At 46.3% G+C, this 288,358-nt stretch overlaps 1 protein-coding gene and 1 long non-coding RNA gene across 3 annotated transcripts; both read right to left on the bottom strand.

Moving 5' to 3' along the window:
* Window positions 1-52,272: 52,272 nt before the first annotated feature.
* LOC146869084 (uncharacterized) lies at window positions 52,273-127,584 on the bottom strand. The gene is made up of 2 exons (XR_014959418.1): window positions 125,519-127,584; window positions 52,273-57,229 (listed from the first exon to the last, which is right to left on the bottom strand). It is a non-coding gene; the product is annotated as an uncharacterized LOC146869084 (long non-coding RNA).
* Window positions 127,585-160,048: 32,464 nt separating this feature from the next.
* LOC146869083 (uncharacterized) lies at window positions 160,049-271,012 on the bottom strand. 2 transcript variants are annotated; one of them, XM_085599652.1, is made up of 4 exons: window positions 270,750-270,973; window positions 259,669-259,753; window positions 216,065-216,178; window positions 160,049-162,817 (listed from the first exon to the last, which is right to left on the bottom strand). In XM_085599652.1, the coding sequence occupies exons 3-4, from the start codon at window positions 216,175-216,177 to the stop codon at window positions 162,289-162,291; spliced, it is 642 nt and encodes a 213-aa protein (XP_085455778.1). In that variant the 5' UTR covers window position 216,178; window positions 259,669-259,753; window positions 270,750-270,973; the 3' UTR covers window positions 160,049-162,288. The 2 variants fall into 2 exon arrangements, with proteins under 2 accessions (XP_085455778.1, XP_085510751.1); XM_085654625.1 differs by lacking the exon at window positions 259,669-259,753 and having other exon boundaries at window positions 270,750-271,012.
* Between the last annotated feature and the right edge of the window lie 17,346 nt (window positions 271,013-288,358).

Genomic DNA, 288,358 nt, shown 5'->3' with positions numbered 1-288,358 from the left:
AAAATGTCCCATATCTTTATCACCTATAATTTCAAACCCGCTGTACTGCCTGAACACCTGCAGCAACCGCTCATAGTAGGCATGTACAGATTCATTTGGTTCTTGAGTTGTTCTATCTATCTTCACCCAGTCTGTCTCTTTTGGAGGAATCTTTACTTTCAGGAAAGTAATCACTTGATATGTCTTCATCACATCATATGAAGGAGTTCCTGTCTTAGCATCTCTAGGATACTCCTCACTTGGCCAATCAACTGTGATCTTGCACTCTGTCCACAAATCTGCAGGCACCACAATGTCAAACAAACCATCCAGGTCTTTCAACAGAACCTTCGAAACCTTCACAAACCTCTCAACTTGTTTATACCAGTCCACTGGTTTTTCTCTCAATTTGGGAAAATCATTTGTAAATGACAAAATCTCCTGTCTGCTTCACAGGACATGGACATATCCACCACCTGGCACTTCTCTCATGGGACATAACCGCTCTGCTTTTTCTGATTCTTTTAGTAAATACTCAGAAGGCATTCGGCTCACGTGGGCCTCTTCTTTTTTCCTTGTCCACCTAGTTCTCCACCTGTCTAGGTCTCCACATTTTTGTAAAATAGTTAGTAATTCTTTTATCTGTAATTTTCTTCCAGACACATTCATATTCTCCAGGTCTTTATCAGTAAATTCTGCTCCATAGGGTTTCCGTAATGCTTTCCATCTCCCTATCTCCACTCCAATCTCTGCAGCCATCTCAGTCAATTTCTCATGATATACCTTTACATTTTGCGTAATACTTCTGCATATGAACAATAATTCTTCTTCATTGTAATCATTCAATGTCCCTATTCCCACATTTCCAGCAATCATTTCTTCTAATTCCACCTTAAATTTGTAAATGTTTAAAATCTTTGGGACTGAACTTCGTCTCTCTACTCCTTGTGCCCACCTTTCCAAATCTTCTGGAGTGACTGCATTGGCACTTCTAGTTTTTCTTTCAAGATTTCAGGTGTGACTCTTCTTGGGGTTTCGATCACAGGCTCCCTTATGGTGAGGTCCATTAATGAAATGAAAGAGCTGCACTTACTGGCTTGATCCTCCGTTATGACCACTTCTTTTCTGGGATTACTCACAGGAACGGGTAAAATGTGAGACTTTTGGACATTCATTTTATTTCCCATTAATGGAATAATAGGACCTATAGTCACTGGTACTGTTAGTGCCTCTGGATTTAGATTTAACTGATTTATTTTCTGTATTAATTCTTCTCTGTTTCTATTTAAGGCCTCTTTTTCTTGCTCATAAAGTACCCTGTTAACTGATATATTGTGTAAGACCTGAGGAACTAAAGGTGTTCCCATTACTGGTGAACTTGGGGTGACGACTCTACGAGTTCCTTCTTGATACGGTGGAGGATTTTAAGTTAACATATCCTCTAACAGTTCATCTTCTGATTCAACATATCCAGTCATATTCAGATGTTTTGTTTTCTCCTTACATTTACTTCCTGATGGTTCCTCAGCCTCTAACACTGGATATAGCCCTTCTGATACCATAGCTCTCCTCCATTGTTACATCTGATCTCCACGTGATCCATTCATATATCTGGGGAACAATCCTTTAATTCTCCCTCTTCTGCACTTCTCTCTCTCATATGACTCAGTCTCCCATTCTTCTAAAGCCTCATACTGAGTTAGTCTAGGTCTTGGTTCCAAATCATTCATTCTCATCCTTAAATTTTGAACAATTCTTCCATTAAAAGTACCGTATTCTGGAAAAGCTAGCACACCATCACCTTTTGTATACTCTGTCCAGTTCTCCAACCACACACAGTTATGATAGCCTCTCTCCATCATCATAAATGAAGCAGGAGTTTCCGGTGGCGGAATAGGAATTCCCTCTCTAAGTTAACACTAGCTTGTCTTTCTTAAAAATTCTTATAAACAAAATTTTTCGCTTTTCAACATACATTCTAGATACTCAATGTAGGAAACAATAATCTGCAAGTCCTCGAGATTTTCTGTTAGGGCGACTAATTTCAAAAGGTAACTGAGAATCCAACATACAGATGTTATTAACCAATCCTAAAACAGTTTTCACTCAGTTACCCAATCAGATTCCAGCTCACGCTCGTGGTTTGTCCAATACCAGCGCGGCTTTTTGATGACGTCAGTTCTACTCCTTACTACTGACCCCTCCTTTACACGGCTGCTTCTATCTCTTGCCCGCAGTTTAAACCAATACCAGCGTGGCACTTTGTGACGTCAGTATACTTCTTTTTTCTGACCCCTCCTTTACAAAATTCCTTTTAATCACACACCCGCTGTTTCCTCCAGTCCTAGCGCGGCACACTGTGACGTCTGTAAAACTCCGGCAACTGACCCTCCCTTCACAAGGTAATGCAAAACTTATTTCTCAATACTTTTCATTAAATTCTTCGTTAGTAACATAGAAACATTCGCTACTCTGCCTGTTCCACTAAACAGAGGATAGATTTCTTTTCACTGCGAGTAAAACATTCTGCTCACTCTTCATTGAGTAAAGTCTTCCGTTTACTCTTCATACACTGCGAGTAAATCTTTCCGTTCACCCTTCACTCAAGCTCGGAAGAACCTGCTACTCCTTCGGTGTTACCCTTTCTAGGTGATATAAGACCAAAGTTTCACCAGCAAACTCTCTGCTATCAATCGCTCTCACTTTTATATGAAGTAGTCCCTACCTGCCAGCCCTGCGTAGCTTCTCAGTGCTATTACAACAGACGAGTAACCTCAATGCAGTATGGCTCCCATTTACCACCTGCTATTTTTTATTTTTTATTTTATTTTGCTATTCCTTCCCGGGAGTTCCAGGTAGCACTGTACCTGTGATTCCAGACAACATAAAACACAACAAACTATTTCTTGTTAAAACAAAAATCAATAATCAATATTCATCACCAAACTAGTCAATAATAACCATAGCTCTGCTACCAGAAAACTGATCTAGCGGTGCACCAACAACAGATACTCCAACACAATATATTCACCTGGGCCCATCAAAACCTAATACACTCAATACCTGGTATACGTTGGGGTTTGATAAGTTTTATGAGTTGATCAATACCTAAAATCTTATTAATTTCACTGATCAATAAGTTCTTTCCATTTGGTCGGTGGACCAAATTAGTTGGAACTAGTTGATGGTGATGATGCACATATCCTTACTTAATTTAAATGACTTTTATAGGCATAAAAAAACACAGACTCAAAATGTTTTGAGTGAACCATTCAAATGCACACTATAGACACCATCAATCATGGGAGGGAAGAATTCAAATTAAAATCAGATTTAATTCATAAATATACGATGCATTGACGTTGCTCAGAAAAGATAGGATAGAGACAGCAGTACATATGGAAATATACAAATTTTATAGTTACCAAGAGATGGTGTGAAGACCAACCCCCTGGCCAAAGGGCTGGTAAGGGTCCCCTGGGAGAGAACAGGCGACAAAGGTTTCAGAACAGGAATCGGGACAGGATAGTGGACCTCTCTAGGCCCGAAGAACACGTCGCACCCCTCTCTGACACTCTCTTCCTCCTCGAGATTCTTCTGCGATCTTCTAATCAATTACTTAAGATAGGTAATTTTCTATTTGAATCTTCTTCAACATCTCAGCGTCACCAGTTATTCCGACAGCATCTTCCCTCTCAGCATTCTCTCAGGATCTCACGCCCCCAATTAACTAAACTACCTCAAATATACCTTTTGGGATTCATGTACCACCCCCTAAAGTTGCAATATCGTAAACATACGAATTCTAATTGGACAGGCAAGGGGCGTTAGGTCATAACACCATGATGGCATAGCACTTTCTTTGTTCATAAACACATCCCCTTATTATTTATTCATCTTTATTAGTTCCCATACGGATCTCATTCAGTTGGCAAAAATATTTCAATCATGTCCACATGACTTCCTTCATTGCCCTCTTGGCTTCTGGGTTCACAGGGTTTAGCAATTGGTGGCATTGGATGCAGTCCAATCATGGGATCATCCTTTCAGGGCAAGTAGTGTTCAGTCATGCGCAGTAGGCTTTCGCTCAATCAAACAAGTCATGGTAAGGAGGCCCAAATACAAACTAATAAAAAGGTCAAAGAGAGAAAATATTAATTTAAAAAATAAATGGTTTCACTGTATACCAACCACCTCTACTCTATTACCCTTTATTTATTAGTACTTTCCCCGCATTAGCTTTTAGTAAATAAAGCTTTTTCTAGGCAGGTGCCATACATGTGGGTCTTAAAGACGCCATTTTAGTGCGTTCTGCTCATGCGCGAGAAATTCCCTCCAAGCTGTTAACCCCTTGCGTGCTCATGACGGAACCACGCCGTCATGAGCCACGGGCGGCGTGTGCTCATGACGGCGTGGTTCCGTCATGCTGCGGCCGCTCCTCCCACGCGTCGCTGATTCCCCGCCTGTGCGGGCGAAATAAAGAGTGGGCGGAGTCGTGACGGAACCACGCCGTCATGAGCACAGCTCGCCCGTGACTCATGACGGCGTGGTTCCGTCACGAGCATGGCAGCGCCGCGCTCACCCCGCACCCCCCCAGCGCCGCGGCGGAATTTGCGCCGCGGCGAAGGGGTTAAACGTCACATTGCGTAGATGCAATTGATGCATGCACAGTAAAGTTTTCCCTGTTATAGCCTCGCTTTTAGTCCGCTACTCGTATTAACAGTTAGTATACACATAGGCAAGCTTCTTTTATTCCCAATGTTGGTGAAAGGTGCGAGAATTATTCACAAGACATAGTTAGTGATCATATTAATAAATTAAACGAGTGGATTGAGTTCAAGCAAGTCTCTTAGAAACTAGTCCATGCTCCATCACCTCTCTATCTTACTGTTCTTGCGCCTGTTGTCTGCACTCGGTTTAATTTATCAATAACGAGTGGAAATTCTCCTCGGATTGGAAAATGGCGCAGGTGATTCCTATCCAAAAGAAACAAAATTTGGTGCCAAATGACTTACCTAACTACTGTCCTATATCGCTTCTCCCCATAATGGGTAAGCTTTTGGAAGGCCTGATAAACGGGTAGCTCATGGATTATTTGGAAGCAAACCAACTTTTTGATTCCTCACAATCAGGGTTTCGGCCATTCCATTGTTCTGAGACAACTTTAGTGGCCGTGTCTGACCATATAAGATGTTCCTTAAATGCTAATTGCCCCATTATGTTAGTATTACTAGATTTGTTTGCAGTATTCAACATGGTATCACAATCTTGGTTGCTCCACAGACTAAGGGAATGTGGTATTTGTGGCTTAGCCCTACAATGGTTTGAGGACTTCCTCACTAACAGAATGCAGGCTCCTTCAGCTCTTGTACGGTACTACTTGACAAAGGGGTGCCCCAGGGCTCTTATCTTAGCCCTACTTTATTTAATATCCATGTGCACCCCGGGTGAAGATAGTAAAATCGCACAGGTTAGAACTGTACTTCTGTGTGAATGACACAGTGAGCGCGTGCAGTTATTTAAACGCGCTACAGGAGGGTTTGTTTCGTGCGTGCGTCCATAACTCTTCGTGCTGCAGACACGAGGAGTTATGACACACGCATCGTTCCGCAGAGATTGGGCACCGTGAAACTTTCCTTTGTGAAATCACAAATGTATTTTGTCGCATTTATGTTTCTTGTTCACTTTTTAAAATGTAATTGTTATACTTTGTAAATTGTGAAGTATTGTATTGTATTGTATTGTATCGCGTATTTATATAGCGCAAAAACTGTCACCCAAAGGGTATCCTGGCGCTTCGACTTTTTACCAACAACACGCGATGTTACAATATCCAGACAAATTAACCTGACCTAGGAAAAAGATGAGTTTTTAATCCTTTCCTAAAGGAGGAAAGATCCCCCATACTTCTCAGCGACAGGGGTAGGGAGTTCCAACATTTGGCTGCCACAAATCTAAAGGACCGTCCGCCCATCCGGGCCCTCAAAACCTTCGGAACCACCAGTAGATAGGCTGACAATGATCGGAGAGAACGTGCGGGTACATACCACGCGAACATTTCCTGCAGCGGGACAGGGCCTTGCCCATGAAGCGCCTTAAACACCAAACATAGTGCTTTAAAAACAATCCGCTGCGAGGTAGGCAACCAATGAAGGTCTGCCAGCACCGTGGTGGAAGAATCAAAACGCCGCCGAGAAAGGGCCAACTTAGCAGCCATATTCTGCACTCGTTGCAGTTTACCCACCAAATTGGCGGGTGCTCCTAACAGCAATGCGTTGCAATAGTCCAACCTGCTCAATATAATGCCACGCACCACCTCTGGCCGAGCATGGACCGGTAGCAACGGAAGGATTTTCCATAGCATGCGGAGCAGCGCCATGCAAGTGGCCACAGTCTTGTTTACAAATACGTCTAGCTGAAGATTGGGCCCGAACATCACACCCAGGTTCCGGACGGAACCTGCTGCCAAAGGAGCATCCTGGGCGGAGGTGGGCCAGAAATCAGATGGCAGCGGACGGGGGGACACGATCCATCGAGCAATGCAGTACCTCTGTTTTGGAGCTATTAAATTGCAGGGAGTTTTGCCTCAGCCAATCTGCGGTTGCTGCCATGCAGCGATGGAAGGTCTCCAGAGACACCGCGTCCTTACCCTCGATAGAAAAAATAAGCTGCATGTCATCAGCGTAGTTAATAACCGCAATGCCAAATGATTTAATCAAGCTCACCAAAGGCCGAAGATAAAGATTAAACAGAATGGGGCTGATGGCAGACCCTTGAGGAACACCCTGCCCAACCACCTTGATGTCAGACTGAAACGGTGGCAAGGCTACCACCTGACGTCTGCCCCCCAGGTAAGAAACCAGCCACTCACGGGCCAAACCCGTCACTCAGATTTCCTCTAGTCTATTGACCAGGATGGCGTGGTTGACCGTATCGAACGCGGCCGACATGTCGAGCAGCACTAAAAAGGCTGCCCGTCCAATGTCGACTCGCGAACGAAGATCGTCCAGGACGGTCACCAAGGCGGACTCAGTACCGTGAGCTGGTCTGAAGCCAAACTGGGTCACGTCCAGACAGATGTTAGTCTCCATAAAACCGGACAGATGTTTAGTGACCAGTTTCTCCAGAATCTTAATGGGAAAAGGGAGCAGCGATATGGGTCTATAATTCGCTGGACAGGTGGGATCCAGTGTTTCTTTCTTCAGCAATGGGGAAACCACCGCGAGTTTCCAACTATCCGGAACTCGAGCCGTAGTAAGGGACTGACAGCAGATAGCATACAGTGGAGGAAAAAGCTCCGCTTGGAACAATTTCCAATATTTATGTGGCAATGGGTCCCAGGGGGAGCCAGAGGATACACTATTGGCCAAAGAACAGAAATCCTCAAAGGACGGGGGTGGAAAGCTGTCCAACCGTACCTGTCTGCCATCTACCTCTGCGGTCTCTGAATCAGTCACCGGCACGGAAACAGGTACAGGATGAATGGCAGGCGTGGTGTTGCCCATCTCCGCCAGGAGTACTTCTAAAACATGTAAAAAAAGATTTTCAATAAGGAATAATTAAATGATGTAGACCATCTTATTCGTGATTTTGGTCTGAGTCTTTTAAATAGTTGACAACAAAATTAAAAGGTCAGCTAGATATTTCACTTTTTCGTACTTTTAGGAGGTTGACTTTTTATTATCCTAACCATTTGGTGCCGGCACAGTAACCAGGCCCAATCTGTACCAAAGAAGAAGGGTCTATTTGACAAACAGACAGTGTGGTTCATCCCCCAGTTTTCCCGAGATTGAAGATGGCGCCACTCAGAGCCTCTTTTAACCCTGCTGCTAGACTCCTCACCGGCTCAAAAAGATACCACCACATTACACCAGAGCTTAAATCCCTAAATTGGCTCCCTTATGAAGCAAGGATACAACTAAAAATTGCTTGCATGACTCATACAGCCTTACACTACAACACCCCACTATACCTTGCACAAAAACTTGTACTATCTGGTGGCTCCAGGTCCTCCAGAAGTATCATCACTCTTCTGCTGAAGCAGCAGAAATTCCGTAAATCGAAAACGTATGATCAAGCCTTCTCAGGTTTTGCCCCCAAAAAAATGGAAGTCCCTGCCTACGGAAATCAGGACGATCCCTTCTAATATTAGTTTCAAAAAGGAAGTTAAAGCACTTCTGATGAACACATTTTTGCCCTAGAATCCCCTAGCCTTATGCGCACTCAAAGACTCGTCTCCTTTCTGTTTTACCTGTCTTTTATAGTGTGCGATGAGTTGCACTTTTTTACTCATTTTATTCTCAGTTTTCCCCCAGCTACTCCTTTATGACCTTATAACATGCTTAGTTTATTCTTGTTCCTTTATGCTCCATGCCTTAGACTATTTATGATTATGTATGCCATGCCGACATAGAGTGTCCCTGGCACTTTTGACCACCCTGTTGTTTGATTTTTTAGCTCTCCTTTCTCTTTCGCTCACCTGTAAAGCTCTCTGAATCCCTCAGGAGTCTTGTCCGCGCTATATAAAACTTTTTAAATAAATAAAATAAATATAGAGTGCCTCAAATGTAGTCACTCCAAGGAAGTCCCCTAGAGGACACAGCCCCCCACTGGTGGGCAGACACCGTGGTTGGCAAGTGTAGTACTTGGGGTGGAGGTGGTCCCAGTTATCTTAGGAAAGAGAGCAGAGGTTACCCCATTGCCCTTGGGGGATAGAGAGAGATGGTGCCAAATGCCCACACATCTTACAAAAGTATAGACAGTGGGTCACCATCAATGGACAAAGGTTGAAGCTCCAAGGGACACAGGAGGCAGTCTAAATACTGTGAGCTGTCATCTGGAGTCCTCCGAGCAGGTCATAGTCACAGTCAACTGTGAGAGCTACTACCCAGTGGCTGTGGTTTCCTTTTAGTGGTGGTGGGGTCTTAGGTCTTCTAAAGGTAGTTGTCGTCCCTGCAATGCCTGTAAATTGCCTGTTGGGCAAAGACCTAGAGGACATTGTCTGAAATGAAGTGGAGCTCAGGTCACACCTGAATATTTTAGGATTGCCTGAGTGGTTCTGTATGACCACAGAATCCATGGCTGCCCAAGAGTGGAGTCAAGGAGACCTAGAGCTGGAAGAATGGCGCGGGTGGTTGCCAAGAAGGGGAAGGGCAAGCGGGGTGGGAAACCAGCTCCTGCTACTCCCAGGGTACAGGTTGATGGAATGCCTGAGGAAACAGCCCTGGAGCCAACTGGGGAGGAAATTGCTGCCCTGGGAGAACTAACTCAGCTTGCTGAATGGTCAGACCTAAACCTTCCTTTTTAATATGTCGCCCCTTGAGTAGGCCCTAAGCAGCCCATAGGACAGGGTGCATTGTATTTGAAAAGCTGAACATGTACTTTTGAGTTGTACATGTCCTGGTAGTGAAAAACTCCTAAATGTGTTTTTCTCTACTGCAAGGCCCATCCCTCCCATAGGATAACATTGGAGGTGCCTCATTACATTTTTTTTTTTTTTTTTTTGAACCAACTTTTATTGATTTTAACGGTCGTGCAAAAGTCCATACACAGCTTGTTCGCCTACAACCACATTGGCCGGCAGCAGGTGACTAGTCATTGGCAGGAATAAAGGCATATGCATTAGCACCAGTAACATTATCTATAGCCCAGAAACCGGCCCCCACAGGGACATTTACTCTCAGAGGTTTTTTGCCTTAGTGGCGTTAAGCCCTCAGTAAACCTCCCGCCCAGCAACCCTGCAGAGACAGTTCTTAAAGGCCAGAAACCATGGCTAACGAAATGTCACACTCATCCCGGGCCAGCCGGGCAGGTAGCGTTAGGGTAAGACAGTAGGGGTGCCCCAGTTGTGCAATGTTAGAGTCACAGCATATGCTAGCAAATATCACCTAGAGGAGGCGCTGTACAAGTCAAGTAACTTTCATCAATGATGCACAGGGCAGTAAATATCGCCCCACTCCCCACATCAAAGATTGCCAATGTGACGACCAAACAACCAGGGGGATAGAACAAGGGAAGAGGGAGGGGGTGTGGACCATCGCAAAGGGCGACAGTCATGGCGAGGGGGAAAAGATGTGCGCTCAGTTATCACCAGCAGATGGGGGCCTTCCAGGGTGTAGTCCGCTAACAGCAGGGTCTCCTCCCCTCCTTCCGGGTCGGTTTTCACTAGTGGGTTATGTTATATACCCCCTGCGGGGTTCCAGAACCCCCCCGGGTCCGTGGGATCTAGCACGTCATCGAAGAGCTTCAGGGCTCGAAGTCGTGGCGGCTGCAAGCGAGCATGCTCTAGCCGCCCCAGGTAGTCCACCAAGGGCTTCCAGAGTTTCTTATATTTGGCGTCTCGAAGCTGTAGACGCGCCGTGAGAGACTCCATCGCCACCACTTGCCACAGACGGGTAAACCACACGTTTACGGAGGGCGACTCCGGCTTCTTCCAGTAAAGGGCTACTGTTTGTTTTGCAGCGCCCAGCATATGGAGGCTAAGGTGCCGATCACGACCCGTCATGGCTCTCAGGGTTGTTGGTCTAATTCCCAGAAGGACCACCAGCGGATCCTCCGGAAGGGGGAACCCGAGTACCCTTTTTACATGGCTGAGGACCTCTTTCCAGAAGACTCTCAGAAGTGGGCATGTCCACCAAATATGTATGAAGTCTCCCTGCGCCTGAGTACATCGCCAGCACAGGGGAGAGGAATTGGGGAACATTTTGTGGAGTCTGGCGGGGGTGTAGTACCATTGGGTCATTACCTTGTACGCCGATTCTTGTTGAGGGATGCTACGTAGTATTTTAGGGATGTCGCCCCAAAGCCGGGCCCATTGGGCAGGGGTGACGCCCGAGCTATTAGAGGAATGCCATCTCGTCTGATATGGGTGGGGGTCTAGCCGGTGCGAGCGCTGCAGCACCTTGTAGATGCGGGATATGAGCCCCTTATAGTTGCCGAAATCCCGCGCTAGCTGTTCGAACTGCGTGTAGGGTCGCGTGGCCGCCGGCGTCAGGGACGAGCCCTGTATCCAGTGCCGCAGTTGTAGATATTGGTATTTGTCACCGTCCAGGAGCCCAAATTCCTGCTTGCACTGTGCAAAAGTTTTGAGAGTGTCACCGCAAAACAGGTCTCGTATCGTCCTGCAGCCCGACTCTGTCCAGTTCGCGAAGTAAGGTGTCCGACATGCCGGCGGGAACTGCGGATTTCGCGCAATCAGGGTGTGCGGGGATGGAAAGGTGGTCAAGCCCCTACTCACCGCCACTTTATCCCAGATCTCCAGGACCGTTTTGGTAGGGACGGCCATGTAGGCGCTGCGATGTCGGGCCGCCCGGGGAAGCCAGGCATGGTCCCATAGCGGGCGGCAGGTGACTGCCCTGTCCATGTGGAACCACACCTTTTCACTCTCCCACGCCCCCCACTCCAGGATACAGCGAAGGTGCGACGCCCAGTAATATTCGAGGAGGTTAGGGCAGGCCAGGCCACCCCTGTCCCGGGGGAGACTCAAGATTTTATTCGAGAACCGTGGCTTTTTCCCCCCCCACACAAACGCGTTGAGCTCGCGTTGGAGCCCCTGTATTTGATGTTCCGGAATCGGAGTTGGCAGTGTTTGAAATAGATAGAGGACCTTTGGCAGTATCGACATCTTCACTGTGTTAAGGCGGCCCAACCAGGAGAGCGGCAAGGCCTTCCACGCCCGCAGGTCAGCCAGGACAGAGGTTTTGTAGTCTTGCCAGTTGGCCTGCGTCCAAGTGGCCAGGTCTGGAGTCAAGTTAAGACCCAAGTATCGCACTGACGCGTCCGCCCACTGATACGGGGCCGAAACTTGAATCGCTGGGAGCTCCTCGGCCGGGATCGAGATATTAAGGGCCCAGGACTTGGCATGGTTAATTTTGAGCCCAGAGGCGCGTTCGTAGGTGCGGAGTAGCGAGTGTACCGCCGGCAGTGAGCGCAGGGGCTCGGAGAGGGTGAGAAGGAGGTCGTCCGCGAAGAGAGCAATCTTGTGCTGCACTCCGCAAAGGGTTATACCACAGATATCAGGGGACCGCCGAATCATAATGGCCAGAGGCTCCACCACCAGGGCGAACAACAGGGGCGATAGGGGACAGCCCTGCCGAGTGCCTCTGCAGATGGGAAAAGGTTGCGTGAGCTGTCCGTTAACCCGCACCCTGGCAACCGGCGAGATATACGGGGCCATAATGCGCGCCACCATCTTAGGACCCAGGCCTATTTTCCGCAGCACTGCTCGGAGAAAGGTCCAGTCCACCCTGTCGAACGCTTTTTCCGCGTCGAGCGACAACAGGCAGGCCGGGATCCTCCAGTGCTTGGCCTTCCCGACGATATGCGCAATACGCCGTACATTATCCGCGCCCTGGCGTTGATGGATAAACCCCACCTGGTCGGGCTCAATGAGATTAGGGAGGTGAGGGCTAAGCCGCTTGGCTAGAATTTTAGTGTAGAGTTTTAAATCGGTGTTCAGCAGGGCAATGGGCCGGTAGGAGGAGCACAGCGTATGGTCCTTCCCGGGTTTCGGGATGAGCGTTATGTCGGCCATTGCCATATCTGCTGAAGGCCCTACCGACTCCTCAAAGGAATTAAAGAGGCGCAAGAGGTACGGCTGCAATTGCGGTAAGAAGGCGCGGAAGAACGACACCGGGAGCCCGTCCGGGCCGGGCGCCTTGCCAAGCGGGAGGTCGCGTAGAGCGCCGACCAGCTCTGCCGGGGTGATAGAGTCCTCCAGAAGCCCGGAGTGATGCCCACTCAACGGGTCCCAGTGACAAGCGTCTAAGGCCTCCGCAACCATCTCCGCCGCAGGGGGGTCGCCAGTATAAAGGGCTGAATAGTAGTCGTGAAACGTTTGGAGCTTCGCCGATTCCGCAACGGCCCAGGACCCGTCCGCCTTCTGTAGTTTCGCGACATGCGCCGTAGCTGCCCGCGTCCGCAAACGTCGCGCCAGAACAGCGCCCACCTTGTCGCCCCCCGCATAGTAGCGCTGCTTGAGTGCCAGCAGAGCGCGCTCAGCCTTGTTGAACCTATGTGCGCGGAGCTGCCCCCGTAGGACGGCCAAACGGCGCTTGTGCGTCGCCAGCGGGCGCTCTTTGTCCATCTGCTCGAGCACCTGCAACTCCCTCGTAATTTTTGTCTCATAGAGCTGGGCCTCACGCGCTCGAGCAGCCGCCAAGGCTGTGAGAGTGCCCCGTATAGTGGCCTTGAAGGCGTCCCAAAGGAGAGGGAGAGGGGTCCCCGGCAGGTCGTTATCCTCGAAATATGCCAGGATAGCTGTTTGGAGCTCCTCTCTATCCACTGGGTCCCGGAGGACGTGGTCCGGGAAACGCCAGCGGCGCGGTCGCAGCGGGTGGGGAGGACCCTCCCGTAGAAGCAGCTCGACATGGGCGTGGTCCGAGACCGAGATGGTGGAGTGGGACACCGAGATGGAGTCCTTGAGTAGTGAGTACGATACGAGGAGGAGGTCAATGCGGGAGTAAGTGCGGTGAACATGGGAGTAAAAGGTGTAGTCGCGCAACCCCGGGGAGTGGTACCTCCAAACATCCACTAAGGTTAAGGCGGTTAAGGAGCGTTTCACCGCCGCAGACATGGCCTCCACCCCATGAAAAGCGCCCCCACAACGGTCAAGCTCCGCGTCCCACACCCAGTTGAAGTCCCCCCCGACTATGAGGTCTGTGGTTACCGGCTCTAGGTGTTCCCTGATTATCCTACGCAAGAAGAGATCCTGACCCTGGTTGGGGACATATAAATTACACAGTGTCAGAGCGCGGGAGCCCCGCCTGATCTCCACCCGCAGAAACCGCCCCTCCGCATCTCTATGTACCTTGGTATCACCCCGGGATATCCCCGCCCTGCACAAGATCGCCACCCCCGCCGTCTTCGAAGGAGCCGAGGACCAGAACTGAAGGGGGAAGCGCGGATGCGCCATCCGGCCCACGTCGGACTTGAGGAGGTGAGTCTCTTGAAGAAGAATGATGTCGGGGTTCTGCAGGAGCAGGTAGCGCCAGATGAGGCGTCGTTTGTTGGGAGAGTTGAGCCCTTTCACATTGAGAGAGAGAATCTTCCAGGGAGAGGTGGTAGTCATTGTCGTAGAATCCCCAGTAGGGCACTACCCGCTTGAGCATCCCACCCATACACATGTCCCCCCCGCCAAGGGGAATGAAGGAAAGAGGTTACGGAGGGGAGCAAATAAGAACAAATACAACCATGTAAACCTGTAGTCGGCCAACAGGGCCGGAAGAGCCTATTCCAGTCAAGAGAGTAGCCAGGCACCATGGCACAGGCTGTCTCGGAGATGTCACTCTCCCAGAAATAGGATGGGGGGTTCGCCATCGTTGAACCGCAAAGTTATGGTGTCGAGGGTCTAGCCCGGGCCGCCGCCCAAGCCTGGGAGACAGTGCCCCGTAGAGGAGACGACGGTGCGCCTCCGAGTGAGGCGTCCAGGGCGCTAGCAATGGGGGAGAGATGCAGTCCACAGCCGGCCACGCCTCCAGTCGTCTCAGCCATCTCAGTAATGTGAATGCAGTCAGGTGAGAAGATCCGCAGTGGGCGTCGGTCATTTAATGGCAGAGGCCTGGGAGCCCAGCGGCGAGGAGGAGCCCTCCAAGGATTTGATATGTTCGATAATGTCCTGCTTGTCCCGGGAGGCCCTGCTGCCCTCCGGCGACGGTGGGTGTCTAGGGTGTCGCACCGTGGACCATTGCGGCTTCACCGGGACTCTGAGTTTGGATGGGCGCCGCGCGGGGCTGGCCGGCGGTGAATCAGGAATCTGTAGGAGTTGGGCCGCTTCCCGGTATGAGCGCAGCACCCGCCGCTTGGACTCCCACTGAAACATGAGGGCGAAGGGATGGGCCCATTGGTAGCGGATGTTGAGCTCCCTCAATTTGTCAGTGATGGGCTTGAAGTCCCGACGTCGCCGGAGAGTGGTGGAGGCCAAGTCCTGAAACAGTTGAATGGGCTTCCCTCCGCAGAGGATTTCGGATTTGCCTCTGGCCGCCTTTAGAATGGCTTCCTTTTCAACAAAGAAATGAACCCGTGTCAAGATGTCAGGGACAAGGCCCGGCCTCCCCATCGGCCCTGAAACCCTATGAGCGCGGTCCAGGGTGGGCGGTGAAGTGTCGTCATCCCCTCGGATGTCATGGAGTAAGTCCGCCACGAAGGACATAATATCTGCCCCTTCTGCCCCAGGCGGCACCCCCCGGATGCGTATGTTGTTCCGGCGCCCCCTATTTTCCAAATCCTCCTGTTTGATCTGGAGCTCAACATGTTGTTCTTCCAAGGTCGCCAGCCTTTGCCATAGGTGTTCTTGGTCCTCCGTGCGTGCATCCAGGGTCTTTTCTAAGTCATCCACTCGGCCACCCAGCTCTCCCACGTCCCTCCGAAGGTCCTTCACGCATGCCTGGACTTCAGAGCGAAGGGACCCAATCTCCGATTTAAGTTCTTGCATGAATGCCGCCATGAAGGATTGCGTGACGGGGGCTGCCGAGGCCCCGGCCCCCGATGGCTCCACGCTCTGTGATGATGTGGCAGGCTTAGTCCACAAGTCCTTGACAGAGGCGTCTTTGGGGGTTGCCGGCGGCTCCTTCCCCTGTTTCGTACGGGTCATGGTGTGGCCGCGTTCAGGATCGGCCTCACAGTGAATGGGGGTAGCAGCCCCCAGCAGCTCAGGGGCCCGCAGTCGTGTGGCGAATGGTCAGCCCCACCTTTCCCGGCTCAGAACCACAGGGGCGCAGGGGTGAGCGCAGACGACAATGCCGTGGCGTAGAGCGCCGCAACGCAGGAGGTCCTCGAGGCCCAACTCCACGTAGCGATGCGGCCGCTAAACTGTCCCAGGGTTGAGCTCCCACGCCGTCCAAGAGAGGCCCTCCAGCGCTAGGAATGGCCGTCACGCCTGTAGCGAGCGCCACCAGCTCCCAGGTCAAGGCGCGTTAGCGGACCTCACCCAGCCCAACGTTAGTCTATCGTCCGGTTTGCGGGCGCAGGCAGTAGGCCACAGACATCAGGGCGCCGGTCGTCCTCTGGGCGCGTTTCCTTCTAGAGCACCCCCCCGATCCAGGCCCAGGCCCCAGTCCAGTCGCCGTGTGGGCTAGGCCTCTCCCGCGAGGCGAGTCAAGGTGGCAGCCAGCTTCTCACAGCCCCCGGGGCCCGCTAGGCCACAGCCACACGCACACCCTGCGTCGTTCGCCTTCACCTTCGGGCCCCCGCCTCCGCTCTGACCCCCAGCAATCACCCAGGTCGTCCGGGAGGTCCCGGCCTACCAGCTCTGGTCGTTGTAGGTGTCGTCCGCCGTTCCGCTCGGTGGCTCTTCGCTGCTTCGCTCCACTGATGGCCGGCGCCTCCAGGCTCAATGTCGTCACAGGCCGGCAGGACGACGCTGCGGTCAGGGCCCGGCCGGGCCAGTCCAGGGGCCCCAGTCACCAGCAGCAGGGCCCGCAGCGCCGCCACGCGGCAGCAGCTCCGCACGTGCAGTGAGGCGTAGGCTATGGCCAGATGCCCCCCGGGCAGCCCCAGCAAACCGCTCCGCGTACCAATTTCAAGGCCGAGGCCTCAGCACAGTCCGCCTCCTCTTTGGCGCCACGAGGCGGGCAGCCGCAGCTACGGGCCATGGCCAGCCGCAGAACACAAGATGGCGGCCGCGCCCGTCCCCGAGCCCGATCTTCCTCGAATCGCCTCGCCGTCGGCCCCAGCCGCCTCAATGTCGCCGTCGCTCTGCCACACGGCCGCGCGGCTCCTCCAGCGGCACTCCTCCCGGTCAGCCAGGCACAGTCACCCCGCCTCGCGGCGAGTCCGGGCAGCCAAGATGGCGGTCGCAGTCTCTCTCGCCGGCTCCTCGCCTCGTATGTCGCCCCTGCTCGCCACAGCCTGTGCCAGGAGTCTCCAAGGCGCCTGGCAGCTGCCCGCTTTCAATATCCAGCCGGTCCCCCCCAGCTGACTCGTCTCCGCATCCACTGCCCAGCTTTAAAGGCTGTTTTCCACGGCGGCGGCCCGGAGCCTCAGCGATGTGCGACTCACATCGTCCGCGGCGAGACCACGCCCCCCTCATTACATTTTATACGTGGACCAAACCAACGTCAATGGGAGCCATTGTGTTGGGACTTCCATTGACTTCGGTTTGATCTGTTCCTGTCTCGGACATTAGGCCCAACCACACAAGTGGAACAACATTTTTATTGGTACAAATGTGGTAATGCTGGATGGGACGAATTTTGGGGATTCCTGCGGATTACAGAGATTTCCATCAGAGAAATGTAAGTAAAATGTGTGATTTATGGCAAACTTTAAGGTTTGCAGGGCATTCTAGCTATAAAACCCTTGTGGGGTTCACATAAGGCATACCACTCTGGAATCCCCTGGTTGTCAACTTTTCAAAAATGTCTGTGGTTGGTAGGTTTCCATGGATGGATGGATTCTTATTTTGTGGATTCCTGTGGATTCCGGAAGTTTCCATCTCAGAAATGTATGGAAAATGTGTGATTTAAGGCAAAGTTTGAGGTTTGCAGGACATTATAGGAATGGGGTTTATATAAGGCACACCATTCTGGAATCCCCTGGTTGTCTACTTTTGAAAAATGCCTGTGGTTGGTAGGTTTCCATGGATGGCGGCCCCAAATCCTGCAGCTACCCCTACTGCTGATCTCTCCACATAGCACTTAAGGGCATTTTGTGTCAAGGTCTCTTAGCCCACCCACACAAGTGAGGTACCATTTTTATCGGGAGACTTGGGAGAATGCTGTGTGGTAGGAAATCTGTTGCTCCCCACAGATTCAATATGTTTTCCGCACAGAAATCTGAGGAAAATGTATGTTTTTAGTCCACATTTGAGGTTTGCAGGGTATTATGGGTATGAAAATGTTGTGGGATGTATGCGAAGCATACCACACTGGACATCCCCGGGTGTCTAGTTTTCAGAACTGTTTGGGTCTGGTAGGTTAAATATCCTATCCACCCTCCAGGAGGGGCAGCAAGTCTATTGAGCCCAGGTGAGTAGGAGCATGGGCCTATGCCAAAGGAGGGTCTCTTCCCCCATAAAAATATTACATGAATCTAGTTCCTAGTGTCACATTGGCGTTCTTCACTTGGGGAGCAGATGGGGCATTTGCCCCCATCTGCCCTTAAGAGAGCAGAAAGTCTACCTGCTTTGTGTTTGGGGTGGGCACATGGCCATGCCCATGGTGGGCAGCCCCACCACTAGTGGGCTTTCTGCCCCTTGGTGGGGCAGATCAGAGGTAATTCCCCATTTTATTCCCTGTGGGGGCAGAAAGACTACTGGGGGCCCTGGGGTGGGAAAAGCATATGCCCATGCCCGAAGGTACCCCTCCCCTAAAGCAATACTGCATAAATGGTGTCCATCATGTTTAGTGGGCTTTCTGTCCCAATGAGAAGCAAAATGGAGGTAATTGGTCAAATACATCTCCTATGGAGGGGCATAAAGACTGTGGAGCTCTTTTTGTGGGTGCCGGAAATTGCAAGCCTATGGTGGGTATCCCCCACCCGTATCTTTTTTCCATGGTGCCTAATGGGCTATCTGCCCCCCCCCCCTGTGAAATAGATTGAGGATAATCATCTCATTCCACCATCCAGTGGGGCATAAAGACTATCTGTGTCTTTTCTGGGGTGGGGAATGGTCATGCCTTTGTGGGCTACCACCACCCTTATGTTTATTTAAAAAAATATAAACCCTGGTGTCCAGGGGCCTTTCTGCACCCCAGAGTGGTGGATTTGGGGTAATCACCCCATCTACCTCCCTGGAGGGCAGAAAGACTGCTCCATGTGTATTAATGTGGGGGTATGGCCATACCCTTGTGGGCAGCCCCAGCCCAATTGTTTTAAATGTATATATAAGAATTCCATGGTGTCCAGTGGGCGTTCTGCTCCCCGAGGGGAAGAAAGATTACACCTGTTATTTTGGGGTGGGGGCATGACTATGCCCTGGGGGGCAGCCACACCTCTATATTTGTAAATGTATATACAAGAAATCCCTGGCGTCTACTGGGCAATAGCCCCTATCTGTCCCCAGGGTGGGACAGAAAGACTGTGCTATGCAAATTTACTGGGGGGGGAGCCCAAACCCTTGCAAAGGGGCTGTTCCTCCACCCCTGGTGGTTGGATCCATGTGTGGGAATTGTTCCCCTGTGGCGATCCCCACACAGGAATCCACTGACCAGAGATACCTTTTTAAAGGGGAGATTCTCCCCTTTACAACAATACTGCTCCCATATGAATCAGTGCTCGGGGGCTGACATCACCCCCCATAGATCACTGGTTCAGTGAAAGGGAAGCTAGCCCTTTTTCTTGTTTTACTTTCACTCTAGTTTATGATGTTGGTGCACCTTACGCGCTGATCGTCCTTACAAAAAAAAGAACTCAGGCTGCTCGGGAAACTCTGCCGAGCAGCCTGAGCCTCAGGAGAATAAAAGGGCCTTTTTTAACCATCGCAGTGTCGACCAATTGTTGACAGATGCATCTGCCGCACTTATGAGATTAACATACACTTGATTCACCTCCCAAGCACTTAAAATTTGGGAGCAGACTTGATAAATAAGCGGAAAGAGAGGTGCAGAAAGGGGTAATAGAGGTTCAGAAAAAGGGAAGAAGGGTGCAGAAAGAGGCAAGAGGGGTGCAGAAAGAAGCAATAGAGGTGCAGAAAGAAGCCACAGAGGTGCACAAGAGGCAAGAAGGGTGCAGAAAGAGGCAAGAAAGGTGCAGAAAGAGGAGAGACGAGTACAGAAAGAGGCAACAAGGGTGCAGAAAGAAGCAACAGAGGTGTGGAAAGAAGCAACAGAGGTGCAGGAAGAAAGAGACAAGAGAAGTGCAGAAAGAGGCAAGAGAGCTGCAGAAAGGCAAGAGAGCTGCAGATTGAGGGAAGAGGGGTGCAGAGAGAGGCAAGAGGGGTGCAGAAAGAAGCGAGAGAGATACAGAAAGAAGCAAGAGAAATGCAGAAGGAAGCAACACAGGTGCAGAAAGAGGCTAGAGGGGTACAGGAAGAGGCAAGAGAAGTGCAGAAAGAAGCAACAGAGGTGCAGACAGAGGCAAGAGAACTGCAGAAAGAGGCAAGAACGTTGCAGAAACAGGCAAAGGAGGTGCAGCAAGACGGAACAGGAGTGCAGACAGAGGCAAGAGAGGTGCAGAAAGAGGCAAGAGGGGTGCAGAAATTTGCAAGAAAGGTGCAGAAAGAAGCAAGAGCAGTGCAGAAAGAACCAACAGAGGTACAGAAATAGGCAAGATGGGTGCAGAAAGGCACGAGAGGTGCAGAAAGAAGCAAAAGAGGTGCAGAAAGATGCAAGAGAACTGTAGGAAGAGGCATGAGAGGTACAAAAAGAGGCAAGAGAGGTGCAGAGAGAGAAATGCAAGGGAGGTGCTCAAAGAAGGAAGAAGGGTGCAGAAAGAGGCAAGAGGGATGCAAAATGAAGCAAAATAAGTGCAGAGAGAACCAACAGAGGTGCAGAAAGAGGGGCAAGAGAAGTGCAGACATAGGCAAGAGAGGTGCAGAAAGAGGGAACAGGGGTGCAAAAAGAGGCAAGAGAGGTGCAGAAAGAGGCAAGGGAGGTGCACAAAGAAGGAAGAAGTGTGCAGAAAGAGGCAAGAGGGGTGCAGAAAGAAGCAAAAGAAGTACAGAGAGATCCAACAGAGGTGCAGAAAGAGGCAAGAGAAGTGCAGAAAGAGATAAGAGAGGTGCAGAAAGAGGGAACAGGGGTACAGAAAGAAGCAAGTGAGGTGCAGAAAGAGGTAAGTGAGATGCAGAAAGATGCAAGAGGGGTGCTGAAAGAAGCAATAGAGGTGGACAAAGAAGCAAGAGAAGTGCAGAAAGAAGCAACACATGTAGAGAGGCAAGAGAAGTGCAGAAAGAAGGAAGATAAGTGCACAAAGAGTCAAGAGAGGTACAGAAAGAGGCAACAGAGGTGCAGAAAGAGGGAAGAGGGGTACAGGAAAAGGGAAGAAGGGTGCAGAAAGAAGCAAGAGAGATGCAGAAAGAAGCAGCAGAGGTGCAGAAAGAGGCAAAAGGGGTACAGAAAGAGGCAAGTGTGGTACAGAAAGAGGCAAGAGAGCTGCAGAAAGAGGGAAGAGGGTGCAGAAGAAAGAAGCAAGAGAGGTGCAGAAAGAAGCAAGATGGGTGCAGAAAGAAGGGAGGTGCAGAAAGCGGAAGACGTGTGCAGAAAGAGGCAAGTGGGGTGCAGAAATTTGCAAGAGTGGTACAGAAAGAAGCAAGAGCAGTGCAGAAAGAACCAAGGGCCCGATGTAGGTAAATATGAAATAGCGATTCCTAAATACCGAATTTTACCGATTCGGTATTTAGGAATCTGTATTTCATATGTAGCAAAAAATTCGGTAAAAAATACCGAATCGGTAATATTCGTTATTACCGAATCGGTAATACTGATTCGGTAATAAGGAATCACCTTCCCATTCATTCCTATGGGCCTGAAGGCCCATAGGAATGAATGGGAAGCCATTCACTATTACCGATTCGGTAAATACCGAATCGGTAATAGGGGGAGCATATTCAAGGGTAGCAGGGCGTCACATTGACACCCTGTTGCACCCCTTAATTGTACATGTGTGCACATGTGGCACACATAAATGCCCTAAGGGCATGTATGTCTGCCACATGGCACCTTGAAAAAAGCAAATTATTGCTTTTTTAAAGGTATTCGGTATTTACTGCCAACTAGTAGTTGGTGGTAAATAACGAATCCTGAATGCAAAAATGCACTCACTTGAGTGCCTCCTACATAGCTTTTAAGGATTCGGTATTTTACCAATTCCTTAAAATAAGGATTCGGTATTTTACCGATTCCTTAAAATAAGGAATCGGTAAATTACCGAATCCTTAAAACCTGCCTCCTACTTTAGAAAGGGCTAAATACTGGTCGGTAACGGGAAAATTACCGATTTTCGGCCGTTACCGACCGGTATTTAGCTACCTACATATAGCCCCAAAAGAGGTGCAGAAAGAGGCAAGAGGGGTACAGAAAGAAGAAAGTGAGCTGCAGAAAGAGGCAAGAGGGGTGCTGAAAGAAGCAATAGAGGTGCAGAAATAAGCAATAGAGGTGCAGAAAGAAGCAAGAGATGTACAGAAAGAAGCAACAGAGGTGCATAAAGAGGCAAGAGGAGTGCAAACAGAGGCAAGAGAAGTACAGAAAGAAGCAACAGAAATGCAGAGAGGCAAGAGAAGTGCAGAAAGAAGGACGATAAGTGCAAAAAGAGGCAAGAGAGGTACATAAACAGGCATCAGAGGTGCAGAAAGAGGGAAGAGGGGTACAGAAAGAGGGAAGAAGGGTGTAGAAAAAACAAGAGAGATGCAGAAAGAAGCAAAAGAAGTGCAGAAAGAAGCAGCAGAGGTGCAGAAAGAGGCAAAAGGGGAATAGAAAGAAGCAAGGGAAGTACAGAAAGAGGCAAGTGAGGTACAGAAAGAGGCAAGAGAGATGCAGAAAGAGTCAAGAGAGCTGCAGAAAGAGGGAAGAGGGTGCAGAAAGACGCAAGAGAGATGCAGAAAGAAGCAAGAGATGTGCAGAACGAAGCAGTAGAGGTGCAGAAAGAGGCAAAAGTGAGCTGCACAAAGAAGCAAGAGGTGGAGAAAGAAGGGAGGTGCAGAAAGCGGAAGAGATGTACAGAAAGGCAAGAGTAGTGCAGAAAGAAGCAAGAGATGTACAGAAAGAAGCAACATAGGTGCATAAAGCAGCAAGAGTAGTGCAAATAGAGGCAAGAGAAGTACAGAAAGAAGCAACACAAATGCAAAGAGGCAAGAGAAGTGCAGAAAGAAGGAAGATAAGTGCAAAAAGAGGCAAGAGAGGTACAGAAACAGGCATCAGAGGTGCAGAAAGCAGGAAAGGGTACAGAAAGAGGGAAGAAGGGTGTAGAAAGAAGCAAGAGAGATGTAGAAAGAAGCAAGAGAAGTGCAGAAAGAAGCAGCAAAGGTGCAGAAAGAGGCAAAAGGGGAGTAGAAAGAAGCAAGGGAAGTACAGAAAGAGGCAAGTGAGGTACAGAAAGAGGCAAGAGAGGTGCAGAAAGAGTCAAAAGAGCTGCAGAAAGAGGGAGGAGGGTGCAGAAAGAAGCAAGAGAGCTGCAGAAAGAAGCAAGAGGTGGAGAAAGAAGGGAGGTGCAGAAAGCGGAAGAGATGTACAGAAAGGCAAGAGAAGTGCAGAAAGAGGCAAGAGAGTTGCAGAAAGAAGCAAGAGTGTATTGCGCATCATTAGTACCAGTTTAACACCCACATTTAGTAATAAGTAACAGGTGACCATTCCAGGTTTGCAAAGGGCCTTCCACCACGCTGTAACACTTGTTGCTGCATTTTTGGCAATGTTTGAGCCATTTGAGCTAGAAACAAGCCAATCTGTAGATTATGCAGCAGATGATGGAGTATGTGGCAACAGCAGGAAATGTATAATTATGCGAAAATCGGTGCAACCGGACAGTCACATCATTCCAGTGGCCCTGACCATACCTCTGACTAGGCCCAGAAGTGCTCCTCAGTGGTTCCTTCTTTTTTTTGTCTCATTGAGTTTATAGTTTAGCTTCTTTGGAAACGTGGAAGACTAAACCAGAGGTTACCACTCCACAGCACAGACTAACATACCACATAATTACTCTCCATAACACATACTTCCACTCTACATAATTCCTACACACTAAATACCACATACTTTCTATCCACACAACGTACATCCGCTCCACTCCAAAAAACATTAGAAAAAATCTTTTACATTTACAGCGCCAATAGCCCTAACTTTCACAAATGTGAAACCTATTACACTGCAAATGCTTCTTTAACTAGTAGTCGTGTTTGTAGAGTGGTGGAGAAAGGGGGCTGGGCCTCCGACCAGTACTTAGGAATTCCGCTGGAAAGGTCTTACAGGAGGTACCAGGAGGACTTCTTGGCCCCCAAAGACCCTCAGGAGTAAAGTGGACCTCATCCCCCAACCAGTAGTGTGCCAGGAGGTGCGTGGTGGAAAAAGGGGGGGCGTGGCCTCCGAAGACCTCATAGCAAACCCACTGTGTGGGACTTACTGGAGTTCGCAGGAGGGGTAGTTGTCCCCCAAGGACATCCTTGGGGGGCAACTACCCCTCCTATTACCTACAGTATGTCCCACACAGCAGGATTGCCAAGTTCTCATAGCAGGCCACGCCACCTTTGCCCATTACTCTGGAACCACACTCCCTGACGCGCCCTTGGATGGGGATTGAAGTCCCCTTCACTGCTGGGGGTCCTTAGAGGCCAACTAGCCTACCTGTTACCTCAAGTAAGCCCCACACAGTGGAATTGCTGAGAGGTGGACATAGGCCACGCCCCTTTCTCCACCACTCTGCAAACGCACCTCCCAGCCTGCTTTTGGTTGGGGGATGAAGTCCACTTGCCTCCTGAGGATCCCTGGGGACCAACTAGCCCTCCTGTTACCTCTAGTAAGCCCCACACAGCTGGATTTTTGAGAGTGGTCAGAGACCACGCCCCCTTTTTACACCACTCAGTAAACGCGCCTCCTGGCACACTGCTGCTGGGGGCATGAAGTCCACTTTAGTCCTGAGGTCCTCAGGACACAAAGGGACCTCATCGCCCCACCAGCAGTGTACCGAGAGGCGTGTTTGCAGAGTGGTGTAAAAAGGGGCATGGCCTACTACCACCTCTCAGCAATCCCACTGTGTGGGGCTTACTGGAGGTATCTGATGTGCTAGTTGGCCCCTAAGGACCCTCATAAGTGAAGGGGATTTCATCCCCCAACACAGAGCACGCAAGGAGGCATTGCTTGCAGAGTGGTGTAGGGAGGGGGCAGGGCCTCTGGTGAGTTGCCGGTTTCTTTTTTTATTTTTTATTTTAGGAAGGGGGCTGTGTGGCTTCCTTCCCTTGACCCTTTTGGGCCCCTCAGACTACTCCATGGGCCTGAGCAATTAAAAAATATATAAATATATATAATTACGGCCCCAGGGACTCCACCCCACGGGGCTATGCCTTTGTTTATGTATTTTATGGAAAGGGGAGGGGGGCCGCGTGGCCCCCCCATAACCAGGCCGATTTTGGCTCTGGGGATCCCCATCCACCGGGGCCTGGCAAATCCTCTCTTTATGAAAGGGGTGCTGCATGGCCCCCTTTCCCTGAGCCACTTTTGGCTCCCGGGGACCCCATCCCCCGGGGCATGCCTTGCCTTTTTTAAAAATATTTTTGACAGGGGCCCCCTCCTGAGACAAATTTTTACCCCCGGGGACCCCATCCCCCGTGGCCTGCCTTGCCTTCTTTCTTTTTATATTTTGGAGGGGCCCCCCCTCCTGAGGCCAATTTTTTTTAAATTAAAAATGGAAGGGGGCCGAGCAGGCCCCTCCCGGGATGTTTTTGGCCCCGGGGACCCCATCCCCCGGGGCCTGCCTTGCCTTTGTTTATATTTTGTAAGGGGGCCCCCTCCTGATGACAATTTTGGCCCCGGGGACCCCATCCCCCGGGGCCTGGCTTTGTTTTCTTAACAAAAAAAGGGAGGGGCCGAGTGGCTCCCCTCATGGGCCGTTTTTGGCCCCGGGGACCCAATCCCCTGGGGCTTGGCTTCATGTTGGGTACCGCGGTGGGAGCCCCAATGCCCCCGCGGTCCCTGCCGGCTCCCCGCCTCCTGCGGGAGCCAGCATTGCTTTTGGGCAAAGGAAGCTACAGACATGCAGCTCCCTTTGCCCAAAAGCTATACTGCTTCGCTTCATTTAAGCGAGAGCAGTTTTCTTGCTCTCGCTTCCATATACGAAGCGGATGTTTGCCATGGGAAACTGCAATGTCCCGGGGGTGGGCACCACGGGACATTGCTGGAGCCGGCCCGCTGCGGACCCACTTATTTTAATGAATGAATGAATGAAGCCCCGGGGATGTGGTGGTCCCAGTGGCAGTGTGGAGAGTCAGGAGCCCCCCTACACTTCATTTAAAAAATGTAATCCCCGGGGAGTGTGCGGTCCCCGGGACTTTGGGGGTCCGCAAATCCTCCCCATCCATAATTGAAAAATGCACCAGGAAGGTGATGGTCCCCAGGGGTTGCAGGGGCTATGTGCCTCCCGCATATCATTAAATTTGCCCTGGGAAAGGTGGTGGTCCCCAAAAATCAGGGGACCCACTGGGCCCCTGCATCACATTATAGCAATGCCCCCGGGGACCTGGCCAACCCGGCTTCATTTAAAAAATAAAATTCGGCAGGATTCGCAGACCCAACACGAATCCCGCGGAATTGTTTTAAAAAAAAAAAAGCTTTTTGGGGCCCTCGGGGTCCCTGTGAGACCCCCTGAGTAGGCCTAGGGGGTCAAGGTATTTCTACCCTGACCCCTTTTCTTGTTTTTTTACCGTTTTTCTTGTGAATCGGTTCAACCGAGTCACAAGATGGCTGCCAACACTTCCTGGTTTAAAGTGTTAGCAGCCAATCAGAGTTAAGCTCAAGATCAGGAGGGTTTGCGGATCCACCGCGATCACTAGATACTAATATTTTTAAATATATGAATTTCTCAGGAACTCCTGAATGGATATACACCATTTAAAAAAAAAAGGTTGCTTTCTGAACCAAGAGCTACCTTTTTGACAAATTTTGTGTAATTCCGTTCAGCAATTTGGGCTGTAGCCTTGTCTAAAATTTCCTATTGAAATGAACATGGAGAAAAAGCGTTTGGGACCCCCCTTTTTTCTCGGCCCCTGCTTGACGAATCACCCCGAAACTTTCAAGACAGGAGGTGACCGAAGTGCCACATTAGTTTTGAAAATTTCGCAAAGATTTGTCAAACTGCACCACAGATATTGGCAAAAGAAAAAATGCTTTTTGGATAGAAACAAGTTCGTAACTATAACTACCTACTTGCGACCCCCAGTAGGTAATATATGTAGATATATATAATTAATGCAGATAAATAGAAAGAACAACTGCCGAAGCATGATGGAAAGTGTCCTCGAAGTAAATGGGGGATATATTTGCCACCCAGCCCTACCTGGAATTTACTCCATTTGAGGCATGAACTTATTTTGCAAAGACACTTATATATAATTGTAAATGTATTAAATAAATCAAAATTATTAGTTTATTAATTGTTTTAAATAAATATATATATAAATTTATTATATATGTGTGCTTAACTTTTTTTAATTAAGTGTATTTGTTATATTTGTTAAAATCTATATTAAATCTAATTATCTTTTTTAAATTACCCTTCAGGGCAGCCTCTTCACAATGGGCACGGAGCAGCCCATCAATCTCCAACACGAAAAACACACACAAGAGGCCCATTGCTGGCAAAACATCGGCGTTTATTCATCGTCTGGCACAGCAGATTCCTTCCTGCTCCTAACGTTTCGGCCTCATCCGGCCTTGCTCACAGGTAGAAGGACAAAATTCAAATGCTAATTGCAGTCTGCTGTGCGCTTGTTAAATTCAAGTTACCCACGTGACTAAATAAAGAATACAAGTCCCATAGTGCACCGCCAGTAAATAGATGTAACACTGGAAATCCACAATGCTGTTCACAATAATGAAGTCAGTACCTGCATGGCGGTGTCACTCATAAATGGAAATAATTTTCAAAGTCAGGTGAGTTGATGTTCTCATTGCGCATTGCTGTACATTGTTCGTAGGACGTAAAAAAACATGAAATCCAGCCAGCACGATCAATGATGAAAATAATTCACCTCGAATCCCTTCCAGCACGCGTGCCCTATTTACCAAATTGGCATCTCCTCAATAGGCAGGGGCGCGTGAGTGGGTCATGCTCCTCATTTTAAATCCAAAAACCAAGTCTCTCGTTACTGGAGCCCCCAACCGTTCAGGGCGGCCATTTCACAATGGGCGCGGAGCAGCCCATCAATCTCCAACACGAAAAACACACACAAGAGGCCCATTGCTGGCAAAACATCGGCGTTTATTCATCGTCTGGCCCAGCAGATTCCTTCCTGCTCCTAACGTTTCGGCCTCATCCGGCCTTGCTCACAGTTAGAAGGACAAAATTCAAATGCTAATTGCAGTCTGCTGTGCGCTTGTTAAATTCAAGTTACCCACGTGACTAAATAAAGAATACAAGTCCCATAGTGCACCGCCAGTAAATAGATGTAACACTGGAAATCCACAATGCTGTTCACAATAATGAAGTCAGTACCTGCATGGCGGTGTCACTCATAAATGGAAATAATTTTCAAAGTCAGGTGAGTTGATGTTCTCATTGCGCATTGCTGTACATTGTTCGTAGGACGTAAAAAAACATGAAATCCAGCCAGCACGATCAATGATGAAAATAATTCACCTCGAATCCCTTCCAGCACGCGTGCCCTATTTACCAAATTGGTATCTCCTCAATAGGCAGGGGCGCGTGAGTGGGTCATGCTCCTCATTTTAAATCCAAAAACCAAGTCTCTCGTTACTGGAGCCCCCAACCCTTCAGGGCGGCCTCTTCACAATGGGCACAGAGCAGCCCATCAATCTCCAACACGAAAAACACACACAAGAGGCCCATTGCTGGCAAAACATCGGCGTTTATTCATCGTCTGGCACAGCAGATTCCTTCCTGCTCCTAACGTTTCGGCCTCATCCGGCCTTGCTCACAGGTAGAAGGACATATATATATATATATATATATATATATAAAATCGACAAAATCCTCAACGTATGTGCGCTCGGACTCCGAGACCATAGAATGTCCACAAGATGTTTATTCCACCACAATGCGTTTCGGCTTACTGCAAAGCCTTGATCACGTGAAAAGTGCACAGGTTGTCAGGCAAAGCATACGATGTTTGGGGCAATTAATGTTATCATCCAAACGACGACGGATGTACATTATTATATACATTGAAATTGCCTCACCGCTGTCTACAGATTGTACATATTTTAGGGATTAAGAACCCCTTTGCTCGGGTCCCTAAGGGAAGAGATTGAAGATTTGCTCATTTCTAAGATGGCGCTCCGTTTTACTCGATATATCACGTGACTGTGTAGAAACCAGCGTAGGTCACGCAGTAACCGGCGTGTATATCAGATGGCCGCGCAGGGATCCCGATGCGGCTGAGACGAAGCTCGGGACGCGATCATTTTGCGGTGAGATGTATGGGTGGGGAGCGATGCAGGAATGAGTGCTTTTTTATTTACGGCGATTGTGTACCGAGGTGTAAGCTATGGCCAGTGATCCTGTGCAGAATATTGCTTTGGGTTACATTGTCTGATAAGATGTTCTTGGACGTTGCCAGATAGCGGAATCAGTATGATTACATTCCTAGATAGACAAGGGATATAAAGTCGAGATGGACTTAAATATCTCTAAGCTTCTATAACTGATGAACACAGACGATGTGTTAGACTCTCTTTGAAACTCGTTTGTTGAAAGATTGGTTTCTGATTTAAGTTAATTTTTCCACAGAATGCCCACAGTATAAGAGGGCTTGCGAAATACAGGATTACTGCAAAATTCACAGTGCCTGTTTGACACGCTGTCGAGCTGGTATGAAAAACCTTGGCTGACAACGGGTAAAGATAACCCATGTGGTTAATTTTTAATACATGTATTTTTGAAAGAGTTTGGATCATGAGAGATTCTGTTTTGGCGCTCAGTATATAACGGTAAGAACCCTTTTCTTCTGTGTCTTGCAGTCACAAATAGTTCATTGCAAGTGTGCTGATAAGGTGAATGAAGTCCTGTTGCCCTGAAGAAATTGCCGTAAGAGTAAGGCAATGAAATATGTCGGCTTACTGGCTTCCTGTCTGTTAAAATACAGCACTTTTTATCTTTGAATTGACCCATGAGCTAAGAATAAAATTATGGTGGCCATGGTTCTTTATCAATTTTAATTCAGGTCTATGGTGTGTGATGTTCACATATTTTCAGCCTGGTTGAGTTACCCAGTTTTCTTTTGAGCAAGGTAGCAACCTATGATGAGAAACGTGGCAGTACTGGTGATGATCTAACCAGTGTCAGCCCGCTATGGTGTTGCGCACGTGAGGTGCTACTTTGCTCTGCACTTTTTTCTCACTGATATTCACGGTGTGGGTTGTACATCCCTGTGATTAAACTGTTTTTTTCACATATTGATTTTTTCTGAACATAGTGACTGCTGCATTGGTCTAGGGTTCTTGCAAAAATGTTTATAAATCAGTACAGACTCTGGTAAATTGGGAATCCACCTTACAAGTCTAGATAATTGGGGGTGGTTCTGAAGAGGTTAATTTGATACCTCTCTATTCCTTCTTTACATAGTGTTCAAAGTAGTCCTGTACGAAATAGATTGGGTCTTTTTTGTTGGAAAAAAGCATACGATGTGTCATGAACATAAACAAGGGACTTAGACAGGTAAACACACATGGCGGCCATCTTGTAATGGGTAAAATACGCAACACAAAATACATAATACATAATGCATGTAGATGTCAGTTCCTATATCCCAAATTCATGGGTATCTCTCTTTGTGATAAATCTCTGACTTAATAACCGCAGGACCCATCTCACCATTGGCAAATACCAGGTTAAAATACTTTTTGTGCACATACAGGATAATCCAATGCAAAAACTTTATCAATTCAAAACATTGGCAGCTTGCGCTTGAAGTATGTAAGAAAATCTTTCTGCTTGCTGGTGCAAACAACATGCATATTGAAATAACGCTAAATAATAGGTCATTCAATGTACATCAAAGACTCGTGTCTCTGCAATGTCATATTGCAAAAATAGCCAAACGCGACTGTCACAATATAATCCCAACTGCGAGAAGGGTAATTTGCTGCACAATATTACAAATATAATGATAAAATCCAAAATGATATAGTAATTCATCCTGTAAAAGTGCACATGTGTAAATCAACAGTTCACCATACAAGGAAGGAAAAACATAATATGTAGTAAAGCACAAGTGTGCCTGACAGCTCACTAGATTGAAAATCTAAATCTAAAATATGACAAAATAACCAATGAATGGGCCAGTGCCCAGTAATCCCTTTCTTGACTCAAAATCATGTACAATGTCACCAACCTGAGAGGTTTACACACACAAATACCTATATAATGTGCCCTGTTGAAAAATACCAGTATGTCCTTAAGAGTAGCCTGTTCCAGATTCGTGACTGTGAGATTTACAGGGGAAAAGGGTAGGAGGCCCGTGAAAGTGCATACCAGTGAGTGGGCCCCTTCCTTTCCTCCTGCAATAAAAAGAGAAAAGAGACAAAAAGCATAATATTAGTAACCTATCTACAAGTAGAATAACATGAAAATGCAGTAATACACAGAAAGAAAAGGAAAGAAAAGAAAAGAAAAGAAAATTAGGGCGACCTAATAAGACAAGCATATATAATGCATTAGTTTGTTGAAAAAGTTTATTGAAAAGGTTATATTCACAGCCATTATACTACAGGAAAAAAAGGGTGGGGGGAGGAGGAGGAGCAGCTTAACGGTATTACTCCTCTTTCAAATGAACTGCCAGTTCTTCATCAGAATTCAAACCTCCTGGATACTTTGTTTGGAACTCCACACTCTGTCTGAGTTTCAGATTCCTGTTCCCTCCCCTGGGATTCCTGACCACTTGTTCTAAGATCAAAAAACTTAATAGGGCAGCATTATAGAAGTGTTCGTTATAAAAATGTCGTGCAACAGGATATTTTTCATCATTGTTAGTGATCGCTCTACTGTGCTCCTGAGAGCGCACATACGTTGAGGATTTTTTTGATTGAATTACCGGCGCGCTCCGCCGGTGCGTGCGCCACTACCTCACGGGTCCCTGGCAGTCAGAAGGAGCATAAAGTTGTATGGATTATGAATCGAGATTGCTAACTGGACCGGCCACACGTTACCAGCGGTAGTGGAACGGGCAAGTCTGTGTGAAGTGACGAACTGAACTTATCGGAGGTAAGCCTGCATGCACGCTGTTCGCCCTTTGGGTTGTGGGAGGTGAGCTGCCCGGCGTTCTCTCGGTGTTCATTCCTGTATTCTCAGGGAAGCGACGACGCGTACCCGCTGGCCCCTCTGTAAGACGCTATATGCTCTGCGCACCCCTTTATGTGGATGGGGTAATTTGCACAGTAAAGTCACTCACATAGACGGTTGCAACTACATAAAAGCTCAAGAGCATTGCTTTTGAGCGTTCGTGTATGGCAAGGAGAACCTGACATTTTCAGGAGTAACTCGGACTCCGACATAATTGATAATAACCACGTAGGTGGTGTGCACATGGCGGAAGAGGAGGAAAGAAGGGTGGTGGCAAGCGCTATGTTTGCAAGAAAACCGAAATCAGTGAGAACGGCGGAAACTAAAATTTCTCAAACGCAACCATTGGAAGAAAAGCTTTGCAAACTTGAAAAGTTGAGAAGAAATGAAACCTCCAAGTGGTGGGAAGGCATCTTACTTCAACATTATGTGGATCAAGGAATGGCACCTAGGGGCCTATGGATTTTTACTACCCCGACATATGAGACCCCTAACCCTCAGATGCTGGAAGAGTGGTCCCAGAACTCATCGCAAAGTTCTAGAAGAATGCTAGAAATACTCGTAAAATGCATCTCTGTCAATCCACGTGCTTTATTGAAACAAATCCAGGATATCATGGAAGATCTCACAAAGAGTATGGAAGTCCTGGATAAGGCACTTACATCAATGAAGGAACATCTAAAAAAGTATGAGGAGGATATTAAAGCTCGCAAGCAAAGAAAACTTAATAGAGACTATGGAGACTATGATAACGGCAGAATTGTAACGTTTAGTCGCAAGTATGACCATGTATAATCACAACAAAGTGAACCCGAGACAGTCACTGAAGATAATGAGGAGAACTATACATCAGCGGTCTCTACAACTAGCAAGACTGAATCTGATGTTTCGGTTGAAAATGCTCCCAGCGAAGAACGTAATTCACGTCCCATTACTTTTTTAGACGAGTACCGACACATGCGTCGGGGACGAGTAACGACGAGGGACACGCCAGTACCGAAGACACGAGGACAGAGAGGTCGAGGAAACGTCGTAACAGACGTAAACGAATCAACCAATGTTGGCAAAAGAGGACGAGGCGGGATGGGAAGCAACAAAACCCGCACCAGGAAGCCATTCTAATGGATAAAGAAATGATCAATAAAACGGTGATTAAACTTTCAAAAAGACTAATGAATGACACTGAGAAATCTACACTTTGTTTAGGACTCTCTTTCTGCCCTTCATATCGTTTTAACTATGCGGATACTAGGATTGATTTATTTAAGTTTGTGAGAAAGCTCAAATTTAAAAAATGGTATAGATTGAAAAGGCTAGTGGACAATAGGAAATCCAAAACAGTGACCTCGTTATACCAGGACAATATCAATATAAGTGATATTGATACACTGATTACCATGGTCCAACTGGAACAGGACAACGAAGGGACTAGCACTGAACTGAGTAATACAAAAACTCTTGAGGTTCTTGATCTTATTTCTGATGCTGCTGCAGGTACTATGTTTAGAACCAAATCGACCTTTCTACCTAATCTACCGCATGACAACATAGATACTTTTCATGATACTGTTGGCAAGGCTCTTTGTTCTTATAGATATAAGAACAATAAGAACAATAGGTCTAGTAACAATCTTAATTACCAACAAAAATGTACATTGGAATCTCTCACCAAAGATGCCAACATTGTCATCCGTCCAGCGGACAAAGGTGGCAATGTTGTCCTCCTGGATAGAGATCACTATATTTCTGAGGCCATGAGACAACTTGAAGATACTAAATACTATCTTCCTATTGATATGGAAACTTATAACAACAGTATCACTGAGATATGGGACAAGCGTACCATATGGAGAGACAAAGGTATTTTGTAGTGGGAGGAGTACTGCTATCTTTAAAAGGATCATCCGGTGCTCCCAGTGCTTTATCTGTTACCCAAATTACACAAAGAGCCCATTAATCCACTAGGGCGCCCCATAGTGTCATCTAAAGGAAGTGTAGCGGAGCATATTTCGAAATACGTGGATCATTTTTTGAGAGAATATGTGACCATGTTACCCAGTTACATCAGGGACCCCAAAGACTTCCTGAATAAACTTCAGGATGTTCATTTGGTGGATGATTCACTCCTCATCATGCTCGATGTACATTCCCTGTATACGATTATTGATCATACACAGGGACTGAATGCTTGCAGCTACTATCTCAAGAGCAGACAGGTTAGATACCAGGAACATAGTCAGATGATACTTGACATGATAACATTCTGTCTGACCAACAACATCTTTCTGTTCAATGGGGCTGTGTACAGACAGGTTACGGGTACAGCGATGGGTTCGTGCTTCGCTCCCAGCTTTGCGAATCTCTTTATGGGATGCTGGGAGCAGGAGCTATTTGCAAATCCCAATTATACCAGATATCTTGAACATGTCATGACCTGGATGACATACATAGATGATCTGTTTATCATCTGGAGGGGCACCGAGCAGGAGGCCAGAGAATGTATTGATCTTCTCAATACAAATGAATATAACATCATTCTCTCTGCAAGTATCAGTAGTATGAGAGCGGAGTACCTCAATGTAGGTCTCAGCATTAGCAACAAAGTGATTACAACCACTCTCTTCAGAAAGTCTACTGCTGGTAACAGCATTCTGCATGCCCTCAGCAGTCACCCAGAGGCTCTCAAGTGGAGCATTCCCTATGGGGAACTCTTGAGGGCTAAGAGAATCTGTAACTCTGAAGAATCATTCCAGGTAGAAAGTAAGATCATGATGGAACGCTTCTAGATCAGTGGTTATCCCAATTGGGTATTACGCAGGGCCAAAGAAAGAGCTGATGGTGTCACAAGAATTCAAACCATCTCTGACACCATCACTGAATCGGACGTTAATGCTGAGAATGAGACCAGAATAATCATGACGTATAATTCATACTCTGCTAATATCAAACATATTCTGACCAAAAAATGGGATATTTTCAAAAATGATAAATCATAGGCTCCATTCTTCCAGACAGGCCAAGGATCACTTACAGACGGGGTAGAAATATCAGAGATCTATTGGTCCGTAGTGACATTACTGTACAGCCTGATAGATACGAACATTGGCTGAGTGTTTTTTTCCCCTGTGGCCATTGCAAGGCCTGCAGAAACAGTAAGTTCTGCAAAAAAGGTGACATACAATAGAGTCAGTAGAGAGATTGTTCAGTTTCTCACATGTAGCTCTACATTTGTGATTTATGCCATTGTATGTCCCTGTGGGCTTTGGTATATTGGCAGTACCACATGCATGGCTAAAAAACGTATCCTGGATCACAGTAGAGCGATCACTAACAATGATGAAAAATATCCTGTGGCACGACATTTTTATAACGAACACTTCTCTAATGCTGCCCTATTAAGTTTTTTGATCGTAGAACAAGTGGTCAGGAATCCCAGGGGAGGGAACAGGAATCTGAAACCGGCCCATCTCCCTGCTTCCGTTCCCAGCAAAGGTCATCGAGAAGATAGTTAACATCCAGCTCTCCCGTCACCTCGAAGACAACAGCATCCTGGACCCCTCCCAATCAGGATTCCGCAGCAACCACAGCACCGAGACCGCCCTCATCGCCGCCACAGACGACATCAGGATCCTGCTAGACAAAGGCAAGTCGGCAGCCCTCATCCTCCTGGATCTCTCCGCCGCCTAGACACCGTCTGCCACCGCACACTACGCACGTGCCTCCACGACGCAGGAGTCCGAGACAAGGCCCCGGCTCGGACCACCTCCTTCCTCTCCGGCAGAACTCAGAGAGTCCGCCTCCCCCCGTTCCGGTCCGAAGCCTCCGAGATCATCTGCGGCGTCCCGCAGGGATCCTCCCTCAGCCCGACGCTGTTCAACATCTACATGGCACCACTAGCACGCATCGCCCGATGGCACGACCTCAACATAAACTCCTACGCCGACGACATGCAGCTGATCCTCTCCCTCACCAAGGACCCCCTCACCGCCAAATCCAACCTCCACCAGGGAATGAAGGCCGTCGCCGACTGGATGAAAGAAAGCCGACTTCAGCTGAACTCAGACAAGATGGAGATCCTCATCCTCAGGCCCAACCCCTCAGCATGGGACGACTCCTGGTGGCCCACATCACTGGGGACACCCCCGGCTCCTACCAACCACGCACGCAACCTGGGAGTCATCCTCAACTCGGAACTCACCATGACCAAACAAGTCAACGCAGTCTCCTCCACCTGCTTCAACACCCTCCGCAAGATCTACAGATGGATCCCGACAAACACGAGGAAAACAGTCACCCAGGCCCTAGTCAGCAGCAGACTCGACTACAGAAATGCCCTCTACGCTGGAGCCTCGTCCAAGCTCATCAACAGACTGCAAAGAATCCAGAACGCCTCTGCACGCATGATCCTCGACATCCCGCGCCCCGACCACATCACCTCCCACCTGAAGAACATGCACAGGCTCCCCGTCGACAGAAGAATCTCCTTCAAGCTCTTGGTCCACGCACACAAGGCACTCTACGAAACCGGCCCATCCTATCTCAACAGCCGACTCTCCTTCTACGTACACAACAGGAAACTCCGCTCGGCTGACCACACCCTGGCCACGGTCCCGCGCATCCGTAGAACCACATCCGGAGGCAGGTTCTTCTCCCACCGCCCCGCCAAGACCTGGAACACCCTCCCCCTCAACCTTCGACAAACCGAAGACCTGCTGACCTTCAGGATACGACTCAAGACCTGGCTCTTCGACCAGTAGCAGCAGCACCACCCTCCGCCCCCACCTCAGCGCCTTGAAACCCTCACGGGTAAGTAGTGCGCTTTACTAATGAACTGATTGATTGATTGATTGATTGAAACTCAGACATAGAGAGTCTAAACTAATTGTGGAGTTCCAAACAAAGTATCCAGGAGGTTTGAATTCTGATGAAGAACTGGCAGTTCATTTGAAAGAGGAGTAATACCATTAAGCTGCTCCTCCTCCCCCCCCTTTTTTCTCCTGTAGTATAATGGCTGTGAATGAAACCTTTTAAAGAAACTAATGCATTATATATGCTTGTCTTATTAGGTCGCCCTAATTTTCTTTTCTTTTCTTTCCTTTTCTTTCTGTGTATTACTGCATTTTCATGTTATTCTACTTGTAGATAGGTTACTAATATTATGCTTTTTGTCTCTTTTCTCTTTTTATTGCAGCAGGAAAGGAAGGGGCCCACTCACTGGTATGCATTTTCACGGGCCTCCTACCCTTTTCCCCTGTAAATCTCACATTCACAAATCTGGAACAGGCTACTCTTAAGGACATACTGGTATTTTTCAACAGGGCACATTATATAGGTATTTATGTGTGTAAACCTCTCAGGTTCGTGACATTGTACATGATTTTGAGTCAAGAAAGGTGTTGGACTTGGCCCTTTTTCCCGAAATTTTTCGCTTTTCGGGGAAACTAAATGATATATGAATGCTGTATGAATGTGTGCAGACTGAGTTTCCCCATTTTAAAAATATAACTTAAAATGGATGCCAAAGCTGTGTGGTTGCGCCGTTTGACTGAGCTAGGTTGACAGTCTAGGCGTTATTTCCCAGCAGCCCCAGCTTTTGGAGGGAAGCCTGGCACCCAGGGTGCTCTACCCCTCCCCCTAGGCCAGTTAGAGCCAGTTTCCCCAGACGCTTCTAGAAGCTTCTGGCACTGTCTGGAAGGTAGGGTGAGGGGCGTCTAAAGGGCGGAGCTGGGTTGCCATGCAGTCAGTCAGAGGGTGGACCAGGTAGAGAGGGGACCTGCTGCCAGGGGTTACCGCCACATAGGCCTGTGTGCTGGGCCCTGAGCCTACCTACCCCCCCCTACTGTCCACAGGGCGAGGGAAAGATCTAGTTGTGGCAACGCAGACCTGGAGAAGCCCTCGCAGGAGTTTTAGGCGGTAGGATTAGTCAGGGACCTATGCCTCTGAAAGTGACAGGGCTTAGGTGCTGCCTTTCAAGTGAGTGAGGGATCCTGAACTACCCACTGATCTGGCCCGGCGAGAGGAGGATCCAGGGACGACAGGCAGAGACTAATTAGTCCGCCTTCAGCCACCAACGCAATTTCCCCCCTCAAGAAACCCTCAAACAAGGGACAGGAACCAGAGAGCGCTATTTCCAAGCTGCCCCTGGAAGGAGAGCGCTATTTACAAAGGAGAGCGCTATTTACAAGCTGCCCCTGGAAGGAGAGCGCTAGATTTGGTGAGCGCTACATCTGAAGTGACTGTATTCTGCTGGGGGCCGCTGTCAGTCCACTCCCCTGTGCTGTCGCCATATGGATGGTACATCGACGCCAGCGGGAGCCCACCCCGCGTGATACCGGCCGTCGGCGCGAGTGCCAGCTGCCTCGGCGCTTATTCACAACATCGGGAGCCTACCCCGTGTGTGTGCCGCCACGCGGTGTGTGTAGTTAGACCACGGGAGCCTACCCCGTATTGGCGCTGAATTAAGAAACGGGAGCCTACCCCGTATTGCCCCAGCAAGAAGAAACTGACCGGATCACCGCCGCCGGTGTCCACCAAGGAGGGGAAGCGCTGTGCCCCGGTATGCCGCCGCGGCCCCTGAGGCCAAGGGAGGGCCGCAGCGGCTTCAGCGAAGGCCGTGCTGGGCCTGTGACGCGCGAGCCAGCGTTGCCCGGCAACCGGGCGCCGGCCGTGTCAGTGGCCGCGCCCCCTGGAAGCCGCGACGGGATTGGCCGTCGGGATTAGGCCCGAGAAGAAGGACGAGGGGCCGGCGAGAAGAGGAGCTGTGGCCCGGGGGTCTCTCCGTGCACTGAGGAGAGCCCCCGGTGCGGCCGAGGTCGTCTGGAGCCTTGCGGGCTCCGTGTTGCCGCCCCGGTTCCCAGGAGGGGGCCTGGGGGAAGAGGGAAGAAGCGCTGATGTGGTCGGAGCTCTCCCACGCTGAAGAGAGCCCCGCGTTTGTAGCGAAGAGGCGGACGGTTAGGGGCCCGAGGCGCATTGTCCGCGCCTGCCCCACCGCCGGGTGAAGACAGCAGGAGCCCTTCAGGGAGCTGGTGAGTGGGGCTCAGCGTGTGGAAGGTTGGGGGGGTGTAGCGGGGCACATTTTCGGTGCCCGCCCCCTGCGTCGTGTGGAACTGGTAGTGGAGGAGGGGGGCAACGGGGTACATTGCCGGTGCCCGCCCCTGGTGCCAGGAGCCTGCACAGCTACCCCACCTGACAGCGGGCAGCTGCAACGAGCCAGCCACATGGTGGTGAAGCCCTTCCCCAGAGTGAGGGCTCCCACAGCGATATTTTGGGGCCTGTTTCTCCCTTCCCTAGCCCCGGAGTGGGGCTCGCACCGGCCCCAGGTTTAATTACTCACCACCGACACCACGTGTGGGGATCCTTGTGAATGTAGAGGCCCCTGGTGACTGGGCAGTGGCGCCAGCAGCGTACCGGCAGCGTCAGAGGCAAAGACTGTGGGCACTACCATGCGTGCACTGTGACAGTGAGAGTAGGCCTAATGACTTCCTGCCAATGTACCTGCGAACATGTCAAGTGCCCTGTATTAGCGCGCTGATGCCTTGCTACGGGCAGCGCTAGGTGTATCTGCCAGGTTCTGAGGGCTATTGAGTTGCTATGTACAGCGCTATGCTGAGATGCCGTATTTTACAGCGCTATGTCAATGGCTATGACCTTCAGGTTGTTAAGGGATATGGTCAGGTCATGATGTGTTTTATTACAGGTGGTCCGGTCTAACGCCTAAGGTTATGCCCTGAGTTCATTTTATTGCAGGTTGCAGCGAATGGACTTACTTTTACTATCTCCTAAATCGCAATGATTCCGGCAGGGGCCCGATTGGCCCTGCCCTGTACATAATTCCTCCCCCCTGTAAATGTTAACCGAGCGCCAGTTGGCGCAGTACAGAGATTGCCTATTGACACCTTGTGGTTTTGGACAATACAAAAGTTATTTTTACCTCAACTGGTGTAGTGTCTCTTTTTGTAGTGTGCCTTGTGTGTCGCCTGTGTGTACTGCGTGGATGCTTTGCACATTTCCTCCGGAGTTTGGCCTGCCCGCTCTGCACCACGCTACCCGTTTCCAACATTGGTGGCAGCGGTGGGATAGGACTTGTGTTTGCGCAGTACCACAGCGACCGCGGGTTGCACTGCAAACTGAGCGTGTAATGTGATCTCAGCTTTTGGGGAATTATTGTTTTTTTCCTTAATTGTGATTTCCTCCTGGAAGTGTGTTTTTAAATTGTGTCCCCCTGTTGCACTGTGGGTGGTGTGTCCCGGGTGTACCTTGCCAGGATGGGGTTGACCTACGAGGAGGTTTGCCTGATGGAGTACACGGAGCAGGAAGTAGTGGATTTCTGCAGGGAGAGAGGGATACCCCCAGTAGGCAACACAAGCAGGAAGCTCTTTCTCTATGAGGCCCTCAAGGGGGGGGAACCCTTAGAGATCGGTGGGGACCTGTCAGATTACCCCTCCGCATATTTAAAGGGTGGATTTATTCGAGACCCGGAGGAGGATCACCAGTGTAGGGAGGACTCCGAGAGTGAGGGGGCCCAGTCCATAACCCAGGAGGGGGGTGACACTGATGAGGAGGAGGAAGATGACCGGGGGGAGACGCCAGTAGCGAGTGAGGACACCAGAGTTAGGGAGTCCCGCGCTGGGTCCAGTCCCGGGGGCACTGCCCCGTCCCTTTCCCTGTCCCCAGAAGAGTGGGTAGATAGGAGGGAAGAGAGGGAGCATCAGCTGGCGCTGGAAAGACTCAAGGTGGAGCTAGCATGGCTGAGGGTGGAGGAGAAGAGGCTAGAGACGGAGAAGGTCCTAGCGCAGGAGAGGATGGCGGAGGCAGAGAGGGCCTTTGCCAGGGAGAGACCAGCTCGGGAGGGTAGGTTGTCCCCTGAGAGTGGTTTTTGTGGTCTGGATTCACCAGTAAGGGTGGGATCCAGTGGTGGCAGTGAGAGTGAATCCAATGTAGGGTGTTCCACTCCCAGAGCCCAGGAGACGGTGCCTGATTCCCAGGAAGAGGGGGACAGGTTAGAGTTCAGGGGCAGGGGAAAACTGTCCCACCAGTCCTGGGGGGAGTTTGCGGAGGTGTGTGGGACTGCATTGGAGGATTGGGTGGTGAGGAGTGCAGTGAATGAGTGGGAAGGGCTGTGCCAGGTAGCACATGCTCAGGAATTGTTCCCCAAGGTTGCGTCACCACCTATTACAGTGTGGGTTCTCTGACCCCAGGGAGCTTGCACAAGAGGCAGACCTCTGGGTGAGGGCCAGGGTGTCTGAGGAGGCATTGGGGAGTGACCCTGAAGGGGGTGGTGCAGGGATCTTCCAACCCAGCGAGGTGGGAGAGGTGGCGAATAGCCCAGCTAGGTCCCCGGGAAGAGAGAGGGTTGTAGGGCCTCACGACCTATCCATAGGAAGGAGTGAGACGGGGAGGTGTCCCGAGGTGCCCCAACCGCAGTCTCAGGGCCTGGAGAGTTCCGTAAGGGAGACCCAGGTTGGGAGCCTAGGCTGTCCTGATGTGCTGCCCGGTGAGGGGGAGCCCCTAGTGTCAGGAGGACCCGGGGCATCTGTAATCAGAGCTCCTGAGGTGCTGGGGTTGGCCCAGTTGCAGGGTTTAGATCCTGGGCTGGGATGCCATGTTCAGGGCTTGCCTGACCTGGCGGGTGGGACATCTGTTAACAGTATCCCCCCGGAATTGACTTCCAGGGGTACTTCTCCAGGTGGGAGGGTGCGGAACTCTGGAAGGGGGTGCAGAGGGAGGAAGGTCTCACCTCGGGCACCGGCTCAGCCACAGGGCTTAGATCCTGGGTTGGGAGGCCAGGGATGGGTACTGCCTGACCTGGCGGGTGGGACAACTGTTAGCAGTGTCCCCCCAGAATTGTCTTCCAGGGGTGCTACTCCCGTTGGGAGGGTGCAGAACTCTGGGAGGGGGTGCAGGGGGAGGGAGGACTCGCCCCTGGCACCGGTGCAGCCTAAGGGTTTAGACCCTAGGCTGGGGAACCAGTTGAATGGTCAAGGCCCTGGACTGGGGAGAGAGTGGTGGTCTGAGGGTGCCTCGCATGGGAGTAGGGTGAGGAACCCCAGAAGGAGAGGTAGGGGGAGGAGAGCCTCGCCCCTGAGGGCTGGTCAGCCTGAGGGTGCGGACCCCAGGTGGGAGGACCAGTGGCAGTTCGGAACTGCAAGGAGGAGGAGGAGAGTGGTCAACGGGTACTACGGGCCTGGGGTTACTGCCCCCCACTCTGTGAGACCGCAAGGGCCAGAGACATCTGGGTGGCCTAGGGGCCAGTCCTGGCCACAACCAGCTAGGGGAAACCCAGGTGGTGGCTCAGTCGGTCGAGGAAGGTTTGAGAGAGGGAACCTTCGGGTTCCAGAGTGGAGGAGAACCTGCGGGTGCTCCTGCAGTTGCGGGCCTGCGTCCACCTTTTCTCGCCCTAAGCAGGGAAGCCCATCAAGGCATTGATCGGTCTACCCTGGCTTTTGGCTGGAAGGGGGTTGTGTTGGACTTGGCCCTTTTTCCCGATATTTTTCGCTTTTCGGGGAAACTAAATGATATATGAATGCTGTATGAATGTGTGCAGACTGAGTTTCCCCATTTTAAAAATATAACTTAAAATGGATGCCAAAGCTGCGTGGTTGCGCCGTTTGACTGAGCTAGGTTGACAGTCTAGGCGTTATTTCCCAGCAGCCCCAGCTTTTGGAGGGAAGCCTGGCACCCAGGGTGCTCTACCCCTCCCCCTAGGCCAGTTAGAGCCAGTTTCCCCAGACGCTTCTAGAAGCTTCTGGCACTGTCTGGAAGGTGGGGTGAGGGGCGTCTAAAGCGCGGAGCTGGGTTGCCATGCAGTCAGTCAGAGGGTGGACCAGGGAGAGAGGGGACCTGCTGCCAGGGGTTACCGCCACATAGGCCTGTGTGCTGGGCCCTGAGCCTACCTACCCCCCCCCCCCCCTACTGTCCACAGGGCGAGGGAAAGATATAGTTGTGGCAACGCAGACCTGGAGAAGCCCTCGCAGGAGTTTTAGGCGGTAGGATTAGTCAGGGACCTATGCCTCTGAAAGTGACAGGGCTTAGGTGCTGCCTTTCAAGTGAGTGAGGGATCCTGAACTACCCACTGATCTGGCCCGGCGAGAGGAGGATCCAGGGACGACAGGCAGAGACTAATTAGTCCGCCTTCAGCCACCAACGCAATTTCCCCCCTCAAGAAACCCTCAAACAAGGGACAGGAACCAGAGAGCGCTATTTCCAAGCTGCCCCTGGAAGGAGAGCGCTATTTACAAAGGAGAGCGCTATTTACAAGCTGCCCCTGGAAGGAGAGCGCTAGATTTGGTGAGCGCTACATCTGAAGTGACTGTATTCTGCTGGGGGCCGCTGTCAGTCCACTCCCCTGTGCTGTCGCCATATGGATGGTACATCGACGCCAGCGGGAGCCCACCCCGCGTGATACCGGCCGTCGGCGCGAGTGCCAGCTGCCTCGGCGCTTATTCACAACATCGGGAGCCTACCCCGTGTGTGTGCCGCCACGCGGTGTGTGTAGTTAGACCACGGGAGCCTACCCCGTATTGGCGCTGAATTAAGAAACGGGAGCCTACCCCGTATTGCCCCAGCAAGAAGAAACTGACCGGATCACCGCCGCCGGTGTCCACCAAGGAGGGGAAGCGCTGTGCCCCGGTACGCCGCCGCGGCCCCTGAGGCCAAGGGAGGGCCGCAGCGGCTTCAGCGAAGGCCGTGCTGGGCCTGTGACGCGCGAGCCAGCGTTGCCCGGCAACCGGGCGCCGGCCGTGTCAGTGGCCGCGCCCCCTGGAAGCCGCGACGGGATTGGCCGTCGGGATTAGGCCCGAGAAGAAGGACGAGGGGCCGGCGAGAAGAGGAGCTGTGGCCCGGGGGTCTCTCCGTGCACTGAGGAGAGCCCCCGGTGCGGCCGAGGTCGTCTGGAGCCTTGCGGGCTCCGTGTTGCCGCCCCGGTTCCCAGGAGGGGGCCTGGGGGAAGAGGGAAGAAGCGCTGATGTGGTCGGAGCTCTCCTACGCTGAAGAGAGCCCCGCGTTTGTAGCGAAGAGGCGGACGGTTAGGGGCCCGAGGCGCATTGTCCGCGCCTGCCCCACCGCCGGGTGAAGACAGCAGGAGCCCTTCAGGGAGCTGGTGAGTGGGGCTCAGCGTGTGGAAGGTTGGGGGGGGTGTAGCGGGGCACATTTTCGGTGCCCGCCCCCTGCGTCGTGTGGAACTGGTAGTGGAGGAGGGGGGCAACGGGGTACATTGCCGGTGCCCGCCCCTGGTGCCAGGAGCCTGCACAGCTACCCCACCTGACAGCGGGCAGCTGCAACGAGCCAGCCACATGGTGGTGAAGCCCTTCCCCAGAGTGAGGGCTCCCACAGCGATATTTTGGGGCCTGTTTCTCCCTTCCCTAGCCCCGGAGTGGGGCTCGCACCGGCCCCAGGTTTAATTACTCACCACCGACACCACGTGTGGGGATCCTTGTGAATGTAGAGGCCCCTGGTGACTGGGCAGTGGCGCCAGCAGCGTACCGGCAGCGTCAGAGGCAAAGACTGTGGGCACTACCATGCGTGCACTGTGACAGTGAGAGTAGGCCTAATGACTTCCTGCCAATGTACCTGCGAACATGTCAAGTGCCCTGTATTAGCGCGCTGATGCCTTGCTACGGGCAGCGCTAGGTGTATCTGCCAGGTTCTGAGGGCTATTGAGTTGCTATGTACAGCGCTATGCTGAGATGCCGTATTTTACAGCGCTATGTCAATGGCTATGACCTTCAGGTTGTTAAGGGATATGGTCAGGTCATGATGTGTTTTATTACAGGTGGTCCGGTCTAACGCCTAAGGTTATGCCCTGAGTTCATTTTATTGCAGGTTGCAGCGAATGGACTTACTTTTACTATCTCCTAAATCGCAATGATTCCGGCAGGGGCCCGATTGGCCCTGCCCTGTACATAATTCCTCCCCCCTGTAAATGTTAACCGAGCGCCAGTTGGCGCAGTACAGAGATTGCCTATTGACACCTTGTGGTTTTGGACAATACAAAAGTTATTTTTACCTCAACTGGTGTAGTGTCTCTTTTTGTAGTGTGCCTTGTGTGTCGCCTGTGTGTACTGCGTGGATGCTTTGCACATTTCCTCCGGAGTTTGGCCTGCCCGCTCTGCACCACGCTACCCGTTTCCAACATTGGTGGCAGCGGTGGGATAGGACTTGTGTTTGCGCAGTACCACAGCGACCGCGGGTTGCACTGCAAACTGAGCGTGTAATGTGATCTCAGCTTTTGGGGAATTATTGTTTTTTTCCTTAATTGTGATTTCCTCCTGGAAGTGTGTTTTTAAATTGTGTCCCCCTGTTGCACTGTGGGTGGTGTGTCCCGGGTGTACCTTGCCAGGATGGGGTTGACCTACGAGGAGGTTTGCCTGATGGAGTACACGGAGCAGGAAGTAGTGGATTTCTGCAGGGAGAGAGGGATACCCCCAGTAGGCAACACACGCAGGAAGCTCTTTCTCTATGAGGCCCTCAAGGGGGGGGAACCCTTAGAGATCGGTGGGGACCTGTCAGATTACCCCTCCGCATATTTAAAGGGTGGATTTATTCGAGACCCGGAGGAGGATCACCAGTGTAGGGAGGACTCCGAGAGTGAGGGGGCCCAGTCCATAACCCAGGAGGGGGGTGACACTGATGAGGAGGAGGAAGATGACCGGGGGGAGACGCCAGTAGCGAGTGAGGACACCAGAGTTAGGGAGTCCCGCGCTGGGTCCAGTCCCGGGGGCACTGCCCCGTCCCTTTCCCTGTCCCCAGAAGAGTGGGTAGATAGGAGGGAAGAGAGGGAGCATCAGCTGGCGCTGGAAAGACTCAAGGTGGAGCTAGCATGGCTGAGGGTGGAGGAGAAGAGGCTAGAGACGGAGAAGGTCCTAGCGCAGGAGAGGATGGCGGAGGCAGAGAGGGCCTTTGCCAGGGAGAGACCAGCTCGGGAGGGTAGGTTGTCCCCTGAGAGTGGTTTTTGTGGTCTGGATTCACCAGTAAGGGTGGGATCCAGTGGTGGCAGTGAGAGTGAATCCAATGTAGGGTGTTCCACTCCCAGAGCCCAGGAGACGGTGCCTGATTCCCAGGAAGAGGGGGACAGGTTAGAGTTCAGGGGCAGGGGAAAACTGTCCCACCAGTCCTGGGGGGAGTTTGCGGAGGTGTGTGGGACTGCATTGGAGGATTGGGTGGTGAGGAGTGCAGTGAATGAGTGGGAAGGGCTGTGCCAGGTAGCACATGCTCAGGAATTGTTCCCCAAGGTTGCGTCACCACCTATTACAGTGTGGGTTCTCTGACCCCAGGGAGCTTGCACAAGAGGCAGACCTCTGGGTGAGGGCCAGGGTGTCTGAGGAGGCATTGGGGAGTGACCCTGAAGGGGGTGGTGCAGGGATCTTCCAACCCAGCGAGGTGGGAGAGGTGGCGAATAGCCCAGCTAGGTCCCCGGGAAGAGAGAGGGTTGTAGGGCCTCACGACCTATCCATAGGAAGGAGTGAGACGGGGAGGTGTCCCGAGGTGCCCCAACCGCAGTCTCAGGGCCTGGAGAGTTCCGTAAGGGAGACCCAGGTTGGGAGCCTAGGCTGTCCTGATGTGCTGCCCGGTGAGGGGGAGCCCCTAGTGTCAGGAGGACCCGGGGCATCTGTAATCAGAGCTCCTGAGGTGCTGGGGTTGGCCCAGTTGCAGGGTTTAGATCCTGGGCTGGGATGCCATGTTCAGGGCTTGCCTGACCTGGCGGGTGGGACATCTGTTAACAGTATCCCCCCGGAATTGACTTCCAGGGGTACTTCTCCAGGTGGGAGGGTGCGGAACTCTGGAAGGGGGTGCAGAGGGAGGAAGGTCTCACCTCGGGCACCGGCTCAGCCACAGGGCTTAGATCCTGGGTTGGGAGGCCAGGGATGGGTACTGCCTGACCTGGCGGGTGGGACAACTGTTAGCAGTGTCCCCCCAGAATTGTCTTCCAGGGGTGCTACTCCCGTTGGGAGGGTGCAGAACTCTGGGAGGGGGTGCAGGGGGAGGGAGGACTCGCCCCTGGCACCGGTGCAGCCTAAGGGTTTAGACCCTAGGCTGGGGAACCAGTTGAATGGTCAAGGCCCTGGACTGGGGAGAGAGTGGTGGTCTGAGGGTGCCTCGCATGGGAGTAGGGTGAGGAACCCCAGAAGGAGAGGTAGGGGGAGGAGAGCCTCGCCCCTGAGGGCTGGTCAGCCTGAGGGTGCGGACCCCAGGTGGGAGGACCAGTGGCAGTTCGGAACTGCAAGGAGGAGGAGGAGAGTGGTCAACGGGTACTACGGGCCTGGGGTTACTGCCCCCCACTCTGTGAGACCGCAAGGGCCAGAGACATCTGGGTGGCCTAGGGGCCAGTCCTGGCCACAACCAGCTAGGGGAAACCCAGGTGGTGGCTCAGTCGGTCGAGGAAGGTTTGAGAGAGGGAACCTTCGGGTTCCAGAGTGGAGGAGAACCTGCGGGTGCTCCTGCAGTTGCGGGCCTGCGTCCACCTTTTCTCGCCCTAAGCAGGGAAGCCCATCAAGGCATTGATCGGTCTACCCTGGCTTTTGGCTGGAAGGGGGTTGTGTTGGACTTGGCCCTTTTTCCCGATATTTTTCGCTTTTCGGGGAAACTAAATGATATATGAATGCTGTATGAATGTGTGCAGACTGAGTTTCCCCATTTTAAAAATATAACTTAAAATGGATGCCAAAGCTGCGTGATTGCGCCGTTTGACTGAGCTAGGTTGACAGTCTAGGCGTTATTTCCCAGCAGCCCCAGCTTTTGGAGGGAAGCCTGGCACCCAGGGTGCTCTACCCCTCCCCCTAGGCCAGTTAGAGCCAGTTTCCCCAGACGCTTCTAGAAGCTTCTGGCACTGTCTGGAAGGTGGGGTGAGGGGCGTCTAAAGCGCGGAGCTGGGTTGCCATGCAGTCAGTCAGAGGGTGGACCAGGGAGAGAGGGGACCTGCTGCCAGGGGTTACCGCCACATAGGCCTGTGTGCTGGGCCCTGAGCCTACCTACCCCCCCCCCCCCTACTGTCCACAGGGCGAGGGAAAGATATAGTTGTGGCAACGCAGACCTGGAGAAGCCCTCGCAGGAGTTTTAGGCGGTAGGATTAGTCAGGGACCTATGCCTCTGAAAGTGACAGGGCTTAGGTGCTGCCTTTCAAGTGAGTGAGGGATCCTGAACTACCCACTGATCTGGCCCGGCGAGAGGAGGATCCAGGGACGACAGGCAGAGACTAATTAGTCCGCCTTCAGCCACCAACGCAATTTCCCCCCTCAAGAAACCCTCAAACAAGGGGCAGGAACCAGAGAGCGCTATTTCCAAGCTGCCCCTGGAAGGAGAGCGCTATTTACAAAGGAGAGCGCTATTTACAAGCTGCCCCTGGAAGGAGAGCGCTAGATTTGGTGAGCGCTACATCTGAAGTGACTGTATTCTGCTGGGGGCCGCTGTCTGTCCACTCCCCTGTGCTGTCGCCATATGGATGGTAAATCGACGCCAGCGGGAGCCCACCCCGCGTGATACCGGCCGTCGGCGCGAGTGCCAGCTGCCTCGGCGCTTATTCACAACATCGGGAGCCTACCCCGTGTGTGTGCCGCCACGCGGTGTGTGTAGTTAGACCACGGGAGCCTACCCCGTATTGGCGCGGAATTAAGAAACGGGAGCCTACCCCGTATTGCCCCAGCAAGAAGAAACTGACCGGATCACCGCCGCCGGTGTCCACCAAGGAGGGGAAGCGCTGTGCCCCGGTACGCCGCCGCGGCCCCCGAGGCCAAGGGAGGGCCGCAGCGGCTTCAGCGAAGGTCGTGCTGGCCCTGTGCCGCGCGAGCCAGCGTTGCCTGGCAACCGGGCGCCGGCTGTGTCAGTGGCTGCGCCCCCTGGAAGCCGCGACGGGATTGGCCATCGGGATTAGGCCCGAGAAGAAGGACGAGGGGCCGGCGAGAAGAGGAGCTGTGGCCCGGGGGTCTCTCCATGCACTGAGGAGAGCCCCCGGTGCGGCCGAGGTCGTCTGGAGCCTTGCGGGCTCCGTGTTGCCGCCCCGGGTCCCAGGAGGGGGCCTGGGGGAAGAGGGAAGAAGCGCTGATGTGGTCGGGGCTCTCATACGCTGAAGAGAGCCCCGCGTTTGTAGCGAAGAGGCGGACGGTTAGGGGCCCGAGGCACATTGTCGGCGCCTGCCCCACCGCCGGGTGAAGACAGCAGGAGCCCTTCAGGGAGCTGGTGAGTGGGGCTCAGCGTGTGGAAGGTTGGGGGGGGTGTAGCGGGGCACATTGTCGGTGCCCGCCCCCTGCGTCGTGTGGAACTGGTAGTGGAGGAGGGGGGGGCAACGGGGTATATTGCCAGTGCCCGCCCCTGGTGCCAGGAGCCTGCACAGCTGCCCCACCTGACAGCGGGCAGCTGCAACGAGCCAGCCACATGGTGGTGAAGCCCCCCCCCCGGAGTGAGGGCTCCCACAGCGATATTTTGGGGCCTGTTTCTCCCTTCCCTAGCCCCGGAGTGGGGCTCGCACCGGCCCCAGGTTTAATTACTCACCACCGACACCACGTGTGGGGATCCTTGTGAATGTAGAGGCCCCTGGTGACTGGGCAGTGGCGCCAGCAGCGTACCGGCAGCATCAGAGGCAAAGACTGTGGGCACTACCATGCGTGCACTGTGACAGTGAGAGTAGGCCTAATGACTTCCTGCCAATGTACCTGCGAACATGTCAAGTGCCCTGTATTAGCGCGCTGATGCCTTGCTACGGGCAGCGCTAGGTGTATCTGCCAGGTTCTGAGGGCTATTGAGTTGCTATGTACAGCGCTATGCTGATATGCCGTATTTTACAGCGCTATGTCAATGGCTATGACCTTCAGGTTGTTAAGGGATATGGTCAGGTCATGATGTGTTTTATTACAGGTGGTCCGGTCTAACGCCTAAGGTTATGCCCTGAGTTGATTTTATTGCAGGTTGCAGCGAATGGACTTACTTTTACTATCTTCTAAATCGCAATGATTCCGGCAGGGGCCCAATTGGCCCTGCCCTGTACATAATTCCCCCCCTCTGTAAATGTTAACCGAGCGCCAGTTGGCGCAGTACAGAGATTGCCTATTGACACCTTGTGGTTTTGGACAATACAAAAGTTATTTTTACCTCAACTGGTGTAGTGTCTCTTTTTGTAGTGTGCCTTGTGTGTCGCCTGTGTGTACTGCGTGGATGCTTTGCACATTTCCTCCGGAGTTTGGCCCGCCCGCTCTGCACCACGCTACCCGTTTCCAACAAAAGGGATTACTGGGCACTGGCCCATTCATTGGTTATTTTGTCATATTTTAGATTTAGATTTTCAATCTAGTGAGCTGTCAGGCACACTTGTGCTTTACTACATATTATGTTTTTCCTTCCTTGGATGGTGAACTGTTGATTAACACATTTGCACTTTTACAGGATGAATTACTATATTATTTTGGATTTTATCATTATATTTGTAATATTGTGCAGCAATTACCCTTCTCGCAGTTGGGATTATATTGTGACAGTCGCGTTTGGCTATTTTTGCAATAAGACATTGCAGAGACACGAATCTTTGATGTACGATTGAATGACCTATTATTTAGCGTTATTTCAATATGCATGTTGTTTGCACCAGCAAGCACAAAGATTTTCTTACATACTTCAAGCGCAATCTGCCAATGTTTTGAATTGATAACGTTTTTGCATTGGATTATCCTGTATGTGCACAAAAAGTATTTTAACCTGGTATTTGCCAATGGTGAGATGGGTCCTGCGGTTATTAAGTCAGTGATTTATCACAAAGAGAGATACCCATGAATTTGGGATATAGGAACTGACATCTACATGCATTATGTATTATGTATTTTGTATTGTGTATTTTACCCATTACAAGATGGCCGCCATGTGTGTTTACCTGTCTAAGTCCCTTGTTTATGTTCTTGAAACATCGTATGCTTTATGTTTTGCCTGACAACCTGTGCACTTTTCACGTGATCAAGGCTTTGCAGTAAGCCGAAACGCGTTGTGGTGGAATCAACATCTTATGGAAATTCTATGGTCTTGGAGTCCGATGTTACTGAGAGTGCACATACGTTGAGGATTTTGTTGTTTGAATTACCAGCGCGCTCCACCGGTGCGTGCGCCACTACCTCATGGGTCCCTGGCAGTCAGAAGGAGCATAAAGTTGTATGGATATATAAAAATCGATATTTTGTACAACTATATTTTTCACATCGATATTTTTTTCTCTATATTTTTGTACTTACCTGTTTAGGGCGTTTATATTTTTGTATTCTATATTTTTACATCGATAATTTTTAGGTTGATATTGTCGCAGTGAACCTTTCTAAACATTACGGGTTACTGCAGCTTTTTTTTTTATAAACTGACTTGTATTCATCCAATACCCATTTTGAGTCAAGCTCCAATATTCCTATGACGATAGCCGAAAGAGATGGCACAAAGTAACTGTGGTTCTTTTCTCCATACAGAACAAAGCTACATACACATCAAAAGGAGTGGGTACATAACAGAGAGGGGATTTAAAAAGGTAAGAAGCATGGCATGGGAAGGGTGTGGCGGGTCAGAGGAGACAAAACGAGGCATAAATGTCAGGAATGTAGGTGGCTAAGAAGGAACAACTTCTTGAGGTAGAGAGGTTTCTCCAAGCGAGTAGAGAAAAGATTAAGTGGATTTGAGGAGGCAATGGAGGAGAGGTGGAGAGATCCAACTGTAGAAAGGTGTGAAAGTGATACATTTTACATCATAGTAGATGGAAATTGAGAGGTTGCCTCTGTAAAAGTGGGAAGGAAAAGTCACCAGTTTATGACCACAGGTAGTGTGGAACTAAAGAACACATTCAGAAGATTGGATACAACGTGCGCCCAAACAGTACTGTTGCAAGAAAGAAGGTGAGGTCAGTTTTCAAATGACCAATATGTGCACATTACTATTGATCTGATATTAAAGATTAATGGAGCTCCTGCAGTAATATGTGCTTCAAAGATTTGGCTGCATTTTTGGAGAGGTTCAGTGAATATAATTAAACTGAGACCAGTTTTAAAAAGGCGATGAGGCACTGAGGGACCTTTAGAGAGGCTTGATGCAGGGGAGGAGGGAGGAGGCAGCTGATGTGTAGAAAACAAATCACCAACAGGGCCCACAGATAAAAATATAGAGTCAGATCCAATTTTGTGTCTGGATTTATGGGAAGACCACGGGACAGCGATCTAGTCAGCAGTTGTTTAGTAGGGAGGGTTTACAACAGATGCACCATACATGTAAAGCTATTGTAGAGAGAAGTCAAGCAAGAGGTGGAGTTTGGTCTTAAAAAGATGTAGTATAGTACTGGAACTCAAAAAACTTTCACAATTCTGAAAGTGTGATTAGAATTGTTTTGGTGGGAAAGCAAATGAATTCAGGACACAAGAACATTATTAAGAAGAACGACCATACTGCAAAAGAACTATGCAGGTGCTAATATGAGCTTGCAAATAAGCGTATAGTTTATAAATGAAAGACATTTGAACATAATGCAGAATTTTAAGAAAACAAGAACATGTTGGGGAGAACTGTATTAACAATCATCCTGACCGTAAGGCAAATTCCATGAAATCATACATCGTGAGGAGCAGTGAAATCATGATACATATAAAAGTTGCAATGACTCTTATGGAGCCGCAGATTTCCATCCTGGCTGTCATGCAGAAACTTCATGCAGGATTTGAACAGAGGTTAAAATTAGCAAAGTTAAATCTGAGACCCCGAACATCTTCATAACATCAGATCAAGCAGAGTTTTTCAGAGACGCCACCACAGTAAAGGAGTCAATTAACCACTTGACCATCAGGATCATCGCGGCAGTATCGAGGTAGTATGCAGCAAATTAGTCTGTGCTAAGATCCCAATTGCTGCCGTTAATACCAAGTGGAAAACATATTATAGTTCCTAGTAAGTATGGCTCTGCCCCTCACCTGCTATATCTATCACATTGTATATGTCCATGTTTTGGTATCTGTAGGGTGCAAAGCTAGCTCAAGAGTAACCGAGCACTGTACAGGAGGCATGGCCCTCTGGAAGATACAGTTATTGGGAGAATCTCAAGGATGTCTTATTGGGGCAAGGTCAAGGGTAGACTACCGTTACTGTAATTGGAATTTAACTCTTTTTCTGTTCCATCCATATGGAGCATGGTTGGTATGTGCCATGGCTCCAGAGGCATCTCTGTCCTTGTAACCTATGGTTCAGAAGCTTCCAGAACTGCCTTCGAGGTATGGCATCACTATGTTCCCCCCTCCATACACACCTATCCATCTAAAGCCCCCCTTCATCCCAACGTTGGAGGCAACTGCTTTTAAACCTCTGAGGAGCGAGATTGTTGTGCCTTGCAGTACTTGTTTGTTGTGTGTCGCATTGACATTTTGTTATGTGCAAAAGGAATTATAGGATGCTTGAGCACAACAGATTGGCTTCTTCATCCATCAAAGAAATATTCTGTGATTCAGCTGTTTACTTCGCTTGAACTGTTTATCAGACCATTCAGATTCAGATGTTTCGATTATATTGAATTCTGGGTAAGGGAAAAACCAGCAGTACTAGACTTATGAGAGATGGGCATAAGTCCAAGCCAAAGCAATAGTTATGAAGAAAGGCTAGACATCTGGTTAGATTGTCCCAAGTGTAATAACATCATCATATGTAGGTAACCGTCATTGAAGCTAGTGTTCCTCTGATAACCCATGACAGCAGATATACCCAGATGCCACTAAGGGGTGTTGGAATTGTCAGGGAGGTGGGAATAATGTAGCACAAATGCTGTGGCTGTGTTATAGGGAATATATTTTATATTTAGTCTTCATTTTAGTTTTTCACTAATACGATAAAATGCCACACACACACACATTTATTTTTGGTAGACATTGTTGTTCTGTGGTCTGCAATATTAGTTTCAGGGACACATACCAGGACGCCATGTTCTTGCTTTATTTTGTGCTCGTAGGAGACAACTCTTTCGCCCAGACTAAGTAAAGATGTTTTTCTGCGTCTCTTGCAGAATAAGATAAGGCTGGTGTTTTATTATTTAAACAGCGTCCATTTTGAATTCAGTGAGAAGCTCTTTACACTGGAGTTATCATTGAAGCTGCTAAGAGCTGTGCCTGGCATTCATCCTGAGAAGGAAAATAGCTGTGTCGCAGGTAGATGTGTACACATTTGCACAATGAGGTGCAGAGTATTTGTTAATGCTCTGATACCGACTTCCTGAGACATTACACTTTGTGGGAGGAGAGAGAGACTAAAGAAAAGACTACAATTAAAGTATTTAAAGGACTATGGTAGCGATTAGGGAATGGAAGAGATTTTTAGATGGGTGAAGAGAAGAAAAAGGTAGAAAACAGACAACAAAGGATGAAGGGTTTAGGGGAAGAAACAGAGTGAAATGAATCATCTCAGTTCTCGTGGTCTAAATTCAAATGGCGGAAAAAAAAGGAACAAAGAGACCAAGAGAGGCCACCCACTAGCGTTCAAGTGTACAACTACCGCCAAATAGTTCAAAGTCCTCCTGGGCCAGTCCGTAGGAAGGCAATGACTTGGGGTTGGCCACTGCATGTGTTTACTGAGCAACTGAGCAGATTCAAGCTCAACTGAGAGATGCCACAGCAAGACGTGTCCCTGGTTTCTATACATGTTTCGTCTCAGTAAATACAGTCGAAGACTGGCTCTTCCTATAAGCACCTTGGACAACAAACAATTACACGTCTGCCCAAGCGCCTTGATACCCTTGCAGGTGACCAGTGCGCTATAGAAATCAATATAACATAGCATGATATATATTTATATAAAGCTCTATTTAGGTATCATGTCCGGGCCTTTTCAGAATCTTAAACCATAAACCGATGGCATGTATTTTTATCTCGGAAAGGTAGCAGCCCTATCAGCAGGTAAACAAATAGTGGTGACCAGGGCAGACAAACAAGGAAAAGAAATCACAAACCAAAACCACATTTGTCTGGAAGAGAGCCAGAGATAGTCTACCCACCCTTGGAAAGCAGAGAACGCCCTGCACCTGCACCCGGGCTCCTCCTAGCCCTGACGATAACAAATATCTGTAATGTGTGACCAGGAAACAAGAACCGTAAATCAGGCCAAACCGAAAGAGGACAAACAAACAGAGCCAGAAAGAAAACTGCCAAGAGGAAGAAAGGTCTGAATTTAAGAGGATCCAGCTGTGTGATTATACTTGAATAACACCACCACCCAGTGCTGTGGTGGCACCTCAACAGTGAGCCGACCTGTGTATCTCTTGCATCTTCAAGACATACCACATAACAAATATCCTGAATTATAGCCATAAGATGCAGGGTTGTCACTGGTGAGGCTGAAACTACAAGAGTGGAATGTCTTCCTCACAGATGCCTATTGTATCTCCTTGTGTTGTGCTGCCCTCCTCACAATGCTGTGTTTGTGGTAGCATTTTTGTTGGTGTTCTGTTGTCCTTATAGCATTTCTGACCCTGCTCTTGTGTTGCGGGTGTTCCTGGCGGTTCACACATCTGGCTGGGAAGCGGTGCATTGTCCCACATGTGGGGCTCGGGAGTTGGTGCCTCTGCAGTGGTTCTTCCCCATCTCAGTCTTTTGACCCTTACTTCTTTTTTTGTAGGGTGAAGCCTGGCAGTGCATTCTGCTATTGCTCAATTCTCCTCCACTGCGGGGGTTCCCGTGGCTCTTCTGGTACTTTTTATAGGGCTCGGTGGTCCCAACTTTGTCAGTCTTTCAGAGTACAGAAGGGAGTGCCCTAGAAGTGCTTTCTTTGGTTGATGATTTTTCTTTTCGTGTCTGGAGTGTATTCTGCTCTGGTCCAAGTGTGCTTTGCCTACTGTTGTGAGTCTAGTTGGGGCATTTTGCTCCTTCACCCCATCCTTCTTTGGTGTGGGGTCTGGTATTGCGTTCTTCCCTATGCTTACTGTTGGACACAGACAAGGGCTGAACCTGCTCCATGCTGGGCTATTTGGTGGCTTGTCTGTGATGTTTGTGTATGCAGAGTTGACCTGCTTTACAGCTTCCTGTGCTTGACTGCCCTCACCCGTGCTTCTGGGCGGCTATCCATGCCTTGACTGGGTGTGTGTTTCCGCTGGCATCTTTGCTTGGGTGTTTCTTTGGCATGCCTTCTTCTGGCCTTGGGTAGGTGGAGACTCTTTCAAGATTGCATCCCCCTGACCAATGTCCAGCGGCCACACCCCCTCTGTGAGTCAATCACAATTGATAAAGTGTGCCTAGTCACCTGTGAGGGTCTCAAGGTGCTGTGGGTGCACTGTCAGTGGAGCCTTCCATGGGTTAGGGAGCCCTCCCAGTGTCAGGATGTTTTTCAATGCAGGGCTGCCACCGCGGGAGCCCATATGGAGTATGTCTAACTCACTCAGTCACTAGCCACCACCACAGGCCAACTTTTGGCCATATTTTTATAAACCTGTGCTCTAACTAGATCAGCAAGTCAATCTTTCCCTAAATATCCATCCATATTTCCATAAAAGCAGTTTCTCGTGTGGTTACTCCTAGATGAACGAGGAAGATGATAGTGTTGTGAATAATTTCAAAACGTTCAATATCTGCAGTAACCTTTAGCCAATCTTAATGAATCACCTTCAAATATATACTTTTCAACATCTTAGCCTTTGATAGAGCGTATTTGATTCTTTGATACCTTCCTCCTGTGCGTCATCTCTTGCGTGCCTCGCCACGTCTCCTATACGTCATCTCTTGCACGCCATGTCTCCTGTGTGTCATCTCTTCTGCACCTCGCCATATCTCCTGTGTGTCAACTCTTGGGCACATCGCCATGTCTCCTGTGTATCATTTCCTCTGCGCCTCGCCATGTCTCCCGTGTGTCATCTCTTGTGTGCCTCGCCACGCCTCCTGTGCGTCATCTCTGGCGCGCCTTGCCATGTCTCCTGTGCATCATCTGTTGTGTGCCTCGCCATGTCTCCTGTGTATCATCTCTTGGGCACATCGCCATGTCTCCTGTGTGTCATTTCTTCTGCGCCTCGCCATGTCTCCCGTGTGTCAACCCTTGCGCGCCTCGCCATGCCTCCTGTGCGTCATCTCTGGCACGCCTCGCCATGTCTCCTGTGCGTCATCTCTGGCGCTCCTTGCCATGTCTCCTGTGCATCATATGTTGTGTGCCTCGCCATGTCTCCTGTGTGTCATCTCTTTCGTGTCTCGCCATGTCTCCTGTGTGCCATCTCTTGTGCGCCTCGTCATGTCTCCTGTGTGTCATCTTTTGCAGACCTCGCATGTCTCCGGAGTGCCAACCCTTGCGCGCCTCGCCATGTCTCCTGTGCGTCATCTCTTCTGCGCCTCGCCATGTCTCCTGTGCGTCATCTCTTCCGTGCCTCGCCATGTCTCCTCTGCATCATCTCTTGTGTGCCACGCCATGAGGATGGATGCTAGAGAATAAAGTAAACAAACGTGTTAGAGACTGAAAAACATTTAACAATAACTCTTACAAAAACACAATCATGTATGTGACAAGAATCCCCAAGTACACAGAAAAAAACCAGCATGTTAGTCATGACATTTTATTTTTATATATCTATTTGTAAACAAGTATAAAAATTAATTTTTGCATCTACTTTAGGGAAACGTCTACTGTCTTTGAGAAGGGGAGGAAGAACAAAAACAGTGTCTGAGTACAGGGAGATAAAGTCAACTTGGAGGAGGTGGGCAACTGAAAGAACATCATTAACATTAAGGGGGGCAGTCTATAGACAATGTCAAATGGTCATCATGTAAAAAAAGAATTCGAATAATTCCAAAAATATATACACCGAAGCAAAGTTCAAAAGTCCTAAATTAATTTTCCAATCCAAAGTAAAAGTCTAAGGTCCAAAACAAATTTGAAATCTGTCCCTCAAGCTAGGTGGGATGTCTGATGTGCTACTCTGGATAGAGGGGCCAAAACTCCTGGCCATCATCCACATTGGTGGATAAGCATGGATGCTTGACTTGCGGGTTAAGGCGTGGGCTTTCGGGGCAAGCAAGGCAGAGCAAGTAAATAAACATATCACATGCACTTGGTAGGTCCCAGGCAACGTCCCTTTTTGTTTTTTTAGGTCGAACCTATAGCGGCAGCGTGCATGCGCTGCTCGCTTTGCGAGGCATGCAGTAATGGAGTATGGAGTTGAAGCTCCGTGGAAGCTCCGCCCACTCTCCGGCCATGTTTTTAATTGGTTCATGGCATTGTCTTTCGTAAATGCTGCAGTCTGATTATGAGTCTTGTTAGTCCCTCCTTGTTAGAAATGGGATTTTTGGTAGGGCATGTGCCAAAGTCAGGCAGAAACCACCACTCTACACCCCTGCTCACCCGCTTGGTAGCTTGGCACGAGCAGTCAGGCTTATCTTAGAGGCAGTGTGTAACGCATTTGCACAAAACCAACAGTAATACAGTGTAAGCACTACAAAAGGACACCACACCAGTTTAGAAAAATATCCAATATTTTTATATTCTAAAGACAAGACCAAAAACAATAAAAATCCACAATACAGTACTCAAACATCTTCAGTTATCAAATTATGCTTGAAAAACAGTTCCTTGATGTCGATAGGTCCGCCCGGGGCTATGATGGCATCGTGAGCAAACAAATCCAAACAGTTCTGGCTGACAGCGGCATCACGGGCCAGCTACGGTGTCGGGAAGACCCGCAAAAAGTAGCTTTCAGAAATGCAGGGCGCCGGCGACCTCTCGTTGAGTATCCGAAAGCACAGCGTCCGCAGGTGTAGGTTCCGGAGGTCAGTGCAGAAGTTGTCGGGCCCTCAAATTCACATGCGTTGCAGATCAAACTCCTCTCTGTTGAAGTCAGGAGTGCAGGCTTCGGGTGCTCCTGTGCGAAGTGCAGCGTTGCGGCGAGCGGTGCCCCAGGTTGCGGTGCGAGCAGCGGCTCGGTGGAAACATCAGATGACGTTGTCGGTGAGACCAGGGTCGTGGTGCAAAGTGAATACAGTGCTCGTCGCGGTGCTGGCAGGTCGAGGTGCAAGCAGCATCGTCGTCGTTGTTGAAACGCTGTCATCAGCTGACGAACTGGAGTTGATGGTGCCGGCGTCAGTAGGCCAAGACTGCGGTGCGGGATGAAGGTGGTTTGTCATGTAACTTTATGAGCGGTGCCCTCGAACCACGGTGGAAGCAGCGGCTTAGATTTTGGCATGGAGCGTTGTCGTCGTGGGTACCAAGGCGTCATCGTGAAGTGATGCAGAGTGCGGTGACAACAGGTCGCTGTTCCAGCACATCCCAGCAGAAGCACACGGGATGACTGAGCAAGAAAATGCCTACTTTCTAAAAGTGGTATTTTCAAACACAGAATGTAAAAATCACCTTTACTAAAAGATGCATCTTTAGATTCTGAGTTCAAGCATACTAAAATTTATTTTCCTACCTAATTCCCCAGGCCAGTTATGTTTATAAAATGTTATAAGAAAACTCCCCATTCTGTCCTATCGGGAAGAGGTAGCCTTGCTATAACGAAAACGAAACTGGCCGTAATTCGCTATCAGAACATGCCACACACACCAGGGCATGTCCTACCTTTCACATACACTGTACCCGGCCCACAGGGGTACCTTGGGCCTACCTTAGGGGTGGCTGACATGTACGAAAAGGGAAGGTGAGGGACTGGCAAGTGTGTGTACTGGCCAAGTCGACATGGCAGTTACAAACTGCGCGCAGACTCTGCAATGGCGGGTCTGAGTTACCTTTTCAGGGCTACTCACGTGGGTGGCACAGTCAGTGCTGCAGACACACTAGTAGCATTTGATTCTCAGGCCCTGGCAGACTCAGTGCACTTTACTAGGGACTAACAAGTAAATGAAATATCCAATCACGGAAACACCAATCCATAACACAATTCTCCACAGGAGCACTTGCACTTTACCACTGATCAGCAGTGAGATCAGCAGTGAGAAAAGTGCGCAGAAACCCTACGCCAGCAAAAACAGAGTCATAACCGGGAAGTCAGAAAGCAAAAACTCTGGGGAAACACGCCAAAAGATGCCAAGTCTAACACACCTTATTATAGCAATGTCATCATTTGTACCCTCCCATGGCTACAAGGCCCCTTTACTTGAGTGTTACACAGTACGGTACGTGTTATTTGACGGTGAGCACTACTTTGTCTGTGCCTTCTCACCCCCTTCTCCCCACTCCCCCCGCACTCCCGTTGTCCGTGCTTCCCCCCTCCCGTGTTGTCCGTGATGCAATGCAATAGGTCTGACGGAAATGTGAGTCCTACTGCATTGCAAATGCTTGTTTATTATCCCATTTGTTTTCAAATGTTGGTGAGTATGGGAGCTATTATTTTGAATTATGGTGACAAATGGGGTTATGGTGTGAAAAATACAGAACAACCATAACAAAACAACCTCCCTACCCCCTTCCAGGTAGACAATACTGTAATACTGAGGTGACTACAATGTAGAAGTATTGCCAAGACTTGGACGGTTCTGTATTTTATTTATTATGACATATAATCTCTGATTCATGTACTAAAATAAAGAAAGGAACTGGTCCCCTGTTGTGTGGTTTACAGCTTTCGCAAGAGATTGGCACTCCATGGAGTGTTGGGATTATTAAATTCAAATGCTTAGCCTTAATCTTATAACTGAGTGAACATTACGTTATGACCTGCCTCTTCGGCTAAACAGATCTGCGGACCCCTCCCCCTCAGCGCCTTGAGACCCTCACGGGTGAGTAGCGTGCCTACAATTCCCTGATTGATTGATTGATTGATGCATCAACCCTGCTGCCTGTCTCTCAAATGGCCGCCACATATTTGCCCAATGCGGAGTAGGAATGCCTGACCTGTCATGAGGAAACGGTAGCGACATTATTGAATATGACGCTCCCTTGCCGCAGTTCATCTTCTGTCGCTCGTGTATGCATCATAGCACAGAAAGATGGCGGCGGCGGTATTGCAGCTGATGCTTCTGCGACTGCCAACGGTGGCGGTGAGATGGAGGTGGACGCCGCAGGTACTCGACCGGGGGACTGGATGGTAGTTAAATGTTAGATTGTCGTAGTCGTATCTTTGAGTAATAAGTGAGATCCACGGAGAGTTTGCTTTAGCTCGGTGTTACAGAGCGAAGGCAGTATTACTATCTTAAAAAAATCACCTAAACAAGCCACGCCCGCACAAGGAGATTGCTTGTACGAAGGCATGACTGAATGCTGAATTCAAAATTTGCGAACATACGTGACAAGAATTTTCAATTCTATTAAGGACACAGAGGCGAGGATTATGCTTCTCATTTCTTTACTAAGAAATTGCTCAGCCGCCAATCATATTACAATAAAAGAAAAATAAGACTACAATACCCATGAACCCACTGGGTATGACGTAATAACCATAGAGTGTCTTCTATAAAAGGTCCCTAAGAGAATACCACATCCTCTTTCTTTGGTAATTAGAACAGGCAGTTGAAGAAGAAAAGACAGTCCAATATCTGGAAAGAACGTGGAAGAAACAACGTAGATCGATCACTGCAACAAGAGAGCAACAGGTTGGAACAGTAGACTTGATGCTTGAATCGAAATCCAAAACCGGAACCAGTAGGTATCCAAAAGATAGTCCATGAAGGTAGAGCAGCGCGACTTACTTCGGATCAGAACCTGAAAAGAGATATAGAGTCGTAATATACCATCCCTATATGGTAGAAAAAGGTATATATACTGAGAGGGAGGGAAGAAAAAACAAGGAATTCATCCAAATTACATCATAAAATACACAATAAATATAGAATGGAAAACAACCATATGAAAAATACATGAAAGAAAATAATGGATGGGATAATCCTCGCCTCCGTGTCCTTAATAGAATTGAAAATTCTTGTCATGTATGTTCGCAAATTTTGAATTTTATGTCAGGACCGGAGGCTCCGATTATGCTTGTTCAAAGCTGCGCCACCACAACAGAAGCAATATCCAAAATAGGTTTATAATAAAAAGTTTTAAACATAGAGTCAGTTGACCAATCAGCTGCTTTCATAATGTCTATTAAACTCACTCCCATAGAAAAAGCCTTGGAGGCCATTGCTCCACGAGTTGAATGCGCACCAAAGCTGTAATATCAATACCTGCTTCACCCATGAGCCATCTGACCCATCTTGCTAAAGGAGCCGGGGTCACAAGACGAAAAGATTTTTGCAACGCAATCAACCATTGACCATGCATATTCTGTCGAAATTGAGCAGTACTTACCTCATAATCCTTAATACATTGCACTACACAAAGTTTTGGATTATTGGGAAAACTCGGGTAAGTAACCGAGGTAGAAATACACTTAGTACGTTTGGAAATAGAAAAGGTAACTCCTTCAGGTGAAAAAGTACGACCTGCAAGATCCAGAGCGCGAACATCAGAAATGCGTTTGCAAGAAACCAGACACAACAACATAGTCAATTTTGAAGATAGCTGTTTGTGGGATAAAGAATTGTTGGAGGGCCAAGCTTACAAGAAACGTAAGACAATAGAAACATCCCATAGAGCAACATATTTTGGACAAGGTGGTTTAACCAATCTGATACCCCTGAGTAATTTAGAAACCAAAGGATGTTCACCAGCAGGTCTACCATTGATAGGAATATGTCCTGCAGAGATGGCAGAGCGGAAATTGTTGACAGTCCTATATGCAAGCCCGGAGGCGGCAATAGAAGCCAAAACATTTACAATCAAAGACACATCAGCTGAAGAGGGATCCACTTCCCGTTGAGCGCACCAATCACACCATCGTTTCCATGCTGCGCCATAACGTTTGTGTGTGTTGGGAGACCAAGCTTCGTTGATAAATCTGGAAGCGTCTCGTGAAAGGCCTGGGATTTGCCAGCGATCCCCGAAACCCGCCATGCCACCAGAAGGAGTTGACCCGACTCTATTAGTGGATGAGGATTGTTGAGAGGGTCCAATAACAGATTCCACAGCTGGGGAAGAAGGAGTGGCACTGCACAGCTCATCTGCAGGAGAACTGGGAACCAAGCCTGAGCCCTCCAGAGAGGAGTGATCAGAATCAATTCCGATTGATAAAACTTCATGCGTGTCAGAACCCTGGAGATCATGACAAACGGGGGAAAGGCATAACACAGATGAGACGGCCATGTCGGTAGAAATGCATCCGTGGCCAGAGCCTCCGGATCCGGATGCCAACTGAAAAACAGAGGAAGTTGAGTGTTGAGCCGAGAGGCAAAGAGATCGATCTGGCAGGGACACCATATTCGAGACAGGCATCTGAACACCTGAGGGTGAAGCCTCCAATCGCTGAAGTCCCGAAGATGACGAGAATTCCAGTCTGCCACCAGATTGCTGTGACCCGGACGGTACTCTGCAATCACAGTGATGTTTCTCTGAAGACAGAAGTGCCAAAAATCCTTGGCGATCTCTGCCAGAATCTTGAAACGGGTCCCCCCTAACTTGTTGACATATCGAACTGCTGACACATTGTCCATGCGGAGGAGAATGCAACAGTTCGTCATGCGTGGAGACAGACAACGAATCGCAAAAGATCCCGCCAGAAGCTCCAGACAATTTATATGGAGAGATAATTCCTCCGAAGACCACCGGCCTCCCGTGGACATTGGACCGCAACGGGCTCCCCATCCCCACTGACTGGCGTCGGATTCTATCACCACCTCCGGGGACACTCCGAACAGGGCTCGCCCATTCCAGGACTCCATGTGTTCTAACTACCACATCATCTCCCACCTCGCTTCCTCTGAAAGAGGAATCTGATCCAAATACCGGAGGCCTTTCTGGAGATGACGGATTTTGAGTCGCTGGAGCGCCCGATAATGGAGAGGACCCGGGAAGATGGCCTGAATTGATGAAGCTAACAGACCGACAATCCGAGCTATAGATCTCAACGACACAAGCTGTTTGTGTAAAATCAATCTCAACTCCCGTTTGTTCGTTCTGATCTTCTGAAGGGGCAAGAGGAGTTGGCAAGAGAGGGAATTGATCAGAAAACCCAGAAATTCCATCGACTGCAAGGGACGGAAAATAGACTTCTGAGGATCCACTAGAAATCCGAGTGACTGTAACAGATCTATTGACCACTCCAAGTGGATCATTAACAGACGGGGACAGTGGGCCATGATGAGAATGTCTTCCAGGTAGATTACCAGACGAACACCCCGAGCTCGCAGTTACTCCACCACAGGCCTCAGAAGCTTCGTGAAGCACCAAGGTGCTGACGAGAGGCCGAACGGGAGAACCTTGAACTCGAAACAGACTCCTTGCCATTGGAATTGTAGAAACCGGCGATGAGGTCCGTAAATGGGAATCGACAAATACGCATCCTTCAGATCGAGACGGACCATCCAGTCCCCTTCCTGAAGAAGATCCCTCAAAAGATGGATGCCCTCCATCTTGAAGTGGCGATAGACAACCCAGCCGTTGAAATCCCTTAAGTTGAGAACTAGCCTGGAACCGCCTCCTTTTTTCTAAACTAGAAAGACGTTGCTGGAAAAACCCTGAAGATGACGAGACGTCCGGACGATAGCCCCTTTTCTCAGAAGAGAATCTATTTCCGCGGAAATAATCGCCTGATCGTGAAGGGAAAAAACTAGGGGAGAAGGAGGATGGGGTTGACTTGGGCAACTGAAAAACTCTATTCTGAAACCCTTGACAGTCTCTAACACCCAGGCATCGCTGGAGATCAAACGCCAATTGGGAAGAAAAAATTGAATCCTGCCCCCCAACACGACTTTTGCAGCCGAGATCAAGCTCACCTGAAGCGGAGGAATCGTGAAGTCCTCCTTGATTACCGCCATAGCGTCCCTTCCGGAATTGGTGTCGACCTTTATGGGATGGGTAGAAGGAAGACTTGTTGGCGGTGTAGCTGGAATCTTGACCTCCTCCTCGGTGGGACTAATAACCACGCTGGGTGGTCTGGTTAAAACCCCGGCCGAACGATCGTCCCCTATATCGTCCGGCCCGTACAAAAAACGGGCGAAAAGCCCGTCTAATAGAAGCTTGAGCCTTGTCAAGTCCACTGAAAGTGGCCACAAATTTTGTTAATTCCTTAAGGAAAGGATGCCCGAACAATAAACCCTGAGCCAAAGGACCAGACTCAGAAGTGGAGAGTTCTGCCAATTTTGGGTCCAATTTCAACAGTATAGAGCGTCTACGCTTACAGGACATGGCACAATTGGTGTTTCCTAATTGGCAAATAGCCCTCTGAGCCCAACCAATCAGGTCATCTGGGTCAATGGCGGAGGAAGACTCCTTGGCCCGAAAGCCTAAGTCCAATATTTTTGTGAGAGGTCCCAGTAAATCCAACAATTTGTCTTGACAAGAGCACCATGCTCTATCAATACCTCTTTTAGGATTCTTGGCATATTTTTTAAGATAAGTCACCATAGTGGGATCCACCTCCGGAGTGTCCGCCAATTTGTCTGCTAAATCAGGCCGAGGACATTCCGATCGGAGACGGGTACGCACATCCCTGTCAAAAGGTTGACGAATATGTGTTTGGACGTACTCCGCCACTTCCTGAGACGGGAGCCAAGAAGTAGAATTAGGATGCATAATGTCAGAAGGTTCAAAGGTAAGGAGTTGGGGATGCGACGGTGCATCAACAAAATGCTCCTTCCGAGCCCTCTTAGAAGGAGGAGGGGAAGCAACTTCATGATCAGAGGAGGAAGAAGGAGAGGTGCCACCATCGTCCGTCTGCGGAGCCGGAGAGGACAAAGTTTCCCTAGAATGCTCAGAAGAGAGGGCCTTGACAAGCTTCGCAAAGTCAGACTTATGCGGATTCGCAATTTTTGAAGATTTTGAAGACTTGGAGGACTGTGAAGACTTTGAAGACTTAGGCAGCCAGCCCTGCTGTACCGCATAATTGGACAAATGACGTTTTAAGGGTGTAATAGCGCGAACCAGCGCTTTATTCACTGACTGTTGAACACCCACGCCAAGAGCCTCCACAAAATCCTGTTCCGTAGAGCCAGAGGCTCCATCATCATAATTGTAATATTCATCTTCCTCATAATATTCAGCCATGGTAGTACCAAGCGTTAATAAGCCCACGAGAGGAAGGAATAATCACAGGAAAATCAATATGCCAAAGCACAATAAGGGGGGAGTGGCAGAACCCCGCAGGCAAGACCAAACAACAGGTAATATATGACCTGAAATATTAAAGTGTGGAGGGAGGGCTTGCCAATAAAGTATACGCCACTCTAGGCAACGCCTATGCTGTATTATCCAGCCCCACTGTGTAAGAAAATCAGCAGGCTGTGGGCAAAGAGCAAAAGAAGCGCTGCTCTTGCGCTGATTTTTGAGGAAACTCCGTGTATGTAAACATACAAAATGCCCGCCGCGCATGCGCGGTAACGGCTGCCTGAATTCAACAAAAGAAAGGACTACGCGACTACTCGCGTAGCCTTTCAGCCCCCTTTCTCCCACTCCACTATCCAAATTTGAAGGCGCGGGCGCTCAACGCCCGAACCGGGGAGGCTGACACACACTCCCTGCAACACCGGAGAACAAAGCGGGAATGAAGGTCCGCACACGCGAACACAATGCGCAAAGTGGAACGCGCACACAGCGAGCAGATTAAAGTAAGCGCTAGGCTTGACAACACTAACGCCGCGCTAAAGCAATACAATACAAAGTTAAAAGTATTAGCAGAAGAAATATAGAAAATGTACTTAACTGACTGCGGAGCAGCAAAGAAAGAGGATGTGGTATTCTCTTAGGGACCTTTTATAGAAGACACTCTATGGTTATTACGTCATACCCAGTGGATTCATGGGTATTGTAGTCTTATTTTTATTTTATTGTAATATGATTGGCTGCTGAGCAATTTCTTAGTAAAGAAATGAGAAGCATAATCGGAGCCTCCGGTCCTGACATAGAGTTTACTCATCTTGTTTAATTAAACATTCGTTCACTTTCCACTGTCATACTGGGTTTTGAATGGGGTCAGAAATGTGAAGGGAGGGTCTCCGAAAAGGGCACGGGTTAGGAAGCATAACTAGAAATCCTTTTCAAGGCGTAAAGCCTATATAATTAAGGGTGTGGCTTAAAAGATGTAAACTAAATTCTTGCATTGGCTTATCTATTACCATACGGTATTTTGCTGTGAGCTTGCATCAAAGTAACTGATATGCACATAAAACAAGCCAAACCTATTGTGTTTCCCAATGCTGGTTACCAGTATCGGATAAATCTGTAACAGTAACAGCAAAGGTTTGGTCGGAGTAATTAGAATTGAAATGTTTTTCAATTTAAAAAATGTGACTTGAGCATTTTTTGGTCTGTGGAAGTGGTCGTAGTCTTCAGAGTGTCTCAAACACTCCTGTCATTTCGTTTACACTACTTTCCTCTGTAGTCACTCCAAGAGACATTTACCGTTTTCTCCCCAAACCCGACTGGGACCCTTCATCTGCATATCTCCCTCCTCATCTCTTTCCTCTTCGACACCCTCTTTTAACTCTTCACTGCATGTACTTCATTGCATCTCCTTCACTTCCTCCGCCCCTACACACACAGTACACCCACTCATTTGTAAGCATTGCTTTTACTTTTACACTGTCCATGTTTCCTTCATATTCTTTCACATAGAATCGCAATTGACACAATGACCATTACTCTGTGCGATCTGTAGAGAGACCACCTGTATGACCCTTTGACCTTCACTGCCTTCTGCCTCACCTGTGCCCAATGGGTTCCACCCATTTAACACCCTGAACTCACTCAGACACCGAGAGGATACTCGGTTCACATTGAGCACTATCCAAGATTTTAAAAAGCCGAAATGCAGCATCCAGGAAATAACAAACCTCGTTAGGGAATGAAAGATGAAGAGACAGATGTAAGGGCCCGGATCAAGAGCCTGAATGGGGCCCGTTTCAAGACAAGTTTTTAATTACTGCCTGGTCTGAGACACGGAGGGCACGTGACCCGCCTAAAGCCTTCATGATATATATGCTGCTGGTGGCAAAACCCCATGTTTCCACACAGCGCTACCCATAAAAGGACTGAATATTCTGGCTGTTGGTGTTCACTTTTCGAAGGACTCTGTCTGTTTACTGACAGCGCCTCCTTGTGTAATTGCGCTTCCCGAAATGTAATAGCAGTTGAAAAGTTAACATTATTTTGTGACGTGCACTTCTCATTAATTTGGTTTTTTATCATTTTCCTACTGGATGAAAGCAACTCCTGGCTGGCTGTGAGTATCTTCACACTATATTGTGAGGCTGGTGAAATTAATATTCTAATTCCAGACCAGGAATACTTACGGGAAAATTCTTGCCTCATTGTCTGCATATCTGGCAAGTTTTCAGTTTGCTTGTGTGTGAAATTGTCATGTTTTCAGTGTGTCTGCGGGTGACGCTGTATCTATCCCTCGTAGAACCACAGGTCAGGATTTGATTAAATAGCTTCTTACCCAAGGGGTGCGAAATGTACGTGTCCATTAACTAAAACATCCACTTGCCCCTTTTGGTGCTATGCAATGAGGGGACATATACTCACAGCTTCTCTTAATATGCTTTGATTCCAGCCAGACCTCGATTTTCCCAGGTTTCTGTAAATCTATGGAAAAGGTCTGGAGGTAATAGGTGGGAAGCCGTATTTCCCGGGTTGGAACGCACTGCAAATGTGTGTACACCCATTAACTTGCATGTGCCAAGGGGCTAGCAAAAGCTCAGGGGAATGAGAAGCCGGCGGTGAAATGGAGGATTGACTGCCATACGGAGAGGAGCTGATCTTTTAACACTAGGATGCGTGGAATAACAGAGGGCGCCTTGTATTATAACTATCGTGTACATATAGGCTTGTTTTACTATTCGGTGCCTTTGACTGATTAGGCTTCAAAGCATCGAAATGTCACCCACAGATACACTGCTAAGAGGCTGTCAGACGCTCAGAAACGGACTATAAATGTGCTGCCTTCCTTGCGCCTCACCTGCTCTTGCTATCTCCATCCTGGTTAGGTAGGGAAACCCTGAAAACGTAGCTTCAGCCCACATCTCTTGGTCCGCATCATGCTAAACTCAGGACAGTGGCAGTGACATTTCGTGCTACACCATCATCGAGTAACAGTGTACGTGTATCCGGGGCACTACTTCCGTGCAAGTCCTGTAGTGGCAGACGGGCGGTGTTTTCCCGGAGAGCAGGCCAAATTCCCCAGATGCATTATTCCCAATATTACGACTGTTAAAGCTTCAGTTTGCTTTTGTTTCCCACTTCTACAGGCTCAGCCTGCGGATGTGTGGCTTTTTCGTGTATTTTAAGGTGCTTATTTCATGACAAATTAAAAGCGCATTAATAAAGACATATTGCTAAATTTAAAAAAAAATCGCCTTATAGCAACTTGCGTTTCTAAAATGGATGGACCCAGAAATACTGCTAAACTTAAGAGTAATGTTATCCCTCACCATATAGGAAGGTGGAGAGGGTGTGGCGTTACCGACAGGACTGCCAACTTTGAAACTGGGGAATGAGGTTGGAGTCCCGTCAGTGTACCTAACTTGTGATCCTGGGCTATTCACTTAATCGTTCATTGCTTCAATGGGGGGAATAGCAAATGTGTCTCTGTGTAATGTCAACCACATCATTTAAAGAGCTCCAATACCGGAACTCAGGCATAATCCTTATTCCAAAGCGCACTTCAGGGTTTACAGATTTTTTGTTTTTTTGTTTTTCACTTCCCTTATTTTGCATGCTGTCAGTCTGTTTTTCATTTATTTTTTCACACTTCCAACGGGCGCTCAAGTCGATTCGATTCAATAAGCTTTATTCGGTTCATATAAAACAACCATAAAAGCACATTTAAAAATCATTATTAAAAACAGGTACAGTTCGTTAAATTGATGGATTGTGACTGTTAATACAACTTTAAAACAACATACTTTTCCTTGCATAAATTGATCTCAGAAGGTAGGTCGCAACATAAAAACAAATATCAGGTTCTCGCATTGTAAACAGTAGACTCATAGCAGCATGTGTAGTTAAAGTGCAATATTTTTTAAACAAAGGTTTGAGGAAGGCAATACGGAGGTTCAAAAACAAATCACATATAAGGAGATAGTGCAGAGTACTTTGTTTTGTGCGTCCATCACATGGGCAGGGGGAATCGGAATACTTTTTTACACAGGGAAATGCTACCAAGTGATGAACGATGCCTAATCTCATTCTTGTGAGGACAAAACGATGTGATGATCTAGTTACCTGGCTCAAATATACTTGGAAACCCTCAGTTTCTAAGAGTGAGTAATAGAACTGGCAAGTTGTTAATTGCCCACTAACTTTTTGTCGTACAAACTTTCTCTCCCTCAAAAATATATATTTCAGTTCAGTTTTAGGCATTTCTATTACTTCATTGGGGTTTTCTAGAATGTTTATTTTAAATACATCCTTAAAAGTTTGTACAATATAATTGAACCAAGGGATCTTTAAACAGTTATCTAGTTGAAGACAGTCTTTGATAATTTTCCTTTTGAACGCGGTCTCTTCTTTCAGCCATATAGATCTCCAGATCAATAATGGTCTTAACCCAATAAGGTCCGTCAGATAGTTAATCCCCACTTCGCTATGTGTTAGATCAGAGGACGCTGAAGTGGGTAAACAGAGCAACTTTTTTAAGAAACATATTTTCCTCTGTTTGCAAATCGCCATGGTAGTGATGACACCAAACCCCGCACCATAGAGTGCGGTTGAGGTACATCTTGATTGATAAACATGCATCGGTCCCCTATTTTGGCGGAAAACCTGAAAATCCCATGTACACCTTTTGCCATTTTAGACCTAACATTCATCATTTCCTGTGACCATTTACCGTTACTAGAAAAGGTTATCCCTAGATAACAGAACTTATCTACTGTTTGTATTCTCTGTCCATCTACAAAAAAGGATTTGGTTCTCACGGGCCGTGGACCACAGACCATAGCATATGTTTTAGTCTTGTTAATCTGCAACTTTCTACCTCTGTAGGCCTATAGGTGTTCTCGCTAAAAGTACGGCATCATCTGCATAAAGCAGGACCGGCACATCTTGTCCTTCCGCCTGGGGTGCATCAGACTTTACAAGTTTAAGTGTTGCATCCACTTCATTAATAAAAAGTGTAAAAAGCAGTGGAGCAAGGACGCAGCCCTGCCGGATGTCTAATTTAACCTTGAATTTGGGAGTACACTCGCCCCTTCGACCATACCGCACTGATGTTACTAATTTTTCGTAAAGCCTAGCCAAAAAGAAAATAATAGGTTCTGGGGCACCAAGATCTAATAAAATCGGCCATAACAAGATGTGGTAATGTAGTCCAGACTGGTTGAGGTATTTCATGTAGATTTATTGTAAGATGTTAAGTAGCCTGGAATAAGCCCCACCAGGAGCAGCCAGCAGGCAGCTCAGCCCCATCACAACTGTGGTTTATCTTCAACCAGCACCCAACATTCCGTAGTACATCATAGTGCAGAAGCATTCCACTAGAAGGGCATTGAGTGGGTAAATGCAAACATAGAAATATGCAATAGATAGAACACAACATACCTCCTTTCCTTCCACAACAGAAAACTAAACATAGAAACATAGAAACACCTGAAGGAGAAAGCGTACCAATCATTAGCCTCTATCACACCCACTGGCCAGACAGATGTGACAGAAGCCAATGCACAGCATGCAGAAAATACAGAAAAGAAATGATAGAATAAAATCAGACACATTCCTTCTCTGAGAACACAATGCAATACAGAATGCAGAAAATAGAACAATAAAACTTGAGAAGTAAAACCGAAAAAGTACAAACACAAAAATAAGGCACTATTAGTCCATCATCAAACCAACACATAAAAGGAACAAAAAGAATAGTTAGACTGGGAGGATAGGTACTCTTCTTCCCTTCTCCAACGAATACACAAAAGAAACAGGAAGATAGAAAGACTTAGAGAAAACCACCTAACGGTACAAACACAAATAAGTACTCTTATTCCCTTCTTCATTCAACGAGAAAGAGAATAGAAAGATATAAAACAGAGAGGCAGAAGAATAAACAAAAGATCCTTCACACCGCCCTGTGAAACAGCATTAAAAAATTAGATTGAATATTATTGAACATTTGAAAGAGATATAACCCATACAGAGACAACCTAATAAAATGGCCACACATTGAAAAAACGCGGCTCGATAGAAATTCCATTGAAACCTTGAGAGGGATAAACCCCAAATCGACAACCTCGAAAACATTGAAAAACATTGAATAGTTGCAAAGAAATAACCCAAATTGACAACCTCAAAAGGTCACAAATTGAAAAACATTGAAATATTGACCCTTTACAACTAGAATACTTGCAAATTGATAAATCGATAGAGACACACATTTCTTACCAAGAAATACTGGACGCATGCATATACCTTGATAATTGAGGACATACATTGATATGTGCAATTCCAACAGAGAATACTGCACGCATGTAAAAGTTTACTATGCAAACTGTACATTGATAATAGAGTACACAAATCGATATGTGCAATCCCTACAGAGAATGCTGCACGCATGTTAACGTTTACTATGCAAACTCTGTACAAGGAACTTTCCATGCACAAAATTGAAAACTAGAGAAAAATTGAGAAATTGAAATTTTGATAACCTGCAAACCTGCAAACTGTAAATGGAATGTAAAACAGTGCGTTTAAATATCACAGTGAACCTGCAAGTAGATTGATATATTTGAAAAATATTGAAAAATCGATTTTTTGAGAGCATATCACTAGGGTCATAAAAAAAAAATAAGCACCCCATTAACTAAAATAGAAATCTGAATAGAAATAATGCTCAGCTAGACCTGTGATCAATAGCTTAAAAAAATGCACCCAAAAGACATTGAAATACAACAACACGCTCCTTAGTTGACATAGAGCTGGAACTGTCTTATTGGAAGCAACCAAATTGGAGCCACTAAATCAAATGCACTGCTTAGGTCAGCGAAACATAGGAAAAGGGACCCTTGCTTAGCTCGTGTATATTTTCCAATTACTAGGTCCAGGTTAATACACTGTTCAAGGGTCCCCCGGCCTTTCCTGAAACCATATTGGGATTGAGATAAAATCCCATTTTCCTCCACCCACTCCTCTAACCTGACGAGTAGAACCCTACTCATAATTTTGATAGACGAGTCTAGGAGAGAGATTGGCCGATAATTTTTTGCTTCGGATCTGTCCCCTTTCTTGAATATGGGGATAATTATAGATTCGCCCCATGTGGAAGGAGCTCCTTCCATAACAGCAGCATTAAAAACTCTATTTAATATGGGGCCCCAGAGAGCAGGTATGGCTTTATAAACATCTATTGGGACACCATCTGGGACCGGGGCTTTCCCACCCTTGCTGCTGTTAATTCCTTGTTCCACCTCTACTAGTGTAATATTAAGAGGTAGAATCGGCCGGGGACTTAAATAACCTGAATCCATTATGGTTACATTTCCTGGGTTGAAGATACTAGAGAAATACACAACCCATGCCTCACTGCTAACATGAGATGTCATTTCGGGGACCACCTCATTTTTTAAAAAGGGTCAGTTAACTGTTTCCCAGAATAGCTGGCTGTTTGAGGTATCCGCAGCCATTGTTAGTTTATCCCAGGCCTCCTCTTGGAGCTCTCTCTTTCTATGTTTTAGATGTAATTTATAAGCCAGTCTTAAATTCTTAACAAGCACCAAATCCCTACTCCTACTAGACAGTGCTTGTTTGAGCAGATTCAGAGAGTGAGTACAGGCATGGTTAAACCATCCTCTATTCTGTTTAGATTTCTTATTAGATGTTATGGTCATAATACTATTAATAGTTCCGTTAATTTTACAGAAATTCGTTAAAATCAGGAATGGTTCAACATTATCATCCAAATTCGCAAGGATCTCAGTGTAACACTCAGTGACAATATTTTTTATTACCTTGTCCGGGTTAACCCCTTTCCATTTTATTCTAGTACCATTTGGTCTACACAGGGTTATATTGCCAATCATAGTTTGTATTACCGGGCATCTATTGCCCCATACGGCTAATGTCATACTAATACAATTATGATCACTTAATAATAGATCTTCTATGCACGGAGTGGTACAGAATGAGACAATATTTACAGAGACCAATACGTGATCTATAGTGGTATTTGCGTTTCTACCTGTAAAAGTTGGAATCAGATTTCCATAGCCATCTCTTGCACACTGCATAATGTCCAGATCAAATTTGGCCAAAAGTGTGTTTAAAATTTCTCCATAAGGGTTATGTGGGAAGTGCCCACAATCGTCTCCTATGTCATTCCTAATCCCACAGACCTTAGTCGCAGATAGAGGGCATATTTGCGTATTAAAATCACCCACCCAAATTATATCAAAATTAACACCTATTTCATTACCCAATTTATCAATTGCATTCTCCAATTCTATAACTACCTTGTGTCGTGTACAATCAAACAAATTATTATAAAAATTGATTAACAGGACTTCCCGTCCATTTTTTTGGTGTAACCAGAGTACCTGTGAGTGACATTCAACATTTAAAAACTTTTTAGCTTCTATGGGCAGGTTATTAGACATAAGTATTAACAGCCCCCCCTTTGCTCTACCAGCTGTAGAGCTTAGAGCGGGTAAATTAAAAGAAACAAACCCATCAAAATTAAGGTAATCTGGACACCAGAGAAAATCCATCCATCCTAGCATCTCTCTTTTCTTAGTCAATCCGGCTATATTCCATGTGGCGATACTCAATCCACAAACTATAGGGCTCTCTATAGTTTCAGCTACCTGGGTCATTGGGTACTGGGCAGTCCTGAACACATTAGTCGTAGAGATCACAACCTGGGGAGAAATATCTTCTTCCATGGTTTCGCTCATATTACCATCCGAAGGCACTCCCTGCTCTTTACTCAGATTCCTACCGTTCAAAATACTTTTATTCCCTTGTATGTTTGGCTCCTGTCTAAATGGTACTTGTCCTACTAATCCCTCATCCCCTTGTTTGTTAGTGCTCCTAAGACCTGCCATTCCTTTAACGTGGCGGGCAGGGCTATGTCAATCATTCTCCTCGAGATTACTGAGTAATTGAAATCTGTTATGGGTTGGAAGGGCAAAAGATAGTGAAGGGGGCAATGCCCAGTTAGCTCTACGGTGTGCCAGATCCGTAGCCATAGGTGTATCTTGTTTTAAATGGCTGTAAAAAAAAAACAAGTGAAAGAGGTTAAATGCTACCTTCGTTATCAGTCAGAGCAGAACCTCTTTCCAGGGTAATCCTAGCATAATACGGGTTTATAAAATTAACAATAACAGAGTCACCCTTTTTTGATTTCCTTAAAGGACCAATCCAATTTACTCTTCTTGTCATAAGGATCTGATCCGCATGATTAACAGGATAGCCACAGTTACGGTTTAACCAATCCACCACTTTGTTTTTAAGGGATGCATGTGTTTCTGTTGTGCTCGGACTGAGAGGGGGAATATTCACCAATACTGCCACATACGGGCAGCAATCCGGGGGTAAATTAATAGATCTAACCCTTTTTTCCTACTCTGAGTCTTTCTCTATCTGGTTTGTAGATACCTGTGTAGTTCCCGTATTCCTAATACCTTGGTTACCTGCCTCACAGGGATAGCTATTCCCCAATAATTCCTTCCTTTGTCCTGAAGGGGCTGTGTTAGCTATTGTATTTAATTCTCTAGAATTAGGATTTATCAGTTCTCCGACTCTCCACTCCTAGGGATATCTGATGCAACCCCTGAAACAGGTATTGCTCCTGTTCCTTGTGGTCCTTCCTGCTGCCCAATTATATTCTTTTTAGCCATATTTTCGAATTTATTAAGTGCCCCATTAAGTCTAGCTACCTCGCCATTGAGTTGATCTATTTTATCATGCAGTGGTTTGAGGTGTAATTCTAATGTGTGGGATAGGGCAGCTATGATCTTATTAACCTGTAAATCGCACATAGTTCCCAGGCTAGATGTATGCTCCACTATAGGGTTAGGAGCTAAAGCCTTTATGCCTTTATTGCTCCTTTTCCTTTTAGGGAGAGGTGATCCATTGGCTAACGGTAGACTATGGACTTCTCTAAGGTCCGGGGAATCTGGGGCAGAGTCTGAGCATAAAGGGTTCAGATGGGAAACAATGTGTAGATCTTTAGTTGTGTTAGACTCTACATTAGACTCCACTTGTGAATCGATCACGCTAGTAGAACCGGGTCCATTACCTAGTCCTAGCGAGAGGTGCCGTTCCGCCTTGTCTATCTCAACACTAATGGCGCTAACCGCCTTAACAAGATAGCAATCAATAGTGGAGCCTGGGGTCTCGACTATATTATTCGTTCCCTTTTGTAGTTTGCGTTTCGACATGTTATTAGTTTCGTGTTTACAGAAATTACCCCTATATATAAAAAGAGTGAGATACAGACAACAAAATAAAATCAATGCCTAATTAAATATCCTAAGCTCTTAGGCAACTTTAAGAAAGAATAAAAATAAAAAGCTTATTGATCATCTTAATTACAGAATTAACAATTACTAATATTGAAGTACTGAAGTACCACTTGACATATCCAAAGGAACCGATTATAAAAAATAACTTTAGCAAATCAAAGCATACCACTTGTTCAGGGATTCCTTATCAGTCTATAATTATAGAACCAAGAGGGTTAGCCCAGCCCAGCCTCGCACAGTCTCGGACGGTCTCAGACGGGCCCGCCCTTCGCCTGGGCTTCGCCCGGCACGCGCCCGCGCGCGTCCCGCGAGGAGTGAAGTAGCGCTTGTGGGCGGGCGGGTAGGCAAGCACAGGTGTGATCAGTTATGGGGCTCCTGGTCCTTGGAGTCCCTCCACAGCAGCAGCCAACACAAATCCCAGCAGCGAGCGGCACCCGCGAAGCGGTGGCCGCGATGAGTGAAGTAGCGCTTGTGGGCGGGCGGGCGGGTAGGCAGGCACAGGTGTGACCAGTTATGGGGCTCCTGGTCCTTGGAGTCCCTCCACAGCAGCACCCAACACAAATCCCAGCAGCAAGCGGCTCCCGCGAAGCGGGGGCCGCGAGGAGTGAAGTAGCGCTTGTGGGCGGGTAGGCAGGCACAGGTGTGACCAGTTATGGGGCTCCTGGTCCTTGGAGTCCCTCCACAGCAGCAGCCAACACAAATCCCAGAAGCGAGCGGCTTTTTCTTTTCCTTATTGCAAAGGTAGAAACAAGAAGTGAGTTTATGCCACCACAACACTTTCTCTACTCTATCGAGTGCTGCTGATGCTCTCTGGCTTATGTTGCGTTCGAAAATACATACATTAAAATTAAATATACAAGTAACAAAGCTTGCAGTGATAACAGCAAAAAAACTGAGACTTCCTCAAATTCTCATCTTTCAGTTTTTTTCCCCAAAGAAACACTCAAGTCATTCTCCGTCAACATATATCACCTGCATTTCTTTTTCAAAGGCACATTATGTTCCTTCAGCGTACAATGTTAAAGTCGCAATTCCTGCATTTCATCTGTAAATCTGGTTCGCTTTGCCACACTTCTGTTACCCGGTTAATACACTGGCACATAATACTTTTCTTGTTTTTCAGATAAATACATCCACAACACACAATGCCATTTCACATAAATGCACTCTATAATACACAATCCCACTCCACATAATTCCAGTATTCTCAATACCACATAATTACTTTCCACATATTTCTACTGCACACCTTGCCACATAATTTCACTACACAAATCCACTCCACACCCCACACAATTCAAAAACTAACAATTGCAATTTAACACACATAATTCCACTACACATCACATACATCCACTCCAATCCAAGACACATGGGTAAAAGACATTGTCATTTACAATGCCAATACCTCAAACTCTCACAAATGCGAGACCAATTTGCATTGCAAATGCTTGTAGATTTCTGCTGCTGCATTAGTTTGTCACTCGGTCTTGCGTTCCCTACATCTCTTATCGGTTTCCCTTCACGTTTCCTTTTCTTTAGGACTTCTGTATGATCCTCAGTCCTGTGCCTGCTATTGATTTCTTGGCGGCCTCTTCTCTTTACCTGCTGATTGGCGTCGGGCTTACAGCCTCCCAGTGTGCTTGCAGCGCCTCTTTCACATCTGCAGTATTTTATCCTTCTTCTGAGCATCCTCAGGCTTGGACTTGGGCTTCTTACCGCTTTCCTGTGCTGAGTGAGGAGTAAGCCACCAGATCACATATGATGTGTCTTCAATGCCTCACATGTTTATCTAAGAAACATTTGCAAATGATATTGCATATTATTATTATTTTTTGCAAGAATATGAAGAAGTGGTTCTTTGACGGTCTGTGTAGCATGTTCCTCAGTCCGGGAGCATGTAAATTAGCATGCCACACACAGAGGTCTTTAACAAACATCTTTATTCGTCAACATACGATCACACTCTGCACACACTGCGTCACAACCTTGAAATGAAATTAACATTTTATTTGTAAAGAGCGCTAATGCATGGAGGCGTCTTGGTGCTACCACTACAGAAGGAAAATACAGAGACAGACTCTACAAGGACGACAAGGGAATATTAGAGGAAAAGTCTATTGATTAAAAGCCAGGTTTGGAGAGCTTTCCTAAAAGGAAGAAGGCCTGTCATTGTGTTCTGGTTTAGAGGGAGAGTGTTCCAAAGTTTAGCCGTGCATACAGAAAAGCTTCTGGCATACCAATGGGACCTTCTGAACTTGGGAACTACCACTGTGTTTGGCATGAAAGAACACAATGACCTAGATGCATCTAAGGTGTTCATGGCCAGAGTCACGTAGTGCCTTAAAAGCGATGCAAAGTGCTTTGAAGTCAATAAGCTTCCTTATAGCCAGCCAGTGAAGTTGAGGTAGGGCCTATGAGACTGGCTGATGCCTGAGGATCCCTAGTAGCAGATGGGTTGCAGCATTCTGCGGGATCTGCAGTTTGTTTAGTAGATTGTTCTGCAGATTAGTAAAAAGGGTGTTGCCGGAGTCCAATTTGGATAATACAAGAGCAGTGATAACAATCTTTTGCAACTCCTGAGCAATGAAGGGGAGCACTCTCCTGAGTATTTTCAAGGTGAAGGAAGAGGATGAGGTAACAGCATTGATTTGATTTTCAAAAGCCAGTTTGTTGTCGAAAAGAATCCCTAAGTTCCTTACTTTTGTGACGGGTGTAGGCAAAGTGCCTAATTCCTGTGGCCACAATCTGTGGGACTAAAAGGAGGTGTTATTGCCGAACAGAAGGACTTCGGTATAAGGCAGTTGTTGTTCATCCACTTTCTTGTATGTCATAGAGTTATGGAATCTAGATGAAGTATCATCTAGGTTTGCCAGACACTGATTTGGGTATCGGCAGCAGACGATACTATAGCCAAACCAAATGTTTTTATGAGCCTGGCCAAAGGGGTGACATAGAGGTTAAAAAGGGTGGGACTTAGGGAGGATCCCTGTGGCACACCACACAGTAGTGAGAAATGGTTAGAAGGGAATTTGTTCAGTGCAACAAATTGTTTTCACGACAACAGTAAGGTTTTCAGGAGAGCAAGTGCTGCTCCCCTGATTCCAATGGTGTGGAGGCATCCAATCAACAATTTGTGATTAACCATGTCGAATGCTGCAGAGAGGTCCAGAAGAATCAGGGCTGCTTCTCCACCTTTATCCAAAGTAGATCTTATGTCTTCAGATGCAACAATCGGGGCAGATTCCATGCTGTGCTCACTTCTAAACCCAAATTGAGTTGGGTGGGGGAGAAGGTTGGTATTGATTAAGGAAAACAGCTCTTGATTTATGGCTTTCTCCTTGGCCGGAAAAAAAAGGTGTGAAATGGGTCGGTAATTACTGGGACCCAAAGAATTAAGGTCGTATTTTTGAAAATAATGGCAAGATTTAAGCTTTTTCCATTCCTAAGCAAAACAGCCAATGCTAAACATAAGGTTAAAGATTTTGGTCCAATGCGTGTATGTAATCTCGGGGGCCAATTGAATTATTTTTGAGGGACATGCATCCATAGGGAACCTGACTTAATAGAGTTAAGTAGGTCCAGGACCTGATAGGCCGTGAGTTGAGAGAAAGGAGACAATATTACTGGACTAGTGGGAGAGGAGAGAACGTCCTGAGAACAAGAGGATGTAACCAGTGTTTCTGACCTTGTAGGGGAGGCGATGTAATCGTAGGGGTGAGAAGTCTGCTGACTATTAGCATTGAAGATGGTACAAACATCTTCTACTTTGATCTGAAAGTAAGAGGCTAAGTTTAAAAAAAAAGATTGATTGGAGGTATTATAATTTTATCTGGACTATTGGGTAGTTTTTCAACTGTCAAAAATGGTACTTAGGTGGAGTTTTTCGAGGTCTCAATTTGAAATACAAGGCTTTTTCTTTTTGTATCAAAGATTTAAATTCTCTAATAGTGTATTTGTGGATATCTTTTTCACAGATGTCATAATTCGTTCTCCATCTACGCTCTTGTCTGCGACAAAGTTGCTTTTGGAGTCAATGTTTGTTTGAAAACTATGGTTCAGAGGGGGTGGCTCTGCGGTGAGTATGCACTTTTTATGGGGCTAACTGATCTACTGCTGCGCCTATCCAATGATGGTAGTCAGCAGTGGCTGCATCTAGGTTTTTAGAGACCTTGGGCAAAGATCGAGCTAGAGTTGAGTCCAACAGGATGGGATCTTTCTTATGCCAGGGATGACTTTTCCTGGCCGGATAAGGTGTATTAGCCATTAAAGATTTGACCTTTATTCTTAGTACAAATATGAACGCTTTGTTGTTGGGACATATAAGTGGCAATGGTGCCATAGAATGAAGGAACAGTAAACTGTAACAGGAGAATACCCATAAACTCAGTTGAGACCTAGGTGTTTAGTATGTAACACACAACAATGTCTCAACAGGTGTTACCGAAGAACAATTTTTTCATACATTTGAATTGCAACAGGAGGAAAGCAGGGAGATGTCAACAACTCTAATTGATTTCTAAATGCACAAATTTATTTCAGAAGAAGGGAGAGGGAACAAGAGACAACATCAACACTATATACATTTAATGACAAGTGAAAGGAACACAGCGGGAATACAGTGCAAAGGAAAAAATTATCAATTGTTTAAACAGTTGTGAATATACAGAACAAGGTGAGCTGTTCCTAGCAGAAGGAAATAGGGTCAAAATGGGAGAGGCGGGGGAGGAGTAGCTCCAAGGAGCAAGGGCCCTCACACAGCCCAGAGGGTGTCATGCTTCATTATAGGGAAGCTCCTCATTGGGCCGGAACTGCAATGCCCAACCCGCCCCAAGTGGGGACTCTTTTCCAGAGGATTTTTAACCTGCTGGTTCTGCCTTTTTCATGAAGTGGGTGTGTGTGGGATGTCTGGTGTATGTGCAAAAGGTAAGCAGAGTGTGCAGTGAATAAAGATAAAAATAACTAATCAAACTCGCCAAGAAATCTTTACTTTGTGGGTTCCCTTTTATGGTTAAAGAGCCTGTGATGCTTGTTGTGGGAGATCTCTCAATGGTCTCTTCAAGCGTTGTGAATCAGTGTAGAGGTCAATATGTTTCATCCCTGTATTATTGCGTCAATCGTGGCATTTCATCAGGACCTAAACACCAAGTAATCTACTCAGTGAGGGGTGGAGAAAGTAAATGTGTGAACATCAATCCATACCCTCACCAAAATACACCATCTGCAATCTGGTTCCCCGTAAGTAGGGACGAAGATGGCAATGGAGGTTAACGGGGCCGTCTCTCTGGAGTCTGGAGATGTGCACTGGCGTCACTAGCGACTCATCGACAGAGGTAGTGTGGCTCCGTGGACCTACCTTCCGAGATTCTGGAATCTCTGAGGATAGGTCCACGGAGCCACGCGACCTCCATCGATGAGTCACTAGTGACGCCAGTGCGAGCTATACCACAAACTGCCATTTGTACTAATATATATATATATTTTCCTCCCTTTCCCTAAATGCCTCCATGATGTTCCAGATGTCCTACTGGACTTGTTCCTTGGTGGTTGTATGTATATAGATATGTATATATAAAAAAGAATTGGCTATAACCTTTCCCATAATGCACATTGTTTTGTTCAATTATGCTTGGGCCATGTTAAAAAATACCACAATGACAAATATGATCGTTTATCTGCAGTATTTCTCTGCCCTCCCGGGGTAACTAAAAAAGAAAAGGTTTTCACTTTCTCTTACTCTCGCTGATTTATATCTGAATGGCCCTTCCTCTATTTCCATAACCGTCTACGCACTCTTTTAACTGGAGAGCCAAACCCCTCCTCCCCCGATTTGGACTCACGCCGATGGCCGTATCTCAGCAGGTCTTGCGATTTTGAACACATGAACCCTGCGTCTGAAAGCTTCGTGAAGCAGTTTGACATTGTCAGGTGAATGGCTGCTTGTCGGACCGCCCTTCCTCCTTTCTTTTCCCTACTGATCTCTTTTGGCCTAAAGCTCCCGTTGCATGTTCTCAATTGCATCCAGCTCACGACCAGACATTTCCAAACGGACGTCAGCCTGACACCCTCTACGCCCTGGCTGGACCTCGTGTATTACAACCTGCTCGAATGAGAACGTTTATCTGACGTACACTTTGGGTGAGTCGACTTCCCTTAACATCCTCCTTGCTTTAATTTCTGTCCCTAGCCCTTACTGATTACTCCCCTTTCCTCACGCTACCAGATGCCATTCGGACAGTTCACGCCAGATGCCAGTCCACAAAGCCTCCCCACCCACCCGACTGAACAAGGCCGCGGCAGACTGGAGACCTTTGGTTATTCATTGTGCCACTCAGCCCTTTGGTAAGTCTGTTTTTCCACCACCCCAAATTGTTATTTTTTATTGAGACAGCAAGACCTATGTCCTTCAGGTCCCTACCGGTTTGACATACGGTCATCCGCATCCTGTCACAAACACTTTTGCTTCCCTGCAGCAATCTTGTAATTGCTTCGTTTTTCGCCCCATCTACATTTATACTACGTTGTCCTAAAATGACTCGCTATATCCTCACCTTCCTATACATGCCATAATTCACCTCTCTGGCACAATTGCATTCATTTTTCTTTTAGTATGCAACTATTTAGACCTCACCAGCCTCCAGTGCCATTGGTGCTACCGCCCCCAATCTCAATTACCTTCTGACATGCTGTCCCCTCAGCATGATCATCCTGTACCTACTTCCCTACGTCAATTGAAGTTTTATCCACCCTTGTTGGCCCACCCTCACATAAGGTTCATCCATTACTGCCACTATGTTTGCTGGATTGCATCAGCCTTTCTCCGTTCTTATTCTACCCCCTTTTCCTTTTTTTCTTAGCTTCCATACGGCACTAATCATTACTGTTGCAACCCGGTCCTGAAGATGGCCTGAATTTATTACAGGTCGAAACGTCGTCGACCCCCCCCAGTGCAACTTTTGGGGCAACTCTAATATTTAAAATTGTTGTTGAATACAAATGTTCCTTATAATTACATTGGATCTTTTCTGTATATTCACAACTGTTTAAATAATTGTTAATTTTTTTCCTTTGCGCCGTTTCCTCGCTCTGTTCTTTCCGCTTGTCACTTGCACCGTTCTCACAACTAGACGAGCACTGTTGTGCACAAGTCCCTGTGGGTAACACCCTCATTCAATGTCTATAGTGTTGATATTGTCTCTTGTTTTTTCTCCCCCTTTGCTTCTGAAATAAATTTATGCTTTAAAAAAAAATATTAAAGGAATAGACATCTCCCTGCTTTCCCCCCATTTTAATTCACATGCATGAAAAATTGGTCTTAAGTATCACCTGTTTTTTTTATTATTTTAAAAAAAAATATTTTTATTGATTTTCTTACATGAATATGTAATCATATATATGCAAGGCACGACACATTTGAAATAAAGTAAAATACAAAACAATAACCAAATAGATATCCTTTCTATACAAAGTAATGCAATATAACTTATAAGGTATTCTTATTACTGCAAAGTTTCAATAGGGAGTCAATTAGCTTCCTCTTTCCAATGCTTAATTGGATCCCAGATTTTTTTCCCTAATTTTCTCCCTCTTTTCCCCTTTCTAGCATATATTGCCTTTTCTAAATTATATATTACCAATAGTCGAGCAAGCCACTGGTGATACGATGGCGGTGTCGGATCTAACCAGGCGGAAGTTATGCATAATCTTAATACTGCCATTGCGACAAATATAAGATATCCCCCCTTCATAATAATATCGCTTTGATTAACACCGAGAAGAATTATCGATGGAGACAGGGTTATTTCAGCAGCCAAAACTCTGGAAAGAAATTCCTCAATATTCTTTTGTGTTGATTGCAGATGGGTACATGTTGCAATCATGTGTGTCAGATCCGCCTCTAAACTTCCACACCTAGGACATCTGATCCCCGAGGTCCCTCCCCACTGTGCAATTCTCGCAGGAGTATAGTAGAGATGGTAGATAGTTTTGTAGTGCTGTGCCTGTAGGGATGCAGAGCATAGAATACTATTCTGCTATTTGTAACTTTGTTGCCCATTGCTGCGCCATTCTATCCTTGTCATCCTGTTTAGCTTTTATCAGTTCCAAATAGAACCTCCTGATCGTGCAATCCGTTCCTGCTTGTACTAGATCCATAATTGGAATCCTGCCAAACCCAGTCGGGCCCCCCGCTTTGTTTCAATATAACTTCTTATTTGTAAAAACTTAAAGAAATGTCTATTCTCTATACCGTAATTTGCCTGTAGGTCCGAGAATTGCATTACCCCTTGTGTAGTCACAATGTCTCCCAACATCCTTATCCCCTTTCTTCCCCATTCTCCAAAAACCCAACCTGAGAAGATATCTACTGGTAAGGTAGGGTTCGCACTCATTCTGGTATATGCATTATATTTCCCCAAACCAAAACTTTTTGAAAATGCTTTCCATACGTTATAAGCCGCTAATACCGTCTTAAACCGTGTCCTTTTAAAATAACAGAAATCTGTCAGGCGCTGATCAAAAGCGCCTACCAAATGTACAGCCGGTTGAGGACTACGACACCCAGAATCCTCGGCTGTACGGAGGAGGGGCCAAACACCGAGTAAATACGCGGCTCGAGAGCCAATCGAGGCGCGTAATACTGGAGAGTGATTCAAGCTGGTGCCGACGCCCAGCGCAAGGCACGACAGACGCGTGCTCTAGCGTCTGCGACTTACGGAAGATTGGGAGTTCGATTTCCAGGAGGATTGGGATCTTCGTAGGGAGAGGAAGACGCCGAGAACTATTTAGCGGATTGTGTGGTTCCCTCGTACAGGAACTCCAACGTGGGACGCTGACGTAAGAGTCGCCACGTTTTTCAAGACCAACGGATTACCGGGGGGTGCCGGGAGAGGACGGAGAGTAGCAGAGGACTTCGAGACTGTTTCCGAACTCACTAAGGCATCCGATCAGAGGATAGAGAGTTCAGCAGTCCGTGAGTAAGAGCGTGCGCTCAAAGGCTTGCAAGACTTTGTTGTGATTCCTCGTTAGGGCAGCGCTCAGGAAGAGCGTGGGGCTTCGTTTGGAAATACGAGACAATTGGTTGCCAGCGCTCTCGTTGTACTCAGGAGGAAAGAGCGTTGTGCTTTATCTTGATTTACTAGACATTGGGTTACCAGCACTTGCTGTACTCAGGGGAGGTGGAGTTCACTTCCCACAACGCTCAGTAATATTATTTGCAATGAAGGGGCAAGATGAACAGGGGGAGTGTTAGCTCTTGTTGTGTATAAGCTGATGATGCAGCGGTATGCCTGAATGGACACACATAGTGAGATCTAAATGAGAGTAGATTGTTTTGCTACCTCTTGTCATTCCAGATATACCTGTCCCTGCTTACCCTTCCCTATCCTTAGTCCCTCGCCTGATTACTCTGGTACTCTGTGTTTCTATAACCAGAGCCGGGGGCATCGGGAGGTGGACCCATTGTGCTTCGCTCGAATCTACAGGAACGACGACGGACGTGACAGAATTACGCGCCCACGAAATATTCCCTGGGGATTCGAGTGACACACAAATATGGCCTCATTAGACGAGGTGTTGCAGGCTCTCCTGGTGGTGCAACAGGAATTGGAGGCCTCAAGGGCAGAAACAGCCGCCCTGAAAGACAGGTTTGATCGACAGGGTAGAAATCCGTTTGACGCCACCTTATCTTCGTCACCCATACAGGTGAATGTGTCTCCACCCATTCCCCTGGCTAGCCCGGAGAGATTCTCAGGGGATCCTCTAAAGATCCAAACCTTTTTGACACAAATTGCCTTGCACTTTTCATGTAAACCCGCTTCCTTTCTGTCCAACCATTCACGAGTGGCTTTTGCAATTTCGTATATGACGGGGGACGCGGCCAATTGGGCGGTGCCCTTGGTCAAATACGACGATCCCCTACTTTCAGATTGGAACGCCTTTCGTACAGAGTTCGAGAGAGTGTTCGATAGAAGGGCTACCACCTTCTCGGCAGATAGAGAATTATTGAAGCTTCGACAGGGGAAGCAGGACCTAGTGACGTATCTGACCCAATTTAATCGGCTTGTAGCGGAAACCGCCTGGCCCGAGGACAAAAGAATGTCCCTTTATTACCAGGGTTTAAGTGATGACATGAATGACGTGCTCAAGGAGTATATCGATAAGACAGCGGTGGTATACATAGATGATATACTAATTTACTCCACGAACCCTAGCGCACACCACACACATTCGAGCAGGTTGTGGCACAAATTCTGCAGAAATTAAGAGAGAACAAATTGTTTTGTAAGTTGAGCAAGTGCGAGTTTGATGTAGAGAGGGTGGAATTCCTGGGGGTGGTACTGAGTCCAGCAGGGTTGAGCATGGCGGAGAGGAAAGTGACAGCCGTACAGGAATGGCCAATCCCAAAGACAGTGAGAGACGTCCAGTGTTTTTTGGGTTTCTCAAATTATTACCGGAGATTCATTTCTCATTTCTCGCAGTTGGTCTCTCCTCTCACTCGGTTGCTGAGAAAAGGACACCCGTTTTCTTGGACTTCGGAAGCAATGCAGGCCTTCAACAAATTAAAACAGGCGTTCACTACCGCCCTGATCTTGCAACACCCACGATCCGAAGCGCCTTTCATAGTGGAAGCCGATGCCTCCGACATAGCAGTAGGGGCGGTACTCTCACAGCGAGAGGCGCACTCAGGACAACTGCATCCCATAGCCTTTCTCTCTAGGAAACTAACACCCGCGGAAGCAAACTACACCATCGCGGAGAAAGAGTTGCTCGCCGTCCGAAAGGCCTTTCAGGAATGGAGGCATTACCTGTGGGGAGCCAAACATCCGGTAACGGTGTATACGGATCACCGGAATCTGCAATTCCTAAAGACGGCCAGACACCTTACGCAAAGACAGATGCGCTGGATGCTGTTTTTTGCAGGATACGATTTCGTCATCACCTTCCGACCGGGGTCAGAAAACAAGAAGGCTGATTCGGTATCTCGACAAGGTGGAGAACGCCTGTTTCCCAGGGAAGTTCCCGAGGCAATCATATCCCCGGCCAAAGTGATATGTGTTATCAGGGCGGATACGTATTTGCAGGCAGTCCGGACACATTACACCATAGAGCAGTGGCTTCAATGGGAAGAACAGGGGGTAGATCGGCGGATTGAGGGAGGTTTGCCATTTTTCCGCAACCGTTTGTTTGTGCCGTCAGGAGAACTGCAGCGGCAAGCATTCAGGTGGTGTCATGAGTCTCTGATGGTAGGCCATCCGGGGTGCGTAAAAACTCTTCAGCTTCTACAACGACACTTCTGGTGGGACCACATGAAGGAGGATGTCCGAAGATGGATCCAACAGTGCGACGTGTGCGCCCGAGCCAAGGGAGACCGCTCGAAACAGAAGGGCATGTTGGTACCGCTACCTACTCCCGCTGGGCCCTGGCAAACCATCAGCGTAGACTTCGTGGTGGGTCTGCCGATGGACCAAGGATACGACGCGATCATGGTCGTGGTGGACAGTCTCACGAAGATGGGCCATTTTATACCGTGCAAGAATCTTCCCTCAGCCAGCCAGACCGCCCAGCTAATGTTATCTCACGTGGTACGACTGCATGGCTTTCCGAAAGTAATCGTGTCGGACAGAGGCCCGCAGTTTATTGCTCGTTTCTGGAAATCCTGGTGTTCGGCTCTACAAGTGGAGGTGGCCACGTCTACCAGTTTCCACCCTCAGACGGACGGGCAGACGGAGCGTCTTAATCAAACACTAAAGACGTATCTACGCTGTTACTCCAAGGAAGCAAGCGCCTCGTGGGTGTCGCTGCTTTGGTTGGCGGAGATCTCCTACAACAATGCGTGGCATTGTTCCATCAAAGAGGCGCCCTTTAGGGCTAACTACGGCTACCATGCCAAGGTTCTTCCATTGTCCTTCTCGGCGGAGGTCCAGAATCAGCCGGCGTTGGCAGCCCAGTTGCAGGTACTGGGGAACTTACATAAACACCTAAGGACGAATCTGGAGCATGCTAAAACCGTATACAAATCCTGGGCAGATCGTCACCGGCAGGACGGTCCTTCCTACCAACCGGGCGATCGTGTATGGTTGTCTACGAGATATCTCCGTTTCAAGTTACGCAGTATTTTCCATCCTCGATTCATTGGTCCGTACCTCGTGGTTCGCCGAGTGGGCGCTGTGGCGTATAGGTTGGCGTTACCCGCCTCGTTACGGATCCATCCGGTGTTCCATTGCAGTCTGTTGAAACCGGCTGCAGGGGCTCGGAGGATGGCGGCTCCGCCGATCTTCCGCGACGGCCATTTGGAATACGAGGTGGGGAAGGTATTGGATTCCGGGTTTCGGAGGGGGAAACTGTGGTACCTGCTGGCCTGGAAGGGCTATTCGGCGGAGGAGGATTCCTGGGTGCCTGCCTCGGATGTCCACGCACCGGAGGCTGTGCGTTCCTTTCACGTCCGCTTCCCGGCCAAGCCTGGTCCTAGGAGGCGCTCGGACGGGGGGCATCCTGTCAGGCGCTGATCAAAAGCGCCTACCAAATGTACAGCCGGTTGAGGACTACGACACCCAGAATCCTCGGCTGTACGGAGGAGGGGCCAAACACCGAGTAAATACGCGGCTCGATAGCCAATCGAGGCGCGTAATACTGGAGAGTGATTCAAGCTGGTGCCGACGCCCAGCGCAAGGCACGACAGACGCGTGCTCTAGCGTCTGCGACTTACGGAAGATTGGGAGTTCGATTTCCAGGAGGATTGGGATCTTCGTAGGGAGAGGAAGACGCCGAGAACTATTTAGCGGATTGTGTGGTTCCCTCGTACAGGAACTCCAACGTGGGACGCTGACGTAAGCGTCGCCACGTTTTTCAAGACCAACGGATTACCGGGGGGTGCCGGGAGAGGACGGAGAGTAGCAGAGGACTTCGAGACTGTTTCCGAACTCACTAAGGCATCCGATCCGAGGATAGAGAGTTCAGCAGCCCGTGAGTAAGAGCGTGCGCTCAAAGGCTTGCAAGACTTTGTTGTGATTCCTCGTTAGGGCAGCGCTCAGGAAGAGCGTGGGGCTTCGTTTGGAAATACGAGACAATTGGTTGCCAGCGCTCTCGTTGTACTCAGGAGGAAAGAGCGTTGTGCTTTATCTTGATTTACTAGACATTGGGTTACCAGCACTTGCTGTACTCAGGGGAGGTGGAGTTCACTTCCCACAACGCTCAGTAATATTATTTGCAATGAAGGGGCAAGATGAACAGGGGGAGTGTTAGCTCTTGTTGTGTATAAGCTGATGATGCAGCGGTATGCCTGAATGGACACACATAGTGAGATCTAAATGAGAGTAGATTGTTTTGCTACCTCTTGTCATTCCAGATATACCTGTCCCTGCTTACCCTTCCCTATCCTTAGTCCCTCGCCTGATTACTCTGGTACTCTGTGTTTCTATAACCAGAGCCGGGGGCATCGGGAGGTGGACCCATTGTGCTTCGCTCGAATCTACAGGAACGACGACGGACGTGACAAAATCAGTATGTTTCAAAAATAAGTTTTCGGCTTCTGCCCCATGACTAAACCATTAATTGCCAACGTGCCAAGCTCATCCTGTCCTTCAGTCTCTGCCCCTCCTATCAGACCCACCATATTCTGTAGGGCCGCTGCCCAGTAATATAATTTTAAATCCGGGAGCGACCATCCACCCCTGTCTCGAGGCAATGCCATATACCTAAGAGCTCTCCTTGTCTTTCCCTTTGCCCAGATGAATCTATTAATCATATTTTCACATTCCTTAAACCATCTTGATTCAAATAATAATGGTATTGCTCTGAAGAGATATAAGAACCTAGGCAGGATCAACATCTTTATGATGTTAGTACGCCCCACAATTGAGAGATGGAGATTCTCAAACCTGTCTAAATCCCTTCTCACTTTAGCAAAGACAGGTGTCGTATTTTTCTCTACCAAAGTATCTAGATTGGAGGAGATAATTACTCCCAAGTACACCCCATCCTGCACCAATCGATAATCAGAGCATTATATAGAGCTCCAAGTGCTGTAATCCGGATTAATTCAGCTTTAACTAATCCTTTTCAAATTAAGAGAGGTACCAGACAGGGTTGCCCTTGCTCTCCGCTTTTATTCGCGATGTATATTGACCCCTTGATCCGAAGAATAGAGAGCTGCGATAGGATAACCCCGGTGTATACGCCTATAGGATATTCTAAGGTGCTCGCATACGCGGACGATGTGGCAGTGATTACGTCTAATCCCACAGAAGCTATAGGGCAGGTTGAAATTGAGGCCATTAGATTCGGACTGGTATCAGGTTATAAATTAAACTCTAATAAGACACAGATAATTAATTATCTGTGTCTTATTAGAGTTTAATTTATAACCTGATACCAGTCCGAATCTAATGGCCTCAATTTCAACCTGCCCTATAGCTTCTGTGGGATTAGACGTAATCACTGCCACATCGTCCGCGTATGCGAGCACCTTAGAATATCCTATAGGCGTATACACCGGGGTTATCCTATCGCAGCTCTCTATTCTTCGGATCAAGGGGTCAATATACATCGCGAATAAAAGCGGAGAGCAAGGGCAACCCTGTCTGGTACCTCTCTTAATTTGAAAAGGATTAGTTAAAGCTGAATTAATCCGGATTACAGCACTTGGAGCTCTATATAATGCTTGGATTGCCTTAATATATCCATTTTTTATGCCTACCCTTTTCAAAATATGCCACAAATAGTTCCAGGAGACCCGATCGAATGCTTTTTCTGCGTCTAATAACATAACAGCCATCGGGTCTCCTGTGACCTCCATGGCATCAAATAATGTGATAACTTTACGGGTATGATGGGTCGTTCCCCTACCCGGAATAAACCCATGCTGATTACTGCTAACGAGGGGACCAATTATTTGAACAAATCTTGTTGCTAGTATTTTAGAAAAGATTTTGGCATCAGAGTTCATGAGCGTGATTGGCCTATATGATGCCGGGTTGGTGGCAACCTTTCCTTTTTTCAGAATTACCACTATTTCGGCGCCACCCCATGACCCTGGTATGGAGACCCCAGATTGTGCTTTCTGTATCGTTGCCGCCAAGTCTTGAGAGAGAATATCCCAGAATATTTTATAAGATTCAATTGGTATTTGGTCAGGGCCTGACGCTTTACCCGGAGGGAGATTCACTATAGCATTTTTAATCTCTTGTAAATCCAATGGTTCTTCCAACCCCTCTGATTCTTCCTCTGATAATCGCTCCACTGGTATATCCTCCAAGTACATCCCTATCTCATCCAGATCCTGATCATTTTGCTCATCATATAACGAGGTATAAAATTTCCTAAATACCTCTCTTATCTCATCTGGATTTGTGCGCAAGTTACCTTCCGGGTCTATGATTTCTCTTACCTCGCCTGAAGCAATCCTTTGCCTTGTACGTATAGCTAATGTTCTCCCAGCTGCTTCACTAAATTCATAACACCTTTCTCTGTTGGTCAAGTATATCTTGGCTGCCTCTTCTGCAATAATCTCTTCAGCATCCATTTTTACCTTTGTTAATTTTAGGAGTGCCTGATCTAGGGGAACCCCTGTCATTACACAGTGTTGTAGCTCTTCCTCTGCGTCCAAGATGGCCCCAGTTAGTTCTCTAACTCTAGATTGCTCCCGTTTACGTTTAAAAGTATTAAAACTTAAAGTTTCCCCTCGTACCCCTGACTTGAAGGCATCCCAGACTATTCCTGTCTCTGCGCTGCCTCTATTATTCTCAAAGGACTCCTTAATCCATCGAGTCATATACTGAATATATTGTTGGTTCTGCAGTAGTCCACGCTCAAATGTCCACATTCTGGCCTTCCTGCCTCGTAAGGGCATATTCAAGTTCATAATCAAAGGATTATGATCACTGAGTATACGGGGAAGCCTTTCTATCTTTACACAGGAGATCATCGAGTTAGAAATAAAAAAATAGTCTAATCTTACGCAGACCTGATGAGGGGCAGAGTAATATGTAAATCCACTAGCTCCGTTTTTTAACTTCCCCCAAACATCTGATAACATATTGTTCCTCACAAGCTCTCTTAGTGCTCGATGCATTCTTTTCTTCCTTCCCTGATACCTACCAAATGATCCTGTCTCCACACCTAGCCCATCTGCCCCATTTATATTAAAGTCCCCTCCTAATATAATCTGAGGTGCCCAGGAGGATAATTCTGCATCTAAAAATTCAAAGCTCTCTGGATCATCCTCCGTTGAACCATAGATTGCCCCAAGGGTACACCACTCTCCCTCAATAAGACATTCAACTAATGCCCACCTACCCCATTGGTCTTCTAGCTTTTTCCTGGTAGTCACATTTCTGTTCTTTGATAATATTGCCACCCCTCTATGTTTAGAGCCTTGTTTTGAATGTGCTAGAACTTGAAAACCTAATTGATCCAAAAGATATGCCTGTGAGGCCATAATATGAGTTTCTTGCAGGAATATAAAATCAACATTCATTTGCTTTAATAACACGGCAACCTTTTGTCTTTTCTGGCGATCATTCAGACCACAAACGTTCCACGTTGCTACTCTAATAGCCATTGTAGGTCAAATAGAATTGATATTCCCAGGAAAAGACAGAAATTAAAATTAAAGTTAAAGTTAAAGAGATTTCGGCTCAAAGGCGTCAATATATTACATCTAATACATCTGATACTACCTCCTGATTTCTGTTCAGATAATTTCCCCTTCATTCTTGAAAATACAAGCAATACTAATCCTTCCCATATTTGCATTTCTTTACTTGTGCAATTCTTAGTTTGTCGTGCCCTGCCCCCCTTCGTTACACCCCCACCCTCCCCGTTCTCCCCCCCCCTGCAAACCCTCCCCCCTTTACTGGCAAATAGGTCAATCCTGACCTATGTATGGCGACCTAAAACCTGAGGATGTCTACCTCCCCCCCTCTCACCTACCACCCTTTTCCTACCTTAATTCCATGTGCTACCACTATGACCATCATTTTTCCTTATGCTAGTCACCCAATTTGTGCTCAAACTTGTAGATTTAATTGACTTATAACATCTTATTATTGAACAATTCATCAGGTTGCATCTAAAGTAGTTATTTGACTCTTTTGACCCCTTCTCTCCTTTAATGCTAGCAGAAATTCCTGAGCGAGTACCTCAGAGGAAAACACCCTGACTTGCCCATTAGCTACTACTTTAAGCCGAGAAGGGAACATCAAATAAGCTTCACATCCTGCATTTTGGAAAGGAGTTATTAACTGTCTCATCCGCCACCTTCTTTCGACGGTGGTATGACAAAAGTCTGGCCGAGCGAAAAAATGTATATCTTTATAAGATCTCTTGGCCGCTGGTTTTGCCTTATTCATAATCTCCTCTCTTGCCAGAAAGTTACCGACATACACAAGAATCGCTCTTGGGTTGCCATCTGTGGCTCCTCTTTTCTGTATTTGAGGAAAACGGTGGGCCCGCTGGATCTCATTTTCCCAGTTCCATTTAGTGATCTCAGGAAACGCACCTTTAAATAAATCAACCACAAAGGCCCGAGCGTCCTGGCCTTCCTTGCCTTCCTCCACACCAAGAAGTCTTATGTTGTTCCGTCTTTGCCTGTTTTCAAACTCCTCCAATTTCCACAGGACATCTGTTGCTGTTTTCTCCTGTGCTTGCTTATCTTCCTGGAGCTTGGTTACTGCATCCTCTAACTTCCCAGTCCTTTCCTCTACTTCTGTAACTCTGCCAGCCATATCTGCGTATAGTTTATTAACCTTCCGCAGAGATCCCTCTATTTTTTTATTAGCCTGCCTAGCTCTTCGACTTTCTGCTCTTGCTTCGGTCTGCATTTGTTTTAATGTCCCAAGTAACAAGTCAAAATTGGAATTAGAATTCTGAATCATTGGTTGCTCCACATGACAATGTTGAGGAGGTTGCTGAGTTTGAGAGTGTGTAGCACCCTCTTGGTAAACCTGCAATGTAGCTGAGTAGTCCCAGTCCAGCTTTTTAACCACTTCCCGCTGCGAAGGACTCGACAAGTTCTGTACTGGGTCTTGTGCTTTTGCATGCGACCTCCTTCTGACACTCTTCGACATCCGACATCTGTGATTTCTACCACCTGTTGCCCTTTCTACTTCTAGCTCTAATTCTGATGTTTCGCTATTAATCTCGGAGTTTCTAGAGTGAAGTCTTGGTGAGGATGCGGAAGCGGATGAGGACGAACCTGTCTCTGAATATGAGTCAGATCTATCCGATCTATCCGATTTCTCGCTTGCTCCCGAGGCTGAATCTATATTTAAGTCTGTATAGGGAGCACCCTTGCCCCTCCCCCTATTTTTGCCTACATGATCCTCATCATCGTCATCAACTGAATAAAAGCATTCATCCGTTGGCGAGCCTGGGTTAGTTTCTCCCAACACTTTGAGGTCATTAATACCCCGAATGTCTTCAAAAGCTTGACACTTTGTAGTCTTATCTTGATGTTGTACTGCCTGCTTACCATCCATAGTAGTCTGAGCAGACTCGATTAAAGATTCAATTAAATGTTGGCTATCCCCTGACTCCCCCAACCCAGCAACTCTTTCCCCCAATTTAGTCACAACCTCAGTCTCAGTCTCAGTCTCGATAGGTTTGCAAGGTAAATCAATCTCTGGATGTTCCAAGTGTGAATTCACATCTTTACTGCCCCCCTGTACCTGATTCTGATTCTGGTTCTGGGTGCTCGTAAAGACGCTAGCTGGAAGCATGTCGATTTCTTTCTCATGCTGCCTCTCCGGAGCCTTTCCTGTTGCGTTCTCGACACCCCCATCGCCGGTAGGCTTCTGCTTTGCACTCTCGCTCTCTCTCTGGCCTCCAGACGCGTGAACCAAGGGCTGCGCTACCGGCTCGGTCGATAGCTCGCCGTTCATCCTCTCCCCCTGTAAGCGTGGATCTGTGCTGTCACCGGCGTCTTCTTCCGCAGCATCGATGGGGAGCGGCGGCGATGGAAATGCCTTCTCTTGATCCAGAAGCAACCCCCGAGTAGCCGCTGCCGCTGCCGAGACGGAGAGAATTTCCCGCAAGGTAGGCTGGCGTAGCACAGCATCTTTGATGCCTTCGAAGCCAGACAATCCTGCCCCAAGGTCAGCTAGTCGTTCTTTAGTAGCTCTCTTGGTTGGTAGCGGCTTCGATCTTTTCAATTTTTTTTCCTTTTTCTTTTCTTTTCTCAGGGCACTCTCGATTCTATCCGCACGGGTATTTTTTCCCCCGCAAACCTTCCGTGGCTGATTTTTCAAACGAGTCTTTGCTCTCAGATTGTCTGCGGGGGCATGGGTCGCTATATACCAGACTATCATTCTGAGAGTCTTTCTCTTTTACTCTGTGCCCCCTTAACCCCCTTGCCACCTGCTCACTTTTGGAGGTCATTTCCCTGCTTTTAATACGCCGAAAGGAAGTAATCCGAGTAATAGTCACAGTTGACCGATATCTCCAGCAAGTTTTAACAGAGTGTGCCCTTGTATTCAGAGCAGCCAGCTGTATCTGTATCTGTATCTGTAAGCGCCGTATCATAGCTTTCGATTGTCCATATTGTTCAAAACAAAGCAATCATGAGTCAAGTTCACTATGGGATGATGATGAAAACCTTACGGCACAGGCTGTCCAGGTAGCTCAGCATTTTAGGAAGAGAGAGAGGAGTAAGGGAATAGGCGACTATCCTCTACGGTCTCTCGGCAGCCATCTTGCCCCTCAACCTCGGTCCAGTCTGGCCGTTTCTCAGCAGGTCTTGCAATTTTGAACACATCAACCCTGCGTCTGAAACCTTCCTGAAGCAGTTTGACATTGTCAGGTGAATGGCTGCTTGTCGGACCGCCCTTCCTCCTTTCTTTTCCCTACTGATCTCTTTTGGCCTAAAGCTCCCGTTGCATGTTCTCAATTGCATCCAGCTCACGACCGGATATTTCCAAACGGACGTCAGCCTGACACCCTCTACGCCCTGGCTGGACCTCGTGTATTACAACCTGCTCGAATGAGAACGTTTATCTGACGTACACTTTGGGTGAGTCGACTTCCCTTAACATCCTCCTTGCTTTAATTTCTGTCCCTAGCCCTTACTGATTACTCCCCTTTCCTCACGCTACCAGATGCCATTCGGACAGTTCACGCCAGATGCCAGTCCACACAGCCTCCCCACCCACCCGACTGAACAAGGCCGCGGCAGACTGGAGACCGCGGATAACTTTGGTTATTCATTGTGCCACTCAGCCCTTTGGTAAGTCTGTTTTTCCACCACCCCAAATTTTTATTTTTTATTGAGACAGCAAGACCTATGTCCTTCAGGTCCCTACCGGTTTGACATACGGTCATCCCCATCCTGTCACAAACACTTTTGCTTCCCTGCAGCAATCTTGTAATTGCTTCGTTTTTCGCCCCATCTACATTTATACTACGTTGTCCTAAAATGACTTGCTATATCCTCACCTTCCTATACATGCCATAATCCACCTCTCTGGCACAATTGCATTCATTTTTCTTTTAGTATGCAACTATTTAGACCTCACCAGCCTCCAGTGCCATCGGTGCTACCGCCCCCAATCTCAATTACCTTCTGACATGCTGTCCCCTCGGCATGATCATCCTGTACCTACTTCCCTACGTCAATTGAAGTTTTATCCACCCTTGTTGGCCCACCCTCACATAAGGTTCATCCATTACTGCCACTATGTTTGCTGGATTGCATCAGCCTTTCTCCGTTCTTATTCTACCCCCTTTTCCTTTTTTTCTTAGCTTCCATACGGCACTAATCATTACTGTTGCAACCCGGTCCTGAAGATGGCCTGAATTTATTACAGGTCGAAACGTCGTCGACCCCCCCAGTGCAACTTTTGGGGCAACTCTAATATTTAAAATTGTTGTTGAATACAAATGTTCCTTATAATTACATTGGATCTTTTCTGTATATTCACAACTGTTTAAATAATTGTTAATTTTTTTCCTTTGCGCCGTTTCCTCGCTCTGTTCTTGTCACTTGCACCGTTCTCACAACTAGACGAGCACTGTTGTGCACAAGTCCCTGTGGGTAACACCCTCATTCAATGTCTATAGTGTTGATATTGTCTCTTGTTTTTTCTCCCCCTCTTGCTTCTGAAATAAATTTATGCTTTAAAAAAAAATATTAAAGGAATAGACATCTCCCTGCTTTCCTCCCATTTTAATTCATATGCATGAAAAATTGGTCTTAAGTATCACCTGTTTTTTTTATTATTTTTAAAAAAAATATTTTTATTGATTTTCTTACATGAATATGTAATCATATATATGCAAGGCACGACACATTTGAAATAAAGTAAAATACAAAACAATAACCAAATAGATATCCTTTCTATACAAAGTAATGCAATATAACTTATAAGGTATTCTTATTACTGCAAAGTTTCAATAGGGAGTCAATTAGCTTCCTCTTTCCAATGCTTAATTAGATCCCAGATTTTTTTCCCTAATTTTCTCCCTCTTTTCCCCTTTCTAGCATATATTGCTTTTCTAAATTATATATTACCAATAGTCGAGCAAGCCACTGGTGATACGATGGCGGTGTCGGATCTAACCAGGCGGAAGTTATGCATAATCTTAATACTGCCATTGCGACAAATATAAGATATCCCCCCTTCATATTAATATCGCTTTGATTAACACCGAGAAGAATTATCGATGGAGACAGGGTTATTTCAGCAGCCAAAACTCTGGAAAGAAATTCCTCAATATTCTTTTGTGTTGATTGCAGATGGGTACATGTTGCAATCATGTGTGTCAGATCTGCCTCTAAACTTCCACACCTAGGACATCTGATCCCCGAGGTCCCTCCCCACTGTGCAATTCTCGCAGGAGTATAGTAGAGATGGTAGATAGTTTTGTAGTGCTGTGCCTGTAGGGATGCAGAGCATAGAATACTATTCTGCTATTTGTAACTTTGTGGCCCATTGCTGCGCCATTCTATCCTTGTCATCCTGTTTAGCTTTTATCAGTTCCAAATAGAACCTCCTGATCGTGCAATCCGTTCCTGCTTGTACTAGATCCATAATTGGAATCCTGCCAAACCCAGTCGGGCCCCCCGCTTTGTTTCAATATAACTTCTTATTTGTAAAAACTTAAAGAAATGTCTATTCTCTATACCGTAATTTGCCTGTAGGTCCGAGAATTGCATTACCCCTTGTGTAGTCACAATGTCTCCCAACATCCTTATCCCCTTTCTTCCCCATTCTCCAAAAACCCAACCTGAGAAGATATCTACTGGTAAGGTAGGGTTCGCACTCATTCTGGTATATGCATTATATTTCCCCAAACCAAAACTTTTTGAAAATGCTTTCCATACGTTATAAGCCGCTAATACCGTCTTAAACCGTGTCCTTTTAAAATAACAGAAATCAGTATGTTTCAAAAATAAGTTTTCGGCTTCTGCCCCATGACTAAACCATTAATTGCCAACGTGCCAAGCTCATCCTGTCCTTCAGTCTCTGCCCCTCCTATCAGACCCACCATATTCTGTAGGGCCGCTGCCCAGTAATATAATTTTAAATCCGGGAGCGACCATCCACCCCTGTCTCGAGGCAATGCCATATACCTAAGAGCTCTCCTTGTCTTTCCCTTTGCCCAGATGAATCTATTAATCATATTTTCACATTCCTTAAACCATCTTGATTCAAATAATAATGGTATTGCTCTGAAGAGATATAGGAACCTAGGCAGGATCAACATCTTTATGATGTTAGTACGCCCCACAATTGAGAGATGGAGATTCTCAAACCTGTCTAAGTCCCTTCTCACTTTAGCAAAGACAGGTGTCGTATTTTTCTCTACCAAAGTATCTAGATTGGAGGAGATAATTACTCCCAAGTATACCCCATCCTGCACCAATCGATAATCAGAGCAATCTACATATTTATTCTTAATTATCTGTGTCTTATTAGAGTTTAATTTATAACCTGATACCAGTCCGAATCTAATGGCCTCAATTTCAACCTGCCCTATAGCTTCTGTGGGATTAGACGTAATCACTGCCACATCGTCCGCGTATGCGAGCACCTTAGAATATCCTATAGGCATATACACCGGGGTTATCCTATCGCAGCTCTCTATTCTTCGGATCAAGGGGTCAATATACATCGCGAATAAAAGCGGAGAGCAAGGGCAACCCTGTCTGGTACCTCTCTTAATTTGAAAAGGATTAGTTAAAGCTGAATTAATCCGGATTACAGCACTTGGAGCTCTATATAATGCTTGGATTGCCTTAATATATCCATCTTTTATGCCTACCCTTTTCAAAATATGCCACAAATAGTTCCAGGAGACCCGATCGAATGCTTTTTCTGCGTCTAATAACATAACAGCCATCGGGTCTCCTGTGACCTCCATGGCATCAAATAATGTGATAACTTTACGGGTATGATGGGTCGTTCCCCTACCCGGAATAAACCCATGCTGATTACTGCTAACGAGGGGACCAATTATTTGAGCAAATCTTGTTGCTAGTATTTTAGAAAAGATTTTGGCATCAGAGTTCATGAGCGTGATTGGCCTATATGATGCCGGGTTGGTGGCAACCTTTCCTTTTTTCAGAATTACCACTATTTCGGCGCCACCCCATGACCCTGGTATGGAGACCCCAGATTGTGCTTTCTGTATCGTTGCCGCCAAGTCTTGAGAGAGAATATCCCAGAATATTTTATAAGATTCAATTGGTATTTGGTCAGGGCCTGACGCTTTACCCGGAGGGAGATTCACTATAGCATTTTTAATCTCTTGTAAATCCAATGGTTCTTCCAACCCCTCTGATTCTTCCTCTGATAATCGCTCCACTGGTATATCCTCCAAGTACATCCTTATCTCATCCAGATCCTGATCATTTTGCTCATCATATAACGAGGTATAAAATTTCCTAAATACCTCTCTTATCTCATCTGGATTTGTGCGCAAGTTACCTTCCGGGTCTATGATTTCTCCTACCTCGCCTGAAGCAATCCTTTGCCTTGTACGTATAGCTAATGTTCTCCCAGCTGCTTCACTAAATTCATAACACCTTTCTCTGTTGGTCAAGTATATCTTGGCTGCCTCTTCTGCAATAATCTCTTCAGCATCCATTTTTACCTTTGTTAATTTTAGGAGTGCCTGATCTAGGGGAACCCCTGTCATTACACAGTGTTGTAGCTCTTCCTCTGCGTCCAAGACGGCCCCAGTTAGTTCTCTAACTCTAGATTGCTCCTGTTTACGTTTAAAAGTATTAAAACGTAAAGTTTCCCCTCGTACCCCTGCCTTGAAGGCATCCCAGACTATTCCTGTCTCTGCGCTGCCTCTATTATTCTCAAAGAACTCCTTAATCCATCGAGTCATATACTGAATATATTGTTGGTTCTGCAGTAGTCCACGCTCAAATGTCCACATTCTGGCCTTCCTGCCTCGTAAGGGCATATTCAAGTTCATAATCAAAGGATTATGATCACTGAGTATACGGGGAAGCCTTTCTATCTTTACACAGGAGATCATCGAGTTAGAAATAAAAAAATAGTCTAATCTTACGCAGACCTGATGAGGGGCAGAGTAATATGTAAATCCACTAGCTCCGTTTTTTAACTTCCCCCAAACATCTGATAACATATTGTTCCTCACAAGCTCTCTTAGTGCTCGATGCGTTCTTTTCTTCCTTCCCTGATACCTACCAAATGATCCTGTCGCCACACCTAGCCCATCTGCCCCATTTATATTAAAGTCCCCTCCTAATATAATCTGAGGTGCCCAGGAGGATAATTCTGCATCTAAAAATTCAAAGCTCTCTGGATCATCCTCCGTTGAACCATAGATTGCCCCAAGGGTACACCATTCTCCCTCAATAAGACATTCAACTAATGCCCACCTACCCCATTGGTCTTCTAGCTTTTTCCTGGTAGTCACATTTCTGTTCTTTGATAATATTGCCACCCCTCTATGTTTAGAGCCTTGTTTTGAATGTGCTAGAACTTGAAAACCTAATTGATCCAAAAGATATGCCTGTGAGGCCATAATATGAGTTTCTTGCAGGAATATAAAATCAACATTCATTTGCTTTAATAACACGGCAACCTTTTGTCTTTTCTGGCGATCATTCAGACCACAAACGTTCCACGTTGCTACTCTAATAGCCATTGTAGGTCAAATAGAATTGATATTCCCAGGAAAAGACAGAAATTAAAATTAAAGTTAAAGTTAAAGAGATTTCGGCTCAAAGGCGTCAATATATTACATCTAATACATCTGATACTACTTCCTGATTTCTGTTCAGATAATTTCCCCTTCATTCTTGAAAATACAAGCAATACTAATCCTTCCCATATTTGCATTTCTTTACTTGTGCAATTCTTAGTTTGTCGTGCCCTGCCCCCCTTCGTTACACCCCCACCCTCCCCGTTCTCCCCCCCCCGCAAACCCTCCCCCCTTTACTGGCAAATAGGTCAATCCTGACCTATGTATGGCGACCTAAAACCTGAGGATGTCTACCTCCCCCCTCTCACCTACCACCCTTTTCCTACCTTAATTCCATGTGCTACCACTATGACCATCATTTTTCCTTATGCTAGTCACCCAATTTGTGCTCAAACTTGTAGATTTAATTGACTTATAAACATCTTATTATTGAACAATTCATCAGGTTGCATCTAAAGTAGTTATTTGACTCTTTTGACCCCTTCTCTCCTTTAATGCTAGCAGAAATTCCTGAGCGAGTACCTCAGAGGAAAACACCCTGACTTGCCCATTAGCTACTACTTTAAGCCGAGAAGGGAACATCAAATAAGCTTCACATCCTGCATTTTGGAAAGGAGTTATTAACTGTCTCATCCGCCACCTTCTTTCGACGGTGGTATGACAAAAGTCTGGCCGAGCGAAAAAATGTATATCTTTATAAGATCTCTTGGCCGCTGGTTTTGCCTTATTCATAATCTCCTCTCTTGCCAGAAAGTTACCGACATACACAAGAATCGCTCTTGGGTTGCCATCTGTGGCTCCTCTTTTCTGTATTTGAGGAAAACGGTGGGCCCGCTGGATCTCATTTTCCCAGTTCCATTTAGTGATCTCAGGAAACGCGCCTTTAAATAAATCAACCACAAAGGCCCGAGCGTCCTGGCCTTCCTTGCCTTCCTCCACACCAAGAAGTCTTATGTTGTTCCGTCTTTGCCTGTTTTCAAACTCCTCCAATTTCCACAGGACATCTGTTGCTGTTTTCTCCTGTGCTTGCTTATCTTCCTGGAGCTTGGTTACTGCATCCTCTAACTTCCCAGTCCTTTCCTCTACTTCTGTAACTCTGCCAGCCATATCTGCGTATAGTTTATTAACCTTCCGCAGAGATCCCTCTATTTTTTTATTAGCCTGCCTAGCTCTTCGACTTTCTGCTCTTGCTTCGGTCTGCATTTGTTTTAATGTCCCAAGTAACAAGTCAAAATTAGAATTAGAATTCTGAATCATTGGTTGCTCCACATGACAATGTTGAGGAGGTTGCTGAGTTTGAGAGTGTGTAGCACCCTCTTGGTAAACCTGCAATGTAGCCGAGTAGTCCCAGTCCAGCTTTTTAACCACTTCCCGCTGCGAAGGACTCGACAAGTTCTGTACTGGGTCTTGTGCTTTTGCATGCGACCTCCTTCTGACACTCTTCGACATCCGACATCTGTGATTTCTACCACCTGTTGCCCTTTCTACTTCTAGCTCTAATTCTGATGTTTCGCTATTAATCTCGGAGTTTCTAGAGTGAAGTCTTGGTGAGGATGCGGAAGCGAATGAGGACGAACCTGTCTCTGAATATGAGTCAGATCTATCCGATCTATCTGATTTCTCGCTTGCTCCCGAGGCTGAATCTATATTTAAGTCTGTATAGGGAGCACCCTTGCCCCTCCCCCTATTTTTGCCTACATGATCCTCATCATCGTCATCAACTGAATAAAAGCATTCATCCGTTGGCGAGCCTGGGTTAGTTTCTCCCAACACTTTGAGGTCATTAATACCCCGAATGTCTTCAATAGCTTGACACTTTGTAGTCTTATCTTGATGTTGTACTGCCTGCTTACCATCCATAGTAGTCTGAGCAGACTCGATTAAAGATTCAATTAAATGTTGGCTATCCCCTGATTCCCCCAACCCAGCAACTCTTTCCCCCAATTTAGTCACAACCTCAGTCTCAGTCTCAGTCTCGATAGGTATGCAAGGTAAATCAATCTCTGGATGTTCCAAGTGTGAATTCACATCTTTACTGCCCCCCTGTACCTGATTCTGATTCTGGTTCTGGGTGCTCGTAAAGACGCTAGCTGGAAGCATGTCGATTTCTTTCTCATGCTGTCTCTCCGGAGCCTTTCCTGTTGCGTTCTCGACACCCCCATCGCCGGTAGGCTTCTGCTTTGCACTCTCGCTCTCTCTCTGGCCTCCAGACGCGTGAACCAAGGGCTGCGCTACCGGCTCGGTCGATAGCTCGCCGTTCATCCTCTCCCCCTGTAAGCGTGGATCTGTGCTGTCACCGGCGTCTTCTTCCGCAGCATCGATGGGGAGCGGCGGCGATGGAAATGCCTTCTCTTGATCCAGAAGCAACCCCCGAGTAGCCGCTGCTGCTGCCGAGACGGAGAGAATTTCCCGCAAGGTAGGGTGGCGTAGCACAGCATCTTTGATGCCTTCGAAGCCAGACAATCCTGCCCCAAGGTCAGCTAGTCGTTCTTTAGTAGCTCTCTTGGTTGGTAGCGGCTTCGATCTTTTCAATTTTTTTTCCTTTTCCTTTTCTTTTCTCAGGGCACTCTCGATTCTATCCGCACGGGTATTTTTTCCCCCGCAAACCTTCCGTGGCTGATTTTTCAAACGAGTCTTTGCTCTGATTGTCTGCGGGGGCATGGGTCGCTATATACCAGACTATCATTCTGAGAGTCTTTCTCTTTTACTCTGTGCCCCCTTAACCCCCTTGCCACCTGCTCACTTTTGGAGGTCATTTCCCTGCTTTTAATATGCCGAAAGGAAGTAATCCGAGTAATAGTCACAGTTGACCGATATCTCCAGCAAGTTTTAACAGAGTGTGCCCTTGTATTCAGAGCAGCCAGCTGTATCTGTATCTGTAAGCGCCGTATCATAGCTTTCGATTGTCCATATTGTTCAAAACAAAGCAATCATGAGTCAAGTTCACTATGGGATGATGATGAAAACCTTACGGCACAGGCTGTCCAGGTAGCTCAGCATTTTAGGAAGAGAGAGAGGAGTAAGGGAATAGGCGACTATCCTCTACGGTCTCTCGGCAGCCATCTTGCCCCTCAACCTCGGTCCAGTCTGGCCGTTTCTCAGCAGGTCTTGCAATTTTGAACACATCAACCCTGTGTCTGAAACCTTCCTGAAGCAGTTTGACATTGTCAGGTGAATGGCTGCTTGTCGGACCGCCCTTCCTCCTTTCTTTTCCCTACTGATCTCTTTTGGCCTAAAGCTCCCGTTGCATGTTCTCAATTGCATCCAGCTCACGACCGGATATTTCCAAACGGACGTCAGCCTGACACCCTCTACGCCCTGGCTGGACCTCGTGTATTACAACCTGCTCGAATGAGAACGTTTATCTGACGTACACTTTGGGTGAGTCGACTTCCCTTAACATCCTCCTTGCTTTAATTTCTGTCCCTAGCCCTTACTGATTACTCCCCTTTCCTCACGCTACCAGATGCCATTCGGACAGTTCACGCCAGATGCCAGTCCACACAGCCTCCCCACCCACCCGACTGAACAAGGCCGCGGCAGACTGGAGACCGCGGATAACTTTGATTATTCATTGTGCCACTCAGCCCTTTGGTAAGTCTGTTTTTCCACCACCCCAAATTGTTATTTTTTATTGAGACAGCAAGACCTATGTCCTTCAGGTCCCTACCGGTTTGACATACGGTCATCCGCATCCTGTCACAAACACTTTTGCTTCCCAGCAGCAATCTTGTAATTGCTTCGTTTTTCGCCCCATCTACATTTATACTACGTTGTCCTAAAATGACTTGCTATATCCTCACCTTCCTATACATGCCATAATCCACCTCTCTGGCACAATTGCATTCATTTTTCTTTTAGTATGCAACTATTTAGACCTCACCAGCCTCCAGTGCCATCGGTGCTACCGCCCCCAATCTCAATTACCTTCTGACATGCTGTCCCCTCGGCATGATCATCCTGTACCTACTTCCCTACGTCAATTGAAGTTTTATCCACCCTTGTTGGCCCACCCTCACATAAGGTTCATCCATTACTGCCACTATGTTTGCTGGATTGCATCAGCCTTTCTCCGTTCTTATTCTACCCCCTTTTCCTTTTTTTCTTAGCTTCCATACGGCACTAATCATTACTGTTGCAACCCGGTCCTGAAGATGGCCTGAATTTATTACAGGTCGAAACGTCGTCGACCCCCCCAGTGCAACTTTTGGGGCAACTCTAATATTTAAAATTGTTGTTGAATACAAATGTTCCTTATAATTACATGGGATCTTTTCTGTATATTCACAACTGTTTAAATAATTGTTAATTTTTTCCTTTGCGCCGTTTCCTCGCTCTGTTCTTTCCGCTTGTCACTTGCACCGTTCTCACAACTAGACGAGCACTGTTGTGCACAAGTCCCTGTGGGTAACACCCTCATTCAATGTCTATAGTGTTGATATTGTCTCTTGTTTTTTCTCCCCCTCTTGCTTCTGAAATAAATGTATGCTTTAAAAAAAAATATTAAAGGAATAGACATCTCCCTGCTTTCCTCCCATTTTAATTCATATGCATGAAAAATTGGTCTTAAGTATCACCTGTTTTTTTTAAATAAAATATTGTTTTTTTATTTTGCAATACTTGTGAACATAGACTTAACTGTAACACTGTAACACCAACATTGCACTTAGACCTCAATCAACCACCCATTCCTTTCCACATCCAGTGAGCATCTGAGGGACACAAATCATAATATAAACACAAATTACATAGAGTTCCTTAGTACACATCCAAGTAGGGCCATTTCTCACAGCCTGACTCCCCACCCTCCTACTGGGACCAGCAAAAAACATAATAAGGCCGACACCTAAATTGCGGTAGATTTAGTATCTTCTTCCCTCAAGCACAGACCGTAGTATCTCATCCAGCACCCCCATATTTTCTTAAACTTTTTGTGACAACCTCTGCTTTTGTATATGACACTTTCAGCGGCGATGTACAAATCCATACCCCCTTTCCATTCTTGTATTGTATGGGTCTCTTGCGCACCTCAGTGTCAGGCAATATCCCGCTTAGCCACAAACTGGCCCAGTGCGCTAAGCAGGTGTTGGGGTCTGGGGACATCCACCTCACTTGGGATCCCTAACAGGATGAATCTAGGGTCCAATGGCAGGGAAATTCCCTGTATTGCGCTAAGTTCAGTGATTATTGTCTGCCAATAAATCGCTGTTTGTGGACATTCCTACAACGTGTAGAGAAAATTGCTAGTTTCAGTGCGACAACGCAGGCATACAGACGACTCTGCTTGACCCATTTTCTGTAGTTTGTCTCTGTCGTAATAGGTCCAGTGAAGGATTTTGAGTTGAATGAGGCGAAACCTGGCTTTTATTGCTACCTCGCGAGGGTGCATCAGGGCCGCCTCCCAGTCAATGTCTTCCATTTCCCCTAGTTCTCCCTCCCATACCCTCCTTAGTTTAGCCAGAGTGTCGGGCATATTATTGTTTATAGTTTTATAGGTGGTAGAGACTGCCTTTGTTTGTAGTTCTTCCTGAAGTAGTCTGCCCTCCAGTGGTGCAAACTCAGGGAACTTAGATGCCTCTATTCCCTCTGCAATCCAAGCATGTCGCAGTTGTGCATACTTTAAAAAATTTGGGAGGCATGAAGTTGAAAATCTGTCTGGACGACTGGGAAGGGGTTGAGGTTGCCCTTGACTACAATATCTCCCTTGGTTGAGATCCCAAGCAGATCCCAGGCCCAACTTACTCCATTCTTTAAGCCAATTTCCTTTCCAAAGTGGGGTGGATGTAGATATCTTATGTGCCCAGCCTAGCGTATTATTAGTTTTGTTGCAGGCCTCTAAAGTGGCCCTGATTGCGGGTAGTAGTCTGTGTGTCCCTTTTCCACTGTATAAATAGTGTATAAATGTTTCTTGTGTAAACGTTTCTCTTTCTAACCTTTAGGTGGGGTGGCCTCCGGGGAGCTGTATCCAATCATTTATGGGGATAAGATGGGCTGCCCAATAGTAATCCTCTATATCTGGGAGTGCAAGAGCCTCATTGTACGGGTTGCGCTGTAGCGTCTTTAATGTAATTCTGGGGTGGCCCTTTAACCAGAGAAGTGCTCGGAGTCGACTTTCCTGGATAGTGACCGAGGGAGGGGGGTGATATGTGTTCTGAGGCACATATAGAAATTGGGGTAATGAAATAATTTTCTATATTGCTGCGCGGCCCATGATTGTGAGTGGCAGTGCTCTCCACCTGTCTGCATATTGCTTAAAGCTAGCGAGGACCTGGTGTATGTTACGTGTACGACATATTATAGGGTTGGGGTGAGGAAAATCCCCAAGTATTTGAAGCCCTCTTTGGCTATACATAGGTTCCCGGGTAGTGAGGGCCACTCCATATCTTGTGTTAGATTATATAATATAGACTTGTGGTAATTAATTTTATAACCCGAAAACTGCTATATTCCTCCAAGATCGAGAACACAGTGGAGATTGTAGTAGTTATGTTTGTAATGAACAGAAGAATATCCGACGCATACAGCAATATTCTTTCTTCCTCCCGATCGTCCGGCATGATCCGAAATCCAGTGACTTTTGGGTGCTGTCTAATTAGGCAAGCTAGAGGTTCTATCACTAGAGCGAATATTAGTTGGGACAGAGGACAGTCTTGTCTGGTCTCGCGGGAGATCGGGAACTCAGAGGAGAGCCGACCGTTAACTCTAACCTTTGCCCTTGGTTCCGTGTAGAGTAGTGCCACCAATCGCCTAAAGTTTGGACCGAAGCCGAACCTGAGGAGGACGGCATCGAGGAAGGGCCAATGTATGGCATCGAAGGCGTTCTCGGCGTCCTGACCGTCATGATCCAATTATGGGCTCTTCAGAGGCTCCACCTGGTCGACGTGCTCATCATAAAGCCGGATTGGATGTAACAACTTTTAATAAATGCATGGCCAATATTGTTGCAAGGATTTTGACCTCCATGTTTAGGAGAGAGATTGGGTGATATGAGTCGCACTTGTCCCTGGGTTTTCCATGTTTGTGAATGACCCCTATAGTAGCAGTGCGGAGATCGGCTAGGAGAATCTCCCCCTCGTATGCATCCCTATATAAGGCCAGGAGGTGAGAGTCAATGAGGTCTCTACTCTTTTAAAAAAACTTGGCAGGAAGTCCATCAGTCTGGGGGTTTTACCTGATCTTAAACTATTTATTGCTTCCCCCACCTCTGCTAGAGTTATATCTTCCTTTAGGGGCTTGACATCCTTATCACCTAGCGCTGGGGTGGTTATATGTGATGCCCAGGGATACAGGACGCAGAGACAAAAGTGAGGGGTGGTGAATGTTTTATTTGTCTTGTTGGCTAGGGACAGTCTATAGGTTGTGTGTGGTCTACAAAAAGGGAAGGGAAGAGAGGTTTATAAGGAGCAATGGAAAGGGGCTCCTCAAATCCTAGTCCCGTCTGTGTGTCTCAAGGAGGGTTGCTTTGATGGTCTTCTGGACAGGGACGAGGTTGTGGTGGTTACTGGTTGGCTCCTCCTTGTTGCCAGGACGTCTGGGGGTATTATATGTGGCCAGCACCCTCAAGGGAAACAAAAGGACAACAGGGTCAGCAACCCGAGGCTTGGGCTAGTTAACACACCGCCACCCACAACCAGGAGTGTGTGTAAGGTCTGAAAAGGGGAATTAGTGTAATGGGTGAGGATGAGAAAAAGGGGGGGAAAGTAGAAGTGGAAGGCTGTTCACAGTCCTGCCCTCCACCAGCCCACAGTGAGATAACTAAAAAATGATACTTGCCTACGGCCACAGCCCTCCGGGGTCGTAGCTGTCAGAGTCTTGACACCCTCCTCCTCTTCCCCGGGTCAGCTGGACTCCTGCACGTTGCCACTGGGCAGTTCTGCTGTGGATGAACTCTCGTTCGTCCCGGCATTCCTTCTGGCTCGGGGTTCTGTCTTGTTCTCCCGGTTCGCAGTCTTCCGAAGCAGCGTAGAACGACGCTCTGTTCTTCGTCCCCGCTATTTGTCCTGCTGCTTGCCGGGCTCGCGCTTTATCTTCAGGAAAGACTAGACTGCCTATTCCTTGTGCCGGCGGTCTAGTCGCGGGCGCCATCTTGGAAGTCCCACTCGCGAAGAGCGCGGGACTACATTGCTTTCCTTCTAGGCATGGATGTTCGGGCCATGTTTCTGACGAGCATCGTGAAAGAAAATCCACATTCCCTTGAGCCCGGCCAGGGGCATGGATGGTCTGAAAAGAAAACGGTTGTAAGGATAGGAACTATCGGAGTATCTTGGGGTTTGTGTCCTTGTGGGTGGCAAGCCAGGTGAGAGGGGCATGATCAGTAACCAAAAAGAAAGGGGGACCCAACAAATAATATTGCAGAGCCCCCATAGCCCACTTGATAGCCAGACATTCTTTTTCCATTGTTGAGTAGTGGGTCTCTCGTTGGAACAACTTACGCCTGAGATATAATATTGGCTGCAATTCGCTTTTCTGGCCAGGTTGAGATAGGATCAGGACACATCAGTACCAGGGCCTGGCACAATAGGGTTTTTAGGGTCTGAAAGCTATTTTCTTGGGGTCCCATCCATTGTAGCCTGTTGTTGAAATACCGCTGTGCTAACAAGTCAGTTAGGGGACAGGCTATGGAGGAGAAGTCTGGAATAAAGCGCCGGTAATAACCTACCAGCCCTAGGAAGGCCCGTATGTCCTTTTTAGTGGTTGGTCGGGGTATGTTCTGTATCGCTTCTAATTTGGTGCGTTGTGGTTGCAGTGTTCCATCTTGGATGGAGTACCCCAGATATTCTATATGGTTAGTTCCCAGGGCGGTCTTTTTTGGGATTGAGCGTCAGACCCGATTGGTGGAGAGAGGAGAAGAGACGCCGAAGGTGCTCTAAATGTGTCTCCCACTCAGGGCTATATACCACAATATCATCCAGGTAAGCTACTGCGTATTGTTGGTGAGCCCGTAGAATGACGTCCATTAACCTCTGGAAAGTCGCGGGGGCTCCGTGTGGTCCAAAGGGCATGACCTTAAAGTGGTACAGGGCAGAGGGAGTGGAGAACGTCGCCTTCTATCTAGCAGCAGGATGGAGAGGGATCTGCCAATAGCCCTTTGTTAGATCGATGGTGGACATCACACGGGCCCCTCCTAGTCTCTCCACGAGATCATCAACCCTTGGCATAGGGTAACTGTCACATTTGGATTGTGCATTTAGTTGGCGGAAGTCAATGCAGAACCGGAGGCTACCGTCCGGTTTGGGCACCAATACCACCGGAGAACACCAATTACTCTGTGAGGGTTCTATGATGTCTGCCCGCAACATGGAGTCTATTTCTTGTTCCACAGCCTGTTGTCTGGCAGCAGGTATGCGGTAGGGTTTTAACTTTATGACTGTCCCTGCTTCTGTGTTTATATCATGATATACTAAAGTGGTTCTCCCTGGAGTGCTGGAGCAAACGCCTGGAAAACTGTCCAACAAACTAGTCCAACAAACTATATAATTGGGCTCTTTCTTTATTGCTGAGCGTTTCCACTACATTGCAGGTGGTGAACTCGAGGGTCGGTCTGGTATTTCTAGGGTCTTTGTACAGGTGATGTGGTTTACGGACGCCACGGGGTTCCTGACTTAAGGGTGGGTCTTCCCATTTCTTTAGTAAGTTGATGTGGTAGACCTGTTCCCGGACTCCAGTTCTAGGTATAGCTACTCTATAGGTGACAGGGGTTACCTGACTGATGACAGGCTAGGGGCCTTGGCAGGTTGCTAAAAGTTTATTTTCGGAGGTGGGCCTTAATATGAGTACCTTATCACCGACGGTCAGTTGACGGATCTGAGCACCCCTGTCATAGTGTTTCTTTTGTTTTTTTCGGGCTTTCTCAAGATTTTGGTGTACCTCTTCCCAGAGAGTCGTGAGATTTTGTTTTAGGGCAGCGGAGTATGTTAACAGGGGTCTCCCCTCCTCTTCCTCCTCAGTCCATTGTTCCACTGTCATGTCTAGAAGTGTGCGGGGCTTACGGCCGAAGATCAGCTCGAAGGGACTGATCCCGGTTGATGATTGTTTGTGAGTGCGTATAGCAAATAGTACCAGTGGGAGTTTTCGGTCCCAGTCCTGTGGAAGTGTGGATTTTCCTGATCAGTTATGTCCCCTATCTTGGACCCCAACGGTTCTATGTGCATGTCACAAGTACATGTATGTTCCCTCCAGTTCCAGTTTCCAAAACGCAAACATATGTGCGTCCACCGTCAACATGTTCTCTGTCAGATCCGCCATCAATGGGCTGGATATTCGATTCCGAAGTATGAAAGGCCACCGACTTTATATGGCTAAGTTACTCCATTTTTACAGTTCAGGCAAGTAGGCCCGATCCTGTCCTTAAAGCCTTCCCTGCTCTCTGTCTCTGACAGCTTCAGCTTGAGCTCGCATCTGTATCCATGAACTTTGTCCTACTCCCTGTGCAGCTAACGGTGCCTGCCTCGGCCAGTTTTGCCTGCCTGCCAAGAAGCTGTATTTCACCTTCGAATTATCTACTTTGCTCTTCAGCCGATGCATTCCTGTTCGGTGATTTAGGTAAACATTTCCTCTAAGCTCACAAGCAAAGGACTCGGCCTTTCCGTCCTCCTGCAAGTAATTCATAGCCCTGTTGCCATGGAAAGTTTTCTGCCCCTCGCATCTCATATAGACACTTAGACGCTTGTACACGCACACACAGTCAGTATAGAATAGATTCTGTCCGAGAGTCTTTTCTTGTGGATAACATAGTTCTCTAAACATAGGATGTTAGATATGATTTGGGATTAGGTTGACTTGACCCCCCAGACTTCTCGTCTCCACATGTAGAGCTAAATGTCAAGTCCCCTTCACCCCCTAGTTGCACGTCAATCACACGTCATGCTGCTGCGCGCGCATCTATGTTAAGTATTATCTTATAGATCCACCTATGCATGATAATCAGAGCCAATCATGTTTCTTTCTGCTCCTTATTACGCCTAGTTTCGATTACGTACCACTATGTCATTTCTCTTATCAATTGTTACGCCTTTTGCATTCATTTCATTGTAATGTATGAGCTATAAAAGTTACTTCTTGTCAATAAAGTGTTGTACTTCACTTCCTGAACCCTCGGGGTGACGGAACCTGAAGGCCGCCACTCGAGTCGGCCATTTTGGAATAAAGCCCATTCAGAAAATCTCTTATACCACGGATTCTGCCTCTTGTTATTCTGAGCTATTTTACTTTATTTTAGATTCCGTATGAAATTCAGTCAAGGTAAAAAGGATATTTACCACATAATGGCGCCCGAATAGGGACACTTTCTCATCTCACGCGCCGGCGGTGCGTTGCAGGCCCGGTCTCCTGCCACAGCTGGACGGACCATAAACGCGTACCAGCAGGATTTCCTGTAAGCTCCCTCCGGTCAAGCGGGGGCGACTGAGGCTGCGATCAACCCAGACGAGGCGGTGAGAAGTGCGAAGTATCCCGACCAGAGCCTAGCTGAGAGAGCAAGATCCGAGGTATACAGAGGCCCACCAGGTTTTCGAAATCCCGATGTCCAGAGGGTCCGCTGTCCGCAGTCATCGAGTCCCGTTCATTCTCTGAGGCCTTCCGTTTCAAGGAGCTACTCGGTGAGTACCATCGCCGGGGAGGCGTGTTGACGCGCACATAGGTTGTGCCGGTCAAGACGGATTTGGGTACACAAATCCGGTCTGCACTGTTTAGCAGTGTATATGTACTGTTTAGCAGTATATCAAGTATTCCGAAGTATTCAGTTATTGTCAAGAATTCAGCTTGGTGATTAGTCATGCAGACTGTCATCATCGTCGGTCATTTTTAGAATGTTTAATGTTTAAATGTTTAAAGTGTTCAAATGTCTTGCATATTGTGGTATGAATGATTGTTCATTGTTCACCGTTCATTATTGTGTTTTCCGTATTAAGTGAATTCAAGAGTAAGTATCAGATCAGTTGTCGAGATGCCGCTCTTCTCGAAGTTAAGACAGATTACTACCAGAAAAGGGGTGCTCGAAGAAGCAGTTCCTATTCCTCCTAGGGACACCCCAGGGCATTTTATGTATCACAAGCATGGCTTAGATGCCATATTGTTTCTTGATCTATGGGTAGATTATACCAAGGGATTGCCGGAAAGTCAAAGGTGGCCCGCAGCGGGAACCTGGGATGCAGAGTGCATCATGAAAGTGGAAGAAGAGTTATGGAAAAGAAAAGTCAGACAGTCACAGAAAGACGCTGTTGAGTTATGGCGTAAAGAATCTCATAGACGTACAGAAAAAGCACGTAGACAGGAAGAGAGGAGTAAAGAGAGTTCAAAGGAAGTTCAAGAAAATATATTAATTGAGGAAGGTATCCGAGTAAAATCAGAACAAGTAGATAGACAAAGAAACGCTCTTATGAGTGGTATGTATCCCCTCCTAGCCGAAGGACTACCTAAGGCCGTTCCAGAGATGCCAAAAGACTTGCCACCCCCATTATTTCCAATTAAGGTACATCCAAAAGGGCATCCCAGAACCGCAGAAGATGTTTTTCTTTCCTCATATCTAGATGACGCAGCTCCCGAGTATGCTAACCCCACACCACATAGACCGTCTGGCGGAGGGGTTCAACGTCAGGATCAGGTATCTGTCCCCGTGCAACAGCAAGTCCCGACGCGAGCTCCGGCAAGCACGTCTGTTTCCGCATCTGTCCCCGCAGTCGATTCTACAGTGGTATCGACACCTATAGTTGCTGTGTCACGTTCGACGAATCCATTCACACCCGACGCCCCTGAAGGGGCCACGGGAGGTGCAAGCAATACTTTTACGCCACCTAGAATAAATAAACTTATTTTTCAAGAATCAGCGCATTCACGTACACCCAAATTCGTAAGTGAACGTACGCTTAAGGAACTCCTTATAGATTGTAGATATGACCCGGTGGTCGGTAAAGAGGACGAAATGGTCCTGGCATCATTACGTATCAGACGAGCTGCAGAGTATTTAGCGAGGTTACCAGGAATGACTACGCATCTAGATAACATATATCATTTTGTCCAAACAGGGCGAGACCCAGAATGTATTAACAGAGCTATGGAATTCCAGAAAGTAGAGATACAGGGGGAACTGTTACGTTTCCTCATAAACTGCGTGATCAGAAATCAAGACCGTCCGGGGGTAGACCCGAATACAATGCTTATTCTTACAAGATGGAGCCAGAATATATCAGAAGGGAGACACGATAAGAAAAACTGTATAATAGCCATGTGCCGAAAAATCCGTAGAGAAATAGAACGCATTCACGAAGAAAGATTGGAAACAGACGAGTTCGAGCAAGATGAAGTCTCCGAATCAGGGAATTCCGCAAGACAGTCAGAAACCATAGCATACGTAGGCAGAGGAAGATCCTGTGATAATACTAGATGCTTTTCTGATCCCATACACTCTGTATGTCCAAATAATAGCAGAACGTATCCGACGCCTGTAATAAATTTAAAGTCTCCTGAACATCTGATCCAAGCCGCAGATAAACTACTACGAGAACGAAGGGGTTACCACCTCCTCGATTCCATGGATGAGCAAGAATTGGCCAGATCAGCCGTTCACTGGATTGACAGTCCTGAAAAATACGGTGATGAGACCGTAGCACACACGTTTTTTAACCTTAGTGCAGATGAACAACGTTTAGCTGGAATCTATATGATTCAGCAACTCCTTATATTATATAAGAGCCAACATGCTGACCCTGGTCCTTTACCTGATATATTAACGGAACTACTCACGAACAGATGGAGAGGTTCTAGTAACAAGTTGATTAAAGAAATATTAGTGTCACGTAAACAGTATGTCCTTTTTGTAAATCCGGATTCTTTCCCGCTGCCCCGCAGAGAAAGAACGCCGTATTATATGGATAGACAAAATCCCTTACGAGAAGTGCACCCAATAAAAGGCGAAGACAATGAGTTTCACCGTGTATTTGTATACACACCCATATCAAAAATTGAATTATTAGAAATGAAGAAAGTAGTACCAAGTCATGACAAAGACCCAGCGGGTTTCCACCGAGAAATTAAGGACATGTTGCTGATGGGAGAGTATACCTATCCTGATATTATGACGATATTAAAGGTGCTCTTACCTGCTGGTATTTATGAAAAACTGAAAGAAAAAGAGTGGGAAGTGGGAGACCAAAAGATAGATTGGACAGCATTAGAAACGGAAGAAAAGGCCCGAGCTGCAGGTTCAGGGCTCGGGGATAAAGTCAAAGCATTACCAGGTTTACTAGTACAAGTACTGCCACGTTTGTTAACTACGAAAAAGGAAGATTGGGGTGCAATCACGGCCTGTAAACAAAAGCATGATGAAGACACAAGTGACTATTATGCCCGATTTGAAAAATGTTTTGGAATAAATAGTGGTATAAAAACAAGTAGTGAGTCGTATCCACATTTATTTGTGACAAAATTAGTAGAAAATGCATTACCTCCAGTAAAGAATAGAATATTGAAATTCGAGAGTACCTGGCAAAGTAACACTCCGTCACAAATGCTACAAATGTTACAGTATCATCACAATAGAATTAGAGATGAACAAGAACACGAACAAAGACGTATGAAAGATACAAAAATGAAAATGCTAGTGTCTCAGACAGTACCGGCTGAAGGACATAAAAAGGGTATGACACAGTCCGATTCAGCAGGACCGGTAAAAGGGACATGCAATTATTGCAAAAAGCCAGGTCATTACGTACACGATTGTCCAGTTTTAAAACACAATATCGCCATAGGTAAAACACAAGAAAGATCACGGCCACTCAGACAAGATCAGAATGAACAAGGAGCTATGCCACATTCCCAGGCCATGCCAGCCGCACAACAGCCAATACAGTTTGTGCCAGCTGCACCACCGTTGCCTGTTACTGCCACACAAACCACCACACGACAAATGTATCAGACTGCACAGTATGAATATCCTGAGTATCAGCGTTACGCATGAACCAGCCTAGAGAGGGAAGTTGACTTACCGCTTATCGAGATTCCTGTAGATCAAGAAGGACCTTATGTACATAGTGAATTATTAGGTCAAGATAGAAAATTCTTACTCGATACAGGGGCAAGTCGTACAACTATAAAACGTAGTGAAGTTCCAGGGGCACCCCTCTCAGGCTCTCAAAATGTTTCCCTTGGTTTTTCAGGAAAACCTATTGTTAACGAAGTATCACAGCCTCTTCCACTTACGATAGGACCTTTGACACGAACTACAGATTTATTGCTTACTAAATCATGCCCAGAAAATTTGTTAGGAATTAAAACTCTGAAAGCCCTAGGAGCCATAATATGTTGTTCTCCGGGAGGAATAAGGTTGTTTTTACGTGATTTTAAAGGTCACTATGTGTCTAGAGACATGGATCCCCGACTACAGACTTTACCAGCACATCTATGGGCACAAGGCCCTACTGATGTTGGTTGCATGAACATTACACCATACCGAGTTACACTCAAGGCAGGAGTGGTATTACCACGAATGCGACAATACAAGTTACCGCAAGATGCTGTAGTGGCTTTGCTGAAAATCATTGATGAGTTAATTGCCCAAGGAGTAGTTGTAGAAACAGACTCCAATGTATGTAATTCACCGATAATTCCGATTCTTAAACGAACTGACCCTACTGCTCCGCCAGTATACCGATTGGTTATTGATTTGCGGGAACTAAACAAGTGCATTGTGCCACAATTTCCTGTGGTCCCCGATATATCATCATTATTGACAGCAATTGATTCCGAAGCAACATTCTTTACTGTAATTGATCTCAAGAATGCCTTTTTTAGCGTCCCAATAGATCCGGAAAGCCAATATTTGTTCGGATTCAGTTTAAATGGGCGCAGCTTTAAATTCTCACGCGCTCCCCAAGGATTCACAGAAAGCCCCAGCATCTACAGCCAAGCACTGAAACGAGAACTTGACAGTATCCACATGCCAGTCAATACTGCACTGCTTCAATATGTCGATGATCTGCTGATCACCGCGAGAAGCGAACCTGAATGTGAAAAGGCTTCTCTGACAGTTTTACATTTTCTAGCCGACAAGGGGCACAAAGTGTCTCCCTCTAAGCTGCAATTCTGTGCCCAGCGAGTTATTTATCTTGGTCACTCGCTGTCCAAGGAGGGAAGGCAGCTTACACCAGATCGCATCCAGTTAATTGCTAACATGTCAATACCCCAGACACAAAAGGAGGTGCGGGCTTTCATAGGCCTCACTTCATATTGTAGGCAGTGGATCCCTCAGTACGCATTTCTAGCAAAACCACTCATTCAGTAACCACACAGGAGGCAGCCACATCGACTGTTCTCCCTTGGACTCAGGAACATACACAAGCTTTTGAAAGCTTAAAGGAAGCTTTATGTCAAGCACCTGTTTTAGCAACACCATGTTATAGCAAACATTTTACACTCTTTGTCACAGAACGCGAAGGTACTGCTTTGTCAGTACTCACACAGGAACAAGCAGGATCACGCAAGCCATGTGCTTATTTTTCCAGTACATTAGATCCCGTAGCTCAGGCTTTGCCCGCATGCCTGAAATCAGTGGCAGCAACAGCTTTAGCAATCAGACAAAGCGATGCCATAGTGTTAGGACATCCATTGACAGTACAAGTACCACATGCAGTAGAAGTTCTTGTGAACCGAACACAAACACAACACTTGACCATAGCAAGACTTACCGGTTATGAACTGACATTGTTTCAGCCACACATAGAGATCCGACGGTGTAATACATTGAATCCTGCTACACTATTACCTGTAATTGGAACAGACCCACTAGCTCATGATTGTGTTGAAATTATTGAAATAAAGACGAAACCTAGACAAGACTTGACAGACGTTCCATTGTTAGATCCAGACCTGACGTTGTATGTAGATGGATCGTGCATGAGAGCAAGTACAGGAGACTTAGTGGCCGCGTATGCAGTCACAACAGACACTGAAGTTATTGAGACAAATTGTATAGATACTTTGTCAGCCCAAGCAGCAGAACTTATTGCTCTAACACAAGCCTGTATTCAAGCCACAAATAAGAAAGTTAATGTATACACTGACTCACGTTATGCATTCGGAGTTGTACACGACTTCGGCGTGCTGTGGCGAGAGAGAGGTTATTTAACCTCCCATGGTGCCCACATTCAGCACGGAACCCTCATTCATGCCTTGTTAGACGCAATACATCTACCAACTGCCATATCGATTATGAAATGTAAAGCACACACGAAGGTTACTGATATCATTTCTCAAGGCAATGATTTAGCTGACAGAACAGCTAAACAGACTGCTCAGAATCGCACATTAGACATGACAAAGCCAATAGTTCAGACACCAACACAGTGTATGACAATTAAGGATCCCGCACTTGACGTAATTGACATACAGACACATGCTACTGCAGAGGAATTAAAGAAATGGACTGAACTAGGAGGGATCCAGACAGATCAGGGATGGATGACGAAGGAGAAATCTGTATGGTTTCTTCCTGACTCTATGGTCCAGGCCATTATAGCTACAATTCACAGCCCAGCGCATTTAGGAGAGAAAGCTATGCTAGATAGCATTCAACACATTTGGTTCAACAAACATTTACGAGCAGCAGCTAAACAAAAAGTCCGTACCTGTATGATATGTTGTCAGTTCAACCCAGGAAAAAGTGTTCCCGTAGAACAGGGTGGATTCCAGACTCCTGATCATCCTTTTGAAGTGCTCCAAATGGATTATATCCAGATGGAACGATGTCGAGGATTCAAATATGTTCTGGTAGTTGTCTGCGCTCTCTCCCGATGGACTGAGGCGTACCCAGTATCAGATTACACGGCCCCGACTACTGCCAAACAGTTAGTTCGAGAATTCTTCCCGCGGTACGGTTTACCACGTGTTGTATATTCAGATAACGGCCAGCCTTTCTCATCCGAATTAATGAAACATGTCTCACTTTTGTTGGGATATCAGTGGAAATTCCACTGTGTCCGACACCCCGAGGCAGCAGGTCTCGTGGAACGACATAATCAAATTTTGAAAATCAGATTGTCTAAAATATGTAAGGAGAAAGGTGTTGACTGGATAGTAGCATTACCAGTTGCACTATTTTACATAAGAATGGTAGCACACTCTCGAACAGGGCTATCCCCGTATGAGGTGATCTTCGGAAGACCACCAAATATGTGGGGGACGCCTATACCACGTAAAATAACTGATGTTAATTGTAATATGCTGACAGATTACTTGGCTTCCTTGATGTCTGCACTACAATCTTGTCGTTCACAGGTAACTGCAGCTTTTCCTGACAACACTGAGGTGAAACCCCATGACGTTGCTCCGGGGGATCTGGTGTTTGTGAGAAATTTTGATCGGAAGACCCAGTTGGAGCCCAGGTGGAAAGCACCGAAGCTAGTCCTGCTGACCACAAGAACAGCCGTGAAAGTTGAGGGCCGCAAGGGCTGGATACATTCCAGCCACATTAAGAAATTTCATGGACTATCCTCGGATATAGACACTGTGCCCTGCACTCCCTCACAGACTGATTCAAAACTTCCTTTTGTTGAACAGAATGACTCTCAGTGCTATAAATTAAAGCTTAGGCCCAAACAGTCGAGCAATTTGATTGTTTAAGTCCTCTCCAAGGTGAAGCGGTTGAATTGTCTCCGACATGTATCCCTTGGACCTGAGTAGAGAAAATACCCGAGAAATGTTGAAACGACAGGCGTATTGTAAATCACTGCGTAGCTACTGTATGAGGACATTATTAATTTTGTTTTTATTGAGTGTTTTAGTAATTATTACGAGTGTGATTTTGCACATATATCATCCTATTCCTAGACATGTTTATAATGTTGCTGCTGAACATTCTTTTAGTGACCTACCGCCACATGAATTATCTTATAGACTTGCGCTGCGCAATAACACTTTCATTAGTATGTTACATCATTCCCATCAGACTAGTAATGCCACCAATTGTTGGGTGTGTGGCCGACTCCCTCCCTATCAGAATAACAAAGGAGTTCTGCCTTTCTTTCCACATCCGTTCACACACAATGGCTCCTGTGGAGCATGGTTTAGTTTACTAAATTCCATAGACCCAGACACAGCAGTTTATCAACAACATTGGATATGGGGAAATCTGAATCTAGTTTTATTCAAAGTCTGTCATCCTAATAAGGAGGGTCGCCCCAGTAGAACAGGAACTGATCTAGAAAATGAAGTGTATAAATTAGGTAATTTTACACCTAATCTTATGATTCTGAATGTCAAATCCGAAGTTGAACTAATTCTGCCCACTATGTCAGTATTTTCAGTTAAGGGTGAATTATGTGTAAGAAAAGTTGGTTCCATACATATGGGCCATAGCCAATGCGTTACTACAGTAGAATATAGTGATCAAGGTAAATCTTCATTTAGAGCTTCTCGCCATTCTTACTTTATATGTGGTCAGACGGCATATATGCGTCTGCCTCTAGATTGGGATGGTACCTGTTACATAGCATTCCTTCTGCCACCTGTTTTCCTAGCTCCACCTGATTATTATCGGAATGTTCATTTAGTACACAATAGAGAGCGAAGAGATCTCCCAGTTGTCGATTATACTGAGACGGCATGGGACAAGTATGTAGATTTCAATAAAGGTATCTTTCCCTATATAGGTACAATATCAAATAGTAAGCTGATACGTAAACTAACCAAGACTCTCGAAGCTGTAGTAAACGAGACTATAGCCGCCCTAGGCAATCTGACAGAGGAACAATCAGTAATGAGAATTGTTGTTCTCCAGAATCGTCTTGTCCTTGACGTCATCCTGGCCGATAGGGGCGGGGCTTGCAGGGTCATCGGATCCAGCTGCTGCATATTCATACCAGAAAATTCGCCATCTGTATATAAAGCTATAACACGCCTTCATAAGATTGTGAGCCAGATACACGAAAATCCAGGCACTTGGACGTGGTCCGGGTGGTTTTGGAGTGTGATATCAGCCTGGGGATGGAGAGTTCTATCCTTCCTAGGTATTGGCCTTCTTATGCTCTTCAGTTGTTGTTTATGCCTGCAATGTGGACCAGCGATTTGTGGTCTGTGTGCCACATCATGCATTCCATATCAAGGTTCTCGTTCAAAATGCCGGAAGAAGAAGGAAGAAGAAATGATGCTCCATGAGCAAATCGATGGAATGATGAAGATTGATATCTCTTGAAGGGCGAGTAGGGGACAAGGAGGGAATGTGGAAGTGTGGATTTTCCTGATCAGTTATGTCCCCTATCTTGGACCCCAACGGTTCTATGTGCATGTCACAAGTACATGTATGTTCCCTCCAGTTCCAGTTTCCAAAACGCAAACATATGTGCGTCCACCGTCAACATGTTCTCTGTCAGATCCGCCATCAATGGGCTGGATATTCGATTCCGAAGTATGAAAGGCCACCGACTTTATATGGCTAAGTTACTCCATTTTTACAGTTCAGGCAAGTAGGCCCGATCCTGTCCTTAAAGCCTTCCCTGCTCTCTGTCTCTGACAGCTTCAGCTTGAGCTCGCATCTGTATCCATGAACTTTGTCCTACTCCCTGTGCAGCTAACGGTGCCTGCCTCGGCCAGTTTTGCCTGCCTGCCAAGAAGCTGTATTTCACCTTCGAATTATCTACTTTGCTCTTCAGCCGATGCATTCCTGTTCGGTGATTTAGGTAAACATTTCCTCTAAGCTCACAAGCAAAGGACTCGGCCTTTCCGTCCTCCTGCAAGTAATTCATAGCCCTGTTGCCATGGAAAGTTTTCTGCCCCTCGCATCTCATATAGACACTTAGACGCTTGTACACGCACACACAGTCAGTATAGAATAGATTCTGTCCGAGAGTCTTTTCTTGTGGATAACATAGTTCTCTAAACATAGGATGTTAGATATGATTTGGGATTAGGTTGACTTGACCCCCCAGACTTCTCGTCTCCACATGTAGAGCTAAATGTCAAGTCCCCTTCACCCCCTAGTTGCACGTCAATCACACGTCATGCTGCTGCGCGCGCATCTATGTTAAGTATTATCTTATAGATCCACCTATGCATGATAATCAGAGCCAATCATGTTTCTTTCTGCTCCTTATTACGCCTAGTTTCGATTACGTACCACTATGTCATTTCTCTTATCAATTGTTACGCCTTTTGCATTCATTTCATTGTAATGTATGAGCTATAAAAGTTACTTCTTGTCAATAAAGTGTTGTACTTCACTTCCTGAACCCTCGGGGTGACGGAACCTGAAGGCCGCCACTCGAGTCGGCCATTTTGGAATAAAGCCCATTCAGAAAATCTCTTATACCACGGATTCTGCCTCTTGTTATTCTGAGCTATTTTACTTTATTTTAGATTCCGTATGAAATTCAGTCAAGGTAAAAAGGATATTTACCACAGTCCTTCCCTGAATCTGTGATGCATTTTATGAGTATGGTCTTTATGGTTCAGGTTATACCGTTCCACCAGACTGTCCGTCTGGGAATGGTAAACGGAGGTATGGAGTTGATGAATACCCAGTAAGGTACAGACTTCTTTCCTCAACCTGGACATGAAGGGAGTCCCTTGATCGGTTAAGATCTCTGAAGGAAAACCAACCCTTGAAAAAAAGAGATCGTGGCTTGAGCAACCACAGTGGTGGTCATGCTCATTAGGGGTATTGCCTCAGGGTATCTGGTGGCATAGTCGAGCAAAACTAGTATATATTGGTGACCCCGGGATGAGGGTAAAAGGGGGCCTACCAGGTCCACGCCCACCCACTTGAAGGGTACATCGATTATAGGCAAGGGCCTTAACGGAGCCTTCTTGTCTGTGGATGGGTTGACTAGCATCAAGGGCAAGAGGCGCAAAACCTGGCAGCCTCCCTGTACACCCCAGGCCAGTAGAACTTCTCTAATAAATAGCACAGAGTGTGCTCTTGTCCATAGCGTCCACCCCCAACCTGACTATGGGCTATGTGCAAAGCCTGTTCTCTGAATGCAAGGGGAACCAGGAGCTGTTCCCTTTTTTAAGTGGAAGCTCCACTGATCCGATAAAGGAGACCCCTCTTAGTAAGAAAGTATGGTCCTCCCTTGTTAAGGTTTTCTTTGTAGGCTTGATTCCAAGCATGGGTCAGAGTGCTGTCGTCTCGTTGAGCCGTCCTGAAGCTACGGGCCGGCCACTCGCTCTCTTCTGGGGATGAAAGAAGCCCAGTAACAGGGAGGCATACGGATCTTGCGTAAGCCACCGGCTCCTTCCTTTTTTCTGACCTGGTCTTTGGAACTTTGGGCTTGCTTTGCGGAAAGTCAGAGGCAGAGAAGGGTGCTTCTTGTAGCCATTCTGTCTCGGGGGTCTTTTGGGACACGCTAGCCAAATACTTGTCAAACCGGGGAAGATCACTTCCTGATATAACTTTTTCTGGGAGAGCTGGGACTATGCCGACCTGTCGCACCTGGGGTTACCCATCTATCTCCATAAGGACATTGGCTACGGGGTATAGCCGAACGTCCCAGTGGACACAGGATACCCGTATTTGTGCCTCACTTCGAATGTGGCTAATGGGGACCAGGTCTCGGGATATTACTGTGTGGTGACACCCCGTGTTCAACAGGTCGTCAATAGACGGACGTTGAGACGGATGGCCTTTATATATCGGGACTCAGTTCCTCCTGTAATACCCATCCCCGGGTCAAGCCAACCTCCATAGGTTCTGCCGTCTCACTTTTTTCTGGGCAGTTTCTAGCTATGTGCCCCCGCTCCATGCACTTAAAACACTGAGGACCGGAGGTCAAGGGGAAGAGTTGTGTAGGTGGTTTCGTCAACCCTCTTCCTACGCTAGCATTTCTGCTCTGTCTGTGGGCGAGGGTTGGAGGTGTTTTTACGGGTTGGGCTCTAAAGTCTGGGGATCGGTGGTAGGCACAGGCCAAGTCCACCGCTGTTTGTACGGTCAAATGCTCGTGTTGCCTTAACCAAGATCTGGTGTTGGTAGGGAGGGCCTCGAAGTACTGCTCTAGATATACTTTTTCTGACACCTCCTCCATAGTGGAGTGGCTAGGTTGTAACCCCCTTTCTCCCAATTCTCTGACCCGATAGTAAAGGGCTCAGGGGTTGTCGCCCTTCACCCACTTCTCCTTGCAGAACTTAGACCGATAGTATTCTGTATCATACCCCAGCCTTTCGAGGATTGGCTAGGGGTAGGGTGTGAGACCAGTGAGGTTAGCGGCCTGATAGGTGGCTTGCAATTCACCGTACAGGAGGGGGGCTATATACTGACCCCCATCGTTCGGGAGGCCAGCTAGCAGTCGTGGCCCTCCTGTCAAAATTTACAAAGAAATAGTTGGGGTCTTCCCCTTCTTGGTATTTCTGGAGCACAGAGCTGGGAATATTAGGATGAACTCGGGCCGTCGTTATGGTGTCAGTAAGTCTTAAGATAGCCGTATCCTGGACTTGCTGGTTTGTAACCAACAGGGTAGCCTGCTCTTTCAGGGCAGCGTGGAAGGCTTCTCTTTCTTTCTGGGCTGCCTGTGTTTGACTTTCAAGGACTAATTTTGGGTGTCTCTATCCCTCAGCTAACTGGGCGAACATGTCTTCCATGGTGACGGGTTGGGTCATATTGGCTTTAATGAAGCAATCACACTTCTGACACCACTGTGATGCCCAGGGATGCAGGACGCAGAGACAAAAGTGAGGGGTGGTGAATGTTTTATTTGTCTTGTTGGGGACAGTCTATAGGTTGTGTGTGGTCCACAAAAAGGGAAGGGAAGAGAGGTTTATAAGGAGGAATGGAAAGGGGCTCCTCAAATCCCAGTCCCGTCCATGTGTCTTAGGTAGGGTTGCTTCAATGGTCTTCCGGCCAGGGACGAGGTTGTGGTGGTTACTGGTCGGCTCCTCCTTGTTGCCAGGATGTCTGTGGTATTATATGTGGCCTGCACCCTCACGGGAAACAAAAGGACAACAGGGTCAGCAACCCGAGGCTTGGGCTAGTTAACACACCGCCACCTACAACCAGGAGTGTGTGTAAGGCCTGAAAAGGGGAATTAGTGTAATGGTTGAGGATGGGAAAAAGGTGGGTAAAAGGAGAAGTGGACCAGTGGGCTGTTCACAGTCCTGCCCTCCACCAGCCCACAGTGAGATAACTAAAAAACGGTACTTGCCTACGGCCATGGCCCTCCGGGGTAATGGCTGTCGGAGTCTTACCGTCCTCCTCCTCTTCCCCAGGTCGGCTGGACTTGTGCACATTGTCACTGGGCGGTTCTGTTGTGGATGAACTCTCATTCGTCCCGGCATCTTCCTTCTGGCTCGGGGTTCTGTCTTGTTCTCCCGGTTCGCAGTCGTCGGAAGCAGCGTAGAACGACGCTCTGTTCTTCGTCCCCGCTATTTGTCCTTCCGCTTATCGGGCTTGCGCGTTATCTCCAGGAAAGGCTAGACCGCCTATTCCTTGTTCCAGCGGTCTAGTCATGGCCGCCTTCTTGGAAGTCCCGCTTGCGAAGAGCGCGGGACTACATAATATTTGCGAGATAGTTAGTAATCTCGTCAGTGGTGCTGAATGTTTTCTGGTCATAAAAATCAGCATAGTACTGGGCAAACGCAGACAGAATATGTTCGTCCGTGTAATGTATCGTCCCCTTTTTGTCAACAATAGAATCGACCCACCTGGCCTCGTTTTCTTTTTTACCTGAGCCATGCCAGCAATTTACTGGCCTTATGGCCAACCTCGTATAGACAGTGCAGTGTTGCTAATTGCAGTTTCCTGGCCTCCTTCTGTGCCAGTTCATGAAATTCAGTCCTTAGAACTTCTATTTGTCAGATGGTCAGCGGGTCTGGCCTATCGAGGACTGTCTTCTCTAAGGACAATTGTTGTGCCTCTATGCGTTGAGGAGGAGCCAACGGCCATGATGGTTGTTTGTAGCCGATGCTCCATCGTGAACCCTCGCTTCAACATCCGTAGTGGTGTTTCGTTGCAACAATAACCCACCTGAAGAGCAAATTCCGCAACCGGAACACCTGCAGCCTTTCTTGAACTCGGTTTCCACTGTTCTGGGCTGGCGGAAAACCGAAAGATGAGCCGCAACGATTTCGGGCGCCCTTGCCCCAAGATGGCACTGGAAGCGAGCCAAGACCTCTATCAGAGACCGTAGGATGGAAGCTGTGATACCCAGGGCTCCTGCTCAGACTTTCTGCGAGGTTACGGCGAGAGGGGAGAAAAATAAACTGCTGAATATTGTACCTAAAGAGGCGCGGCATCAGCTGTTAGTCCACCAGCAGCGGGAGGTACCTTTTTCATCTGATAATTGGTCCCGATCCTGACGCGATCTGTGGAAGGCGTCCCAACAATATGGCGAGGCAGGATCCCTGACCGCGATGCGGCGACACTGCACTTTCTCGGATTTACCTATATGTCGGTACACTAAGCAAGCGGAAAGCAATACCGTCCATCAGTCCGTAAGATCTATAATTGTGTCTTTGCTTATAACTTTATAATACACCGCATCGGAGTTACACCACAAGCTGCCTGACCCTAAAATTATGCCTTTAACTCAATCTATGGGGTACCCCGAGCCTGGGAGTCCATGCCCAGCAATAATGAGTATGCCTTAAAATGCCCATTGTTGCTAGATCTCCATCCCAATGCTGATTTTTGTCAATACCTGAGGTTGCTTGTGGCTGTGTACGTCAGTGTGGAGGCTGCCTCTCCATACTTGCCGATCTTGAAATTGCGATGGCTCCCTTCTAATTTACATATTTCGAGCGTGTCCATGTTTCACACGCTGAACTGTTGCTACATACTTTTGGTGTTCTATGATTGCTCCCCAAGGCCTGGTCTGTATGAGGGGCACCACGATCCTTTGGCAAGCAAGTTTTTTTTAAGTCCTCCCTGTTACTACCTGTAAATCCCTTGCCTGAACCCAAGATGGCTGCCACTGTGTTCCCTACCACGTCGTGCTACTCCTCTGACACATCCCCCATCCGGACTACTCTTCAGGATACCGAATCTATGAACCGAACTCTGACCGTGGAGACTTAGCTTTTTTGGCCGATGCCCGGTTGAGCTACTTTTATTTTATTTTTTTAATTTATTTTATTGATTTTCTTAGAACATTCAACTGCGAGCCTCAGCATTCCAATAGATTATTACACATTGCACTCATATTTAACATGTGACAATCGGCGCCAGTAGGTGACAATACAGATAACCAGTAGACACAATTAAAAGAATAACATTCCCACTTGTGTACGTCTATTTTGAATGTACTACTGCTGATCCAGCATGTTGGAATTATTTCTAACAGAAGGTAGAGAACGGTCTCGTCTACAAAGTGAATAAGGGTGACCTCATATCGTGAGTATTCTAACTGTGTGATTGGACGGGTGAATCATTAATACCACTAGTAGACGTGTGCTGGTAAGTATTGTATAATTCACAGAAGTTTTGGGGCCTATTACATGGGGGAGAAGCTCACTGAAAAGCTCTGACTGCATACTGCAGAATGTCATGTCGCTCTTCCACTGGGTGACCGTAGGAAGTGGACCTCGAGACCAGTTGATAACAATCCTACGCTTGGCCATCAGCATTCCCATATCGACCAACCGACGAACCCCTTTTGGTATTAGCTTAGAGTAGCCTAATAGTGCCAGTGTTGGGTCGGGGTCAAGGGCTAGCTTCGTGATTTGACCTATTTCCTTGAAGACTGAGACCCAGAATGCCGCGATGCCGGGGCATGACCAGGCCAGCTGGAGGAAGTCAGCTAATTGTGCATTGCAGCGGTCACATGTCAGTCAGTCAGTCAGAGTATGTCAGAGTATGCTTTATTCGAATTTCATTCATAAAAGCAAAAACACAATACAATAAACAAACACAAATACATACATTTTAAAACAAGATTAAACTTCATCAATGACATCAATTGTAAAGCACACTTCAAGGAAGGGAAAATTATTAACTGAGATATTTAGTCCTATATGCGTGTACTGTTCTACCTATATTGATAAGAAAGAAGTAATTAAAAACATGATTTAAAATAGTGATAAAAACGGCTAATAAGACACGAGAATAAAACATGACAGAGAATAGTCAATAGCTAGCAGTCTCTGCAATAATTAGGAGAGTAGTTAAGTACCTAGCAATCTCCTTCTAATTGACCACGCCCAACCTAAATACTTTGCGGTGGCTATTGAAACCCATGTCAAAGTGCTGGTGCATATAATACCCAGGGCCACAGTACTGCTATCTGTCCCAAAATTTTTGCACATTGGGGACAACCAAATACGCCTTGGTGCCGCATAGGGTTTACAGGAAAATAAAAAATGGCCGATGGTTTCTTTAGTAATACCACAAACAGGGCAGATGTCACAGGAACCACCATTCCACTTAGCTGTCAGAAATTTAAGGGGGAGTGCACCTGCTCGGAGTTGGAAGAGGAGCTTCCTATCTCCAGGCCTGGTAATAGTGTCCCAGTACGATTCTAAACAGGGATACATTTTTGCCTCTAAAAATTCACCAGACATTGAACCAGCGCTAGAGCTTCTCCAATGTCGGGAGGCAACCATCTCCCAATAAGCACTTTTTAAAATACTTTTGGAGGGGAAGATTGCTCTCGTAGGATCTTCCCAAAGTGGGGACATACCAAGCTCAATAAGGGATGTCTTTAGTGATTTCAACCATCCAATTTTGTGGTAAACATCGGAACTCATAATGTCTAAAAAACCCTCGGCATAATGTTTAAGTACCGGGGTAGTCCACAACCTATGCCAGTAAATAATTGGACGTAACTTAACTAAATCTGTGACTGCTCTTCTACCCAAATCATATTTTAGGGGCAATAATGGGGTGCTTTTGGGGACACCAGTTATAGCCCTGAGAAATTTATTCTCCGAGGTTTGAAGTGCTGCTACCTTTTCAAAACCCCAAAGCTCAGCGCCGTATAGCGCAGAGCCTAAAGCCTTTGCTTCATAAATCTGCAAGGCGGGTTTAACAGGTTTAGTTAAGGATTTCCTGTGCTCTGCGCAGATAGCACCAGACAGTTGCCTATGCCTGAGTGTTGCGAGATCAATATGGTGCCGCCAGGTCTTCTCTTTAGATATATGAATACCTAGGTATGTAAAGGTTTTCACTACCTCTAGCGGACGATTATTCAAAGTAATTTTAGATTTAAAACTTCGATGGGGGTTAAAAATCATAAGCTTAGTTTTGGCAGTGTTAACCTCTAAGCCATACTCCCCACAGAATTGATCAAAAATTGACAAGGCATGCTGTAGACCACTAGGAGTTTTCGATAGGATGAGCGTGTCATCAGCGAACATTAAAATAGGGATTTTAGTCCCTGCTAAAAAAGGGGCATCCACTTGGGCTGAGAGCATGCGGCCCACAACGTCATTGATGTATAATGTAAAGAGCACAGGAGCCATCGAACGACCCTGGCGAACTCCCCTTTCAACTGGAAAGTCCGCGGTTACCGAACCCATCCCCCCCCATTGTATTCTAGCATAATTGGATTCATGAAGTCTCATTATGAGGGATAATAATTCGTTTGGGAGTCCCTGTTTCTTAAGTACCGCCCATAACATAGAACGAGGGACAAGGTCGAAAGCGGCCCTTAGATCCACAAAAGCCGCGTAAAGACTTCCCTCGCCCAACAATACGGTTTTCCACTGTAGCAGTGTGAATCGGAAAACCTGATCGACTGTACTGGTGGAGCGACGGAAACCTGCCTGGAAGGGTGAAAGAGCATTAAACTCCTCCGCCCAATCCAGGAGCCTATTGACGATGACTCGTCCCACAATTTTTTGTATAGTGTCTATAAGACTTATTGGCCTATAGTTACCTGGCTTAGACCGGTCGCCTTTTTTAAAGATAGGAATGATTATTGCGCCTTGCCAGGAAGTGGGTACCGGCGCGCCCAAAGCAATGGCATTCAAGAGTAGGTGAATGTACTTACTCCAGCGTTCTTTATCATTAATAAATAAATCCGCTGGCACTCCATCAAGACCAGGGGCACGCCCACTTGCCACTGAACCAAGGGCCATCGTAATCTCAGAGACACTGAAAAAAGTTTCCTGGGGTTGTTCTACTCTAGTTTCTAGCCCCAAGCTAAAACTATTTGGGTTGGCATACTGTGCTCTGAAGAATGTCACCCATTCTTCCTCAGGCACATTATTATATGGGGTTTCTGGAAAACCAGATTTTCCCCACCTAACAATGTGCCAGAATGACCGGGAATCCCGTTTATTACTGGCTACCAGTAGCTCAGACCAATGGTGTTCGTCCCATGCTTTCTTAGCCTTTGATATGCTGGTTTTATAATCCCTTCTAGCTGATTGAATTACTAGAGGTATACCACCTTTGATAGCATTACCCAAGGCTAGACGTGCTTCTCTACATTGTTTATTATACCACTTGGCGGGCTTAAAGATTCTAACTCCGTTATTTTTTGCAGGTTTGAGGAAATAATCTTTAATTGTGGAGAAAAGAGTATTATGTATTCCTTCTACCTTATCTAAACCGGTGTCAAGTGAGTTAGAGAGCTCAATTGCCAGCATTGCTTGATCGACCTGGTCAGATATATCAGCAATAACTTGACAATTAGTTGCTATCTTTTCCCACTTTAACCTACGTAGATCGTTGGTTGGAACAATCACAGGAGGAACCAGCTCAGAAGAACCAGCATGCTGGATGGGTAGGGACCACCATTTATGTCTGATACACAAAGGATTATGGTCGCTCTCAATTCTCCCAACAACCTCCATGTCGCATATTGAGGGCCACAGACTAAGACTACATAAAACGTAGTCAATTCGACTACTATAACGCCCATTGTCGAATGTATTGGCTCCATTCCTGTCACTGTTAGACCTTCCATTCAGAGCTCTTAAGCCCTTCTCATAGCAGATAGAGTTTAGGGCTATGACATCACTGGTCCAACGTGCAACCGGTTTGAGCTCTAGTTTAGGGACTCCCCATTGGCAATCCTCTTCCTCCCCAAAAAGATTGTCTTCATTGATCAGTGGCTCAAATGTTCTATTGAAATCGCCTGCAATGACAATGTTGTTGTTTGGAGAGTGGGTGTCAAGAAGGCTGCTCAAGACTGCTAGAGTCTCTAGACTCCCTCCCCTATTACTCCGGACATAGATATTGTAAATATCCAACATACCTAAATTTTCTAGGTTCACTTTAATTAGTTGGATATCTCGATTATTAGTCTCTACAACTTTAATAGTTAGTTTTAGAATCTGACGGACCCATATGGTTAGTCCCCCCATTGGTCTTCCTCTCGGTCCTTTTAACCCCTTCAGTGCCCATGACGAGCTGGACTCGTCATGGGCTGCGGTGGCGCTGTGCCCATGACGAGTCCAGCTCGTCATGAACTCCGCCCGCTAATGAAAGGCGCGGCACTGGGCGGGGAAAGGGGCGGGCATGCAAGGGGTTAATGCAGGCACCGAATAATTCAGGTATCCCTGCACAAAAAGAGGTTCACAAAGCCAAGTCTCCTGAAATATGCACAAATCATAACGATTAACAAAAGCTATCCAATCCTCAGAATCCATTTTAGAGGATAGACCAGCAATATTCCAGGAGAGTAGGTTCCCCAAGACTGTCTTGGTACCCACCAAGCTGTCAACAGGTGGTAAAATATCTGGGGCAGGGGGATAGCCATTAAAAGTATCTGAGCTTGCTTGTGATAATACTGGCTCGCTTGGGTCACTGGAAGCTAGAAGTGTATCGGAGGATGACTGTTCAAGGGCCAAAGGGGGAGCTTTAGGGCTATCAAGTCAGTCCACATCCTCAAGACTTGCTAGTGCCTCATAACGATTTCTCAGCGGGATAGGAGGATTAAATTGGTTAAGAAGTGGTGCCTCAAAGTTAATATTGGGAACTATCTCACTTCTTGGATAAAAAAAGGTCAGTTCCCAAGTAGTAATAGAAGATCTCGTGTAATTAATATGCCAATTAAGAATATGACTGACAGCTCTGGGGTCCCTGAAGTTAATTAAAATAATATCTCCATCTATCTTTTTTTGTGTATTTCCCAGCCAGGGTAAACGTCGTACATGAAGAATATCCCCATTAATATGTGATGAAAGAGGGCGGTTCTGGGCAAGCCAATGAATCACCTTGTTTTTTAGCTGAGAATATCCCTCTGTTATGCCGTTTTTTAGGGTAGGAACACCCGCAAGAACTACCACAAGGGGGACAGCTTCCGGTGGCAGGTTAATAAAGGAAGCTCGATGTGGTTTAACTATAGGAGCTGACTTATAACCTTTTCTGTCACTCGTTGGGCCGTTTTGTGGCAAAACATTATCTCCCAAATAATTGCTGGTGTTATTCGAAGTAGTGGGTTGCATTGTATTGCCATCTACATTTGTGCGGGTTATCTTGCTGGTACTCGACTGAATTTGGGAAGTGGTCTCCAGAAGTGGAGCGATATAAGGTGTTTCAACAGAGCCTGGTCCAACGGAAGGAACTGTGTGCGATGTACAAAAACCCACAGTTGATTCCATTTTACTGCTTATTAAGAGTTCCACCTTCTCCAACCTTTTTTCAATTGCTTTTAAGCTATCAACAACGGGTAACAGAAGAGATTTCAGTAACTGATCTATATTACCCATTAACTCTTTAACATTTATGTTATTTGAAAGACAGGATGTAAGCTTACCAGGAGAAGATAAGTTAGCTGCACAATGAGTAGGATCTTTGTCAATGAGTGCCATGCCAGAATTGCGGCTACATTTTGTCTTTCTATTCTTTGACAAATCAGGATCTATCCTTCTCCGTTTATGAGGCAAAGGACCCATTGATTTAAATTGCCTAGATAAATTAGCCTTGTGGGATGGGGTCTTATCGGCTTGTGGTGACCCATTACAGACAGCTGACTCAGCAGTTTGGCTCGGGGATATATGTGAAACAGTTGGGGATAAATCAATCAATGTCTCAACAACACATACACTTTGGGGTTGTACAATTAAATCATTTTTACCAGGAAGGAGTGGAGTATCTTTAGGTGAATACCCACTCTCGACTGGAATAGTTGCTAAATGCTGTGGGCTCGTGAGTAAAGGCGTGCTTTTAATTAGTTCAATAGAATTACTACGCCTCACTCTTAATTCAGCAAGTGTTGCCTCGCGATCTGAGCCCGTGGGAACTTTCAATAAATAACCATCAAGTGTACCCCTATTAGTGCAGTCAGCCATATTAATATAACTTGTTAAAAAACACCGCTGTATGGACATATGCAACACTACAAAAGAAAATATATCACGGTCCAACAGTCCAACGATGTCATATAAGATAAAAAAGGTTTATGAACAGTACCAGCAAATGTTAGGGGGGTGTGCCCGGCCCGGCCTCCTTCGGCTCCTGAGGGCTACAGAGGGCCCGCCCTTGTCCCGGGCTTCTCCCGGCGCCGACCCGCGCGCGATCCCGCGTCGCGGGGGTTCCCGTTAGATTTATGCGCCTTCAAGCGCGCTTCGGATGACGTGGGCGGGTTCGTCCCGCAAGGGTTGCTGGGAGCAGTAGTTTCCCTGCACACAGCGGCCGTGTAGGTGGTGGATGCGGCAGCGGCAGGGAAACGCTATGGTGCGCTAATGTGGGCGTCCTCCGGTGTTAGCAAAGACAGCGTGGCACAGGGAGCAGGTAGGCTGTAGAACAGCTTCAGGAAAAGTCACCCCCGCTCTGCCGAGGCTCCCGCTAGATTTATGCGCCTTCAAGCGCGCTTCGGATGACGTGGGCGGGTTCGTCCCGCAAGGGTTGCTGGGAGCAGTAGTTTCCCTGCACACAGCGGCCGTGTAGGTGGTGGATGCGGCAGCGGCAGGGAAATGCTAAGGTGCGCTAATGTGGGCGTCCTCCGGTGTTAGCAAAGACAGCGTGGCACAGGGAGCAGGTAGGCTGTAGAACAGCTTCAGGAAAAGTCACCCCCGCTCTGCCGAGGCTCCCGCTAGATTTATGCGCCTTCAAGCGCGCTTCGGATGACGTGGGCGGGTTCGTCCCGCAAGGGTTGCTGGGAGCAGTAGTTTCCCTGCACACAGCGGCCGTGTAGGTGGTGGATGCGGCAGCGGCAGGGAAACGCTAAGGTGCGCTAATGTGGGCGTCCTCCGGTGTTAGCAAAGACAGCGTGGCACAGGGAGCAGGTAGGCTGTAGAACAGCTTCAGGAAAAGTCACTAGTGATAGCTTTAATGACCCCGAGCTACGATAATATGCTGCTCTCAAGGAGCTTCAAACGGGAATTGCCACTTCTATAATGGAGCACAGCACCATAATCCGGTTAAGTTAGTGCTCCATCGAACTCTGCATCCGCTTCCGTGATAGAAGTGAAAACATTGTGTTATATACCGATCATTCAGTATCCATTTCTTAATTTAATGGGTTTCTCATATGTCATCCCTGCTGACCCTGACCAACACCCATCTCCCCGCCATGTGCTCAGACAAAGACGCCGGGCTGCAGCGCTACCTTCGCTGCTCCTAACGGGAGCGAAGCCTCTCCCATCAGCTAACTCCGGTTTTCCGTCAAGCTCTCTGACAGCCACTAATCGACATGTCATGTTCTCCCGCAATCCGTACCTGTGCAGCCTCTCTGGCATGTAATATACCCTGTTTAGGTATTTAAAGTGTACGAGTCGGTGTCTGCCATTAAGTGAGATCCTCTTTGTACTGGTGCAGCAATAGGTCCACATAGTGTCAGCTATTTCTATGTTCAAGTCTCGCTGCCATGTCAAGCGTGTCTTGGTGTAATGGTTCACTCTGTATAACATGGAAGAGTTGTAAATTGTAGCTACTATGCGCTTTGGGGATTTTGCCCATATAATGAGTGTTAAAGCTAATAGTTCCGGTGGTTCTAGATATTCATCCCCCAGAAGCTCTCTCAGCACGTGCCGTGTTCTATGAAATTGAAATTTCATCAATATGGTAGGTTCCAGTTCATTGGAGCTAAAATCCTCCCAAACCTTGGACACCTCACCTTCGAACAGCTCCCCAACTGTGCGTATATCCAGAGTGAGAAGTGCCTGTGTGATGCCTCTCTCCCTGCAGGGTGATAGCCATGTGCACCAGTCTAGCAATGCTGACGGGGAGTAAAGGATCGCACCAGCCTGTAATTGCAGTAGGTAGTGCCAGGCATGTGTTGTGGCATTGATAGAATCTAAGATGCATGTCCTACGGTCTGCGGCCTGCGGCTTGAAACAACATCGCAGGGAGTGGAAGCGGGGCTGCCACCTCCGATTCTACACGTAGGTGTGGTATGTCTGGGGAGCCATGCATCCAATAGTACGCATGTGCACCCTGTGCGGCCCTGTAATATAAATAAAAATCTGGCGCACCTAGTCCGCCCATAGAATAAGGCACTACCAGTATCTGCCACTTCATCCACGGCTGCTTACCGGCCCATGCCAACCTAACCATCAGTGAGGTGAGGCGGTCAAAGAAGGTTCGCGGGAGAACCATGGGAATATTGGTAAATAAAAACAGAAGTCGCGGCAGCACTACCATTTTCATGATGGATATTCTGCCGAGAAGGGAAGACGGGAGCTTTATCCGCTTCTCAACATCATCTTCCAACTTGCTAAAGGCCGTCCCATAATTTTCCCTGAATACCGTGTCGGAGTCCGTGTGTATTTTAATACCCAAGTATCTTACCGCATCTGTGGTCCATAGCAGGGGATAGTCTAGGTCGAAGTGAGGGGTGTTCGGTGTGAGCGGAAAAATTATGGACTTCGCACTGCCTCACGGAGAACTGCTGAGAGGTTAGATTCAGGGTGTCTGACGTACAGGAGTGTATCATCAGCATATATGGATACTATAATTTTGTAGCGTGGGAAGCATATACCCCGATTTTGGTGATATTCCCGTAGCGCACAGGCTAGGGGTTCTGCCACTATAGCATAAAGCAATGGAGATAATGGGCAGCCTTGTCTTGTGCCCCGTGATATGCGAATAGAGTCAGTAACTATGTTGCCTATTTTTATTCTGGCCGGGGGTCTGCTATAAATTGTGCATACTAGTTGTAGGAAAACAGGACTCACTCCCATCCTAGTCAGTACATGCGTTATAAATGGCCACTCAACAGAATCAAATGCCTTCTCTATATCTAGGAAGACTGTCACAGCTGGCGTTTCTGGTCTGATATGTTGTTGTAGTAAGTTGTAAGCTAAATTCCTGCTGGGAACCCCGCTTGTTCCGGTGCAACTAAGATTGGGATTAGGGGGACCAGCCGGTTAGCGAGGATCTTTGCGAATATCTTCGTGTCTACGTTGAGCAGAGATAAAGGTCGGTACGATGCACAGTCCTCCGAAGACTTACCAGGCTTAAGGAGAGCTACTATCACTGCCTCTGACATAGAGGGTGGCATATGTCCCGTAACACACATGTCGTCAAAAAGCGTAACCAATTGTGGAAGCAGTAAATCTATGAATGACCTATAGAATGTAACCGTGGGGCCGTCTGACCCCAGAGTGCTCCCTGCTCTCATACTAGTTAAGGCAAGAAGAATTTCATCTCTCTCTATGGGTCTCATGAGGAATTCCCTATGCGTGTTAGAGAGCCAAGGGAGTTGTATATGTGCCATGTAATCAATAATCTCTTCGTCTGTGGCAGCATTTCTGGAGGCATATAATTCCGTATAATATTGTCGGAATCTATCCGCCACTTCCGTGACATCAGTCAATAGCTCGCCCTCAGCTGATCCAACTTCCACTGTTTCCCTGTGTTTCTTAAGTAATTTTGTAAAACTGACCCCGGTCTTTCACTCTCACCGTACGCCCTGGCAGTGGCATATTTACCCAGATGTTTGACCCCGTCGTCAGCTGCTATATTGTATTCTCCCAGCAACTCTGCGAGTTCTCGCCCAACCGAGCTGTCCGTATCTGTCAACAGGTGACGCTCTAGAATCTTGATCTTCCCCACTAAGTCAGTTAGGCAATTACGTATAGAGCAGAGGACCCCCAAGTGCTTCGATATAGTGATCCCCTAATGTAGACTTTGAAAGCTTCCCAGACGACTTGATAGTCATCAACGGAGCCCACATTCTTATCAAAAAGGTCTCAATAGCCTCAGCCAGTTCTTCCTTGAATACTGTGTCAAGTAGGGAGTAGGGAGGAAAACGCCAAGTGCATGGGGGTATTAGTCTGCTATGTGTGTCCAGCACCATTAGGATCGGCGAGTGGTCAGAAAGTGTTCGTGGTAGCACCTGGCATGAGCGGACCCTGTCGCAAAGTGACCTAGCTGCGAGCCAATAGTCAATACAAGTGTGTAAGTTATGATATGCAGAATAGTGTGTATAGCCTCCCGTGTTTGGGTGTTTCAGACGCCACTCGTCTCTTAAGTCAAACCTAATTAACGCATACTCAACCTCCCTAGCAGCGGCTGTAACGTCTCTCTTAGGTCCCCCCGATCTGTCCAAACTGGGGTTCTGAACCAGGGTAAAGTTGCCCCCCCACAGCTGGAGTCCCTCGTTGTGGCAGCCCACTCTGTTTGCCAGTATTGTAAAAAACTCAGAGTTATCAAAGTTTGGACCATACATATTCACAATGAGCAAATTCATGCCCTTCCCACAGCACTTAGTATTGACGCATCTACCTTCGGTATCAGTGTACAATGGAACAATGGTGAGTGTTGACTTAGGGTTGACCCATGTAAGCACGCCTCGTGCGTGTGTGGTGAAGCCTGCAGCATGGATTTTGCCTTGCAGGCCTTTACTGCGCAACATGGGGGAATTAAGTGGGAGATGCGTTTCTTGCAGGTGGGCCACATCTATAGCATGCCTCGTCAGATATGAAAGGACTTTACGAACTTTTCTATAATCATTTAGTCCTCTAACATTCCATGTGAGTGCTCTGAGTGTGTCCACCATGAAATCCTGACCATCCCCCACTATATGTGTCTTGGGATCAATCAGCGTCGCCATATCTCAATAGTGCGTGGTACGTGTTACTGTGTAGCAAGTGAGATTGTCTAATATCGTGTGCAATACAACATCTGAGTCCCAACAACCCTCCACCCCCCTCCCACATCAAGCCCCCCCCCCCAATCAGGACCTGACGAAAAAATACCCAGAATTCCTCCTTAAACAAAACATACATAGCGCTGCTTCGAACAAAAGAGCAGCTATCCCTCCCACCAAGAAGCATCGATAACAATACCCCAAGTGTATTTTACACTCGTAGGCGGAGGTTGCCAACAATATACCCTTGACCTACTGGGTGACAGTTGACGGCCCCCCGCACTCCGACATGCTGATATTAAGCATTAACAAAAGGCACACACATCCCATACATATTATATCAGTGTAGATAAGCAAGCAACCAAGTCCGCTTCACAGCTAGTCATTAAAGTGACAAAGTACGGGAGGTGGTAGATTCATAACAGTGTGACTGTGCAACTTAAAAGACCCAAGCCACCTCCCAGTACCTCCCTAGAGCTGGAATCTATCATAAGCGATGATGGCAATCTACTTTGCCCCGAAATACATGAGTCTTATCTGTGTTGCGATCAGGCAAAGTTCAGTCCTGCTCGTCCAGGGATCCTCCAACTGCTCGAGTCGAGGCTTCCCTATCTAGGCTGCGCCGCTGTTCCCTGTTCCAGTCTTTCATGGCTTTTTGCAGCGTCTTGGAATCTGTAAAAATGTGCCCTGGTGATTAACGCACAGGCGAGCCGGGTATAGCATCGCATTGTCAATGTTTCGTTCCTTTAACTGCTTTTTGAGTGGCACAAACTGGCGACGCGCTTCTTGCACCTTCATAGTAAAGTCTGGAAATAATGCGAGCGTTGATCCCTTATAATGCAAAGTCTGTTTCTCCCTCGCAATTCTTAGTTGTAGTTATAATATCCGTGGCAGCAGGGGTTCACAGCAGAGGCAGCAACACTAAATGTAAATGTCAAGGTACTTATAGAGCGCACTGTCACCAGACGGCCACCTTGCGGTGTCGCCTTTGCGGTTTCCTGGCGCTGATACTCATACCGCTGTGGAACCCCTCCTGGCTTTTCCTGTGAAGTATCCACTCCTGGGCGCCCCCAGGGTGAAGCCAGGCATCCTTAGCGCTGTTGGGGCCGGTGTGGAGGCTAAGCAAGCTATTGCCCAGAGTTGCAGCGTGGGGCCCGTGATTAGAATAGGCACGGAGGCGAGAATAGACAGGTCCGAGGAAATTGAGCCCGAACCCCGCCGAGGCGGGAATCGAACCCTGGTCCCTGGCCAGAACTCTGCTTCAGGGTCTGCCGCTCTAACCATCCAGACATTCCACACGACTTGTAATACCAGAACATGTTTCGAATTGATATATTGTTGCTAAAGTTCATTGTGTAAACTATGTTTATTCACACTATTCTATGAAGCCAGGTAATGCAAATCCTGGCGATTATATAACCTTATTCATCAAAATGTATCATCTACAATCACATTCACCTATTGCAACCGCTTAGGTTCGTTTTTTATAACTTTATTGACAAACGATCCGTGTACGATAAGCACGTTCACGGTGCTTTCACTTAATTTCGTAAATCAGCCGAATTACCCAGTAGTGATTCTTACTTGATTTGATTTCCAACAAAGATCGCATATGCACTTCACTGAAAAATAATTAGATTTTTTAGGCTCGTATCGATCATACGAGTAGCACCTGAGTCTTTCTTTTCGACTAAGTTTCCTCATAGTCTTTTTTTAGTTCCCAAGCTTACGCTCGCAGCGCGACTATTTACTCATTTGAAATTGACGAGCTACTAACCTCGATCGAGGGCGCTCGGGGAAACACACCGCTCCACGAACGTTTTTCTGAATCGGTAAGCACATTCTATTTTTTGACCCCAATTCTATGGGTTTTCATAAGCATATTTGACTGGATTATAAGGTTTTGCCCTTTATTTCCAGATCAGCAACACTTAGCTTCAGTAACGGTTATTCACCGCCACCTGAATTTTCAACAACAAGGTAAGCTTCGCTTTAAGCATGGAGCGTACCCAGATATAGTGCTTCATACAGCATAGTTAACACATAGTTTTCATTTTTGCAGATTTTTTACGTTGCAATACGAACATCACGTAATATGACACAACTGATCAGGTACGATATCGGGGTTTTTCGCATTATTAATCATCACTAACTAACAGTGAGATCAGTATTTCTCATATTCCCATTATTTTGAATTTTTTCCTTAGAAACATGAACATGTAACTCATGTGAACTATGACAAGGTATCGTATACCTATTTTAATTTCAAATAATACGACCTCCTGTTCACGCAACGTGCAGATTTTGATATATACTCTCCTTTCTTCTCCAACAGTTTACCCCTGACGAAGGGACCACAAATGTCCCGAAATGCATTGGGTGTTTGAAAAGTCACGCAAATAGTTACTTATGTTTATTATTGCATAAATGCATATACACTGAATAATCATGTATTTTGTGTAAATTCATGTGAAAAATTGAATATGATCATTGTTTATTTTGATGTAAAATGAATTAAATGTTTGAAAAATTTCATTGCTGTGCATATTGCAGTCCTAGTAAACTTCATACTAGGCCACCCCCTCTCTTACATAACACGTGCCACGCAAGCATAAGGCAATATTGCACGCCTACCGGTTAAATTTCGTTTATTCTTTAAAATCGAGTGCGCTCACCACCCATCTTTAACGCTCTAACCATTGAGCCACACTCCTCCACACTAGGAGCTAGGTGTCTTCAAAAAGTAGGGCCAAGCAGGGAGCAGGACAAGCTCCTCTGAGCAGTATGCATCGCAGTGGGTTAATTGGTGGGGCAGCCAATGGCGGTTCGTACCACGCTCTCCACCTCACTCTCAGGCTCCGATGGCGAATTTATGCTGTCTGGGTCACGTAGCTGAGCTCCCAAGGACCGGGGCGTGCTCTAGAGCATGAATGCCTCGTCACGCTCACCGCACTTCCGATCCGGTCCTGCCAGCGAGCCTCGATCATGGGACACACGCCACCAACAGCGGCCTGCATGGTAGGCACGTTGTTGCGCCTTTGCGCCTTGTCTCATGCTGGGACAGGGTGTCACATACCTCACTTTACCCTCCGCAGTCAGCGTCCACTTACAAGGGCGATATGCGCTTCCCCAGGGCTCCGACCAGCACACGTAGGCACAGTCGCCCAGCCTGGTCTTACTTCCGGGCAGCAGGGAAATAACTCGGGTCTGGGGATTCGCGGCCTAGGTTGCTCACTGCTTGGTATCACTCGTCTCTCTGCGCACACTTCGCTGCCGCGCAGCCTGGATGGTTCATTAGGCATCGAATCCTCTCAGCTATGCAGAGCATTGGTTTGTGGGATCGTAGCCTCAAGCAAATGCAGGATTTATGAAGGATAGTGCGTTAGAAGTGCGGAGCCCCTCTGTTAGACGGCCATCTTCGGCACCGGCAAGCTCCGCCCCCGGTTGAGCTACTTGATAGCTATAGAGGGGATGGGCGGTGGACTACCCCTTCGGCCGTCACCTACCCAGCCGGACATTGGGCAGACCTTACTTCGTCTCTCCGTTGTACTCTCTCTCCTCCCCCTTTGCTCCACCCGCTTCCTCCTTTATGCTCCATTTAGCCCTCCTCTCTGCTCTCCTAGTGTTTTCTCTTTGAGACCTAGCCGCTTGACTGATGCCTGGTGGAACTACCAGGTAGCTATAGAGGAGATGGGCTGTGGACTTCCCCCTCGGCCGTCACCTACCCAGCCGGACTTTGGTCAGACTCTCCTTCGTCTCTCCACCATCCTATCTCCATCCTTTCTCTCTCCTATACCTTTGCCCCACCCCTTACCCTTCTAAGCTCCATTGCTCCGCACATCTCCCTCGCCGTCGCCCTTTTACACTATCCCCATACACTTCTACACGCCTTGAACAAATGGATGTAACTCGTAATTGATGTACCTTCTGTAATAATGTGTAATTTGTAACCTATGCAACCCTACCAGCCCGACTCCTTATTATGGCCCTACTCTAGTGCGCCCTTGTCCAAAGCACTCCTACTTTCCTTGTTGGGGCTGGATCCAGCATTTTTGCCCTGGAGTCTCAGAGACCCTTCTGAGAGAGTCCACAGTGACAAGAGAGTCTCACATAGTGGAGGACTGGGATTGATCCCCTTACCACTGGAAACCATCAACTACCCTGCTGGAAGTCTGATACTGTGTTCATGCTGGGTTTTCTACCTCCTCCTCCCTCCTTCATTCTTATGAGTTTGCCCATGAGAAAAGCACTCCTCTCCCCTTGTTGGGAAGGGATACAGCATTTATGCCCTGGAGTCTCAGCGACCCCGCTGAGAGAGTCCACTGTGACAAGGGAATCACACTAAATGGAAGACTGGGAATGATCCCTTTACCGCGGGGAGCCATCTCCCACCCAGCCGGACATCAGACACAGTTACTTCCTCGTGTCCTCGCTGTGTCTTCTACCCCCACACCACTTTCCTCCTTCATTCTTTGCTTGCCTCCCCCATTCCTTTCTTCTCTCCCCCTACTTGCTCTGTTTTTCCTTGTGCCAATTCTCCGCTTAATCTCCCTCCCTTTCGCCCTTTTACATTACCCCCTTCCCCTCTACACACCTTGAACCAACGGATGTAACTTGTAATTGACGCACCTTCTGTAACAATGTGTAACTTGTAACCTATGTAACTCTCCTCATGTAAAGCGCTCTGATACTGCCAAGTCTAGCCCGGCTGTATAAAACTCAAGTAAATAAAATAAATAAATAAAATAAATAAATATGCGTTCTATGTGTTCCTGATCCTTTTTTTTCCTCCCAGGCTATCCGGTTCTGTGCAAGTCCCGCAGCACGGTTTTGCATGCCTCCCAAAGTACAACCCCTGAGTCCACTGTGCCCAGGTTTTCCTGAAAGGAAATTTTGGTATTGCTCCAAAGCCCCTTTAAAATCACTTTCTTTTGAAGATACCATGTATTAAGCCTCCATATAGGCCCACATTTTTAAGGTCTTTTGCCCCAGCGAAACCAGCAGAGGCGAATGGTCAGATAGACCCCTAGCCAGATACTCAGCTTTGCCAACCACTCCCATCTTTCCCTTAGGGACAAACACATAATTCAGTCTGGAGTAAACTCCGTGTGCTCCCGAAAAATAGGAATACTGTCGGGCATGTGGGTGTAGGAATCTCCATATATCGGTAAGCCCCATAGTGTCTGTGAAACGGTAGAGGGGGGTTATGTCAGTAGTTCCCGCTGACCCGGTAGACTGATCCATTCATGTGTTAATGGCGTCATTGAAATCCTCCCCCATAATGTGGAGGGACGTGGGGGTCTCGAGAAGGATATCTGCAATTTTGTTGAGTACGGGGGCTTGCAATCGAGGCGGTGAATATGCATAAATGATGGTCATGCTTCGTCGACCCCATGTTCCGGTGACCCCAACGAATCTGCCGTCAGGCTCAACCCATTTACGTGTCATTGCGAAAGGAGGGGAATTTTTTAACAGAATAGAGACACCCCTTGTCCCGGATGTAAAGCCCGAGTGGGCCAGGACCGTATATGGTGCCCTCCCAAGGAATTTGCATTGTGTACCCAGTAGATGTGTTTCTTGAAGTAGGACTATGTCTGGCCTCAGGCGTTTTATGTACTGGGTGACCAGTCCGCGTTTGATTCTATCTTCCAGTCCATTTACGTTCCAGGTTAGGACTGAGATGGCCTGTTCTTCGATGTGTGGGAACATGAGTGTCGTGGTAACAGAGGTACGGCCCTCACCATGTTCCTATTCCTCCTGCTGTAGGTCCCCCGTGATGTACCGTATCAATACTCGGTCCAGTGCAGACAATATCAACATAAAAAACAACGATTCCTTCCTGGCCCCCAAACACCCACCCCACCCCCCTTTCCCTTTCCACTACACCCAAATTCATAACAATACAGCACACCACCCTTGTTTAGGAAAAGTTAGAGAGGTCTGACACCCACCTCACCCGAAAGTAAAGAAAGAACCTTCCCTACACCCTTCCGATATACAGACCTTTCATTAAAAAGAAAGAAAACAATAGTCTCAGGTGGTCTCATCTGCAACACTGTTCTGTATTGTACTGCCAGGGAGTGTGCAGATCAAAAAAAAAAACTCAATACTAAACAAAACCAAACTGTTGGGGGCTTGCTGGCCCTGACTGTATAACAATGCGAGGTTGGTACTTTTTATGTGAACATGTATAGAGTCAGGAGGGACCTTTATCACTCGTTGGCGAGAGTCGCCCGCCCTTCGCACCCCCCTCCATGGCTGCGATCTCTGCCACAAGGGGATGGGTGCTCTCTTCCCCAGAGGATTCTCGTGAGTCCTCCGGCTCCACCAGCAGGTCGTATTGACTTGATCTGTATGTTTCGTCACCCTCCGCGGTCTCGCCGTGTGTCTTCTCTTCCATCTGTGCCCCAGATTTTTGGCTGGGTTTCCTGAGTGCATAGGGCGTCGCAGGACTGTTCCTCTTTGTTCCGCACTGGCTTCTCCTGGTTCTCTGTTGTCGATCCATTGATTGACCATGTTCTTCCCTCCCCCCCTGGTCCGGTGTTCGAGTGGGCAAAAGGTAGGCCTCACCTCAATCCAACCCCATACTACTTCCGGCTTCTAAGAAGACTGTGCACTTTTATTATATATGACCTTCAGCTTCGCAGGAAATAACAGCTTGTATTGGATTTGTAGTGATCTTATTTTGGCCTTAGCGGAATCAAAAGTCTTTCTCTGCTTCTGCACATCCCTACTGTAGTCAGAGAAAATCATGATCTTGGAGTTTTCATGTCTGATTTCTCCCAGCCTGCGTGCCTCTCGTAGGATAATGTCTTGATCCATACAATTAAGGCTTTTTGCAATGATGGGCCTTGGAGGACCACCGGGAGGAGGCCGAGCATTCAGGGGCCTATGCGCCCGCTTAAGGACAAAGCAGGTAGGGAAGTGTTGAGGGAGGATAATGTTTTTCAGCCATTTGGTCAGGAACGCGGGTAGGTCCGATCCTCCAAGCCTTCCGGAAATCCCACGAAACAGAGATTATTTCTATCGCCCTGTTTTCCGCGTCATTCACGCGCCACTGCAGGTCACCACTGGTGCTTCGGAGCTCAACCACAGCTTTTTGTAAATCCTTCACTGTGTATTAGACTTCCGAGACCCGGGATTCCGCCTCTGTGACCCTCTCCGACATGTTCCGGAGATCCTGCCCCAACACCGTGACCTCCGAGCGCAACCCTCCGATTTTGTTTTCTAATGCCTCCCTGGAAGACTGGATGGCCCAGTCCGGATCCAGCACACCCCACACCAAAATCCTGCAGGGCACCACCTTCAAGTTTCACCAGTGCGTCCGCACAGGTCTACTCCAGGTCAGGGCCCCTCCCTGACCTGTCCAGCTCAAGCCAGGACAGTGATACAGAAATACGTGGGGGGACAGGGCAGGCAAGGGTCCAAAGGCCTATCCTAACACCTCATGCACGGTATCTCAGGACCAAAATCACCTACGGATCAGGTGGCCCTTGGCTCCCCACCGCTTCTCACCCCCCCTGGTTCCAGCCTCGGGGGGATGGTATGTCACTCACCGTAGCAGTAGTCAGCCCAGCCGAGGAAGGCAATCAAAGGTGCAGTCACAGAGGCGCTACTGCCAGGACATGCAGGGCCTCGGAGAGCTGCAGTCCACCTCCGCACAAGTCCCGGCCCACACGGAGCTCCGAGGATCCCGCTGCCCTCGGGGACCACATCGGAGATATCCGCACGCTGGGGCAATATGTCAAGGAGCGGCACTCAAACCCACGTTCTCAGTTCCAGTGAGGCGCTACCAGATCTTGCCTCCTCTGGGGCCCCTCCCCCTCTGCCAGGAAACCAGCATGGTCTGGAATACCGGCAGGCCCCTACGACTGGATCAGGCAAGCAGCAAGCCACCTGTCCCCCGGTCCACGATCACCACACAGCAGGGCCTCACATGCATCTGTCTGCCATTATCGACACAGGCAGGGGAGCGCGCCGCACAGCCCAACACCACCACAGCGTGGCCCTCTGGGGCCCGGGTCCACCTCTAATGCCACTGGGGTGTCGCGGGACATGCAGGATCTGTTACAGTGGTTCATGAGTTCCGCAAAGCGGCAGGATATTGAAGGATTAAGGCTCCGGCCGGAGAGCTCCGAAGATTAGCGTCTCACTCGGCCATGCTCTTGGCCACGACCCTTCAGTATCACCTGTTGAGATATTGTTGTATGTTACATAGAATGGAGGAAGGGATTATCTGAAAAAATCCCATCCAGCAGGTGGCCCGCCACGTAAATTGGGGCATCGACCAGCTGAGCTAGGCCTAAGCCAGCCCTCATATGTTATGATATGTTATATGTTATGTTCAAATTTTATAGAGCACTAGGTTACTCCATTTTGATTGTCCACATGCTAGGGATTTATACACCCCATAGGTCTGGGACTAAAGAACTCTAGTCTGCGCTTGACTGAAAAGCTACATCTTTAACTTTTTTCAATAACTTTTTTTATATCAATAAGTAGTTGAGTCTTTATCCACATGGAAATTAAAGTCTCCAAGGACTGTGTAGTCTGCAAAATTAACTTTAGATTCCACTAACTGGCTGAAGGCTGCTGGATTGTAAATTAAAAGTCAGTTGAATGTACTGTTTTTATTGAGTTGAATTTTTTTAAAAAGTCCTTCGCACTCAAACATTGGGGAAACACCTGAGAAACTGGCAGTCAGTTGGTCACGGTAGATCATAGCTAGTCCCCAACCCCTCTTTCCCATTCAGTGTAGCCTAAAGATGGAATACCTGGCTGAGATCGTGGAGACCAGGTCAGGGCCGGAGGTTTCTCTTATACATATCATGTCTAGTTTGTGGCACTCTAAAAAATCAGCTAACTTAATTTTAGTTTTCACCAAGCCAGCTTTTAAGGCTGCCATACTATGTTGTACAGGAATCCTCACTGGAGTTCGCCATCCAGGTGCCTATAGGGGCCTAGGCCCCCTCCACTGTTGATCCCCTGGAGCGGGTTGGCTGACCATGCCCCTGGGGGGAAGACAGTCTGATGAGGGGGCAGGGCAGGCCCCAACTGGTGCATAAAACCAGCACCCAGGTCCAGCTATGTAAGGCTCACCAACCCCAGGATTTCCACCAAATGGAGACCCTTCCATGGTTCCAAAACTAGGCAAATACTCCAGTGAGGGGAGCCAGGTTTCTCACATGTTTTGGGCAGGGACATCCACAAAACTTCAGAAAGAAGCAACCACACAACCCCATTCCGTAGGGAAAAATCCATTGAGTTCATTAGCGTTACCCATATCAGACAGAGCACACAAAGTCCAAATGACCCTCCAACTACCTCCAGCATGCTGTATCAGAAGCAGCTGCACCCAAACCACAGGTAAATGCCCAATGGAATCTGCACAAAAAAGGAGCCCAAACACCACAATCTTCCAGAAGGAGAGCGTAACACAGTAACTCAACCCAATCAGAGAAAACCTTGTTCCACGCCACATGCAGAAACCCAAGGGACGTGCACGAGTCAATGAAAACATTGGCCTAAAAATTAAACATCCACTTCCCCTCACAATTGAACCCAGCCCAGGCAGGTCAAAAGGACACCTGTGCACTGGGTAAACATCACACCTTTAAATGTGCAGCCCACCACAGCAAGGAGAGTACAGTGACCAACTGGCATGGGTGCAAATTCAGGACGGTGAGCGTAAAAATTCAGGACAAAGGGTCAAAATTCAGGAAAAAAATTCAGGACAGGAGGTCAAGATTCAGGACAAAAGGTAATTTTTATAGACACATCAGAGGTGGTTGCATACTAGTATATAAGTAAGCCCATCCATATCCAAACATATTCAACCATTTGCAAACCTATCCATCATGTATCCTTCCATCCATCATGTATCTTTCCATCCATCATTTCACTCCTCCACCCCTCCATCCACCCTTTCACTCATCCATCCATTATCCATCCATCCACCCTTTCACCCTATCCATCCGTACAATCATCCATCCACTCTTCCACCCATCCATCCACTCATCCATACAGCAATTTACCCTTTCACCCATGCACCAATCCTTTCACTTACTCATCCATCCACCCAGTCACTCATCCTTCAACCCATTCACCCTTTCAGTCATCCACCCAAACTCCCTTTCCCTCTCCATCGACCCTTTCACTTAGCCATCCTTCCATCCATCAACCCACCCATATATCTACTCATCCACTCATGAATCCATTAATTGACCCTATCACTCATCCATCTTTTCACTCATCCATCCATCCTTTCTCTCATCCATCCTTTCACTCCTTCACTCATCTAGCCATTATTTTGTCCATCTACCCTCCCTTTCACTCACTCATCCATTCTTACATTCACCCTTTCACTCATTCGTCCATCCATTCACTCTTTCACTTGTCAATTCATCAATCCATCCATCATTTCACTCATACATCCACCCATTCACTTGCCTATCATCCACCCTTTCACTCATACATCCATCCTTTCACTCATCCATCTACCCATCCACCCATCCAATCGTTTGATCAAAAGTGAGTCAACCTTCACCGGATTACATTTTAGTGGGCAGCTAGCTTCATTACTACACCATCGAAACAGCAAGCCTCTCCGGTTTTATTCACTATGTGCACCTTAACAGAGCAATGACCACAGTTTGCGGTTTACACTCTTCTTACAACTGTGAATCCATTTTACAGTGATTCACACACTTTGTCTCTTAAACTCTCAGTACTTTCAATTATTAACTTATACCTGCATTGGTACATCGGTTATACTTTAATTTTTTTTTCTTCATTTTCATACAACCACTATTGTATAATTTTACCATACCTTTCACAGCTACCCTCTTCATACTCCATGTTCTTTTGGTGTCTTTACGCTGCACTCTTCAGGAGAAATTATCTCTCCTCCCATCTCTTTATCTTCTCCTGGTCCACTTGCTATTGAATCGGATGATTGGTTACCCATCTTTGAAAACTATTTAGAAGCTTTGGATGGCACTGAGTTCAGTGCTGCAAGGAAAAAAGCCCTTTTATTGAGCAACTTAGACAAGGAGGGTCAACGCTTATTTAAATACTTACCTACTGTCACCCTACCTAATGATGATCCAATTGAAGATGTCTATGCTGAAGCTAAAAAACGTTTGGAATGTAGGTTTGTCAAAGAGATTAACATTGTCATGAATCGCTATAAGTTCTACACTCACTGTCAAGAGGAGAATCAATCTATTGATGACTTTGTATCCAAACTTAGAGAATTGTTTTTAAAATGTAAATTTGGAACAATGTCAGATGAAAATGTCCGTGATCAACTAATAGTTCATTCATATGCGTACACAAAGTGGATATGCTAACAGATCTGCACACCTATAAGTCAGTACTTCATGTATTCACAACTTTCTCCAGTATAGAATCTTTCATAGATTCACATGCTTGTATCTTCCCCATCGTCATGGTGGGAGTCTCACGGTAAAAGAATAACAACAGCAGTAAAATAAAAAACTGCCTAGAAATACCATAGGGAAGTAAATAGTTTGGTAGTCTATCCACCTCGTTATGGGGTCCACACGTCAGCCAATCAGCTGCCAGCCCTGACATCACACTCCCCAGCAGAGCCACCATACCTCAGATTTCCAACCGCAGTCGTGTGAGAAGGAGTCTCCCTGAGCTCTGCTCAGTTTTTCTGGTTACTTGGTGAACTTTTGACCTTTTCTTCAGCTTTGGATTGAGGTACTGTTTTTTCCTCTAATTATTCAACATGTCTGACAGCTCTAAGAAGAGGCTATTCAGATCTTGCAAATCTTGCGGGAAGGCCGGATTATATTCTAAGGACCCCCACAAAGACTGCTTATATTGCCTTTACCCTAAGCATGTCCCCAAGGAGTGCAAACACTGTTGCACCTTTTCAGCTAAAACCCTAAAAGACAGGGAGGCTCGCCTGTTATTATGGCTACAGAAAAAGAAGACCACCTCAGACTCTTGAGTCTGATGAAGGAAAAGGACACTCCTCTAAAAAACATAAGAGGAAGTTCTCTGAGGAAAGAGCTGAGGTGAAGAAACAGAAAAGTAAAAAATCTAAAGTGAAAGAGCCATCGTCCTCTTCTTTGCCTCATACACCTCTTAAAAAGCCTTCAGAGACGAAGACTCCATCGTTGCTCCCGTCATCGAAGACCAGAGTGCCTTCTGTCATGACGCCGAAGAAGACGTCAACGACCTCGACGACGACAGCGTAGTCGACGACGACAATCTCGACGCCGACTGCATCATTGACAGCATCTACGAGGACAACATCGTCGTCGACGGGACAGTCGATGGCGGCGTCATCGACGACACCATCAACGACAAGTGTGCAAACCTCGTTTTCAAAAAATTTTAAATCGCCGACGACAAGATCAACCGTCTCCATAAAGAGATTCCATCCGTCAATGGGCTTGTCTACGGAAACGAAAACTACAGAATTCTCATGGACCAAGATCTCGCCGCTTCCCCCGTCTAAACTATTGGATTTACAGGAGTCAAAAGATGATGGTGCAGACGAAGTGGCTTATAGCCCCTCGCAGCTTCATATTAAAAACCAGGAGACAGATAAGGAGGAATACCAGGAAGTTCAGGAGGAACATTTGTTTTACAGATCGCCCAGTACAAGGCTCCAAGAGGTATGAATCGTTCCAGCAAGCCTACAATTATGATTAGGAATAGGATGATAATGTCAGAGAGGACACAATATCCATGCCTATCTCTCTAGTCTCTGACCTAAGGCACATGATTAATGACTACTATCGTTGTTTCCCAGATGCCAATACTTCTGCTTCCATCACCACAAGTGTTCCACAGCCGGTGGTTCAGACTCCGGCGATTCAACCTCCACCTCTGGTGCAAAAAGTGTGTACCCCTAAAATTATAACTATTGGGATGACTTTGTGGAAAGCGAACAGGAGGAACAGCCAGAGGAAGGGGAATTACTACAAGACTATCCAGGGGACAATGAGTGGAATCAATATGTTATTCTTTCACCATCACCATCTCCATCTCCGGCAATTTCACCGCCGGAAGACATCGATGGCTTTCATGATTTAATGGAGAAAGCTTCCAAGAGGTTCGAACTTCCTCTGCCGGTAAAGGAAAATGAGTGTTTCCGTTATGACTTTAAGGAATCTATTAGGTCAATACCTATAATTAACCACATCTGGGAAGAGGGGCTGAAGATTATGAAGAATCCTGCCACGGTTGCAGCCTCAGTTCCTAGGATTGAGAAAAAGTATTGTGCCCCCGAAACATCCCCAGCGTGCCTGATTGGTCATCCTCAACCTGAATCAGTAGTTATGCAGGCGGCGCAGAGACGCTCCAAGAACCCGGCCTCTGCTTTGTCGGCTCCTCCGGACAAGGAGGGAAAAAAGATGGATGGCGCAGGAAAATGCTTTGCGGTGCTGGCAGCAGCTTCGATCAAAGCCACAAATGCATTGGCACTTGTCAGCCGATATCGACAAATGTGGTCGGACATCGCTCCACTTTCGTCTCATCTTTCTGATGACAAAAAAGAAGAGGCGTCAACAATCCTGCAAGATGGAGCTAGAGCAGCTTTCGAGTCCATCGATATAGCCATGGATATCTCATCGATAGGATTCAGACAGATGGCTGGAGGTGTAGCGCTTAGGAGACAAGGGTGGCTGAAGGCTACGTCTTTCCGGCCCGAAGTCCAAACGATGATCGTGGACATGCCCTGTGATGGGGAAAATCTTTTCGGAAAGCATATCGATGATGCCTTGCAAGGAATAACAGCGGACACAGACACCGCAAAAGCCTTTGGGTCCTTGTAACAAGGAAGATTTCAGTCTTTTCGTGGAAGATCAAGAGGTCAGTTCCATCAAAGATCCTCATTTCAATCTAACCGGTACCAGCCTTATCATCAACAGGGGTACCGTCAATCCTCTAACACCCAGCAGTTTCGCTCTTCTAACACCAACAGCAGTCTAGAAGAAAGTCTGCTACAAGAGGAAAAGCACAGGACTCCAATAGGAGACAGTGACGATATTCCTTGCCATCCTTAAATGATAACACTAATTGAGTGTCATCCGCATAAGACGTAAGCTGAAAGCCATGAGATTTTATAAGACCAGCCAGCGGAATCATATACATGTTAAAAAGGGTGGGGCTTAGTGAGGATCCCTGAGGGACCCCACAGGGAAGACAGAAGGAATCAGATTTATGGTTACCCAAATTGACAGTCTGGGATCTGTCGGAGAGAAAAGAATGTAGCAGTTTCCAAGCCGCCCCTTGTACTCCCACCTCCGACAGACAGTCCATCAGAACCACATGATGGACCGTGTCGAAAGCTGCCGAAAGGTCCCACACGATCATCACAGCCTTCCCACCACCGTCCAAGGCCTCCCTAACTTCGTCTAAGGACCTAATTAGAGGCAATTCCGTATTATGTTCGGCTCTAAAACCAAATTGCGTTTAGTCAAGTATATGGTTAGTTTCAAGATAGGTGCTAAGCCGACTATTCATAGCCTTCTCAACGATTTTTGCTGGCATTGGAAGCTGCGAGATCGGCCTATAACGGGTCACTACTCTCGATGATCCCGCCCCTTCACAATCTCTAATTGAACTTCATATAAGAAATGCAAGAACATCTGCAGCAATGGGTCCAGATCAAATTCCAAAAAAGGTGCTCCAAAAGAATCCAAAGGAGTGGAGTTTGTTTTTAGCCTCCCTCTTTTCCCATAGCTTCACCACTGGTGAAATTCCCAAATCGTGGAAAGGAAGTATAATTATCCCTATTTATAAGAAGGGCTCCCGACTGTCTCCCGGCAACTACCAACAGATCGCCCTGCTCGATGCGACAGGAAAGATCTTCGCGGCCTGTGTATTGGACCATCTTAAAGAGTGGTCCTTCTCAACTGGATCAATCCCATTTAACCAAGCTGGGTTTCGCAACAAACATTCTGTAACTGATAACTTCACGATGTTACAAACAATAATTGATAAATATGTGGTCTCGAAATCACAGGTCGTCTACTCTGTCTTTGTTGATTTCTCAACAGCATTCGACAGAGTGGACAGACCAACACTTTGGTGTAAGCTAAAAAATCTGGGAATCCTGGATAACTTATTACATATAATTATGTCACTCCACTCCGAAACCTGTGCCAAGTATTATTGGGGAAAGGGAAGGGCCTCACATCCCCAATTAAAACATCGACTGGACTAAGACAAGGGTGTCTTTTAGCTCCTCTACTATGTTCCCTCTACCTTAGTGATCTCCCAGATTGTTTTATGCAGATAGCTAATTTCCCTCCAAAAATATCACAGCACAAAATTCATACATTGTTGTAAGCAGATGATGTGATTATCCTTGATCTTACTCCGTTCGGCCTCCAAAGGAACTTGCACGCACTTGCGTTATATGCAGAAATGTGTTTTTTGGTCCCTAACAAGACAATAATAGTTCCTTTTCGAGGCAGAGCAAGATACGTAAAATATAACTGGACCTTAGGAGGGCAACTGTTAGAAATAGTGAACGAATACATCTATTTAGGTCGTATTTTTTCTCAAACTTTAAAAAATCATTTCCATCTCCAGCACCTGTCCTCCAAAGCTGATGATCATGCCGGGGCTCTCCAAAGATTATACTCTTCCACCGGGCATAGGCACTCAACCCTTTTAAAGGTTTTTAGTATCAAGATCCCTCCAGTTCTTTCATACGCTCTTGAGCATATTCCAATAAATCAATGGCATCCAATACAACTCAAAGAAAGCAACATTCTTCGGAAATTAACCAAAATGTCTCAAGCTGTACCTGTGCAAGTCCTGCGCCTCGTGTTTTCTCTAACTAGTACATTCGCTAGAGGAATCACTAGTATTATTTGATGGGCATATAACATTTTACATGCTGAACAAGGTTCTTTAAGAGCTCTACTAAAACAGGAAATCTTTGACGAAGGATCCTCAAAATATGTCTTTTATCGAAATGTAATGTTTGCACTGAAGTTGTCAGAATGTACAATCAATCTGCTGAAAACCTGGACCCCAGCACATTTGAAACTCTTTTTAAAACACTTGACTCCAAGGATAAGCTACGATCTCGATTTCCAGCACTGTACAAAATTGCAATGTTATAGGGCATATGCTGAGTCAATTGAATTTAAACAAAGGCAACAATATCTTACTTTCACTTTAAGACACAGCGCCCAGCGTTGTATGATTTTACTTCGGTTTGGGATCCTCCCTCTCAAATCTTTTTTCTGTAAATGGACAAATGGCAATAATCCCAGCAGTTTATGTGACCTTTGCAAAGGAGGAGTTCAAGATCTGATGCATATTTTGTTTGTTTGTCCTAACTCCACAGTAGTCGTCGCCAGAAAGCGATTTTTAAAACCAATTCAAACAATTGTAGAGTGTAACTCTACAAGTGTATAGAGTTTGATTTCCATTCTTAAATCACCTCCCAATAAATTTGTATGCAATAATCTGTTTAAATTTTTAAAAACTTTTTTAAACTTGTATTAGGATAAGCGTTCACAATTTTTCTAATTATAAATGTAATTTTATTGTTTTATCGTTTTATTTGTTGTTCTCAGTAGAGAACTAAATCAAATAAATAAAATAAATAAAAAAATAAATTGCAGTATTTTAGTATGGTAAACCTGTCCAAAGAAATAAACAACAATCTAGATTTTGTTATAGATGTGGTAGTTCTTTTCACAATCCTGACTATCACAAATACTTTTCGTCGCCATTGGAAGCATGGCACACATCAGCATGAGTCTCTGAGCTGCTGGCCCTTTTGCTCTCATCCTAATGGTTGGTATAACTGGCCCTGTACATCCTTTAGACTGTTTCCTTTCTCTTTGATACACAGCAGAGGTCTTGTAACCCTTTGGATTAGCAACTCATCCATAAGCAACTATTATTGATATCTAGTATACTTTAGGAAAACTGTTTGAAGATATTTGGCCTTCTTAGCCCTATTCTCTGGCCCCTAAAGGTTTCCCCTACCAATGTTTGAAACTATATGGGGATGTATGACGTTACAACGCATGCTGTTACAAGGCATGCTGTTACAACGAAAGTTTTACAACGCGAGTGCATTGACAACGCAGGACATTACAACGCAAGTCTTTACATCGACTTGCACTAGATGGCGTGCTAACATTAAAAAAGTGTAATTTACTATTCCAACTCCAGTCCACGTAACAGTAGGGAAGGTGTTGGGATAGTAAACGACTCTATTTTTAATGTTAGCACGCCATCTAGTGCAAGTCGATGTAAAGACTTGCGTTGTAATGTCCTGCGTTGTCAATGCACTCGCGTTGTAACAGTTTCGTTGTAATGGTAGTGCGTTGTAAAAGTTGCGTTGTAAAGGTTGTTCCCCCTATATGGGAATCCGTAGTTAAGCATTCAATCCAATATCTAATTCATACTGATTATCATTGAGGATTGGAAGTTATCTGCTCCCTCAGTACCTTTGGCCGTATATATACTTTCCTAACATCAAGAACATTCTTCTATTATTTTCATCACTACTTATTTAGCGAACATACTATTTCGGAGGTGGAACTTCTGAGGAAGGCAGTGCGAGCTGCCGAAACGCGCGTTGACATTCAACTTGGAAACCACCCAACAATTTATATGTTCACTGGATACTAATAAGAATAATAACTGTATTGAAGAAATATTTTTTTGCAAATTTACTCTGAACTATTGGATCAATGTCTGTAGTCAAAATATTATCTTTTATCAATTTTTATCCCATACATGTATAATGATTCAGTCACTTTTGCTTAGATTCATTACAGTGTAGAAGTAATAAATATTTTGTATTTTTCTAATTATTAGTGTCACTAATTTTTTATCTATGTATTGATCAGCGATTATTGAATGTACTGTTATTTAGATTGAAGTTGCCCTAGCCCATTTACAGTATATCACAAATGCATTGCCATTGACAAAATATGCCAGAAGTGTGGACACAAGGGCCATAATGTGTGCAAACAACCATTCAAACAGCGTATTGCCATGGTAGATGATAATGCAAAAGTTATGTCTCGTTGTAATGACTCATTTCATGAAGATTTGCAGGCTTTTCCTCATAATGATAACATTTTGATGTTGAAGTGTTGATGATCCCTCTGATGACAAGGGTAGAAGAAATAGACCCAAAGCAGATTTTTTAATTAATGGACAATCTGGGCAATTTATGGTAGATTCTGGCTCCATGTATACCATCATTCCCAAATCAGTCTTTGACATGTTTTGGTCAGGTTTAAACACTTTTTCCTAAAGACATCAACCTTGGCGGTTATCAAGGGGAAACCATAAACCTTTTGGGTTTTATGAACACTAATATAGAATTTCGAGGTAAGTCAGTACAAGGGAAAGTGTATGTAGCTAGTGATGGTCCACACATTCTTGGATCGATGCACCAGTATCATTTGTGTATCATCGTTGACCCCAGAGCACCCACCCGAATGTATGACGTTACTACGCCATCTATTACCCCACAGTAGGTTACAACGCGGATGCTACATCCTTGTTACCACGCATTGCTTTACATCGCAAGTCGTTTCTACGACTTGCGCTGGATGGCGCGCTGGACTTAGGAATAGTATAAATTACTATTCCTACTCCAGTTAGCGCAACAGCAGGGAATGTGTTGGATTTAAAATCCAAACATTCCCTGGTGTTGCGAGCCATCTAGCACAAGTCATTGAAACGACTTGTGATGTAATGCCAATGCGTGGTAACAACGCGGATGATGTAACGTTCATGTTGTTATCTACCCGCGTGGTATTACCAGCGTTGTAAACGCTATTTCCTCATTCACCCAGGTCATGGTAGTGGAGAATCCTTCCTAGGAAGCCATTCTAGAAGAAGCCAAGGAGGTATTTAGAGAAAAATTAGGATGCTTTGAGGGTTACGTCCACAAAATAGTATTAAAACTGGATGCACTTCCTGTACAACACAAGGTACGCAGAATACCTTTAGTAGCCAGAGCAGCTGTGAAGAATATGCTTAAAGATATTGTGTCTTCAGGTGTTATTGAACCTGTAGAAAGATTCATGTGGTTTTCTTCGGTTGTTATCACGGAAAAATCTGATGGCAAACTCAGATTCTGTATTGATTTGAAGTCCCTCAATCAAAATGTAGTTGTTGACACCTATCCTTTAACACAAAGATCAAGGAGCCAACAATGTTTTCATGTCAATGTCTGACAGTGAACTGACCCATCTCTCATGTGCCAATTCTGGTGTTCGTGGCTTTACCCACGGGATGATTCCACCAGTTTAATCTTTGTGTTCCTGTTGGGAGGGAAGTGAGACTTAGAAGAGTACATACATGGTTGGAGAAACGTTCAGGCTGATTGCTTGCCAAGACTTTCTCTTGAATGGGAGGGTGTTGAGAAGTCATCTGTTTTAGCAAATGAAACGGAAGGAGTTGTAGCTTCCATACAAGATAGTATTGAACGTGTTTGAAGCTCAGGCTATCACTGAGAGTGAATGGGTTAAAGAAATGTGCTCTGGTAACTCCATGCTTGAACTCAAACGCTTGATTTTGAGAAAAAGTTCAATGTCTCCTTCTATTAGACCTTTTGTGAAAATACTGGAAAAATTGTCTGTGTGTGGCAAGATGGTAATTATGAGAGGAGAATTATTTGTTCATCCTGCAGGATTAAGAACTAAACGTATCAAATTGGCACACGAGGGTCAACATAAAAAAGGTTAAGAGTGAATTGGTGGTGGCCTGGAATGGACTCTGATGTGGATGTTTGGGTGGAGAGATGTGAAATTTGCAAAGAAAGTGAGAAACCTTTAAAGGTAGGGGTGCAAGCAGTTTTGGGGCAAATAACAGACAATGGACTACCTTGTCACACCATCTGCTTGGATTGTATTGGTCCCATGAATGAACCCACGAGTGACTAGGTATGCCATGGTAGTGATTGATGTTCACACTAAGTGGTTGATTGTGAAGTTTATGAAAGACACCACAACTAAAATTACTGTCAACACTCTGAAAGAAATTTGAGGTGAGGAGGGCTTACCCTCTGTCTTAATCACTGACTATGGTTCCCAGCTTACTTCTGTGGAAATGCATACTTTTCTGAACACATATGGTATAAAGCACAACCGCACATCACTTTATAACTCACAAGGCAATGGTATGGTTGAGACCGCGAACAGGTTGATTAAAGGTACCATTCAAATGGCCATGTCTTGTGGGAGTGAGGTTAACTTGTTGGTTTTGGAAATGTTGTGGGCTTAGCGCTCAAGTTTGCATGGTGTGACTGGAAAAACACCTTTTGAGAAGATGCGTGGAAGATAACCCAATACCACACTTGTTCCTACTTGGATGAAAGTTCTCATGATTAAAAGTTCTTCTCCCATTTCCTCTTCTACAACTTTGCATACTAAGAGAAAGTTTTGCAAATGCATCTGTTCTGGCGATTGGCTGAAAATACGTTGTGGAAGAACTGGTGTAGGTCTATCCAAGTTCTTGGGGCCCTACAAAGTGTTGCGTACCTTACCTCATTCTGTTGTTCTTGAGAATGGTGATAAATGGAACTACAGACTTGTAGCTCTTTACCAGAAGGGCAATGATGTTGACAATGTTGTCCTTAAACAAAATGATCAAGGTGCCAACAATGTTTTCATGTCAATGTCTGACAGTGAACTGACCCATTCCTCGAGTGCCAATTCTGGTGTTCGTGGCCGTTACCCAGGGCGGTGGGGATGATTCCACCAACTTTGATCTTTGTGTTCCTGTTGGGAGGGAAGTGAGACTTAGAAGAGGACGACATCCTCCGGGATATCTCAATGATTAATTTTGCAATTTGAGTTCTCTTTGGTTTATTTTTCTCAATGACTGCATTCACAACTTCAGTTCTCTTTCTCTTTTTCTTTATTTTTTCTCCTTTCCCTCTTCTATCCCTTTTCCTTCTCTTTCATTTATTGTTATTAGGAAAGGGGATGTGTTGTAACTACTACTTTTAATGTGTGTGGTGTGAAGCACTGTGCCAAGTGCATTTCACATTCCACTTACTGTTGTGGGGTTCTCTGTGAGTCAGTTGGTGACAGGCTGGCTTGGGATGAGCCACGTCTTTACCGCTGGCTACTCTTCTACTTAAGAAAGCCTACCACGTACTTACCTCGCCTTCAGGAGTCTTTTTTCGGTTTCCAAGACAAGTCCAAAGCACCAGTGCACAATTACACCTTCTCCCACCTCCGTCTGCAGTCCCAGGGTGGTCCTTAATGTTTTTTGGACCATCTTCTTTAATGACAAGTGGACCCCAGCCATGGAATTCCAGTGCAGGGCCGCTCCCCTCGATCACACCAGGGGAAATGAGTCTCATGGGAGTGGTTTCTAACACTAGTATAGACATCTCGTGACAGGAAATATGGGATACTAAGATTAATAGGTACACATGGTTGGAGGGAAAGAGGCAACCCTAAATTGTACAGAACTGTATGCTGTATTCTTTGTTTTCAGAGGCAAAGGAACCATACTGCTTGGCAGCAACGAAAACTGTGGCACGATACTACATATACCGGATCTGCAAAGGGGCAACTCCACGTTGATGGATATCTACTGTCAGTGTGGTGAACTATTGAAACAAATATTGGCAGCCAGGGGACCTTTTGCTGCACCACCTGAAGTAAACACCATCTAATAAACAAAGTTGCCCACCTCAAATGACCAGCCACCAATTGGTCATACATTAGACACTTTATAACATAGAATGAGAGGCAACAAAAACCAAGGTATGAGAAACAAAGATTTATTTACAGGGCACAAAGGGAACAAGAGGAGTCAGTCCTTGCTTGCAATTTTTTTTATTTTTATTGCATTCCTCTTCAAGGATTATAGACAAGCACATCCAACAAATTTCACCTAAACATAGGGTTTCTAAGGGCAATATTGTTTAAAACTGTGTTTTAATCACTTATTTTGAAAGACACAGCATCGCAATCCAGCTTAATGTCCTCAACAATACAACCAGTGTTTGTGGTCCACTAAAGTAGCATGAAGATCCTAAATATGTGGTTTTTGACATATACCAGAAACGAGACACCGCGGTCTGGGAAACCCACATTGTTGAACATGGTATTAATTGGAAATTCTCTGCCTGACAAAACTCATCAATTTGGTGCTTAGATACCTTACCTATTTAGGACCACACGTAGTGATCACGCGGTCCCAACACCGGACATCTGGACACATACACGCTGGCCCACACTAGCTCTCTCCAAGTTCGATAGCCATCTGTGTCCCCAGATGACAATGCTTGTTTTTTATGACTAAAATACTTTTCCAAGAATGCGGAATTTGTTTATTACACCTCAGGAGATGTATATATTGCTGCCGAAACTTCTGTACTTTCTGCAGATGCAACTATGTCAATACTTTCCTGGCCACTGCGTTTAATTAAATTTACTTATGAGCATGGGTTGAAGGCTGCATGCCATTACATATACATACATACCATATGGAACTAAATGTATCCTCGCTTGTAGTTGCTTGCTACGTTTCCCACTAAGCGAAAATTGCAGATGTCATCAGAGATACAATCTATGGCATTGAACAAAATGTCACACACAGCAGAAGGAGATTATTTGTACATTATGTGGTCCTCTCCGGCATCTATTTAATTCAGTAGCGTTTCTATAACAAGAGCTTTACATAGCAACAATGACATTTCAGAGATGATGAGGCTGGAAGAGCTCACATGGTGTAGGTAGAAAGCATTTGTTCTTTCCATTTGTTACATTCATGTTCTTATTTTTATTGCATGAAAATCAGAACCTGTTGTCTACTCTAACAAAGATTAAATTGTAAATAAGGGTCTGAAAATATATACAAAATGTACAAGACATCTACCAGAAGATACAGAAACAGACCGAGAGCTAGAAGTTGGGAAACAATTGATGTTGGGTAACGGGAGAACTTATGGAAATGTGAATTATGGCGACCACCATTGGATCTTATTAACACTTGTCCCCCACAGGAATGGACAGGGATTTAAACTCTATGAAAGGGTTGTCAGCGCTTTGCATTAATAAAATTGCAAAATGGCTGATTGGGCAGATCGAGCCTATTTGAGTCCCAAGGGACAAGTGCCCTTGGCATATAAAGAAAACCTACAGAAAACAAGATTCAAAGTGCAAACCATGAAATTTTATTCAAATTTAAGAATCATTACAGAAAACAAAAAGTCAATTGGTTATTCAATTTAAATCAGCATCAATATATCATAAGTCAAGAAGAAAATCCAAGTATAGGATCCGCGAGAGGATCAACATAGTCTGTCTCTGGAGAAAGCAAGAAAACATCTTTAAAAATTTCCAAATATTAAAGACAAAAAACAATCTGACAAAGGGGCTGCTCAGGTTGAAAAGCACATTTCATAGCATTTTAGGAGTAGAAGACGACGCTATTTGCGTGGTGTGAAGTGGTACCATGGGCTGTACCTATAAAAGTTACATGCCAAAAAACAATCAACATTTGAGGAATAGTATTACATAAAACAAGTTCTATCTAGGAACCCATCTAAAATTAATAGTCAAGTATCCCCTTTACCCTACATATAAGGGGAAGATGACATTACACTGCTAAACAGTAAACTATTAAAAAGAATAAGCAAACAGTTGTGGCTGCAGGCAGCAACAACCTTGATTATTTGCAACATTACTAGAAAATCTCCATTATGGCTTACTTCGAAGCACGAGAATCACAATACATGAAGCTTTTCCACAAAACAAATCCCATTTTAACTCTTTTATGAAAAAAATGCACTGTAGAGAGAAAAACATGCACACAGAAAACTTTCCATAGCGTTTTTAAAAGCCAGGTTCACATCAGCTGTCAATTCAAAATGGCAGATGTATTTTTGCAGCTTGGTTATGCTAACTTAAGCACAAAAATGTACATTGAAGTTTTGTCAATAAATCTGCTCTGACATGATCCATGGCTTCTGATATCTGTATTATCTAAAGGTCGAACCACTATAACATTTTGAATTCTTCGCTGTGGTGCCACATGTCACTGACATGTAAAGAGTAGCCCCGAGGATAAGTCTTGCCAGAGTCGTCCTTGCCAGCAGCTGGTCTGTCTTCATTGAAGTCTTCAACGACTACTCTCAGGATTGACTTGCTCTCGGCTGACATGGTGGCCGTCACTTGAACCCCATTGTGAACGAGCTTGTGGGGTAATTGAATAACAGAGTCCGTGCGTGCTTTTATATAGTTCTCCAGATTTTCTCCATGGGAATACATGTCTACATAGAGCTGCCTAGCACTAGCCCCAGTCTTGGTGAAGTGCAGGCCAAATGTGCGATCATAGATAATGTTGTTGAATGGGTTGGAGAAGAGGATGGCCAAGCGTTGAGACTGCCTGTCATTAAGCTGAAAGGTGAGGACTCCCACACTCCCGCAGGCCGTGAAGGACTTCTTGACAAAGAGTGTACAGTCCTTGGCACCAGGTTCAATGGTTTCCAGGCCATGATGTAAGATTTCTCCACTCTTGCAATAATACCTGTGGGAGAGACAAAACAATTATCTTGCATTGACATTCTATTAGTTACAGAAAACTCTATTCAGAGACCCCAGTGTGACCCCCCTGTGGATTTGTTTTGAAGATGTCAATGGAGAAGGAGGACTGTCAACAGAATTACACAATCAAATGTCAACGCTCATATGGCTCGAACATAAGCTACTCATCCACTGTATCAGGCCTAAGGATGACCTTTAGTATAGAATTTAGCAGGGTCACCAGAGGGGTGGGAGGAGTGCAATTAGCCTAGTGTACTGTTTTGTAACTTTAAGATGTAAAAGTGCACAGACTGTGTCTGAAATGTATACGTACAAGTATCTATACAGGAAATGAACTTACACAAGTACAAGTACAAAGAAGAAGACTATTGCAATAGGAATGTCCCATGCATGTTTCTGGCAGTGAACACAACACACACCTGGTTCCACTCATGGACCTGCTGTTTACACTGACTGACATCCCAGAAATTTGATCATAGGTGGAGGGAGATCTCTCTTTTACAGAGTGTATAAGACTCACTAAGCAGACTTTCAAGGACTGGCAGTGGTGGCAACATGGATTCTAGTGAAGGACATGCTAAAAGATTCTGCCAGTCCCATCTGACTGGGGGTTGTCACTTCCATCTATGTTTATTTATTTATTTGATTAAATACATTCAGATTTACTGGAAACCATTGCATACAAAGAGACTTTAAAAGCATAATACAAGTGTTCATCTCAAAACAGCTCTTAAGGCCGCCTGGATTAAACAGGAATTGTTAAAGCCAGGTTGGGGATCATTAAAAGATAAAAATATGTTTTAAAATAAAAAGATCTAACAAATTGGTATGGCTAAGTACAGCATTGATATGGTCATCGACTAGTCTCTTCCGTCTGTTTTTTAGTCTCTTTACTACACAAGCCAACAAATCGGGCAGAGCGAGTGGTTGGCCTGAGATTGGTGGCTAGCAGGGACTCAATTACTGCTTGTTGGAAACAGCCCCACTCCCACTCCGCAGGGTGGTGGTGGACCTTCCCAACACAATGGGGTAGCTTGGCTCGAGTGGTCAGGAAACAGGCGCAGTGCTAAGCATACAATATACCCATACAATAACCATGCGTGCATCCGTTCCAAAAACGACTCTACACCGTAAAAATTATGAAAATATTCTTCTTTATCTTTTTCTCTTAGTTGCTGATTGGAAAAATAAATAAGTCAATCACAATATACAATTTTAAATAGTGCAGGTCAAATAAATATTTGCTGTTGCTGAAATAAATAGGGGTGATCATAAATAACAGGGCATAAATACCAGTGCAATATATACAGACAATTAAATACTTTGAGGTAATAAATACTGTACCAATAAATACTGTACCAATAAATACTGTACACCAACAAGTCCTGTGGACCTATAAATACAGTGCAGTATTAAATAGATAAGAACTTAATAAATACAGTTTCCCCAATAAATAATTAGAAGTATACAGTAACACTCATGAATCAGATGACACTTCAATACTTAAGGGCTGATTTGGCCCAGGCACAGCTTGTAGGGTGTGGAAGGCTTGGGGGGGGTCCTACTCCCTGGCTGAGGCAAAGGCTGAGGCCTAAACTGAGGTAGATCAAAGGGGGGAATTCCAATGCCCTGGCTTTCCTCTCCGCACAACCTCTCTAGGTTAGTCCCAGTTCACCCCAGGCACAGTCAGGTGGGTTTCAGCACCTCCCTAGCCCCTTAGAGTAGTCTCTCAGGTCTCCACAGGGCCTTAGGCGCCCTCTACTCCACTTACTGCCCTTTTCTGATGTTCCGACGCCGCTGGAGTCGTGTCGACGCCGTGGGGCGGTTCCGGTTCGGTCTCGGCGGCCTCGGCACAGTGTCAGTTCTTTGTCGACGCCGGTAGGCGGTTCCGGTCCGATGTCGGTGGCCTCGGTTCGATCTCGACCTCCGATTCGGGGGCGTCGGGCAGTCTCTTCACGATGTCGACTTCGGCCGGCTCCGGTTCGATGGCGCTCTCGGCTCCGATGACGTCGGCCGGCCTGGCCTCGCTGTCGACTTCCGGCGACTCCGGGGTGCGATCCTCACCCCCGACCTCCGGTGCTCTTCCTCACAGGTTCCGGGCGACTCCGGAGTGCGATCCTCACTCCCGACCTCCGGTGCTCCTCTACCTCGGTCTCCGACGACTCCGGAGGGCGGACTTCACCCTTCCGATGACGCCGCTCACTCGACCTCGGTTCACCTCCTTCTCGACCCTTGGTATTCCTCTCGACCTCCGCCGGCGCCCTCTTACGACCTCAGGCGGCTCCGGGTACGACGTCTGTTACCTCAGTCAGCGCCGCTTCTCCACCTCGGGCTCCAGGTCTTCGGCTACTCGACGCCAGGCTCCAGGGAAACCAGTTCTCAGGTCAGAATCTTGCTGCTTCCTTGGTTCTAAGGCCTGTTCCTGCTGTCCAGGTCCTTAGGATGGTTTTCTTCTGTCTTCTTCCCACACAGGGCTATAGGCTGGGATCCATCAGTAGGGACAAGTATCAAGGGTGGGTTTATGGACCCCACTCCAGGCACAAGTTTCCACCCCTGCTGCTTCACTCCTTCCTCCTTCACTGCTGTGCTCCTCTCTCTTCACCAGTCAGGTGCCAACTGCCAGCTCCAACTGCCAACTGCCTCTCTTATCCTCCCAACATTCTAAACGGTTTCCAACTGTCACACAGTTCTGGAATCTCCTGGAATGTTCTGGAAGGTGCTGGTAGGTTCCAGTGGATGCTGGTGATGTCACAGGTGGCCACCATTTTGTGCTTCAGGCCCTCAGACAGAAGTTTCAGGGGTAGCTAAAATGGCTCCCTGAAGCTGTAGCAACACGAAAAAGTCTGGTGGTTCCCAAAAAGGAAAAAATTCAAACAGGGTTTGAGGCAAAAGTGGGACAAAATAAATAATGATGAGGAGGGACCACCCAAAGGGCTGACAGGTCTAACACGCGTCCCCCCCAGCTGAAAGTGGGGAGAGCTACCCAACCCCTTGGGAGTTCTCATCACTAAGGCGGAAATTCCTTGAGAGACCGTCTGCATTGGCGTGGTCCACTCCAGGCCGATGTTCCACCTGAAAGTCCATCCCCTGTAGGGAAATAGACCACCTCAACAATTTGGGATTCTCCCCCTTCATTTGCATCAGCCAACGAAGGGGTCGGTGGTCGGTCTGAACCAGGAAGTGCGAGCCAAACAGGTATGGCCGCAACTTCTTCAGAGCCCATACCACTGCAAAGGCTTCACGCTCTATTGCACTCCACTTCTGTTCCCTGGGAAGTAGTCTCCGGGATAGGAAGACCACGGGTTGATCCAGACCCTCTTCGTTGAGTTGCGATAACACTGCCCCAATGCCATGTTCTGATGCATCTGTCTGGACAATGAACTTCTTGGAAAAGTCTGGGGCCCTTAAGACCGGGGCCCTCGCACATGGCTTTCTTCAATTTCTCAAAGGCTTGCTGACAAGCCTCCGTCCAGACTACCCGTCGAGGTTGTTTCTTGGACGTGAGCTCCGTGAGAGGGGCTACGATGGTACCGTACCCCTTCACGAAGCGGCGATAGTATCCCGTGAGGCCCAAAAATGCTCGGACCTCAGTCTGTGTCTTGGGGGGTTCCCAGGCCATGATGGCCTCGATCTTCGCCTGGAGGGGTTGCACCGTTCCCCTACCCACCAAGTGTCCAAGGTACACTACCGACCCCTGCCCGATCTGGCACTTGCTGGCCTTGATCGTCAATCCAGCTTGTCTCAGGGCCTGGAGAACAGCTTGCAGGTGACGCAAGTGATCCTCCCAGCTGTTACTGAAGACGGCTATGTCATCCAGATAAGCAGCAGAGAAACTCTCCATTCCGGTGAGGATCTGGTTTACCAGGCGCTGAAACGTGGCAGGTGCGTTCTTGAGCCCAAAGGGCATCACACAGAACTGGTAGTGGCCATTGGGTGTGGAGAAGGCTGACCTTTCCCTTGCTCCATCAGTCAACGAGATCTGCCAGTACCCTGAAGTAAGGTCAAAGGTACTTAGATATTGGGCAGCTCCCAGCCGGTCAATCAATTCATCCGCCCTAGGGATCGGATGTGCATCAGTCTTTGTCACTGAATTCAGTCCCCGGTAGTCCACACAGAACCTCAGTTCTGGTTGGGCACCCGGTGGTGCAGCTTTCGGTACTAGCACCACCGGACTGGACCAGGGGCTGCTAGAAGGTTCAATCACTCCTAGCTCCAGCATCTTAGTGACCTCACTATGAATGCTGGCCTTCACCTTGTCTGACATCCGGTAGATCTTGGACTTCACAGGTGGGCTGTCTCCTGTGTCCACGTCATGGACGCACAGGTGAGTCCTACCCGGGACAAGGGAGAACAACGAGGAGTACTGCCCCAGGACCTGGCGACAGTCCTCCTGCTGTTCAGGAGTTAGAGATGGGGAGAGAATCACTCCCTCCTCCGACCCATCCTTTTCTTGAGACGCAAACAGATCAGGGAGAGGCTCGCTTTCCACGTCCTCTCCTCCGTCAGTCACCATCATCAAGATGACTTCGGGCCTCTCGTGGTGGGGTTTGAGGCGGTTGGCATGCAGCACCCGCAGGGGCTGACGAGGGGTCTTCAGGTCCACCAAGTAGGTAGCCTTACCCTTCTTCTCCAACACCTCAAAGGGTCCTGACCAGCGATCCTGGAGGGCACTAAGCTCTCCTGGTTCGATCACCCACACCTTCTGGCCAGGCTCCAACTCCACCGGGTGAGCATTGTGGTCATACCACGCCTTCATCACTGCTTGGCTGGCTTCCAGGTTGTCAGAAGCTTGCTTCCACAACTTAGCCATTTGGCTCCGGAAGGCCAGCATGTAGCTCACCACATCCTGGGGAAGCTTTCTGGGAGTTCTTTCCCATCCGTCTCTCACCAGGTTAAGAGGTCCACGTACAGGGTGCCCATACAGAAGCTCGAAGGGGCTGAAGCCCACTCCCTTCTGTGGCACTTCCCTGTAAGAAAAAAGTAAACAGGGTAGGAGGACGTCCCATTTCCTCCGCAGGCTTTCAGGCAGACTTCTGATCATGCCCTTCAAGGTTTTGTTAAACCTCTCCACCAGACCATTGGTCTGGGGGTGGTAAGGAGTTGTGAACCGGTAGGTCACTCCACACTCCTTCCACATTGCCCGCATATATGCCGACATGAAGTTGGTCCCCCTGTCGGACACAACTTCCTTGGGAAAACCCACTCGGGTAAAGATTCCCATCAGGGCCCTAGCCACAACAGGTGCTGTTATGGTCCTCAGAGGTATTGCCTCTGGGTACCGTGTGGCATGATCCACCAGAACCAGGATAAACCTGTGACCAGCTGATGTTGGCGGATCTAACGGACCCACAATGTCGATGCCCACCCTTTCAAAGGGGGTGCTAACGACAGGAAGTGGTTCCAGGGGAGCTTTCAGCTTCACCCCTGTTTTCCCACTGGCTTGGCAAGACACACATGTCCGGCAGTAGGTATCGGACGACACTTTCATCTGAGGCCAATAAAAGTGTGGGACAAGACGGGCGAAGGTCTTGTCTTGCCCCAGGTGTCCTGCCAATGGTATCTCGTGAGCCAACTCTAAAAGGAAGGCTCGATAACGTTGAGGGACTACCAAGGCTCGTGACGATCCATGTAGGGGTGCCTTGGGTTCACTGTAGAGGAGGCCATCCTCCCAGTAAACACTGTAGTTCCCTTCAACGTTCCCTGCTGCCTGGGCTTCGGCCTGTCGCCTCAGCCCCTCAAGGGTAGGGCACTCCCTCTGGCCCTGGCAGAATTCCTCCCTGGACGGGCCTCCCTCCACGTGCCACTCGGCCGGGATGGGTAGGTCCTCCAGGTTGGTAACGTCCCCCTCCGCAGACTCCTGGTCCACCACCTCCGGTGGCCTATCCGTCCTACGGGGTGGAGACGCCGAGGCAGGCTCCTCCTGTCCTCGGTTCTTCCCTTGACTGGCAGCTGGCTGGGCCTTTGTTCCAGGCTCCAGCCGGAATGAACTCCCTCTTCGGGTAGTCACGGACCTTGTGCTAACACAGGCCCAGTCAGGTGTACCCAGCATCTCGGTGTGAGTCCGGTATTCCACCTCCTTCCAAGCGTTGTGCTCCATGTCATTGCCCAGCAGACAATCGACTGGCACGGCAGGGCTTACGGCAACTCGAAGTGAACCTGCAACCCCCCCCCATTCAAAGGGAACCTCAGCCACGGGATAGTGGCCGGTTCTGCCGTCAGCCATCGCGGCTGGGTGGAGTACATCGGGAATGACTTGCTCTGGAGACACCAGTTGGCTACGTACCATAGTCATACTGGCTCCTGTGTCTCTCAGAGCCTCCCCTCTTTGGCCATTGATGGTGATCCACTGCCCATACTTTGCAGTATTTGCGGGCACCTGGATCTTAGGAACCATCTCCCGTTCTCCCAGGGACACTAAAGTGACACCCGCCCACTCCCTTCCCTTAGTTAAGGGCATCTCCTCCCCGAGCACTACACTAGCTACTCCGGGGGGCTTTCCTCCAGTGGGAGGGGGTGAGCGTTTCTGACACTTCGGATCTCCTTTATAGTGTCCAACGCCACCGCACTCGTAGCAATGGACAACCCTTGGCTGCTGACTCTGGCCAGGATTAGGGTTTCTGGGAGGGTTAGCCTTAGAGGTGAATCCTGTTCCCTTCCCTTGGAAGTTATTTTGGGGGCCTTTGGAGAACTCCTTTTTCTTTTCCCCTCCTTCTTTCTTCTGGGGGGCGCCCTGTCCGGTCTTTTGAGTATCCCCTCCAGTCCCCCTTGTGGACACCCGGGTACTAGCCCAAATGTCCGCCTCCTCAGCAAGCTTCCGGGGACTGGTCAGCTTGCTATCCACCAGGTGTTGCCGCAGTTCAGGGAAACATTTCTCGAGTAGGTGTTCCTTCAATACTAGGTCAAACAGCTCCTCGTAGTTCCTTACTTCACTGCCCTGAATCCAACCTTCCAGTGCCTTCTTTGCATAGTCCAGGAAGTCCACCCAATTCTGTGTGCCCAGTTTGTGACTACCCCTGAACTTCTGTCTGTACTTTTCCGGAGTAAGTCCAAACTTCCTGATGAGCGCCAGTTTCATGGTGGGGTAGTGGGTTTGCTCATCCTCTTCGAGGGCCAATAAAGCATCCCTACCAGCTGGAGGCATGTATTTATACAGTCCCCCTCCCCAATACTTCGCTGGAACCCCATGGGCCCTCAATGAGACCTCATAGGCTGCTAGCCACTTGGCGATGTCGTCACCTGCCCCATAGCTCGCTACAATGTCCTTTGGCAGGTAAGGTTTGGATTCCCTGGTGGACTCTTGGTTTTGGCTGCCACCATTGGGAACAGGTTGTGCCCCGATTCGCAAAATCTGAAGATCTATTTCTTTCAGGCGCAATTCATGGGCCATCCTCTGCTCCTCCTTTTCCTTCTCCAGCTTTGCTAAGTCCCATGTGAGCTGTCTTTTCTCCCTCCGGTCTGCTAACTCCACTTCAGACAAGCCCCCGCTAGAGGCACGGCTGCCCCCCTAGAAAGTGTCCTGGGCCCTGCGGACAGGTTCCCCACCTCAGGTTGGTACATCTCAGCCCCCTCGGGGTCAGGCTCTCCATCCCTGTCTTCTTCCTCAGCCTTGCTTTCCCTGCGTGCCTCCCCCCAAGCCCTTAAGCTGGTTTGAAGTGCACCCTTCTTTGCTCCTGGGGGACAGTACACCCCCTCTCGCTGGCAAAACTCCCTGAGTTGGGCCACAGTGTACGTGTCTAGATTTTCCAGAACAAACTCCATCTTGCCCACTCAGGTTAGAGGACAGGTTTTGTGCAGTAACAATGTAGGGTGGTACCTTTAGTAATACCTCCTCCCACCACCAGAGTAAATTTGGAAAAAACAAAAACCCACAATTAGGAAGGCCGCTGTGAGAAAACTCCCGGTGTAGGCCTATGGACTACCCACAGTTATTGTTGAGTATATGTAGGCACAGCTCTATCCCACCACTGAACACCAATTTATGTTGGAAACAGCCCCACTCCCACTCCGCAGGGTGGTGGTGGACCTTCCCAACACAATGGGGTAGCTTGGCTCGAGTGGTCAGGAAACAGGCGCAGTGCTAAGCATACAATATACCCATACAATAACCATGCGTGCATCCGTTCCAAAAACGACTCTACACCGTAAAAATTATGAAAATATTCTTCTTTATCTTTTTCTCTTAGTTGCTGATTGGAAAAATAAATAAGTCAATCACAATATACAATTTTAAATAGTGCAGGTCAAATAAATATTTGCTGTTGCTGAAATAAATAGGGGTGATCATAAATAACAGGGCATAAATACCAGTGCAATATATACAGACAATTAAATACTTTGAGGTAATAAATACTGTACCAATAAATACTGTACCAATAAATACTGTACACCAACAAGTCCTGTGGACCTATAAATACAGTGCAGTATTAAATAGATAAGAACTTAATAAATACAGTTTCCCCAATAAATAATTAGAAGTATACAGTAACACTCATGAATCAGATGACACTTCAATACTTAAGGGCTGATTTGGCCCAGGCACAGCTTGTAGGGTGTGGAAGGCTTGGGGGGGGTCCTACTCCCTGGCTGAGGCAAAGGCTGAGGCCTAAACTGAGGTAGATCAAAGGGGGGAATTCCAATGCCCTGGCTTTCCTCTCCGCACAACCTCTCTAGGTTAGTCCCAGTTCACCCCAGGCACAGTCAGGTGGGTTTCAGCACCTCCCTAGCCCCTTAGAGTAGTCTCTCAGGTCTCCACAGGGCCTTAGGCGCCCTCTACTCCACTTACTGCCCTTTTCTGATGTTCCGACGCCGCTGGAGTCGTGTCGACGCCGTGGGGCGGTTCCGGTTCGGTCTCGGCGGCCTCGGCACAGTGTCAGTTCTTTGTCGACGCCGGTAGGCGGTTCCGGTCCGATGTCGGTGGCCTCGGTTCGATCTCGACCTCCGATTCGGGGGCGTCGGGCAGTCTCTTCACGATGTCGACTTCGGCCGGCTCCGGTTCGATGGCGCTCTCGGCTCCGATGACGTCGGCCGGCCTGGCCTCGCTGTCGACTTCCGGCGACTCCGGGGTGCGATCCTCACCCCCGACCTCCGGTGCTCTTCCTCACAGGTTCCGGGCGACTCCGGAGTGCGATCCTCACTCCCGACCTCCGGTGCTCCTCTACCTCGGTCTCCGACGACTCCGGAGGGCGGACTTCACCCTTCCGATGACGCCGCTCACTCGACCTCGGTTCACCTCCTTCTCGACCCTTGGTATTCCTCTCGACCTCCGCCGGCGCCCTCTTACGACCTCAGGCGGCTCCGGGTACGACGTCTGCTACCTCAGTCAGCGCCGCTTCTCCACCTCGGGCTCCAGGTCTTCGGCTACTCGACGCCAGGCTCCAGGGAAACCAGTTCTCAGGTCAGAATCTTGCTGCTTTCTTGGTTCTAAGGCCTGTTCCTGCTGTCCAGGTCCTTAGGATGGTTTTCTTCTGTCTTCTTCCCACACAGGGCTATAGGCTGGGATCCATCAGTAGGGACAAGTATCAAGGGTGGGTTTATGGACCCCACTCCAGGCACAAGTTTCCACCCCTGCTGCTTCACTCCTTCCTCCTTCACTGCTGTGCTCCTCTCTCTTCACCAGTCAGGTGCCAACTGCCAGCTCCAACTGCCAACTGCCTCTCTTATCCTCCCAACATTCTAAACGGTTTCCAACTGTCACACAGTTCTGGAATCTCCTGGAATGTTCTGGAAGGTGCTGGTAGGTTCCAGTGGATGCTGGTGATGTCACAGGTGGCCACCATTTTGTGCTTCAGGCCCTCAGACAGAAGTTTCAGGGGTAGCTAAAATGGCTCCCTGAAGCTGTAGCAACACGAAAAAGTCTGGTGGTTCCCAAAAAGGAAAAAATTCAAACAGGGTTTGAGGCAAAAGTGGGACAAAATAAATAATGATGAGGAGGGACCACCCAAAGGGCTGACAGGTCTAACACTGCTCTTCTACATGTTCTTATTCCTCTTGTCAAGAAGATTGGTTTGAGCCAATATCTATGCTCTACCAGGAGGGCAGTGCAGGCACATGTTATATGTTTGACGGATTCCCGGTGGTAGTTGCATAGCCGGCATTTGATCCTGCCATCTTGGTTCCGCCATGTCTAGAGTTGGTAGGTCTCCAAGCCGACTTCTGATCCTCTGCAATTTCACTATTGAAGAAAGGCCAGCAGCCAGATCGGGTTCTACCTATTTATGACCAGATAAGCATGTGATCTCTTTGCCAATTTGCTCTTGTCTGCTATAAGAGAAAGACAGTGAGGGGCTTTATTTACTAAAGTTCTGAAAGCCAGGAACGTGATTACCTTACTCCATACTGCACCCACTTGCAGATTTTTAACTGCCTGTTCCAGGTATGCCCAGGGTGCAAAGGACGCACCGTGGGCCTCCATTCCTTTCCATAATTGTTGGTTTAATTCGTAAGGTTGCGAACAGCGAAGTCTGTGACAAAAGTTTACAAAAGAACCCTGGTGCATAGCTTTTTGGCTGGTGCGACTGATCTCCAGCTGTATTTGGGCCGGGGATACCCCAGGAGGTAATAAAGAGATCTTCTAATATGTTCTCTGGACCAGAGTGTCAAGGAATTGTGCATTTCTACCATACAGAGCTTCTGAACAAAATGTTATTGTCACTATCAGTTTTGCCCTGATTATCTTTAAGAGATGTTTTGAGGAGGAACCAGGCAAGTGCTTTGCCATTTCTCTGAAGGCATGTACGAGGAATCCGGCCTTGTTACGCATGTACTTTTGTATGGTAGAAAGGATCCTCTGCTGTCGATTTGGGCACATGTAAGTGCTGTTTTTGGGGAACTTGCTGTTATTTAGGAACTATTCTTATCGTTTTGGTCTTCTTTAAATTTACCACAAGCTGGCTCTTGACGGAGTGGGAATGTAAGATAGTTAACTGTCTCTGCATGCATTTTGGGTATGGCTCATCAGGAGTGTGTCTTCTGCATAAAACAGGGTCCCAAGGTGCTTTCCGCTTAGTTTAGGTGGATGAGCCGAGAGGTCGTTCAGAGCGGTTGCCATATCTGAAAGAAAGAGGTTGAAGAGGAGCGGTGCAAGGACACATCATGTGTTTCAGGCCGATTGTGGAAGGGATTTTTCTTGAGACAGTGCTCTCATCCCCTACCATTATGCGCACCCACGTGTTGGTGTGGAACTCTAGCAGCAATTTTGCCTATAGGAGAGATCTTGAGACCGGATCGAAGACCACCTTAATGTCTACAAAGTAAAAGTAGAGAGAGGAGCGACTTTGTTTTGTCTTTTCAATCAAGAGTGCGATGGCCGTTAGGTTGATGTTGGTATCCATTCGTTTTCTAAATCCAGTTTGGTTTATAATTATAATGTTGTTGCCTGTATCCAATGACTCCAGATCCTCCTGGAGGAGGCCCCTGTAGTATTTTACATTGTTGTCCAGCAACAAAATTTGCCACTAATTTCCAAGAATTAAGGGGTATCCGCCTTTAAAAATTGGATATATGATGGCGCCATGAGTCTTGGATCTGACCATTCAGAAGAGCTTGAATGTAGAGCGGTGTTAAAGTTTTGGCCCATGTTGGTGAGTTGGCTTTAAATAGTGCCATGGGGAGGCTGTTGGGGCCTGGAGCTCTTTCTGCCTTACTTTTACTGATAATGCGCTCTACTGGTAATTCTTCGCACCAAGCGGTTGAAATGGCAGAAGAAGGTTGGAGAGCTGGCATAGGTGGAATTCCTGAGTCCCGCACCTGCTCCGGGGATCGAAAGTGTGAAACCCATGCATCTTCTGAGATGTTAGCGTTGTTGGCAGCTACCTGTCCTTTTTGGTGGTTGTTTATCACCTCCCACATTTTTGTGAGTTATGACTTTTGCAGGCTGCAAACAGTTTGGTGCCGGTCCGGAATCACATGTCCTGATTGGGTCACTGGAAACTGAATACTGGCAGTCGAAGTGTCCGTGATCTGCTCAGGAAAGGTGGAATCATTAGCGGACACAGAGGGGCCTGATTTAGATCTCGACGGATAGGTTACTCCTTCACAACTGTGACAGATATCCCGTCCACTGAAATATAATACCCCATTATGTCCCATGGGATTTATATTTCGGTGGATGGGCTATCAGTCACCGTTGTGATGGAGCAACCCCTCTGCTGAAATCTAAATCAACAGTCTGTCTAGACTCAGTCTCTATATTGACATCGATGTTGGGTGAGTGATGGGCCACATGTAGCAAATGAGATGAATCTCTCGTAAGGGACTCCCCAGAACACTGGACAGTCACCATGGGTCCTTTGGTGTTAGTGATGATAAATTATTCAGCCTCAAAAGAAGCATCAGACTTTCTTTTTCTGTGTTGTCTAACAAGCACTCAAACTCCTCTTGTAAAGATAACATCTTTTACAAGACGTCGTCTGTCCGCGTTTTCATCTTCTGTTTGCGACCAAAGTCTGTAGTATGATTATTTTCCTCATTCCTGGATCTGAGGTTGGTCCATTGGGGCCGCTTGGTCGTCATAACTCTTCCAAACATGAGTCGCAGGACTTTCCCCTGTTGCTGAGTAAGGGGTCAAAAGGTAGGCTTGAAGAGTAGTGTTTAAAAAATCTTTGAGGTCAAGCTTATCTAATGCAGCACACTGAACATCTTTCTTTAAAGTACACATGATCTGTTCTAACAGACCATTGGGCTGGGGCCAAAGAGGAGTGCTTTTTTAATGCTTTATATTAAGGTGATGTAGAAAGTCTTTGAATTCTTTACTATTAAAAGGGGGGCTGTTATCAGACTACAAGATCTCAGGTACACCCCATGTTGCATAGATGCCATCTAATATTTGAATGACCTTTTCGTATTAAGTGGAAGAAAGGTCTTCTAACATTGGAATATGGGAGTATTCATCAATGATGACTAGAATGAGATGTCCGTTTTCAAGAGGACCAAAGAAATGAATAGCAATTTTCTCCCAAACATGATGTGGAAAGTCTGACATGTTCAAAGGATGCTGAATGACTTGGGATGAAAGACGGTTGCATATGAGACAAGTCTTTTATTCTTTTTCAACCCTTTCTTTGGGGTATGAAAACCAGACTCAGTCACTGAGAGCTCTTTTGGTAGCAACTATTCCTCGATGTCCCTCGTGGGCGACATTGATCACATCTTGTTGTAGACTCTCGGGAATGACAATTCTTGTACCTCGTAGAATGAGGCCTTCTTGAGTCACTAAAAGTGAATCCCGTACATTTCTGAACTTCAAGTACTCTCGGTTATTAGTGAGGTCTAGAGTTCTGGTTACACAAGTAATGAGCAATAATGTCTTTTAACTTTAATAGGTCACTATCTTGGCTCGTGGCAGTGTCAATTTTATCTAAAGACGGGGCATCTGGTGTGCTCAATTTCACAATGAAATTGATATAGGCTTCTGTTGTTTTGGATGGGCTACCAGGGCACTGCAATGGTACTCTTAAAAGCTAATCAGCTAGATTCTGATCTTTCTCTGGACGATGAAGAATTGTATAGTTACAGTCTTGTCATTTCAAACCCCACCGTTCAATTGAAGGAGGCATTTTGGCTTTGGGATTGCCAAATATCGTCAACAGTGCTTGATGATTAGCCACTACTGTGAAAGGCTTTCCATATAAGAACACATGGAAAAATTCACAAGCCCAGATCACTGCCAAACTCTCTTTCTCAAGTTGCAAGTGAGCTTGTTCTGCTTGTAACAGGCTTTTTCTGGCATATGCCACGATATGTCTCCGGGCATTTGGCTATCCATTGTGCTGTGCCAGGATTGCACCTAACCCGACAGGGCGAGTGTTAACGACAATCTCAGTATGCGGATTGGGATCAAAGTAAGCCATTTCAGGGGCATTATCAATAGCGTGTTTGATTTTTCGGAATCACATTCACCTGAGAAATGAAAAGACACACTAATTTTGGCAGTTCTCGTAATGGTGCACTAGCCTCGTGATCAATATTTCCAAGCATAAACTGACGGAGTTTCAAATGAAAACTTTACAAAAGGGATCATCATTTGTTCCTACCCATCACTCTAATCCCCTGGATGTAGAGATAAGTTTCTTCAAATTTATGCGAACACTTAGATTAAAGCACTTCTTTAACAACATCATGGAACCAACACAGAGACCACAAGAAAGCACCTTAATGGGACTACGCAACAGAAGCACATTCATGGCTCCCATCAGCCACAAAGTGTTAGATGCATTTGAAACCATCACTCTGAAGGAATTAAGAAAAGTCTCCAGTCAGAAAATATCCAAGAATACCAACATCACCCAAAAGGAACAACAAGCATTGAGACAAATTGCAGCTAAAAGTGAAATCACTATCCGCCAGGCGGACAAAGGAGGGGCAATGGTAATCATGGACTCTGATTTTTACGAGAGAAACGTCCAAGAGCACATTCAGGATACCAACACATACATGAGGTTATCTTTTGATCCAACCAATGAATTCATGAAAATTCTACAGACCATCTTAAACAAAGCCATAGAAGAAGGCACAATCACGGCAGAAGACAAAAAATACCTCATCAAAACAAATCCAGCAATACCATATATCTATATGATCCCCAAGATTCACAAACATGCCACAATTCCTCCGTTCAGACCCATCATCTCAACTATCAATTCCATACACGAACCCATTGGCAGATATTTAGACAAACATCTACAACCACTTGTTCAATCTATGAGTACCTACATCAGAGACACCACAGACTTTCTCCGGACGACAACCGCCAGATGACACTACGTGCATCAACTCCAGTAAGTCACTTTCACCTCAGGATTATCCTGTGGCTAATCCACGATACAATTGGTTGAAATTTCACGTTATACCATTCCGTTTTTCTAAATATTTGTGAATTTCGAATTCTTCAACGCGCATCCTTTTGGCACGTTTTGTAAGTATGGTTTAGCCTATACCCGTTTCATACAGCATGGTTAATTAAGTAGACACCAGTTACTGTTCACAGCACTGGCATTTTCCGTAACAACACGCGAGTTTTCAAACACCGACGGTCACCGCACTTACACAGCATGCCCTTGCACGGTACACTAACCGAACCGTTATTTGTCACCACGCAGACAGTCGCTACGGACTTATTTACCATAGCACCTTTTCTGTTACCCCCGAGTGACAACCATACGGTAACAGCCGATGGTTTTGAATTTCTGCACCAGCTAATACTCTGGTTTACCGATTTACTGATCGCACCACACGCACTAGAAAATTATGTATCCACATATGGTGCACTTGTCTAACATCACAACTTCTTTACTTATACCTCAAGTTCTTGCATTTGCTGATACCCTGTTCCCTCATTTACAGCACATTATCCCCTGATGAAGGGCTTCTAGGCCCGAAATGCATTGGGCACTGGACACTTTGAATGAACATTAATTCAAAGGACTTATAAGCGCGTCTTAATGAAAAAATTGATTATGGATTAACCTCATGAATAATAAAAAGACATTCACACCTAACAGCATCTGAAGAATTGTTTACTGTTACAAAAATCATTTAACCTATTCTTTGAGTGCAAAAGGGAGACACTCTCTAAGTTTTAGGGAGTGCGACCACATTCTATGATATCCTCATACTCAGGAGGACTTACCTAATTGCACCACCAACCGGATTACTATACTCATTACTTTATCCAACCAAGGAGTGTGTTACCCTGTTCATTTAATATACTGGATTAAATCTGACATTCAAGGCTGTTTTCATTTTAACATATGTCACTTTACCTTCTTGTAGTATCCTTTACATGGCTTCTATTACTCCTTCACCAGCCACATTCCTCAGATACTGTGGGCCATATCTAGGAAGCCAAATACCGGTCGGTAACGGCCGATTTTCGGTAAATATACCGTTACCGACCGGTATTTTGGCTTTTGCTATGTAGGGGGCATATTTCTGGATTCGGTAATTTACCGAATCGGTAAAATTACCGAATCGGTAATTTTACCGATTCGGTAAATACCGAATCCAGAAATGATATGTAGGTAACACTCAAATGAGTGATGTGTAGGGAAAATAATTCGGTATTTAGCACCAAATATATGTTGGTGCTAAATACCGAATACATTGCAAAAAGCAATATTTTGCTGGTCTAACAGTGCCATGTGGCAGACATACATGCCCTTAGGGCATGTATGTCCGCCCCATGTGCACACATGCAGGAATCAGGGGTGCAACAGGGTGTCACTGTGACACCCTGCCACCCTTGATTGTGCTCCCCCCATTACCGAATCGGTATTTACCGATTCGGTAATGGTAACTGGCTTCCCATTGATTCCTATGGGCCTCCTGGCCCATAGGAATCAATGGGAAGGTATGCATCATTACCGAATCGGTAAATACCGATTCTAAATTACCGACCCATTGCGAATCGGTAAATATTACCGGTGGATTACCTACATATCATTTACCACTTCATAAATACTGAATCGGTAAAATTCGGTATTTATGAAGTGGTAAATGTTAGGCTACCTACATATGGCCCTAGATGTTTTAGTTAAGGAGTCTTAAATGCAGCAGAGGTTCTAGGACTCTATCCTTGAGAAACAAAATCTGCATTTCCTACAGAGCGAGCTGATAATATTATATGCTTTTATTTATCCGACCGAGTTTCATAAATTGGATAGTATTGCTTCCACAATCTGAAGGACTATATAAATTAGTTTTAAGTGCCGAGTTCTGTTTAGATCTGACGTGATCCAAGACCTTTTGTTTTTCCAAAAGAATATAAAATTCATAGAGTAAGTTTGGGATCAGCTTATTTCAGCAGTTCAGCAACAACATCAACTGTTGCATGGCTAAACACTTATAAGGTCCCAAAGGCGAGACCTATTGGCTATGCCAATGCTTGTTCTCTTTTAGTTAGGGGTCTCATTTTACCCTCCGGGCACATAACGTCTCCAGTGTGGAGCAGGTTGTTAGTGCTTCTAATGATATCATCTTTTGCTGTGGGGGAGGAAGTGATTGTGCAGGCTGGCCCGTCTATTGGGGTCTGGGCCAGAGTGGCTGTAGCAGGCCCCAGGCGTTTCCCCAGTGGGCCACCAGGGTGGGGGCTAGGTTTGGGCCCCTGGGGGCCATTTTTGTTACTGGGGCCCAACAATATCTGCCCCATATAACAAAATTGGCCGCGACAGGCCATAGCAAGCAGCTCGGCCGCAGCCCACCCCCCCCAGCTGAGCAGTTTGCCAGGGCCGGTTGGGTTCCCAGTCTGGCACTGCTTCGGGTGATCCTGGGGTCATTAGATATGGGCGGTCCCCATTTTGTTGTGAATGATGTTTCAATGTAAAAGATACCCGGCACGATGTCTCTTTCTTGTTGTGGGAACCGGGGAGGCTGATTAGGCCTTGCTTTTAAGGCTGATATTACTTCTGTCATACATGAAGGAAGTTCACTCAGTTGCGCCCTTTTAATGAAACTGTTCATGGCTTCCAGTTTTGAGTCAATACCAGTCATGAACAAAGCTAGGGTGTTCAGAAGATCCACTTGATGTGTGATGCAGCATGTGAGTGGAGCATGTGCACATGTTTCCTGGGTGCAGGAGAGCCTCAATCTAGGCTTCTCTTGCATGTGAATGAAGTTTCATTACCCTTAGTTCGAGTATTCTTCTTCATAGTTATTACCCTTGATTTTAGCTCCTCCCCCAGGAAAGGCTCTACTTTCGTTCATGGATTGTTGCTGACCTGACAGGTCTTATAATTTGAGTGGGCAATTATAGTGTATGCATTTATGAAGTGATTTACTAAAAAGTTTGAGTGCTGAACTTGATTGTACACTATAGACGAAATCTGCACCAAATTAGTTTCACCACCGTTAGGCCTAGACACACCAGTATTATAATCATGGCAAATCAGGATCCCAAAGGCAGACTTGATGTTAATTTCTACATATCTGTACTCCAACTGGCACTTCAAGATTTTTCAAATTTCTATGACACAGTTCATAATAGATTTCTGGCGTTTGTTCACCCAGCTGGGCCATGTTAATTGCTCTGCCAGCGAACAGGTGGACCAAAGTTTAACCCGCACAGTTGGACCATTTGACAGTGATCAGGCTGTCTCTGGTAGAGGGAAGATTGGTAACTGACTGCATTTGCTAATTACTTCTGCGTACTGCACCTGGCCTGGGAATGCTGGACCCCACAGAAACAAAGGGCGGTAGCCAGACCTCAAGAGCCAGTTCCAGGAGGAGCTACTCATTGAAGTTTTTGAAGGAAGGGACTAGGCTTGGGTGAAATTTTGGAGTCATTTTGGTAACTCTGCATTAATCCTGTGATGCAAAATTACCAAGGCAATTATGCAGACTTGTGTCATTTGGGGGAAAAATCCTTACGCAGAAACACAGGATCAACAGACTTAGCATGCACGAGTTGCTGCTGCTGTTGTTCATGTTCTCTGACGTTTAGGCTATTTCCGAGGTGCAAAATGCATCCTCGTGTCCATTGTAGATGTGAGGGTACATGTTACACTGAGGAAACAGCAGTAAATGCTAGGCTATGCACTTCGCGTAATTCCACATAAGCTCATGTAATTTTGCACAATGACACTACAGCAAGTTACACCCACTCCTTTAAGGGTCGAGGCTTTTGTGGCTGTTAGGGGCAGGGCTTAAGCTCTCAGAGAAGGTCTTTCACCAGAACACTAAATTTGGCATTGTTGTATTGGAAGTCTTCTTCCAGAAGCTTCCACCCCTCACCCTCTAGGTACCCATACCCTTCTTGCGCACCTACCTGTATTTTGACGCAATCAGCTGGCATTCTAGAATCCCAGCAGATTGAGTGTCAGTTGCAAAGATCCGTTGGGGAGTCGACACATTGTGATTTACTGCGCTATCCTCCCGCTCTGGTGTGCTGTTTCTCCACAAAGAATAAACTTCTTTTCAAGGACCTCTTTGAGAGTAATTCTTTACAACAATGGCGATGATTACAACACACCAGCGAACCAGCGCGTGTTAAGGCATTCCACTAACTGCAGTTCCAGCATCGGCCTTCAGCGGTCTTAGGAGATTCTGGAGCACAGGTGTTCCTTGCCAGCCAAGTGGTTTGTTCCTGTTGATCTTTTCGTCTCCTTCCTGCGATGACTTTTGACTTTGGTGAGGCATTGGCAAAGCGAAGTCATTGACACGCGAAAGCTGCGTTCCAGGATAGCCTTGCGCTTGCGGCAGCTATGTTGTCAGTTTCTTCAAGAACGTTCAATACGCCATACGCGAGTAATTCTATGTCAGGACAGGAGGCTCCGATTATGCTTTCTCAATTCTTTACTAGAAATGCTCAGCAGCCAATAAAAACACAGTATATGCAAAGAAAAAACTACAATACCCATAAACACAGGGGTATGACCTGAACAACCATAGAGACCATAGTATAAAAGGTCATGTAGAAAGTACAACATCCTCTTTCTTTGCTGCTCCGCAGCCAGTTAAGTGTTTCTTCTTTCATATTTTAAACGCTTATTACTGTTGCAATTGTGCATGCATTGTTATTGTGAGCGTATTGCTTCCGCGTGTTTCACGCTTTTGTATACGTTTCCAGGGTTACTTCTGTGGTTTTTGCCTCCGCTAGCCGCGGTCGTTACATCGTGCGGGGAGCGTGTGGTTCCACCTTCCCGGGGACGGGCGGTTCGCGCCCGCGTCTCAGTTTATTGTGGAGAGGGAGACAGGGGCTAGGGGGCTCGCGCTAGCTCTGCGAGTGCTCCGTGTTTCCAATACCGGGCGGTTGTTACAGCGCATGCGCGGCGGCCATATTTGTTATTAAAATCAGGTGTTTTCTCCTGTCAGAACGGTCGCTTGTTGCGCCGAGAGCCCACAGCCTGAGTATTCGCCCCTCCTTACGCCCATTTGCTATTTACATCATTTGGGCTGTATAATTGTGCATAGGCTTTGCCTAGAGTGCTAGTTTTTCTGTCAGCAAGCCCTCCCTCCACATTTTGAAGATATATATTTATTGAGTGTTCAGATTTTCAAATCTGCACTGTTGGCTTGCTGTGGGTTTTTTTCACTCCCCCTGCATTGTGCCTTTGGCCATTATTGATTGTCGTCATTCCTGTGGGCATTGACTCTTGGCACACTTTGTGTCAGGATGGCGGAATATTATGAGGATGACTATTATTATGATGAGGATCCTTCTGGCTCTTTGGAGCAAGATTTGGTGGAGGCGCTGGATCATGGGGTACAACAATCTGTGAATAAAGCGCTTGTTCGCGCAATAAATCCCTTAAAGCGTCATTTATCTCTCTACGCCCAGCAACAGGGTTGGTTACCGGCTGCGCGTGCGTCTAAATCCCCCGTCAATCCTCATAAGTCTGATTTTCAGAAGTTGGCCAAGACGCTGTCTTCGGACACGGCTACTGCTAAAGGGTCGGCTGGGACCTCTTTTTCATCCCTCCTTGATACTGATGACGCTCATTCCTCCACTTCTTCAGAATTTGAACCTCCTCCACGGAAAAAGGCTCGTAAGGAGCACTTTGTGGACGCCCCCTCTCAGCCTCCCATTCTCGCTTTTGAACCTTCTGAAATTGTGCATCCCCACTCTTCTTCTTGGTTGCCTTCTCCAGCGGTGGCGGAATATGTGCAAGCTCATATTCGCCAGCCTTTTGAAAAGGATGTCAGGGCCCGCCTGAGATCCGAGTGTCCACGTCCGGATTTGGCGGACCATTTGGCCGAGACCCCGGAGGTTGACCCTACTATGGTCACGTACCTTGAGAAGTATGCCAGAGATCCCAAAAAAGGTCTTGACAGGTCTTGGCGTTCCTGCCAAGATAAACTTTTGGATTTATTGGGCCCGCTCACTAAGATTTTGGATTTTGGCGTTCTTGCCAAGGAGTCTTCAGCTCTTGTAAATCCGGACGAACTCATTGAATGGTCTCAGAGGGCCATTTGTCAATTGGGCAATGCAAATTGCGCGATTTCGTGTGAGTGACGCCGCTCCATTCTTCTCCGCCTGGATCCCAAGCTAGCGGAGCTCTCCACTTCAGAATCCGGCCCCTTGGCTCAGGGGCTCTTATCTGGTCAGCCGTTTCTGAAAGAACTTACCCATTGCGGCGGGCGTTTCGGCCGGTTTTTGCAAAGGCCGGATGTCTTAGGGGGCGTTCGTTCGGCCAAGGATCTCAGCAGAATTCCCAGAGAGGATTCCAGTCCCACAGAGGGGGTGGTCAGGACTCCGGCTTTACCACCCGTTCCAACTTCTATCCCTCTCGCAAAGGGAAAGGACAGTTCCGGAAAAGTCGCTTCGGAGGACAACAGGGAGGTCATCACGACTCCAACAATTCAGGTGAGGTAGATTCCTTTTTCCGAAGTGGTTTTGGGGGAAGGCTCCAATTTTTTCTCCACAATTGGCAGCTAATCTCCAACGATGCTTGGGTACTGGACACTGTTCAGGGTTACAAGATAGAATTTTATCAGCCCCAGCCTCAATCCCTCCTTCCAACCCCGTTGTTCTTCTCTCTTCAGGATCGGGAGATCATTTAATCAGAAATAGACTCCCTTCTTGCAAAAGGGGCTATTCTTCGAACTACCCGTCATCCAAACTATTTGTCAATTCCAATCTTCGGTCCACATCGTCGGTTTCTCCAGTTCCAATGGCAAGGGGACTGTTTCGAATACAAAGTCCTCCCGTTCGGCCTCTCGTCGGCGCCCTGGTGCTTCACGAAGCTTCTGAAGCCAGTGTTGGAATGCTTACGCGCTCGGGGTCTTCGCATGATTATTTATCTGGACGACATTCTGATCATGGCAGATTGTCCACACAAATTGATCTTGCATCTAGAATGAACGGTCGACCTTTTACAATCCCTGGGATTTCTTGTGAATCCTCAGAAATCTGTTCTCGCCCCATCTCAGGTGATAGACTTTCTCGGCTTCCAGGTCAATTCTCTGACCTGTCAGCTTCTTTTACCCAATCAAAAGATTTGCTACATCAAACGGGAGTTGGTTTCGATTATCTTCAAACGGATTGTGTCATTGAGATCTATAGCTCGTGTAGTCGGTCTTTTGGCCTCTTCAATTCAGGCGATATTTCCGGGTCCTCTGCATTACAGGGCATTACAACAGTTGAAGATCCGTCATCTCCAGAACGGCCTTCGCTATTCAGATCAGATTCCTCTGTCGGAGGAGGCGAGGTGCGAGATGCAGTGGTGGTTGGATCACATGGAGGCCTGGAATGGGCGAGCCCTGTTCGGTTCTTCACCGGAGATGGTGATAGAGTCCGATGCCAGCCTGTGGGGCTGGGGAGCCCGGTGCAGTCCAATTCCCTCAGGAGTTGTCTCTCCACATCAATTGTCTGGAACTCCTGGCGGGGTCCTTTGCGATCCGTTGCTTCACTCCTCTTCGGTCCAATTGTTGCATTCTTCTCCGCATGGACAATGTGTCTGCGGTTCGTTATGTCAACAAGTTGGGCGGCACGAGATCCAAGATCTTAGCAGAGATCGCCAAAGATTTTTGGCACTTTTGTCTGCAGAAGAAGATCACTGTTATTGCCGAGTATCTTCCCGGCCGCAACAATCAGATTGCGGATTGGCATTCGCGTCACCTTCGGGATTACAGCGATTGGAGGCTTCATCCTCGCATCTTCCGCTCTCTCCGTCGGTTTTGGGGGCAGTGTCACATCGACCTGTTTGCCTCTCGCCTCAACACGCAGCTTCCCCGGTTCTTCAGCTGGAGGCCGGATCCGGAAGCCCTGGCCACAGACTCATTTCTCCAGACCTGGCCTCCCCTTCTGTGCTACACCTTTCCCCCGTTCATGATGATTCCGAGAGTCCTGGCTCGCACAAAGCGTTATCAGTCAGAGCTGATTCTGATTGCTCCTCTGTGGAGGGCTCAAGTCTGGTTCCCAGTTCTCCTGGAAATGTGTTGTGCAGTGCCGATCCTTCTTCCCCAGAAGTGGAATCTCTTGCTGGACCCTCTCGGCAATCCGCATCCCCTGATCCAGTCAGGCTCTCTCCGTCTTCTGGCTTGGCGACTTTCGGGGACCGTTGGTCGGTCCCAGGCCTTTCACGAGACGCTTGCAAATTTATCAGTGGATCTTGGGCACCCAACACTCACAAACGCTACTCAGGTTCTTGGAGACGATGGTGTGATTGGTGTGTTCAACGGGAAGCTGATCCCGCTTCAGCGGATGTCTCTCTAATTATTAATTTTTTAGCGTCTCTTGCTTCCTCAGGTTTAGCTTATCGGACGGTTAACAATTTCCGTTCTACCATTTCGGCAGGCCATGGCCCTCTTGATGGTAAACCCGTGGGTGAACACCCTTTGATTACTAAATTGCTTAAGGGTATACGTCTGGCGACTCCCCCTTGTCCAAAATACACGTCTTTATGGGATGTCTCCATTGTCTTGAAGTTTTTGGACGCCTGGCCTTCCAATTCTTTGCTCTCCCGCAAACAGTTGTCAGCCAAACTGACCATGTTGTTATGCCTAGTTTCTTGCAGACGGGTGTCTGATGTTCGTGCATTGGACTTGGCAGGTCGCAGTTTTACCCCTGAGGGTGTCACTTTTCGACTTTCCCGACGTACCAAAACAAATACTTCCTTGATTACCTATCCTTCTTTTCCTAACCATCCCAACCTTTGTGTGGTCCAATGCGTCAAGGATTATGAGGTATGTACTGCTCCTTTACGTTCAGATATGCAGGGTCAACTGCGGATTGCTTTGCAGAAGCCCTTTCGCCCTGTTACCCCAGCTACTTTAGCTCGTTGGGGTCGTTGGCTTATGTCTGAGGCCGGCATTGATGTGTCCATTTTTGGTGCTCATTCGGCACGGGGAGCTATGGCTTCTAAAGCATTCTCGATGGGTGTTACTTTGTTTGACATTATGAAAGCCGCTGATTGGTCTTCTGATTCTATGTTTAAATCTTTCTATTACAAACCTATTGATCATGTGGCTTCAGTAGTGGTGGATAAGCTTTGAACAAGCATAATCAGAGCCTCCTGTCCTGATATAGAATTCAAAATTTGCGAACATACGTGACAAGAATTTTCAATTCTATTAAGGACAAGGAGGCGAGGATTATCCCACCCATTGTTTTTTCTAATATACATATTTTGCAATAATACTGTTGTTTTGCATATGCATTATATTTCTGATAATTAATTGTTCTCTGATGTTCCCCCCCTATTGTATTTTACTATCTATTGGATGTGTTTTACGGCAGTCTGTCTCTTTTCAGGTTCTGACCTGAAGTGACGGTGTTACTGTTTCATCTGGTTTTCTTCTGCATCCGATGTTCTTCTGTTCCCAGGGTCCTGTGGCCTTCCAGTGCTGCGTTCTTCCATATGGACTTCTGCCGTTGCTGATGGTTGTTCTTCCTGATGGTCATCGTGATTCTTGAACTTTTTCTTTTTATTTTGAACTGTTCTCCTCACCAAAGAAAGAGGATGTTGTACTTTCTACATGACCTTTTATACTATGGTCTCTATGGTTGTTCACGTCATACCCCTGTGTTTATGGGTATTGTAGTTTTTTCTTTGCATATACTGTGTTTTTATTGGCTGCTGAGCATTTCTAGTAAAGAAATGAGAAAGCATAATCCTCGCCTCCTTGTTCTTAATGGAATTGAAAATTCTTGTCACGTATGTTCGCAAATTTTGAATTGTGTGACATCATTGAAACGCACACACAGCGTTCAACGAGCGTAACTTGGGCGTGCAGCCATCTTTGGGGAGAGTTTTCTATTTACCACACATCTAACAACCATATGATCGTGCACATCTAGTCTCTCCTCACCTGACCACTTTCTTGCGCAGTTGATTCCACAGTAGGAGCGAAGGTGAATTCTTCACAAACTTGACTTCAAAGGTATTTTTTCGACAGATTGTTAACTCCCTTGATCCACTTTTTCTGGCAATGCTTTCAGCCCTATTTAAGCATTGCATCTTGTGGGGAGCTGTTATCAAACTTTAGATTTGTGGTCTAGTTTTAACACCTATTTTCTACATTCTGTGGTACTCAGTTTGTTTGCAAATTTGTAGTTATTCTTCAACCACAACCTCACCATGGCTTCAGGTAATGTGTATAATTTATCACCACCACAAGCGTTCTTACCAGCAGCAGGGGAGCCTGTTTTAAAATGGGAGGTATGGCGTAAATATTTCACAAATTACATTTCTGCATTCGATGATGAGGAGAAAGACTTAACCCCTGAGAAGAAAAATAAATTTTAATTGCATTGCTTGGGAGTGGGTGGGCTCAAAGTATATAATTGCATTAATTTTAAAAAACGCTCAAGATATCAGGGGGATTTATACACAAATGCATTGGAGGATTTGGACAATTACTACAAACTCACATGTTTGCGTTGCAGAGGATAGATATAAATTCTACCACCGGAAACAAGGTAAGGAAGAGTCGATAGAGGATTATCTAGAGGTTCTTAAGAATTTGGCTCTAACATGTCGTTTTGGAGAACTACATGACAAACACATAAGAGATCAGATTGTTATGCGCTCAGCTAATCTGGCCATCCAGGACTCGCTATGGACCAAGGGAGAAAAACCCCTCCAAGATGTGATCGACATTGTGAAAATGGCTGAGTTAACTGGTAGATGTGCCAAAGTAGTAGTGTCAGAGAGCAAATTAAAGCATGAAGAACCAACAACAGTATTAAACTTTTCTCACAAAGGAAGTGCTACAGGTGTGGAAGCACGAAACATTTGGCCAATGACAAAAGGTGCCCTGCACGCGCACAAAAATGTACCAAGTGTGGCATTGTTGGTCATTTCCAGAAGGCTTGGTATGCCAGAAGAAACCAAACAATAGAGTTAAGTCGGTTGAGCAGATTGAGGTGTATAATCCGGAGACATCAGATGATTCTGACATTAATACGTGTGTTCTTAATGTGGATGATGTGCAAGTACTTGACATAGATACAGGAGACAAGGAAAAGAGAAAAAAAAACATGTGCAATATGACAATTGGTGGTGTAGCCGAGTCCGGATCCCCATACACTATTGTTAATAAGGACAAATGGGACGCAAAAATGTGTGCATACTTTGGGACAGGAATTAACCCAAGCAGATGTTTCCCGTAAAACATTCACAGGCGAACCAATTGAAATGGTGGGTTACAGAAAATGTAAATTTGTTTTTAAAAATAGAGAAACTAGATGCTGACGGGGGAGGCGGAGATCGCAGCCTGCTTTAGGGCATACTATGCGGCATTATATGCTTCTCGGCAGACGGGGATGGATGAAGAAATTCGGGAATACTTGGACCACATTAAAGTGCCCTTTCTTTCCAATGCCCGTAGTGAATTTCTGGCTCTCCCCATACAGAGGGATGAAATCCTCGAAGCTCTGGCGGGCATGCATGCGAACAGTGCACCCGGGGCGGACGGCTTGACGGCAGCCTTCTATAAAAACTATGCGGATATTCTCCTCCCACATCTTTCGCAGCTGTTTGATGACATGTGCGACACGGGACACATGCCAAAATCCATGAGCGAGGCATTATTGGTCGCCATCCCTAAGCCTGGGAAGCCCCCGGAGGAGTGTAGCTCCTATAGGCCACTGTTGTTACTGAATGTCGACACTAAGATCTATGCGAAAATATTGGCTACGCGCCTTGCGCTGCTGACACCGGAGCTTGTGGCTCTGGAGCAGGCGGGCTTCATGCCAGGTAGGAATTTAACCTATAATCTTCGAACGGTGTTCGGCACCATGCAGCATGTCCGCAGGGACACTAGAGCACTTGCGGTGTTCCTAGACATGGAGAAGGCGTTCGATTCAGTTGAATGGCCTTTCATGAGTCAGGTGTTGACTAAAATGGGCCTGGGCCCGGTATTCCTACGAATGTTGGGGGTCCTGTACACGGCGCCAAGCTCACGGATACGACTAGGGGGGCGCGTTACGGAGGCTATTCACATCTCCAGGGGAACGCGTCATGGCTGCCCGCTGTCGCCGATACTATACGCTCTGGTGGCCGAACCATTAGCCTGTGCTTTGCGTGAATACCATGGCCTGAGGGGGGTGAATTTCCCCACCTATAAAATAGTAGTTTCCACGTATGCAGATGACACCCTGCTGTACGTGCGCGACCCAGAGAGTAATTTAGCTTTGGTGCTGCGAGAAGTGGTGCACTTCGGTGCCCTCTCGGGCCTGCAGGTGAATTGGAATAAGTCCATTGCCTTTCCGCTTACCCCCTCCATGACCCCTTTTGAGATGGAGTACCCGTTACAATGGTCGGATGAAGCGGTCATATTTGGGTATATGGCTCCACACGGACCCTGAAATATTAATGAGGGAAAATTATGGCAGGGCTATAGATAAACTTGAGGACGACGTGGAGATTTGGATTGGCCTCCCACTCTCCTTGGTTGGCAGGATATCCATTATGAAAATGGTCGTGCTACCTCGCTTCCTTTTCCTGTTCATTAATATCCCCATGGTGTTGCCGCGGGTATTTTTTGATAGGCTACGTAGGTCTCTATTGAAGTTGGCATGGGCGGGCAAACAGGCTCGAGTCAGCTGGCAGGTGCTCACATTTCCGTACCATATAGGAGGACTTGGTGCGCCGGATATGGAACTGTACTATCGGGTGGCTCAGGGTGCGCATGCACACAGCTGGATTAACGGGGAGGAATCGGTACCGTGTCTTATACTGGAGAGTTTGTTTGCGGACCCCCTCCCGTTGCCAGCGATTCTCTTTGAAACACCCGACCGCCGCACAGTTTATTTGGACTCCCTGAACTCCACGAGGCATGCTTGGGATAGTATACTACGGAACACGGCTGGGGCATTATTGTATTCCCCGGCAATGCCAGTGGAATGGGCGCGATGGCTGCCTCCCTGCAGGGATAAGGGCGTGGTGCGGGCCATGCAAGAACTCGGCCTGCACGTGATGGGAGACCTGTTTGTGGATGACACAGTGATAACGTGGGATGAGGTGGCTGCAGGGGCGGAAGCCCCGTCGGCGCTGCAGCGCTTCCAATTTCATAGAGTGAGGGGGGCGTTGCGGCGGCAACTGGGGGACGATATGGCGGAGCCCCCGGAGGTGCCGGAATTAACGTATATCATCAAGAACAAAAGCCCTTGCAGGCTAATATCTAGACTCTATAAGATAACTATGGAGCAACGCATACATTGGTACCCCAAGGCACGGCTGGCCTGGCAAAGGGACCTGGGGATGGTAATAGACGAAGCCATGTGGCTGTATTGCTGCGCTGGCACACGTAGGATATCGCTCCATGGGAGGCACAGGTTACTTCATTTTAAGTACATAAATAGAGTATATTATACGCCGGCCAGACTACACCGTTATGGTCTGCGAGATGAGGCTGCGTGTGAGCGATGCGGACACGCCACGGCAGACTTTATCCATTTGGCCTGGGAATGCCCGGAGGTCTATAGGTTCTGGCTCGCAATTTTCCACAAACTGGGGGAACTGATGGAACTAGATATTAACCCGGATCCAGCAGTAGCTCTGCTGGGCTATTCGAAGAAGCTGCCTAGAGCCGTGCGCAAGATGGTCGACATGGGGCTGCTGATGGCTAAGAGACGGGTGGCAATGTGTTGGATGAGGGGGCCATTGCCCACAGCAGAACAGTGGGCCCGGGACGTGTTGTATTGCTGCACGCAGACTGAGGTATTTAGTGAGCTGCTCCCGCCGCGTAGTCGACCGAAAAATTTCTGGGGACTATACACAGAACGCCTCGGGGGAAGGAGGGACCATCGGAGAGGGGCGCGGAGTCGGGAGCTGAGGGGGAACAGGGGGCGATAGTGCAGTAGGTTACCTGGGGGGTGAACGTTGGTCAACGGGAGAGCCGACTTGTGAGCAGATAGCCAGGAAATGCACTTGCTAGCTGGGGGCAGTGGGACGTGAGGGGCGGGGATATTGGAGATAATGATGCGGGGGTGACCTGGGACCGGCAGGTAGCATAGGGTGGAGTACGGGTAGACCGCTTAAGCTGGTAGACACCGGGATTGGCATTATTGGAGAAAATCTTTTCGGACGCCTAAATGTTGGGGGGGTGGGGGGAATGGGGAGGGTGTTGGGGGAGTTTGATTAGATTAGTGGTAAAAACTGTTGTTCCCCGGTGGGGAAGTGTACACGGGCTGAGACATACTGCTATCATACTGTAAGACCTCACAACGGGACTAACTTGGGGTGCAGCGATGCCCGGCCTCCGGGATGTGGGATAAGCTGTCGGGCTGCTGTGGCGTGATATGGTATAACAGCCGGCCTCAGGGTTGTAGGCGTACTATGATGTATGTCAGTTCAAGCAATTTGATAATAAAGAAATAAATTTAAAAAAAATAAAAAAAATAGAGAAACTATGAGCAAATTGTATGTTTCCGCTACAGGTCTATTCGTGTTAGGTTGGAGAGATCAAGGCAAGTTAGGCATTACCCTCAATCCTAACAGCCCTGAACCAGTTTTACTTATGCAGGCCGAAAAAAAGTTAGGAGCAGTCATTTCCAAGAAATTCCCCAAGGTATTCGATGGGAGCATTTGAAAGTTAAAAGGGTTCCAACAGAGAATACAACTCAAAGCCAATGCAATACCGTGCATACACAAGGTGAGAATATTCCTTTCGCATTAAAAGAAGAAGTTAGATTACAACTGGAAGCTTTACATAAAGCAGGGGTCATAGGACCCACTGAGTCCTTAGAGTGGGTTGCACCATTGGTCGTAGCAAGGAAAGCCAATGGAAAGTTGAGACTATGCATCGACTTACATGAACCAGTTTTACTTATGCAGGCCGAAAAAAAGTTAGGAGCAGTCATTTCCAAGAAATTCCCCAAGGTATTCGATGGGAGCATTTGAAAGTTAAAAGGGTTCCAACAGAGAATACAACTCAAAGCCAATGCAATACCGTGCATACACAAGGTGAGAATATTCCTTTCGCATTAAAAGAAGAAGTTAGATTACAACTGGAAGCTTTACATAAAGCAGGGGTCATAGGACCCACTGAGTCCTTAGAGTGGGTTGCACCATTGGTCGTAGCAAGGAAAGCCAATGGAAAGTTGAGACTATGCATCGACTTACATGACCTTAATCAGAGCATCCAGGTGATCCAGCAGCCTCTACCTAAGATTAATGAGATGCTTGCACATACTAAAAACATGTGAAGGTTCTCAATCATTGACCTCACGGTGGCCTACCATTAGGTATCTTTACATCCGGACTGCAGAAACTTAACAACCTTTTTAAGGTTAGTTTGGTTGTTATAGATTTAAAAGAGTTACTTCTGGTTTAGCGTCCACTGCCACAATGTTCCAAAGACTTATGCATGTGATATTCAAGGGTTTTGAGAATCTGCTCATTTTTCAGGATGACGTTTTGGTAATGGGTAGATGCAAAAATGAACACGACCAAAATTTGTGTAAAGTATTACATTTTACAAGATACAACAAATGTAAATTCGCCAAGAAGCAAGTGATATATTTAGGCCATGAAATCAGAAAAGAGGTTATTAAACCAAAAAAAAAAGAATTGTTGGGGGTCGTAAGAGATGCACCAGTGCCTAAAAATAGAGATGAAGTGCGAGCATTCTTGGGGTTGGTGGAATTCTATTCCAAGATTGTGAAGAATTTTTCCACCAAAACTTATGACATCAGACAACAGTTAAAATGTAAGAACAAATTTGAATGGACCCTTAACTGTCAAAAAAGAGTGTCTCTCTTAAAGAGGATATTTGTAATGCCCCCGCCTTACAAGGTTTAAGTTTGTATTGTCACTATTGATGCTAGCGGAAGGGACGTAGGTCCTGTGCTTACCCAGAAGAACAAGCTGGGTACCAAGGACACCATCACGTTTGCCTCATGCTCATTAACACCTACTGAGAAGAAATATTCTGTAATTGTGCATGAGGCTCTGCGTGTGTGTGGGGTCTGGAGCACTTGCGGCAATTTTTTGGGGGTAAGGAAGTGTTACTACGTAGTGATCGTAAACCACTTACAAAAGTGTTAACCACTAAAGGGCTGTATGCTGCCTCACCCAATCTGGCTCGCATGTCGGTGAGACTGTTGGATTTCAACTATGATGTGCAATATGTACCTGGTACAAAGAATGTTGTTGCTGACTTCCTTAGTCAGTTGCCCCTCCCAATGAGTAAAAATGTAGAAAACATGGAAGAGGAATTTTGCGTTGCGAATATCATTGAGGAATTCCCGGGTATTTCCAAGGTTGAGTAGATGAAGCACAAGAAGAGGACGTATTGTTGCAAGAATTAGGCATGATGATACTGGGCGGATGGCCTGGAAAGAAAGATATACATAAGGAACTAAGAACATTTTGGGAACTGAGACATGAGTTGTCATTAGAAGGAGGTCTAATGTTAAGACAAGGTTAAGTGGTACCCCCTGAAACTTTAATGGATAAAATCTTAGAAATTTGCCACAAGGTACACTTAGGAATCAATAAAACCAAGTGCAGGGTCAAGCTTTGGTATTGATGGCCATTGCAATTGAAAGTAAGGTGAGGAATTGTGTGAAATGTGAGAAATTTGACAAGTCGCAGGTTACTTTCAGGCCCACGTTACACCCTTTGTCCAGCCCGAGTATTACCTGGGAGAGAATAGGTATTGACATAATGGGACCTGTAAGAATACATTGTGAACAGGTGTACATTGTTGTAGCTGTGGATCACTTCTCTAAGTGGCCTGAAGTTGACATATTCCACAAGACGGATTCAGGCAGTATTATCAAATTTTCGACAACGTTTTCACCAGAGAGGGTTTACGCATGTACATCCTGAGTGACAGTGGACCACAGTTCGTTTCAGAAACTTTAAAAAGTACCTTGAAAGGAATAGTATCGTACACAAAACAACCTCTGTATACCATTCTGCTGGCAATGGAGCGGCAAAGCGGTTTAACCGAGTTATTCAAGGGCATAGTGCAGTTAGCCAACAATAACAAATTGGCCTGGAAAAACGAATTGTATAAAATGGTGTGGGCTTACGGAGTAACTCCTAGTGAGAGCACAGCCTCCAGCCCATTAGAATTCATGAGAGGAAGAACGCCAATGTCTAAAGACAATATTGGATGGCTAAGAAACAGCTAAGAGAGCCTTGTGGTCTCCAGAAACAGTGAAGGAGAATTTGTTACGTTCTCAGAGAGTTAGCAAAGAACATCATGACTCGAAACACAAGTGTATGCTAGTGACCCTTGTTATTGGTGATTTTGTTAGAGTCAAGAGTAGTGGATTAATTGCGAAAAGTCAGAGTCCTGTTACGCAGCCTCTAGTGGTAAAGAAAGTATTTTGCAATTCTGCTTTGTTTAGTGACGGTAAGGTTTGCGATTTCTCTGCACTCTCTATGGGTAAGAGAAAGAATTTTGGGGCGTTAGACAAAAGTGATGTATGCTTACCTCCAGAAGAAGATCAGTGCGTGCAAGAGGATGTTGTACGTGATAAGCAGAGAATGGAGTGGATGTATGATTATGATTCTGACAAAGGCAATGGTTGTGGGGATGACCAGCCTCAGGAGTTTGATGTCACATCTGCCCATGGTCAAGTTGTAGACCAACAAGAAAGTACTGCCAACAATGCTATTGATCTAAGGGTGGTACAGGGTCAGGCTCTCACGAGTCAACCTGGTATTTGTGACAGATCCTTTGGTGATGATGTGATGGAGGAAAACAGTATGACCAGGTGTGGGCGTGTAATAGCTAAACCTAGTTGGTTTTGGAAATTTGAATGCTATTAGTCTTTTCTGCCTAATTTTACATGAGTAAAGCTTATATACAGTCTGCATTTTGTTGTTAAGCATATTTCTTGTTGTTTTCTTTCTCTTTCACTACCCCTCCTCCATCCCATCCTCTCACCCTCACTCCTTCTCCCTCTTCTTGTTTTTCTGCCTCTTATCCTTCTCTCCTTTTCCCTTCCTTGTCAGGAAGGAGATGTGTTGCATTGGAAGTCTTCTTCCAGAAGCTTCCACCCCTCACCCTCTAGGCACCTACCGGTATTGTGATGAAATCAGTGGGCATTCTAGAATGCCAGCAGATTGAGTGTCAGTTGCAAAGATCCATTGGGGAGTCGACACATTGTGGTTTACTGCGCTGTCCTCCTGCTCTGGTGTGCGGTTTCTCTACAAAGAATAAACTTCTCTTCAAAGACCTCTTTGTGAGTAATATTTACAATAGCCATACTGGAAAATCCCACATGCTGTGCCGGAGAGTTGGGACAGAGGAGATGATGTGTCACCCTATGGTTGGACATAAGTGCTTAACTTCTGGAACTTCCACCGCCACTTAAAAACATCTCTTCCAAGGGGAGACTTTTGAGAAAACTGTGCATGGGGAAGTGATATGAGAGCAATGCCGAGTCGGAAAAGAGAAGAGCTGTGACCCTACTGCTGCAATTGATTCAACGATTTCTGGCTATATTTGGCACCCAGAGAGTGCGATTAGTCTGTCCACGGCCAATGGCACTGGCCTACCTACTCTCTATGATGGACAATAAAGGGATGGACATGCAGAGTAGGACCTTCGAAGCATCTGCTCCTCTGGGCCAAAGTCTCATGACCAGCTGGCTGCACCACCTCCTGCTCCCTCTCTGGGGCACTGGAGAGAAGGGGTGCAACTAGACCCAAACTTCGAGGGGGGGCTAAGACAGTGTGACAGTCTTTTTTGGTGCTTTCCTACCCATAACCTCCTTTACCATGAATTCCCTCACTCCCTCTCTCCAAAAGTGCACCTCATCTCTCCACATCCTTTACTTTTTAGGTCCATCATTGGAGACCTGTTGTAACTTCTCTTGTGAGCTTAAAACCATTCCCCTGCTTTTTATTTGTTTGTTTCACTGTCTTTTAAAAATCCTTGCTTGCTAGTGGTCAAGGCTGCGTATTTGTCCCTCCTTTTTCTCTTCAGTACCTCCCATGCAGCAGGAACTAAGTGCTGTCTCATTACGCTATGGTTCTTTATATGTTCTTTGGTGGACTATTTTGCTCTTGGTTTCCTGCTCTGTTACAGTCTGCATTTGTTCAGCTTTGGTGCCATAGCTTCTTAGATTTTACTATAGCATTACTCTCTCCCACTTTCTCTTAATGCCACAGTTGTGTTCGTGCACCCCCGCGCTTGGCCTCCCGCTCCTTTGTGTGTGTGTTTTTTTTCTTCGCTGTTTTGTACTTTTCAATGTCTACGTCAGTTGTGCTACTTTTGATAGTAGTTTGGTTTGGGCTTGTTGAAGTCTAATTCCTAACAAGCATTTGCAGTGCAATAGGTCTCGCATTAGGAAAGTTTGAGCTTTTTGTATTGTAAATTGACTAATTTTTTATTTATGTGTTGGTATTGAAAATATTGAAATTACTAGCTTTCTCATGTACAATGTGACACCTATAGCAATTGTAATGCAATATGTGTTGTATTTACGTGACTTAGATGTATTGATATTACAAATAACAATGGCTTTTAATTTTTGCAAATAATTAATACTTAAATAAAAGTTAATGTAAATTATAATGGCAATCGTTTAAACTTTTGTTAATAACTCTTGTGAAGATTATGTTTAGTGTATTGAATTGCGCCTAAAATCCAAGAACAGAAGTTAAATATTATCATTTTTTTTGTGCAATTTGTAATAAAGCCTACATATTGAGAGAACATAGATAGATAGATAGATAGATAGATAGATAGATAGATAGATAGATAGAGAGGGCGATAGATAGAGTGTAATTATGTAGAATATAATTATGTGGCACTGAGTGGTTTTGTGTGGAGTGTATGTTGATTTTAGTGGCATTGAGTGTTATTTTGAGTGTATCTTGCATTGTTTGCATTGTAATTAATTGGCACTGAGTGTTATTTGGAGTGCATGTGGCATTGAGTGTAGTGTAATTATGTGGTGTGTAATTATGTGGCGCTGAGTGGTATTTGAAGTGTATGTGGCATTGAGCGCTGTGTAATGTAATGATGTGGTGTGTAACTATGTGGCACTGATTGGTTTTTGGAGTGTCTGTTGTATTGAGTGCATTGTAGTTATGTGGCATGTAATTATGTGGCTCTGAGTGGCATTTGGAGTGTATGTTGCCTTGCCTTGTATTTCTATGGTTCCTTGAACTCTTAGAGGCAATTCTTTTATTTTAACTAAAAGGATGGTAGTTAAATGGTGTTTACGGCAGGATGGTCGTTAAATGGTGGCTACGGAGAAGCTGTGTGCTGAAAGGCAAAGAGAACATGGGCATGAAAGTGAAAGCGAGGATGAAAATGGAATGAGTGTGGCAGGATGTTAGTTAAATGGTGGTTACGGGAAAGCTGAGTGCTGAAAGGCAAAGAGAACACGGGCCAAAGCTGGAAGAAAACACGAGATGCGAGAGGCATGTGTGTGTGGCAAACACTGGTGGGGCTCAGAGCATTCTGTTGCTACCTTGATGCCTGTGTGTGTGAGCAGTGGGGCTGTGTGTGTGAAGTGCCTAAAGTTGCAAGAAAACATATGGTTATTTAAATCCTTAGACGCAGAATTAATGGAGCTAATGTTATCGACCTTAGAAGGATGAAAAGGAAATGAGCGCGGCATATGTTAACTTTGTAAGCGCAGAAAGCGTGCAGGGCAAACTTATTATTTTGGTTGTTTGAGACTCAGATCTGGGCAAAGCTGCAAGAAAACACGGAGGGGGGAGGGCGGGATGTGTGCTGAAAGGCAGAAAGTGAAATCGATGGATGGCAATGCGTCTGTGAGACTAGCCCTGTGGTGGGGGAGGGACAGTTGTGAGAGGCGCCATGAGGAAACAATCTCTCGGCATGATGTGGCGGGGCGGGGGAGCGCATTCCAGGCGGGGGAGCGGACCCTTTGAAGTATGATGCTGAGGTTGTGGCTACACATGCACGCGCCAGTGGGCTGAAGCGCTTCCCCAAACGGATTGCATGGCAGAACGATGCATGTGATTGTACGCGTGCTCGCCATGCAATCCACTTTTGGGAGCACTTTGAAATGCCCCTCTTACTAGAGTCTCGCATAGCGATTGCGTAAACGCAATAGCGATTGCGTAAACGCAATAGCTAGGCGAGACCTAAAAAGGAAAGAGGCATTGCGGCCTCTCTGACTCACCCTGATCTGGCAGCCTGATTATGAGGCAGGCTCCAACTCCGGCTGAGGAGAGGTGGGAGGAGGCGGCACTTCCCGAGAGCGCACAACCAAGCAGTGCCCAGGCACTTGCCTAAAACAGATGGGACATCATTCTCCCAGGCTGTAATAGCGTCCCTTCTGCTCCATAACCCGTGCCCTGCCCAGGGCAGGGCAGGCCCAGCCTCCTGTAACAGGCACCTCCCACTCCCTAACGCCCATCCGCCTCTCCGCTTCCTCCCCCTGTCTTGGTTCTGATGCCGTTCTAAAAGCAGCAAAAGGCGGGTATTTTCTTTTCTACATCGAGTCGTATCTCCTGTAATAACAGCTTTAGAAATATAGTGTCTCTGCCACCATACTGTCCATAGGAGCCCTGGGAGCAAGCACTGTAAGTAACGAGGGGTGGGCGGGGCTTAGAAGGAACGCACGAAACATAATAACGTCCCTCCTTCTTGTTAAGGCGCACAACCCAGGGCAGGCCCTGCCTCCTCAGACAGGCACCGCCCACTCTTTCACCCCCGTCCACCTCCCTATTTCCTCCCCCTGCCTTGGTCCTGACATCGTTCTAATAGTGGCAAAGGTGGGAATTTTGTTTTTTACAGGGAGCCACACCTCCTGTAAGAACAACTTTAGAAAATAATGGTGGTTCTGCAACCATACTGTACCTGTGAGCCCCGGGAGCAACCACTGAACACAAAGGCACAAGTGCACATGGGCGTAGGAAGTGTGGGGGTCGCGGGGGATATATCCCCCCAGATTTTGGAGTGGGGGGGGACACGGGGGACAAGGGTGGGGGGGAGGGGACAAAGGAATTTCCCCTCTCGCTTCTGTTATCGCAGGGCCATTAGCACGCGAAAGCGCTAACTAATGGCCCTGCACTTGACCTGCCTGGAGTCAGAGGCCACCCGCCCTCTGCCTTTTGTTATGCTGCAGGAAGGCTCAGCCGTTCTGGGAAGGGCAGAGAACGGAGAACAAATAAACGCTGTCTCTTTTCCTTCATGGCAAGGACCGTGTCCACTACTCCTGATCTGCCTCTGGCGGCTGCCCTCCTCTCTTTATTCCTCCATCTCTTTCTGTCTCTGTCTCGCTCCTGCTTATTTGCTGATTTCAAGAGGCAGCTCTTAAGGTACTCTCTCCTGCCTCTCCTTTTCTTTATTTGTTCCCCTGTGAAATTGATCCAAAAAAGGCTGAACACTTTGGCTGTATATGTCCTCATTTTCTGACCGTTTTCTATTGAAAAGAAAAACCTCGGAATGGAGAGAAAAATAGTTAAATACCTAAATAAAGCAATACAGAGTGGACAGCAGACAGGCCAGACTGTTATTTACACCCACACACATTAGCGCCACTTTACAGAGTTTGCCAGTGAGGCGCTACTTTCTTTTTATCTTCTTTCTTTGAACAACATTGTTTTCCCAGGGTGGGTAAGTGTGGTGTTGTTGGGGTGCTACCGCTGTGGGGCCCCTGGCACCCTGGTCCCTACACGTGGCAAGGAACACTCGGGACACGTATGTGTGGTTACTTCGTCACTGCTGCCGTGGCCGTTCTGCCTACGTGCACGCATGACGTCATATTTATTACTGCGTTAGAAACACGTGACCTGACGCGCACGCCTGTGCGTGTCACGTCAGTATCGCGACATTACAGGTAAGTGCGCCATTCCTAAAGGGACTGCAATACCTGGTTGATGGGTAGAGTGGAAACGTTTAATATGATCGTTTTCAACTTTTTAATTATTTTAGCTTATAAAATGCGGCTCTGTGTTTGGGGATGTGGTCTTTTTTAAACCAAACTGCATACATTTTGAAAGAATATAAGCAATGGACATTGAAAGGGGTCCCTTCCTGGTCCTGTAGCCATGTCTTGAACTTTTCAGGCAAAATCACTTACTGATTTCTGAATAATGAGTTTACAACCGTTAAGGTAACCATGTTTTTTTCTGAATACAGTTCACATGCTTTGCTTATTCTTGCATTCCCTATGAGTGTTTGCTTTTTCCAGGGTGGTGTTCATTTTTTTTCAGGCAGCATTTTACTGTTGAATCAACAAGAAGGCTGGATTAGACTACATGCACAATGTGTGCGAAGTTGGTAATCCTTTTGTTGGATATTAATGCCCTCACACACCCTTTCAGGTGTCATGCTTCATCATCTGGGCTGCTCCTCGTCGGGCCGGCGGTGCAATGCCTAACGGGCTCCCTAAAAAGGGGCACATTATCGGAGTTCTTCAATCCAACAGCCGTTTGGTGAAGTGCGGGTATGGGGGCCTGGTCGATGTAGATGTGGAAAAGTGATTTTAAAAACAGGGTTGATAGTACCAGTATAGGAATTCAATTTTATTCTAAAGGTCTCCTTCCCTGATTAAAAAAGTGTAAGTGGCACTCAGTAGAGTGTAATGTCTCTAATTAGAGTGCTTAAAATTAGTGTTAATTGTCAACATGTTTCTCGCTCGGAGCTCATGCACTCGCGATTCTTCAGGACCTATGATAACTATCTACAAAAAAGGGAAGACTATATTTTTTGTAGATAGTTATCATAGGTCCTGAAGAATCGCGAGTGCATGAGCTCCGAGCGAGAAACATGTTGACCATTAACACTAATTTTAAGCACTCTAATTAGAGACATTACACTCTACTGAGTGCCACTTACACTTTTTTAATCAGGGAAGGAGACCTTAAGAATAAAATGTAATTCCTATACTGGTACTAGCAACCCTGTTTTTAAAATCACTTTTCCACATCTACATCGACCAGGCCCCCATACCCGCACTTCACCAAACGGCGGTTGGATTGAAGAACTCCGATTAAGTGCCCCTTTTTAGGGAGCCCGTTAGGCATTGCACCGCCGGCCCGACGAGGAGCAGCCCAGATGATGAAGTATGACACCTGAAAGGGTGTGTGAGGGCATTAATATCCAACAAAAGGATTACCAACTTCATACACAATGTGCATGTAGTCTAATCCAGCCTTCTTGTTGATTCACCATTTTTCTCCTTCATTTGAGGAACAGCAGGTAAAACTCTTCTTGGTAGTCTTACTGTCGGGGCACTCCACCTGACTGGACCTCCCACTCCCCTGCGAGCGGAAATAGCCCCCTCTGTTCCCCCTATTTGTAATCAGCATTTTACTGTTGTCTAGTGCATAATTTGAATTTAGTCGCAGCACAATTGAGTTGTGCTGAAGGCAGTGCGAGTTTCTCTCAGTGGGGCAGTATGGTGTTCAGTGTGGGAGAGAATGTGGCACTCTGGCCAGAGCTGCTGAATTTGGAACTGGAGAACCATGTTCAGACCTTCATGACCAGTTCACCATACCACACTCCTGACAGAGCTTATTCCGATGCTACACCTTAGAAGGCCCGATAGACCTTAGAAGCCAGGTGTCTTAGCACCCGCAGGTGGACCTGTCCACCACAATCCATACGGCAGTTCACTTCCAGTCTTACGGGCAGGCATATGAAGAAGCACATCCTAGATCGACAGTGAATCTGTCACTGAGGTCACAAGACCCTTGAGGCCAGTCCACCTCACCCATTGGTACCTCCATTGGCCTTTTTCCAGCACTAGCAGTGCAACTTGCCAGGGGTTGGCAATGTAGGATTTGCATGCACACCAAACTTAGGGGGTGATTATAATGGCAGTGGGACCGCCACGTCACCCCGTCGGTGGCGGTCCCACCGCCATTGGTGACTGCATCACAGCCCGCCATATTACAATGGCGGGTGGTTACCTGGCGGTCGGAAACACCAACCACCACGCACCCGACGGGCTTCTTGAGCCCGCCGGTGTGGTGGAGGGGCTCGTGGTTCCTACAATGCTGGTGGTGCCTACCATGCACCGCAGCAGGGATTACGATGTCCCTTACCCGCCAGCTTATCAATGGCGGTTCACCTGCCATGGAAATGCTGGCGAAAGGGACATTGGGGGCCCGTAGCAGGCCCCTTTACTCCTGGCCCTCAGACATGGGTCCTGGGGGGCATCTATGATGCCCCACAACATATCACTGCACCATGTGGCAGGCACCGATATATTTAACATGTTCCTTTTTTTTTTACTTTGCGGCGGATGATGCAGCCAGCAGCACCTGCTGCAATGTAAAAGATAGGCACTGCGAACACCGTAGTGGCAGTCGCATTGTAATGCCTATCGTGGGGCCTCCACCTTGAAGGCCAGCGGTCCCATTCCCCGATTCGATGGCGGTGGTACTGAAGTCCGCCTGCCATCGTAGTCAGCCCCTAAGTTTGCATTTTATGAATATGATTCAGCGGGAAATAAATTGATGTTTACAATTTAATTGACTTTGGTTGGCCTCTTATCTATGAGATTTCCCTGTTGAATGTGCCTTTACATTATACATTTTGGTTGTATGAATTGATTGCATACTACACTCTCCTACAGGTATTAATTTGAGTGTCATTAGGAGTGTCTGGGACCAATTGTTTTCTTAGGAATTGTTTTCTTTACTAACCTTTGCAAAGGGCCCTAAACTTCACAGCAACACAAGTCACATTTCTTTTAGTAATTTGGGATCCGTTTGAGCTACAAAATTGTTTTGGAGGAAATCGTTAGATTATGCAGCAGATGATGTATTATGTGGCAAATATGATGCAGCCATAGTTAAGTGGAAAACATTTTTCCACTTAATTTTGCCCCAACATTGTAGTTGATCAATTTGTAAGTTCCCCAAACCCAAAAGTCGAGTTTGGGCACAATTTGCATTTTAAAAGCAGCCCTATACCACAGGGCTACTTTTAAACTGACCTCAGGCTTCAGCAGTGCACACATGCAAGCGCAGAAAGGGCTGCTGGCCTCTAAACTGCCATGCCTTATTATATTCTAGGGACTTAAAAGTAGTTCTAATCCCCCTGCCCTAATATGTACTAGGGCCTTATAGGAGAGGTCATGCCAATCATAGGGGTACCCTAACCCATAGTGCACCCTAGTGTATGTAGGTGTTTTCACTGTATTTTTAAGTGCCTCTTTCAGAATAGCACTGGCTGTTTAGGCAGAGGCCAGGGTCAGTCAGTCAGGTACCACCAGTACCAGTCAGCAAAACGTTGGGGAGTGCCCAGGGCGGCTTTGCAACACTAGAGAAACACAAACTCAGAATGTAAAACATAACACCATGGTTGGGGGGTTCTCTTCAATAATCAGAATTGATTTCTATCCTAATGAACCCATTTTCCAACATTAGGATAGGGAAAGACTGGAGAAAAATCATGACGTTCTAATCTATACATTGAAGTTTTTATGCAGCTCTTTGATGACGGTTAATAGCTCACTGTTCAATGTTAGGATTTTAACTTATAAACTTCAAATACCAAAAGAATATCTCAGACAAAAGCAGTAACTCACTGACCTATTGAATTAAAACTTTCACTAGACAAACCTTCGATCTCTCTCAAAAAAAGAACATTAATCACCAAAGTTATCTTCACATTTTTATTGTTGCCTGAAAATTGCTGGAGACCAGGAATGCAGCAGCAGGTACTTTTCAAACCCTAATGCACTTGCAAACACGACGCCCCCACCCTAAATCAGCGGCCTTTGTTTGCTTTGTGCATTAAGATGCAAGATTCATATATATGTGTTTTTTTAAACATTTGGTCTCATTACAATATGAATGTAAATAACAATAAAGCATACATGCAAACTGTGACTACATGCCTGCCTTTCTCAATATTTCACTTCGAAAGTATGCGATTGTATTTGTTTAACGGGCGGTGATTTGAATAGGGTCACTGGAAAGTGCACAAGGTTGTCCCTGTCCCCCCCAGAATTTTAGTGTCTCCTACGCCCCTGCAAGTGCAACGTGCGTCAGCTTGCAGCCAGATCCCGGTTCGTGTGCCCAAACTCGGCTGCGTCTCTCCTTCCATCGCAGAGGGCTCCCGTGATCTGGTTTGGGCAGTTGGCTGCTTCTCTGAGTATCAGAGGTGCTCCCAGGCTCTGTGCATCTCATTCTCTGGGAGCAGCCTGGCCCCCTCACACAGTCAGCATGACGGAACATCTTAGATGGCAGCACACTGTCTGCGGGCAGCATGGCTTCCGTTGCATCTGTTAGGATCTGTTTCAACAACCGGTCATAAGTAGTTAGCAAAACGCCAGGAGTTTGTTTTCAGCCCTGACAACAGTTGGATATAATCCCAGAAGCATGGGGTGCTTGCCTGCAGAATCCCCCACTGAAAGACGTCAATGTATGCTTGGTTCAGCGTCACAACAGTTGTGCTTCAGCCGAATCGATTGTATAGTTCGGTAAGAAGGCCTTTTACTGTTTGAGGCACAACACATGTACATTTTAATTGTATCCATGTCTCAGAGCGGGTACAGTCATCTTAGTGTTGTCGGTGTTATGAATTCCTGCCACTACCAATCTGGCTGTCTAGTCGTCGCGGGTTACTTGCATGTGTACCATTTATTCACACAAACCTCATAACAATGATTCGCAGCAGTCACACAGAGCGAGCCTCCTGCGCGATTCTTTGGTTTGGAGCCAGCGAGGCTAAATTAAACCAAGTGTTGTCACCTCCAACACACTGGCACCCGGCCATTTAAACACTCTTTCAAGAACTACTGCCATCATCTGTCCACTAGCCCAAATGCCCTGTGTTTCTTATCCATCTGTACACTCAGCAGTCCCTAAAATACAAGGGAATAAAAAAAAATGCTGCAATTATTGTGTTCCTTGGCATCCGTGTTTTGCAGATAACGGAAGAGCAGCATTCAAAGTTACAGTGATTTGCCCAGGATCACACGGTTTCCTCAACTTGTTATATGTTCGAAGCTGCATAAAAAGCTTTCTAGATCTGAGCAGGCATGGCGGTAAGCCACTGCACACTGAATTTAGGTCACATTGAAAAGGCTCTCTCTCGCCGAGTGTAGCCTTAGCATTCACACCTCTTAAGGACATTCTCGTAAGCATATCAAAATGCACAAGGATGGGCGAGCGCAGTGTTTACTGATATTACACAAAACTGGTTTGATTCTTAACCAGCTGATTACGCCGATGAACACCACAGACAGCACCCAGGATAATATACTGCATTCCTAATCACTTAAGGTCCCAGGGGCCACTGTACTGTAAAGGAAAGCACATAGATAAGACACTGTCATTTACAACGCCAATATCTCTAACTCCTTCAAATGCAAGACCTATTCCATTGCAAATGCTTGTTTTATAGTGCTACTCATAGTTCACTCACACTTAGTTCTATGTTCAGCATGGTACACGTTCTTTGCAGCAGGCACATTAACCCTCCGTGCTACTTTATGAGGCAAAACTGCTACTAGACAAAAACACAGCACCCCCTACCCCACTAACATCAGCGCCAGCTGCAGCTACACTGGTCGCACCACACTAAAGTCAGGCCCACTCCCAGTAATGGGGCAGGACAAGCATTTCCAGAAATGGGGTGAGAGCTAAACTCATAGCCATTTTATGAGGTAAAATATCTATGTAAGTGGTGGGGCGCGATACTTCCCCCAAACTCCAGCACGCAAAACAAGTTAACAGATTTCTTGCAGATGATTTAAGGGAAAGTAGACTTTTCCTCTAAGGATTTTTTGAAACTTTGGGATCACACTTGCTAAAACGCCATAGACCCTTATAGGGCATTCATGAAATATTCCAGTGCTTTCATGGTGCACCAGGGAAACCTGCCCTTTCCTAAGAGTAGATCTCGTTTTTTTCCAATGTCTTAAGTCAAAAATTACTTCCACTATACCAAGTTCATCCTTTTTTCATGGATGAGCCGCTTATGCTAAGGAGTACATTCAATATCACAGTGCCAGAAATTTCATGACATGGGTACCTCTAAAGATTTCCTCCAGTATACACTGGTCAGCATTTTGCCATTGACACTCCCTATAAAGTGAAAACAGGAAATCATATGAATAGACTTCCCTCAAATATCAGTTACAACATTTTGCTATGGATGCTAAGAATAATGCGCATCATGTCAGGGCCTTTGGCCGGTGCGCTGGTGTGTGTTCTGTTTCCGTGCCGCTGGGTATGACCGGGCTAGCGGCTTTCTCAGTTAGACAGTTCGAGTCCCCACAGCCAGTGACAGCGTCTTAATAGAAGCATGTCAGGGCCTGCAGTTTGCTGTAGTAACCCCTCCTATCCATATGCTATTAGTGCCCTTGTCCGTACAGCCCCGTTACGCTGCGCTCCACATGCCTGCCTTTCCCTTTATCTCCAAGTCCTGCTGCCCTCCCTGGCACTGGCCTCCATGCTTAAGAATCCCAAGGTATCACCTCACGGTCTGTGCCCTTTTGCAAGTGAATACCTCAAGGAGTGGAGTAGCTTGTGTGTTCTTGGATTGTGCAAGGGTGAGAAATGGACCTTCACACAATCAGTGGCCCTGAGTGTATGGTCCCGCACTTGACATTCTGCGCATTGCACTTTGTTCTCTGCTCAGTGAATTGAGGCTTGTAAAATATGTTGATCGCAGGGGAATATAGCCATGTCTGTCCTGACATACAACTAGCCACTCTTCACACCCAGCACCTTAAAGCCACAGTAGCTATTTCCTAATTGGGTCTCGGTAATCCTGTGGGCAGCAGGTACGTCTGTTTCCTTCTGAGTCTTATGAAAGGCAGATGAGCATCAGGGTGCAACCGGTATCACACAGTGGCACAGAGTTGCCCCCCTGAAACTCACAAGCAAGTGCCAAAACCTCTCAGCAAATATGAGATTGTTTTCCTGCCCAGATTAATTTAATCATTAAATATCGTAGATTATGAAAAAAACTATTTAGAAGTGGGTGAGGTATATTTATAAATAAATACAGAAACTGTGGGAACACCACCATCTTGATGAGAGCTATGCTGCCTAAGACAGACAGAGGCGGCCTAATCGAAGTGTCTATTTATTCCTGTGACATGCAGCGCTGATTTTGGGAAAACGAAATCCTTCAGTTCTGGGAAGAATATGGTAGTAAAGCTTAAACTTAAAGGAACTGACGGAAGGGCAGCACCAGCAGTGGAACCTGGGGCTTAATTTTACTGAACATGGGAGACCTCACCCGGCCTGGATATGAAAAGGATTGACAGATTGATAGCTGTGAATTATGTGGGTGGTGGAGCGATTTGTCTGGTTAGTACCGAGAATGAATGATACTCCTTCATGCTATCTATTTAGGCAACTCCTAGTGTTGAATCCAGTTTATTTCAGGTTCCATTTTGTGACACTCAATAGGAGCAAACCTGTAGAAGGTGCACAGGCACTTGGCCTTTAGGTGAACTTGAACTGTCTATACTTTTGCTGTAACTGCAAGGCCTTAAGAACTGACCAAGGCACAAGTGCACATGACAAGCTGTTGCTATGCTTGTCTTGCTGACATCATAAATTCTGATTAATGATTGGAATAATGAGTGGAAAACCCCTAATGTTTAGCCAAGAAGCTGACTCTCATTAGCTGTGTATCATTTGTGCAATATATGCAATATGTATTGTAATCTATAAAACCCATGTTAACTTCTGTATTTTGAGAGGGTCTACATGGCAGCTGGCTCCCCAGCAGCTGTTAAATAATAATATACATTGGAAATCTCACTGCCTGATGTCTTTCATTCATTTTAGACTTCCACATCAGGAGTCGGCATTCAACTTCTTAGAGTATGAAGTGGCGTTCAATTACACAAGATCTAGCAATAACAGGTTTTTAATGCCTAGATGTCTGGGGCTCGACAGAACAGATGTGTGTATACCCTTCGCTAACAGCTGTGGGTAAGTCACTGAACCATGTTTGTGATGGGATTACAATTATTTCTCATGAGTGAGGCATTCCTAATATGTGTAGGTCTTAAGCTTGGGTTGATTGAGTTCCTTCCCTTTGTGCAGACCGCCCCTGACTACTTACTCATTGGATGGTTTAGTGAGGTCCTCTGATAGGCTTCCTCGAGGTCGGCAATGGCAGTGGTGAAATACCCAGATGTTGATCAAACTTGACTAGCTAGAGAAAGTAAAAGTCGTAGCATTTGTGAACCTGTAAAGGATCCTTAGCAGCACAGCAGGCAGAGCAACTGACAGTACCAGCTGAGCCCTTGGCCTCCTCCCAGATGGAATCCAAGGCACAGGGCCTGGCCTCGCCTTCTGGGCCCTGCCAGTTGTGCAGTCTGCAGCCGTAAGGTGCTTGGCCGAGGACTGGGTGTGGGGCAGCCTTCTCCACCCAGGAAAGCTCGACCGACACACATGGGACCTGGGTTGGTGACCCCGTCCTCTCTGGGAGGGGCACAATGTGAAAAAAACATCCCGGGATGGAACCTATGCTCCCACAGCATGACTCTCCCGGGCTGGGATCCCCGAAGCACCCCACCGTCTTTGCCCTCCCATGCCTGATTCTAGCCCATCTGGGTTTCGAATGACTGAGGAGCAGCCCACCTCAGATGGCTGGGCAGCCTGGATGAGAAGGAGCTGGGGCCATTATAGAACCCTGGCTCCTCTCTGGGGCCCCTCAAAGTCAGTGGGAACTGCTTCGAGGGACAGGAGTAGATGCTGCCACTGCCCCTTGCTCAGGTTTGCACCCTTTTATCCCCTAGCGGGTATCTCATGAATTGCTTTGAAGCATAAGGGAAAAAACAGGCTGTTCTTCTCTGGCCCGAACTAGAAGTGCTTGGAGGCCCCCAGCCTGACAGCACAGCTCGGGCCGCCTCACGTCTTGTCTTGTCCTGTCAGGCGGCAGATGGCCAATGTGTAGGTGAGATGACAATCCCTTGTTGCCAAATACCTGGTTGCCTAGTGCCATGTGGCTGGGCTGGGATTGGGAGTCAATTGGTCCACCTGTGAGTCTAGGAGAGCCGGTGTCACATGGTCGCCCACTTGCTTATGATGTAGAAAACCTACAAGAGGTAGTACTAGAAACTGACACTGAGTACAGGCAGAGGTTCCATTGTAAGACTGGTGGTGGCTTCAATCAGTACACCAAAATAATACAAGAAAAAATATAGGAAGACTTCAGCGAAGAGGAGGACATCCTCGTTGCACCACAATATAGCACACATGCACTTTACGGTTAAACACTCACCTGCGATCAACAACTAGGGGGTGGACGGTACAATCCTAGAGAGCCACAGAGATGTGGTTCTCATGTATTTCCTTGAGCATCCCAGATACCCCGATTCCAACCAACTAAAATATCCTACTGAAGAGGTGGTGGGATGTCTCTCATCTGCCATAAACCCCTAACATGTGTCTGACTGAAACTACTTTTAGGTTTCATAAAATCAAGCCCTAGCTTTTACCCAGAGGGTATCGGGGCATTTTACCGAAGAATAGTTTCCACCTGCTGGAAAGCAGTTCACATCACAACAAATTTGAAAGGAAATATGCAGTTTACATGTGAAAAATATTTACAGGTACACATAAACCATGGCGGCATTAGAGAATTTAATACTGGGTTCCATGATTTACATGATGTCAGTATGGTTTAAATAATGAAATGTCTGGTGTGTCTCTCAAACATAAATTCCAGACACCTTTATGAAAACAAGGAATGATCTTACACAAAGTATGGCCACCAAGTCTCGCAGAGAGCGAGGCAAGAACGAAGAGGCATTGAGATTAGTCTAGTACCCACTAAGGGAGAAGTTTACCTCATATGGACGCTGATGAGATATTATTGGCCTTTTTCCAGGCGGCGGCGGTGGGACTCTATGTCTCAAAACTAAATGGCCTCTTGCCATATGGCACTGGGGAAGGATGGGCATAGAACTCCACAGAACCTCATGTGGTGAATAGTAGTGCCCTTCCCTCGAAGTCCCCACTTGCCCCACCAGGCTCACCCACATTGTCCAATGCAGCAGGGAATGAGCTGATATGGGCAGGTCCACGGGGAGTCATATCCACCATCCACACAACTGGAATGGAGCCGGGGAGCAAAAGTGGAGCAGGGGGCGGTCCGCTGCACTAGAAAGGGGACCGCACCAGTGTCATCTTAAGGATCTTAGGGGTCCTGGTCATTATATACCTGGGGCCTGGGCAAGATGTTAGGAGCCTCCGTTTGGAAATTTATTGGTTCTTATTGCCCATTTTCTGCCAATTCAAGTGCCGTAATGTCAAACAATATTGAATTTTACAATAAAGGTAGAGATAGAGAAATAGACCAATGTGAGCTAGAGAGAAAGTTACCTATCTCAGGGCTCTCATAGATATCAGATGTTACCAGTGATATAATGTGTGAGGCCATAAGCAGTGCTTTATAGCGGTGCAAGTTATACTCAGGTGAGTTAGGTATAACTGGTGAATATCATTTTTTTTTTAAAACATTATTTTTTTACATATAACTCCACTTTAACCTTGGTATTTTTCAGTGAATTTCTATGTATTTTTTTAATTTAAAGTAAGATCTTAGAACCCCCTGCGGCCCGGCACCCAAACCCCGCGGGCACCCTCTTACCACACAATCACCCAACCTGCCTACATGTATGGCCTTTAGCTGTGTGCAGCATGGGGTTGATCCCGGGCCTTGCCTGTGGCCCAGCACTGCACCCAACCCACGCAGTCAGCCAACCACTCTCCGCGCATAGCCTTCAACCATAGAACCTGACCCACAATTATATTTTTAACATTTTTTTTGTCCTGGGGGTCTGCTCCGCCATCAAGGCTGAGGGCAGGAAAAGGCCAATTTTCAAAAAGTTAAAGAGATACAATTGATGGACGGAATGCAAAACAAATCAAAACGTTCACCCCCAGTCAAGAGATCGGGGTTAAATCCATCATTCTTTTGCTCAACATGCCACCCCAGTTTAGAACTGGCCATATGCAAATCAGTCTTGGCCCTGTGCCTCCTGGAAACAGTCCAGCCCGAACTGCCAAGCCAGGTCCTCCCTCGACCGGAAACAAATATCCTAGGACCGGTTTAGGGGTTTCACCCCTCATCAGTCAGTATAGCTTGAATACAGTGGCACAGTGAGCCTGGGACCTTCGTCTGGGCATACCTGGCACAAAAAGTGGCATTTTCAAACTCGTAATGATACATTTCATCATTACAAGTTCATAGGTACCAAACATGATACATCTACCTACGTTCATTTACGAGTTACAGCTTATTAAATGTAATAAGGAATCCCCAATATTATCACACGGGAGGGCCTACCTATTAATTAAACAGCACCCTTCCCCCGGTCACTACCTAGTGACTACCTTAGGGATGACATATATGTAATTAAAGGGGCGTTTAAGGCTTGGCATGGGGCTTGAAATGCTCAGTCGACAGGGCATTGTGACACTGTATTCAGACTGAATTGCAGGCCTGGGACAATTTTTAAGGTGCTATTTAAGTGAGTGGCAAAATAGGTGTAGCAGGCCACTGATGGTATTTATTTACAGGCCCTGGGTATATGGCATACCACTCTATAAGAGACTTTGGCACTGGTGAGCAGTGGTAAAGTGCAGAGTCCTAAAGCCAACAAAAACAAATTGACTAAAAAGTGGGAGGAGGAAGGTAAAAGATTTGGGGATGACACTGCAGAGAGGGCTACTTCCAACAGAGGCAGTCCAATATTCAATCTTCTAGATGGTTCCTGTAATTCCTCTTAATTCCTGGCCTTCAGGTAACTTCCTCTGTACTGTGGTGAGGTGCGGCAGTCCAGTCATTTTTACATATTGTCTAATATACCCTTCAACCTTTTGGTCATCATAAATAGTATCTGTCAGGCTGAGCACATCAGCATGACAGACACTCTTTATTTTCATGCCAGGCAGCCAGGCGCTGTACATGCGCTAACTGCACAGGCGCCTGGCATCTGAGCTGAACTTTGGCAGGCTGTGGATGTCACAGCCCGGTTGACAAGACCGACTCAGCTCAGCAGAGTGCCTCGAGGTCCTCCCCCTCATGATGAGGGGGAGTGTCAGTGACAGCCTTAGACCTGGGTCCTTCCATTTTAAGCCCTGCAGTGCCAGGGGCCAAGTTTTTCTCAGTGACACCACTTCCCAGAGTGGGGGTGGTGTAAGCAGTCTCACTGACTCCATCCTTCTTTCTAACGAGTAAGAGACTGCCGCCTACTTTCTTTGGCTAACCTAGGGACCTCTTGAAACCTCCAAGGCTTCCCTCAAGAGATGCTGCAGAAGGTAAGTGTGATGTTTTTATTTAATGTTTGGTGCATGCGTGTATGTGTTTATGTAAGTAAGTGATGTGATCGGGTGTGTGTTTACATAAGACAGCATAGGTGCGAATGTGCAGGTGTGCAAATGTGTCCTTTTTGTCCCCTTATACTCTAATTACCAACCACCACTGGTATTAATTAGTTGAAAAATTCACCTGCAGAGTTTTATGTGTAGCAAGGGGAGTTACAGCTATCTCAAAATGTCTTAACTTGATTGGTTGTTTTTGATGGGACAGGGAGCTTATGTATCGAAATGTGGGAAACTGTGGTCCAGATTTATTATATGTTTGCATCTGTGTTGCAGACATTTGTGGCATAGCTGCAATGCAAAATATCTTTTTAACTTGAAATCTGAGTTTAGCATTAAAGAGGATCTAAAATTGTATTTTCAATTTCTGAAATTAGCACTTATTTCAAGTCATACAGTAACCTGGGAGAGATAGGCCTTTCAGCAGTGAAAAAGTAGTTTGCATGTTTTTTCTTCCAGGACATGTGACACATAATAAACATGTACTAGTTTTAAATACAAAACTTCCTGCCCTGTGCGCCTTTAGGGACTACCGTAAGGGTGACTTATGAGTATTAAAAAGGAAGGTTAGGCCCGTTTTGTGCCAGGTTGACCTAGCAGTTCAGTACTGCACACAGGGGCTGCAGTGGCAGGCCTAAGACAGGTCTAAGTGGGTGGCACAATCAGTGCTGCTGCCCACTAGCACTAGTAGCATTTAAGTTACAGGCCCTGGATACCAGTAGTATCATAATCTAAGGATGTATAAGTAAATTAAATATGCCAGTTGGGTGTAAGCCAATTTTACCACCTTTTATGGAGAGAGCAGAAGCACTTGGCCGCTCGTTAGCAGTGGTAAACTGTGCAGTGTTCTAAAACCAGCCAAAGAGAGTTCAGCAAAAAGCAGGGAGGAAGACATAAAGTGTGGGGTAATACTATGACCACGATTTTAGGTCTAACAGACAATAAAACTGACAACTTCTCCTTCTTGATCGAGGACTGTAACAGATAGGTCACACTGTAGTGTCAGCTTTGGCATCAACATGTTATAATGCACTGGCAACTGAACACCATCGTCTCTCACTGATTACTAAAATGAATGATTCGTGAAGCATGCATTTGAGTTTTTCTTGGCTGCACAGATGTGCTGCAGCGTGGGTGATGTGGTGACTTTCCAACCCTTCCCATAATGCTTGCGTCCTTTTCTACGCAGCAGTTGATTTGTGTAGAGGCTAGAAAGACCTTGTGAAGAGAGGTATTCTTAGATGTTGTCTCGTGGACAGATGCTGACCCTAGAGGGCTATTCCAGGCTTAGATATTATCTGCTGAGAGATACCTCTTGGTGCTCTGAGACAAGCACTGCATGTCTAATGGATACAAGCTGAGTCTACAGCGATGGACGGGCTTAATTGTTATCTGCAGAGATTCCTCTTTGTTCTCCAAGCCAGATCATGCATGTCTCATTGATGAATAGGACACTTTGCACCACATGCGTTACTCCGCATGCCATTACCCCACAGTTTTTACACTGCAGAATCATTTACAACGCAGGGCTTTACAACGCAAACAATAACAACGCATTTGCGGTGTAAAAACTGCAGGGTAATGGCAGGCGGAGTAACGCATGCGGGGTAAAGGATGTTTCCACTCATAGATATATCCTGCCTATGGAGATATATCCTGGCTTAGTTGTTATCTGCTGAGAGATACCTCTTGGATCTTTAACAGACAGTGCATGTCTCATGGATACATGCTGAGTCTACAGAATACCCTGGCTTAGATATTTTCTGCTGAGAGATACCTCTTGGATCTTTAACAGACAGTGCATGTCTCATGGATACATGCTGAGTCAACAGAATACCCTGGCTTAGATATTTTCTGCTGAGAGATACCTCTTGGATCTTTAACAGACAGTGCATGTCTCATGGACACATGCTGAGTCTACAGAATACCCTGGCTTAGATATTTTCTGCTGAGAGATACCTCTTGGATCTTTAACAGACAGTGCATGTCTCATGGATACATGCTGAGTCTACAGAATACCCTGGCTTAGATATTTTCTGCTGAGAGATACCTCTTGAATCTTTAACAGACAGTGCATGTCTCATGGACACATGCTGAGTCTACAGAATACCCTGGCTTAGATATTTTCTGCTGAGAGATACCTCTTGAATCTTTAACAGACAGTGCATGTCTCATGGACACATGCTGAGTCTACAGAATACCCTGGCTTAGATATTTTCTGCTGAGAGATACCTCTTGGATCTTTAACAGACAGTGCATGTCTCATGGACACATGCTGAGTCTACAGAATACCCTGGCTTAGATATTTTCTGCTGAGAGATACCTCTTGGATCTTTAACAGACAGTGCATGTCTCATAGACACATGCTGAGTCTACAGAATACCCTGGCTTAGATATTTTCTGCTGAGAGATACCTCTTGGATCTTTAACAGACAGTGCATGTCTCATGGACACATGCTGAGTCTACAGAATACCCTGGCTTAGATATTTTCTGCTGAGAGATACCTCTTGGATCTTTAACAGACAGTGCATGTCTCATGGACACATGCTGAGTCTACAGAATACCCTGGCTTAGATATTTTCTGCTGAGAGATACCTCTTGGATCTTTAACAGACAGTGCATGTCTCATGGACACATGCTGAGTCTACAGAATACCCTGGCTTAGATATTTTCTGCTGAGAGATACCTCTTGGATCTTTAACAGACAGTGCATGTCTCATAGACACATGCTGAGTCTACAGAATACCCTGGCTTAGATATTTTCTGCTGAGAGATACCTCTTGGATCTTTAACAGACAGTGCATGTCTTATGGATACATGCTGAGTCTACAGAATACCCTGGATTAGATATGTTCTGCTGAGAGATACCACTTGGTTAACGAGACACCCACTGCAAGCCTCTTGGATAAATGCTGCATCTAGAGAGATGTCCTGGGATAGCTACTGTCCACAGAGACACCATATCTGAGGAGGTACATTTCACAGAGGAAGATATTTTAGGAGTTTAGTACAGCCGCTGTTGCTTCTGAATAGGTTTTATTAATGCTGTGTGCATCTTTTCATCATCAAATGGTTTAAAGATAGGACTTACCGTTTGCTTTCTAATGATAATTCTGAGTTGTTAGTAACTTCGATGAGCACACATCTCCCACTGTCAGCAGCATGCCTGAGAATGAGTGCTTCGGCAGACTCTCTGCTGTCCATCCTGTAAGAGACCGCAGAGGTTAGTCCACCCACCAGTGAGGATTCCTGGGGAGACACGAAGTTTGCACATCTCCACCCTCACTCCAGCCCGTCGACCCTTCATCCTGACAAGACCAACACCCCCCTTAGAGACCAACAGCAACAAGAAAAGCACGACAAGGAGAGAAGCACCGCTTTTCACTACTGCCCACATATCTTTTCAGCGACCAGTCCATGGCAAATGGAAAATAACACTGAAACCTGTCACGTGGAGACTGATGGAAAGCGGATTACCAGTACAATGAGTGTGCTTAAGGGCCACTTACAGACAGAAGACCCTAGATGCAGGGACACAGCTCTTTCCCAGAAAGACACCAGGATCCTGGGTTCAGCGACGTGGGAAAAGTTATGTCTTTCTGTGTTATGTTTCTCTGTGTTCCTGAGAGATTTGTTTATAAATACTGATGTTCATATATATGACAGGCCATGACATTTATGAACATGAATTGTATGCATGCATATTTATTTAACAAGAGCTTTACACAAGTTTGGTTTCAGTCATGGAGCAAGTGGTTGTATACTCTGAGGAGATCAACTGTTGCTAAACTTGGACTTGATTAGAAATTTGCTTAGTGATATTTTTATTTTTTTAATATATGTCTATGCCTTCGACTGCAGCTTTGAGGTGAAACGTTTCATCTCATGTGCCCTTGTGAGGTCTCGGGCTTCTGTACTCTAGTCTAATTGTTACATACATGAATACATCTAATGTCTCAGATAAAGCATGGTTGTAAGCAAGCTTTGCTGTTTTGCCTAACTTGGGGTTCTGTGGAGGATGATGCCAACAGCCCAGTAGAGAAATTAGAATGCTTAGGGTATAAAAGCTTCCCCCATTTAGTAGGGGTTGAAAGGCAGCTAAGATCCTGAGAGACATCTCAAAGGACGCTTATTGTGATACACTGAAGACCATCCCTTCTGCAGCAAGTATGCAGGAAGGTACTGCATGGCTCAGCAAGCAAAGCAAATGGGCAGGTTGACATAAGAATATTTTATGACAAATTCTAAATGCAGAGTTTTCACAATAACGTTTGAGGCATATATTGTGTTTATTACCATAACACTCATTGCACATGCTCTGAGATGAAGTGAGCCACTGGGTCCATACTGGGTGACTGCCAACCCATGCACAGCATGCACGCAACCCCGATGGCTGAGCATGGCCAGGTGCATAAATAAAGGGATGCAAGACCGCTCGTGGATCGGCCCAAACCTACCAGCTAGGAGCGGGGTACAGATCTTTGTAACTGTACATTACGCACATCAGCTGTGGCCTGCACAAATTACATTCATGACGAGGGAGTCCCTTAATAACACCCTTCTTTGCTCCAAATTGAGTGATGCCCCAGCTGCTTCCGACATTAGCAGCCGCCGCCCCAGTCGTAGTAGCCAGCAGAGGATAAGGCCTCTGCCCTCTGCCTCTGCCCGACGGTCTGTGAAGGCTCATCTCAACTTTGTGGGTGCTGCCCACACCCAGCTGCCACCAACCAGAGGCCTGCACATGGCCATCCCCCTGGGCAACACTCAAGGGCACCAGCATAATCTTCTAACAAATTCTCCCACTTCAAAGTAGGTCAGCAGGTATAAATATTGGACCTCGGACACCACCACTTCAGTACACTTCTGGATCCCTGGACTCTGCCAGGGAGAAACATTGCTGTGATGCTGAATGGACTGCAACTCAGCTGGACTGGTGCCCTGCTGTTCTGCCCCTCTGCTCGCTGCCTGGGTAAGTATGACTGGACCTGCATCTTTGAACCCAGAACTCCAATGTGACTCCAAGGACTAGTTGGCTGGTCTCCTGATCAGAAGGCTCAGGGACACAACAGGCTTCCCATAAGCTTACACAGTCATCTGCCCTTTGCCATCTATAAGTCCTGTCTGTCCAAGTGGTGCCACCCCAGTCCTGGATCCTTGGAAGTGGGCATGAGGTACTTTTCTCCAGCCCATCTGTGGATCAGGAGAACTGATGCATCTCCTCTGCTCTGCGGCGCAACCCTGAGCAGAACCGATGCATCGCATCAGTTACTTGGTATTACTCCACGCAAGGACCTAGCAATGCTGCATGCCACATCTCTATGCAACATTGCATCGCCTCTACCAACCTTCAGGAACTGCCACTGCGCACTACATGTCTGCTCAAGAAACTTTGCATCGCCTACAGCAGCCTCCAGGACTCATAGCTGTATGACACATCTCCACAGAAGGACTCTGAGTCTGTGCTGCTGCGTGGGCCATGATTGAAGCGGGACTCTGCAATGCAGTCAGGATTAAAGATACTGTTCATTAGGCCTAAGAAGGTCCTTGTAGCCCACCACCGCTCCATGGCAGTAGGCCTGAACTTGTGACTTAGTCCCAGTTTAAAGCAACCAGATGTCCACTCTTGGAGCTTTGTGCTTTTTTGTGCTATTTTCACTAAAATCTTGAAAATGTCATATTGCCGCTTCAACTAATTGCTTCATGAAACCACCCAGTGTACGTGCGCTCTACAAGTCATTTTTAACATTAACATTACTAATTGGAATTTTGTTGTTTTGGTCTTGATTTATTTATTAAAGTTTACTCTAAATTGGTGTTCGATTTGTCTTCTGTGGTGTTTTCACTTTATTGTTGTTTGAAGTGCTTCATAAATACTTTGCACATTGCCCTTACATTACCTCTGGCTGCTTTGTGCCAAGCTACCAGAGGGTTAAGCGCAGGTTAATTTAGGGTTTCCTTGTCACTTCACCCTGGCAAGGATTGTGGTTGCTGCTTGAGTAGGGTCATGCCTCCCTTAACCAGTAACCCCATTTCTTACGGTAGGTGTGTTGTGATGGTGGTAGGGTTTAGAAAGTGTCAGATATTGTTTAGGTGAATTTTGGATGTGTGCGGTTTTGTTTTAGTGGGGCAGTATTCTGTGGTGTGTTGGTAGTGATTGAGGTGTAGGATTTGTGGGTGAGGGAGTGGTGAGTCGAGTCGGTTGACAGAGTGAAGGTGGCATAGTGTTTGACAGCCAAGTTTCTCTGTAGTGTGCAGGTTTGAAAAATAATCTTTTGAGAGATTGTTGTAGGCTGGGAAGGGGCATACGTGTGCCTTAATGGTGGATGAGATTTTGAAAGAGTGTTTTCATTGGTTGTGTTTGCAAAAAAATGAAGGCTATGTGTTAATGTGGTATTATAGATGTTAGAAGAAAGGGTTTGGACGGGTTGCATGGGGAATGCTAGGAGAAGCCAGAGGGTGGTGAAAGTGTTTATTAGTGAAGGTTGGATTTTGTGAAATTACTTGTGTGTGTTTTGTTTCATGGGTAAATAAGCTAAATGTATTTTTTCTTTTGCTGTAGTACAGTGTTGTGGTTTATGTAGGAGTGTGTGGCTGTAGGGGTACAAGTGTATGTTGCAATGAGTTGGATTAAGTTTAATGAGTGAGTGAAAGCTTGAGTGATATTCTGTGTTGGTTGAAACTGGTGTGTGTTTGTTTAGTGTTAGTATGCATGATTTTGTGTATGGCTGTGTCTTGGAATGCGCTTGTGGATTGTAAAACTGCACCATCTCTGGTCATCAGCCTTAACGAGCCTGAACAGGACCAAACAGGTGATGCCCTCATCCCATCTGCCCTTAGTCTTTACGTCCGGACTGAGACACCCTGCAGCAAGGGCGGTGTTTAGACAAAACATGGAATAAAAATATCTTGATACAAAAATATTGTGTCAAGAATATAAGGATGTCAAAAATATCGTCAACAGGAATATCAAAGGTAAAAATATCCTTTCAAGTGTTGTTTTTAATATCATAAAAAATATCGGTTTAGAAAATATTGGTGCATGTAATATTGCTAGTAAGTGATATTTTGTAAGAAATGTATTGTACTGTGTTTAATTGATATGTTTATACATTTATTTATTTGTGTTTTTAGTAATTTAATTTATTAATCATGAAATTGTTTCAATTTGTGTTTTTTCTTGTATTAATGCATACAAATAATGGTTTCATCATTTTATTTTTGGCAGTGGGATATTGGGTTTGTAGGGGATAAGGTTGAGGAGATTTTTGAAAAGTGTATATTTTATTGTATATTTAATTTTGAAATGCAAATTAATGCAATATTTTTTAATTTCTTTTTTACATTAATAATTTATGATTCAATAAAATATATTCATTATGATACATCTAAAAAGTTATATTTTAATTATAAATATCTAAATAAATATTTAAATGCACAAAATAAAATATAAAATATATATTATAATAACATTTAGTAAAGTGTATTAAGTTTACTTTTTATAAAATAAAAAATATAAATGTTACAGTTTGTGAAAAGAAAATTCATAATTAAAATATTTGTAAGTTCTGTCAGACAGAATATTATAATGTCATTGCAGAAATATTCTTTTTAATTTTAATGGTAAAAATTGGTTTTATATTTGCATTAATTTATTATTATTAATTTTGGATTAGGATTTAATTTTTATTTCATATTTCGAAGTTTAGGAATAATAGTAAATATTAAAAATTATATTAATTATTAATAGTGATAAAATATTGTATATGTTAATGTTTAAATATGAATATATAGGTTTTTAACTTTGTTTAGTGTCTTTTTAATGTAAAATTCCATTTATTTTATAGATGAATGTGAAGTAATGATTGTGTGTATAAGATGTTTAGTCTGGATCACCCTGCATAACGTTTTAGATTCTAGTGAAAATAGTTCTAGTAGTATGGCATATTTAAAAAGGGATACTTGCGTTTTGATATTCACCATGTATGGTGTATATCTGAGCGAATGGTTTGGGACATCCATCATCTAGGTTTGACAGTTATCTGCTGTAGAGAATATTACAATTTGTTTAGGTTGTTATGTAAAAAGAAAGGTTCCTCATTTTGTTTAATTGTTAAATTATCAAGTATTTTTAGGGCTTGATATCTTCTAGGGGCAGGAGGAGTATCGCTGGTTGCTTTTTTAGTTTGTGCAATTCAGTGTTTTAAAGTGGGTATAGATGGTGGTTGGCCTGTGCTTTGTTTGGGGACTTTAGGGAGTACACATTTTAGGATGTTGGTTCCTGGGAGCTAGTAGTTGCTTCTCTTATATCCTTCAATTCATCCCTTACTTTTATTTTTGTCACATGGGGTGGGTGGTCATGTTCTCTTCCATGAATAACAACATCATCTTTTGTAATGGCCCTCCCGTAGCACACATTAGAATGATATTTGGAACCTTTCCAATTCACATTTTCTGTCATTTCATTTTCATGGTTGCATGTGACTAAGGCCCTCATTTTGATGGCGGTCAGTGTGACCGCTGTCCACAGTTGCCGTGGTCAGGAGACTGCTCGACAAGCATGCGGAAGTCTGACCAACCGACATGCTGGCGGTTGGAAAGTGCTCCATACCACAGGACCTTTTCCTTGGACTCAGAACAAGCTTATGTGGTATGGAGCATGTCCTGCACCTCCATGCACCATGTGCCGTTGCCATTTGGGAATACGATTCCTATAGCTGCCCTGTCGGGATCACTGAGGGTCCGACTGCTAGGATTGTAATCTGGGGGTTGGAATTAAGGGCAGTTGGTGGTCGGACCGCCACTGACAGCCTGTCGGTGTGCGGTCCAACCACCATCAAAGTGAGGCCCTTAGTAATTGTTTTAATTCCTGGAATGTTATGTATTGGGCTCGCTCTGTCATTGTATCTGAAAGTGCTGAAATAGTACAAATAAAGAAAGAAAATTAAAGTTTACAGGTTTGTTATTTACTTATAAAATGATGTAACCAGTTCTACTTTTTGTACTTTTTAGATGCTTCACACTGTTTTGCAGTTTTTCAGTTGGGATAGTTTTAATTTGGAGCAGGTGATTTCTTTTCGGTTTGAAGGAAAAAAAAGTATCAGTTTCATGTTAATTATTTAGTTATTGTTAGTTTGTAGAGGTTTAGGCCGTAAGTTTATTTTAACTTGCTATTGGGCTGAGGTTATATTTTGTGATTCATTATGGGCCTCATTTATGGGAACTGGTGTAGGGCAACGCCACACATCTTGCCGCGCTATCCTACGCAAATGTGAAAGGGCAGGAATACACTGCATTTATGAAATACGGTGCATTCCTGTCTTTTCCTCCTGCGCTGGTGCACAATTTGCTGCCTAGCGCCAATAACATGAACAAAATAAAACAGCTGCATAACGCATGCAACATTAGAACATGCTTTGTACAACTGCATTTACTCAATAATGAACTTGTATGCATGACATAACAAATGTATAGAGACCTTTGTTAGGAAATTAGGTATGAGACACTTTTCACAAATCAAAGTAAATAACATATAGACAATTCCGAACCATTGTCTGCAACAAAGCAGTGCATAATGATAACTGACCCCTTAAAAAATCATGGCAGCCATCTTGTAGATGTTACATAGGATGTTCTAATTCTGCATACGTTATGGAGTAGTTAACTATGCTCATGAGCCAGTGTATAATGTGTATTTACTCTAATATGGCACCCATGTTGTTTCCCTTCTAATATCTATATTGTAGTCCTTTGTTCATGTTAGTTGAATGCACTGTTATGTAAATCACAAACTAAGCTGCTACGTAAACTTTCTGTCCCATGACCAAGGGAAAATGTTCCCCAAAACGCATTGGGCACGCTGTCTGCAGCGAAATAAATCCCCTGCAACATTCACACGGGCTTGTGCTTTGGTGTTCTGAAAAGCTGGAGCACATTGAGTTATATATATATATATATATATTCACTGAAAAAACCACAGGTTTCAGGGCTGTTATAGTTAGCTGAACATTTCACTCGTACACAGCCATTGCAATTCCTCCGTTATTGTTAGTTGTACTCACTATAACTCGCGCGCCCGCAATCCACTGCTGATGATGTCACATATTACATCATTCATGACATGGTCAGTGACATCACTGATGACATCACTGATGACATCTCAAATGACATCACTGATGACATCACTGATTACATCATCCAGTGAATGTGGTTTGGTTTGTTACTTAAATATGTATGAAATATATAGCAATCTGCATTGAAGAATGAGTGGATATATAAATATAAATATCTGGATGGAGGATTTAGAAGCAGTGTGATTGACTGTTTACCTGACTATTTTATAGTGTCTCACTAAATATATTGGATAGTTACAAACTGTGTGAATATTTGTATCACTTTGTCAGTTGTTCTGTATACTGCTGTACCAGTTGGTTACTAGTTATGTGAAAGTCTATATTAGTTGTTGATTAGTTAACTGAGTATTTGTATGGGAGAGTAAATGTGTGTGTGGTTCGGTGGGGTGTGTGTGACTGCCGAAAGATGTGTGAATAGTTGATTCAGTAGGTATTTGAGGTTAAGACTACATGTTATAACAGTTGTTTGGGTGAGTGAATATCTTTATGGGTGTGCTGGTGAGCAAATATATCTCTTAAAGGTACATATCCAACAAACTAGAAAAATAAAAGGCAGTGTATGTGACGGTTGTTGTATATAAATAAGTATACATAAGACTCAGTGATTTTATGAGTGACTATATGGATAACTGTATACTTGTAATAGTGATTTTATAACACACTAAGTATGAGTTGCTATCTATGTGAATAAATGAAGTGGTGTTTGTATATGTGTGTAGCTGAGTAAATGTAAGTAGGATTTGTTGTTTGCATAAATGAGTAGGATGACTGCATAAGTGAATATGATGTGTGCTGGTGTGTAATGTCGATATAGGTGTATAAGTATATTTGATAGTGTTCCATTGATCATTGACAGCATGTATGAGTGAATCTATAGGTAAGTGCTTAGATGTGTGTGTAGATCTAGGAATCACTGAGTAGGTTTTTAGAAACTTGTATTGGTGTGTCAATGGATTCAAATATGGTACTCTGTATTTTACAGTGAGTGATGAAAGGTTATACTAGTGTATGATGAGGTGTATCTGATTTTCACGTGGATGATGTCATCAGTGATGTCATCAGTGATGTCATTTGAGATGTCATCAGTGATGTCTCTGACCATGTCATGAATGATGTAATATGTGACGTCATCAGCAGTGGATTGCGGGCGCGCGGGTTATAGTGAATACAACTAACTATAACGGAGGAATTTCAATGGTTTTGTACGAGTGAAATATTCAGCTAACTATAACAGCCCTGAAACCTATGGTTTTTTCAGTGAATTTCTAAGGTTTTTTAAATGCTAATTCCTAACTATAACATGTCTGAAACCTATGGTTTGGGCAATGAATTTCGAAGGTTTTTTAAATGATGAATTTTAAATGTAATAATAGTTATATGTATTTTTTTATACTGATTTTTACAGTTTTGTAACTTTATTTTTACATATTTTATTTTTTAAATTACATTATATGTTTTTAATATAAATGGAAATAAAAATGTTTTTTAAAATTGAAACTGAAATATTGTTTTTTTTGTTGAATGTATAAGTGCAGAACTATAAGTGTGTTGTTTAGTTAGGATACTGCATGCATAGTGGATAGGGGTTTGAGGCGGTCCATGTGCTAATGCCTGGCTCGCTGCATGAGTACTTGGATACTGACTGAATGATTAGAGTACTGCAAGGAGAGTGCCTGGGTGAATTTATAAGTGTTAGAATTGCTTTTCAGAATCAGTACTGGGCTGAAAGATGCAGCACTGAGGTCTCTCCTAATAACAGGTGAGTAAATCAGAGTTTGTAGTGCGGCTGATTTTAGATGAATATTTTAAAGTTCCAAAACTGCACACGTAGAAAAATTTCCAAGTTAAACCAGTCAATGTTAGCCTATGGAAGGAAATTCAAGTTACTGGTAAGTATGGTTAGAATTACTTGTCAGGATCAGTACTGGCCTTAAAGATTCAGCACTGAGGTCTCTCCTGATAACAGGTGAGTAAATCGGAATTCGTAGTTCGGCTGATTATAGAGGTATTTTTGTACGTTCCAAAAATCGACACTTAGAAACTTTTCTGCTGAAAACCACACAATGGACTCCTATGGAAGGAAATACAAGTTACTGGTAAGTGCATTTAGAATTACTTTTCAGGGTCAGTGCTGGGCTAAAAGATGCAGCACTGGGTTCTCTCCTGATAACAGGTGAGTAAATCAGATTTCGCAGTTCGGCTGATTTTAGAGGAATATTTGTACGTTACAAAACTCCACACTTAGAAGAATTTCCAAGTGAAACCAGTCAATGTTAGCCTATGGAACTTACTGGTAAGTATGGTTAGAATTACTTTTCAGGATCAGTACTGGCATTAAAGATATGAAGTCTCTCCTGATTACAGGTGAGTATATCGGAATTCGTAGTTCGGCTGATTTTACTTCGGTCCAGTAAATTTAGAGCCACTTTCCTACACCATCCCCTTCCTTCACCACTGTGCAAACACGCCCTGTGGCGCATTTTCAGTTGGGGAAATATTTCCCCTTCAATCTTGAGGGTCTGTAGCGTCCAACTAGCCCACTAGGTACATCCAGTAAGCGCCACAGAGCTGCGTAGCAGAGAGATGTAAAAAGGTGCACGGCCTGTACCACCATCTCTGCAACGCAGCGCAGTGGCACTTCCTGGAAGCACCTGGTGGGCTACTTGGCCCCCAGGGTCCCTCAGGATTAAAGAGGAATGTTTTCCCCAACTTAAAACGCACCACAGGGTGTGTTTGCACATGTCACCTCATACCCCGTCTCCTCCCTTCACCAGTGTGTAAACGCGCCCCGTGGCGCATTTTAAGTTGGGAGATTAAGTCCCCTTGAATCCTGAGGGTCCCTAGGGTCAAACTAGCCCACTAGGTAACTCCAGTAAGCGCCACAGATCTGCGTTGCAGAGAGGTGTAAAAAGGGGCGTGGCCTCTGAACACCTCTCTGCAACTCAGCTCCCTGGTGCATACTGAAGGTACCTTGTGGGCTAGTTGGCCCTCAGGGACCCTCAAGATTTAAGGGGAATTAATTCCTCAACTTAAAACGCGCCACAGGGCGCGTTTGCACAATGGTGAAGGAAGGGGGCGGGGCCTGAGGTGAAATGTCTGCAAACACGCCCTGTGGCGCGTTTTAAGTTGGGGAATTAATTCCTCTTCAATCCTGAGGTCCCCTCGGGGCCAACTATCCCACCAGGTACCTCCAGTACGCGCCAGGGAGCGGCATTGCAGAGAGGTGTTCAGACACCACGCCCCTTTTTACAACACTCTGCAACGCAGCTCCGTGGCGCTTACTGGAGGTACCTGGTGGGCTAGTTGGCCCTCAGGGGACCTCAGGATTGAAGAGGAATTAATTCCCCAACTTAAAACGCACCACAGGGCGTGTTTGCAGACATGTCACCTCAGGCCCCGGGACTTGGCCACCCCAGGGGCTAATTGTAAATGAAGCGCGGGATCCTAAGCGCATTCCGCGGTTTAAAAAAAATCTTTTTCTTTTTTTTTTGGCCTTAGGGGTCCTTGTGGGACCCCCTGAGCAGGCCCAGGGGGTCAGGGTGTTTCTACCCTGCCCCCTTTTGTGTTTTTTGCTGTTTTTTTTGTGCTTTCTTGTGCCTTGGTTCTACCGAGGCACAAGATGGCTGCCAACACTTCCTGATTCAGAAGTGTTGGCAGCCAATTAGCATAAAGCTCATGCTCGGGTGGATCCGCGGCCCTAGATATATCTATCTTTTTACTTTTGAATATCTCAGGAACTACTGAACGGATTTACACCATTTAAGCAAAAGGCACGAGTCTGAGCGGAGGACTACCTCTTTGCCACATTTGGTGTAATTCCATTCAGCAGTTCGGGCTGTAGCTGCATCAACAGGTCCTATGGGAAAATGCATGGGGAAAACGTGTTTTGGGACCCCCTTTTTTCTCGTCCCCCGCTTGACGAATCACCACGAAACTTTCAGGATAGGAGCGAACCGGAGCTGGCCAAAAGTTTGGAAAATTTCGCGAAGATTCGTCAACCGGCGCCAAAGTTATTCCCTATAGAATGTTGCGGATTTCCTATGGAAAATAGGTCCTAACTATAACTATCTACTGGCGACCGCCAGTAGATAATATATATAAACTTATATATATATTCACTGGAGAAAACATAGGTTTCAGGGACTTTATAGTTAGTTGGACATTTTACTCACATATTACATCACTCATGACATGCTCAGTGACATCACTGATGAAATCTCAAATGACATCACTGATAACATCACTGATGACCTCATCCAGTGACTGAGTGTTTCTAAAAATTTCAAGAACGTTATATCTATATATGCTAAGGTATATTCAAGAATGATTGGTTGTCTGTATGGGTGCCTGAGTGTCTGTGTGTTTGGGGGCTGTGTGACTCCCTGCATGGATATGTGAGTGGGTGATTCACTGGGTGTATGCGTTTATAAGTGCGAGTTTTAGGGAGTGTATGAGTGAGTGAGTGTGCGTGAGTGAGTGTGCGTATGGCTGTGTTGGTGAGTGAATGGATGTGTTAGTGGTATATGTGTAAGTAACTACATATGTGAAAGGCAGTATTTATGAGTGTTTGAGTATATAAGTGAGTGTATGTGACAGTGAGTGATTGTGACAGTGGCTGCATGGATAAGTGTGTGCTATGTCAGTAATTGTTGAAGACAGTACGTGTCTGTATAAATAAGTGACGTGGTGTGTGTATAACTGTATAGGGGAGTAAATGGCAGTGTAATTAATTCTTTGGGTGACTAACTAGGTTTTTGAGTAACTCTTTGGGTGAGTGGCAGTGTGCGAGTGTCTATATGGGTGTATGAGTGGATATATTAGTGGCTGTATTGATGAATGACTGCACGTATGAGTGGTTGTATGGGTTAGTGGGTGGATGTGTGTGTAGACGTATAAATCATTGAGCGGGTATGTACTAACTACTATTGGTGTGTGTATGGTTTCATATTGGTAGTCTGTATTTTAGAGTGGGTGTATGAAAGGTTTTATTAGGGTGTGAGGATGTGCATCAGATGATCACATGGATGATGTCATCAGTGATGTCACTGAGCATGTCATGAGTGATGTAATATGTGACGTCATCAGCAGTGCATTGTGGGGGCGCGAGTTATAGTTAGTTCAACTTTCTCTGGTTTTATACGAGTGAAATGTCCAACTAACTATAACGTCCCTAAAACCTTTGTTTTTTTCTGTGAATTTCTAAGGTTTTTTCAATGCTAATTTGCAACTATAACATAGCAGTCGAGTTTGCAGAGTGGTGGAGAAAGGTGAGCGTAGCCTCCCAACTCCTCTTAGCAATCCCTCTTTGTGGGATTTACTAGAGGTAACAGGAGGGGTAGTTAGCCCCAACATCAACCTTGGGGGCCAACGACCCCTCCTATTACCTCCAGTAAGTCCCACACAGCAGGATTGCTAACTTCTCATACCAGGCCACGCCCTCTTTCTCCACCACTCTGCAAACACGCCCCCTGGCACGTTGTAAGTTGGGGAATTAATTCCCCTTGAATACTGAGGGTCCCTGGGGCCAAACTAGCCCACCAGGTACCTCCAGTAAGTGCCACAGAGCTGGATTGCAGAGAGATGGTCCGAGTCCACGCCCCTTTTTACACCACTCTGCAAACGCGGCTCCTGGCGCATTGCTGCTCAGAGGATGAAGTCTATTTGTGTCCTGATCATCGCCCCACCAGCAGTGCGCCAAGAGGCCCCGCGGTACCCCTCCTGAGGCCAATTTAGGCCCCGGGGACCCCATCTCCCGGGGCATGACCAGAATTTTTTTTTTTAATTTATATTTAGAGAGAGGTCGTGTGGCCCCCCTCCTAAGGCCAATTACAGCCCCAGGGACCCCATCCCCCAAGGCCAGCCTTTCCGTTTAAAAAAAAATGTATTCTTTAATTATTGGGGATGGGGTCACGTGGGTTCCCTCCAAAGCCACTTCTGGCCCCAAGGACCCCATCCCCCGGGGCCTGGTCTCACTGTTGGAGACAGTTGGGGGAGCCCCAATGCCCCCACGGTACCGCCGGCTCCCTGCCTCCTGCAGGAGCCAGAATTGCTTTTGAGCAAAGGGAGCTACTGACAGGCAGCTCCCCTTGATCAAAAGCAATCCTGCCTTGCTTCATTGAAGCGAGACAGGTTTTCGTGCTCTCGCTTCAATGAAGCATAGCAGTGTTTGCTATGGCAGGGCGGGAGCAATGCTCCTGGCCTGCCATAGCAAACGGCAATGTCCACGGGGTAGGCACCCTGGGACATTGCAGGAGCCGGCGCTAGGGGGTGGCGGTCCCCAGGGCCATCAAGGGCTCCAGGAGGGGGGCCGCGTGGCCCCCCTACCAAGTGTTTAAAGCCCCGTGTGTGGTCCCCCAGGCCCAGGGGTACATAACAGATCCCCGCATTAGAATAAACAGTGCCCCAAGGAGGTGGTGGTCCCTGGGACAGTATGGGGGGCTCGAGCTCCCCACACACTTTATTTATGATTTATTTTAGCCCCGGCGGGGTGGCAGTCACCGGGGCTTGGGGGGCCCGCGAGGCCCCCCACCCTATTCAAATGATGTCCCGGGGAGGTGGCAGTCCCCGAGGCTGCAGGGGGCCACGTGCCCCCACACATAAAATATAAAGCCCTGGGGAAGTGGCCCCTTCCGGGGGGGACCCCGCTACAGAATGCAGGATTGCACCCGGGACCTGGCCCGGGACCTGGCCCATCTGGGGGCTTTAAAAAACGAAGCACGGGAGACCGCACTACGTTCGTACACCCAGCGCGACCCGGACGAAAATGTAAAAATATTCATTGCTTTTTTGGGGCCTGGGGGTCCCTGTGGGTCCCCCTGAACAAGCCTGGGGGGTCAGGGTGTTTTTAGCCTGCCCCCTTTTCTTGTTTTTAATCTATCTCTCACCTTTTTCCTTCTCCCTCGGTCTGAAGCACAAGATGGCTGCCAACACTTCCTGGTTTGAAGTGTTGGCAGCCAATCAAAGGCAAGCTTGTGCTCAGAGGCTCAGCCAATCAGATCTCACAATTCTCAAATATCGATATCTGTAATTCTTTAAATATCTCAAAAACTACTGAATGGAAATACAGCATTTAAAAAAAGTGTGCTATCTGCCAAATTTGGTGTAATTCCGTTCAGCAGTACAGGTTGTAGGTGTGCCTAAAGTTTCCTATGGAAATTAACATGGAGAAAACATGTTTTGGGACCTCCTTTTTTCTCGGCCCCCCCTTGACAAATCACCCCAAAACTTTCAAGACAGGAGCTGACCTGAGTGAACGATTCGTTTTGAAAATTTTGTGAAGATTTGTCAAATGGCGCCAAAGTTATTAGCAGGAACGAGTTCCCATAGGAAATCTGAAAATTCTATTTTGAATAACTTTGGCACCGGTTGACTTATCTTCGTGAAATTTTCAAAACTAATGGGGCGCTCCGCTCAGCTCCTACCCTAAAAGTCTCGGGGTGATTCGGCAAGCGGGGGCTGAGAAAAAAGGGTAGTGCCAAAACGCGTTTTCTCCATGCATTTTCCCATAGGACCTTTAGTCGAAGGTACTGCCCGAACGGCTGAACAGAATTACTTGAAATTTGGCAAAGAGGTAGTCCTCAGGTCAGGCATGTCCGTTTAGTAGTTCCTGAGAAAATCAAAAGTAAAATCACATATATATCTGGGCGGAGCCTGACCACACATCTCATCGTGAGATCTGATTGGCTGTCAGCACTTCATCCAAGAATTGTTGGCAGCCATCTTGGGACCAATATACATGATAGCACCTCATTAAAAAGCATTGCAGTTAATAGAAGGTTTTAAGACTTTAGTTACATTATAAATCATTTGTTGATGGTACCATACTCATTTTAGGAATTGTGGTGTGTTCTAAGGTGATTTTACTATGTGAAAAAGCCTTCTGCTGTGATATCATGAATCATGTTTGAGAGAAAACTATTTTCTTATGCTTTTCCCACAGAGGTTTGGAAGGTGATCTATAAGCTAACTGAGAGCATATTTTCTGTAAATTCACATTATCTTTCTCAGTCATGTGAGAATGAAGTCTGACATTCTCAGTAAAACATGTACATCCAACAAGGGTAGAGACTGTCAGTTGATTCCTTTGTGTTCTACTGCAGCTTCCCAGAGTGTTCTAAAGAACAACTAGAGCGCTAACAGTCCTACTTATGACAAACGTATGGCACACCTGAAGCCATCTTGGTTGGAATAAAGTGGGAATTCTTAAAACATTTAATTTAAAAAGGAACAAAATTAGGGGGTTCATTTTCCCATAGAAAGTATGATTAGTGCTGCAGAAAGAAAAATTAGGGCACATTTTGAGTGACTTCTCAAATCCTCTTCTATTTCATTAAAAAATTCTGACATGCAGACTGAAACATGCACTTTCAATACCAGCAGCAGACTTCCCTGGTGAGCAGTAGCTTTACTACAGTGATCTAATAAGCAACTAGAGTGCTAACATTCTGAATTTATGGCAAATTTGTGGCACATCTGAATGCCTTCTTGATGGAATCAAAGTAAAAAACTGAAAGTATTTCCTACTGAGGAGACTGTAGTAAATGAGGAAATTAGGAAACATCATAACAAATAAGTCTCCCAAAATGGCCACCAGAGACAAAAGAGCCCAAATGTAGCCCAAATATCACCCAGATGTAGCCCAGGTATAGCCCAATGACAGAATGTCCCAGAGTGTTCTAACGAACAACTAGAGCGCTAACAGTCTTACTTATGACAAAAGTATGGCACACCTGAAGCCATCTTGAATGGAATAAAGTGGTAACACTTAAAACATTTAATTTACAAAGGAACAAAATGAGGGGGTTCATTTTGCCATAGAAATTATGATTAGTTCTGCAGAAAGAAAAATTAGGGCACATTTGGACTTCTCAAATCCTCATCTATTTCATAAACAAATTCTGACATGCAGACTGAAACATGCACTTTGAATACCAGCAGCAGACTTCCCTGGTGAGCAGTAGTTTTACTACAGTGATCTAATGAGCAACTAGAGTGCTAACATTCAGAATTTATGGCAAATGTGTGACATATCTGAATACCTTCTTGATGGAATCAAAGTAAAAAACTGAAAGCATTTCCTACTGAGGAGACTGTAGTAAATGCGGAAATTAGGAAACTTCATAACAAATAAATCTCGCAAGATGGCCACCAGACACAAAAGTGCCTAAATGCAGCACAAATATCACCCAGATGTAGCCCACATGTAGCCCAATGACAGAAGTGTGCAAAACACTTATTTTTTGTGTATTTGCAGTATTATATAGTGCAGACTTGTCAGGTATTGGAATGCTTTACATGAGCATTGGTTACATCACACAAGATCAAATTCATTTTGGTTGTAGACATGGGGAGATTAAGTGATTTGACCACAATCACAGAATGTTGAGCTGAAGCAGAAACTCCAACCTGGTTCCCCAGTTGCAAAGTCTGCAGCTCTGGAAGTAACACCACATCCTCTCGCCAAGGTGCAACATTTAATCAAGTGGTCAACTGGATTGGGGTGCCGCTCGTAGGCTTGCCACTGTTGCTGGACCATTGTGGGCTCTGTGCGAGGACGCTGTGCTGCTTGGGGGGTGCTACTTACCAGGACCATCGTAAACCGGGACTGCGAGGACCAGGCTGCTTGGCGGTGATCGCAGCTGTCTCCTCTTCCCGACTCCTCCCTCAGACGGTACTTGACGCCTCGCGGCCCCCGCTTCGCGGGAGCCGCTCGTAGGCTTGCCACTGTTGCTGGACCATTGTGGGCTCTGTGCGAGGACGCTGTGCTGCTTGGGGGTGCTACTTACCAGGACCATCATAAACCGGGACTGCGAGGACCAGGCTGCTTGGCGGTGATCGCAGCTGTCTCCTCTTCCCGACTCCTCCCTCAGACGGTACTTGACGCCTTGCGGCCCCCGCTTCGCGGGTGCCGCTCGTAGGCTTGCCACTGTTGCTGGACCATTGTGGGCTCTGTGCGAGGACGCTGTGCTGCTTGGGGGGTGCTACTTACCAGGACCATCGTAAACCGGGACTGTGAGAACCAGGCTGCTTGGCGGTGATCGCAGCTGTCTCCTCTTCCCGACTCCTCCCTCAGACGGTACTTGACGCCTCGCGGCCCCCGCTTTGCGGGGGCCGCTCGTAGGCTTGCCACTGTTGCTGGACCATTGTGGGCTCTGTGCGAGGACGCTGTGCTGCTTGGGGGGTGCTACTTACCAGGACCATCGTAAACCGGGACTGCGAGGACCAGGCTGCTTGGCGGTGATCGCAGCTGTCTCCTCTTCCCGACTCCTCCCTCAGACGGTACTTGACGCCTCGCGGCCCCCGCTTCGCGGGAGCCGCTCGTAGGCTTGCCACTGTTGCCGGACCATTGTGGGCTCTGTGCGAGGACGCTGTGCTGCTTGGGGGGTGCTACTTACCAGGACCATCGTAAACCAGGACTGCGAGGACCAGGCTGCTTGGCGGTGATCGCAGCTGTCTCCTCTTCCCGACTCCTCCCTTTCCGCCCCTTCGCCTGTTTTAGTACAGCCCTGACTCCGCGCGCAAGCGTGACGCGTGCGGGACTCAGCCCGGGGAGAAGACCGGGCAAAGAGCGGGCCGTTTGAGGCCGTTCGAGTACGGGCGAGCCAGGCCCAGGCCCCATTACTTTCATTCATTGTGGTAAGCTAAGGGCTTTTTGAGGTTCCCCGCTTGATCCCTATCATGTCTGCTAGAGAAACCAGAAGTAAATCTGCGCTCGCTGCTCGAGCTGCCTCCGGCACTTTGGATAGGTATTTCGCTAAGGCTGGCTCTTTGCTGATCAACAAAATTTCTATCTTAGAAAGGCGCATTTCTCAGGAGATTGATTGGGTAAGGAGATCCTCCTTGGGACCTCTTGCACAGGCTATTTCTCCAGCTCACGCCCATGACCTCACGTCACCCAATGCAGCCCTTGAATCCGGTATCTCTGAACCAGATTTGCTGATTTCTTCTGTTACTGATTACGACATTTCAGCCCCAACTGAGCTAAGTATTTCTTCCCTTCCTCCACCTAGATCGCACCCCGCTCAACATAATACAAACCTTCTAATCCCTGATCAGGCTAATACCCCTTGTAGCAATTCTCCAACTAAACAACCTAGCCAAGGGGAGCGGGAAGGTGCAATCCCGAAGAGGAAAAGAAAGGCGCAAACTATCAGAGGGCAAAAGCCCAAAATTGCCAAGCCTAACTTAAGGAGTGTACCTAATCAATTAAGACCAACTGAAACAGGGTCAGTTCCACTAGATATACCTGCCTATACACTTCAGAATCATAACCCAACACCATCTGTGGCTGGCTTCTCTTCCTTGGATCTAAGTTCACTCCTGAAGAAATCACTTATTCCACTACTAGACCGTTTGGTTCTAATAGAAACATCTTTAGTGAACCTCCAGAGGGGAATCCAATCACTCCTAGAAGTACCTAGACCAGATAGCCATCAGGTAAACACCACCCAAACACTTCCAGTAAAAGAAGGCTGTCCTCCATCTAAGCTTTCCCAGCCACGCAACCTCATTGCACCTATCCCTCACATAATCGAACCCTCGACCGTACCTTGTACTACCGATTCCAGTTCTCATGGGTTGGCATTGGAATCTATAGCAGGGACGCAAGATACTGACATTAGACACAGGCCAATCCATCTGCCGCCGGAGGCTGCCCCCTACACTGTCATTTTAACCGGCATCCCCGAACTAGGACCTCTTGCTAAAGAACCAGTTGATGCTCTAAAAAATAAGGTCATCCACTGGCTCTCTCTTAATAGACCCCTTCCCCAGGGTATTTATAGCGAGGTTCTTATGGTGAGGAGGGCCCCATGGCTGGGAAATACTAGCAAATCTATCAAAGGAGACTGTGTACTGATGAATGTCAGGGACCCCCGCACGGTTTCTCATATTTGCAGGTGGCCTCAAACCACCCAGGGATCCCCTATCCAACCCTACCCACTGTCATTTTTCTACCCGGACACGACGCCCGACCGGGAGGAAGATCGCTGGGTACTGGTTGGCAGGAGAGGGAAACGGGGTGGCCAAGGGTTCAGCAGGGACCACCTTTCTATGGTTCCTTCTCGCTATGACTATTTCCCCACATACAATAGATTTAGTTCTTTAGATATGGTGGATTGACCGCCCGCTTGGGGGGGGTGGCGTAGTCCTGCATCAAACCATGCCCTGCATTCCCCTTGCCCATCCCGATACTCCAACTGTGCAGGAGCATTTGACCCACTCGGATTGTAATCATCCAAATACAGAAGGTCCCGTGGGGGTTATCTGCTTTCCGCCTAACTCGACCATGGCTATGAATTCTTATATCCCTAATTCCTTTTCTAACTCACACAAGGGCCCGATCTCCGAACCGGCTCATATCCCAGTTGCATATCCCGCGACGGATGTTTTGTCTCCCCTCAAGATTTTATCTTGGAACGTCGCGGGCCTAGCCACCAAATGGATCAATCCGGCCTGGAGCTCCTTTATTGGGGATAAAGATATTTGCCTGCTCCAGGAGACTTGGGCAAGGGAGGAGATTTCCCATGTTGGCTTCGCTGTATTTTCAGCACATGTGACCTGGGGGGGGAAAGGCCGCCCGTCCGGAGGCCTAGCCATATGGGTGGCTATTGATCTGGGGTGTAAGGCCTCCATTTTCCCGACAGATTCCGCAGATATTTTAGCCGTACTGTTGGAATGGCCCAACTCTCATAATCTTCTATTGATTATATCTATGCCAGGCCAGTGAACATTGCACAGGAATCGTCTACAATTGCGGAGCTAGTGACGGTCCTGGAAACAAACCCGGAGGGCACCCCCTTTATAATTGGTGGCGATTTAAACTGCCAGTATGAGCCCCTCCCAGGTATAATGGAGGGGTTGACCTCGGAAGAAGATCTCCTGTGGTCCATCCCTCCCCCACAGGCCCCGGCTGCTAGAGCATGCTCCCCCCTAGCCTTACAAATCACTTCCCTGTCCCTCCAATTTGGTCTCAGGGCCTGCAATGGAAGGTTTAAGTCAGATATCCCTTCCAGATGTACTTTTAATCGAAGGGGCAGCGAATCGCGTTTAGATTATGTTATGGTTCACCTGTCTTCATGGACTCACATAAGGGACTTTAGTGTTTTAGCCAGGGAGGACAGCGACCACAATGCCCTTCAACTAGTTTATGATCACCCTGGGTTGGAGGTTAGAGACATTCCAAGGACCAACGCAGAGAATTCCTTCGATCTCGCTAATAATAGGTGCAGAATAAGATGGGAGCACCTAGCCTCACACCATGGGAAGATACCTTTACTATATGCCCAGGTTGTTCCCATATTTGAAAAGCTTGAGGCACTTAAAATGGAAGAAACTCCCCAGAACATTTTTATGCAATTGGGACAGATTCATGAGGATTTGATCAAACATCTTTCCAAATGTCTAACCCAAAATATAAATAGGCTTGGCAGGAAAATTTCCCTCCCCTCCTGGTTTAACAATGCTTGTCGGAAGGCAAAAACCAAACTTTTGCTCCTCATTAAAGAGGGAAAGGGTAAAGTTGAAATCAGGTCAAGCAGAGTAGCTTATAAATCCCTGACCATTAAAGCTAAAAGTGAATGGGAGCATGATAAATGGGCAAGATTGACTTCCTTCCTGGCCAGTGGAGACTCACGCAAATTCTGGTGTTGTGTTAACTCTGGCCTGGAAGAGCTGACCCCGGCCACACTATTCAATATATCACCAAAGGTCTGGCAGGAACATTTCCAGTCTCTTTATAAACTACCGCAGGACGCCCCGACTAGTACCACCTCTACTTCACAGCAAGGAGGGACGGGGAAACTCTTCGAGGTGGATAGAGGTGCGCGCGGCTGTAGCCGGCCTGGCATCTGGAAAGGCACCAGGGTTGGATGGTATGCCTGGTGACTTATTTAAACAGGAGCCGGATGTTTGGGCGCCCTATTTTACGATCCTCTTTAATGCTATCCTTGAAAGCATGGCTATTCCGGGTACTTGGCTGGGCGCAGAGATTGTCCCAATCTTTAAGAAGGGCTCTCCTCTGCTCCCAGCCAACTACAGACCTATTAGCCTTATTGATGTCCCACAAAAGATCTTTGGTAGACTCATGTTAAATCGCCTCCAGGATTGGATCGAAACAAATGAGATTCTGAGCCCATATCAGGCAGGTTTCCAAAGGGGCATCTCGACTACTGATCAAATCTTCCGCTTGCACCTCATCTACTGGAAGACGGTTCTTTCTGAGGGCGGCAGTCTATACACGGTTTTCGTGGATTTACGTGCCGCCTTCGATTTGGTCCCAAGGGACAAACTGTGGGTAGTCCTTTTGGACCTGGGGGTCCCGGCTGACATTCTAACGATTCTAAGGAGACTGCACCAGGGGAACTTTGCCAGGGTAAGGTGTGGCAGGGATGGTTCCCTCTCTGATGCTTTCCCCGTTGACAGGGGGGTCAGACAGGGGTGCGTTCTTGCACCTACCCTTTTCTGCCTCTTTGTCAACGGGGTCATAAGCTTTCTTCAAGAGCTGAGTAACATCGACGCCCCTAGGCTTGACGGCAGCAGGGTTCCCGCAATTATATTTGCGGATGACACCCTGCTGCTTTCTAAATCCCCCATGGGTTTCCAGAGGGTCTTGGACGGGTTCGCGTGCTTTTGTGCGGACCGGGGATTGGAGATCAATGCTGCAAAAACAAAATACATGATCTTCAATCCCCCCTCCAGGACCCGAGCACCCCCCTCTATAGGGACATCAAGTTTAGAACGGGTGTACACGTTTGAATACTTGGGGTTGGTATTAAATCAGTCCATGTCATGGGACCCTCACTTAACCAAGATGAATATGAAACTCTCCCAGCTTGTGGGGGGCATTGCAAGGATGGCGAAAGGATTAACGTACAGGCCATTCGCGCCCCGCTTGCAGATTTACAAAACCCAAGCCAGAGCATCAGCGACATATGGAGCTGAATTATGGGGCCACACTTTGGGACTGAAGCTCCAGACCACGGAAAACAATTTCCTCAGACAACTGACTGTCTTACCAATTAGCACCCCACTTTTGCCGTTAAGATTGGATCTGGGCATAAGACCGATTTCAGAGGTCCTGGGTCTCAAACCCCTGACCTTCTGGTGTAAAATCTGGTCTTCTCCGGATCTTCTGAAATATAGAGCTGAGCTGGTGGAGATTCTGCGTTTGTGTAAAGGTATTCCAATCCCATGGCTCAGTTATATTAAACGCATCTGTGAAGCACTTGGCAGATCAGAATTGTGGTTTGATCCGGCATCGGCCTGCCCTAAGGTCTCCCGAAGGTTCATATCCAAAGTTTATTATGACTATCATCTGAATCTGGCAATTACGAGCGCACGAGTGGGCTCACAAACAGCACATTTTTTAGGATTCAAAGACTTTTTCCGTCTCGAGCTCACTTATGATGATATGGGCCCGCCTCTAACGAGGAAACTCTTTATGCAATGGCGCTACAACACACTGCCCCTAAGGGCTTATACGGCACGGTGGGCACACTCAAACCACACTGCTCAATGCCCCATATGTTCACTCCCTGAGGAAACGGATCTACATATTATATTTTTCTGCCCGGCCTATCGCAGAGCAAGGAACTACTGGCTCCGCCCCCTTCTGACTAACATGGGTTTTAGACATTTTGACCCCGCTTTTAGAATACTGAAATCAGACCTCTCCCCTCCAATAGTATTCGCGGTGGCAATATTTTTAACATCAATGTGGTTTACTCGCATGCGCCACCTGAAGTCTTTCCCACCGAGTCCTATACCCTGATGAGCTCAATTTATTGTTTATGAATTGTTTTTATTGTCTTTTATCTTGCTTAAGTAATGATGTATATTTGTACTCTTTTATGGCCCTGGAGGCCGAAATAAAGATTTGATGATGATGATAAAAAAACATAAAGATTACAAATAATTTAAAAGTTCTTTGTCGCTATTTGAAAACTCAGAAAATATGTCCTCATTTTAGTTTTTTAGAGCACTAACCATAATTTTGATGCAAATAAGACCCTCTCATATATGTAATTTCTAACGGAAATACTCTAGGTATTACAGTTTTGATTACATCAAGATGACGTCCGGCGTTCCACACTTTTGTAATAAATATAGAATGTTATTAATCTAGTTATTATTATTAAATTCTTTATTCGGTTTTTACAATGTTAAAATAAAGATTTTAAAATAGAAAATAATGAAAATTAAAACTAATCAATTATCAGCTCATATAGTTAAAACCAAGAATTTACAAAGATTCAATTCATTTACAAATACTGGGATCAAACCGCTGCTTACAAATTATTCCTATGTTTCAGAATACATTTTAGAAAGTTAAGGACAAGATAACAGGTCAATTCGGAATCTAGGCTTTGAAGGCGTAACATCGCCAGTCGACACTGTCTTAATCCCCAACTCTTTAATATGGGTAGTAACCAGACCCTCCTGTGTGGATGATGAAATTTACAAAACAAGATAGTGTGTAAATTTGACTGAGTTGACACTTCATCACACGGACAAGGAGTGGAAACCTTCTCCCAGCTGTTACTCTTGGGGAAGGATACTAGCCTAAAGAAGGAGTCAAGTCTAAATCTTGTTAACAACATTCTGTGATAAGTGCTAATCTGTATTGTCATATAAGGTTGAATGGAGTAAGTGGTCTGAATTAAATTAGCATGAACAACCGAGGGTTTCGATGCCACGGAAGTCAGCCTCAGGGACTCCAGATGCGTTAAAGCCAATTTTTTAAGTCCTTTCTTTGACAATTCGTTAATTTTTTGGGGATCTGTATAATAGATCTCCAAACCTAGATCCTTAAAAAAATTTTTTACATAGCACAACCATTGAATTGTTACAGAGTGGTCTATGGCCATTGAGTCCATCAGAATTTCTTGTGAAAACACATTGTTCTCGGAAGACCAGATACGTCGCCAGAGTAATAGCGGTTGAATTCTTATCAGGTCCTCAAGGTAGGGAATACCAAGCTCCAGATGAAGGGCATATACTGAGGAGCTCATTGGTGCTGCTAAAAGAAATCTTAAAAAGTTATTTTCGGCAACCTGAAGGGTGCTGATTTCTGCGATTCCCCACAGGCCTGCTCCATAAAGGGCAATTGCCTGGCATTTAGCTACGTAAATTTTTAACAGCTCCACTGGAGGCCTTTTCCCTAGCCTCTGTGAAAAACTTATCAGGGACATTGTTGCTCTTTTAAACAAATGACATCTGGCCTCCACTGCTGCTCTCCAGTTAAGCCTATCGTCAATCATTATCCCCAAATAGCAGTACTTCGTAGTCACCTCAAGTTTTTGCTCTTTAAGAAAAATATTCTTTACACACTTTTTGGCTCGCCCGGCTACCATGACAAATGTTTTTTTCACGTTAACTTGTAAATCCAGGCTACCCATGAACTCAACATATCTCTTTAGGGATTTTTGCAGTTTGCGTGGGGTGCGGGCCAGAATGACCGCGTCGTCGGCGTAGAGCAAGGTGGGTATCAATCGCCGTTTGACCCGGGGTAGGTCCAGAGCCCCCCTCAACATCTCCGCCTCCAGGCCATTTGTGTACAGGGAGAAGAGGAAGGGGGCGAGGACACATCCCTGCCTGACGCCTCGCTCCACTCCGAACGGCGCAGTCAATTCACCCTTTGTGCCAAAATGCACCCTAGCGGTGGCGCCCGAATATAATTCTCTCATAAAATCTACGAGAGATGAGTCCACTCCCATGAGTAACAAAATATTCCAAAGTTTCGTGTGTGAGACACAGTCAAAAGCGGCAGATAAATCTACGTAGACCATATACACAGTTTCTTTTTTTCGTTGGCAGTATTTTCCCAGGATCAGACTAAGGTTCAGGGCCTGCTCTACCGTTCCAAACCCCTCCCGGAATCCAAATTGAAGGTCTGAAATAATGTTTCCCTCCTCTGCCCACTGCTGGAGTCGTTCAAGAACAATTCTACCGACCACTTTGCCTAGCGAATCTAAAAGGGAAATGGGACGATAACAATTGACATCTTGGCGGTTACCTTTTTTAAAAATTGGGACCATGATAGACTTTGTCCAAGAGTCCAACAGTCCCACTTTTGCCACTGCTATGTATACTCTAGTTAAAATGGGGGTCCAGATATCCGGGTTAAATTTAAACAAGTCTACTGGGACCCTATCGGGGCCTGGAGCTTTCCCGCTTTTGCTAGCATTCAAGGCCGCTAGAACTTCAGTGATATCAAAAGTTAGGGAGATGGGGTAGTTGACGTTTGGGAGACTGTGTTCTAGTCTTTTGCTGATATTTACTGGGTTTTTAAAAATTTTAGAAAAATGTGCCACCCACGTAGTCTCATCGATAGCCACTTCTATCTTAGGGGTGTCTGCGCCCAAGAGATATGGAGTTTTGACAGTACGCCAAAAAGCCAAACTATCCTTAGATACAGCGCTAGAGTGTAAGTCATCCCACAATTTCATTTTTAATTCAGTGATTCTTTGCTTTCGTACGGAGACATATTGACGCCTCAGCAATTGAATCGTTTCTGAATCTCTCACTGTTTTTTTTAGTTCCTTTTTTAAGTTGGACAGGGCCATGGTACAGGAATGATTAAACCAGCCTTTTTTAATCGAGGGTGACCTCCTGGATGTTATTGTAAGTAGTTCCTTAATCTTTTCCAGTATTAATAGAAAGTTGGTTAAAACAGCTTCTTCAGGTAACGTTGGATCAAGGCAATTGGTTATATTTCAATATGACTCCGTTACCAATTTCGCCGTGATTATCTCCGGATCCAGCGTCTCCCACTTTACTGTGTAACCATTTGTCCTGCCCAACTCCAATTTATTTTGAGCGAGCGTTGAGGCAATTACACTAATTTCCGGTTGTCCCTTCAATTGTTGGATATCTAGTCTAAGAGCAGACTGGTCGCTAAAAGTGTTTAACAGTACCTCACAGGACCTTACTCGAGGTAATAAGCCTGGGGAGAGAAGAATATAATCCACTGTCGTACTGGAGCCCCTACCCACATACGTTGGTTGTAAAAGATTAGAATCTGGAATCAATTTGTTTACTATTTCCAGTTCTAAATCAACCAGCATATTGTTCATTGCAATCCCCGCTTTACTATGATTAAAGTGCATAATAGGAGCGTTCTCTTCATCCACAATTCCACATCTATTTTTCCAGACGTGAGGGCATGGGTGGATATTTAAGTCTCCTCCACATATGAGGTGGACTGGCCCCTTACCAAGTAGAGAGTTATGTCCCAATTTCTCCTTAATTAAATTGATGAGAGACAGGAATTGTTCCTCATCAAGATTATTATAAACATTGAGCAAAAGGATAGGCTCAAATTTATTAAAGAGGAGCTTCAATAGTTGGAAATTTGGATCAGACAGCACCAAAGATGTTTTAAGATCATTAATTGTGTTGGCAATATATGTAGTCAACCCTCCCTTGGGTCTTCCAAAGCCACCGCCCAACGCTGGCGTAAAATACGTTTTATAGCCAGGGAGGTGAAGCTCTGTCAGGGACCAAGTCTCCTGGAGACATATGATATTCCCCCCTTCCAAAAAATGTATCAGTGAACCGTCTTCGATTTTTGAACGGAGCCCTGCTATATTCCAGAAAAGAATGGATAGAGAATGCAGATCTACATTATACACTGTTTCTTGGATTGAACAATCCATTGTGGAATTAGATGTTAATTGAGAAGAGCTATGATCGATGGATTTGGAATTGATTGGTGGTCAATCGACCATTTCAAGAACACTAAATCTGTTGTCCGTGGGAATCCCAAACCAGGTTTCCCTTTGGGTTGGCTCTCTATTTAGCGTCCGCAATTGATGGAAGCCCCAGTCGTCATTTCCTCTTCCCCGAAATTGTGGGCCTGGATTTGGCCTATAACCACCATGCTCGTGGAAACGAGGGCCCACTGTGTTCCAACGATTGAAGTAATTATCGTGGACTGGGGCTATAGTTTCCCAATAAGGAGCATTGGTGATTTGAGCCTCCCTAGGCAACCTGGAGGGGTAAAAAAAGGAGAGACGCCTAATACCTATTTCGCCATGGGTGTTTGGACGCTCCCAAGAACATATGTGGTCCACCACCCATGGGTGGTCAAAGGAAATCAGAATACAGTCACCCGAAATTGATTTCCTACTATTTCCCACCCACGGGGTTCTACGGACCATCAGGATCCTAGATGACCCGGGTTCAGTAATGGGACAGTTGTTATTTAACCAAAACTGCACCTTATTTTTCAGTGACCAGGTAGTTTCCACAACGTGATCTTCTAGCTCGGGAACTCCTACCATAACTACCACATAGGGGCTTGCTTCTGGAGGTAGGTCAACTGCCAACCTTTTTTTGCAGCCCCTCGTGTCAGCTATGGTGTGATCAGTTGTTACTTGGTTAGGGACCTGTTTGTTTTGTTGGAGCGTCTTTTTTCCCTTAAGAGGGGGGTTTTTTGGCCCTGGCGTTGCTGCTCCCATAACACTATTCTGAGAAGAATAAGTGTTGGAGTTAGCAATAGGATCTTCTATTCTCTCTATGATGGTTGTTTCGGGATGTGGTAATTTAGATGTAGAATCAGAAGGGGCCTTTTTAGAGGTTTGTTTTTGCGTATATGACGCCTTTTGAAGGGGAGGTTTGATTTTTTTCTCTTTTTTTTTTATCCCCCCCCCCCCTATTACTTGTTTTGGTTTCATAATGTCTATAAGAAGCTGTAATTGTTGTTCCATCCGAGACAACCTTAATTCGAGTGGGGTAATGGTAATTTTTAGAAGGTCTGCTATGTTGGCTATTGACACAGGGTTTAAATTGTCTCTTTGCGAGTAAATAGGTGAAGATGAAATCGAGTTAAGTACGCTAAGCGAATCTAAATTTTCATGCGTAAGCTGATTAATAACTGATTTACCAGAGTGGGGATTATCAGATGTGGGTGTTGAAGGTTTTGGTTCGTCTAGAGTACTAGAGTCATGTGGGATCGATTTATTATGTTTTGTTCTTCTTTTCCTAATTGCCCCCTCCCTTTTCCCTCTAGTAATCCTTATTTCATCCGGGGTTATTTCGGGGATTAGTACTGGGGATTTTTCTAAATCAAGACTTAGTTGAAAATCGGAAAGTTGTGAAGCTGATAGATCTACATTGTTTGGTAGACTTCTCCTACCTGTGGGAGTGGGGCCACAGCCCCCAATTTGGCGGGTCTCGGGGGTTTTTTCATTCTTCAAGTTTCCCATGGATGACCGCTTTGCCAGGGCTAGATCTAAAGAGACCCTACCTTCTATTAGGGTGATACTTTGGTCAATAAAATTGTTCGCCTTGGTAATAAAGTCATCCATAGGACCTAAACGTTTTCCCCCACCTCCCTTTACTTTATCTTTAGACCCTCTCGTAAGAACCATCTCCACAATCGGGCGGAACAATTAATCGGCAACAAAATTTGGTAAACAGAATTTACACCAGGCTACTTAGTGCTCTCAAACGATGTGCTGGATTAATGAACGGTTAGGTTCTGAAAGTACCTCGCTGTGCACTGGAACGACTGGGATGTGCAGGGGCAGTCCGGCATCAACCTTGAAGTAAGCAAGTAGTTGTCCCGCTGTTAGGGAGAAATCAATCGTCTTTTACTTCCGTGGGCTTGGGGGCGTGTCGGCCAGGGAGAGCAGCCCAGGTGTTGGTGGTTGGGCTCGCAGGGACTCCTGGACTATGGAGTCCCTGCTGCTCGCAGCCCCGGTCCTGATTCTTTTCCCCCAGATGGGAGGCAATCCCAATCAGCAATCCTCCGCGGTGACTGAACGCGAAGCGGGACCCGCGAAGCGGGTCCGGCGAGTTGCTGGCGCTGTGCACTGGAACGACTGGGATGTGCAGGGGCAGTCCGGCATCAACCTCCTAGGACACCAGGATGCTACCAATGTTCCTCTCACCTCCCGCCTTAATCTAGTTGTTCATTGGGATACTGTTGAGAGGCAGAGGCCATGGGCACGGACTCTGAAAATTGAAGGCAGGTAGGAGAGTGCAGAGGCAACAATTTGACCACACTGGGCAGGCAGGAAGGGCAGTAGCAGCACAACAGACTATGGAGGGTAGTGGAAAGGGGGGCAGGGGCAACAAACCAACAATACAGGACTGGCAAGAGAGGCTGTGGCAATATAATAGACCATTGTGGGCAGAAGGAAGAGGCAGTGGTAGTACAACCATACATGCCAACAGACCCGTTTCAGCCAGGAAACGTCCAATGTTTTTAAGCTCAAATGGGCTTTATTTGATCTGTCTCCTGTCTACAATCTCCTCTTTTTCAATGTAACTCAAAGGGGAAAATCAATACCCCAGTTTTTTTTCAAAATCTCCCTTTTACCAAGTTCAAAATGTTCGCAAGTATGGTACATTGAATCATGGTAGGCAGGAGGAATTGGGGTAGGGACATGGACTCGGATAACAGAGGACAGGAGGGACATGGAGAGGTGCACCAAACTGACCCTACAGGGCAGGCATCAGGGTTTGCAGCAGCACAATACACCACACAGCGCATGCGGGACGGGAGTGCAGCACAACAATCCATAGAAAGCAATAGGGAGGGGACAGGACCATGCACATGGACAACAGAGAACAGATGGGAAAGAGGCAATGGTAGCTAGCTGACCATAATGGACAGACAGGAGAGAAAGCTGCAGCATAACAGACCATAAAGGGCAGGAGGGACGGATCAGGGGCATTACAATGGAACAGCCAAGCCAGGAGGGAGGGAATAGGGGGTCTGCACATGGAAACAGAGGGCTGGGGGCAAGGTGGCAGGGCAGGAGCAGCAAGATGACCATGGAGGTCAGGCAGGATGGGCACTAGAAACAAGACACACCATGGAGAGCAACAATGAGACTATGGTGGCATACACATAGAACATGGAGGGAAGGTGGGAGGGGGTCAGGGGCAGCTAGCTGACCACACAGGGAAGGTGGGAGGGGCCATGGCAGCACAGAAGACCATGCACGGCAGGCGGGAGAGTTAGAGGCAGCACAATGGCTATGATGGGCAAGAAGGAGGGTGCAGGGGCATGCACAAAGGACCATGGAGGATAGAAGGGAGGGTCAGGACCTGGGCACAGACAAGAGAGTTCAGGGGAAGGGGCCTCACAACAGACCGTGCGGGGCAGGCAGGAGGAGCAGTTGCAGCACAACAGATCAGTGAGGGCAGAAGGGTGTGGCAGTAAAATGGACCATGGAGGACAGGAGGAAGGGGATAGGGGCATGGCATGTGGACAGGCAGGGTGGAGGTGGCAGGGACAGGTTACAGTCATCTGACAATGCTAGGCAGGTGGGAGGGGAGTAGCAGCTCAACAGAACACTCAGAGTAGATAGGAGTGGCAGGTCCATGGAACATAGTGGGCAAAAAGGATGGGGCAGGGGCATGCACAAAGACATCGGAGGGCAGGGGAAAGGAAAATAGGGGCAGCAAGCTAAGCGCAGAGGCTAAGCAGGAGGTCAATGATGGTCCATAGAATTGGGCAATGGAGGGCTGGAGGAGTGGACTGGTACATCATGCTAAATGGAGGGCAGTGGCAGCACATCAGACCATGCATGGCAGGAGGGAGGAGGCTAGTCCATGGATTCAGACAACAGAGGATAGGGAGGAGGTGGATGGGGCAGCAAGCTAACTGTTCAGAGAAGGTGGGTTTAGGAACTTTATTGTTTTTAAAATGTGTGTCTGTGCGAACTACTTAAAATATAAACAAGTATGCAGCATAATCTCACTTTTATTCAGGAAGAAGAGGACGTTTGTGACTGTGACTCCGGGCTCACTTGGCAGAAACACCCCCTGACCCTCCACCCCCATCGCAAAATGTAATGCCCGTGAAAAGGGTAGGTGGACGCAGTGTTATATAGAACATAGTCCTGAGAGCACGATTGAAAATGAAAACTAGATGTAGTATATGGTATAAACTATGCACCAAAAAGTGTGATATAAGATGAACCGGGGCGTGAAATATAATATGCAATACATTGTGCGCAATGACAGATTCATTGGAGAGCGCGAGATAGCACAGGCACTAGCGCGTGCTATGCGATATGCGCCTTGGAGTGTAATATGCACACTGCAGTGTTGTGTTACATAGCTAGTCTCTAAAGTTGTAATCTAAAATATGTGCTGGGGAGTGTAACGTTGCATATGCACTGTGACAAAGATATGGATCCCAGATTGTAATATGTATGGCATAGCGCTGTGCATTATAACATACACACCGTGGAAGGCACGTTAGATGAGGCAATATAAACCGTGCGAAGGCAAGTGTGGCATGACATATTCACGGGGTGGTGTTACAGTGCACATGGGCTAGAGAGTGTCATAGCATACGCACTAGCTGGTGGAATACAACACAGAGGTGTGAGGCAATCGGTGGGCACTGGTGGGTGTAACACAGCATTGGGCTCAGCCAGGAGCACGCTGTGACTCTCAAGTGAGGTTTGTGTCCTTTCCCGAGAGTAAAATAAAAAGTATTACACATCCGGCGGTGGATGTGTTTTTTATTAACCGTGAGGAGGGTTTCTTGCATAGTTTGGTCGAATTTTTGTTGAATCCCCTTTGAATGGCTTGGTGTGCGTGTATATTAAATGTGCCCGTCAATAGCTACCCATGTTTGTATAAATAAGCGACAAGGGTGTCTACTTGGAGAGAACCCACCGGCGGGGGCGCCGGGATTAGGCACGGTAGGGCGTCAGACACGTCAGAGCTTCACTAGCGGTGTAAATACATTCCATGTGGATTCACTCTATGTGTCGCCTTTTAATGAATATCACGCAAATCGTCATGGTGATAGGTACATACGGTTTGTCCAGCATGTCCTAGGTGTTTCTATAAATATATAGATTTTTAAAATAATAAAAAACAAAGGCCGGCCCCGGCGGATGGGGTCCCCGGAGCCATAAGTGGCCTGAGGAGGGGGGCAACGCAGCCCCCTCCTAAAGAATTTAAATTAAAAAAAGGCCATGACCCCGGGGTTGGGGTCCCCGGGGCCGATTAAGGCCTTGGGAGGGCCAAATAATTTTTTTTATCAAAAACAATTAGGGTGCAGGCCCTGGGGGATGGGGTCCCCAGGGCCAGTAAATTAGAAAAAGAAGGGGGGCCACACAGCCCTCCTTCTTAAAAAAATAAAATAAATAAAAGACCGGCATCACGCTGGAGGCCACGCCCCCTCCTTGCAGCACCCTTCAAATGCGCCCCCTGTAAGTTGGGGAATTAATTCCCCTTCAATACTGAGGGTCCCTGAGGGCCAACTAGCCCAACAGGTATCTCCAGTGTGCGCCAGGGAGCTGCGTTGCAGACAGGTGTTCTGAGGCCACGTCCCTTTTTACACCTCTATGCAACGCAGCTCTGCGGCACTTACTGGAGGTACCTAGTGGGCTAGTTTGACCCTAGGGACCCTTAGAATTCAAGGGGACTTAATCTCTCAACTTAGAACGGCCACAGGGCGCGTTTACACAGTGGTGAAGGGAGGCGACGGGGCCTGAGGTAACGTGTGCAAACATGCCCTGTGGCGCGTTTTAAGTTGGGGAAATAATTCCCTTTCAATCCTGAGGGTTCCTGGGGGCCAACTAGCCCACCAGGTGATTCCAGTAAGTGCCACTGCTCTGCGTTGCAGAGAGGGGTTGCAGGCCGTGCCCCTTTTTACATCTCTCTGCAATGGTGCTTACTGGACGTACCTAGTGGGCTATTTTGCGCCTAGGGATCCTCAGGATTCAAGGGGACTTAATCTCCCAAGTTAAAAAACGGCCACAGGGCATGTTTACACAGTGGGGAAGGAAGGGGACGGGGCCTGAGGTGACGTGTGCAAACACGCCCTATGGCGCGTTTTAAGTTGGGAAAATAATTCCCCTTCAATCCTGAGGGCCCCTGGGGGCTAACTAGCCCACCAGGTGCTTCCAGTAAGTGCCACTGAGCTGCGTTGCAGAGAGGTGGTCCAGGCCGTGCCACTTTTTACACCTCTCTGCAACGCAGCTCCGTGGCGCATACTGGAGGCACCTAGTCGGCTAGTTGGACCCTAGGGACCCTCAGGATTCAAATTAACTTAATCTCCCAACTAAAAACGGCCACAGGGTGTGTTTACACAGTGGTGAAGGGAGGGGACGGGGCCTGAGTTAACGTGTGCAAACAAGCCCTGTGGCGCGTTTTAAGTTGGGGAAATAATTCCCCTTCAATCCTGAGGGCCCCTGGGGGCTAACTAGCCCACCAGGTGATTCCAGTAAGCGCCACTGAGCTGCATTGCAGAGAGGTGGTCCAGGCCGTGCCACTTTTTACACCTCTCTGCAACACAGCTCTGTGGCGCATACTGGAGGTACCTAGTGGGCTAGTTGGACCCTAGGGACCCTCAGGATTCAAATGAACTTAATATCCCAACTAAAAACGGCCACAGGGCGTGTTTACACAGTGGTGAAGGGAGGGGACGGGGCCTGAGTTAACGTGTGCAAACAAGCCCTGTGGCACGTTTTAAGTTGGGGAAATAATTCCCCTTCAATCCTGAGGGACCCTGGGGGCCAACTAGCCCACCAGGTGCTTCCAGTAAGCACCACTCCGCTGCGTTGCAGAGAGGTGGTCTAGGCCGTGCCCCTTTTTACATCTCTCTGCAACGCAGCTCTGTGGCACTTACTGGAGGTACCTAGTGGTCTAGTTGGACCTTAGGGACCCTCAGGATTCAAGGGGACTTAATCTTCCAACTTAAAACGGCCACAGGGCGTGTTTACACAGTGGGGAAGTGAGGGGACGGGGCCTGAGGTGACGTGTGCAAACACGCCCTGTGGCGCATTTTAAGAGGTAGTTTTAATCCCCTGCCCTATTATATACTAGGGGCTTACAGAGGGGTCATGCTGATCACAGGGGGACCCCAACGCATAGTGTTCCCTAGTGTATGTAGGTGTTTTCACTCTATTCTGAGTGTCTTTTAACATAGCACTGGCTCTAGGACTGGTTAGTCAGAATCAGTTACCACCAGTATCCAGCATCCGGTACAGGATGATTTTGCAACAAGGTTTCTTTCTGCTCTTCTGTTTGTTCTTTCTGCACGTTATCCTTCTTCCTGCACTTTTCTTCGTCTTTGAGGACTTCTGTTGCTTCTTTCTGAATTTCTTTTTTTTCTTTCTGTGCGTTTTTTCTTCTTTCTTCACATGTCCTATCTCTGTAGGCATAGTTAGAAATTAGCATTTAAAAAACCTTTGAAATTCACTGAAAAAACCATAGGTTTCAGGCACGTTATAGTTAGGAATTAGCATTTAAAAAACCTTAGAAATTCACTGAAAAAACCATAGGTTTCAGGGGCGTTATAATTAGCTGGACTTTTCACTCGTACAAAACCATTGAAATTCCCCCGTTATAGTTAGTTCAGCTAACTATAACTTGCGCCCCCGCAATGCACTGCTGATGACGTCACATATTACATCACTCATGACATGGTCAGTGACATCACTCATGACATCACTGATGACATCTCAAATGACATCACTAATGACATCACTGATGACATCATCCTTGTGATAGAGTGGCAGACCTCCTCTTCCCCTAATATAACCTTTGATACACACATTCAAAAATAGAAACTACAATGTTCAAAACAATGGACATACCAATACCAGTTACAAAAACCTATTCAGTAATTCTAAGATCCACATACACATCCACTCATTCACCAACAGTCCTATACAGTCACTCATACATGTACTCACTCATCATATGTACTCACACACCTATACATCCTGTTACACAACGCCACTCATCCATAGAGTTACTCACACACATAGTCACTCATGCTAATAAAGAATCAAACATCCATTTACTTGCATATACAGTTATACACACACCACCACACTTACTTCTACAGAAACTTACACATACACAGGGCCTCATGTAGGAAGCCTAATACCGGTCGGTAACGGCCGATTTTCGGTAAATATACCGTTACCGACCGGTATTTAGGCTTCTGAGATGTAGGGGGATCATTTCTGTATTCGGAATTTACCGAATCGGTAAAATTACCGAATCGGTAAAATTACCGATTCGGTAATTTTACCGATTCGGTAAATTCCGAATACAGAAATGAGATGTAGGGGGAGTGTGTGGGTGTCGTGGGGATTCGTTATTTACCACCAACTAAAGGTTGGTGGTAAATGACGAATAGGTTAATAAAAGCATTTTTGTGCACGTTAAAGTGTGCAATGTGGCAGACATACATGCCCTTAGGGCATGTATGTGTGCCACATGTGCACACATGGCCGAATCAGGGATGCAACAGGGTGTTAATGTGACACCCTGCCACCCTTGCATGTGCTCCCCCATTACCGAATCGGTATTTACCGATTCGGTAATGAGGCATACCTTCCCATCAATGGGAAGGTATGCCTCATTACCGAATCGGTAAATACCGATTCGGTAATTACCGAATTTTTCCGAATCGGTAATATTTACCGACTAATTACCTACATATCATTTACCACTTCATAAATACCGAATCGGTAAAATTCGGTATTTATGAAGTGGTAAATGTTAGGCTACCTACATATGGCCCTTAGTCTTTTAAACAATCACTTATAGAAACACATACTTATTCATACAGGAACTCTTTCAATCTCTCACTCTGACATATACTCACTTATATACACCAATAGTCACATATACTGGTTTAAAACATATGTAGTTACTCATAAAGACACTATTGAGACAGTCTATCACTCACTAACACACCCATGCACACACTCATCCACCCATACAGTCCTGCACACATGCTGTCTTCAACACATACAAACAGTGAGTCACTCATTCATGCACCTATGCACTACGTAATATCCCCCACCAAACCATACAGACACTCATACTGATACTCAAAAAACCAGCTAATAACCTATATAGACACTCATGTAGCTACTCACCAACCCATGCAGCCACTTATACACAAAGTGAGAGACTGATACAGATATTTACACATTTAAACATTACTCACTAAGCCATGTATTCACTAAGATACACTTAATCAGTCAGTTATACAATCAATTTTTCAAAAACAAATCATCCATTTAGACACTTATATACCCATTTATTCTTCCATCGACCTTGAGATATACATATATAAAACATATGTAATTTTCAGAAAAACACACATTCACAGGATGATGTCATCAGTGATGTCATTTGAGATGTCATCATTGATGTCATGAGTGATGTCACTGACCATGTCATGAGTGATGTAATATGTGACATCATCAGCAGTGCATTGCGGGCGCGCGAGTTAGAGTTAGCTGAACTAACTATAACAGGGGAATTTCAATGGTTTTGTACGAGTGAAAAGTCCAGCTAACTATAACGCCCCTGAAACCTATGGTTTTTTCAGTGAATTTCTAAGGTTTTTTAAATGCTAATTCCTAACTATAACGTGCCTGAAACCTATGTTTTTTTTCAGTGAATATATATATATATATATATATATATATATTACCTACTGGCGGTCGCCAGTAGATAGTTATAGTTAGGACCGTGTTTCCATAGGAAATCTGAAAATTCTATTTTGAATAACTTTTGCGCCGGTTGACGAATCCTCGCGAAATTTCCAAAACTAATGGGGCGCTCCGCTCAGCTCCTACCCTGAAAGTCTCGGGGTGATTCGTCAAGCGGGGGCTGAGAAACAAGGGGGGTCCCAAAACGCGTTTTCCCCATGCATTTTCCCATAGGACCTTTAGTCGAAGGTACAGCCCGAACGGCTGAACAGAATTACTTGAAATTTGGCAAAGAGGTAGTCCTCAGGTCAGGCATGTTCCTTTTGTATATATGGTGTTAATCTGTTCAGTAGTTCCTGAGAAAATTGCATTTAAAAGCACATAAATATCTATAAGCGCGCACCGTGCGCGCACCGTGCGCGCACCGTGCGCGCACCATAACGTGCGCGAGCGTAATTCTGATTGGTGGTTACATGTCAGTCAACATTCAAATGAGTCGAAATCAGGAAGTGTCGGCCGCCATTTTGTGTGTTTTGTGTGTGACAGTGAAAAAGAAAGGTGGAGAACGTGAAAAGGGGGCAGGGTAGAGAGTTCCTGACCCCCTAGCCTTTGTCAGGGGGTCCCTGATGGACCCCGAAGGGTGAAAAAAACATTTATTTTTTTTCAAAAAATCGCGGGGTGCGCGCACGGTGCGCGCACGGTGAAAAACCTTAAAAAAAAAAACATTTTAAACGAGCCATTCCATATTAGAGGATACAGTCAATCTATAACTATATACATAGGTAGCTTATTGTAAAATAAATATATAAAAAATATAATAAAACATACATAACTTAGCATTTAAAAAACCTTAAAAATTCACTTAAAAAACCATTGGTTTCACACACGTTATAGTTAGGAATTAGCATTTAAAAAACCTTGCAAATTCACTTAAAAAACCATAGGTTTCACATATGTTATAGTTAGCTGGACATTTCACTCGTAAAAAACCATTGAAATTCCCCCGTTATAGTTAGTTCAGATAACTATAACTCGCGCGACCGCCACTCTATCACAAGGATGATGTCATCAGTGATGTCATGAGTGATGCCACTGACCATGTCATGAGTGATGTAATATGTGACGTCATCAGCAGTGGATTGCAGTCGCGCGAGTTATAGTTATCTGAACTAACTATAACGGGGGAATTTCAATGGTTTTTTACGAGTGAAATGTCCAGCTAACTATAACATGTGTGAAACCTATGGTTTTTTAAGTGCATATATATATATATTATCTACTGGTGGTCCCCAGTAGCTAGTATAGTTTCTATTTAAAAAGTGTTTTTTCTTTTCCCAATAACTTTGGCGCCAGTTGACGAATCTTCTCAAAATTTCAAAACGTTGGTCCCACTCCGGTCAGTTCCTATCCTGAAAGTTTCGGGGTGATTCGCCAAGCAGGGGCCAAGAAAAAAGGGGGGTCCCTAAATGTGTTTTCTCCATGTTAATTCCCATAAGAAACTTTAGACACGGTTACAGCCAAAACTGCTGAACGGAGTTACACCAAATTTGGCAAAAAGGTAGTGCTTGGTTCACAAAGCGCCCTTATTTTTAAATGGTGTAAATCCATTCAGTAGTTTTCGAGATATTAAAGGAAAAAAACCTTTATATATCCGGGCGGGACCTAACTACACAAGCACGAGCTTGGCTCTAATTGGTTGCCAACACTTCAATCCAGGAAGTGTTGGCAGCCATCTTGGTGCAATGCTTTTTACTTGTCGCCTAGTGACGCAGCGCATGCGCTGCGCACTACACAAACACCACTGCACTGCCCTAAACCCTAAAACACTACCCCAGCATGACCCCCTACACTGCACAAACACCACTGCACTACCCTAAACCCTAAAACACTACCCCAGCACGACCCCCTACACTGCACGAACACCACTGCACTGCCCTAAACCCTGAAACACCACCCCCAGCACGACCCCCCTACACTGCCTGAACACCAATGCACTGCCCTAAAACCTGAAACACCACCCCCAGCACGACCCCCTACACTGCCCGAACACCACTGCACTGCCCTAAACCCTGAAACACCACCCTCAGCACGACCCCCTACACTGCCCGAGCACCACTGCACTGCCCTAAACCCTGAAACACCACCCCCAGCATGACCACTGCACGGCCCAAACACCACTGCACTAACCTAAACCCTGGAACACCACCCCCCTGCACGACCCTTACACTGCCCGAACAACACTGCACTGCCCTAAACCCTGAAACACCAGCCCCTGCACGACCCCCTGCACTGCCCGAACACCACTAAACTGCCCTAAACCCTGAAACACCACCCCTGCACGACCCCCTACACTGCCCTAACACCACTGCACTGCCCTAAACCCTGAAACACCAGCCCCAGCACGACCCCCTACACTGTCCGAAAACTACTGCACTGCCCTAAACCCTGAAACACCACCCCCAGCACGACCCCCTACTCTGCCCGAACACCACTGCTCTGCCCTAAACCCTGAAACACCACTCCCAGCACAGCCCCCTACACTGCACCAACACCACTGCTCTGCCCTAAACCCTGAACACTAGCCTCAGCATGACCCCTACACTGCCCGAACACCACTGCACTGCCCTAAACCCTGAAACACTAGCCCCATCGCGACCCCCTACACTGCCCAAAACACCACTGCACTGCCCTAAACCCTGAAACACCACCTCCAGCGTGACCCCTACACTGCCCGAACACCACTGCACTGCCCTAAACCCTGAAACACCACCCCAGCGCGACCCCCTACACTGCCCGAACACCACTGCACTGCCCTAAACCCTGAAACACCACCCCCAGCACGCCCCCTACACTGCCCGAACACCACTGCACTGCCCTAAGCCCTGAAACACCAGCCTAGCACAACCCCTACACTGCCCGAACACTACTGCACTGACCTAAACCCTGAAACACCATCCCCAGCATGACCCCTACACTGCCCGAACAACACTGCACTGCCCTAAACCCTGAAACACCACCCCCAGCAAGACCCCCTACACTGCCCGAACACCAGTGGCCTAAACCCTGAAACACCACCCCCTGCAAGACCCCCTACACTGCCCGAACACCACTGCCCTCCCTAAACCCTGCAACACTACTTCTGCACGACCCCCTACGCTGCCCGAACACCACTGCACTGCCCTATACCCTGAAACACCACCCCCAGCACGACCCCCTACACTGTCCAAACACCACTGCTCTGCCCTAAACCCTGAAACACCACCCCCAGCATGACCCCCTACTCTGCCCGAACACCACTGCTCTACCCTAAACCCTAAAACACCACCCACAGCACGACCCCCAACACTGCCCGGACACCACTGCTCTGCCCTGAACCCTGAAACACCAGCCCCAGCACGACCCCTACACTGCCCAAACAACACTGCACTGCCCTAAACCTTGAAACACTAGCCCCAGCACATCCCCCTACACTTCCCGAACACCACTGCACTGCCCTAAACCCTGAAACACCAGCCCCAGCATGACCGCCTACACTGCCCGAACACCACTGCACTGCCCTAAACCCTGAAGCACCAGCCTAGCATGACCCCTACACTGCCCGAACACTACTGCACTGACCTAAACCCTGAAACACCAGCCCCAGCACGACCCCCTACACTGCCCAAACACCACTGCACTGCCCTAAACCCTAAAACACCAGCCCAGCACGACCCCCTACACTGCCCGAACACCACTGCACTGCCCTAAACCCTGAAACACCACCCCCAGCAAGACCCCCTACACTGCCCCAACACCAGTGGCCTAAACCTTGAAACACCACCCCCTGCAAGACCCCCTACAATGCCCGAACACCACTGCCCTGCCCTAAACCCTGAAACACCACCCCTGCACGACCCCCTACACTGCCCGAACACCACTGCACTGCCCTATACCCTGAAACACCACCCCCAGCACGACCCCATACACTGCCCGAACACCACTGCTCTGCCCTAAACATTGAAACACCACCCCCAGCATGACCCCCTACTGTGCCCGAACACCACTGCTCTGCCCTAAAACACCACCCACAGCACGACCCCCAACACTGCCCGGACACCACTGCTCTGCCCTAAACCCTGAAACACCAGCCCCAGCACGACCCCTACACTGCCCAAACACCACAGCACTGCCCTAAACCTTGAAACACTAGCCCCAGCACGACCCCCTACACTTCCCGAACACCACTGCACTGCCCTAAACCCTGAAACACCAGCCCCAGCATGACCCCCTACACTGCCCGAACACCACTGCACTGCCCTAAACCCTGAAACACCATCCTAAGCACGACTCCCTACACTGTCCGAACACCACTGCACTGCCCTAAACCCTGAAACACCACCTCCAGCATGACCCCCTACCTTGCCCAAACACCACAGCACTGCCCTAAATCACCACCCCAGCACAACCCCCTACACTGCCCGAACACCACTGCACTGCCCTAAACCCTGAAACACCACCCCCAACGACCCCCTACACTGCCCGAACACTACTGCACTGCCCTAAACACTGAAACACCACCCGCAGCACGACACCCTACACTGCCCGAACACCACTGCACTGCCCTAAACCCTGAAACACCACTCCCCTGCACGACCCCCTACACTGCCCGAAAACCACTGCACAGCCCTAAACCCTGAAACACCACCCCCAGCACGACACCCTACACTACCCAAACACCACTGCACTACCCTAAACCGTAGAAAAGTAACCACCACCCCATGCCCAATCCCCCTTACCTCTCACTCCTCGTGGTTCCTCTCTCCTCGTGGTTCCTGCTACATGTTGTCTCTTTGGGGCGGTGCACGTCGTTGTGAGGAAACGGAACAGCCTCTGTTTCCTTACAACGTGGATCGTCTACATTTTTTTAGAACTCATGGTCATTAACCATACATACTTTTACAACAAAATTCGTTGTAAAGGCATGCATGGTAAATGACCATGCGTTCTAAAAAAATGCGTAGTAATGACTTTGCGATGTACAGCGCATGCGTGGTAATGCATGCGTTGTAATGGTATCGCGAAGTAAAAGATTTGTTGTAACGGCTATTTACCGATCAATGCTGGCCCCTGTTCTTCAGTGAGTCGTTTATTTGATAAATTAGGAGGAAGGAATGTGTTTTTTTTATCGAAAAGTGCATTCCCGGCTGTTGTATTGTGAAAGTGTCCGCGTGGCCTGGTTTCACTTCCAGTGAGAGAATGGAAGAGTCTGGATCTAAAGGGGTTCTGCTGTAGGACGGGGCCGGCATGACACGTCATCAGAAAACACAGCTAATGGAAAGCGTTGTCCCCGAAGTGTGGAGCAGTGCCATGAGAGGTCAACGAGTGTGCATCCCACCTTAGTATGACCGTACCGCGTGACCCATGTGCCGCCTCCTGTGTACGGAAGGCAGAAGCGGCATCCATCGCAGGTCCTCTTGAAGACCGCTGTAGCACTAATCCTACATTTTGGAACTAGGGCATTTTAACCTTGTTGTTCCTGCCAGATACAAAGAGAAGATCCTGTGTTATTCAGTGCCCTTGTTACCTTTTCTGTGGGTAGTGGTGCTTGTCACTTCTCTGCCCCGCCGGTGCACATGACTGGGCTCCCCACCTCGTGTGCCATCTGCAGGACCTCTGCCCTCAGATCTCTGGTTTCAGTTTCTGGGGTGGCAACATAAACAGTTTCTCCCAAAGGACTAGCCTGAACACTTAGGTGAATATCCCCTGCGCCAGCATTCCGAGTAAATTATTTCCTTGCTCTGCCACGTCGACGATGTCAAAATAGCACGGCTCCGCTCGCAACACTGTATAACGTCATGGAAGCCATAAGAGGACCTCGTCGGCGTGCTGACGTCAGTTCCACTCATTTTTTCTGTGCCACCGAGGTAAACAGATGGACTGACACATTTTCACATGTATACTAAATATATTTATTTATATACATATATATATATATATTCCCAAAATCTCGCTCCTTCTGACCGCATGGGACCAGAGGGAGGTGGCGCATATGCCGGCTGAAATGTTCCAAAATTACGTAGCCGATAAATGCGCTCTCAGTAACACAGAACTCCACAGCAAATCTCTTTAAGAGGTGTTTAATACGACGCGTTTCAGCTCCTTGCAAAGCCTTGTTCACGTAACAAGGCTTTGCAAGGAGCTGAAACGCGTCGTATTAAACACCTCTTAAAGAGATTTGCTGTGGAGTTCTGTGTTACTGAGAGCGCATTTATCGGCTACGTAATTTTGGGATAGATATATATATATATATATATATATATATATATATATATATATACACACACACACAAATGCATAACCGATAAAGGCATAAAGAAATAGCAACATATTAAGCATTTCTCACTATTAAAACATAAGCATGATTAAGACATATTAGAAACATTCATGCCAAACAGTAAAAGCATCTTTTTGGTAGAAACCGGTGGACAACGGGGAGGCGGTGGGACAGTGAAGAATCCACAGGCAGATACTGTATCCACCAGAAAAAGCGTTACCGAAGGTAAGTACCTTGCTCTTCTGATGGATACTTCTGCCTGTTGATTCCTCACCTTTTAAATAGAATCCTCAAGCCGTACCTCACCCGGAGGAGGGTGTCCACTTGACTAGACCAAAAAATCTTGCAAAACAGATCGAGCAAAATGGCCATCCCTCTTAACCTCCGAATCCAATAATAATCGAATAATTTTTAGTCAAAATTATATTGAAAATAATACCTTAAAATTACCTTTATTAGGCGTTGGCGGAATGGGGTGGACTGGTGCGCCACACAGGAGAAGGTTATGTATGCAGCACGGGGTTGCCCCAAGAAATACCCGCAGAATTTGGGGGAAATGGTTGGGAGGGGGGGTCTGACTGTGGGGGGTTCGTCTATTTACATTCCACTTTTGCCTATTGATGTTTGTACGTTGGGCATTGGGAAACTGTGACTATGATCCTCAATCATTGCAATACGGTGCGGATTGGCTGGTGTACTATTTCTGTAAAACGAATAAAATTTGTTTATCAAAAAAATACTTTAATTAATACATTTACACAACCACTTAAAGGAAAACTTTTATTTATAATGAATTTAAAGATATTTCATACTTTACCAATTAGGCTGAAGTCGCGACCCCAGCGTGACTTTTCAAAATGGCTACCGGAATGCTCGCAGCCATCGTGTAGGGTGCGCAACTTCTGTATAATATTTAAAAAACAAAAAGAATGAATATAGTTTTCCTAACTAAAAATTATTCAATTTATTTTTAAATATATTTATATATGTGTATATATATTACCTACTAGCGGTCGCCAGTAGGTAGATATAGTTAGGACCTATTTTCCACAGGAAATCCGCAACATTCTATTTGGAATAACTTTGGCGCGGATTGACGAATCTTCGCGAAATTTTCAAAACTTTTGGCCAGCTCCGTCAAGCGGGGGCGAGAATAAAGGGGGGTCCCAAAACACGTTTTCCCCATGCAATTTCCCATAGGACCTTTAGCCGCAGCTACAGCCCGAACTGCTGAACGGAATTACATCAAATTTGGCAAATAGGTAGTCCTTAGTTCAGACTCGCGCCTTTTGCTTAAATGGTGTAAATCCGTTCAGTATTTTCTGAGAAAATGACATTTAAAAGTACATATATATCTATGGCCTCGGAGGGTCTGTGTACCCTAAGCGCAGCCTAAGCGCACCCTGCCGTCAGTGACATCACTGATGACATCTCAAATGACATCGCTGATGACATCACTGATGATATCATCCACGTGAAAATCTGATGCACCTCCTCACACCTGAATATAACCTTTGATACACCCACTCTAATATACAGACTACCATTTTTGAAAACATAGACACATCAATACCAGTTACTAAATACACACTGACTCCTTCCTAGGTCTACACACACACATCCAATCATTCACCCATACAGTCACTCATACCTGCAGTCACTCATCAATACAACACTATCATATGCACTCATACACCTATACAGACACTCACACGCTGCCACATATACAGAGTTACTCACACACTTAGTCAGTCATGCAAAGAATCAATTTTACTCACCTATACAGTTATACAGACACAACCTCACTTATTCGTACAGATACTAACACATAATTACTCTCTTATAGAATCATTGATACAAATACACACTCATCCATGCAGCCACTCTCACAATTACTGACTCTCACATATAGTTATTTATATACACCATCACTCACATATACTGCCTTTTACATATGTAGTTACTTGCACATGTACCACTGAGACATCCATTTACTTACCAACACACCCATACACACACTCACCCACCCATACAGCTGTTTCCACATGCAATCTTGAACCCATACACCTAATTAATCAACCACTCCCACATCTATGCACAGAGTCACACACCCACCCACACACTCAGGCAGCCATACAAATACTCAGGCAAGCAATCAATAACCCATATAGATACTCATGCAGCTACTCACCAACCCATGCAGCAGGTTACACAACAAAAGACAGACTTTCACACAGTTTAGTCACTAACCCATGCATTCAGTAAGGCACATTTAATCACTCACTTATACAGCCAGTCACGTACCTACTAAATCCTCCATACAGACACTTATACACCCACTCATTCCTCAATACAGCTTGGCATATATATCAAACAAAATTAAACTTTACAGAAACACACAGTCACTGGATGATGTCATCAGTGATGTCATGAATGATGTAATATGTGATGTCATCAGCATTGCATTGCGGGGAGCGAGTTATAGTTAGCTGAACTAACTATAACACCGGAATATTTATGTTTTTTTACGAGTGAAATGCCCAACTAACTATAACGTTCCTGAAACCTATGGTTTTTTCAGTTTATAAATATATATATCTACAGAGAGAGAGAGAGAGAGAGATTAATATTTAAGTTGTTTAAATGTTTGTAGTTCATGGAATTTTTTTTAAATAAGTGTATAAAATGTTTTATGGTTATTTTAAATAATTGTTTTACATAAAAAGTTGTTTTCCTAATATTTATTAATGATGATGTAATTATTTTGACAATATTATTGTAGTTGATATTTGGTGAATCAATATTTTTGACATATTATATGCTTATTTAAAGGTGACAATATTTCTGCTTATAATATTTGTGTTTTCGATATAAGTAAAAATTTATATTTTAAACAACTATAATTGTGTTCTTGATATTTGTGGTTTTGTTAGTCAAGTATAGGAAGGCACTATTTTTGTTAAGAATATTTATTTTCCGATATTTTTACGATTCGATACTGTAGGCATCGATATTATGGCACAGATGCGAAGGCTGCTGGGGAGGTCATGTGACCCTTTATCAGCCTCTTAGGCTCAGCTGCAAGGTCAGCCAAGTAGTTGCCCAGCAACAGGCCAAACAGTGCACCTGGAGGAGTGGTGTGGTCAGCATTGCAATCCACAAACTGTGTCGGAGAGCAGGTATGAAGAGGGAATTGCATTGGTGGTACCCAGGAAACTGGGTTTCCTAGCAGTAAAAGTTTGTTAATGGTGGGTGAAATGATCACTAATCACACACTTTTACAATGTCGCTTTTTGAAATGGACAGAAGCACAGTTTGAAATCAAAAATGCTACCCTATAGCTCTAAACAAGCACTTCGATTTCGGTGGCAGCTGCTGCCAATCCAAGATGGGGCGAAAAAGAAATATATATAAGCTTACCCGTCTTGCCAGCCGCCGCGATCTCCTGCTCCGTGCCTCCCTGCTGCTCTGCTCCTGTCCCGGCACTACAATACCCAGGAGCACAGGCTCCCAGACGCCACGCAATCCCAGTACTTCTCTCATGCTATTACTCCCGGTATGAGAAAAGTGCTTGGATTGGGTGGAGCGGGCCAGTTTCACGCTCCAGCAGGGACTGGGAGCTGGTGCCTCTGAGCACTAGGATATCTCCAAGGAACAGCCTGGAGATATTCAAGTGCGCATGTCTGTTTGGCCAGCTGTGGACAGTCGGCCAATCCGACATGCGCACTTTCAGTGCCTATCGCTCCTCCTCTTGCTGTATGACGCTTCAGCCTGGCCCTTCCCTGCCCTCGACTCGGTGGACTGGAAGTAAAAATACAATGACAATAAAATTGTTTGATTGTCATTTTGTTTTTTTTCTGTCTGCTGCATTTCAGCATTTTAGCAAAAGACACACAATTGATAGACGGAATGCAGAACAAATCAAAACATTCACCCCCAGTCAAGAGATCTGGGTTAAAACCATCATTCTTTTGCTCACCATGCCACCCCAATTTAGACCTGGTCATATGCAAATCAGTCTTGACCCTGTGCCTCATGGGAACAGTCCAGCCCGAACTGCCAAACCAGGTCCTCCCTGGACCAGAAACCAGCATCCTAGGACCGGTTTCTGGGTTTTACCCCTCTTCAGCCAGGATAGCTTCATTCCAGTGGCACAGTGAGCCCAGGACTCACGTCTGAGCATACCTGGCGCACTTAGGGCGAGAAAGCAAAAACACACAATGGATGGACGGAATGCAGAACAAATCAAAACATTCACCCCCAGTCAAGAGATCTGGGTTAAATCCATCATTCTTTTGCTCACCATGCCACCCCAGTCATATGCAAATCAGTCTTGACCCTGTGCCTCATGGGAACAGTCCAGCCCGAACGGCCAAACCAGGTCCTGGTGAGCAAAAAAACGATGGATTTAGGCCCAAATCTCTGTATTGGGGTGAATGTATGACATTGTTCTGCATTCTGTCCATCAATAGTTCTTTTTGTATTTGTCACCCCGAGTGGGAAGGGTATGCTCAGACGTGAGTCCCGTACTCTCCATGCCACTGGAATCAAGCTATCCTGGCTGAAGAGGGGTGAAACCCCGAAGCCGGTCCTAGGATGCTTGTTTCCAGTCCAGGGAAGACCTGGCCTGGCAGTTCTGGCTGGACTATTCCCATTGGGCGCAGGGTCAAGACTGATTTGCATATGGCTGGGTCCAAACAGAAATGGCATGGTGAGCAAAAAAACGATGGATTTAAGCGCAAATCTCTGTATTGGGTGAATGTATGACATTGTTCTGTATTCTGTCCATCAATAGTTCTTTTTGCATTTAGGCATTTTAGCAGTGGGTCGACGCTCCTCTGCCATAGCGCTGGAGCCCCTCCTGCTTGATTTCAGTCAAGGAATACACAGCTTTTTAGGCTGGTAGGCAGGCCCAAGAAGCCAGCAGGGGCATGTGAGTGGAGAATCAAAGGGCCAGAGAGAGCAGGTGCGAATAAACAGTGGGAGCCAGTGGCAGCAAAGAAAGGAAGCAGGGCAAATAAAAGGGAGCGGATCCCCTAAAATGGAAGGGGTCAGGGGGCAGACAGGAAGGGACAGAAAAAGCAGGGTGCACAGCCAGTAAATGGACTATATTTTGTCGGGGTGATGGGGGCATTTCAAGATCATTCAGGGAAACAGTGCAGAGGGTGGGAGAAAGGGAGAGAAAAAACGGGGCGCAGAGCAGATGATAAAGAGAAGGAAACATAGGAAGAAAAGCAGTGCTTAGTTTGTAAAACAAATAAATGCCAGGCCCTCGTCAGGAGGCCAGTGCAGCTTGCAGCACACATTGCCCCCGCCAGCGCTGCCAATGGCAGTACCAACTACTCACCATCACACTCCTACAGGTGTGGAAATTCATACTATTCCAGGCCCCCACAGCTACAAGAATGGCTTGGGTGGCAGGTAATAGTATTATTAGTAATTGTTAATGTGTATTCAATTAATAAACCATTGTTGTTGTGATCATCGCTAGTTAGGTAGACTGTCATAAGTGTTGGTGCTGACATTTATGTGCTGGTGCCGAACCAGAAACCATCGGCTCAAATTAAGCACTGATGTAAAAGGAGGAAGGAAGACACTTTTACAGACCTTAGCAAGTCCTTTGTTTATCAAGAGAGTGCAAAGCTAACGTGGCCAGAGGTCCAGGGGACCACAGAGTATTTACCAGAAATCACAAAGTAACAAGTATTACCATATATTATTTTTATAAACAGTCATATCTGGGTTAAGGTCAGATTAAGAGAGGGAGAAAGATGCTCCTCTTACCAGTAGATGTGTCTCTTGATTATACCAACCACATTTAGAGAATCGCCAATTTGCTTGGCTGGTTACACTACAATATCCAAGAATTTCAATCACTGTCATCTTAACTGACACTCACTCACTGTTCACCATTAGCTGTAATGTCTCTGGCACAATAGATGCCACCGGAGTGCTGGTATGGACCTACCATTCACTATTAGGGGCTCATTACGATGGCGGGCGGATTTGATCCGCCCGCCACCTTAGCGGTGATTGGGTCGGACCGCCATGCGTGCGGCGGTCCCACCTATCCAATTATGATGGGACCGCTGCGGTCTGATTCCGCACCTTTAACATTGTGGCGGTGGCTGCTGACAGCAGCACCGCCGTGATGTTGAAAGGAGCATGTTGTGCATTTCACTGCACTACGTGGCAGGCACTACACTGTGCCTGCCACTTGGTGCAGTGAAATGTAGGGGGGTACCATGGGTACCCCCCAGTGCACCCACACCTCCCCCCAACACAAGGGGTGCCCGTAACGGGTCCTGGAAGGCATTCTCTGGCAGCCTTTCAATGGCAGTTCAACCGCCATGGAAAGATTGGCTACCGCCGGCATCATAATTGTGCTGGCGGAGCCTGCTAGGCTCCGCCGCCATTGTGAGCATGCAGACCGCTCCACCAGGCAATCGTGACGATTGCTACCCGTGGGAAAGCGGCGGACGGACTTTCCCTCAGCCAAGGTACCCACGCCATCATAATGTGGCTGGGGTAAATCTCATGATGATGGCGGAATGATCGCCACCACTGGCCTGGCGGTGGCGTTCGTTCCTTAGTTGGGATAATGGATGGGAACGTAATCCAAAGGAGTCGACATTTACAAGTTCACTTCTAAGGGGCATCCAGGCCAAACCACAATTAATAAAAAATATTAATATTTGCCAATGCAATTGCTATGGACCAATAGTGACTGTTTCTTTCCTGCCAAGCATATTACTGCCTCCTGACCGCCGCAGGACCACCAGGGAATGGCGATTCCCTTGTGGCTGGGGCGAGGCTTTGGCGATCCCACCGCCCACCTAATAATAGGGCAGTCAGGAGACCGCCACCACTGCGCCCTTGTGAGTCTGGCTGTCTGTGGACCGCCAGACTCTTAATTGGGGCCATTATAGTAGACACTGAAACGTGTTGACTGCAGAGAAAAGAAAAATCTGAGATATATTCTGCATGTTTTTCATCATTTGGAAAGTGGAACAATAACATAGAAAGCTTTAGTCTCAATCATTTTGAACAAGTTATTTGGAGATCGATCCTACTTCGACCAGGGAGGTTCCTATGACTAGGATGGAGAAATTGCTTTGTACCAAAGGGGTGGGTTGGTACAAAAAAATGATCTCAAACAGGTGGACTTCCAAGTGCTAGATGGTGCCTCGTCTGAGCTGTTTCCCTTGATGAACTAGTGGAATTAGCAGTTTGAAAGTGCAATTCTTTCTGTAAATTTATTTTAGTGATGACACAATCCCTGTGAAACCAAGGATCATGATTCTTAGCCGCAACTTCATTAAAGTGGGACTGCAAGTCTGTCAAATAGGACTTGAGTGTATGTATAATAGCATGGTCAGTCATTTTTAGGTCTCGCCTAGCGATGCAGAGCGAATGCGATGCCATCGCTTTGCGAGGCATGCAGTATACACTGTAGTGTGGAAGCTTCGTGGAAGCTCCGCTCACTCTCTGTCCATTGGCTATTGTCTTAAATGCTGCCTTTTGATTGGTTTGAGGCTTGTTAGTCCCTCCTCAGTCATCATTTGTATCCTTCCACAGCTATTAGCCCCTTTACTCCTAAGACTATTTTCTTCCCTTTGAGAAGCGACAAGAGGACTGCGAATGAAAAGAGTGAGGGAGATAAAGAGAGCGAATACAGAGAATGAAAGAGCGAGAGGAGGAGAGAAAACGAGTGAGGGTGCAGGAGGAGAGCACGAATGACAAACTTGAGCGAGAGAGATGTACCAGGTGAGCCTGAGCTCTAATCCCGGTGCCTCTATGTTCCCTTATTGTGTAATTTTGTGCAACTTGTTTTATCTTTTTGTGGCTCGGTTCCGCTATCTGCAATATTGACTGCCCGTCGTAGAACATGAATACCCTAACTAGAACTTGAAATAGTTTGTTCTAGAGCAGTCCAATATCAACTGTTACAGACTGAATGTTGAAGTGTCTGATTGCTCAGCCCGCTCTCGACATTCCTTGTAATGCAGCAATGGAGACTGAACATCCCATGCATCCTGGACACTGGTAGGGAGGTCTCAGCCGCAACACATTTACGATTGCACCTACCAGACAACAGCAAAAACAGTTAGAATATGGCCATTTACCCACAACTGGCAGATGGCATTCTCAGATCATACTGAAGCGTCCAAGTAAATACTGTGATACGATTACTACATTCATGCAGATTTCTCCTGCTGCCCTATGCCAGGTGTTATGTGCATTGTGGTACTTATAGTACTGTATAATAACTAGGAAGATTAAAAGTACACATACCACAGTGCAAAGAAAATACCAGGACTGGAGGACCTACTAACTCCACACATGGGACATCTATCGTGATATCAAGATGGTTTGTGATACAGTAATGGAATAAAATGCCATTTTAAAACTGTATTGAACCACGTTACGACTACTGCAAAAAGGAAAATTGTGAAGTATGTGCCTATGTATCACGCCCTTACCAAAGGGTGGGTATGTGCTTGTGCAATGAGTAACCCAGGCACTTACAGCTCTCAACCTCACCTCTTTTGGAAAAAGAGGCCCCTTCAAAAGGATTATCAGATAGGTCTCTAGACCTGTGAGGTTTTTTGTGTATGTTTATTCACGATTGACTTATTGTCAATAGCTCAATACAGGAAATGCATCCTAACATCATGCAGTCACTACTACTTTTCGTAGTAATTGTTATTTACTATTTGTGTTATTATTATTGTCGGTATGATTTGCGGTACTTTCACATACGGTGTCCCGTGAGGCCTGTTCCCATGTCACTGCATGAAAGACAGCCTGCAGCTATGATGTCACGCTGTTGACTGAGCACGCTCACAACTGAGGAGGAAAAATCATGTCACAATGATAGGTTCCCCTCCAGGTATAAAAAAAAAAATTTCTCCAGTAAAAATACCTTCCACACAAGTTCTCCTTACCTGGAACCAAACTGAAAATGTAGAACATTGTTAAAAAAGACATGCTGGAGATTTATAATAGATCACTAATCTGGCCATTTAAACATATTGAGTGCCTTACTCAGAGAGAGTTTCAGTGTATCCAGCTTAGAAATATTTACATTCAATAAATTGAAATAACAGTAGTTTACATAACTAATAGTTGTCTTAAAAATCTAGGTTGGCTCCGGTGCTCATGGGCAAATATTTTAAACCCGTTTTTAATGGTAACCGGCAGGTGCTTTTAATTACACGACCAAAGTCAATAGTCAATTTACACTGCAAACTAACTTGATCCTACCATCTGCAGAGAAGACACGAATTTACATGCTATTGTGTTTTTTTCTAGCCTATGCCTTGTATGGGGTGCACATCTGAATTACAAAAAGTCTGCATAGTCCCTTCTTTAATAAGAAATTAACTGCCTTAGCAGACGGTGTAGACTCGGTGGTGGCTTAGACCTCGTGCATGAGGGAGTGCCTACTTGGAAAATGAGAGAATCCCATTTGCTGATGTGTCTGCACCAACTTGAGGTATGAACACAGTATTTGAAAAGTACTGAATAAACCCAGCATTTCCATTGAATTCACTATGCCAAATGTTGGCAGAATTAAAGCTATATGGACAGGCAGCATCTTTGTTGCTGTTAAAGAAATTTGGTTCAAATGTTTTGATGTCATCCTAGTTGAAATTTGCCTTTCTACATTGGCATAACATTAAAATTCTGCAGACTTCTGCTGGCCTCAGAGCAAGTGCTAAAACTCTTGTCTCATGATGATCTTTAATAAAATAAATAGGTTTTAAAACAACTTGATGATACAGGCGATAAGCAAACCTAGCAGAATCAGGGACCATACCTTTAGTTGGTGTCCAGGCTTCTTTGTCCTGGTCAGAATGTCTCTAAATATCACTAAAGCCAAATAGAAAGTTTCACAATCTAGTCCACAACCAATAATATTGGGATTTTAACACATGGTTTTTTAACTACTAAAATACCACCCTTTCAGTCAGCTCTCTTTTAAAAAATGTGTTTATGGCCTGGCCTGGCTTATAGCGCAACTATCGCCAGAAAATTATGTGAAAAAGAATCACTGGGAGAGGAGGCTTTGGCTACGCCCACATCTTGGGAGCCAAAAGTACATGTTTTGATTGAACAGAAGTTATGTGCTTCCACAAAAACGTGCTTGCATATGGCTGGGTTCAAACTGGAATGGCATGGTGAGCAAAACAAATGGTGGATTTCGGCCCTGATCTCTGTACTGGGGTGAATGTATGACATTGGGTGAATGTATGACATTGTTCTGCATTCTGTCCATCAACTGTTCTTTTCACATTACAATACAACATTCTTTTAAAGGTAAAGCCAGACCTAATGTCGTTGCCAGTGCTTGTTCAACCTTGACATTCCAGTGAAGGTTAGCCGGATCTCAAACCATAATAAGTTTTGCAGATCATATTTGTTTCGCAGATCATATTTCAAGTTCAGCTTGTGTCGTTCGAGTCCACACTGTTCTTTACCTCCACATTCCTCTGCTGCTCCATGTCCCTGACAAAGTAACACAAGCATTTGCAAAGCTAGCTGGTCCGCCTTATGCTGCCAGCCTTTTGACTTTGTCAATGCATTAGCTTTGTCAATGCATGTTGGTTTTTGTAAAACTTTATTGTTTGGGACTAACAGTTCCCTGAACCCCTTTCCATGGCGCCCCACTGAGAACAAATGCTCTTTTCATCCGGTTATAGCAGTTGTGTAAGGCTAAACGAGAAGAGTTAATATTACACCCAGGATAATGTGCTGCATGGCTTTTAAGATCATAAAGGCGAGACCGTTGCATTGCAAATGCTTGTTAGTAATAGCGAGTACACTGTTCGGTAGTAGGGACTTACTTTTGAAAGAGGATTGTGATCATAATTGAGGTGCAGGGGTGCCGTGGAAACCTCATGGCTTCAGGGTTTACTAACAAATATTTACTAACACGTATAGTTGGTGTGCCAAAAAACGTCCCTTTGTTTCGGTGTTCTTGCAATCACATGCCCGCTGTGTTTAGAAAGCAGCATGCTTTCTTTCTTCTCCTTTTATTCTTTGCAATTGTCTTGCATATATTAAGCTTGTATATGTTTTTCTGACGTTGTGGCAGAGGGTGAATGCAAGGATGAGTCAGCGGGTTCATGAATCAATGCTTGAATGGGAAGTTGAGTGACAGAGCGTGTGTATGATGCCTTATTGAGTGTCTGTCTACACTCATCAGTGACGCTACAAGCACTTTCATTCTTAAGCTAGACCTATTGGCATTGCCAATGCTTGTTATTTCCATTCATAGCCAATAGAACTTTTTCTTTGTAGCAATAAAATCCGATTTCCCTCTGATGTGCATTAGAACTGAAAGGGTTTCTGCGGCCATTCAAAGCACACCTTCTTATTAGGAAGCACTGTTCTATTACAAGTGAAGGGAACGCTTATTTTTTTAATACTAAAGAAAATCCAAGCATATGGCCTCTACATTTTGGAGGTACTTTGTTTTATTTATTTTATTTTTATTTTTGTAACGTGCTTTCAATACAAAACGCAGCCATTGCCCGAGCTTTCCCGAACCAGGCATTTCAACTTTGCCAATGCTTCTTCTATGAATGTATTTTAATACAGAAACTAGCAAACCTTTCCCATTCAAGCCCCCACAAAGGTTTAGTGAACAATGCCCAAAAATATTTTTTATATATTTTTTGAGCGGATTTGTAACTATTTACTCCATTAATCAATTTAAAAATGGGTTGATGAATAAGCATTGTCATCTACAAAAATATATTTGACCAGTTAAATTGACACCTTTGGAAACGAAACCTACAACAATTTAATATCAGGAATGTATGAGGTGTAAAGTCTATGTGGGCCACTAAGGCTATGTTTCCAGGAAGGAGAACAGGAAGATGGTCTCACCCGTGGCGCTTTCCCTAGTTCGGTGCTTCGAGGCGCTGAGGTGCAAGCTCGCAGATAGAACCGTCTCTGTGTCTTTCTGGTGGCCTGTGAAGCTTGCGTCTGGCGGAACCAGTGCTACGTGCAGCGTTAAGAAGAAACACAGCCCTTGTTGACAGAGAGCTGCATTGTTCCCTTCTGAAACCTCCCAGATGGAAAGTGAAAGTCACCGTGCACGATCGGGCGCCGCGCGTTGCACGCTTCTCCTCGAGCCGCGCCCTGTCACCGGTACCTTGGATACTAGGATCTGCAGAGACCCAAAGACGTCATCGAGGGAGAGTCCAATATACTACAGCCAGGGCGGGTCTTAGGCCCTGGGCCCTGGGCGAAAGGGAAGATGTTAGGCCCCGTCAATTTGCTTGTGAACTCACAAGAAGTGACATCACAAAAACTGACATCACAGGACTATCGATCTTCTTTGCCATTGCTCAAGTGGTTTGCTCAAGTGGTGGTCCTTGGGACCACCGATCACCATCACAGCTGGCAGAAGACCGCCTGACAACAAGGCGGCAGTCCAATCCATCCAATTAGGATGAGACCTCCGTGCAGGGGGTCGGGTCGGGAAGTGCTTTTTAGGTCTCGCCTGATCCAGCGCTTGCGCTGCTCTGGCCGAGACATTTAGTGTACGGCTTTTCAAAGTGCTGCCTGTGGCCTAAAGCTTGCGTGTACGTGAGAGTGCACGCGCGCAGCCATGTCGTGCACACAGCTTTCACTCCCAGTCTGGGGAGGGCTCTTTGTTTCTATTTTCGCCTGTTTTCGCTTTTTCCGGTGCTTCAACTAACCGCTGTAATATTAGGCCTACAACTCCCGAAAGGATGTTGAAAACCCAGGAATGGATGGGGGCACCTTGCATAACATGAGATCACTTGGTAGACGGCAATTGCCATTTTATCAAATCATGAAATGAGGTTATTTGCTAGTGCCTAGAAGCCTCCCTAATGCTTAGAAGCACCGTAGTTTGTGATGGGCCATCATCTGAGAAACAGTTCCTTGGTCTCGCTTTCTCTAGCTCACTCCCACCTGTTTTCTCTTTCTCTCTCTCTCGCTCTCCACTCGATCCCACTCTAGGGCTATCTCAGCAGATCAATTTCCCTTTACCACTTGATCTGCTTTTTCTCTGCCTTTTTCTCTTTCTATCATATTAAACTCTCTATAGTTGCCTGTGTCGCGCACTCTCTCTTCTCTCACTCTCTCTCTTGTCTGTCTCACCTCTCTGTGCCTCGTTCTTCTCCCTCCCTCAGCTTCTCTTTCTCTCTATACCTCTCTTTTTCTGTCCTGTGTCTCTTCCATTTGCTCTCTCGTTTTTTCACTCACTCTCTTTCTTTCTTTCTCGCTCTCTTTCTTGCTCTGCTGTCAGTGTGGCTGTCTCTCTCGATCTCTGTTTCTCGATCTTACTCCTTCCCTTGTCGCTGTGTGTCTTTCTCTCTACTTCTCTCTCTCCCTATTTTCCTGCCCCTGTCATCCTTTCTCTCTGTCTCTAATTTTCTTTTGTGTTCTCTTCCTCCCTCTGTTCCTCTTTATCACTCCCTCTCTTTCTCTGCCTGGGTCTCTCTATATATCTATCTTCCCCACTCTTTCTCTCTTGTTTACACTATTTCTCTTGGCTTCAAGTCGTTTGGAACTATGTTCAATTCGCTATCTTTCACTGTTCTTGCTCTGAACAGTTATGCAGAATATGTGCGCGTGCATGATATCATTTCAAACGTGTGTTTAAAAAAGCCCCAAAGTACTTCTCTTCGAACCCGACCCTCTGTTTTTTTAATTCGGACACTCTCATTTTCGTAGCTGAGCATAGAGGCTTTTTGGTTTGAGTTGCGCTCTATTCACGCACTTTGCACTTTCATAGTCTAAAACCGTGTCAAGCGTATGGACTGTACCCTGGGCTTTAAGTGGTCCGGGTCTTGCTGGAAATCAGCACCAGCAGTTCTATAAAGCAGGTGCCAAGACGGGTCCCTATCGGGCTCTCTTTTTTTGCTCTCGGAGTAGAAAGAAAATCTTACCTCTGCAGCAGGACCCCCCTTTTTACTGCTTTTGAGGTAACTTGAAAGAGACTCGCTATAGTTCTTTCACAGTTTCATAATTTCAGAACGGAAGCATTTTCAATATTCATTACAGCCAAGCCATAGTTGTTGCTGATTTATCGTACACAAACAGCAACCATTGGCAAAGCAAATAGACTGGCTTGTTGCAGGTGTAATGTTACTTTTTGCTTCAGTATTATATATCTGTATACAATAACAGAAGCATCAAAATACTAGTTGAGCGGCACACCATGCTAAGCACAGATTTTAAGCTAGCGTATATTTAAGCCACACCCCTAATTGCATTGGCCACGCCCCTTTGAGGGACCCCCTAGTTTTTCCATTCCACTTAAAGCCCTGACTGTACCATCTCATGCACCGCTCACGCGGAAACGATAAGCAGGTAGGAAATCCGCTCTGCGTGATGTGTTTAATACAGGGCCGTAACACTGCCCCTATAGTCTGAGAGGTGCAGGGGGCCACAAACCATTCAGGCGTTACAAACCATTCAGACGGCCCGAGCAATCCAAGGCCAATGGATTCCAACAATATCTGTCTGCTATGAGAGGCTCACTCAGCACACTTTTTTTTAGGGGGGCATCATTTTGTGTTACCCCAATGCATCTACATAGTACACATGCTCGTGCGAAATACTCGGTAGAGCTCACAACCACGTGACAGGACAGCAACTGTGTCATCTCCGGCTCTCAGCTGGGCAGCCGTGGGACAGAAACACGCTGGCTTGAGTAAGTATCAAATTGTCAGAGCCTGCAGCAGTTTCCTGGCATTGATACAGAATCTGATGTACAGACAGTCCCCTGGTAGAGCATGTTACATGAGAACCCAGCTGGGTGTTATTAGTACAGTGCTTAAATTATAAGCCAACTGGGAAAGATGTTGGAACCTATGGTAAGTTTGAAGGTAAGTCATCCGTAGGATGATGGGGCTCATTGTGGCCTTTTATTTGAACATTTTCAGTCGTGACTTAAGCCTTCGTAGTCTGGTTAACTTGAATACGCAGAGAGAGGTCATTGCTAAGAGAATGCATTGTGAATACATAATTAAGCCATTATCTAACTGCTGTTTTAAAAGTCTGCTCTCTGCCCCACAGTGACAGTTATAATTGTTTCTATTTGGAAAAAATCTCTCAAAGTTGTTTGCAATCATTTTGGCACATTAGCTTTTATTTGACTAAATTCCCAACTTACCAGGAGGTCCAGCTAGGAGAGTCCTGTTGACTCCCATTTGAAGGCAGCTTGCTTGCGCAGCAGTCCTCTGGTGAAACGAGTAGTCATCAGTAGAACTTCATATTTATTCCAGTGTATTTAATTCAGGAAATGCGGAGAACGTGACCATCACGTCATCAGGAAGTAGCTTTAATCTTCAGCAATATATCATCGGCACATAGCAGCAATGAAAGTTTCCCTGCTTGAGTGGGAAGGGTCTTGATGATTCTACACTGTTGTTTTGTGGCCGCTAAAGGTTACAGGGTTACAGGGGACATCCTTGCCAGAGGTTTCTCTAAATTTCATTGAAGTCAATTGATTTCAGAAGCTGTTGTCACAGTACTGCTGCTTAGACATTTGATTTTACTGATCAGTTTTGGGCCAGGGTCTCTGCTTTCCAACATCTGGAATGTAATCCACGTTCATTTGGTGAAAGACCTTTTCAGCATACAAGGACAGAAGCCAGTCGATCTTCATGATCATGTCTCACTTTCCGTAATAGGTAGAGGAGCGTGATAAGCTGATCACTGGACAGCTTACTGGGTACGAGGCCGATTCTTGTGAATGAGATATGCAATGTCACTAAGTAGCCGGTCAGCTTGGACTTCCACCAACATTTGAATATCTCTATTGATGAAGGATACGTTTATAATAAGCATACAGGGGAGGGTTTTTGTCTGGATCAGGGATAAGTGAAATCTTCTGTTTTCTGCCTCACAGTAGACTTTATGTAGAGGAGGAAAGGGGTATTAGCAGCAATATTCTAAAACTCAATTGGAAACCTATATTCTTCAGGTGATTTTCTTATGTTGATGGATTTCATTGCATCTCCTATCTCATACTCCAAAATGTTATCTTCCAGGTAGAGTAGGCAGATTCAGATGCTAAAACAAAATGTCATACCCCATTGGGAGATGGAGCTGTTCCCTAGGAAAACAAGCATTGGCATAGCAATAGGTCTCGCCTTTGGGACCTTATAAGTGTTTAGCCATGCAACAGTTGATGTTGTTGCACCAAGGATCTTGTGCTGCATAACTAAACACTTATAAGGTCCCAAAGGCGAGACCTATTGGCTATACCAGTGCTTGTTCTTTTTTTTTTGTGAGCGCAGTTTTTCATCTTCTGAAAGATACTTTGGGCCTCAGGTTGTTTGCCTTCACTTTGGGTAAGTTTATGCAAGTCCCCTTTGTGTAACTCAAGCGCAAAGACAAGCGCCTCTCAACCAAATTAACATTTTGAGCCTAAAAGAGAGTAAATGGAAAGGATGTGGAATTTCTGATGTTGTACTCACCTAATGTTGCACATGTTTTTGCACACCGCCCCTTCATGACAGACTTAAGTTTAATTGCTAACTGTATATCACTTGATTTCTTAAAGCACATTGATCGCAGTCACCAGTGTGCACGCGTGTGTGAGTATTATAAGCATCTTTCATTGCACAAAATACAGTGGTATAAAAACCAATGTTTCGCAGGAAACCGTGAAACATGGAAAATATTTCACAGATTCTTCTGAAATATGGATTCATCATCATAATGACAACCCCCATACTACTCTGCAGAGCTTTAAAGTTGTCAGAGCCACTAGTAGTATGTGGCATGTAGGACCAAACTAGGTGCTACTATGATCCAAATTATGCAGCAAACCCCCAAATTATGCGGCACATTCTTTTGCAATAAAATATTCCACCATTTGAGCCAGATGTAAAAGGTTTGTGAAATCTACACATTATGCTAGTTATGTGGCAAATTATGTGGCGAATTGTGTGGCAAATGCAGTAAAACAATAATTGTGCAAAAATCACGGCCGCTACCGAATTATGTGGCAAATGCAGTAAATCAATAATTGTGCAATAATTACTGTCACCACAGAATTAAATTAATCTGCTGGCTCGCCCCTTAGTTACTGACACTTTGAAGAACACAGTATTTTAAAGCTAACTATCTTAAAATAAACATGTAATATTAAAAATACATAAATGCCGATGCGTAAATTGGGTCTATTTTGTCATTAGAAAGACCTTTATTGTATGATTATTTAAAATCTTTTACAAAGGAAGCAACAAAAGTGCAAGTTAAAAGCATCAGATCTGATTTAAAAAGACATGTGTAAAAAACAGAAATACTATACAGTGATTAAACACTGTCCATTTAGTAGCAGCATATGCAGAATTTGGCGTATGGAGTGTGCAAAGTACAATTGTTGGAGGTGCTTGGTATGATTATTTAAATCTTTTACAAAAAAAGCAACAAAAGTGCAAGTTAAAAACATAAGATCTGATTAAAAGGACATGTGTAAAAAGCAGAAGTACTATACAATGATTAAACACAGTCCATCTAGTAGCAGCATATGCAAAATTTGGCGTATGGAGTGTGCAAAGTACAATTATCGGAGGTGCTTGGACATGGATTATTCAGCTGACTCTTCTCTGGCTGTTCGTATGAGCATTTCAGCAGCTGCGTAAAACTTCCCGATTAGTGCCAGTTCCATCGGGACAATAGTGGTGTAAATATGCCTTAAGGCCTCCTTACATGATCTCATGCTGTGTTGTTTGAACATGGTTCTTAGGTACAGGCGCCTTGGAGAAAGCAGGACTGGGCAACAACAAATGACATGCTCTGCGGATTCTGTATGATATTGCCACAGGCAGCAGCCGGAGCCACTTGGTGACCAGTTTTTCCAGTGTGCTCTGTAGTCTTGTATTGGCAGGGTTAAGAGCCTCACTCTCATAACATTTTGTAGGGCTTTTCTTCCAAGGCCGGCTTTTAAATAAGGCTGGCATGTGGTGCTTTCATGTGAGTTGGTGAGGCCTTCTGCACCATGGACCAATCTGATCCGTTCAAGGTCCTGTTGCCTCGAGATATTCTTTCCACACTTTTTTTGCAGGATCTTTACTCTACCCTTTGTTAAAGATATATCTGTAGGAGGTTCGATTGATGGACCCAGTGTTTGTTTGGCACTCAAGAGATACCTCGCCCAACGGCTGTTATTGTCTGTGAAAACCACCTGCAGCGCTGCCCTGATAGAGCCCGGACTTGCATTGGTCACGTTGTGTTGGAATTTGACTATATCTTTTTTACATTCAATATCCATTGCTGTAATATTGAACTCTAGTCTGATCAATGATCGCCTGGTTATATGGGGTAGCTTAAAGACTTTTCTATACGCCATTGTGTATAGACCCTCCAGTTTTTTAGTCAATAGACCAGGAAAGACAAGGTGGCCATAGCTGAGGGTTGGCAGTAGCTTTGCTTGCATGACTCGTCGGATCCCCTCCGTTGAGTGACTTACAAGCTTTTGGTGTAGTCTGCACGAGCCGTATGTTAGTTTAGCTGCTTTTGCCTCCAGTGCTTTAACCTGCAGGGCAGGTCTGCCGGTGTCTGCAAATTGTACTCCTAGATAAGTGTACTTGTTGGTCGTGCTTATCTTTAGAGGACCCAGCTGCCAAGCCAGTGTTTGTTTCTTTGGCTTGTGACCAAATATCAGCACTTTGGTCTTAGATGCATTGGCTACAAGCTTCTATTATCCAAATTATGCAGCAAACCCCCAAATTATGCGGCACATTCTTTTGCAATAAAATATTCCACCATTTGAGCCAGATGTAAAAGGTTTGTGAAATCTACAAATTATGCTAGTTATGTGGCAAATTATGTGGCGAATTGTGTGGCAAATGCAGTAAAACAATAATTGTGCAAAAATCACGGCCGCTACCGAATTATGTGGCAAATGCAGTAAATCAATAATTGTGCAATAATTACTGTTGCCACAAAATTTAATTAATCTGCTGGCTCGCCCCTTAGTTACTGACACTTTGAAGAACACAGTATTTTAAAGCTAACTATCTTAAAATAAACATGTAATATTAAAAATACATAAATGCCGATGCGTAAGTTGGGTCTATTTTGTCATCTTGGTGTTCTAGTAACGCTTACCATTACTTGCCTATAATTCTTTTTAAAGGAGTTGAAGTCACACTTCTAAAACACTAGACAACAAAAATTGACATGCAATACAGAGATGCAATAAAGTATGAAAAAGGACAGTGATAAGTTCTTCCTTTTCAAGTACTTCGCTTGGTATTTTGTCTTAAAATATTTTTCTTGGTTCTTTTTCAAAGTTATTTTTAACTTAGTTAGTCATTCTCCATACATAAGCAGCATCTGTTTATCTCTAGGCACTTTCGTCCACAGACGTGTCTCACAAAAATAAAACTTCAGCTGATAAAGTGGCCTTGCAAACCCACAAGCTGCACATCAGACGAATAAAATAAAGTCGAGGGCATTGCTTATATTCACTGTGAATCAGGTGTGGCAGTACAGTTTTCCCGCCCCCCCCTTACAGGTCTGATGGGCGGCAATGTCTGACGCGCACCTGTTGCTTCTGCTTTTCAGGTTCTCACTCAATGATGCCTCCGGGAGAGTGCATGTACAAAGACAAGCATTGGCTTAGCCAATAGGTCTCGCCTTTGGGACTTGGGACCTCATAAGTATTTAGTTATGCAGTACAATATCCTTGGTGCAACAACATCAACTGTTGCATGGCTAAACACTTATAAGGTCCCAAAGGCGAGACCTATTGGCTATGCCAATGCTTGTTTCTATTGCCGCTTGCTTGTGCTGCAGCCCAGGCAGCAGTAGAAACAGGCATTGAAAATGCAATAGGTCTTGCCTTTTATTAAGTTAAAGCCATTTGCTTTGCTATACAATACCATTAGCAAAGCAAATGGCTTTAACTTAATAAAAGGTGAGACCTATTGCATTTTCAATGCTTGTTATGAGCCTGCTGCTTGGGTGACGGTTGCACAGTGCAAGGCTTCAGAAAAATTAAGCCCAATCACAATGTTAAACATTATAAGCCTTTTAAGTGATAGGCTTCTTAATACTCGCACGGCATTCATCAGCGCCATACATTTTGTTCTACCTTTGTTTTTGGCCTTCTCCACTGTAAGATCCTGGTGTGCTGCCACCAGGAAAATCTTTAGGCCTTCCACCCTGTTGTTATAACCCCTCCTGCTGAGATGAGCTCTCCAGTTTATGTAGGGGTATTGGCTTGGAGAAAGTTGGACTGAGCATTGTGAGAGTGGTGCAAAGATTCGAAAGGTTGTGATGAATGCAGCCCATGTGGTACATGCACACATGGCCAGGCAGAGGTAAGGCTGATGAAATCAGAAACAAGTCTCAGACTCAGAATACATTACAGTGATACCATAGGAGGAGCAGACAGAAAGGGATTCCGCCTGGCCACTATGGGGAAACCCTTCCATGGATCTCTTGTGAAAGTTCTTTTACTTTGAGAATCACAGCCTTTGATCATAGCCCATAGGCAGGCACGTTTTTATGGTGACAAACCCCTTTCCTAAAGCAAGAAGGCGTAAATTGTTCTATGAAAAGACTTTCACATTTTGGTACATTGTTGGTGTTTCTTCACGTATATTTATAATTCTATGTATACAACGCTGCCTGTGTACAATAAAGTGTTTTCTTTTTCAAATACACAGCTTTGGCTGGAATGTTAATTCACTGCACAAACAATGTTCTGAGTCTTTAGTCCATGCCACATCTCTAAGTAGGCCTTCAAGCGTTCTGCCTGCCTCTCTGAAGGCCAAGTGGTGGAGTAATGTACTTGGTGCTCTGGTGTGAGTCTAGGAGCAAGATTGCCCCAGGTCATGAAGTTAAAATGTCCTATGGTTGTGTTGCAGCGTGGAATACAAAATCCCTCCCTCCGTCACAGACCAAAGATTTCACTCACACATTCAATCAATACAGTCGCTGGTGGGGCCCAGAACACCAACATTCATTCTCCATCGGTCTGTCTTCTAGAGAGGTGGTTGTTCCATACGCTGATATGAAAGGAAATACCTCTTAACCCAAATAAGCAATACATTTACATAACCCTCTATAACTCATTAGGCTCTAAATTCCACCTTTGGTATTCCTTTCATAGACTGGGGATAGATCAGCTAGTTGCTGGTTTAGGGTGATTTTCTAATTCTCTATTACTTTACATTAATACATTTTCCATAAATAAACAACCCAACTCATTTCTGTAATGAATCAAATCAATCTTTATCTGGTTAATGCAAATTAAATCATTGGTTATTTCAAGCAGGCAATCATCATATTTACCTATTCTGGCTAATTGTCGTCCTTTAAGGCAAATTCAGTCGTTCTGTCACTCTATGCCCATTAAATTTTAGAGTTCAGTTCATCAGGAATTGGGCATCAGATCAGTCCATCAAAGAGTCAGGGAAACAGCTGTCCTGCAGTGTCACCGTCCTCTCCGTCAGCATACCGTCAGGAAATGAAAGAGCTTGACTACTTCCTCTCTATTCTACTTATTTTTATAGGGAAAATCGACATTATATTGTAGCAAATATTGGTTTCCGCATCTTCTGATTGGACAGGCCATCATCGCATGGCAGGGTTCACACCAAATAATGTCTCTTAGGTCATTGGTCTTGATTGTTCCGGTTTTAAAAGGCGTCTTATTGTTTTTCAATAAATTTGGCTTGTTTCCCGGGGCGTCCTTGGTGGGTACAGTCGGGTTAGGGTCACGCCGAGGCCACAGTTGCTGAGGTTAGCGCAGGCACACTTCACCCAGAACCTCATTGCGCGGCCTAAGTCACGTCGAACACAAAAGGCGGCCATTTTACGATAGGCCCGAATGGTCAACTTAAGCAAAGAAACACAAAAACGTAATTAATACATAGAAATGACTAATAAAATGTTATTCCCTCACTAATACCCATATGTGTGTGTATTTATCTAGCAAAAGCAACACTCAATGCGGGTTATACTCACTTTATATAGCACAAATCACAAATACTCCACAAAAGCAACACATAACATGCAATATTCTAATTATCTATTATTAATACGCGTACATAATTTAGTTTACATATTAATTAGGCCATGCAAATGCAAATCCCACGTGTATTTCATATATTAGTAAGGTTGGTAAGTATTCACGGCAAATCAATTAATAAGATTACTATTAGTTAATTAATCAAATTAATATAAACATGCAAAATGGAGCGGGTATACAACATTTTTCTGAATTACCCGCTCCATCAATCCCCCCTTTGGTGATTTTATCACCACACCTACAAAACATTTTGTTCTTTTTTACGGAAAATTTTGAAATGTGTTCTTGCTCTTATTCAAAATTCAGTTTCCCCAAATTCTTCTCTTTTTTCTGTTTTATACATACTCTCTTTCCACTCTTCTAATGTTATCTCCTCCAAATCTATATCTTGATCCTTGTCTTTTCTTTTTAATTTTTCTCTTTTTATTCTATTCTTAGTTTTCTGGTTTTTACAACACATACAACCTAATCTTATCACTAATATTATTGAAATTACACAGGTTAGCGGAAACAATATTTTACCTATAACTGTACTACCTATCTTAACTAAGAAGTTTTTAATAGCTAATATCTTCTTTCCAATTCTTTCCAAACACTTTCAACCTCCAGTGGTACAATTTCATCATGCAATTCAGTAATATTTCTAATGTAAACCTTCAAATCTTTACTTTCATCTGGAATGTAAGTGCAACAATGTTAAACTTTTAGCATTCCACAGACTCCACCCTCTTTTGCTAAAAGTATATCAAGTGCAAGCCGATTTTGCATCACCATAGCACGCATGGCAACCATTTCAGTATTTACCAATAAGAATCCTCCAGCGGTGCTTGTTGACAAGCGATCCACTACAGTTGATAATTTTCTAATTTTGTTTGCATTCAGAGATATTCCTACTGCTGGTATCAATGCTCCAAAAATATCTCCTATAATTTCTGTCCAAGATTCTCTCTTTCTACGTATTATATGATTACCTAAACTATGTACACCATCTTCTCCTCTATCCATATGGAAGATTTTTGGAAATACCAGGCCTACATAACATGTGCCATACCAATGATCTGGCAAACGATAGTATGCTTTGTTCCCACAGATAAAATATAGTCCAGGGAAAACTGGATCTTTTCCACCTTTAAATTCCCATCCACCCATGATTCGGTATGTATCATGGCAATCACTGTTACCCAAAAAACAATTATCGTATGTAGTTTGATTCCTTCTTATGCAAAGCTTCCCTTTCTGAGGCCTATCTAGAGCTATTGTTGGTGTAGATTCTCCCTTCATCAAATGTTTCTCTATTTCTATATCCCATGCTGTTTTCTCCACTCTTCCTTCTGATGCTTTTCTGTGCATTTTATGACTTCTTTCTTCGACCATATCTAAAAATGTATTTTCTTCTTTCTGCTAACTGCAAGTCAAATTATTTTTTAATATAGCTTCTAATGTTAGTTCATTAGTCTCTAATAAAAATTCACCTAATACTTTAGCAGGTTGTACCTTATTTAATCTATTGTTAGCAGGTACTAACGAAAAAATGTTATCTATATCTGAATAATAATATTCTAGTTTCCCTGTCTGATAAAACAAACTAGCTATTACACTACAAGTTATTCCATATGTTGCTGGAAGGTGATGATAAGTCACACCCTCGGCAACAGAGGCTGGTAACTGCATGCAGAAGTAGCAGTCCCTTACATCCATTGTTTTTACATATTCATACAATAACTTTGAAAACACATTGTTAGAGAAATCGTTTATAGACCTATCTTTATGTAAGTAATTTTTATTTATTACTGTCGGTACTACCTTTGGAATTTTCCCTACATTCGTTTTATTCTCACTATGTCCTTCTAGTGTATCTATAGTAACTTTAAAAGAGATCACAAGAGCAAGTATGCTCCATAGAAGCATTAATAATCCTGTACAACAACAACACGTTTTACACCATCTTCTCATGAAGGTACATCTACCTTTTCTACTTTCTATGTTACCCATCTTTACTAAAATGGAACGTGTCTTTTGACTTAGCCTCTTCTACTTCACAACTGATTTTCTAGCCCAAGGCTCTAAGCCTCTACTTGGTTCTACTAATTTCTATCTTTTGACTTATTATTACTATTTCTTCATCAGCAGCTTTCTGAATTTATTCAGTTTGGCATTTCATCGTCTTTTGCCTTTCTCTCGAAATCTGGATACAGAATTTCCTGAACTTCAGCTTCTTCGTCTCCAATGTCGGACAAGAGAACTCTCAGGATTTCTGATGCTTCCTCTTCTTCAACCACTTTCAGTATAGTCTCCTCTGGATTTCCTTGACTATCTGCCTCTTGTTTTCTTTCAGGCAGGGCCACGCACGTCCATTCCGGTGACTTATACTTCTGGTTAGGTTTCCTTGTTCTTCTACCTTCTTTATTCAGATTTGTTTCTTCTTTCGATTTTCCTTGACTGGTCACTTCATTCACCTGTTCAGCTCTTGGTGAATTTACACGAGTAAGACGATATCTCAATTTCATTATTTTATTTGGCCATACATTTATTTTTTTATTTTATTTTAGCGATTTCTACAGCGCCTGGTGACCCAAGGGTATCCCCGCGCTATGTAACTTGAACCTATTGAGACGGGAGGTAGTCGAAGGGTGTTACTTGGGAAACAAGTGGGTCTTAAGTTTTTTTCGGAACGCAAGGTAATTGGATTCCAATCTGAGGGCCAGGGGGAGTGCGTTCCAGCCTTTGGCCGCCTGAACGGAGAATTGGCGGCCTCCCGTGCGGACTTTTTTGAATCTGGGAATGTGGACTCGATTCTCATTTTGCGATCGTAGCACTCTGGTTGCTGTATAGGGTGTAATCATGTTGCTGAGGATCGCTGGGCCGGAACCGTTGTAGAGCTTGTGTGTGATACACATTGCTTTAAAGTGCACCCTTTGGCGCACCGGGAGCCAGTGCAGGATTTTAAGGGCTGGCTTGGCAGATGTTCTGGAGGGGGTGTGGGTGATCATACGTGCTGCCGCGTTCTGTGTGCGCTGGAGTTTCGAGATGGTAGCCTCGGGGGCACCCAGATAGACTAGATTGCTGTAGTCTAAGCGGGACAGCACTAGGCCCTGGATAAGGAGCTTTCTGGACATAGGAGGGAGTAGGGGCAGGATTTTACGAGTCTTGCACATGAGCCCAAAACATGTGCCCGAGGTTTTGGTAGCCTGGGTCTTCATCGTGAGTTGTGGCTCTAGCCACACCCCGAGTGTTTTGATTTCAGATTTAGGGGGGGGGATTTCACCGAACACATCGGGCCATATTGTGGGAGGGATAGATGTCCATTGCTTACCGAGTAACATTACCTCTGTCTTTGTCCCATTCAATTTCAAAGATGATTCGTTCATCCAGTTGTGGATGTTTATGAGGCAGTTAGTCAGGTTTTCCGGATGGTCAATCAGCTGGGACAGGGAGACAACCAGTTGGGTGTCATCGGCGTAACTCACCATTTTGATGTTAAATGGTGTTACCACGTCCTCGAGGGGGGCCATATAGACATTAAAAAGCGTGGGGCTCAGGGAAGAGCCCTGAGGCACGCCGCTGGTGAGTGGGAGGGTGGATGAGTGGTGACTGTCATCCCAGACTTGAAAGGTGCGTCCTGTAAGATAGGATTCGATCCATCCGATAGCTGTCCCGGTAAGTCCTGCTTTCGCCAGTCTGCTCAGAAGGACACGGTGGTTGACCGTATCGAAGGCTGCACTTAGATCCAGGAGGATCACTGCCACTGATCCTCCTGAATCTAGTAAGCCCCTTGCCTCTTCAATCACCGCAAGCAGTGCGGTGTCCGTTCCGTGGCCTGGGCGAAATCCGGTCTGGGATTGTCTGAGCAGTTTGTTTGTCTCAAGGAACTGAGATAATTGGATATTTACCAATTTCTCGGTGACTTTACTAATGCCAGGGAGTAGGGATATTGGCCTATAGTTGGTCAGGTCTGCTGGATCCAGCTGGGGTTTTTTTATGAGTGCTTTGACCACCGCACTCTTCCAGCTGTCGGGGACGATGCCATGTAAAAACGAACAGTTGATGAGGTCCGTAATGGTGGGAACTATTACTGGGGCTACTGTTTTAAGGAACCTGATAGGGGCTGGGTCCAGGGGCGATCCACTTTTCATTTTTACAAGGGTTCGCTCAACCTCTGCGGGGATGACAGGTCGAAAAGTCTTAAGCGAAGGACGACAGCTGCTTTCAGACAAATTGGGGACCGGACTGCTTTCCGTAAGGCTGGGAAGGCTGGAGGGAGGGAGGGAAGCCAGGATACGGGTGATTTTTTCGTTGAAAAAAATGGCTAATTCATTGCTTCTGTCGACTTTGGGTGTGTTAGAGGAGGAGGTGGTGGGGACCTTGGTCAGCTCTTTGACGATTAAAAAAGATTCTCGGGCTGAATTGGATGCTTCTTGTATGCGTGTGGTATAGTAGGAAGCTTTGGCTGATTTGATAGCTTCTTTGTAAATTTTGACCGCACCCTGGTAGTCTTCTTTGTTGGCATTTTGCCAGGTCTTTCTCCAAAGACGTTCGGCCTTTTTGCAGTTTTTGCGGAGTGCTCTTAGCTCTGTGGAATACCATGGAGCTGAGCCACGTTTGCCGTTTTTATTTTCCCTATTTCTGAGTGGAAGTATAAGGTCTAGGGAGGCGGTAATCCAATCTCTGAATCTTTTGTCTGCGGTATTTGGGTCTTCTGCCTGGGCAGGGATGTTTTTTTCCAGGGTCTGAGTCCATTCGTCCGTGGAGAGTCTGGGCCAGGTCCTATCCTTGCTAAAGGTGGGGGGTGTGCGATTTTTCTTGGAGGTTACAGGTAGTTGGAAGGAGACCATAAAGTGGTCTGTCCAGGGGAGGGGCAAGGCCTCTTTGGCTGACATTGAAGGCGAGTTTGTAAGTACAGGGTCTAAGAGGTGGCCCTTGGTGTGGGTGGCCCCGGAGTTTAGTAACCGGATGTCAAGAGCCGCTAGATCTTGAATCAAGTCAAGGGCTGCCGAGTTGGCCGGGTCTTCAAGGTGGATGTTCAGGTCGCCAACTATCATGTAGTTAGAGAAGGCGTGGGCTTGGGTTGTAATTAGGTCCAGAAGCGAGCTGATGCAGGGGCCCGGAGTGCCGGGAGGGCGATAAATGAGGAGTCCTGTAAGGGAGGTGGTTGGGTTGAGAGTTACGGAGAAATGCAGGCTTTCTGCGTCGGTAACCTGGGCGTCGTAGGTTTTGAAGTGGAGGTGTTCTCGATGGATAATGGCTATCCCTCCTCCTCTACCTAGAGGACGGGGTAAGGACTGAATACAATAGCCCTGTGGGGTTGCTAAGACCATGTCAGATTGAGAATGAGGGCCGAGCCACGTTTCCGTGAGAAAAAATATATCAATTTCATGGTCCTCTATGAGGTCGGCAATCTGAGTCGCGTGTTTGGGAAGAGAGCGGCAGTTCAGAGAGGCAAGGTTGAGGGTGACAGGCTTGCTGGGTCTCGCGGGTAGCCTAAGCTGCGTTGGTTTGCATGAGGGGCAGCTAATGAAGGGTCCCTTGGGATTATGGATGTAATCACAGGACTGCGGAGGAGGTCTGAGGCTCAAAAGGTCTCTCCGGGAGTACCGTATGTTTGAGGGGAGGGAATCAGGCAGGGGTTCTGGCCCTAGGCCCGGTCGTGCGCGGACGGGCGCAGACGGGCTTGCCTTAGGCGCGCCTTCGGCGCGCAAACGGCGCTCCCGCTGCGCTCGTCCGCTGCGCTGGGGGGGTCGGCACATTTGTGCTAGAAGTAATGGGCGTGGCCTCGCAGGGGGCGTGGCTCCGCCTTTGGCGCGCTCTCAGTGATGGCGATTCCCCGAGGGTGGGGGACTGGAATTAGCGCGTCTCAGCAGCGCTTCCAGCAGGTGAGCGAGAGCGTTTTTGTGCTTTGAATGAGCAAGTGAAACAAGTTATTCAGTGACAATTTTAAAATTGAACAGTAAAAGAAACCTCCGGCTTTCCGCCTCAGAGGGTTGCAAGTGACTGGAGTCGATGCGCTGGGAGAGCGTTTAAGGAGTTGGTCGGTGGGCGTGGCCTCGCAGGGGGCGTGGCTCCGCCTTTGGCGCGCTCTCGGTGATGGCGATTCCCCGAGGGTGGGGGACTGGAATTAGCGCGTCTCAGCAGCGCTTCCAGCAGGTGAGCGAGAGCGTTTTTGTGCTTTGAATGAGCAAGTGAAACAAGTTATTCAGTGACAATTTTAAAATTGAACAGTAAAAGAAACCTCCGGCTTTCCGCCTCAGAGGGTTGCAAGTGACTGGAGTCGATGCGCTGGGAGAGCGTTTAAGGAGTTGGTCGGTGGGCGTGGCCTCGCAGGGGGCGTGGCTCCGCCTTTGGCGCGCTCTCAGTGATGGCGATTCCCCGAGGGTGGGGGACTGGAATTAGCGCGTCTCAGCAGCGCTTCCAGCAGGTGAGCGAGAGCGTTTTTGTGCTTTGAATGAGCAAGTGAAACAAGTTATTCAGTGACAATTTTAAAATTGAACAGTAAAAGAAACCTCCGGCTTTCCGCCTCAGAGGGTTGCAAGTGACTGGAGTCGATGCGCTGGGAGAGCGTTTAAGGAGTTGGTCGGTGGGCGTGGCCTCGCAGGGGGCGTGGCTCCGCCTTTGGCGCGCTCTCGGTGATGGCGATTCCCCGAGGGTGGGGGACTGGAAATAGCGCGTCTCAGCAGCGCTTCCAGCAGGTGAGCGAGAGCGTTTTTGTGCTTTGAATGAGCAAGTGAAACAAGTTATTCAGTGACAATTTTAAAATTGAACAGTAAAAGAAACCTCCGGCTTTCCGCCTCAGAGGGTTGCAAGTGACTGGAGTCGATGCGCTGGGAGAGCGTTTAAGGAGTTGGTCGGTGGGCGTGGCCTCGCAGGGGGCGTGGCTCCGCCTTTGGCGCGCTCTCGGTGATGGCGATTCCCCGAGGGTGGGGGACTGGAATTAGCGCGTCTCAGCAGCGCTTCCAGCAGGTGAGCGAGAGCGTTTTTGTGCTTTGAATGAGCAAGTGAAACAAGTTATTCAGTGACAATTTTAAAATTGAACAGTAAAAGAAACCTCCGGCTTTCCGCCTCAGAGGGTTGCAAGTGACTGGAGTCGATGCGCTGGGAGAGCGTTTAAGGAGTTGGTCGGTGGGCGTGGCCTCGCAGGGGGCGTGGCTCCGCCTTTGGCGCGCTCTCAGTGATGGCGATTCCCCGAGGGTGGGGGACTGGAATTAGCGCGTCTCAGCAGCGCTTCCAGCAGGTGAGCGAGAGCGTTTTTGTGCTTTGAATGAGCAAGTGAAACAAGTTATTCAGTGACAATGACCGGTTTCTGGCTATCAGCCGTCATCAGCCAGGATAGCAGGACATCATCTTTTGCAGCTCTTTTCAGTTTACCTCCTTTGTTGTTCTTTTTATCTCTCCAAGCTCTCTTTCCTAGAACTCGACCTTCTGGTATTTCGTTTTCACTTTCATCAGACTCTGTCTCAACTTGCTTTTT

Source organism: Triturus cristatus, chromosome 1_1 (genome assembly GCF_964204655.1).
Source record: "Triturus cristatus chromosome 1_1, aTriCri1.1, whole genome shotgun sequence".
NCBI classification, from domain to species: domain Eukaryota; kingdom Metazoa; phylum Chordata; class Amphibia; order Caudata; family Salamandridae; genus Triturus; species Triturus cristatus.
Note: the sequence above shows the minus strand (reverse complement) of the source record. Positions and strands in the feature narration are given on the sequence as shown.

What these genes read in the sequence shown, in the direction of transcription:
- LOC146869083 (XM_085654625.1), bottom strand. Translation starts at nt 216,177, where the DNA reads ATGGACAGCAGAGAGTCTGCCGAAGCACTCATTCTCAGGCATGCTGCT. An exon ending in TTATCATTAGAAAGCAAACG is followed by an intron (nt 162,818 to 216,064) that starts GTAAGTCCTATC and finishes TCTCTCCCACAG; the next exon opens with GTATTATTGCAAGAGTGGAG.